Source organism: Pseudophryne corroboree, chromosome 7 (genome assembly GCF_028390025.1).
Source record: "Pseudophryne corroboree isolate aPseCor3 chromosome 7, aPseCor3.hap2, whole genome shotgun sequence".
In the NCBI taxonomy this organism is placed as follows: Eukaryota; Metazoa; Chordata; class Amphibia; order Anura; family Myobatrachidae; genus Pseudophryne; species Pseudophryne corroboree.
In genome coordinates, this window is record NC_086450.1 from 491,757,703 (window position 1) to 492,046,060 (window position 288,358).

Here is a 288,358-nt window from a genome sequence, read left to right on the forward strand (position 1 = left end):
AGGGCCATCCTGCGTGACACTGCAGTGCCACTCCTAGATGGGCCAGGTGTTTGTGTCGGCCACTAGGGTCGCTTAGCTTACTCACACAGCTACCTCATTGCGCCTCTTTTTTTCTTCTTTGCGTCATGTGCTGTTTGGGGAGTGTTTTATGGAAGGGCCATCCTGCGTGACACTGCAGTGCCACTCCTAGATGGGCCAGGTGTTTGTGTCGGCCACTAGGGTCGCTTAGCTTACTCACACAGCTACCTCATTGCGCCTCTTTTTTCCTTCTTTGCGTCATGTGCTGTTTGGGGAGTGTTTTTTGGAAGGGCCATCCTGCGTGACACTGCAGTGCCACTCCTAGATGGGCCAGGTGTTTGTGTCGGCCACTAGGGTCGCTTATCTTACTCACACAGCTACCTCATTGCGCCTCTTTTTTTCTTCTTTGCGTCATGTGCTGTTTGGGGAGTGTTTTTTGGAAGGGCCATCCTGCGTGACACTGCAGTGCCACTCCTAGATGGGCCAGGTGTTTGTGTCGGCCACTAGGGTCGCTTATCTTACTCACACAGCTACCTCATTGCGCCTCTTTTTTTCTTCTTTGCGTCATGTGCTGTTTGGGGAGTGTTTTTTGGAAGGGCCATCCTGCGTGACACTGCAGTGCCACTCCTAGATGGGCCAGGTGTTTGTGTCGGCCACTAGGGTCGCTTAGCTTAGTCATCCAGCGACCTCGGTGCAAATTTTAGGACTAAAAATAATATTGTGAGGTGTGAGGTATTCAGAATAGACTGAAAATTAGTGGAAATTATGGTTTTTGAGGTTAATAATACTTTGGGATCAAAATGACCCCCAAATTCTATGATTTAAGCTGTTTTTTAGGGTTTTTTGAAAAAAACACCCGAATCCAAAACACACCCGAATCCGACAAAAAAAATTCGGTGAGGTTTTGCCAAAACGCGGTCGAACCCAAAACACGGCCGCGGAACCGAACCCAAAACCAAAACACAAAACCCGAAAAATTTCAAGTGCACATCCCTATTTTTTCCCCCGACCTAGAGACCAGGCTGAAAAATGTATTCCTAAACATGCGGCAGGATCCGGGAGTAGATGTAGATGGAAGATAGAGTTAATAAATTGTACAACTTTACACCAGAACTCTCTAAGCTTATAGCAGTCCCACATACAATGCATAGAGTCCGCTTTGACTGCTGTACATTTACAGCAATGACCTTGTTCATCCTTGACCATATATCTCCGTTGGTGTGGGGTGATATATGCCCTATGTAAGGTGCGAATGTGAACCTCCTGTAAATAAGCAGAGTTTAATATTTTTAGCGAAGCTGGATAAGACTTGATAAAGTCAAATTTTACCTATGAACATAAGCTATATACTAATACCGTGGAGCCGTAATGGCCGCTAAACCACATGCACATGCTGCGCACTTTATAAACTGTTTGCATATAAAGAACCGTACGTGGTACGCATGTTGCGTACACACGCTGCGCTGAGTGTATGGAATACACGCAGCGAGCGTACACACAGTTGATAACCTTTAAACCTTTTTCAATGAACACAGTAAGGGTATGCTTATACTGTAAACCTTGGCAATGTAATACCACAATGATGTAATGCTTAAACCTTTAACGAAGTGAATACGGTATGAGCGGTTTATACGCTAAGAGAGACCCTTTATAATAACTGGTGAAACACACAAGACCTGGTAAGGTTCCAACACCTTCGTAGAAGATTCTTTAGTATAAAAAGGGGAAAAACAGTTGCAGCTTATACACTACAGACCTAACATCAATATCTAAACAGAATACCAAGAAATAAATGTGAACAATAGCGAACGATCGCAAACAGAACAAACACAAAGAGAATAAAATGGCAAACACTTAAAGGATAACAAAATGAGAACGAATGGCGTACACAAAGAATAACAAAATGGCTACAGAGAACATACCATACGTGGGAATACTCGCATGCGCAACCCGGATCCAGTCCTCCAATTATCAGGTAGATAAATGTTGATGAGAGAGAGTACTGGCCGGTCGGGGAACAGTGGCCTTTATATACACAGCATACAGTACAATACAATAGTCCCTACAATCTCATTGTCCATTGGACACAGGAATGTGTCTGCATTATAACAAAAGGTCATAGGTGGATTCGAACAGGTGGGCTGTGTCTACTTCCAACTGCTCAGGTGGGAGGTATCCTCAGGATTCCCGCCGCATGGATAATGAACCGCAAATACAGTGAATGTCTATAAACTACTTTTAAACATAACTATACGCAGGAGCGAACAATCTCTTCCTAACAACACTGAAATGTTACTATTAAAATACTCTTCAGTTTGATACTAAACACCACTGTTCAACCTTTGTCTGACCCTTCATATCATGCAAAGAGGAATCCCCATGTCCACGAACCATTTACACTAAACATACTTGCTGACATTGTTAAGGGGAATACTATCTATAAAACACCATTTAGGTTAAATATGATATAAACGAGTCGCCCGCTACAAGCTCACAAACTCTACCGTAAATACGCATATCACGCGTGTAATCGCCGGAGCGAGTTTACGCAATTTGCGGACATGTGCACGCACAGCAGACTGGGTGCACGAGCAGCGGGCATGTGCATTGGGGTTAGTACAAGGCATTGTGAATCACGATATTTTTCGACTTTGACAGACTCAATCAAGTCCGAGGTAGTGGACAATGAAGGAATATCAATCCTCCATTTATTTAATAATATTTCCCATTGAATACGTTTATCAGAAGTAAGGAAATGTTTAACCTTATAATCTTTATGCATAAGAAAATAAAAAAAATTCTCTAAGGAATCAATCTGTGACAGTGTGGTAATTTGTTTAGGTATTAAAAAGAGGGGCGTTTTTTTTTACAATAAGAAGTGACGTACCTGAAAAAACATAAATAAATGTGTGTTAGGTATCGAAAAACCTTGTGAAATCATATCAAAGGAAGCTATATGGCCGCCTGGGTCAAAAAATTTGTAAGAGAGATCCAAACCTTTAGATCTCCATATCTTTAACCATGGATTTGTCAGGGAGGGTGGGAATAATGGATTTCCCCATAAAGGGATAAAGGGGGAATTATCTAGGCTACTATTACAATGTTTATTAATAGCACTCCAAGTTTTGTAGGTATCTGTAAACAAAATGTGATTGCGAAATTCCATTAGAATGAGACAGTATGGTGATTGTAGAAGAGCGCTTGGCGAATATGGGGAAAAAATTTCTATATCCACAGAGAGGTCTGTATAATGGGATTTGTTCAATATCCAAGCCTGGATATATCTAAAGAAAACTGCATGGGAGTATATTTTTAAATCAGGATATCCTAATCCCCCTTCCTTCCTGGATGTTGTAAGGTTAGCTTTAGAAATCCTAGGGCGTTTATTTTGCCAGAGAAATTTGGAGAAAATGGCGTCCACTTTTTTGATATCTGAGTCTAACCAAGCAATTGGAAGCATCTGCATACTGTGGAACAATTTAGGAAAAAGAATAGAATGAATAACAGCTAAACGTCCTAAAAGAGAGAGAGGCAGGTCTCTCCACACCTCAAGTTTTGTTGTGAGTTTGTTAATTATGGGATGAAAATTTGCTGAATATAATTGTTTTAAATCAGAGCAAATTTGTATACCTAAATACTGAATTTGAGATGATGCAAGTGAAAAGGGGACAGTGGGATCTCTCAAGAAGTCAGAAGATGAGGTACCCAGTGGTAGTATCTCAGATTTAGACATATTAACTCGATACCCTGAGACTCTACCAAAAGACCGAAGTAAATGTAGTAAAGCTGCCAAAGAGGCCGAGGGTTAGATAGAAAGATGAGAGTATCGTCCGCAAACAGACTCACTTTCAATTCCTCAGCCCCCACTCCTATTCCAGTTATCAAACGGGGCAACCGTATAGCAACCACCAAAGGCTCTATCGCAATAGCGAATAAGAGAGGTGACAGTGGGCATCCTTGTCTTGTACCTCTACAAAGAGTAAAGGGAGAAGAGAAGACCCCATTACACACCACTTGGGACTTGGGGGAAAAATAAAATAAACAAAAGGGTATCAATAAATTGAGCAGGAAAACCAAATTTTTCTAAGGTACGAAATAAATGAGGCCATAACACAAGGTCAAAGGCCTTTTCCGCATCTAATGTGATTAGAACCAAAGATGTAGTAGCCTGCTGGATTCCAGCAAGGACTCTGCTTACATTCACTACCGAATGCCTTCCTGTGATGAATCCCGTTTGATCCTTATATATTATAAGCGGTGGAATAGGTTTCATTCTTTCAGCTAAGATTTTTGAAAAAAGTTTGTAATCAGAGTTTAGTAAGGAAATTGGCCTATAGGATCCTGGCAGGGCAAGATTTCTGCCGGGTTTCGGTAAAATTTTTATAAAGGCATCCGAGAAGTGAGGAGGGAGACTCCCTGTGCTAATTATATGATTGAAGCAGGCTGCTAAAGGTTGAGCAATGTGAGAACAGAGAGACCTGTAGAACTCATTTGTATAGCCGTCAGAGTCCGGAAATTTAGCTGATTTCAGTTGTTTAATTGCACTGAGAACTTCAGCAGGTGTTATTGGTGCTATAAGAGCGGCGATAAGGAGTCTGGAAGCTGAGGAAGTGGCAACGAGTCCCAGAAATCAGAGGAAGAGTGAGAAGAGGAGGGAGTCAAAGGGTCAGCAGCAAGAGAGGTAATGACTGCAGAACGGGAAACTTGTTCAACAGTCTCTGACTGAGTTGAATAGAGGGATTCATAAAAAGATTTCATAGCTTCCGTAATCTGTACGTCTGAGGTAGTGAGAGATCCATCTGCCTTCAAAAGAGGATGAACTATAGACTGAAATTTCGATCCCTATAACAAATTAGTCAAAAGTCTCCCAGTTTTATTACCAAATTTGTAAAATTTGGAGTTAACATGAAAAAGATAATTATCCCCTTTCAGTTGTAGTAACTCATTAAAGTGCATTTTAGCTGTAAGATATTTAGTTTTATGTTCCGGGAAAGGAACTAATTTATAAGCTTGGAATGCGTTAGATAGATCAGATTGCAATTCAAGATAAGATACGCTACGTCTTTTCTTAAGTAGAGAGGTGTAGGCTATTAATTTGCCACGTATGACAGTCTTGGCAGCAAGCCAGAAAACTGTGGGGTTGAAGCTTTCATATGCTTCATTGTGCATCTGAAATTCCTTCCACCAAGCCTCCAATTGTGATTTAAAGTCTTTCGATTTAAGTAAATGGGAAGGAAATTTCCAGTGAAAGGAAGAGTCTTCTGACCTCTTAAGAGTTATTGCCATCCAAACGAATCCATGATCCGCTATCACTGGGGTTTCCATATCAACAGAGGCAATTTTGGGAAATAGCGGTTCCGCCACCAATATGTAGTCTATTCTAAACCATGTATTATGGGTCAGGGATAGGCAAGAATATTCCCTTTCTGTAGGGTGAGTAGCCCTCCAAGTGTTAACTAGATTAAGAGATTTAGCTAAAAAGGGGATGCCAATCCTCGGTATCGTAAACTCACGTTTTGGGGGAGGAGATCTGTCCAGGAAGGAAGATGAAAGTAAGTTAAAATCTCCACATACTATTAATGAGGTGGGATCTAAGTTGTGTAACTTCGCTATAAGTGAAGTGAATTTTTTTTTACTATACACGTTTGGTGCATACACGTTACATAAATGAAAAACTACCCCCTTAAATTCCAGTTTAAGTATCAAAAATTGTCCCTCTGCATCTGAAATTATATTAGATACTAAAATATTCAAAGATTTCTTAGCCATTATTGCCACTCCCCGAGACTTAGTATTATAGGAAGCAGAGCCTAGTACCGTCCAACCTAACATATTCAATTTTTTGACCTCCTCGGCCATCAAATGAGTTTCCTGAAGACAAATTAAATCTATAGAATGTTTATTTAAATATGTAAGCAGATGCCGACGTTTGGCAGGGGTATGTATACCCCGAACATTAATTGATCCAACCTTAAGAGACATATTCATAAGAAAAGGTAGAAAGTACGCTAAGCATCAGATGACGTAAATGTAATCTAGGAGGGAATGGGGAAGGAACACACAAGAGGAAAAATAATAAAAAAAAACATAAAACAACAATACACATAAAACAATATAACCACCATGAGCATTAGTAATCCATCCATATCGGAACTTCCAGAGAGGATTTAGTCATGGTATCACCAGTGTCACCAAGGCCAAATCCCGCAAAAATACTATAAACAAGAAAATACCCCGACCCAGCTCCCGCCCACCACCCCAACCATTATAATAGCTTGATAATGAATGTTGAACTGACAGGGTGTTGAAGTAAGCCAACAAACAAACAAAGTAAAACATCTTTTACATCATAACAGAACACAGGGAGCAAAACTGTAAATACAGTAGGGAGTGAACTGATACACCAGTATCCTACGTCCCAGGAAATATTGATCTGTAAACTTTAACCATTCCAAATAACTCAGTCATCCGGAGGCCGAGACATATCCATAGTGTGCTTTTCCAGAACTTCCTCCTTGAGGAAAGCGTCCGCATCAGCAGGAGAAGTAAACTCAGACTACTCCGAACCAGTATAAATACGAAGATGAGCCGGGTATAACATCATGAATTTTCGATTGGATTTTATAAGCACAGAGCAAATTGGAGAGAAGGCACATCTCAATTTTGAAAGTTCTGCAGAAAAGTCCTGGAACACGCGTAAGGAGTGTCCCTCCCATTGAATAGGATTATGCTTGCGGGACGCCCTCCAAATGGCGAGTGCATGGAGATAATTTAAAGTCTTAAATATAACCACTCTCGGACGTTGGGATACGTTTCTGGCCACATCCCCCAAGCGATGCACCCGTTCTATAACAATATCAGCGCAATCCCTTTCAATCTGCAACAGCGCTGGGAGTGTGTTACAAATAAAATGTTCCAGTGAAGCACCTTTTATCGACTCAGGCACTCCTATGATTCTTAAATTATTTCTCCTGGTTCTGTTCTCTATATTGTCTAGCTTTTTGGATAGCCTCCTATTTTCAATCACCAAAGCAGAGACGGATTTTTGCAACCCTGCTATATTATCCATGTTGTCACTAATGTGACCCTCAGCCTCAGACACCCTGTTAGCCAAATGGTGTATCTGCGCAGTAATATCCGCCACCGCTTTCTGCAGTATAGGCGCCATGGTGGCCTGGATAGCTAGCACCATCTCTTCATAAGCAGAAGAACCAGTGGGCATAGTAGCTAAAGACTCTCCCGCCACATTATTAGTACCAGCAATCGGTTTTTTACTAACCGGCGTTCCCGGAGCTGTATCGGCGTCCGGCGCCATATTGTGTTCCCCTCTGCGCTTCTCCTGTCTCTGCGGCCGGGACGAAGGGAGCGACTTCGGAGCTGCGGGTGCCGCTAGGTATTTCTCCATGGGCTCCTCTGTACTCCGTGGAGACCGGGAGCGGTGTTTTCTTGTGGCGGGCAGCATGTCTGCTAACAGGGGCTGGCGTGGTGAGCGGAGCTGATGGGAGACGCTGCTCACTCTCCCATGCCGGAACTGGAAGTCTGGATCCCAAAACTTAATACTAAATCAATCCCAAAGCCCGCAGCAAGCTATAATCTAAACGGAGCCAATAATATAATGGCCCTGAGAAAGGAGATAAACTCCCAGCAACCAGGCCATATATATGAACTCCCCCCGGAGCATTAAAAAAAAAACACAATAAAGTCGGATAGAGCATAGCAAATAACCTCCCCCCCCCCACCCACCCACCGTAAATCAGCATAAACAGCAAAGATATGAGTGGCCTAAACAAAAAGAGGAAACAACCACAACAGTTATCTTTCCCCGCAACCATAAAACAGATATGTATACAATCACAGCCCTCATAGCAGGGTTCTTGTATCCAGAACTCCAGGAAACAATCAAGGATTAGCTAGAGCCCGCCTCACCGGGAATTGTCTATCCAGCCATATCGAGGCCTCCTGTGGAGTAGCAAAACATTTAATCTCACCATCAGCCACCACCTGCAGTCTGGCTGGAAAAAGCATAGCATATGGCAAATCCAGCTCACAAAGCCTCCGTTTAATGGGTAGGAATTGAGCCCTGTCCTTTTGAACATCCGCTGCAAAATCTGGGAACACTGATATTGGGGACCCATTCCATGTAAGAGGGCCTTTCGTGCGAGCAAGCTTCAAAACAACGTCTCGATCCTGGAAATTGAGAAACTTGGCAATGAGGGTGTGGGGCCCCGTCGGTAGCGGGCGCATTGGCACCCTGTGGGCTCGTTCCACAGGGAAGTGGGGAGAAAACTCTGCAGATCCAAATACATAACTGAGCCATTTTTCTAGAAATTCTTCAAGTGATGAGCCCTCCTCCTTTTCTGGCAGGCCGATGAAGCGAATATTATTACGCCGTAAGCGCCCCTCCATTTCCGTCAGTTTTTTATGCACGTCAGTCATCTGAGATTCCAGGGTATCAGTACGCCTCCCCAGCGGAGTGACAGAATCTTCAACAGTGGAGATGCGGGTCTCGACCTCCCCCACCCGCTCCCTCACTCGCTGAAGGTCATGGTGAATAATAGAAAGGTCAGCCTGCACCTGCCCTATCTTATCTGCCAAACGAGCCTCACTGGCAGTCACGGCATCCAATACTCTCTGTAAAGCAGCATCTGGTGGTTCAGAGGAGGCAGAGCTATTTGCGGGGGATGGAGGAGAAGCCTCAGACCGTCCATCCTCCCTCCTCGAACAAACTTTTCTATCGTACCGGCCTTGGCACTTTGTTGGCGGCCCCGCACCATTTTGGATAACACGATGGCGGTGAGCCGGACCAGGAGCAGGTATCAAAGCAAATGCAGGCAGTAGGAAGAGTGTAGACACCAACGCAGTAAGGAAGTCCCAGAAGGCACAACAAACGCAGAAATATATATGAGGAGGCTACTGATCCGCAAACTGTATCCCCCACCAGCACTGCAGAGCACTGTTAGTGGACGGAGTAGGAGAGCCGGCCTTATTCCCTACAAGTGCAAGAGGGGAGCACGTACAGCCAATCTTCCTCACGTGCAATTCAGGGCACGGGCAGGGACCCCAATCCTCAGTATTGAGTGGGCACTCCTATATCCCAGTAGGGGAAAAGAGGGGATGACAGAGGCACATTAACCAGCAGGAGCAACTGGCACCAATCACCACCAACCTCCTCCTTCAGATCGCCAACACAGCACTCCAGTCACCATAGATATACACTGCAAGTCATATCATGCAGTGGGCTGTGCAGGCAGGGACAGCAGGGAAGCCAGGGAGCGGGCAGCGTGCGGAGGCTAGCTGAGGCAGCCAGAGAGGAGGGACCAGTCACCCGCAAGCCGCGTAGCAGAAGACAGCAGCGGATGCAGGAGGATCCCACCTGTAGCTTTGCTGGCGGCAGCGGGCGGCGGTGAGCGGGGAACCCCGAACTTCCGGGTATAGGAGAGCGTGCGGCTGCGGCATCCCACGTGGGCCCAGCCCGCTCCGGATCCTCCTCACAAAATCGCCCAGTACGCTGCAGATCCCAGCCACACAGCAGCGTAAACGGGTCCAGGGGGGCCACCAACAGTTAAGATATAGCCGGTGTCCTACAGGGAGCCCCAGGGGAGAAACAGGATAGTTAAAAAGGATATACTGGCCGGAGAGCTGCACAAGGGATGTGCTACTCCATGCCCGTCCTGGACACGCCCTCGGAAAAAGGCTATTTAATTGTACAGCCAATCCCCACGTTGCGGGGATTCCTGACTGCAATTGGTCACTGCTAATTGAATACCCCCCCATAGCTTGCAGATCTGATTTTGCTTGCTCTCTACGGATGAGCAATATTAAATATTAAGAAGTCTCTATTGAGTATGATATTTCTTTCATAACACCCTGCACAGACTTTACAGTGTTAAGTGGCAGCAACTCAAGTATAAATTGGAAGGCTTTATAATATGTCTGCAACCCTCTGTCGCTGTCTCCGATTACACATCCACACCCCTCCACGGGCTATCAAGTGTACAATGGCAACTATTCCAGCAACTATTCCAGTACAAATAAAGTGTCTTCACCCTGTCCGATCCCTCTTCCACCCTGTAAGTCACTCTGGGAAATTACACCTAGCGGCAACACCCCACAATCTTTTTTCTATCATACAATGGCAGCTGGTAGTTGTAAGGAGTTATTATATGCATGAACATGTGAAAATTACAGTTTGCATTTTTTAGTTGCAGCCCCTCTCCCCTAACGTCCCTCAGATTTCAGTTCTGGTGCCTTGTTCCAAACCCAAACCACTCATCTCTAATAATGTGTCGCAGTACACCCTTTTGTTTCAAAAACTGTGCAGGAAATGGGAAAGCTAAATACTCCAGTAAGGTATGGGTGAGGTGGACTATCTTATAGGGTATGTACCAAACATGGACGCCATCCTGAAATCGGCTACCTTGAATCTAAGTCAGTTTTTTCAAATGGAAAGGGGGTCGTGTAACCGGTCAAACAACATCAGAATTTACTGAAACGTGTATTGCTGCAAACAGATTGGAAATAGCATTTATGGTTCAAAAGTTACAACACTTTATTTGTAGAAGGTAACTGAAGATGGCTTTGACAAAAGAAGAGAGAATTGAGGTCATTTTGATGTCTAGATAACGAAGTTTCCGTGTCATAGCTGCAGATTTTAACAACCAGCACCCAGAAAGACCTACAATTTCACATAACACTGTCAGGTGCCTAATTTCCAAATTCCGAGAAACTAGGACTGTGGCTGACAAGTCACGAAGTGGTCGTCCAAAAAGTGCTACTGGCGAGACAACCTGAACAATGGTTTTGGCATCCTTCGTGAAGAGCCCACAACACAGCATACAACGTTCGTTCTCCAGACATCAAAATGACCTCAATTCTCTCCTCTTTTGTCAAAGCAATCTTCAGGTACCTGCAACAAAAAAGTATTGTAACTCTTGACCCATAGCTGCTATCTCAAATCTGTTTGCAGCAATACACTTTTCAGCAAATTCTGATGTTGTTTGACATGTTACACGACCCCCTTTCCGTTTGAAAAAACTGACTTAGATTCAAGATGGCTGATTTCAAGATGGCACCCATGTTCGGCACATACCCTAAAAGATAGCCCACCTCATCCATACCTTACTGGAGTATTCAGTTTTCCCATTTCCTGCACAGTTTTTGAAACAAAAGGGTGTACTGCGACTAGCTGTGATCAGTGGTGTCACAAGGGGGGTGCAGGGAGCCGCACCCAGGCGTCATCCACCAAGGGGTGACACCAAAATGCCGGCTCCTGCTCAGTGGCAGGAGCTGTGTGCTGCACTGTAACATTACGTGCTGCACCCAGCTCCTGTCACAGTGTAGAAGCCAGCAGTGCAGCACAGCAGTGTCCGGGGGCAGCCTGGCCCCTCCCAGACCACCGAAGCGATGAAACAATTACAATTATCTGTTGTCAAACAGTTCAAGCAGCACATTAATGAACCATGAAACATTTGGTGTAGACATAGCAGCGGACATGCCCCCGACGCACGCGTTTCACTGTAAACAGCTTTTTCAAGGCATTTTAAAACATGCTTGATAATGAAACGATGGATTTCTAAAAGAACCTTTATTTACATCGCACACACAGAGATATTGTGTCATTTGCCCAACATTACACGTGTCATAGCGCGTGGTCGGACACTGGTTACCTATGCACAAAGCACAGGGTCTTGGCCTTGCTTCATGAGATGTATGGTGGATCAGCCACTACAGATGGGTTTTCTCCGCTTCGGTCCACAAAAGAGCCTTCATAACCAATGAGACAGATTTGATTGCTCAATCCTTTAATCACATGCTGTGACAGCGTTACAAGCTGATAAATAGAACTATTATCCACGTGACGGGGAATATGTGGGAAACACGAATGGCGCTGCTGGGGACTTTAGTGGACAGATAGGCCTCAGGGTTTATCACTCCCGTGAACGTTACATTCATAATATTCTCTGCAGCTTCTGGAGCATTCTTCACAATCCAGTCCTGATAGTAAGTCAGCCGGGTATAAACTCCAGGGCGGTTTAACATCCCGCAGCCATCTCCCCAACTCACTAATCCAGCCAAGAACCACTGTCCATTCTGAGAACATACCAAGGGACCTCCAGAGTCTCCCTGTAATGGTAAAGAACATAAAGTACATAAATTAGATGACCGCAGAAGGAGTGAGACATGTTACTTTACCCAGAGCCGGCCCTAACCAATATGATGCCCTAAGCAAGATTTTGGCTGGTGCCCCCTAGCACCACCGCTGGTTCCACCTCTAACCTTGCACCTGTTTCCCAGCACCATCACCCCTCACCCACAGCAGTCCTTATTTTGGTGTTTGTACCCCCTATATTTTAAATAGGAACAGTTCGCACATTTGGCGCACAGCCCAAAAAGGGGTGTGTTTGCTGGCAAGGGGCATGGCCACACAATAGTAACCCCAATTCCAATTACACCACACAGTAGTGCAACTTTATTCACATTTGATCATGCGATAGTGTCCATAATTCATATTACATCCCACAGTAGTATCACTTTACCTTATAAACGTTACTCCTCACAGTAGAGCTCCTTATTCACATTACATCACACTGAATTGCTCCTTATTCACATTACACCACACCCTATTGGTCTTTATTCACATTGGACGACACAATAGTGCCCTTTCTATATGCAACGCCACATAGTAGAGCACCTTATACACATAATGCCACACATTAGTAATGCATTTATACACATAATTCCACACCGTAATGCCCCTTACACATATGAGACACATTATTAATGTCCTTATAAACATAATGCGTCTTACACATTATGACAACCTTTATTAATGCCCTTTTACACATAATGGCCCTCATTCCGAGTTGTTCGCTCGGTATTTTTTATCGCATCGCAGTGAAAATCCGCTTAGTACGCATGCGCAATGTTCGCACTGCGACTGCGCCAAGTAACTTTACTATGAAGAAAGTATTTTTACTCACGGCTTTTTCATCGCTCCGGCGATCGTAATGTGATTGACAGGAAATGGGTGTTACTGGGCGGAAACACGGCGTTTCAGGGGCGTGTGGCTGAAAACGCTACCGTTTCCGGAAAAAACGCAGGAGTGGCCGGGGAAACGGTGGGAGTGCCTGGCCGAACGCTGGGTGTGTTTGTGACGTCAACCAGGAACGACAAGCACTGAACTGATCGCACAGGCAGAGTAAGTCTGGAGCTACTCTGAAACTGCTAAGTAGTTAGTAATCGCAATATTGCGAATACATCGGTCGCAATTTTAAGAAGCTAAGATTCACTCCCAGTAGGCGGCGGCTTAGCGTGTGTAACTCTGCTAAATTCGCCTTGCGACCGATCAACTCGGAATGAGGGCCAATGTCTCTTACACATATGCCGCACATTATTAATGCCCTTATACTAGAGATGAGCGCCTGAAATTTTTCGGGTTTTGTGTTTTGGTTTTGGGTTCGGTTCCGCGGCCGTGTTTTGGGTTCGAACGCGTTTTGGCAAAACCTCACCGAATTATTTTTGTCGGATTCGGGTGTGTTTTGGATTCGGGTGTTTTTTTCCAAAAACACTAAAAAACAGCTTAAATCATAGAATTTGGGGGTCATTTTGATCCCAAAGTATTATTAACCTCAAAAACCATAATTTACACTCATTTTCAGTCTATTCTGAATACCTCACACCTCACAATATTATTTTTAGTCCTAAAATTTGCACCGAGGTCGCTGTGTGAGTAAGATAAGCGACCCTAGTGGCCGACACAAACACCGGGCCCATCTAGGAGTGGCACTGCAGTGTCACGCAGGATGTCCCTTCCAAAAAACCCTCCCCAAACAGCACATGATGCAAAGAAAAAAAGAGGCGCAATGAGGTAGCTGTGTGAGTAAGATTAGCGACCCTAGTGGCCGACACAAACACCGGGCCCATCTAGGAGTGGCACTGCAGTGTCACGCAGGATGGCCCTTCCAAAAAACCCTCCCCAAACAGCACATGACGCAAAGAAAAAAAGAGGCGCAATGAGGTAGCTGACTGTGTGAGTAAGATTAGCGACCCTAGTGGCCGACACAAACACCGGGCACATCTAGGAGTGGCACTGCAGTGTCACGCAGGATGTCCCTTCCAAAAAACCCTCCCCAAACAGCACATGACGCAAAGAAAAAAAGAGGCGCAATGAGGTAGCTGTGTGAGTAAGATTAGCGACCCTAGTGGCCGACACAAACACCGGGCACATCTAGGAGTGGCACTGCAGTGTCACGCAGGATGTCCCTTCCAAAAAACCCTCCCCAATCAGCACATGGACGGACTGCCACGGTTAGGTGGTATAAAAAAACCACGGTTAGGTGGTATATAATACAATTATGGATGGACGGACTGCCTGCCGAGTGCCGACACAGAGGTAGCCACAGCCGTGAACTACCGCACTGTACACTGGTTGATAAAGAGATAGTAGTATACTCGTAACAACTAGTATGACGACGGTATAAAGAATGAAAAAAAAACCACGGTTAGGTGGTATATAATACAATTATGGTTGGACGGACTGCCTGCCGAGTGCCGACACAGAGGTAGCCACAGCCGTGAACTACCGCACTGTACACTGGTTGATAAAGAGATAGTAGTATACTCGTAACAACTAGTATGACGACGGTATAAAGAATGAAAAAAAAACCACGGTTAGGTGGTATATATTATAATACAATTATGGTTGGACGGACTGCCTGCCGAGTGCCGACACAGAGGTAGCCACAGCCGTGAACTACCGCACTGTACACTGGTTGATAAAGAGATAGTAGTATACTCGTAACAACTAGTATGACGACGGTATAAAGAATGAAAAAAAAACCACGGTTAGGTGGTATATATTATAATACAATTATGGATAAACGGACTGCCTGCCGAGTGCCGACACAGAGGTAGCCACAGCCGTGAACTACCGCACTGTACACTGGTTGATAAAGAGATAGTAGTATACTCGTAACAACTAGTATGACGACGGTATAAAGAATGAAAAAAAAAACACGGTTAGGTGGTATATATTATAATACAATTATGGATGGACGGACTGCCTGCCGAGTGCCGACACAGAGGTAGCCACAGCCGTGAACTACCGCACTGTACACTGGTTGATAAAGAGATAGTAGTATACTCGTAACAACTAGTATGACGACGGTATAAAGAATGAAAAAAAAACCACGGTTAGGTGGTATATAATACAATTATGGTTGGACGGACTGCCTGCCGAGTGCCGACACAGAGGTAGCCACAGCCGTGAACTACCGCACTGTACACTGGTTGATAAAGAGATAGTAGTATACTCGTAACAACTAGTATGACGACGGTATAAAGAATGAAAAAAAAAACACGGTTAGGTGGTATATATTATAATACAATTATGGATGGACGGACTGCCTGCCGAGTGCCGACACAGAGGTAGCCACAGCCGTGAACTACCGCACTGTACTGTGTCTGCTGCTAATATAGACTGGTTGATAAAGAGATAGTATACAATACTACTAATATACTGGTGGTCAGGCACTGGTCACCACTAGTCACACTGGCAGTGGCACTCCTGCAGCAAAAGTGTGCACTGTTTAATTTTAATATAATATTATTTATCATGTACTCCTGGCTCCTGCTATAACAACCTGCAGTGCTCCCCAGTCTCCCCCACAATTATAAGCTTTATATACAATACATTGATGTGCAGCACACTGGGCTGAGCAGTGCACACAGACTGAGTCACTGTGACTGTGTATCGTTTTTTTCAGGCAGAGAACGGATATATTAAATAAAACAAACAACTGCACTGTCTCTGGTGGTCACTGGTCACTGTGGTCGTCAGTCACTAAACTCTGTCTGCACTCTCTTCTAATCTACAGTATCACAGCAATCTCTCTCTCTCTTCTAAATCTAATCTAAATGGAGAGGACGCCAGCCACGTCCTCTCCCTATCAATCTCAATGCACGTGTGAAAATGGCGGCGACGCGCGGCTCCTTATATAGAATCCGAGTCTCGCGAGAATCCGACAGCGTCATGATGACGTTCGGGCGCGCTCGGGTTAACCGAGCAAGGCGGGAAGATCCGAGTCGCTCGGACCCGTGAAAAAAAAAGTGAAGTTCGTGCGGGTTCGGATTCAAAGAAACCGAACCCGCTCATCTCTACCTTATACACATAATGACACACATACAGTAGTACCCTGTTACACATATGCTGCACATTATTAATGCCCATAAACACATAATGACACACATAGTGGCCCTTACACATATGTTGCACATTATTAATGCATTTTTACATGAAACACATAATGCTCCTTACACATATTCCGCACACTACTGCACAACCAACCCACTCACATGCACACAGCACTCACACTGCCACTAACACTGTGACCTCTGCCTATGCTTGGATACAGATGTGTCCTCATAATTCTTGCCTCAATGCTAATGTCGGGCACCTTTTTTTTATGAAAATGCATCTTATTTGCATGGGTATGTGGCTAGGATGTACAAGCAGCTTCTGCTGATTAAACTGATATGCAGCATGCCTATATACTGTGTGAGACTGTGGCTGTATCTGCATATGAAATGCTACACACAGAATATAGGCATGCCGCATATCATTTTAATCAGCCGAAGCTGCTGATGCCCCATGGCATATCAAATGCCATAGGCAATTGCCTAGTTTGCATATGCCTATGGCCAGATCAGACTTTTCCCAATGACAGTGAAGTACACCAGCCAGACAACCATAGACCACTGTTATAGGGTGGGCACAGGCATTGCGGATTTATTTTGTCATCGATTTAACAGAAAAGTAAAGTTGTTTATTACGTATTTCTGGTCTTTTCATTCCAATGGCTCTTACTAATTGAAATGTCCGACCAACCAGCACAGCCGGGTGACGTACCTTTACGCAGCAGATAAGATCTGGGATGTCAAATGTGTCACTGTTTTGAATGCATTTGCAGTAACCATGACAACGGGAAAATCTACGGTTGACCGGATCCCATTTAATCAAACACCTATATTTTCATTGCTTTGTATGGAAATGAATGGAAGCCGCACGAAATATTGTTTCCATTCAGTGAACACTGATAGCGTAAAGAGCCCTAAAATTAAGCAATACTGTATGTCACACACGTCACACTTATTTACCTGTACTAGCAGAATAGAGCCCATCACCTGATTACCAACGCCGACACCTTGTACCTGTGCCGACATTAACAATGTAGGCTCTATGTCCATATTTCCATGGAATTGCCGGATGTATGTTTGTATCACATGTTACAGTAACACTCACCTGACAGGAGTCCGTGCCACCCAGCTTATATCCTGCGCAGATAGTGTCATTCAGGACGATCGGCTGACTGCTGGGTTTGTCGGCGTTAATGTGATATAGTGCGTCGCAGGTCGGTGTATCTATCAGCGGGATCTTCGCTTCCTGCAGAGTCTGAGGATTCGGGAGATTTACTGAAAGAAGAAGGAAAGTTACCAAACGTGTCAGCTGGGGCCTCATAAGTGTCCCTATCAGCGGAAGCAGATTAAATGTCGCTACCGCACAACACAGATATTCAGCGGTGTGTATAGATAAATGTATACATAGGGTTAGTATAGGAGAAGGAAAGATGCCAAAAGCAGTTGGTAAAACATGCAAAAGGTCAATTCATTGGCTTGGGTGTTGCGCCATACCCGCAATAAACGCCATAAAAGTATACATTGCCCATGCAGAAATGTGCACAATAAAAAAGAGGAGACAGCAGAAACACAAAACACTAAAATGAATCAAAAAAGAAGATGAAAAAATTGCAAAAAAATAAATAAATATGGAAAGTCAGATTTCAGTGGATAATTGCCGCAGGCGCCATGTGTTTGTACGTACGAGCTTGCAGCAGATACACGCCCATGAGACGTCTGCGTTTTTCCAACCACTGCCCATTAACACCTCCAAACAGTCACCTCCTGTCACTCACGTCTCCGTTAAATCCTCAGTGCGAGCGGGATCGCAGCGGCACCATGACACATGCACATTGCAACCGCAGCACATGCGCAATCTGCTGATAATCGCTCCTTTGCGTGAACAATCGGCCCTTGCGTACAACATGCATTAGGTTCTGTGACCCCACATATGCAGCAGTGGGGTCATACAGTGGCTCGGCATCACAATTATTGGTGACTTTGCTCAGACTCACAACGCCCATCAGTTGGCGGAATGCAAACCTTTTATATAGAAGCATTAATGGAGCACGTCAACTTATTTTGAGACAGATATTTTTATGATCACAGAATTCCACTAAAAGGGTCTAAATTAAAAAATATATCACCTATGAGAGCGGTTTACTGTAATGTACAAAATCTGTGACTATTCCATCCCCTGCCTGGTTCACTATAAATATATTGCGTGATAGATAGATAGATAGATAGATAGATAGATAGATAGATAGATAGATAGATAGATAGATAGATAGATAGATATGAGAGAGATAGATAGATAGATAGATATGAGAGAGATAGATAGATAGATAGATAGATAGATAGATAGATAGATAGATAGATATGAGATAGGTAGATAGATAGATAGATAGATAGATAGATAGATAGATAGATAGATATGAGATAGGTAGATAGATGGATAGATAGACAGACAGACAGTAGATAAATAGAAGATAGATAGATAGATAGATAGATAGATAGATAGATAGATATGAGATAGATGATTTTCAGTAGTGACTTTGACTAGTTTCTAGATGTTGCTTGTAGGCCTGTGTGCTGATCTCACATTCAGTACAGTTTCGTTACTTGCCTTCCTTTCCCCATAATAAATAACGTCTCAAAATACAATAGTTCTGGGATGTGACTTATGACATGTGACACATAAAGGGTGAGGGGTGTGATGCAATTTGGGGGGTGATCAAATTGACAAAAGGTCCTAAAATACAGCTGTGTGCTGGCAGAGAGGAGGGGTATATCTTCCCTTTAAGTGGGCACATATTTGGGGTTAGCATCCCAGCGCCTAACAGGTTATTTATTATTACAAAGCGCCAACATGAACTGAAATAGAAGCCTGAAGCGATTTCGTCCGATGAATGGATTCATACAAATAAATTAATAAATATACGGCTGAAGAATACTCAATATTAGAGGTGGACTAAGGGCTCCATATATCATAGAGAGCAGCGATTACCCTTGTAAAAAAAAAACTTTTTATCATTGACCATCCTTCATGTGCTGGGACAGCTCTTCCAAAAACTGGTGCCTTCCCGGCATCTGCTGAGTATAGGGCAATAGGGTTGCGATTGGCATTGACAAGGTCCAGCCCACTAGGGTCAATATATCTCTCTCCAACCGGAGCTCCGACCACTGCCATATTCATATGCTAGACTCCATTCCCAGGAACAATGGCGGCCAAAGAACCTCCAGCTACGGGAGGGCGCTACATTTATAAACAGGGCACATACAGAACATAAATATCATATTTGGGGAATACATACGGCCGTATTGCGTGTTCCCCCAGCCGGTAACCCAGCAGTACAGGCCCATAGGAAAGTCCACATTGACGGTCGGTAGACAGACCGGGAGGATGTAAGTCGTGTAGTTCACGGGCGTGGCCAGCTCGATGAGACTGATGTCACCCAGGGACCCTGTTGTAGCGTAGTTAGAATTCTTAATGATGCTTTTCACGGGAAGAATAATCTCATGAGAGTTTATATTGGATAGCTGATAGGCCCCAAGGGCGACGGTAAGCGTGGAGGTGCTCGCCCCGGTGCTGGAAAGAGAACAAGGACAATAATAAATCAATATCTACTTACGTTATACTGCTGCTGTGGCATTAGGCTGAGGCAGGAAGCCAATGAGTGGGGGTCACCGGGGCCGGATAAAGCCTTGAGGGTTTTTGGGGCAGTTACGTCAGGGGGCCCACGGGGAGAATGGGGTTGTATATTAATTGTGCATACCTCCCAACATGACCCATTCCAGGAGAGACAAATTGTTCTGCTCCTGGACTTCCCTCTTCATATAGGATTGGCATCACCTGTGGTGAACCATTTAATTGGTAAGAAAGGTGTATCAGCACAGGTGATTGCAATCATAAAGTAAGAGGGAAGTCCAGGTAGAGAGCATTTAGTCCTACATGAAATGGGTCATACTGGGGCACGCACATCCCCAAGACAAGCCCCCTCCCCCTAAATACTCAGATACTGCTTTACCATTACTTACTCTTGTGTGACACAATGAGCGGCTGACACAACCCATGAATTACTGATGAGGGATCCACCACAGAAGTGCTTCTTATTAAGGCGTAAGCTCACTTGCCAGGGCCACTGGCCAGCCTGCGCGTTCTGTCCCCCCATAATGCGATCGGTCACCAGAGGTTTTCCACATCCTGTGGGGAGGAGAAATCCAATATCAACGTATTTAACAGTTTTCTACTAAAATGGTGATGAAGTCACATAATAATGATAGTAGGCAACACCAAGACTTATATATCTTGTGCTGCAGGGAACATCTCCTACTCTTCCATGAGTGCAGTTTCTTATCGGAGCTTGCATCTTGGCAAGAGACAGATGATACAGATGGTGCCACACACATCCATCTCTCTCCAAGGCTTAGTATATAGTCCCCAATATTTGTTACAAAACCCTCCAGCGGGATTAACAATGTTATTGCAGCTGACAACTCGGTTATATAGGTCGTTGAGGTACGTAGCCTGGAGAAACCAGTAACCAGAGGGACTGTAGGTGCCTACTACACTGCAAGCTGGTTTTCCTCCACCGACACCATCACTTGTGCCGCTCTCTCTTTTGGCGGGCTGTACTTCTCCCGCACCCAGATCTGAGTGGCAGCAAGTCAGTAGGGTGAGAATCGTTCATTGTCCCCACTGCACTCTCAGGGTTATTCCATCTGCACCCTCCCCTCGTATTCTTTATCTTCGAAGTCCACTCTGCCATTTCCACCAGGCCCACCACTGTTTGGCAGTCACTTACCACTCCCCAGGCCGGACTCCCAAGGCCTTGATAATCTTGCAGCCTGGATTCCTTAGTTTCACACTTCCATCCTTCCCACTCTCATTTTGGGGGACTTTACTATAACGATTGACAATTCTTCTAACCGTTCTGCCTCCAGACTTGTCTCCTTCTCCTCCTCCCTTGGTCTCGCTTAGTGAATTTCCTTTCCCACCCAGAGTGGTCACTCCCTTGATCTGTTCTTTTCCCACCTCTGTGCTGCTTCTGACTTCAACAGCTCCCCTTTCCCTCTGTCCGACAACCATCTTTCCACCGCTCTCGCCTCTCTCCTTCCCTAAAGCCCCTCTCGCCATGTGTAGCCTTGATGCCACCCACCATACCGCGTTCTCCTCTTCTCTAGAATCTCTTCTTTTGCCCATCAGAACCCTTTTTTGCCCCAAAGAGACTGCGTCCTTCTGCTCTTGAATCTGTTGCCCCAGCTATCGCTATTGGCCTTCATTGCTTATCACATGACAGACATAACTAACCTGCTACATAATGAAAAATTTTCCATATATACGCTAAACAAAAGTGTTCTTTTGTATTCAGCACTTATAGATGGGTCCACATTTATTTTGACCTTTAATAGGATTAACTGAGACTGGCCAGTCGGACTTAATACCCTGCTGTAATGACTTAATCCCCTGCTGTATTGTTCTCTGTATTGTATTGCAGTTGAGAACAATAGATGAAGGGTTTATGCTAATAAGTCATGTTGTGCCTAGGCGCAGAAAACAAGTCAAGATAACCGTGGACCCATCTGTATATAACAAGACAGCTGGAGAAATTGATCCAGAGGAATAGTCCGATTGCCCCGGGCAGAGTCAGTCGGCCTTTTCCCAACCAATCAGACAGGCCGTCTCACCTGGGGGGCTAATTTGTCTTCTTCTGATCCTCGCATCTGGCGTTAGAAAACTGCGGGACACAACTGTGTAAGTCTTAGGGATTATTACAGACTTTGTGTCGCTCAGTGAAAACACAAACATCTCTGAGAAGGCAATGGATGTTCCAATGTTTACTTTAGTGTTTAAGTCACAAATTATTTAATTGCAGATAATTATGGCACATTTCTTAGGATGGCACAGGTTGTGCTTGGCACGTAACACGGAGAGAACAATTATCTCTTCTTCATCTGCGGCATTTCAGGGCCAAGTGAGAGGATTTATGGGGCTGCTCCACACAGGATACGTCATTTACAGGGAAAAGGACTTTCTCCCGGCCAGAAGTGTCGACAACAACCAACCTGCACACGTAGAAAGCACATAGGACAGCGCTGAGAGTCACATGGAACGCCGCAGGCTCCGCACAACATTCTGGGAGAGGATGTATTATCGTTGGAGGCCGCCTGATACAGAACAATCAGAAGCTTATACAGCAGAGTTTTTACCTCAGGGACAAGGGCGTACAAATTACTCTGACAAACGGTTGTCATAATACGTACACACAATGGGATGCTTGATGGAAGTGGGGTTTCCTCCACCTAGAATGTGGGGTTTTTCCATTGCTGCTGAATAAAAATACATCAGTTACCAGCGCAGATAAAACTGCACTCAAAGGTCGGATACTTCGTGTCCATGTGTCCGCGTCCTTTGCTGGTTCAGCATGTGCAGCTTTATGCAAATACTGCTAGAAGGCCTTCGCTGGTGGACAGGCCTGTGTCCAAATCTGCAAAGACGTTCACTTTGAACGCCTTTAGAGGCAAACATTGGTCACACCCCAGAAACCTGTACCGGCCCCACACTGGGTGCAGATCGTCTGTCAGGGTGTGCCCTCCTATGTGACAGTAGATACTGTATGTATGCGGGGGACGCTGCACATGGGCCGCCCACTTGTTAAAATGTCCCTGGCAGTAGACGGTGTTACAGCCTAAGCTTTTTATTGCCTCCATGTATATAGGCAGATTGTGTTTAGTGTTTATTATTACACACTACCCGTAGCCTGCTCTCAGAATTCAGGTACTGTATAATTACCCCTTTTATTATGCATCAGTTATAGCCCAACAAACAAATATACACTTACGCTTGGTACACACCAGACGATATTGTGGACGATGTGCCCGCTTGCAGCACATCGTTCACAATATTGTCTAGTGTGTATGCACTGTGTCGATGCATGCTCCCGTAAACTGTCAGCGACATCATCCGTCGGAACTGCGTGCATGGCGGAAATTACCAGCAAGGGCCATGCTGCATTCAAGGGGACGCGGAACACTTACATGGTGTCCATGTCAATGTATGTCGACATTTACGGCGTGATTTTTGTCAAACTTATGTCGACATTTGGACATGTTGGCATTTCAAATGCCGGCGTTCTGACTATGTCGGCATTTTTAACATGTTGGCACAATGAAGGTCGGTATTTTGACTGTCGGTCAATGGCTGTCGGTATTGTGTCCATCTGTAAATTAACTGCTACCCTTTCAAACAGTTAGAATATTAAATGCACCAGACCTAGTTTTGCTTTAGCTCGTTACATCTCTCCAATTATGTCATTATACAGGGGTGCTCCATCTAGTAAGGGCCAGGGGGGAGGCCTATGTGCAGACTCCACCTGGGCCCTCAACCTCTCTAGCCGGTAACATTTAGCTCTGGGCACTAAGGTCCCTACTGCTTTCCCAGAGTCTACAGCACATGCGCAAATCTCTTTGAGAAAAAGGTGCGTTGGACATTTTCCCAGTGATTTTTCTACTGCGCATGCGTGAACGAAAACCCGGAAAATGGCATAGCACCATTTTCCCAGTGATTCATGCAGCCTGCTGCTGCTCCATGGGACTCTGGTGGGGTAAATATTAAAAATAATGGGTGCGGGGTGTGTGATGTGGGCCCCGTGTGCACTGCACACACTACACCCAGGACTTCTACGGGGTCGTCACATCTCTTTCTCTTTTGGGGGGAATTTCTTTACTGCTTTGTGGCATTGCCCCCCCCCCCCCCAATGTTATTTCAGCAGCAGCACCAACACCAAAAGCACTAGGGCCCAGGGGAGTGGAGCAGCAGTGTCCACAGAGCAGGAGGACAGTTGGTTGACTACTGAACTGGGGGGCGTGGCCTAGAGAACAGAAACTGTAAAAAGGTGGAGTTATCTCTCCGCAGGAGAGTTTTGGAGAGGGAAGCAGAGCTGATGAGAGAACGGGTGGGGTGAGTGGGGCATAGCCCTGAGAGAGAGCGGCTGAGTGGGAGGCATTGGAGCTGGTTGGGAGGAGAGAATTGGTTGGGGCTGCGGCTGCACGGCATTGACAGGAGGGAGGCTGATCGGAGCCGCGGCGCGGTGTCTCACCGGGTAGCAGTACAGACATCTGATGGTTAGCAACGGCGGAAGGCCCGGAGTGCTTTGATCAGCTTGTGTGATCGGACACACATAGCCGGGTCACGCACAGCTTTCTATGCCAGGGGGACAGAGAAAGCTGGGCAAAGGCTGCAGATTGCAGTGCTGCCCTGCGCATCCACCAGCCCGAGCTGGCATTAATATCACAGGCCACACTGCAGTGCTTTTTTATGTTTTGTTTTTGTAAATCCGCCCAGATCGCATAAGTATGGGGAATGCAATGTGGGTTACAAAAAAACAAACCAAAAAAAAAATACAATTAAAGAGTTTGGAACAGTTTTTCATGAAAACTCTTCCACATGCCCTTTAATACATTGGAGTGATACTAAAATAATGTGAAAAGTGTGTCAAAACAGAAAACCCCCTTTTCACATTATTTTAGTAATAATAAGGTTAATTGAACTCTTATTACTTCTGTCACTTACTGCTCGCTAAACTAACAAAGGAACCGAACTGTGTAACTGCATGCCTGCTTAACTGCTAAGGCTCTAAACTGTGCCCCTTATTGCATTGTATGCAGGGGTGGGACTTCCGGAGACAACGGAGACCGTTGCCGCCGGGCTCTAAGCCCTGAAGGGAGCATCTCCCCCATTGTCCCTGTTCTGTGCCCATAGTTCCTGCTGTTATAGAAGAGCCGGTCAGTATGTGGCACCCCACTCCTGCAGTGGCACACCATTAAATGCCCACACGGACCCCATGCTGTGTTTAAAGGGGACACTTGTGGAGGCATGTTGGTGCAACATTGGTATTAAAAACAAAACTGCATTGGTGACAGTGGACAGCAGTATTACAGAGCCAGCGCGTGGCGAGCCAGGACTTTCACCCGCGCACTGGCTGCTGAGTGGCGGCATCGGTGGCAGAAACGGGGATTGCAGACAGGGGAGTTAAATAGAACGGGTGCGGATCATTAGATCTATACTAAAAAGGTCTACAGTCAATAGGTCTACCGCTGATGGTAGACATGTGTGCACACACGCCGATGCCGCTCCCCCGCCAGCAGTGAGAGGGTTAAGAAACAATGATATTCGCTCATGTGCTCAGAGGGGCTCATTTACAGGTTACCATTCGGCGTTTGACTTGGAGGGAGAAGTTACTATAGCTACAGGACACTGCTGCTGAGATTGCATTACATTTCGGGTAGCTGGAGCCATGGGGTATAGTCCTCTTATGCGGAGCAGGAAAGGGGGGCAGAGCGAGAACCAATAGCTGTCAGGATCAGTGGGGCAATGAGAGTGGCAGTTGGTCTGAGGGGACGGAGAGGGGAGAAGATTGCATCATTAGCTATGATACCGTTTCACAAAGTGTATCAGGTAACCGTACGCCGCAACTGGTGGCTATGAGACGAAGCCCGTAATATCCAATGACAGAGCTGCTAGAAAGTAAGGAGGTATCCCTCAGATATATAGGGTGAGAGGTCTCAAACCTTTTCGAGAGATACAATGGAGAAAGTTCCCATAGCAACCCATAAGCTTCTGACTGCCATTTCATTGACACCACTTAGAGCACACTACAGAGGATCCCAATACACGGTCCTCAAGGAACCCCAACGGTCCAGGTTATTAAGCTTATCCATGCCTGGCCACAGGTGACCTATTTAGCACCTCAGTCTGTGCTGAGCCATGGATATACCTAAAACCTGGACTGTTGGGGTGCCTTGAGGACTGCCTTTGAGAAAATCTGTCCTTGTGCATGTCCACGTGGTAGAAAATATACTGTAGATTGTAAGCTCTGCTGAAGCAAGAGCTAAGTGTAATGATTCAATACTATCTGTAAGGGATGTGGTCAATTTACTTACAATCAAAATACCGACAACCCATTGACCGATGGTTAAAATACCAACATGGTCAAAATACCGACATGGTCAAAATACTGACATTTAACATCCCAACAAGCCCAAAATACCGATATTTAAAATGTCGACAGGTCAAAAAGTCGACATGAGTTTTTCATGATTTTTCTTCATTAAAACCAACTTGTTTATACTTTACCATCCCAGTGGACCTGGAGTGGGAATATAATAGTGTGCCAAGCGTAGTGAGGCACCGTGCCCGAAGAAGCATGGCGAGCGCAGTGAGGCACCGTTCCCGAGGGGATGTGGTACACTTATACGGTGTCCATGTCAACCTATGTCAACATACACCCCCCCCCAAAAAAAAAAAAACATGAAAAATAAGATTTTACTTACCGATAAATCTATTTCTCGTAGTCCGTAGTGGATGCTGGGGACTCCGTCAGGACCATGGGGAATAGCGGCTCCGCAGGAGACAGGGCACAAAAGTAAAAACTTTAGGATCAGGTGGTGTGCACTGGCTCCTCCCCCTATGACCCTCCTCCAAGCCTCAGTTAGGATACTGTGCCCGGACGAGCGTACACAATAAGGAAGGATCTTGAATCCCGGGTAAGACTCATACCAGCCACACCAATTACACTGTACAACCTGTGATCTGAACCCAGTTAACAGCATGATAACAGCGGAGCCTCTGAAAAGATGGCTCACAACAATAATAACCCGATTTTTGTACCAATAACTATGTACAAGTATTGCAGACAATCCGCACTTGGGATGGGCGCCCAGCATCCACTACGGACTACGAGAAATAGATTTATCGGTAAGTAAAATCTTATTTTCTCTAACGTCCTAGTGGATGCTGGGGACTCCGTCAGGACCATGGGGATTATACCAAAGCTCCCAAACGGGCGGGAGAGTGCGGATGACTCTGCAGCACCGAATGAGAGAACACCAGGTCCTCTTTAGCCAGGGTATCAAATTTGTAGAATTTTACAAACGTGTTCTCCCCCCGACCACGTAGCTGCTCGGCAGAGTTGTAATGCCGAGACCCCTCGGGCAGCCGCCCAGGATGAGCCCACCTTCCTTGTGGAATGGGCATTTACATATTTTGGCTGTGGCAGGCCTGCCACAGAATGTGCAAGCTGAATTGTACTACTCATCCAACTAGCAATCGTCTGCTTAGAAGCAAGAGCACCCAGTTTGTCGGGTGCATACAGGATAACAGCAAGTCAGTTTTCCTGACTCCAGCCGTCCTGGAAACCGATATTTTCAGGGCCCTGACAACAAATAGCAACTAGGAGTCCTCCAAGTCCCTAGTAGCCACAGGTACCACAATAAGCTGGTTCAGGTGAAACGCTGACACCACCTTAGGGAGAAACTGGGGACGAGTCCGCAGCTCTGCCCTGTCCGAATGGACAATCAGATATGGGCTTTTGTGAGACAAAGCCGCCAATTCTGACACTCGCCTGGCCGAGGCCAGGGCCAACATCATGGTCACTTTCCATGTGAGATATTTCAAATCCACAGATTTGAGCGGTTTAAACCAATGTGATTTGAGGAATCCCAGCACTACGTTGAGATCCCACAGTGCCACTGGAGGCACAAAAGGGGGTTGTATATGCAGTACTCCCTTGACAAACTTCTGGACTTCAGGAACTGAAGTTCTTTCTGGAAGAAAATAGACAGGGCCGAAATTTGAACCTTAATGGACCCCAATCTGAGGCCCATAGACACTCCTGTTTGCAGGAAATGCAGGAATCGACCGAGTTGAAATTTCTTCGTGGAGCCTTCCTGGCCTCACACCACGCAACATATTTTCGCCACATGTGGTGATAATGTTGTGCGGTCACGTCCTTCCTGGCTTTGACCAGGGTAGGAATGACCTCTTCCGGAATGCCTTTTTCCCTTAGGATCCGGCGTTCAACCGCCATGCCGTCAAACGCAGCCGCGGTAAGTCTTGGAACAGACATGGTACGTGCTGAAGCAAGTCCCTTCTTAGCGGCAGAGGTCATGAGTCCTCTGTGAGTATCTTTTGAAGTTCCGGGTACCAAGTCCTTCTTGGCCAATCCGGAGCCACGAGTATAGTTCTTACTCCTCTACGTCTTATAATTCTCAATATCTTGGGTATGAGAAGCAGAGGAGGAAACACATACACCGACTGGTACGCCCACGGTGTTACCAGAACGTCCACAGCTATTGCCTGAAAGTCTCTTGACCTGGCGCAATACCTGTCCAGTTTTTTGTTCAGGCGGGACGCCATCATGTACACCTTTGGTCTTTCCCAACGGTTCACAATCATGTGGAAAACTTCCCGATGAAGTCCCCACTCTCCCGGGTGGAGGTCGTGCCTGCTGAGGAAGTCTGCTTCCCAGTTGTCCACTCCCGGAATGAACACTGCTGACAGTGCTATCACATGATTTTCCGTCCAGCGAAAAATTCTTGCAGTTTTTGCCATTGCCCTCCTGCTTCTTGTGCCGCCCTGTCTGTTTACGTGGGCGACTGCCGTGATGTTGTCCCACTGGATCAATACCGGCTGACCTTGAAGCAGAGGTCTTGCTAAGCTTAGAGCATTATAAATTTCCCTTAGCTCCAGTATATTTATGTGGAGAAAAGTCTCCAGACTTGATCACACTCCCTGGAAATTTTTTCCCTGTGTGACTGCTCCCCAGCCTCTCAGGCTGGCCTCCGTGGTCACCAGCATCCAATCCTGAATGCCGAATCTGCGGCCCTCTAGAAGATGAGCACTCTGTAACCACCACAGGAGAGACACCCTTGTCCTTGGAGATAGGGTTATCCGCTGATGCATCTGAAGATGCGATCCGGACCATTTGTCCAGCAGATCCCACTGAAAAGTTCTTGCGTGGAATCTGCCGAATGGAATCGCTTCGTAAGAAGCCACCATTTTTCCCAGGACCCTTGTGCAATGATGCACTGACATTTTTCCTGGTTTTAGGAGGTTCCTGACTAGCTCGGATAACTCCCTGGCTTTCTACTCCGGGAGAAACACCTTTTTCTGGACTGTGTCCAGAATCATCCCTAGGAACAGCTGACGTGTCGTCGGAAACAACTGCGGTTTTGGAATATTTAGAATCCACCCGTGCTGTCGTAGAACTACTTGAGATAGTGCTACTCCGACCTCCAACTGTTCTCTGGACCTTGCTCTTATCAGGAGGTCGTCCATTTTCTTCGAAGAAGAATCATCATTTCGGGCATTACCTTGGTAAAGACCCGGAGTGCCGTGGACAATCCAAACGGCAGCGTCTGAAACTGATAGTGACAGTTCTGTACCACGAACCTGAGATACCCTTGGTGAGAAGGGCAAATTGGGACATGGAGGTAAGCATCCCTGATGTCCCGGGACACCATATAGTCCCCTTCTTCCTGGTTCGCTATCACTGCTCTGAGTGACTCCATCTTGATTTGAACCTTTGTAAGTGTTCAAATATTTCAGATTTAGAATAGGTCTCACCGAGCCTTCTGGTTTCAGTACCACAATATAGTGTGGAATAAGACCCCTTTCCTTGTTGTAGGAGGGGTACTTTGATTATCACCTGCTGGGAATACAGCTTGTGAATTGTTTCCAATACTGCCTCCCTGTCGGAGGGAGACGTTGGTAAAGCAGACTTCAGGAACCTGCGAGGGGAAACGTCTCGACTTTCCAATTTTTTTTTTATTTTTTTTTACCCCTTGGATACTACTTGTAGGATCCAGGGGTCCTGTACGGCTCCAGCGTCATGCTGAGAACTTGGCAGAAGCGGTGGAAGGCTTCTGTTCCTGGGAATGGGCTGCCTGCTGCAGTCTTCTTCCCTTTCCTCTATCCCTGGGCAGATATGCTTATGGGGACGAAAGGACTGAGGCTGAAAAGACGGTGTCTTTTTCTGCATAGATGTGACTTAGGGTAAAAACGGTGGATTTCCCAGCAGTTGCCGTGGCCACCAGGTCCGATGGACCGGCCCCAAATAACTCCTCCCCTTTATACGGCAATACATCTTTGTGCCGTTTGGAATCTGCATTACCTGACCACTGTCGTGTCCATAAACATCTTTTGGCAGATATGGACATCGCACTTACTCTTGATGCCAGAGTGCAAATATCCCTCTGTGCATCTCGCATATATAGAAATGCATCCTTTAAATGCTCTATAGTAAATAAAATACTGTCCCTGTCAAGGGTATCAATATTTTCAGTCAGGGAATCCGACCAAGCCACCCCCGCGCTGCACATCCAGGCTGAGGCGATCGCTGGTCGCAGTATAACACCAGTATGTGTGTATATACTTTTTAGGATATTTTCCAGCCTCCTATCAGCTGGCTCCTTGAGGGCGGCCGTATCTGGAGACGGTACCGCCACTTGTTTTGATAAGCGTGTGAGCGCCTTATCCACCCTAAGGGGTGTTTCCCAACGCGCCCTAACTTCTGGGGGGAAAGGGTATACCGCCAATAATTTTCTATCGGGGGAACCCCGCGCCTCATCACACACTTCATTTAATTTATCTGATTCAGGAAAAACTATAGGTAGTTTTTCCACACCCCACATAATACCCTTTTTTGTGGTACTTGTAGTATCAGAAATATGTAACACCTCCTTCATTGCCCTTAACAAGTAACGTGTGGCCCTAAAGGAAAATACGTTTGTTTCTTCACCGTCGACACTGGAGTCAGTGTCCGTGTCTGTGTCTGTGTCGACCGACTGAGGTAAAATGGGCATTATAACGTCCCTGACGGTGTTTTAGACGCCTGGACAGATACTAATATGTTTGCCGGCCGTCTCATGTCGTCAACCGACTTGCAGCGTGTTGACATTATCACGTAATTCCTTAAATAAGCCATCTATTCCGGTGTCGACTCCCTAGAGAGTGACATCACCATTACAGGCAATTTGCTCCGCCTCCCAACATCGTCCTCATACATGTCGACACACACGTACCGACACACAGCACACACACAGGGAATGCTCTGATAGAGGACAGGACCCCACTAGCCCTTTGGGGAGACAGAGGGAGAGTTTGCCAGCACACACCAAAAACGCTATAATTATACAGGGACAACCTTTATATAAGTGTTTTTCCCTTATAGCATTTTAATATATATATACATATCGCCAAATAAGTGTCCCCCCTCTCTGTTTTAACCCTGTTTCTGTAGTGCAGTGCAGGGGAGAGCCTGGGAGCCTTCCCACCAGCATTTCTGTGAGGGAAAATGGCGCTGTGTGCTGAGGAGAATAGGCCCCGCCCCCTTTTCGGCGGGCTTCTTCTCCCGTTTTTCTGAGACCTGGCAGGGGTTAAATACATCCATATAGCCCCCAGGGGCTATATGTGATGTATTTTTAGCCAGAATAAGGTACTATCATTGCTGCCCAGGGCGCCCCCCCCCCCAGCGCCCTGCACCCTCAGTGACCGCTGCTATGAAGTGTGCTGACAACAATGGCGCACAGCTGCAGTGCTGTGCGCTACCTTATGAAGACTGAAGAGTCTTCTGCCGCCGTTTCTGGACCTTCACTTTTCGGCATCTGCAAGGGGGGTCGGCGGCGCGGCTCCGGGACGAACCCCAGGGTGAGACCTGTGTTCCGACTCCCTCTGGAGCTAATGGTGTCCAGTAGCCTAAGAAGCCAATCCATCCTGCACGCAGGTGAGTTCACTTCTCTCCCCTAAGTCCCTCGTAGCAGTGAGCCTGTTGCCAGCAGGACTCACTGAAAATAAAAAACCTAACAAACTTTTACTCTAAGCAGCTCTTTAGGAGAGCCACCTAGATTGCACCCTTCTCGGCCGGGCACAAAAATCTAACTGAGGCTTGGAGGAGGGTCATAGGGGGAGGAGCCAGTGCACACCACCTGATCCTAAAGTTTTTACTTTTGTGCCCTGTCTCCTGCGGAGCCGCTATTCCCCATGGTCCTGACGGAGTCCCCAGCATCCACTAGGACGTTAGAGAAAACTTGTGTCAACTTTTTGACCTATCGACATTTTCAATGACAGTATTTTGACCGTATCGACATTTTGACCATAGGGATTTGATTGTAGGTATTTCATACTGATCCCATCAGTAAAGTGCTGCATTATACATACACTATGTAGGCAGTGGTTGTACTGGTTGGATTGTTGTCTGGTGAAAATAACGGGTGGCATGCACTAGAAATGTTTATTAGAACAATACTGCCCTCTTCTGGCCATGTACGGTCAGTAATTTGGTATTACAGTACGTGTATTGGGAACACCATGCAACTAAATGTACATTTCTGCAGGCATTCTGGCTCATTTTTGTTAAATTATTTTCTATCCATCTGAATGGGCTGTATTTACAGACAGACGCTGCAAAATGCAACCCTTTAACCAAAGCTGTAGGCTTATTACTATTAATGATCCCTAATTTTCATAAATGGAAAGCTATAGTCAGTGCCAGAGCAACCCGCTCAGCAAAGGGATGCAGAACAGGGAGGTGCCAGGCTTCCCTGCTGTCTGTTGTTGCCGCTGGCTGCTGCTGCGCCCTCACAATGAAGACAATTCACAGCCTGAAAAGATGGTGGAGCCACGCTATATCAGGGGGCAGAGCTACACTGATCTCTGGGGGCTACACGGATGGGAGCAGGCAAGGGCTGCATGTAACAGGATGTATGTGTGTAAGCTTACGCTGATGTATGCATGTGTTGCACCAGTACTGTGTACATGTTGTGTATAAGTGGCGCTACTGCTGCGGGCATTATGTGTATAAGTGTCGCTACTGCTGTGGGCATTATGTGTATAAGTGTCGCTACTGCTGTGGGCATTATGTGTATAAGTGTCGCTACTGCTGTGGGCATTATGTGTATAAGTGGCGCTACTGCTGTGGGCATTATGTGTATGTGTCGCTACTGCTGTGGGCATTATGTGTATAAGTGTCGCTACTGCTGTGGGCACTATGTGTATAAGTGTCGCTACTGCTGTGGGCATTATGTGTATAAGTGGCGCTACTGCTGTGGGCATTATGTGTATGTGTCGCTACTGCTGTGGGCATTATGTGTATAAGTGTCGCTACTGCTGTGGGCATTATGTGTATAAGTGGCGCTACTGCTGTGGGCATTATGTGTGTAAGAAGTGCTGCTGTGGACATTGGCCCTCATTCCGAGTCGTTCGCTCGGTAATTTTCATCGCATCGCAGTGAAATTCCGCTTAGTACGCATGCGCAATATTCGCACTGCGACTGCGCCAAGTAATTTTACAATGAAGATAGTATTTTTACTCACGGCTTTTTCTTCGCTCCGGCGAACGTAGTGTGATTGACAGGAAATGGGTGTTACTGGGCGGAAACACGGCGTTTTAGGGGCGTGTGGATAAAAACGCTACCGTTTCCGGAAAAAACGCAGGAGTGGCCGGAGAAACGGGGGAGTGTCTGGGCGAACGCTGGGTGTGTTTGTGACGTCAAACCAGGAACGACAAGCACTGAACTGATCGCAGATGCCGAGTAAGTCTGAAGCTACTCTGAAACTGCTAAGTAGTTTGAAATCGCAATATTGCGAATACATCGGTCGCAATTTTAAGAAGCTAAGATACACTCCCAGTAGGCGTAGGCTTAGCGTGAGCAACTCTGCTAAATTCGCCTTGCGAGCGATCAACTCGGAATGAGGGCCATTGTGTATAAGGAGTGCTACTACTGTGTGCATGTAACAGCATGTGTGTTTGTTGGCTTGCGCTGATGTATGTATGTGTGGCACCAGTACTGTGTACATGTTGTGTTTAAGTGGCACTACTGCTGTGGGCATTATGTGTATAAGTGTCGCTACTGCTGTGGGCATTATGTGTATGTGTCGCTACTGCTGTGGGCATTATGTGTATAAGTGTCGCTACTGCTGTGGGCATTATGTGTATAAGTGTCGCTACTGCTGTGGGCATTATGTGTATAAGTGTCGCTACTGCTGTGGGCATTATGTGTATAAGTGGCGCTACTGCTGTGGGCATTATGTGTGTAAGAAGTGCTGCTGTGGACATTGGCCCTCATTCCGAGTCGTTCGCTCGGTAATTTTCATCGCATCGCAGTGAAATTCCGCTTAGTACGCATGCGCAATATTCGCACTGCGACTGCGCCAAGTAATTTTACAATGAAGATAGTATTTTTACTCACAGCTTTTTCTTCGCTCCGGCGAACGTAGTGTGATTGACAGGAAATGGGTGTTACTGGGCGGAAACACGGCGTTTTAGGGGCGTGTGGATAAAAACGCTACCGTTTCCGGAAAAAACGCAGGAGTGGCCGGAGAAACGGGGGAGTGTCTGGGCGAACGCTGGGTGTGTTTGTGACGTCAAACCAGGAACGACAAGCACTGAACTGATCGCAGATGCCGAGTAAGTCTGAAGCTACTCTGAAACTGCTAAGTAGTTTGAAATCGCAATATTGCGAATACATCGGTCGCAATTTTAAGAAGCTAAGATACACTCCCAGTAGGCGTAGGCTTAGCGTGAGCAACTCTGCTAAATTCGCCTTGCGAGCGATCAACTCGGAATGAGGGCCATTGTGTATAAGGAGTGCTACTACTGTGTGCATGTAACAGCATGTGTGTTTGTTGGCTTGCGCTGATGTATGTATGTGTGGCACCAGTACTGTGTACATGTTGTGTTTAAGTGGCACTACTGCTGTGGGCATTATGTGTATAAGTGTCGCTACTGCTGTGGGCATTATGTGTATGTGTCGCTACTGCTGTGGGCATTATGTGTATAAGTGTCGCTACTGCTGTGGGCATTATGTGTATAAGTGGCGCTACTGATGTGGGCATTATGTGTATAAGTGGCGCTACTGCTGTGGGCATTATGTGTGTAAGAGGTGCTACTGTGGACATTGTGTATAAGGAGTGCTACTACTGTGGGCATTATTTGCGTAAGAGGCACTACTGTGGGCATTACGTATAAGGGATGCTACTACTATGGGCATTGTGTATAAGCAGCAACTGCTACTGTGGGCATTATGTGTATAAGTGGCTCTACTACTGTGGGCATTATGTGTAAGGGGCAATAGTGTGAGGTGTAATTTGTATAAGGGGTAATACTGTGTAGAGCAATGTGAATAAGGAGCACTACTATGTGGTGTAATATGAATCAAGGGTACGATGTGCGGTGTAATGTGAATAAGATTGTGCTACTGTGTAGCATACTTTGAAATGTGGGTACTATTGTGTGGCCACGCCCCTTCCTTGTGAGACCACACCCATTTTTGTCGGCACGTACCTTAGCCGCGAGCTTAACCTTAGTAAAATGTGGGTGGGCGTAATTTATAGTTTGCAGGAGGGCGCCAAACACCCTAGCACCGGCCCTGGCTATGGTCAATTCCAATGACATGTCACGCCTCAGACATTGGTCAGAATGTAAGAAGAATATTAGTGCTAGCTGTCACTTAGACTTTCTATTATAAATTTATATGAATAAATATATAATATCATATCATAGAGAGGAATCAAAGTTAACACAATTGCTCTATAGCAAAACTGGAGCCGATCCATAGTTTTACACTAATAGTGCAGCCAATGGGGGTAAATCAGACCTGATCGCTGCTGTGCGTTTTCCCACAGCGGGCAATCAGGTCCTAACTGCGTACGCTCCGCAATGCGCACATACGTCGGGCAACTACAGGCATCGCCGGCTAGCAAAGAAATGGTGCGAAAAATCCGATCGCACAGGTGATTCACAAGCTGGTTGACAGGAAGAGGACGTTTGTGGGTGGCAACTGACCGTTTACGGGGAGTGTCCGGAAAAACGCAGGCGTTCCCAAGCGTTTTCAGGGCGGGTGTGTGACGTTAGTTCCGGCCCCCATCAGCCTGTACTCAGAGGAGTAAATCGTGGGCTGCGCAGAGTCGGCACACAGTGAATATTTGCAGCTCGGCGTACACATGCCATCGCACACTTGCACGACGAATTTACACTCCCCCTGGAGGCGGCGACTATCTGATCGCAGGACAGCAAAAAACGCAGCCCAGCGATCAGATCTGAATCACCCCCTATGTCTTCATACGCAGTGACTGTGCTGAAATATGCAATAGCCTCGGGTTACTCAGGATATCCGGTCAAATCACGCTGCCGGGGGCCAGTGACGCTATCCAAGGACACAGCCACTGGCTTGGGCATGCCCAGAAAACGGGGCCAAATTTTTTTTATAGATCTGACACATAAACCAGTTTGAACACATACAATAGATGTGTCTATCAATCATGTGTCACAATCTTACTGTAGCATTATTGTAACAAAAATCTATTTCTTCCTTTCCACTGCGTCCATACATAGATACTTTGTTAAAAATAAAAATGTTCAATCATGTCCTGGTAGAAAGTGACCCCCCACATGCACAGTCTTCTCCAGACCGAATAACGCTGTGTAAATAGGGTCCGGCACCATATTGGTTGCATTTTATGATGAGCTCTGAACTTTAAATGCAACTTGCGGTGTAAATTCAGTTTAGGATTCCAGCTATTGCCTGACACATTTATGCTGAACTAAGGGGTAAATTATAAGAGGCTATTATATACCGCAAACCGTTGTAGTTCTAATTACCTCTAACGTTGGTTAGAGAAGCCTCATTCAGCCCGATAGAGAGACTGGTTATTTCAGGGCTGGATTGCTCCCTTTCGCTATTGATCCTATTATAGTCCAACACTCATTGGTCAATTGATACATTTCTTCAAATAGCCTTTTAAATTCCCTTTCTTTATGTTCTACGAAATAATAGCAGATTTGTGGCTCTAATGGGCGCTTGGATCTATTCAGGTCCCAGTCGGTATAATATGGTCAGTATCGCGGAGATCAATTCAGAGAAGGAATAAGGAAGGCGTTATAGACCAAGGCACATATAGCCCAATATTACTGTGTGCCTAATTCAGACCTGGTCGCACGCAGGCTATTTTTTGCACTGCTGTGACCAGGTAATCGCTGCCTACAGGGAGAGCGGGTAAACGCTGCACAGGGGTGCGATCGGCTGTGCAGTGAGCTTCACAAACAAATGCCCAGGACTTACTCAGCTGCTGCGATGATCCTGGAAGAAGCTGACCGGCTGGGTACGCCTACGTTTTCATGGACACTCCCAGAAAACGGTGAGTTGATACCCCCAGATGGCCTCTTCCTGTCAATCTTCTTGCGCTCGCCGCTGCAAACACTTTCTTTGATGGTTCCGTCGCTCCATGGCGGCGGCCGTCGCCAGACGCACCTGCGCATTGCGGCCCACATGCATGCGCTGTTCAGACTCGATCTCACGACTGCGAAAAAAGGCAGTGTGCGATCGGGTCTGAATGACCTCCTGTGTACAAATGTGTGTCAGCACATGTCCACACCTGTGTCAGCACACACTTACTATGCAAACCTTGTTACATATAAATAAAATTAAAAAAAATAAAAATGTTATCATGAATTCTTTCTACACCTCATTCAATATACCACTGTCTAATTGCAGTATTCAAATGATATCTCACGCCCAATCTCCTTTCTAAAGTGATCCCAGTTATTGAGCATATCGCGCACATAGTAATCAGGTTTAGCTGTGGAACGGGTTGAGTGCACTCGCTACCGTAGGGGTAACGCGCTGAAATGATTACACCACGCCCATCTGCAGAAACAGAACGGAAGTGGAAGGGGGTGAAAAGAACTGAATACCGCCCATAGGGGGTCATTCCGAGTTGTTCGCTCGCAAGACGGTTTTAGCAGCATTGCACACGCTAAGTCGCCGCCTACTGGGAGTGAATCTTAGCTTATTAAAATTGCGAACGAAAGATTCGCAATATTGCGATAAGACATCTCTGTGCAGTTTCTGAGTAGCTCGAGACTTACTCTGCCAGTGCGACAAGTTCAGTGCTTGTCGTTCCTGGTTTGACGTCACAAACACACCCAGCGTTCGCCCAGACACTCCTCCGTTTCTCCAGCCACTCCCGCGTTTTTCCCAGAAACGGTAGCATTTTTTCCCGCATGCCCATAAAACACCCTGTTTCCGCCCAGAAACACCCACTTCCTGTCAATCTCACTCCGATCGCCTGAGCGATGAAAAAGCCGTGAGTAAAAATCCAAACTTCTTAGCAAATTTACTTGGCGCAGTAGTCGCAGTGCGGACATTGCGCATGCGCACTAAGTGGGAAATCGCTGCGATGCGAAGAAATTTTCCGAGCGAACAACTCGGAATGACCCCCATAGTGTCAAGAAACCCTTCTGTGTATTTGTGCATTTTTCTCCTTTTACAGTTCTTATTGTATGGCCCACATATTAGCCCTCATTCCGAGTTGTTCGCTCGCTAGCCGCTTTACGCAGCATTACACACGCTAAGCCGCCCCCTGGGAGTGTATCTTAGCATAGCAGAATTGCGTGCAAAGTATTCGCAATATTGCGAAAAGATTTTTCTGTGCAGTTTCTGAGTAGCTCGAGACATACTCTGCCACTGCGATCAGTTCAGTGCTTGTCGTTCCTGGTTTGACGTCACAAACACACCCAGCGTTCGCCCAGACACTCCCCCGTTTCTCCAGCCACTCCCGCGTTTTTCCCAGAAACGGTAGCGTTTTTTCACACACACCCATAAAACGGCCTGTTTCCGCCCAGAAACACCCACTTCCTGTCAATCACACTCCGATCACCAGAATGCAGAAAAAACCTTGTAATGCCATGAGTAAAATACCAATCTTCATAGCAAATTTACTTGGCGCAGTCGCAGTGCGAACATTGCGCATGCGCAATTAGCGGAAAATCGCTGCGATGCGAAGAAAATTACAGAGCGAACAACTCGGAATGAGAGCCATTGTGTAGGGCAATTGCACCTTACTACATATACGACAAGACTATATTAACTATTAATAAACTGCTTAATATCAAAGTACCTAAAGTAATGGATGACACGGATTTTATTCTATTTGCAATGTGATTACAAGTCAGGCATTTGGTCTTTATTGCAATCGCCAGTTTCACAATGATCTTCCTATGCAGTTTGGGGCTAGGAAGCTCTTTAAATTCTTTTTTTCTTAAACACAATCTGGGGTTTGGATCCAGTGATCTGAGATTGGATCGTGGTGTAGTATCTTATAGTTCCTATTAATTATATATTTAATTTGCCACAGAGTGCTGCAATTATATCCTTTCATGCGGCTGCAGTTGTGCACTTCATTCGCCTCTTGTAATAAGGCGCTGGGTGAACCATTATTACAAGCAAAAGCAGCCAGTATTTATCCCACATACAAAAAAACATCTATGTATTTGCACCCCTTGCAGTGCCACATGGCTTGTCCAGGAACACAGTTACTATAATTGCATTTCTTACTTTATTCCCAAATCAGAGTCAGGCCCGGTGCCCGACCTCGCTAGACGTGAGCTGCACAGGTGCAGATCAGAAAAACAAATGGCAAACTGCGTAAATATCGATTCAGCACAGAACGACATACCTCCCAACATTGCCGAAGTGGAATATGTGATCTTCTGAGCGCCGGAGGAGGAGTCATGCAAGGAATGGATGGAGCCACATGGGAAGGGGCAGGGCCTAGTGACAAACCCCTGTTTGCTTCACAGTAAGGGTGTGTCCTGCATTCTCCAAGACGCTGGGCTGCCCCCAGGGCTCTTCCTGTACTGTGAACAGATGCGATGTGCATCACACGGCTTCTATTCTATTCACACCCTGCTCTGCTATGCAGAGAAATGCAGGCTGCGCTCCCCACACAACCTTTCCCCACCATGTAGGACACCGAGGTGGAACGGCGGGATAGTCCCAGAAAAAGGGGATTATCCCACCAAAAGCAGTACACCTGTGAAACAGACCATTATTTAGTCAGCAAAAGTAATATAAACAGGATTATTTATTTATTATATATATAAATAACATTTGAATCCGGCCTTATGGCTCGAGACACTAATTTTCTCCGCAGTTTTTATCTCAAATTTAAAGCGGATTATTATTATTATTATTATTATTATTATTATCAAAACACTCCAGGATTTTAACTTCATATTGGTGACAGTTTAAATTTCAAGGTCAAACCGACCAAGAAGCATCAGCTTGAAAAGTCACCCCTTATACTGACGCATTTCTCCACCACTGTAGTTTTCTAAGAAGCCTCAGCCATCTGCCATTTCAGGACACAATTGGGAAGAGGTGAACGCAGCATGTAGCCATAAATCCGCCACAGCATGTAGCCATAAATCCGCCACAGCATGTAGCCATAAATCTAACGCAGCATGTAGCCATAAATCCGCCACAGCATGTAGCCATAAATCTAACGCAGCATGTAGCCATAAATCTAACACAGCATGTAGCCAGAAATCCACCACAGCATGTAGCCAGAAATCCACCACAGCATGTAGCCATAAATCTAACGCAGCATGTAGCCATAAATCCACCACAGCATGTAGCCATAAATCCGCCACAGCATGTAGCCATAAATCCGCCACAGCATGTAGCCATAAATCTAACGCAGCATGTAGCCATAAATCCACCACAGCATGTAGCCATAAATCTAACGCAGCATGTAGCCATAAATCTAACGCAGCATGTAGCCATAAATCTAACGCAGCATGTAGCCATAAATCTAACGCAGCATGTAGCCATAAATCTAACGCAGCATGTAGCCATAAATCTAACGCAGCATGTAGCCATAAATCTAACGCAGCATGTAGCCATAAATCCACCACAGCATGTAGCCATAAATCCACCGCAGCATGTAGCCATAAATCTAACGCAGCATGTAGCCATAAATCTAACGCAGCATGTAGCCATAAATCTAACGCAGCATGTAGCCATAAATCCACCACAGCATGTAGCCATAAATCCGCCACAGCATGTAGCCATAAATCTAACGCAGCATGTAGCCATAAATCTAACGCAGCATGTAGCCATAAATCTAACGCAGCATGTAGCCATAAATCTAACGCAGCATGTAGCCATAAATCCACCACAGCATGTAGCCATAAATCCACCACAGCATGTAGCCATAAATCCACCGCAGCATGTAGCCATAAATCTAATGCAGCATGTAGCCATAAATCTAACGCAGCATGTAGCCATAAATCTAACGCAGCATGTAGCCATAAATCCACCACAGCATGTAGCCATAAATCCGCCACAGCATGTAGCCATAAATCTAACGCAGCATGTAGCCATAAATCTAACGCAGCATGTAGCCATAAATCTAACGCAGCATGTAGCCAGAAATCTAACGCAGCATGTAGCCATAAATCCACCACAGCATGTAGCCATAAATCCACCACAGCATGTAGCCATAAATCCACCACAGCATGTAGCCATAAATCCGCCACAGCATGTAGCCATAAATCTAACGCAGCATGTAGCCATAAATCCACCACAGCATGTAGCCATAAATCCGCCACAGCATGTAGCCATAAATCTAAAAAAATGGCTGTGCTGCCAAATCTAACTCTCTCTGCACATGTTACATCCGCCGAACCTGCAATGCAGCATGGTTTTGTCCATTAATGAAATATTTTGCTTTTGCAATCAAGCCTGAATTAGGCCCTAAATCTGCCGCCTTATCACAGCAGCATTTATTGGACCATAGAAGACTACGGCGCTTTCCACATTTTCCGACTTAGCGCATAATAAGGAACCACCGAGGGAACAGAAGCGATGAGGGGAATTCTGCAAGGGAAAGAAAATGATGGACAAATTCCACAAGGAAAATGTGCAAATTTTGACAACGCCTGCATTACGACCTGCTTTATAACAGACCTGTACAGCATGACATCTAGACGCATCAGCTCCACAACATGTCCCAGCAATCTCCAATATCACAGGTATCCTAAGTACAGCTGTCTCCAACACAAAGCAGAATTTCCGATGCTGTATACAGGAATTTATAAAGAAACGTTTGCTCCACTTTTTGACCTTTTTATCATTCTCACCTCACCCATTCCTGTCAATGTGTCTTTACATCAGAGGCCACAGGGACAGGTGCTTTCTCCTGAGTCACAAGATCTCTACAGCGTGAACGGCCCGCATTAGTCATATGTTATTTATAGCAATCAGAAGCCCTGTATCCTATGGTATATAGCGAATACAGTGCTTAGCTATGCCCGGATATTGCTGGATTTATTTCTTACTGTGGATGTTTATGTTGGGCTGTCCCTCCCTGTATACGGGGCTCCATGTTCCGGGTCACATAGATGTCTCCCCTCCCTGTATACAGGGCTCCATGTTCCAGGTCACATAGATGTCACCCCTGCTCCATGTTCCGGGTCACATAGATGTCACCCCTCCCTGTATACAGGGCTCCATGTTCCGGGTCACATAGATGTCACCCCTCCCTGTATACAGGGCTCCATGTTCCGGGTCACATAGATGTCACCCCTCCCTGTATACGGGGCTCCATGTTCCAGGTCACATAGATGTCGCCCCTCCCTGTATACGGGGCTCCATGTTCCAGGTCACGTAAATGTCACCCCTCCCTGTATACGTCCAAGGCCGGATTAATAATGGGGAGGATGGAGCTGCAGTTCCAGGCCCCCCACTGAAAACAGGTCCACAGGAGGCTGACAGCATTGACAGGAAAAAAAAACTTGTCCCTGTCACACACTGGCAGCGGAAGCGGCTGCCCTCTCTCCCATGCCCCGCCTCCTTCAGCTCCCGTACTCTCTGAGATCAGTCACAGAGATCCGTGCAGGCAGTGTGGTGGCCGCGCCTCCCCTCCAGTCTCTCCTTCTGCGGGGTCCTGAGCCGGTCACTGACAGTCACAAGCCCCCCTACCCCCCACATTACACGAGGAGCTGCAGCATGAAGCCTGGTGCTGTGTGTGTGTGTACTGTGTGTGTGTGTGTGTGTGTGTGTGTATGCAGCAGTGGTGTGTGTAGTGTGTATTGTATGTGTATGTAGTGTGTACTATGTGTATATGTGGTGGTGTGTGTGTACTGTATGTGTGTGTACTGTGTGTGTAAATGGTAGTGATGAGAGGGTTCGGTTCCTCGGAATCCGAACCCGACCGAACTTCACCTTTTTTTTTACACGGGTCCGAGCGGCTCGGATCCTCCCGCCTTGCTCGGTTAACCCGAGTGCGCCCGAACGTCATCATCCCACTGTCGGATTCTCGCGAGACTCAGATTCTATATAAGGAGCCGCGCGTCGCCGCCATTTTCACACGTGCATTGAGATTGATAGGGAGAGGACGTGGCTGGCGTCCTCTCCGTAATAGAAAAGACTAAGAGTGACATTGTGATAATTGTGGGGAGGATTGGGGACGGGGAGCAGCTGTTAGGGAGTACAGTGCAGGGTTTTGATTATACCACCAGTGAGTTTACTCCTTTGTTTCTCTGCCTGAAAAAAACGCTCCACCATATCTGTGCTCACTCAGTGTGCTGCACTGCTGCATGATATATCTGTGCTGAGTGCACTGCTCTGCTCACACTGCCTAATTGTGGGGACTGGGGAGCAGTTATAGCAGGAGTACAGTGCACAGTTTTGCTGACAGTGACCACCAGTCCAGTATACGTTTGTCTGCCTGAAAAACACTCCTGTGTATTTTTTTTCTTCATACTAGTTTGTTTAGCAGTCTGCTGACAGTGTCCACCAGGTCCGTTATACAGTATATTATATATATATTGTGACAAGAACACTGGGATAGTGTTTGAGGGCAGGTATATTTGTCCCAGGTTCTTGTCTTACATGTTTTAGAAAATGTTAACTTCTAGGAAAAATGCTTTTTGTTTTGTCTGAACCTTTTCAGTTTGCTGTAAAAGCTGGGTAAAGGCTCTGAGAGAGAGATAAGGCGAGTTCTAGACACATTGGGCCCAGTTCGGGTCTTTGGCCTCACAGAGGGCTAATCAGGGTTTCAGCTGTGTAAGTGTGTTATAGTGCTGCTAACCTGATTAGTATGGGCAGACTGCCTGGGAAGGCTGAGGGATCTGTGTGTGAGAGACACGCTTTCTGATGCAAGTGAGCTATACAGTATGTACTGAAGAACTCTGTGTTTTGTTTAGTGACAGTTAGGAATATCTTATGTTTAGTTAGTGCCGGACAGGCAAGGTATTTTTATTTTGGGGTTTGTTTTATTTTCTGTTTCAATAAAACTGGCCGGGGTCAGTTGTACCAGAAACTGGACTTGTGTTGTTCCTCAGCTGCTGAGTGCTACCATATTCCCCAGGAAAAGGCGCCTTGCACCCCTACAGTGTTACAACTTGGTGGAGAATGCGAGCAACCCCGTTCTGCGCATAAGTGAAAGCAGCAGCTTTGTGAGGCCTGCAGAAAACGGTGGTTTATGCAGATACAGCCCAGTGTGAAGTTACTGAGACTCACCCCTGAGGGTTTGATATATGTCTTGGGTGAAAGCAGCTACAAAGCCGCCTGAAAAATCTGTCGACATGGAGGATCTGCTTAAAGCTTTGCTGCAAGCTACAGCGGCTCAGCAGGAGGCCAACCGACAGCAGCAGGTGGCAATGGAGGAAAATAGGAGACAGCAGCAGGTGGCTATTGACGAACTTTACCGGCAACAGCGTCAGGATAGAGAGGCCTTAACAGAAGTGGTGCAGAGCCTTGCAGCCCGGATTGGAGATGTGGCCGTCAGTGCTCCGACCAGCTCTAGTTCTATACGGGCCAGTCACTTCTTGCAGAAAATGACAGAGGCCGACGATGTGGAGGCCTACTTGACCACGTTTGAAAGGACTGCAGAGCGTGAGAACTGGCCAAAAGCACAGTGGGCCAGTCTGCTGGCACCTTTTCTGTCAGGTGAGCCCCAAAAAGCGTACTTTGATTTAAGCCCTGCTGAGGCTCGGGACTATGATAAACTAAAGACTGAGATCCTGACCCGCCTGGGAGTCACGCTGTCAGTACGAGCACAACGGGTGCACCGTTGGGTGTACGCCATGGAGAAGCCTCCGCGCTCTCAGATGCACGACCTTATTCAGCTAACAAAAAAATGGCTACAGCCAGAGACATTAACTGGTCCCCAGATGGTGGAAAGAGTCGTCATGGACCGCTACTTGAGATCTTTGCCCATGGTCCTGCGCAAGTGGGTGAGCCATGGAAACCCGGGTACTGCTGACCAATTAGTAGACATGGTAGAGCGGTATTTGGCAGCAGAGGAACTACTGATGACCACCCAGCAACCCATAGATCCTCGACAGCGCCCTTCAGTAAAGACTGGTAAGACTGTTCCGTGGGAAAACGTTGCTGGGCGGTTAAGAGAACGCAAGGCTGGAGAGACTGTAAACACTGGCCCTGGAGACAGGCCAATGGGGCTAGAACGGTCTATGTTGCCCAAACGGGTTGATAATCGTGTGGTTAAATGTTTTAGATGTGGTATGCCAGGTCATGTTGTTGCCAATTGCCCAGTCATGCAAGAACCCATGCAATGTGATGCTGCCTTTGAATGTCGCAGAATGTCTTTCTTTGCTAGGTTAGCCTGTACTGTGGTACCTTCACCTGAGCTGGAAAAACAAATGTGTGATGTGTTCTTAGAAGGTAACCGGGTAGAGGCCTTGCTAGATTCAGGAAGTTTAGTTACCCTCGTGAAAGCTGGGTTAGTGAACCCCTTAAAGGTCCAGCAAATACCTATTGGGGTAACTTGCATACATGGGGATACCCAACATTATGCCACTGCTGAGGTGAATATAGAAACTTGTTGTGGGTCAGCAATGGTTAAAGTGGGACTGGTCCCTACCTTGGTGCATGAGGCCATAATAGGGAGGGATTTTCCTCATTTTTGGAAACTGTGGGAATCACGGTTATCAACAGATGTGAGAAGTAAAAAGCCAGTTGATAATACCGGTGATTTTATGGATGTACGTGGGTCTTCGGAACTTTCTGGCCCTTTGCCTTTTGCTAGTTTGGCTGGGGAAGTGACAGATGGGGAGTCCAGTGAGGACCCTCTTGCCGGGAACAGAGACATAGTAGTTAGAACTGACAGCGTGCCTGACCTGGAGGTAAAGAAGGATCTGTTTGCGTCTGAACAGTTAAAGGATCCTACCTTAATAAAGGCTAGAGAGAATGTTAAGATTGTTAATGGGGAACCTGTGGTACCAGGTGACAGGGTTACGTATCCCCACATGGCCATCTGTAATGAGCTCTTGTACCACTTTGTCAAAAGGGGTGAGGATGTGGTAGAACAGCTGGTAGTTCCCCAGCCTTATCGGAGAACGGTACTAGATTTAGCTCATAGTCACGTTACCGCAGGACATTTAGGGGCAGAAAAAACCACTGAAAGAGTTTTACAAAAGTTCTTTTGGCCAGGGGTTTATAAAGAAGTGTCTGAATATTGTTCTTCCTGTCCTGAATGCCAGTATCATGCCCCTAGACCCCATTTCAGGAGCCCACTAGTTCCCATGCCTATTATAGAGGTCCCGTTTGACAGAATAGCCATGGATCTCGTGGGGCCCTTGTTAAAGTCTGCTCGGGGCCATCAGTATATCCTGGTAATTATGGACTATGCCACTCGATATCCTGAGGCTGTCCCTTTACGCACTATCACAACCAAGGCGATAGCTAAGGAGCTGGTGCAGGTATTTAGTAGAGTGGGAATACCAAAAGAAATTTTGACTGACCAAGGTACTCCATTTATGTCAAGGATCATGAAAGAATTGTGCAAGTTATTTAAGGTCACTCACCTCAGGACGTCCATCTACCATCCCCAAACTGACGGGTTGGTGGAAAGGTTTAATAAAACATTAAAAAGTATGTTAAAAAAGGTTGTTGAGAGAGATGGGAAAAACTGGGATTGTTTGTTGCCCTACTTGTTAATGGCCATCAGAGAAGTTCCTCAGTCCTCTACGGGGTTTTCTCCATTTGATTTTTTGTATGGTAGACACCCCAGAGGGCTGTTGGATATTGCCAAAGAGACGTGGGAAGGACAGCCCACTCCTTATAGAAGCGTTATTGAGCATGTAACACAAATGCAGGATAGGATTGCAGCCGTGGTACCTGTTGTCAGAGAGCACATGGAACAGGCCCAAAGTGCTCAACAGAGGGTCTATAACCGGAGTGCCAAGATACGGGAATTTGCTCCTGGAGATAGAGTTCTTGTTTTGGTACCCACTGTGGAAAGCAAATTCCTAGCTAAATGGCAGGGTCCATTTGAGATTAGGGAAAAAGTGAATGAGTTTAATTACAAAGTATACCAGCCGGGAAAGAGAAAACCCGAACAGATTTACCATGTTAACTTAATCAAACCCTGGAAAGATAGGTTGTCTCTGTCAGCGGAGCTTTGCCCTTCGGTGTCTTCACCCCGGTTGCTTCCCGCAGTGAAGGTGTCAGAGACATTATCAGCTGATCAGAACAATCAGGTTAAAGAATTTCTCATCCAAAATAGGGAGGTATTTTCAGAGCTGCCTGGCCGAACGACCATAATAAAACATGACATTGTCACAGAACCAGGGGTCAGGGTTCATTTAAAGCCATATAGGATTCCTGAAGCTCAGCGAGAAGCTATTTCTAAGGAAGTTAAAACCATGTTAGAACTTGGAGTCATAGAGGAGTCTAACAGTGAGTGGTCCAGTCCCATAGTGCTCATCCCGAAGCCCAACGGTAGCATACGCTTCTGTAATGACTTTCGTAAGTTAAATGAGGTGTTCAAGTTTGACGCATACCCCATGCCCCGTGTGGATGAGCTTGTAGAAAGGCTGGGAACAGCCAGGTTTCTCACCACATTGGACCTGACCAAAGGTTACTGGCAAATACCTTTATCTGATAGCGCCAAAGAAAAAAACAGCCTTTTCGGTTCCGGAGGGTCTGTACCAGTATAAGATGTTACCCTTTGGGTTGCATGGGGCTCCAGCAACCTTTCAACGGGCGATGGATAAAATTTTGAGGCCCCATAGAAAATATGCAGCTGCCTATTTGGATGATGTGGTAATTCACAGTACAGACTGGGGGTCCCATTTGGTTAAAGTACAAGCAGTACTGGACTCAATCAGAGAGGCAGGGTTAACTGCTAACCCAAAGAAGTGCTGCCTCGCAATGGAGGAGGTCAAATACTTGGGCTTCACCATAGGCAGAGGTCTGATTAGGCCCCAATTGAATAAAGTTGATGCTATTCAAAACTGGCCTCGTCCAGTGAATAAAAAACAGGTAAGGGCTTTTTTGGGAATTACTGGGTACTATAGACGGTTTATTCCTAATTTTGCGACCACAGCGGTGCCGTTGTCAGACCTTACCAAAGGGAAGCAGTCAAATGTGGTGAAATGGAACCCTGATGCAGAAAAGGCGTTCCAAGCGTTAAAAGTGGCTTTGTGTTCACAACCGGTGTTGATAACACCAGATTTTTCAAAAGAATTTGTGGTACAGACAGATGCCTCAGAGGTAGGGATAGGTGCTGTGCTGTCCCAAACCAGAGATGGGGACGAACACCCTATCATTTATTTGAGTAGGAAACTCAATGAGCATGAAAAAAGGTATGCCATTGTGGAAAAGGAGGCTTTGGCCATTAAGTGGGCACTAGATACCTTGAGATATTACCTCTTGGGTAGACAATTCAGACTAGTGACAGACCATGCCCCTTTAAAATGGATGTATGTAAATAGAGGCAAGAATGCTCGTGTAACTAGATGGTTTCTAGCGTTGCAGGACTTTAAGTTTACTGTCGAACATAGACCGGGAACACAATTGGCCAACGCAGATGCATTGTCTCGCATCTTCTGTTTGGGGGCTACAAGTGTTCCGGCCCCTAGGTCGAAACAGGGGAGGGGGATATGTGACAAGAACACTGGGATAGTGTTTGAGGGCAGGTATATTTGTCCCAGGTTCTTGTCTTACATGTTTTAGAAAATGTTAACTTCTAGGAAAAATGCTTTTTGTTTTGTCTGAACCTTTTCAGTTTGCTGTAAAAGCTGGGTAAAGGCTCTGAGAGAGAGATAAGGCGAGTTCTAGACATTGGGCCCAGTTCGGGTCTTTGGCCTCACAGAGGGCTAATCAGGGTTTCAGCTGTGTAAGTGTGTTATAGTGCTGCTAACCTGATTAGTATGGGCAGACTGCCTGGGAAGGCTGAGGGATCTGTGTGTGAGAGACACGCTTTCTGATGCAAGTGAGCTATACAGTATGTACTTAAGAACTCTGTGTTTTGTTTAGTGACAGTTAGGAATATCTTATGTTTAGTTAGTGCCGGACAGGCAAGGTATTTTTATTTTGGGGTTTGTTTTATTTTCTGTTTCAATAAAACTGGCCGGGGTCAGTTGTACCAGAAACTGGACTTGTGTTGTTCCTCAGCTGCTGAGTGCTACCATATTTCCCAGGAAAAGGCGCCTTGCACCCCTACAGTGTTACTATATATATATATATATATATATAAGCAGCAGTACGGTAGGCCACGGCTGTACCTACCTCTGTGTCGTCAGTGCACTCGTCGTCCATAAGTAATATAATACTATACTATCCATCCATCTACATTGTATACCTGTGGTGTTTTTTTTTTTCTCCATACTAGTTTAGCAGTCTGATGACAGTATCCACCAGGTCCGTTATACAGTATATTATATATATATATATATATATATATATATATATATATATATATATATATATATATATAAGCAGCAGTACGGTAGGCCACGGCTGTATTTACCTCTGTGTCATCAGTGCACTCGTCATCCATAAGTAATATAATACTATACTATCCATCCATCTACATTGTATACCTGTGGTGTTTTTTTTTTCTTTCTTCATACTAGTTTAGCAGTCTGCTGACAGTGTCCACCAGGTCCGTTATATACAGTATATTTTATATATATATATATATAAGCAGTACGGTAGGCCACGGCTGTACCTACCTCTGTGTTGTCAGTTCACTCGTCGTCCATAAGTAATATCATACTATACTTACTATAGTATATCCATCCATCTACATTGTATACCTGTGGTGGGTTTTTTTTTCTTTATACTAGTTTAGCAGTCTGCTGACAGTGTCCACCAGGTCCGTTATACAGTATATTATATATATATAAGCAGCAGTACGGTAGGCCACGGCTGTACCTACCTCTGTGTCGTCAGTGCACTCGTCGTCCATAAGTAATATAATACTATACTATCCATCCATCTACATTGTATACCTGTGGTGTTTTTTTTTTCTTTCTTCAAACTAGTTTAGCAGTCTGCTGACAGTGTCCACCAGGTCCGTTATATACAGTATAATATATATATATATATATATATATATATATATATATATGCAGCAGTACGGTAGGCCACGGCTGTACCTACCTCTGTGTCGTCAGTGCACTCGTCGTCCATAAGTAATATAATACTATACTATCCATCCATCTACATTGTATACCTGTGTTTTTTTTTTTCTTTCTTCATACTAGTTTAGCAGTCTGCTGACAGTGTCCACCAGGTCCGTTATACAGTATATTTATATATATATATAAGCAGCAGTACGGTAGGCCACGGCTGTACCTACCTCTGTGTCGTCACTCGTCGTCCATAAGTATAAGTAATAATAGTATACTATCCACCCATCTACATTGTATACCTGTGGTGGCTTTTAGTTGTGCGCAAAATATGGAGAACAAAAATGTGGAGGTTAAAAAAATAGGGAAAGATCAAGATCCACTTCCACCTCGTGCTGAACCTGCTGCCACTAGTCATGGCCGAGACGATGAAATGCCATCAACGTCGTCTGCCAAGGCCGATGCCCAATGTCATAGTACAGAGCATGTAAAATCCAAAACACAAAAGATCAGTAAAAAAATTACCCAAAAATCAAAATTAAAAGTGTCTGAGGAGAAGCGTAAACTTGCCAATATGCCATTTACGACACGGAGTGGCAAGGAACGGCTGAGGCCCTGGCCTATGTTCATGGCTAGTGGTTCAGCTTCACATGAGGATGGAAGCACTCATCCTCTCGCTAGAAAAAAGAAAAGACTTGCGGCAAAAGCACAGCAAAGAACTGTACGTTCTTCGAAATCACAAATTCCAAAGGAGAGTCCAATTGTGTCGGTTGCGATGCCTGACCTTCCCAACACTGGACGGGAAGAGCTTGCGCCTTCCACCATTTGCACGCCCCCTGCAAGTGTTGAAAGGAGCACCCGCAGTCCAGTTCCTGATAGTGAAATTGAAGATGTCAGTGTTGAAGTACACCAGGATGAGGATATGGGTGTTGCTTGCGCCAGGGAAGGAAATTGACAAGGAGGATTCTGATGGTGAGGTGGTTTGTTTAAGTCAGGCACCCGGGGAGACACCTGTTGTCCGTGGGAGGAATATGGCCATTGACATGCCTGGTGAAAATACCAAAAAAAATCAGCTCTTCAGTGTGGAAGTATTTCAACAGAAATGCGGACAACAGGTGTCAAGTTGTGTGTTGCCTTTGTCAAGCTGTAATAAGTAGGAGTAAGGACGTTAACCACCTCGGAACATCCTCCCTTATACGTCACCTGCAGCGCATTCATAATAAGTCAGTGACAAGTTCAAAAACTTTGGGCGACAGCGGAAGCAATCCACTGACCAGTAAATCCCTTCCTCTTGTTACCAAGCTCGCGCAAACCACACCACCAACTCCCTCAGTGTCAATTTCCTCCTTACCCAGGAAAGCCAATAGTCCTGCAGGCCATGTCACTGGCAAGTCTGACGAGTCCTCTCCTGCCTGGGATTCCTCCGATGCATCCTTGAGTGTAACGCCTACTGCTGCTGGCGCTGCTGTTGTTGCTGCTGGGAGTCGATCGTCATCCCAGAGGGGAAGTCGGAAGACCACTTGTACTACTTCCAGTAAGCAATTGACTGTCCAACAGTCCTTTGCGAGGAAGATGAAATATCACAGCAGTCATCCTGTTGCAAAGCGGATAACTCAGGCCTTGACAACTATGTTGGTGTTAGATGTGCGTCCGGTATCCGCCATTAGTTCACAGGGGACTAGACAATTTCTTGAGGTAGTGGGCCCCCGTTACCAAATACCATCTAGGTTCCACTTCTCTAGGCAGGCGATACCGAGAATGTACACGGACGTCAGAAAAAGACTCACCAGTGTCCTAAAAAATGCAGTTGTACCCAATGTCCACTTAACCACGGACATGTGGACAAGTGGAGCAGGGCAGACTCAGGACTACATGACTGTGACAGCCCACTGGGTAGATGTATTGCCTCCCGCTGCAAGAACAGCAGCGGTGGCACCAGTAGCAGCATCTCGCAAACGCCAACTCGTTCCTAGGCAGGCTACGCTTTGTATCACCGCTTTCCAGAATACGCACACAGCTGAAAACCTCTTACGGCAACTGAGGAAGATCATCGCAGAAAGGCTTACCCCAATTGGACTCTCCTGGGGATTTGTGACATCGGACAACGCCAGCAATATTGTGCGTGCATTACATCTGGGCAAATTCCAGCACGTCCCATGTTTTGCACATACCTTGAATTTGGTGGTGCAGAATTATTGAAAAAAACGACAGGGGCGTGCAAGAGATGCTGTCGGTGGGCAGAAGAATTGCAGGCCACTTTCGGCGTACAGGCACCGCATACAGAAGACTGGAGCACCACCAAAAATACCTGAACCTGCCCTGCCATCATCTGAAGCAAGAGGTGGTAACGAGGTGGAATTCAACCCTCTATATGCTTCAGAGGATGGAGGAGCAGCAAAAGGCCATTCAAGCCTATGCATCTGCCCACGATATAGGCAAAGGAGGTGGAATGCACCTGTCTCAAGCACAGTGGAGAATGATTTCAACGTTGTGCAAGGTTCTGCTGCCCTTTGAACTTGCCACACTTGAAGTCAGATCAGACACTGCCAGCCTGAGTCAGGTCATTCCCCTCATCAGGCTTTTGCAGAAGAAGCTGGAGGCATTGAAGGAGGCGCTAAAACAGAACGATTCCACTAGGCATGTGGGACTTGTGGATGGAGCCCTTCATTCGCTTAACCAGGATTCACGTGTGGTCAATCTGTTGAAATCAGAGCACTACATTTTGGCCACCGTGCTCGATCCTAGATTTAAAACCTACGTTGGATCTCTCTTTCCGGCAGACACAAGTCTGTAGGGGTTCAAAGAACTGCTGGTGAGAAAATTGTCAAGTCAAGCGGAACGCGACCTGTCAACATCTCCTCCTTCACATTCTCCCGCAACTGGGGGTGCGAGGAAAAGGCTACGAATTCCGAGCCCACCCGCTGGCGGTGATGCAGGGCAGTCTGGAGTGACTGCTGATGCTGACATCTGGTCCGGACTGAAGGACCTGCCAACGATTACTGACATGTCGTCTACTGTCACTGCATATGATTCTCTCACCATTGAAAAAATGATGGAGGATTATATGAGTGACCGCATCCAAGTAGGCACGTCAGACAGTCCGTACGTATACTGGCAGGAAAAAGAGGCAATTTGGAGGCCCTTGCACAAACTGGCTTTATTCTACCTAAGTTGCCCTCCCTCCAGTGTGTACTCCGAAAGAGTGTTTAGTGCCGCCGCTCACCTTGTCAGCAATCGGCGTACGAGGTAACATCCAGAAAATGTGGAGAAGATGATGTTCATTAAAATGAATTATAATCAATTCCTCCGTGGAGACATTCACCAGCAGCAATTGCCTCCAGAAAGTACACGGGGATCTGAGATGGTGGATTCCAGTGGGGACGAATTAATAATCTGTGAGGAGGGGGATGTACACAGTGAAAGGGGTGATGAATCGGAGGATGATGATGAGGTGGACATCTTGCCTCTGTAGAGCCAGTTTGTGCAAGGAGAGATTGATTGCTTCTTTTTTGGTGGGGGCCCAAACCAACCAGTCATTTCAGTCACAGTCGTGTAGCAGACCCTGTCGCTGAAATGATGGGTTGGTTAAAGTGTGCATGTCCTGTTTATATACAACATAAGGGTGGGTGGGAGGGCCCAAGGACAATTCCATCTTGCACCTCTTTTTTCTTTGCGTCATGTGCTGTTTGGGGAGTAGTTTTTTGAAGTGCCATCCTGCCTGACACTGCAGTGCCACTCCTAGATGGGCCAGGTGTTTGTGTCGGCCACTTGGGTCGCTTATCTTAGTCACACAGCTACCTCATTGCGCCTCTTTTTTTATTTGCGTCATGTGCTGTTTGGGGAGTATTTTTTGGAAGGGCCATCCTGCGTGACACTGCAGTGCCACTCCTAGATGGGCCAGGTGTTTGTGTCGGCCACTAGGGTCGCTTAGGTTAGCCATCCAGCGACCTCGGTGCAAATTTTAGGACTAAAAATAATATTGTGAGGTGTGAGGTGTTCAGAATAGACTGGAAATGAGTGGAAATTATGGTTATTGAGGTTAATAATACTATGGGATCAAAATGACCCCCAAATTCAATGATTTAAGCTGTTTTTTAGGGTTTTTTGAAAAAAACACCCGAATCCGACAAAAAAAATTCGGTGAGGTTTTGCCAAAACGCGTTCGAACCCAAAACACGGCCGCGGAACCGAACCCAAAACCAAAACCCAAAACCCGAAAAATTTCCGGTGCACATCACTAGTAAATGGTGGTGTGTACTGTGTGTATATGCAGCAGTGGTGTGTGTGTGTGTGTGTGTGTGTGTGTGTGTGTGTGTGTACTGTGTGTATATGCAGCAGTGGTGTGTGTACTGTGTGTATATGCAGCAGTGGTGTGTGTAGTGTGTATTGTATGTGTATGTAGTGTGTACTATGTGTATATCTGGTGTGTGTGTGTGTGTGTGTGTGTGTGTGTGTGTGTGTGTGTGTGTGTGTGTGTGTGTGTGTAAATGGTGGTGTGTACTGTGTGTATATGCAGCAGTGGTGTGTGTACTGTGTGTATATGCAGCAGTGGTGTGTGTACTGTGTGTATATGCAGCAGTGGTGTGTGTACTGTATGTATATGCAGCAGTGGTGTGTGTAGTGTGTATTGTATGTGTATGTAGTGTGTACTATGTGTATATGTGGTGGTGTGTGTGTGTATTCAGCAGTGGTGTGTGTAGTGTGTTGTGTATTGCATGTGTATGTAGTGTGTACTATGTGTATATGTGGTGGTGTGTGTGTGTGTGTGTGTGTGTGTGTGTGTGTGTGTGTGTGTGCGCGCGCGCAGCGGTGGTGTGTGTATTGTATGTGTATGTAGTGTGTACTATGTGTGTAAATGCATACCTCCCAACTTTGTTGTCAACCAAGGAGGGACAGTTCTGCGCGCCGAAGGCGCGCGTCCGATTTTAGGGGATGTGGCCTAACGGAAAGGGGCGTGGCCTCGCGGCAAGTGCCGCGATCGCAAGCCACGCCCCCGTTTTCGTCATTATGGGGGCATGAACAGCGCTGTGAGAGCTGCTGGTCATGCCCCCTCTCCCTCTCTGCCGTGAATAGACGCTGTGCGCATGCGCACAGCGTCTATTCACCGCTGCTCTGCTCAGAGCAGCGAGTGACAGGGGGGGATCTCCCAACTGCACCCCCACCCGCGGGACACTGCGACCCGCGGGTGGGACAGCGGGACAGACCGTGAAAAACGGGACTGTCCCGCCGAAATCGGGACAGTTGGGAGGTATGGTAAATGGTGGTATGTTCTGTGTGTATATGCAGCAGTGGTGTGTGTACCGTGTGTATATGCAGCAGTGGTGTGTGTACCGTGTGTATATGCAGCAGTGGTGTGTGTACCGTGTGTATATGCAGCAGTGGTGTGTGTACAGTGTGTATATGCAGCAGTGGTGTGTGTACAGTGTGTATATGCAGCAGTGGTGTGTGTACAGTGTGTATATGCAGCAGTGGTGTGTGTACAGTGTGTATATGCAGCAGTGGTGTGTGTACAGTGTGTATATGCAGCAGTGGTGTGTGTACCGTGTGTATATGCAGCAGTGGTGTGTGTACCGTGTGTATATGCAGCAGTGGTGTGTGTACCGTGTGTATATGCAGCAGTGGTGTGTGTACAGTGTGTATATGCAGCAGTGGTGTGTGTACAGTGTGTATATGCAGCAGTGGTGTGTGTACAGTGTGTATATGCAGCAGTGGTGTGTGTACAGTGTGTATATGCAGCAGTGGTGTGTGTACAGTGTGTATATGCAGCAGTGGTGTGTGTACTGTGTGTATATGCAGCAGTGGTGTGTGTACAGTGTGTATATGCAGCAGTGGTGTGTGTACAGTGTGTATATGCAGCAGTGGTGTGTGTACTGTGTGTATATGCAGCAGTGGTGTGTGTACAGTGTGTATATGCAGCAGTGGTGTGTGTACCGTGTGTATATGCAGCAGTGGTGTGTGTACCGTGTGTATATGCAGCAGTGGTGTGTGTACCGTGTGTATATGCAGCAGTGGTGTGTGTACCGTGTGTATATGCAGCAGTGGTGTGTGTACAGTGTGTATATGCAGCAGTGGTGTGTGTACTGTGTGTATATGCAGCAGTGGTGTGTGTACAGTGTGTATATGCAGCAGTGGTGTGTGTACCGTGTGTATATGCAGCAGTGGTGTGTGTACCGTGTGTATATGCAGCAGTGGTGTGTGTACCGTGTGTATATGCAGCAGTGGTGTGTGTACCGTGTGTATATGCAGCAGTGGTGTGTGTACCGTGTGTATATGCAGCAGTGGTGTGTGTACAGTGTGTATATGCAGCAGTGGTGTGTGTACAGTGTGTATATGCAGCAGTGGTGTGTGTACAGTGTGTATATGCAGCAGTGGTGTGTGTACAGTGTGTATATGCAGCAGTGGTGTGTGTACCGTGTGTATATGCAGCAGTGGTGTGTGTACCGTGTGTATATGCAGCAGTGGTGTGTGTACCGTGTGTATATGCAGCAGTGGTGTGTGTACCGTGTGTATATGCAGCAGTGGTGTGTGTACCGTGTGTATATGCAGCAGTGGTGTGTGTACCGTGTGTATATGCAGCAGTGGTGTGTGTGTACTGTGTGTATATGCAGCAGTGGTGTGTGTGTACTGTGTGTATATGCAGCAGTGGTGTGTGTACTGTGTATGTATATGCAGCAGTGGTGTGTACTGTGTGTATATGCAGCAGTGGTGTGTGTATTGTGTGTATATGCAGCAGTGGTGTGTGTGTACTGTGTATGTATATGCAGCAGTTGTGTGTACTGTGTGTATATGCAGCAGTGGTGTGTGTATTGTGTGTATATGCAGCAGTGGTGTGTGTACTGTGTGTGTATATGCAGCAGTTGTGTGTACTGTGTGTGTATGTATACTGTGTGTATATGCAGCAGTGGTGTGTGTACTGTGTGTATATGCAGCAGTGGTGTGTGTACTGTGTGTATATGCAGCAGTGGTGTGTGTATTGTGTGTATATGCAGCAGTGGTGTGTGTACTGTGTATGTATATGCAGCAGTGGTGTGTGTGTACTGTGTGTATATGCAGCAGTGGTGTGTGTATTGTGTGTATATGCAGCAGTGGTGTGTGTACTGTGTATGTGTATGCAGCAGTGGTGTGTACTGTGTGTATATGCAGCAGTGGTGTGTGTATTTTGTGTATATGCAGCAGTGGTGTGTGTACTGTGTGTATATGCAGCAGTGGTGTGTACTGTGTGTGTGTATGTATATGCAGCAGTGGTGTGTGTATTTTGTGTATATGCAGCAGTGGTGTGTGTACTGTGTGTATATGCAGCAGTGGTGTGTACTGTGTGTGTATGTATATGCAGCAGTGGTGTGTGTATTTTGTGTATATGCAGCAGTGGTGTGTGTACTGTGTGTATATGCAGCAGTGGTGTGTACTGTGTGTGTATGTATATGCAGCAGTGGTGTGTGTACTGTGTGTGTATGTGGAGGCGGTACGCGTTCCTCCTCCGTCAGCCCACCTTGCATGGTTTAGGGACTGCCTGTACAGGTAGCGCTGTCTCCCCTGTGAGTCATGGCTCCTGCATTAATAGATGGGTCGGTACCCTTCCAATGGTGCTGGGCTGTGGTGTGAATAGGACTACAAGGAGTGGGGCTGGTGGCGCACTGAGAGGTGACAGGACCAGCGCGAACGCCTATAGAAAACACCAGTGACACGAGGCAAGTGGGAGGAGGGGGGGGGGGGGTTGGGGCATTTATTATGGGTATAAGAGGCACTGCTACCATGGGCATTATTATGTGTATAAGTGGCACTGCTACCGTGGGCGTTATTATGGGTATAAGTGGCACTGCTATCATGGGCGTTATTGTGGGTATAAGGGGCACTGCTACCATGGGCATTATTATGGGTATAAGTGGCACTGCTACCGTGGGCATTATTATGGGTATAAGGGGCATTGCTACCATGGGCATTATTATGGGTATAAGGGGCACTGCTACCATGGGCATTATTATGGGTATAAGGCATTGCTACCGTGGGCATTATTATGGGTATAAGGGGCACTGCTACCATGGGTATTATTATGGGTATAAGGGGCTCTGCTACCGTGGGCATTATTATGGGTATAAGAGGCACTGCTACCATGGGTGTTATTATGTGTATGGGACACTGCTACCGTGGGCGTTATTATGGGTATAAGAGGCACTGCTACCATGGGTGTTATGTGTATGGGGCACTGCTACCATGGGTATTATTATGTGTATAAGAGGCACTGCTACCATGGGCATTATTATGGGTATAAGAGGCACTGCTACCATGGGCATTATTATGGGTATAAGTGGCACTGTTAACATGGGCATTACTATGGGTATAAGTGGCACTGCTACCATGGGCATTACTATGGGTATAAGTGGCACTGTTACCATGGCCATTACTACGAGTATAAGTGGCACTGTTACCATGGGCATTACTATGGGTATAAGTGGCACTGTTACCATAGGCATTACTATGGGTATAAGTGGCACTGTTACCATGGGCATTACTATGGGTATAAGTGGCACTGTTACCATGGGCATTACTATGGGTATAAGTGACACTGTTACCATGGGCATCATTATCGGTATAAGAGGCACTGCCACCATGGGCATTATTATGGGTATAAGAGGCACTGCTATACACAGAGGTTTCTTTTTGTTTGCTGACTGTCACATTACACCATTGATATAGGTAAAGAGGAGAGGGCAGTTGAGGCGATGGAAGGAAGGACACATGCCCACCATATTACTGGCCACATCCACTGTTGCCGCACACAATTAGGCCCTTTGTAAATTTCAGCTCATGGCCCATGTGGACCTTAATCTGGCACTGTATACTATACGGGGCTCCATGTTCCATGTCAGCCTGGTCACATAGGAGTCTCCACTCAGTGTATGCAGCAATAAGAAATTAAATACCACTCAAATGTATCAATAATATACAGCTGTAGACAGGGCAGCCATCAGGGGGGGACTGTGGGGACTGAGGTTCCGGACCCATACAGAGAGGGGGGCCACCCCTGGCCAATACCTGTAGAGTTGCAAAAGTCTGTGAATCAACAACAGGCTTGTGTGCAGAGTGGACTCCATAAAACAAGCCTTATCTGCGCATCAGCTCTCTGGAAACAGTTCCTGTAGATCCTCAACACTTCACCTATGTGTAATGTCACAATGTATGACATCACATAGGGGTGGAGCAGTGCGGCAGAATCTTTTTTTTGGGAGGGAGGGGCCCTGTCTATTTTCTCAGTCCCGGGCCCCACCACACTTTCTGATGGCAGCCCTGGCTGTAGAGATAGGGTCTCAGAAAGGAGCCCGTCCTTGCAGTGTGAAAGGAGTGAGATTACCACATAAGCTTTCTCTTCCCTCCTCGATCAGGACCCCTGTGCATGTGTGGTCTACTTCCCTCTCCCGCTGTGCTGCTGTGCTCCCTCCATGGAACATTCAGGGGATACTAAATATTTGCCCCACTACAAGCTATTATTATTTAAACTGCAAAAAAGTGCATTATAATTAGTGATGAGCGGGTTCGGTTCCTCGGGATCCAACCCCCCCCCCCCCCCCCGAACTTAACCCATTTTACACGGATCCGGGGCAGACTCGGATCTTCCCGCCTTGCTCGATTAACCCGAGCGCCCTCGAACGTCATCATCCCGCTGTCGGATTCTCGCGAGATTCGTATTCTATATAAGGAGCCGCGCGTCGCCACCATTTTCACTCGTGCTTTGGAGATGATAGCGATAGGACGTGGCTGCGTTCTCTGTTTCTGTGTTCAGTGTGCTGCAAATATCTGTGCTCAGTGTGCTTGCAAATATCTACGTTCTCTGCCTGAAAAACGCTCCATATCTGTGCTGCATTGTAGTTGTGCGCAGTATATAGTAGGAGGACAGTGCAGAATTTTGCTGACCACCAGTATATATATAGCAGTACGGTACAGTAGTCCACTGCTCTACCTCTGTGTCGTCAAGTATACTATCCATCCATACCTGTGCTGCATTTTAGTTGTGCGCAGTATATAGTAGGAGGACAGTGCAGAATTTTGCTGACCACCAGTATATATATAGCAGTACGCTACAGTAGGCCATTGCTATTGATATATATTACTGGCATATAATTCCACACATTAAAAAATGGAGAACAAAAATGTTGAGGGTAGAATAGGGAAAGATCAAGATCCACTTCCACCTCGTGCTGAAGCTGCTGCCACTAGTCATGGCCGAGACGATGAAATGCCATCAACGTCGTCTGCCAAGGCCAATGCCCAAAGTCATAGTTTAGAGCATGTAAAATTCAAAAAAACAAAATTCAGTAAAATGACCCAAAAATCAAAATTAAAAGCATCTGATGAGAAGCGTAAACTTGCCAATATGCCATTTACCACACGGAGTGGAAAGGAACGGCTGAGGCCCTGGCCTATGTTAATGGCTAGTGGTTCAGCTTCACATGAGGATGGGAGCACTCATCCTCCTGCTAGAAAAATGAAAAGACTTAAGCTGGCAAAAGCACAGCAAAGAACTGTGCGTTTTTCTAAATCACAAATCCCCAAGGAGAGTCCAGTTGTGTCGGTTGTGATGCCTGACCTTCCCAACACTGTTACCGGCTGCACTAAACACTCTTTCGGAGTACACACTGGAGGGGGGGCAACTTAGGTAAAATAAAGCAAGTTTGTGCAAGGGCCTCCAAATTGCCTCTTTTTCCTGCCAGTATAAGTACGGACAGTCTGACATGCCTACTTGGATGCTGTCACTCATATAATCCTCCACCATTCTTTCAATGGTGACAGAATCATATACAGTGACAGCAGACATGTCAGTAATCGTTGGCAGGTCCGTCAGTCCGGACCAGATGTCAGCTTTCGCTCCTGACTGACCTGCATCACCGCCAGCGGGTGGGCTAGGAAATCTTATCCTTTTCCTGGCAGCTCCAGTGGCGGTTGAAATTGAAGGACGAGCTGTTGACGGGTCACATTCCGCTTTAGTTAACAATTTACTCACCAGCAGGTCTTGTCACCTCGGCACACTTGTGTCTGCCGGAAAGAGAGATACAACGTAGGCTTTAAACCTAGGATCGAGCACAGTAGCCAAAATGTAGTGCTCTAATTTCAACAGATTGACCACCTTTGAATCCTGGCAAAGCGAATGAAGAGCTCCTTCCACAAATCCCACATACTTTGCGGAATCGCTCTGTCTTAGCTCCTCCTTCAATTTCTCTAGCTGCTTCTGCAAAAGCCTGATGAGGGGAATGACGTGACTCAAGCTGGCAGTGTCTGAACTGACTTCACGTGTGGCAAGTTCGAAGGGTTGGAGAACCTTGCACAAGACAGAAATCATTCTCCACTGCGCTTGAGTCAGGTGCATTCCCCTCCTTTGCCTATATCGTAGGTGGATGTATAGGCTTTAAAGGTTTTTTGCTGCTCCTCCATCCTCTGAAGCATATAGAGTGTTGAATTCCACCTCGTTACCACCTCTTGCTTTAGTTGATGGCATGGCAGGTTCAGGAGTGTTTGCTGGCACTCCAGTCTTCGGCAGGCGGTGGCTGAATGTCGAAAGTGGGCCGCAATTTTTCGGGCCACCGACAGCATCTCCTGTATGCCCCTGTCATTTTTCAAAAAAATCTGCACCACCAAATTTATTGTATGTGCAAAACATGGGATGTGCTGGAATTTGCCCAGATGTAATGCACGCACAATATTGGTGGTATTGTCCAATATCACAAATCTCCCGGAGAGTCCAATTGGGGTAAGCCATTCTGCAATGATGTTCCTCAGTTTCTGTAAGAGGTTGTCAGCTGTGTGCCTCTTATGGAAAGCGGTAATACATAGCGTAGCCTGCCTAGGAACGAGTTGGCATTTGCGAGATGCTGCAACTGGTGAAGCTGCTGTTGTTGCTGCGGGAGGCAATACATCTACCCAGTGGGCTGTTACAGTCATATAGTCCATAGTCTGCACTGTTCCACATGTCCGTGGTTAAGTGGACACTGGATACAATGCATTTTGTAGGACACTGGTGACTCTTTTTCTGACGTCTGTGTACATTCTCGTTATCGCCTACCTAGAGAAGTGGAACCTAGATGGGATTTGATACCGGGGACACAGTATACCTCAAACAATTCTCTAAGTCCCACTGAACTAATGGCGGATACCGGATGCACGTCTAACACCAACATAGCTGTCAAGTCCTCAGTTATCCACTTTGCAAAATGATGACTGCTGGACAGTCAGTTGCTTACAGGGAAGTAGCACAAGTGGTCTTCCGACTTCCCCTTTGGGATGACGATCGACTCCCGGCAGCAACAGCACGCATACCACTTAAGGATCCTCCAGAGGAATCCCGGTTAGGAGAGGACTCCTCAGTCTTGACAGTGACATGGCCTGCAGTACTACTGATGTTCCTGGCTGAGGAGGAAGTTGACGTTGAGAGAGTTGGTGTGGCTTGCAGGAGCTTGGGTACAAGAGGAAAAAGGGATTAAGGTGTCAGTGGACTGCTTACACTCTTACCCAAAGTTTCACAACTTGACACTGACTTCTGATGAATGCGCAGGTGTTCCTAGGTGGTTAACATCCTTACCCCTACATATTACGGATTGACAGAGGCAACAGATGGCTTGACACCTGTTGTACGCATTTGTGGAGAAATAATTCCACACCAAAGAGGTGGCTTTTTTGGTAGTTTGCCCAGGCATCACAATGGGCTTCTGCATCCCACGGACAACAGGTGTCTCCCCCGATGCCTGACTTAAACAAACCACATCACTATCAGAATCCTCGTCAACTTCCTCCTCAGCTCCAGCAACACCCATATCCTCATCCTGGTGTAATTCAACACTGACATCTTAAATTTCAATATCAGGAACTGGACTGTGGGTGCTCCTTCCAGCACTTGCAGGGGGCGTGCAAATGGTAGAAGGCGCAAGCTCTTCCCGTCCAGTGTTGGGAAGGTCAGGCATCGCAACTGCCGACACACTTGGACTCTCTTTTGGGGATTTGTGATACCATCTCAGAACTCACAGTTCTTTCCTGTGCTCTTTCCAGCTTAACTCTTAATTTTTCTAGTGGTAGGATTAGGGCTTCCATCCTCATGTGAAGCTGAACCACTAGCCATGAACATAGGCCAGGGCCTCAGCCATTCCTTGCCACTCCGTGTCGTAAATGGCATATTGGCAAGTTTACGCTTCTCCTCAGATCATTTAAATTTCTTTTTTTGACTCTTTTTTTACTGAAGTTTGGCTTTTTGGATTTTACATGCCCTCTACTATCACAATGGGAATTGGCCTTGGCAGACGACTATGGCATTTAATTGTCTATATCATGACTAGTGGCAGCAGCTTCAGCACTAGGAGGGAGTGGTTCTTGATATTTCCTTATTTTATCCTCCAAATGTATGTTCTCCATTATTGTTTGGGAGTTATATAAGACAATATGCGGCACATGAATGACTGATGGACAGGACACTACCACTGGTCTGATGCAGCACAACACCACTGTAAGAGACTTGTGGTTGTTGTTACTGTCGCAGTGGCAACGCAGGATTTGCATGGGGGGGGGTTTCCAGAACTGGGCGGAGCCAATCACGGGGGTGGGGACTGAGGTGACCCAGCATATGCTGGGACCGTAAAACTAGTGTGTGTGTATGTGTATATATATATATATATATATATATATATATATATATATATATATATACACATATATACATACACACATATCTACACACACATATATATATATATATATATATATATATATACACACACACAGGGCCGGTTCAAGGGCGCAGAGCGCCCCGGGCAGGAAAGGGGCGTGGCCTAATACAGGGGGCGTGGTGAGTCACGCCCCCTGTACATTGAAAGCGCCGCTTGAATGCTGAGCGGTGCGCGATGACGTCATCGCGCACCGCACAGCAAAAGGTCCTCTCCACGAAGAGAAACTAGACGCTATGCGTCTAGTTCCCTTCGTGGAGAGGACCTTTGCTGTGCGGTGCGCGATGACGTCATCGCGCACCGCTCAGCAGTTACTCTCCACGAAGGGAAACTAGACGCATAGCGTCTAGTTCCCTTCACAGGAGGCGCCGAGGACGGGGACGGCAGCGGGCAGCGGAGGCGGACGGGGGACACAGCGGGCAGCAGTGGCGGATCTTGCCACGGTGCGGCGCCCTCCGGATGGCGCCAGCGCCCTTCGGAAGGCGGCGCCCCGGGCAAAAGTCCTGCTTGCCCGTGGCAAGAACCGCCACTGTATACACACACACACACACACACATACAGACACATACATATACACAGCATATTAAACATGCATACATATATTATATATATATATATATGTGTGTACACACATACAGTATATATATATATATATATATACATACACACACACACACACATATATATATATATATATATATATATACACACACACACACACACACACACACACACACACACACACACGTGTGTGTATATATATATATATATCTCGTGTGTGTGTGTGTGTGTGTTTATATGTATGTATGTATATACATGTGTATATATGTATGCACATGGATATATTATTATTATTATTATCCTTTATTTATATGGCGCCACAAGGGTTCCGCAGCGCCCAATTACAGAGTACATGAATAATCAAACAGGAAAACAGCAACTTACAGTTGATGACAGTATAGGACAAGTACAGGGTAAATAAACATAGTTACATCAGCAGATGACACTGGAATAAGTATCAGGTGGCAGAAGACTGATGGATGTGGTACAGCTGAAGATTATTAAAGTAAGAAAGGATAAGCACATGAGGGAAATATATATAAATGTACTATAATTAAAATAAACTTTTATTGCTCTTACAAGTGCCACCAGGAAGACAGCAGGCTGCAGAGGACGCTAGACAGCCATTAATAATACTCATGCAGCTAAAAAAAAAAAAGGGGGGGGGGTTCTGGGTGCTCGGAACCCCCCCCCCCCCCCCCCCTGGGTGCGCCACTGTGTCACTGCATACGATTCTGTCATCATTGAAAGAATGGTGGAGGATTATATGAGTGACAGTATCCAAGGACAGTTCCACCTTGCACCTCTTTTTATTCTTATCATCATGTGCTGTTTGGGGACTATTTTTTTTTAAGTTCCATCCTGTCCTACACTACCGTATTTGTCCAGTGGTATTGCTATTAAATTCCAGTGATTTGGACGTATAATTCCAGTGATTTTGCCTTTTAATTCCAGTGATTAGGACGTATAATTCTAGTGATTTTGCCATTTAATTCCAGTGATTTGGACGTATAATTCCAGTGATTTGGACGTATAATTCCAGTGATTTGGACGTATAATTCCAGTGATTTGGACGTATAATTCCAGTGATTTGGACGTATAATTCCAGTGATTTGGACGTATAGTTCCAGTGATTTGGACGTATAGTTCCAGTGATTTGGACGTATAGTTCCAGTGATTTGGACGTATAATTCCAGTGATTTGGACGTATAGTTCCAGTGATTTGGACGTATAGTTCCAGTGATTTGGACGTATAATGCCAGTGATTTTGCCATTTAATTCCAGTGATTTGGACGTATAATTCCAGTGATTTGGACGTATAATTGCAGTTGGAATTGTTTGTGTCGCTTGGCTTAGTCATACAGCTACCTCATTGCACCTCTTCAACATCTTTGCATGAGGTCCTGTGTGACACTGCTGTATTAGTCCGGGGGTACTGCCTATTGCAAACATTTTTTTAATGTGACTGGAGCACACTGGAGATGCTGTCAGTGGACCGAACAATTGCGGCCCACTCTCGACATTCAGCCACTGCGTGACACTACTAGATGGGCCAGGTGGTTGTGTCGCTTAGCTTAAGGGCCCTACTCACTTGGCGATGTCCCGTCGAGGTGCCCGACGGCCGATACGGCCGACGAGCGACCCGGCGGCGGGGGGGGCAGTGATGGGGGGAGTGAAGTTTCTTCACTCCACCCGTCACGTGGCTGCATTGAAGTGCAGGCAAATATGGACGAGATCGTCCATATTGGCCTGCATGCACAGCCGACGGGAGACCAGCGATGAACGAGCGCGGGGACGCGCATCGTTCATCGCTTAAGTCTCCACACTGAAAGATATGAACGAGTTCTCGTTCATTTATGAACGAGATCGTTCATATCTTTCAGAAAATCGCCAAGTGTGTAGGGCCTATAAGTCATACAGCCACCTCGGTGCAACCTTTTGGCCTAAAAACAATATTGTGACATGTGAGGTGTTCAGAATAGACTGGATATTAGTGGAAATGAATGTTATACCTCTTCCACTAGCTTTTTTAAACACGGTTAAATGCGCTGAGGCGCGCATTTATCCGTGTTTTGTCCTAGTGGAAAAGGGTTCCCCAAGTGATCCGGGTATCCTACCCGGGTAGCTAGCCGGGTTGAACACATGTTCAACTCTGCTAGCTGTCTATGGTGAACGGAAGCCGTGTCGCAGTGTATAGGGAGGGCGGCGCTGGGAGACCATGTGATCTCCCAGCGCCGCCCCTGCAGCGTCACTAGCGCGTCACCAACCCGGCAATTGCCAGGTTGGTGAGCGCTGTCTGCAGGGGGCTGTAGCACGGGTCGCAGCCGTGTCAGGTGACACGGCTGCGACCCGTGCTACATAATGGAAAAGGGGTATTATTGAGGTTAATAATACCGTAGGAGCTAAATTACCCCAAAATTCTGTGATTTTAGCTGTTTTTATGTTTTTTTCCCAAAAATCATCCAGATCCAAAACCAAAACACGAAAGGGGAATTAGAACCAAAACCAAAACACAAAACACGAAAAGTGCCAGCCGCACATCTCTAGAACTTGTGAGAGTAGGGAAAAAGCAATGGCAATTCAGACAGGAGTTACAAACATATGTTAATGCAAATTATTTTGGTACAGGTGAGAATTGAGATGTTCGTGGTCAGGTCAAAACATAAATATGAGCAGTTGCAGATGAAGTTGTTCCTAACACAGAGGTTAGTAGTGTCCAGGTCACTCAGACTGGAGCTGTTTGATGGGTACAATTAGTGGAGTCACATATGCTTTATGAAAGCAGTTATAACCAATATATAAGCAGTTATCTCACCTTGTGCAGACTGACTGGCCCCAAACGCTTCTGTACATCATAAAAAACAAAGTCATTGTTAATCATTTATCTAAAATGAAAGTAGTGAGTTATTAAAATACTTGACCTCTGAACTCCTAGGGTGCAGATAACCCCGACCCCCCCCCCCCCCCCCCCATCCCACCAGAGGTGGACATGGATTATTATACTGACCATATTATCCCTTTACACTGGGACACTCACGGGCCAATATTTACAAAAAAATCGAGTTTGTCCGATTTGTGGGTTTTTTTTCTAAGTCCCAATCCGGGAATTCACGAAGCACAAATCTCGGCAGTGTTTGGACTATTCGTAATGGTTTTCAAGGCTAAGTTCAGAAATACGAATGAATAGACCATCGGTCAAACGCGGCTGTTATTTCATACAACACAGGCATTCACTATTCATTCGTATTTGGGTGTTAGTTTCTGAGTGCTCAAGTGCGGGTGTATATTTTTGCGAATCATTAAAAAAAGCAGCAAAAAAATAGACCTGCTTTTTCCAGTCGAGTTTGGATAACCATGCACGGATCAGTGAGATCTGTGCATGGTTATCTATGGGAAAGGGTCTGTTTAATATAAAAACTGAAGGGGGGGGGGGGGGGGATTGCGTGGGGTCCCCCCTCCTAAGCATAACCAGCCTCGGGCTCTTTGAGCCGGTCCTGGTAGAAAATATATGGGCAAAAAAAATGACAGGGGTTCCCCCATATTTGATCAACCAGCACCGGGCTCTGCGCCTGGTCCTGGTGCCAAAAATACGGGGGACAAAAAGCGTAGGGGTCCCCGTATTTTTTGAACCAGCACCGGGCTCCACTAGTCAGAGAGATAATGCCACAGCTGGGGGACACTTTTATATAGGTCCCTGCGGCCCTGGCATTAAATCACCAACTAGTCACCACTGGTCGGGGTACCCTGGAGGAGTGGGGACCCCTTAAATCAAGGGCTCCCCCCCCCCCTCCAGCCACCCATTTTTTTGGCCCCAGAACCAGGCGCAGAGCTCGGTGCTGGTTGTTAAAATATGGGTGAACCCCTGTCATTTTTTTCACCATAGTTTTTCAACCAGGACCGAGGCTGGTTATGCTTAGGAGGGGGGACCCCACGCAATTTTTTTCTTGATTTTTAACACTTTAATTTTTTTTTTTTTTAAAGGTACACAATGAAGCCCTGCACGGATCTCACAGATCCGGCTGGGATTCCTTGTGTTTTGTCAGGCAGTGTTTTACTCATCACTCCCATAAAACACTGCCTGATATTACGAATCACATCGACATCGGAAAAAACGATTGTGCAAAACTCGGCAGCTTAGTAACTGACCGTATCAGGATTCAAAAAGTTGCAGGAAAATCCACCCGATACCATTCGAGTTCAAACACCCTTAAAAACGGCTAAAACACGAATATTAGTAAATATACCCCATGAATTACACAGGCTCTGTGGCTGATTAAAACCAGGTGAAATGCAGGCTTGAAGTCAGCCAGCCACAGAACCTGTGTAATTCATAAAGGGATAGTATTTCTTTATAATAACTACCCCCCCCCCCCCTTCCCTCGCACTGACCAAGTGACGCTCTATAATTCAGCAGCCAGCGGCTCAGGGTCACTTACCTAGGAGAAGCAGGGTCCAGGCTACACCTGAGGAGTACATTGGTGCCTCACTCTCAGCACTGCCAGCACTACTACCCCGCTGTCAGCCGCAGATGGAGTTCTGAACCGAGAGAATGTCGGCTGACCAGTTCCCAACGCGGAGACACGTTTCATGCTATATTTAGAAGACATCATCGTTCTTAGAAAAAATGTTTATTGTTTTCTCTGACAAACGCATAGAGCAGTGTTTCACAATTCTAGTCCTCAGGCACGGCTGTCAGCGCGTGTTTTCCAGCTCTCCTCACAGATAAATTAGTACCGTCTCTTTTCATATACGTCAGTCAGTAATGAATAAACCTGTGCTCCAGATGGGTAAGCAGGAAGACACACCCTAGTCAAAGGTTCCCAGACACGGTCCTCAAGGCACCACAACGGTCCAGGTTTTAAATGTATCCGTGCTTGGCCACAGGTGACTTAATTAGCACCTAAGTCAATTTGATTTAACCATCTCTGCTGAGCCATGGGTATACTTAAATCCTGGACTGTTGGGGTGCCTTGAGGACGGCGTTTGGGAACCTCTGCCCTAGTCTATTAGCAGGTAATGGCCCACATACATCAGCAATCGACTGGGGCAATATTCAGTTTTGCAGATGATTGTGCAAATAAATGTGCAATGTATGAGGTGCACAGATCGCAGATTCAGAGTACAATCTATTGGGATTGTTAAATCAGGCTGTCCATCATGTTTGATTTCACAGATTAATTGGGGCTGTGGGTTGGTAGTGCATGGTAACAAACAGCAGATCTGCAGATCGTTTCTAGTAAACTGATGAGTCTTTCAAGATTGGAAGATCTGTATTTACTGCAAATCACTGAAAAATATCTAATGGATGCAGAGGCGGATTGGCCATAGTGCCTACAGGGAAGATTCCCGGTGGGCTGACGCACCCGTGGGGCCTGTTTTCTTTGAGGACATGTGGTCCTATTTATAGACATACTGAATAAGATGCAAAATAATTTGCATATATGAAAATCAGGGCCGGCTCCAGGCCTACTAGCACCCTGAGCGAGAAAATGTAAAAGCGCCCCCCCCCCCCCCCCCCCATGCGCGCGCCGAAGGCGCGCGCGCTCCCGGAAAAGTGGGTGTGGCCTCTGGAAAAGTGGGCGTGGACTCGTAACTTCATATCATCAAACTGTAAAAATATTTTCACACAATTAGCAGCCTTACACATAGCCACAGTAGTGTTCCTTACACACAATGTCTCCAGTATAGTGCCAGATACACATAATGTGCAGTGCCAGATAGACATGACATGCCTCCCAGCAGTGCCAGATAGACATGACATGCCTCCCAGCAGTGCCAGCTACACATGACATGCCCCGCAGCAGTGCCAGCTACACATGACATGCCCCGCAGCAGTGCCAGCTACACATGACATGCCCCCCAGCAGTGCCAGCTACACAGGATAGTGTTCACTTTTTAGGGCATGGTGCTGATCACAGGGAGGGCACATTTTTAAGTTAGGAGGGCAAAATGATGTACATACTGCTTGTTGTTCCCACACCTATATGTCAAAGCATGGACAGTGCGCGCCGAAGGCGCGCAGCAAAAATTAATGGGAGTTACTTCGTGGGGAAGGTACGTGGCCACATAATAGTGGCAATTTGCATTACACCACACAGTAGTGCAGCTAATACACACTGCACCAGGTAGAACCTCCTATACACTTTGCGCCAGGCACAGCACTGAGACACATTGCCTAGCCACAGACGCCTAGCGGGAACACTACATGACATGCCCCCCAGCAGTGCCAGCTACACGTGACATGCCCCCCAGCAGTGCCAGCTACATAAATGGCCACACAGTGCCAGATATGCACCCACAGTTCAGATACATAAATGCCCCCAAAGTGCCAGATACATAAGTGCCTCCACAGTGCAGATATGCCCCCCACAATGCCAGATACATGATGCCCCCGCAGTGCCAGATACATAAGTGCCCACACAGTGCCAGATATAAAAATGCCCACACAGTGCCAGATATGTCCCCACTGTGCCATATATAAAAATGCCCGCACAGTGCCAGATATGCCACCACAGGGCCAGATACATAAATCCCCCCAGTGCCAGATACATAAATGCCCACATATTGCCAGATGCATAAGTGCCCACACAGTGCCAGATGCATTATTGCCCCCCACAGTGTCAGATACATTAATGCCCCCAGTGCCAGATATGCCCCCACAGTGCCATATACATAATGCCCCCACAGTGCAGATATGCCCCCACAGTGCCAGAAACATAATGCCCCCACAGTGCAGCTATGCCCCCACAGTGCCAGATATATAATGCCCCCACAGTGCAGATATGCCCCCACAGTGCCAGATATATAATGCCCCCTCAGTGCAGATATGCCCCCACAGTGCCAGATACATAATGCCCCCACAGTGCAGATATGCCCCCACAGTGCCAGAAACATAATGCCCCCACAGTGCAGCGATGCCCCCACAGTGCCAGATATATAATGCCCCCACAGTGCAGATATGCCCCCACAGTGCCAGATACATAATGCCCCCACAGTGCAGATATGCCCCCACAGTGCAAGAAACATAATGCCCCCACAGTGCCAGATATATAATGCCCCCACAGTGCAGATATGCCCCCACAGTGCCAGATATATAATGCCCCCACAGTGCAGATATGCCCCCACAGTGCCAGATATATAATGCCCCCACAGTGCAAGAAACAATGCCCCCACAGTGCAGCTATGCCCCCACAGTGCCAGATATATAATGCCCCCACAGTGCAGATATGCCCCCACAGTGCCAGATATATAATGCCCCCACAGTGCAGATATGCCCCCACAGTGCAAGAATCAATGCCCCCACAGTGCAGCTATGCCCCCACAGTGCCAGATATATAATGCCCCCACAGTGCAGATATGCCCCCACAGTGCCAGATATATAATGCCCCCACAGTGCAGATATGCCCCCACAGTGCCAGATATATAATGCCCCCACAGTGCAGATATGCCCCCACAGTGCCAGATACATAAATGCCCCCACAGTGCAGATATGCCCCCACAGTGCCAGAAACATAATGCCCCCACAGTGCAGCTATGCCCCCACAGTGCCAGATATATAATGCCCCCACAGTGCCAGATACATAATGCCCCCACAGTGCAGATATGCCCCCACAGTGCAAGAAACATAATGCCCCCACAGTGCCAGATATATAATGCCCCCACAGTGCAGATATGCCCCCACAGTGCCAGATATATAATGCCCCCACAGTGCAGATATGCCCCCACAGTGCCAGATATATAATGCCCCCACAGTGCAGATATGCCCCCACAGTGCAAGAAACAATGCCCCCACAGTGCAGCTATGCCCCCACAGTGCCAGATATATAATGCCCCCACAGTGCAGATATGCCCCCACAGTGCCAGATATATAATGCCCCCACAGTGCAGATATGCCCCCACAGTGCCAGATATATAATGCCCCCACAGTGCAGATATGCCCCCACATGAATAAACATAATGCCCCCACAGTGCCAGATATATAATGCCCCCACAGTGCAGATTTTAACTTACATGGCATTGTCACTGCGGACTGCGGTGCTGGGAGCCGGGAGGGGGAGTACTGCTGTGGGCCCAGGCAGGCAGGCAGGCGGGCGGGCGGCTGGACGGATGAACGATTCCGTCTGCGCTGCGCGGCGCCGGCGTCTAACGTCAGACGCCGGCGCCGCACAGCGCGCTGCGCGCACACACACACACAGTTTGAAGGCTGGCTCCAGGCAGGAATATGGCGGCCGCAGCGTGCGGCGCCCTAAAAGAGTGGCGCCCCGCGCGGCCGCTCCAGTCGAACATGCCTGGAGCCGGCCCTGATGAAAATGACTTTGCCACTTAGCCTGTGATTGCAGATGATCTAGTGTATGCTCTGCCTGCCTGCTTGGCTGACATATAAGATTGAGTGAATAGTGATTGGGATAAGGTTGGTGTAATAAGGAAGAAAATATGTCTTTCTAAAGAATTATATAGTTTCCTAAATTCAGAAGGTGTGATATAATGTGCTCATAATATTTCCTTTTAACTTTAACTTCCCCCTTGATGCTAGACATGCCCACTATCTGGAAAGTCTTGGGGGGAGAGTGCTGCTGCCATGGCCCATGGCTAAACCTTACACCTCTGGTGCTGCCCATTTGGGGCCACTAGTGCAAATTTTTCCAGGGCCGCTCTTTGTTCCCAATCCGCCCCTGAATGGCTGGGTGCAGATTGGAGGACTGGGGAATCTTTATAGACACGGAGAGGTCACACAGTCGCTTGTGTAGTCTGGGTCAGGATCCACTTTAGGGTGTTAAGGGCCCTACACACTAAAAGATTATCTGTCCAATCTGGCTGATTGGAAAAAAAATCTGGCAATGTCTGGGAGCAAATGGCAATTGACTATTTGTTCTCAAACATTGGAAAACAGACAAAAATGGACTTTAAGACAAATTGGTTAGGTTTGTTTCATTAAACCAATTTATCTGAACTGTTTTTGTCCATTTTCTTGATTTTGGGAGCAAATTGTTGATTGTTATTTGCTCCCAGCCATTGCCAGATTTTCTTTCCAATCAGCCAGATTGGACAGATAATCTTTAAGTGTGTAGGGCCCTTAAGTTTTATGATCTTTTGTTGCACACTGTATGTTGTGTGTGGAACAGTGCTGAAAGTAGGGTGGTACGGAGTACCATTAAGTAATATGGTGGTGGTACACCGTTCCACCAGCCCACTGCTGGGGTCTAATTTATAAGGGGCATTTGTGTGTGTGGAACATAAAATGGTGTCAGTGGCATAACTGTGTGTGTCATAATGTGATGGGCATTACGCTCTGTGGCATAATGTGGCCATGCCCCTATTGTCATGTAGCCACTCCCCTAGTTTTGTGTGACCACGCCCCGTCATCACACGTAACCATGACCATTTTTACAATCAGTACCACTAAGAAAAAAAATTCTACTTGCACCACTGGTGTGGAATCTCCCTTTACACTATAATAATCAGTGTGGTGCTGTTCCGGGAGCGCAATAGGATGCAATATATGGTGTGTAACAATAAAAGAGAGTAATATTACAATTGTGAGCCTATTAATTACTGTACAGTATGTAAGCTTTGTGCATCATAATAGATTTGGTACGGTGAGGTCAATTCAATTACTTGGATCTGCAGCCGCATCTGCTCCTATCTAGTGCGGGGTGGGGGGCACTAAGCACATATAAACACAGAGCCGGCCTTAGGCATAGGCAAACTAGGCAAATGCCTAGGGCATTTGTTATGCTTAGGGGCACCAGCAGCTTCTGCTGATTAAAATGATATGCGGCATGCCTATATTCTGTGTGTGACTGCGGCTGTATCTGCATACGAAATGCTACGTTGCAGTGTATTTCTGGATATCACTGTAATGTGGCATTTCGTATGCAGATACAGCCGCAGTCGCACACAGTATATAGCCATGCTGCATATCATTTTAATCAGCAGAAGCTGCTTGTGCGTCCTAGCCACATAGTAATGCAAATAGGACGCATTTTCCTAAATAAAAGGCGCCCAACGTTAGCAGAGCTGCCAGCTGATTCATACAATCATCTCCTGCAGAACTAGCGGTGGTGCTAGGGGGCACCAGCCAAAATCTTGCCTAGGGCATCATATTGGTTAGGGCCGGCTCTGTATAAACAACATACATGTGTAGAGGTATGTAATATACACTATATGGACAAAAGTATTTGGCCACACCTGTTAAATATTGAATTCAGGTGTCTCAATCATAACCCATTGCCACAGGTGTATAACATCAAGCACCTAACCATGCAGTCTCCATTTGCAAAACATTTGTGATACAAAATGGTTGTTCTGAAGAGCTCAGTGACCACAGGCGTGGTACTGTGATAGGATGCCGCCATTGCAAAAGGATGCAGCATTTCATCCCTGCTGGATATTCCACGGTCAGCTGTAAGTGATATTATTAGAAAGTGGCAGCATTTAGGAACAGCAGGAACTCAGCCACGAAGCGGAAGACCACGTAAAATCACAGAGCAGGGTCAACCACTGCTAAGGTGCAGAGTGCGTAAAAGTCACCAACGTTCTGCTGATTCCATAGCTGAAGAGTTCCGAACTTCCATTGGCATTAATGTAAGCACAAAAACTGCTGCGGGAGCTTAATGTAATGGGTTTCCAGCTGTATGCAAGCCTCACATCACCAAGTCCATGCCAAGCGTTGGATGGAATGGTGTAAAGTACACCAACACTGGACTGTGGAGCAGCGGAAACGTGTTCATGTGGAGTAAAGAATCACATTTCTCTGTTTGTCAGTCAGATGGGCGAGTCTGGGTTTGGCAGATGCTGGGTGAACGTTACCTGCCTGATTGCATTGTGCCGACTGAGAAGTTTGGTGGAGGAAGGATAATGTTATGGTGCTGTTTTTTCAGGGTTTGGGCTAGGCCCCGTATCTCCAGTGATGGGCAATCTTACTGCTTCAGTATACCAAGACATTTTGGACAACACTATGCTTCCAACTTTTTGGCAACAGTTTGGGGAAGGCCCTTTTCTGTTCCAACATGACTGTGCCCCAGGGCACAAAGCAAGGATTATAAAGACATGGTTGGATGAGTTCAGGGTGGAAGAACTTGACTGGCCCGCACAGAGACCTGACTTCAACCCTATTGAACACCTTTGGGATAAACTGGAATGGAGATTACGAGCCAGGCCTTCTCGTCCAACACCAGTGCCTGACCTCATAAATGCTCTACAGAATGAATGGGCCCAAATTCCCACAGAAACACTCCAAAATCTTGTGGAAAGCCTTCCAAGGAGAGTGGAAGCTGTTGTAGCTGCAAAAGGGGGGACACACTCCATATCAAAGTGTGTGTATTTGAATACACTGTCTTTACAGTCCCTTGGTGTAATGTTCTGGTGTCCGAATACTTTTGTCCATATAGTGTATGCGCTGGCAGTGTATCTGGAATCAGCAGGTGCACTATATACCACAGCCGCCGTGCAGAACCAGGAGAGGGAAGGCTAACACTTGCTGATTGAGTCCCGAGTCCTGCATGGCGACTGATATACATCGCTGCTGCCGATCCCGGATACACTGCCAGTGCATATACTACATACATCTTCACTGGTATGTTTATATGTGCTCAGCACCCCCCCACTCCCTCCCCTCCTGCACTAGGTAAGTCAGCGCTGCAGCCACTTGTGAATAGGAGTGATGCACAGACAACGCGTCAGCAATTGAACACTGGCAGCTGCAGCCTATATCCTACATCACCTTCTCACATTTTAGTTTGCAGCCCCATAGAATTAAATACAAAAGTTGTGCCTGACAACACGCCAGAATTAGCAATTTTACATCACTCCTAACTAGAGATGAGCGGGTTCGGTTCCTCTGAATCCGAACCCGCCCGAACTTCAGGTTTTTTACACGGGTCCGAGCGACTCGGATCTTCCCGCCTTGCTCGGTTAACCCGAGCGCACCAGAACGTCATCATCACGCTGTCGGATTCTCGCGAGGCTCGGATTCTATCGCGAGGCTCGGATTCTATATAAGGAGCCGCGCGTCGCCGCCATTTTCACACGTGCATTGAGAGTCATAGGGAGAGGACGTGGCTGGCGGCCTCTCCGTTTAGAGAAGAGAGAGACACAGTATTTTGGGGAGCATTATTAGGAGGAGTACTACTATACTGTATACTACTATACTTACTACTTGCTGAAGTGATATTTATAGATTAGATAGTGTGACTGTAAGTGTATTATCTGACTTGTGGGGGAGACACTGACAGTGGGGAGCAGTTAGAGTCTGAGAGCAGGACTCAGGAGTACATATAACGTACAGTGCACACTTTTGCTGCCAGAGTCAGTGCCACACTGCCATTGTTGTGACCACACTGACCACCAGTATAATAATATATTTTGTGATTGTCTGCTTAGGCCTCGGAGTACTAGTTGCAAGTTGCAACGTGACCTGACCACCAGTTTAATAATCAATCACCACCAGTTTAATATAATTGTATATAATATATATATATATATATATATATATATATATATATATATATATATAATATTGTATACCACCTACCCGTGGTTTTTTTTTTTTCATTCTTCTTTATACTATTACATACTACTATAGTAGCTTACTGTAGCAGACTAGCAGTCTGCGGTGCTGTGCTAACCTGACAGTGTCCAGCAGGTCCGTCATCAGTCATTACATAATAAATATATATAGTACCTGTCCGGCTGCAGTACTAGTGATATTATATTGATTTCATCTCATTATCAATAATTTATCATCCAGTCTAGACTCTATATTAGCAGCAGACACAGTACGTTAGTCCACGGCTGTAGCTACCTCTGTGTCGGCACTCGGCAGTCCATCCATAATTGTATACCACCTACCCGTGGTTTTTTTTTTCTTTCTTCTTTATACATACTACATCTCATTATCATCCAGTCTATATTAGCAGCAGACACAGTACGTTAGTCCACGGCTGTAGCTACCTCTGTGTCGGCACTCGGCAGTCCATCCATAATTGTATACCACCTACCCGTGGTTTTTTTTTTTCTTTCTTCTTTATACATACTACATCTCATTATCATCCAGTCTATATTAGCAGCAGACACAGTACGGTAGTCCACGGCTGTAGCTACCTCTGTGTCGGCACTCGGCAGTCCATCCATAATTGTATACCACCTACCCGTGGTTTTTTTTTTCTTTCTTCTTTGTACATACTACTATAGTATAGTAGCTTACTGTAGCAGTCTGCGGTGCTGCTGAGCTGACAGTGTCCAGCAGGTCCGTCATCAGTCATCATTAACTAATAAATATATTATCTACCTGTCCGGCTGCAGTACTAGTGATATTATATATACATACATATATATTGATTTCATCTCATTATCAATCATCCAGTCTATATTAGCAGCAGACACAGTACGTTAGTCCACGGCTGTAGCTACCTCTGTGTCGGCACTCGGCAGTCCCTCCATAATTGTATACCACCTACCCGTGGTTTTTTTTTCTTTCTTCTTTATACATACTACATCTCATTATCATCCAGTCTATATTAGCAGCAGACACAGTACGGTAGTCCACGGCTGTAGCTACCTCTGTGTCGGCACTCGGCAGTCCATCCATAATTGTATACCACCTACCCGTGTTTTTTTTTTTCTTTCTTCTTTATACATACTACATCTCATTATCATCCAGTCTATATTAGCAGCAGACACAGTACGGTAGTCCACGGCTGTAGCTACCTCTGTGTCGGCACTCGGTAGTCCATCCATAATTGTATACCACCTACCCGTGGTTTTTTTTTTTCTTTCTTCTTTATACATACTACATCTCATTATCATCCAGTCTATATTAGCAGCAGACACAGTACGGTAGTCCACGGCTGTAGCTACCTCTGTGTCGGCACTCGGCAGTCCATCCATAATTGTATACCACCTACCCGTGGTTTTTTTTTTTCTTTCTTCTTTATACATACTACATCTCATTATCATCCAGTCTATATTAGCAGCAGACACAGTACGGTAGTCCATGGCTGTAGCTACCTCTGTGTCGGCACTCGGCAGTCCATCCATAATTGTATACTAGTATCCATCCATCTCCATTGTTTACCTGAGGTGCCTTTTAGTTGTGCCTATTAAAATATGGAGAACAAAAATGTTGAGGTTCCAAAATTAGGGAAAGATCAAGATCCACTTCCACCTCGTGCTGAAGCTGCTGCCACTAGTCATGGCCGAGACGTTGAAATGCCAGCAACGTCGTCTGCCAAGGCCGATGCCCAATGTCATAGTACAGAGCATGTCAAATCCAAAACACCAAATATCAGTAAAAAAAGGACTCCAAAACCTAAAATAAAATTGTCGGAGGAGAAGCGTAAACTTGCCAATATGCCATTTACCACACGGAGTGGCAAGGAACGGCTGAGGCCCTGGCCTATGTTCATGGCTAGTGGTTCAGCTTCACATGAGGATGGAAGCACTCAGCCTCTCGCTAGAAAAATGAAAAGACTCAAGCTGGCAAAAGCAGTAGCACCGCAAAGAACTGTGCGTTCTTCGAAATCCCAAATCCACAAGGAGAGTCCGACTCCAATTGTGTCGGTTGCGATGCCTGACCTTCCCAACACTGGACGTGAAGAGCATGCGCCTTCCACCATTTGCACGCCCCCTGCAAGTGCTGGAAGGAGCACCCGCAGTCCAGTTCCTGATAGTCAGATTGAAGATGTCAGTGTTGAAGTACACCAGGATGAGGAGGATATGGGTGTTGCTGGCGCTGGGGAGGAAATTGACCAGGAGGATTCTGATGGTGAGGTGGTTTGTTTAAGTCAGGCACCCGGGGAGACACCTGTTGTCCGTGGGAGGAATATGGCCACTGACATGCCTGGTGAAAATACCAAAAAAATCAGCTCTTCGGTGTGGAAGTATTTCAACAGAAATGCGGACAACAGGTGTCAAGCCGTGTATTGCCTTTGTCAAGCTGTAATTAGTAGGGGTAAGGACGTTAACCACCTCGGAACATCCTCCCTTATACGTCACCTGCAGCGCATTCATAATAAGTCAGTGACAAGTTCAAAAACTTTGGGTGACAGCGGAAGCAGTCCACTGACCAGTAAATACCTTCCTCTTGTAACCAAGCTCACGCAAACCACCCCACCAACTCCCTCAGTGTCAATTTCCTCCTTCCCCAGGAATGCCAATAGTCCTGCAGGCCATGTCACTGGCAATTCTGACGAGTCCTCTCCTGCCTGGGATTCCTCCGATGCATCCTTGCGTGTAACGCCTACTGCTGCTGGCGCTGCTGTTGTTGCTGCTGGGAGTCGATGGTCATCCCAGAGGGGAAGTCGTAAGCCCACTTGTACTACTTCCAGTAAGCAATTGACTGTCCAACAGTCCTTTGCGAGGAAGATGAAATATCACAGCAGTCATCCTGCTGCAAAGCGGATAACTGAGGCCTTGACAACTATGTTGGTGTTAGACGTGCGTCCGGTATCCGCCGTTAGTTCACAGGGAACTAGACAATTTATTGAGGCAGTGTGCCCCCGTTACCAAATACCATCTAGGTTCCACTTCTCTAGGCAGGCGATACCGAGAATGTACACGGACGTCAGAAAAAGACTCACCAGTGTCCTAAAAAATGCAGTTGTACCCAATGTCCACTTAACCACGGACATGTGGACAAGTGGAGCAGGGCAGGGTCAGGACTATATGACTGTGACAGCCCACTGGGTAGATGTATGGACTCCCGCCGCAAGAACAGCAGCGGCGGCACCAGTAGCAGCATCTCGCAAACGCCAACTCTTTCCTAGGCAGGCTACGCTTTGTATCACCGCTTTCCAGAATACGCACACAGCTGAAAACCTCTTACGGCAACTGAGGAAGATCATCGCGGAATGGCTTATCCCAATTGGACTCTCCTGTGGATTTGTGGCATCGGACAACGCCAGCAATATTGTGTGTGCATTAAATATGGGCAAATTCCAGCACGTCCCATGTTTTGCACATACCTTGAATTTGGTGGTGCAGAATTTTTTAAAAAACGACAGGGGCGTGCAAGAGATGCTGTCGGTGGCCAGAAGAATTGCGGGACACTTTCGGCGTACAGGCACCACGTACAGAAGACTGGAGCACCACCAAAAACTACTGAACCTGCCCTGCCATCATCTGAAGCAAGAAGTGGTAACGAGGTGGAATTCAACCCTCTATATGCTTCAGAGGTTGGAGGAGCAGCAAAAGGCCATTCAAGCCTATACAATTGAGCACGATATAGGAGGTGGAATGCACCTGTCTCAAGCGCAGTGGAGAATGATTTCAACGTTGTGCAAGGTTCTGATGCCCTTTGAACTTGCCACACGTGAAGTCAGTTCAGACACTGCCAGCCTGAGTCAGGTCATTCCCCTCATCAGGCTTTTGCAGAAGAAGCTGGAGACATTGAAGGAGGAGCTAACACGGAGCGATTCCGCTAGGCATGTGGGACTTGGGGATGGAGCCCTTAATTCGCTTAACAAGGATTCACGGGTGGTCAATCTGTTGAAATCAGAGCACTACATTTTGGCCACCGTGCTCGATCCTAGATTTAAAGCCTACCTTGGATCTCTCTTTCCGGCAGACACAAGTCTGCTGGGGTTGAAAGACCTGCTGGTGAGAAAATTGTCAAGTCAAGCGGAACGCGACCTGTCAACAACATCTCCTCCTTCACATTCTCCCGCAACTGGGGGTGCGAGGAAAAGGCTCAGAATTCCGGGCCCACCCGCTGGCGGTGATGCAGGGCAGTCTGGAGCGACTGCTGATGCTGACATCTGGTCCGGACTGAAGGACCTGACAACGATTACGGACATGTCGTCTACTGTCACTGCATATGATTCTCTCACCATTGAAAGAATGGTGGAGGATTATATGAGTGACCGCATCCAAGTAGGCACGTCACACAGTCCGTACTTATACTGGCAGGAAAAAGAGGCAATTTGGAGGCCCTTGCACAAACTGGCTTTATTCTACCTAAATTGCCCTCCCACAAGTGTGTACTCCGAAAGAGTGTTTAGTGCCGCCGCTCACCTTGTCAGCAATCGGCGTACGAGGTTACATCCAGAAAATGTGGAGAAGATGATGTTCATTAAAATGAATTATAATCAATTCCTCCGCGGAGACATTGACCAGCAGCAATTGCCTCCACAAAGTACACAGGGAGCTGAGATGGTAGATTCCAGTGGGGACGAATTGATAATCTGTGAGGAGGGGGATGTACACGGTGATATATCGGAGGATGATGATGAGGTGGACATCTTGCCTCTGTAGAGCCAGTTTGTGCAAGGAGAGATTAATTGCTTCTTTTTTGGTGGGGGTCCAAACCAACCCGTCATATCAGTCACAGTCGTGTGGCAGACCCTGTCACTGAAATGATGGGTTGGTTAAAGTGTGCATGTCCTGTTTATACAACATAAGGGTGGGTGGGAGGGCCCAAGGACAATTCCATCTTGCACCTCTTTTTTCTTTAATTTTTCTTTGCGTCATGTGCTGTTTGGGGAGTGTTTTTTGGAAGGGCCATCCTGCGTGACACTGCAGTGCCACTCCTAGATGGGCCAGGTGTTTGTGTCGGCCACTAGGGTCGCTTATCTTACTCACACAGCTACCTCATTGCGCCTCTTTTTTTCTTTGCGTCATGTGCTGTTTGGGGAGTGTTTTTTGGAAGGGCCATCCTGCGTGACACTGCAGTGCCACTCCAAGATGGGCCAGGTGTTTGTGTCGGCCACTAGGGTCGCTTATCTTACTCACACAGCTACCTCATTGCGCCTCTTTTTTTTTGCGTCATGTGCTGTTTGGGGTGGGTTTTTTGGAAGGGCCGTCCTGCGTGACACTGCAGTGCCACTCCTAGATGGGCCCGGTGTTTGTGTCGGCCACTAGGGTCGCTTATCTTACTCACACAGCTACCTCATTGCGCCTCTTTTTTTCTTTGCGTCATGTGCTGTTTGGGGAGGGTTTTTTGGAAGGGCCATCCTGCGTGACACTGCAGTGCCACTCCTAGATGGGCCCGGTGTTTGTGTCGGCCACTAGGGTCGCTTATCTTACTCACACAGCTACCTCATTGCGCCTCTTTTTTTCTTTGCGTCATGTGCTGTTTGGGGAGGGTTTTTTGGAAGGGCCATCCTGCGTGACACTGCAGTGCCACTCCTAGATGGGCCAGGTGTTTGTGTCGGCCACTAGGGTCGCTTATCTTACTCACACAGCTACCTCATTGCGCCTCTTTTTTTCTTTGCGTCATGTGCTGTTTGGGGAGGGTTTTTTGGAAGGGCCATCCTGCGTGACACTGCAGTGCCACTCCTAGATGGGCCCGGTGTTTGTGTCGGCCACTAGGGTCGCCCAGCTTAGTCATCCAGCGACCTAGGTGCAAATTTTAGGACTAAAAATAATATTGTGAGGTGTGAGGTATTCAGAATAGACTGAAAATGAGTGTAAATTATGGTTTTTGAGGTTAATAATACTTTGGGATCAAAATGACCCCCAAATTCTATGACTTAAGCTGTTTTTTAGTGTTTTTAAAAAAAAACACCCGAATCCAAAACACACCCGAATCCGACAAAAAAAATTCGGTTAGGTTTTGCCAAAACGCGGTCGAACCCAAAACACGGCCGCGGAACCGAACCCAAAACCCGAAAAATTTCCGGCGCTCATCTCTACTCCTAACTGAATTGACCCCAATGTGCAGTAACTTTTAATACAGTAATACAGGGGTAAATTTACTAAGGTGGGAGATTTTTAGAACTGGTGATGTTGCCTATGGCATCCAATCAGATTCTACTTACCATTTATCTAGCTGCTTCTAGCAGATAATAGATATAATCTGATTGGTTGCTATGGGCAACATCACCAGTTCTAAAAATCTCCCACCTTAGTAAATTTACCCAACAGTATTCAAAGTAATGTATGGACCAGTGCCATAACTAGACATTTTAGCATTGTGTGCAAGAAACCGCATCGGCGCCCCACCCCCATATAGAAAACAGGGCCAGTGCGCGCCGTAGGTGCACATAAAAAAATATAGGGGCATGGCTTCATGGGGAAGGAGCGTGGCCATTATTCAAATTACGCGCACAGTAGCACTACTTACATTACTCCAGGTAGAGCCCATTTTACACATTACGACAGGTAGAGTCCCCCTTTTCACACATTACGACAGGCAGAGTCCCCCTTTTCACACATTATGGCAGGCAGAGTCCCCCTTTTTATACATTAGGCAGGGGGAGAGAGAGAGAGAGACTTGCCTGCCTTTGAGGGAGCCGCTACTCCTCCGGTGAGCCCACAGCATGGGGGTAGGCACCGCTCCTAGAGCCCGGCACCATGGGACAACAGTACAGGGGAGCAGCTACTTCGAGTCAAGACACAGCGGGGGAGACCAGCATGGAGACCACAAGCTGCAGCGGCCGGCAATCTATACCACACTCTGACAAAGTTGCCGGGTGCTGCAGCTTGTCGGTTGCATACTGGTCTCACTTGTGCGGTGCGGCCCCTATGTGGCATGTGTGTGCCAGCGGATGCGCCCACAGTGCGGATGTGCTGTGGGCCACGCACCACTGGTACACACCTAGTTATGGCTATAGTAATGATTATCCAGCCTATGGGCCTAAGTCAACCTGATTGCAGCAGCAAACATTTTCTCTAATGCGCAAAACCATGTGCACTGCAGGGGAGGCAGCTGTAACATGTGCAGAGAGAGTTAGATTTGGGTGGGGTGTGTTCAAACTGAAATCTAAATTGCAGTGTACAAGTTAAGCAGCCAGTATTTACCCTGCACAGAAACAATATAACCCACCCACATCTAACTCTCTCAGCACATGTTACATCTGCCCCAGCTGCAGTGCACATGATATGGTCCATTAGAGTCAGATTTTGCTGCTGTGATCAGGTCTGAATTAGGCCCTATATGATTAGAAATAATTATTGAGCCTGTATCCGTAGGAATTGTCACCTATGTTTTCCAGGCCAGTCTTTGTAGGAAATTCCAGTAATACCCCTACCTACAATGGGTAATAGTGAGTCAGCAGCAGGTTATTGGGAGGAGGTGGAAAAGGCAATGGGCTGACTCGGGTACATTTCCCTCCCTGCACACAGTAACATCTGACAACTCTAACATGTCCCAGAGCGATCACTTCCCGGCCAGTCACATGCTCTCACAGGCCACGCATGTGCAACAGCCGTCACCTGGAACTGCAACTCCCAGCATGCTTTGGGTGTGCCTCACCTCGCTGATCTATGTGTTGAGCGTTTGGATGGCATGTGGGAAATGTAGTTCTTCTGTAACCCCTGCTGGCCGCAGGTTGTCCTGGCCATGGCTTCAGCGGGGAACCTGGAGGCTTCAGAATACGGTCAACTGCAGCCCTTCCTGATCGGTGTGAGTGGGGGCACTGCCTTATCGGCGGCACGCTGATCTCCCTTCTGTGGCTCAGCCCAATGTGGCATGTGTATGCCAGCGGATGCACCCACAGTTCAGATGTGCTTTGGGCAATGCACCGCTGGCACACAGCAAGTTACGGCTATGGTATGGACATGAACATGCATGCAGATGCGTCCTTCTACAGCTACCCAGTTACAGCACATGGCACGATTCCTGAGCTGTGTCATTTTACCTCCATTGTGCTACTTTTTCCACAATTTTGCACTGGATCACAGCATCCACCATCGGACGGCTTGTGGCACCCATGGTGCCGTGTAAGTTGCCCGTTACAGAGGCCAGGAAATCTCTGTCCTATGTCTGAGATCCCTCACCACTTCCCACCCCCTAAACCGCTTAGACATGCCTCCATTTTTCCACATGGAGCCCATTGCCCCCCCCCCCCCAAAATGGCATCAGACTGTTAATCATTGGCCTGAGTCCTATGCCGCAGGACTTTGCGATGATGGACGCAGGTGCAACTGCATCTGAATGACCCCCATAGTGAAATGAGTACTTAGGATTAGTGCTTTGGTACGGCTCAAAAAAGTCCATGGCTATTTGGCACGACATGAAGATGTATGGATATGGATTGTGTACAAGGAGCTATAACCCAGGAGGCAGGGCCGTCAGAACCCGCCCAGCAAAGGGATGCAAAGCAGGGAGGCGCCAGGCTGGAGAGGCGCTCTCCCTGCTCTGCATTCCTGTCACACTGTGGCAGACACCGGAGCCGGCAGCATGAGGCACAGTTCTTCCAGTCCACCCATACCGCTGATGTGCAGTGGTGGCAGCAGGGGGGGGGGGGATAGGGGGAGTTGGAACTGTCAGACGTAATGAGCAAGTGATGGCTCTGGGAGCAGAGAGCTTCTGTTACTGCTGACTGCAGTACTGCCAGGAGCCACTAGATCATACTTGCCTACTCTCCCGGAAGGCTCCAGAAAATCGTGTGACCCTCCTGGACCCCCGGAAAAGCATGCAAGTTTACCGCTTTCTTCCTCCCCCCCCCACTCGGCCGCCCGCTTAGTGAGTAAAGTGGGTGGCCCGGGCAGTTGATGACGCAATTCTTGTTGAATAGCGGCATTATACAGCAGGGGGCATGGCTTAAATGGCACGATACATCAGCCCCACCTCCGCCCCGCCCCCGTTCCACATCTGCTCTGCCCCCTCTTCTCATCACTAAACCTTCCCCGCCCCCTGCTGATCCGACCTGGCTGCTCTCTCCCGGAGAGGGCAGCCAAAAAGTCGGTAAGCATGCACTAGCTGCACCCTCTCCATATCTCACCTGCCTGAAGGATCAATAGATAGAGAGACAGCTTGAGACCCTGTGTAGAGGAACGTCAGCTGAGTTTGTTTTTCTGTGGGATCATCCCTATCTATCTATATACTGTATGTACATCAAGGCAGCACTCCAATCTTTCTTATAAGTAGCATTACCTGGTGCCCTCCGTGGTGTCCTACAGCCAGGACTTTTCATGTTATCATTGACAACCTTTAATAGTTTGATGTATAGGTTATGTATGTGATTCACGATTTTTGTTGCTTGACATCTGTGCTTCGGGCCTCACTTGATGTCATTGGGAGGCGCCTCTGGCGGGTCCCGGAGCTCAGCGTCACACGTGGTGTGGGGAAGCAGGTATAAGTGCAGTGTCTTTTATATGTGTTTGGTGTATCCTGATGGAGAGATAGTAGCAAAATATGCTTACCGATAATTTCATTTCTTCGAGATACTCCGTGGCAGCCATTACTCTGGGATTTATCCCTACTGCTAGATTTTAGACAGGAAGTTTTTTATATTTTAGGCTCCGTCCCTCTGGGAATATAGGTCCGACCGCCCCTGGCTTCCCCAGTCCTTTGAGTGTCTCCTTGACGGAGCCTAAGAAAAAACAAAGATATATCGAGGTGGGAAAACTAGGCTGCCATGGAGTATCTCGAAGAAATGAAATTATCGTTAAGCATAATTTGCTACTTTCTCTGACGTCCTAAGTGGATGCTGGGACTCCGTAAGGACCATGGGGATTAGCGGCTCCGCAGGAGACTGGGCACAACTAAAGAAAGCTTTAGGACTACCTGGTGTGCACTGGCTCCTCCCACTAAGACCCTCCCCCAGACCTCAGTTAGATTCTTGTGCCCGGCTGAGCTGGATGCACACTAGGGGCTCTCCTGAGCTCCTAGAAAGAAAGTATATTTAGGTTTTTTATTTTACAGTGAGATCTGCTGGCAACAAACTCACTGCAGCGAGGGACTAAGGGGAGAAGAAGCGAACCTACCTAACAGGTGGTAGTTTGGGCTTCTTAGGCTACTGGACACCATTAGCTCCAGAGGGATCGACCGCAGGACCCGACCTTGGTGTTCGTTCCCAGAGCCGCGCCGCCGTCCCCATTACAGAGCCAGAAGCATGAAGAGTCCGGAAAATCGTCGGCAGAAGACTTCGGTCTTCACCAAGGTAGCGCACAGCACTGCAGCTGTGCGCCATTGCTCCTCATGTACACCTCACACTCCGGTCACTGATGGGTGCAGGGCGCTGGGGGGCGCGCCCTGAGGGCAATATAATTATGACACCTTGGCTGGCAAATCTACATCATATATAGTCCTAGAGGCTATATAGATGTAAAATTACCCCTGCCAGTATTCCAGAAAAAGCGGGAGAAAGTCAGTTTAAAAAGGGGCGGGGCTTCTCCCTCAGCACACTGGCGCCATTTTCTCTTCACAGTGCAGCTGGAAGACAGCTCCCCAGGCTCTCCCCTGTAGTTTTCAGGCTCAAAGGGTTAAAAAGAGAGGGGGAGCACTAAATTTAGGCGCAATATATGTATACAAGCAGCTATTTGTTATAGTGTTAATCCCTGCATTATATAGCGCTCTGGTGTGTGTTGGCATACTCTCTCTCTGTCTCCCCAAAGGACTTTGTGGGGTCATGTCCTCAGTCAGAGCATTCCCTGTGTGTGTGTGTGTGTGTGTGGTGTGTCGGTACGGCTGTGTCGACATGTTGGATGAGGAAGGTTACGTGGAGGCGGAGCAGAGGCCGATAAATGGGATGTCGCCCCCTGTGGGGCCGACACCAGAGTGGATGGATAGGTGGAAGGTATTAACCGACAGTGTCAACTCCTTACATAAAAGGCTGGATGACGTAACAGCTGTGGGACAGCCGGCTTCTCAGCCCGCGCCTGCCCAGGCGTCTCAAAGGCCATCAGGGGCTCAAAAAACGCCCGTTACCTCAGATGGCAGACACAGATGTCGACACGGAGTCTGACTCCAGTGGCGACGAGGTTGAGACATATACACAATCCACTAAGAACATCCGTTACATGATCTCGGCATTGAAAAATGTGTTACGCATTTTCTGACATGAACCCAAGTACCACATAAAAGGGGTTTTATTTTTGGGGAGAAAAAGCAGCCAGTGTTTTGTTCCCCCATCAGATGAATGAATGAAGTGTGTAAAGAAGCGTGGTTTCCCCCGATAAGAAACTGGTAATTTCTAAAAAGTTACTGATGGCGTACCCTTTCCCGCCAGAGGATAGGTCACGTTGGGAGATATCCCTTAGGGTGGATAAGGCGCTCACACGTTTGTCAAAAGGTGGCACTGCTGTCTTAGGATACGGCCACCTTGAAGGAACCTGCTGATAAAAAGCAGGAGGCGATCCTGAAGTCTGTATTTACACACTCAGGTTATATACTGAGACCTGCAATTGCCTCAGCATAAATAGGGCTGCTGCAGCGTGGTCTGATACCCTGTCAGATAATATTAATACGCTAAGACAGGGATAATATTTTGCTAACATTGAGCATATTTAAGACGTTGTCTTATATATAAAGGATGCACAGAGGGATATTTGCCGGCTGGCATCCAGAATTAATACAATGTCCATTCTGCCAGGAGGGTATTAGAAACCCGGCAGTGGACAGGTGATGCTGCCTGTAAAAGGCACATGGAGATTCTGCCTTATAAGGGTGAGGAATTGTTTGGGGATGGTCTCTGGGACCTCGTATCCACAGCAACAGCTGGGAAGAAAAATTTTTACCTCAGGTTTCCTCACAGCCTAAGAAAGCACCGTATTTTCAGGTACAGTCCTTTCGGCTTCAGAAAAGCAAGCGGGTCAAAGGCGCTTCCTTTCTGCACAGAGACAAGGGAAGAAGGAAAAAAAGCTGCACCAGCAGCCAGTTCCCAGGATCAAAAATCTTCCCCCGCTTCCTCTGAGTCCACCGCATGACGCTGGGGCTCCACAGGTGGAGACAGGTGCGGTAGGGGCGCGTCTCGGGAACTTCAGGGACCAGTGGGCTTGCCCACAGGTGGATCTCTAGGTTCTGCAAATAGTATCACAGGGATACAGGCTGGAGTTCGAAGCGACTCCCCCTCGCCGTTACCTCACATCAGCCTTGCCGGCTGCCCTTGGAGAAAGGTAGTACTGGCGGCAATTCACAAGCTGTACTTCCAGCAGGTGAAAGCAAGGTACCCCTCCTTCAACAAGGCCGGGGTTACTATTCCAAAATGTTGTGGTACCGAAACCAGACGGTTCGATGAGACCCATTCTAAAATTGAAAGCCTTGAACACTTATATACAAAGGTTCAAGTTCAAAATGGAATCGCTCAGGGCGATTATTGCAAGCCTGGAGAATTTCATGGTATCACTGGACATCAAGGATGATTACCTGCATGTCCCTATTTACCCTCTTCACCAGGAGTACCTCAATATTGTGGTACAGGATTGTCATTACCAATTCCAGACGTTGCCGTTGGTCTGTCCCCGGCACCGAGGTATTTACCAAGGTAATGGCCGAAATAATTATCCCGTACTTGGACGATCTTATAAAGGCGAGGTCCAGGGAGCAGTTGTTCGTCGGAGTAGCAGTATCTCGGGAAGTGCTACAACAGCACGGCTGGATTCTGAATATTCCAAAGTCGCAGCTGGTTCCTACGACGCGTCTACTGTTCCTGGGTATGGTTCTGGACACAGAACAGGATAAAAAGGGTTTCTCCCGGAGGAGAAGTCCAAGGAGTTGTTGTCTCTAGACAGAGACCTCCTAATACATATACAGGTGTCGGTGCATCAATGCACGCGAGCCCTGGGAAAGATGGTAGCTTCTTACGAAGAAATTCCATTCGCCAGGTCCCATGCAAGGATTTTCCAGTGGGATCTGTTGGACAAGTGGTCCGGGTCGCATCTTCAGATGCATCGGCGGATAACCCTGTCTCCAAGGGTCAGGGTGTCGCTGTTGTGGTGGCTGCAGAGTGCTCATCTTCTAGGGGGCCGCAGATTCGGCATACAGGACTGGGTCCTGGTGACCACGGATGCCAGCCTTCGAGGCTGGGGGGCAGTCACACAGGGAAGGAACTTCCAAGGCTATGGAAAAGTCAGGAGACTTCCCTACACATAAATATTCTGGAACTGAGGGCCATTTACAATGCCCTAAGTCAGGCTAGACCCCTGCTTCAACACCGGCCGGTGCTGATCCAGTCAGACAACATCACGGCGGTCGCTCATGTAAACCGACAGGGCGGCACAAGAAGCAGGATGGCGATGGCAGAAGCCACAAGGATTCTCCGATGGGCGGAAAATCATGTGTTAGCACTGTCAGCAGTGTTCATTCCCGGAGTGGACAACTAAGAAACCTCCACCCGGGAGAGTGGGGACTTCATCCAGAAGTCTTCCAAATGATTGTACACCGTTGGGAAAGGCCACAGGTGGACATGATGGCGTCCCGCCTCAACTAAAAGTTACAAAGATATTGCGCCAGGTCAAGGACCCTCAGGCGATAGCTGTGGACGCTCTGGTAACACTGTGGGTGTACCAGTCGGTGTATGTGTTCCCTTCTCTGCCTCTCTTACCCAGGGTAATGAGAATAATAAGAAGGAGAGGAGTAAGAACTATACTCATTGTTCCGGGTTGGCCAAGAAGAGCTTGGTAACCAGAACTCCAAGAAATTATCTCAGAGGACCCATGGCCTCTCTCTCGCTCAGACAGGACCTGCTGCAGCAGGGGGCCTGTCTGTTCCAAGACGTACCGCGGCTGCGTTGACGGCATGGCGGTTGAACGCCGGATCCTGAAGGAAAAGGGAATTCCGGAGGAAGTTATCCCTACGCTATTTGAAGCTAGGAAAGAAGTGAACGCAAACCATTATCACCGCATATGGCGGAAATATGTTGCGTACTGTGAGGCCAGGAAGGCCCCAAAAGGAGAAATTTCAGCTAGGTCGATTTCTGCACTTACTACAGTCAGAGGTGACTATGGGCCTAAAATTGGGTTCCATTAAGGTCCAGATTTCGGCTCTATCGATTTTCTTCCAAAATTTAACTGGCTTCACTGCCTGAAGTTCAGACTTTTGTTAAGGGAGTGCTGCATAGTCAGCCCCCGTTTGTGCCTCCAGTGGCACCGTGGGATCTCAACGTAGTGTTGGATTTCCTGAAGTCGCATTGGGTTGAGCCACTTAAATCCGTATAGCTATAATACCTCACGTGGAAAGTGGTCATTCTGTGGGCCTTGGCGTCGGCCAGGCGTGTATCAGAATTGGCGGCTTTGTCATACAAAAGCCCTTATCTGTATTTTATATGGATAAGGCGGAATTGAGGACTCGTTCCCAATTCCTTCCTAAGGTGGTATAATTTTTTAATGTGAACCAACCTATTGTGGTGCCTGCGGCTACTTGGGACTTGGAGGATTCCAAGTTACTGGATGTAGTCAGGGCCCTGAAAAGTATATGTTTCCAGGACAGCTGGAGTCAGGAAAACTGACTCGCTATTTCTCCTGTATGCACCCAACAAGCTGGGTGCTCCTGCTTCTAAGCAGACGATTGCTCGCTGGATCTGTAGCACGATTCAACTTGCACATTCTGCGGCTGGACTGCCGCACCCTAATTCTGTAAAAGCCCATTCCACGAGAAAAGGGGCTCTTCTTGGGCGGCTGCCCGAGGGGTCTCGGCTTTACAACTTTGCCGAGCTGTTACTTGGTCGGGTTAAAACATTTTTGTAAGAGTCTACAAGTTTGATACCCTGGCTGAGGAGGACCTAGAGTTTGCTCATTCGGTGCTGCAGAGTCATCCGCACTCTCCCGCCCGTTTGGGAGCTTTGGTATAATCCCCATGGTCCTTACGGAGTCCCAGCATCCACTTAGGACGTCAGAGAAAATAAGATTTTACTCACCGGTAAATCTATTTCTCGTAGTCCGTAGTGGATGCTGGGCGCCCATCCCAAGTGCGGATTGTCTGCAATACTTGTTTATAGTTATTGCCTAACTAAAGGGTTATTGTTGAGCCATCTGTTGAGAGGCTCAGTTATATTTCATACTGTTAACTGGGTATAGTATCACGAGTTATACGGTGTGATTGGTGTGGCTGGTATGAGTCTTACCCGGGATTCAAAATCCTTCCTTATTGTGTCAGCTCTTCCGGGCACAGTATCCTAACTGAGGTCTGGAGGAGGGTCTTAGTGGGAGGAGCCAGTGCACACCAGGTAGTCCTAAAGCTTTCTTTAGTTGTGCCCAGTCTCCTGCGGAGCCGCTAATCCCCATGGTCCTTACGGAGTCCCAGCATCCACTACGGACTACGAGAAATAGATTTACCGGTGAGTAAAATCTTATTTTCTTCTACGCTACTCCATGGTAGCCATTACTCTGGGATATACCAAAGCATCCGAGTAGGGAGGGAAATAAACCACACAGAGCCCAAATGATGCTTAAAGTAATAATTTTTTATGCAGTTGCTTCCTTGAGTACCGCTTCTCCAAAGTGACCACCAGAGACATCTAAGCCATAGTGTCTGGTGAATGTATGGATGGACGACCATGTTGCCGCCGTACATATCTCTTTTATCGACACCTGCGCTGTTCTTGCCCAGGATGTAGCCACAGCCCTCATAGAGTGTGCCTTAATGTGGTCTGGAACTGGTCGGCCATTTTCTTGATAGGCGAACGCAATCAGTTCCGTAATCCATCTAGCAATCGTGGTTTTAGAAGGTGATTCACCTTTTTTGACTCCAGAGTGTAAAACAAACAGATGTTTAACTTTCCGGAAGTCTTTCACCCTCTCTAAGTATATGGAGACTACCCGCAAGACATCCAACATATGCAACCTCTCCTCGTAATCATCCGTCGGGCATGGGAAGAAAGATGGTAGAATGATCTCCTGGCTCATATGGAAGTTTGAAACTACCTTCGGTAGAAATTCTGGATTATTCCTTATTATTTTATCTGGAAGAATATTCAAGTAGGGCTCCTCAGCCCAGAGAGCCTGTAGTTCTCCAACCCTTCTTGCTGAAGTTAGTAAGTAAGGTAACGACCTGCTCTGAAAGACCTTTACTTCTCAGGATTGACCGTTCAACTTCCACGCCGGCAAATGAAGACTCTGTGGGTTCAGATGACAGATTGGTCCCTGTCGCAGTAACTTGGTTCTATTGGTAAGGTCCATGGACCCTGTATCGCCATTCTGAGAACTGTGGGAAACCACACTCTGTTTGGCCAGTGAGGTAGAACGATTATAACTACCGCTTTCTCCTCTCTGATTTTCAGTAAAACTCGAGGTATCATTGGCAATGGTAGGAACACATAACGGAGGCTGAAGTTCCATCTCTGGGAGAGAGCATCTGTCCTGCTGGAATTTGGGAATTGGTATCTTGAAAATAATCGCTTCACTTTCTGAGATGTGGCCATCAGGTCCACCTGAGGGTAACCAAACCTCCGAGTTATTAACTGACATACACGAGGATTTAGCTCCCATTCTCCCGGTAATACATTGTGTCTGCTCAGGTAATCCGCCACTAAGTTGGATTCCCCTGGGACATGAAGGGCTGTTATGGACTTTAGGTTTTGTTCTGCCCAATCCAGAATCTTTGCTACTTCCACCCATATATCTCGACATCTAGTGCCTCCTTGCCGATTTAAATATGCCACGACTGTCACATTATCAGAGAATACTCTGAGATGAGACTGCACCAGCAGAGTCTGAAAACAACGTATCGAGTTCCACACTGCCCTCATTTCTCGCTTGTTGGAAGACATGAGTTTTTCTTGGGTGGACCATAACCCCTGACAGGTGTGATTTAACAGATGACCTCCCCAACCTGTGGCACTTGCATCTGTTGTCAAGACAGCGTACTTGGGCTGCACTAAGGACACTGACCTTTGCCTTAGGCTCTGGTCTATCCACCAATCCAGGGACTTTTTTGCTCCTTGAGTGAGGATTATCTTGTGGTCTAGGCCTCTGCATATATGGACCGCTCTGATTATGTCCCACTGGAACGTTCTAATTTTCCACCTGGCCCAGGGTACTACTTCTATTGTAGAAGACAACATCCCCACAAGACGAAGGCCTAAGCGGAGTGAAATGCTGTCCTCCACCTGAACCAGGGATGAGAGATCTTGAATTTTTTTGCATCGGTCTTCCGACAATGCCACATTGTATTTCTTTGAATCTGTCCGAACTCCTAGGAACTGTAGATTTTGAGTTGGATCTAATTTGCTCTTCTTCTTCCAGTTCACTAGCCAACCATGAGCTTGAAGAATCTGAAGAGTCCTCTGTACTGTTATTATTAGAGTCGCTTCCGTACTCGCACAGATCAGCAAATCGTCCAGGTACGGCCATAATGCTATGCCCATCATTCTCATATGTGCCACTAGAACTAGGAGAACTTTCGTGAAAACTCTTGGTGAGGAAGACAGGCCGAACGGCAGGCAGGTGAATTGAAGATGTTTTCCAAGGACGTAAAACCTCAGGAATCTCCGGTTGTCTTTGTGAATTGGCACGTGAAAGTAGGCGTCTTTCAGATCTATAGAGGCCATAAAGTCTCCCTGCTAATAGTATGGTTTTCAGCGTCTCCATGTGAAACCGTTTCCTTATAAGGAATTTGTTTAATCTTCTTAGATCCAGAGTTGCCCTGAATTCTCCCGATGGTTTCTGAATCAAGAACATCCTGGAATAGAAATCTCTTCTCTCCTTTACCACCGGTACCTTCTTGACTGCCTGTGCTTTGAGAAGATGTTTTTATAATATCTTGGAAAGCTGTTATCTGTTCGTCCGAAGTTGGGATCCTTGATCTTATAAAATTCCGCCCAGTCGGCTTTTTTTATAAATTCTATATGATAACCCTAACTACATAACAGAATCAGTGCCCTAAATGAGATTGCTTACCATTCCTGGGCACATGTAGGCGTAGAGGGAGACATTTCTTTATCCATGGCAGCTGTATAATCCTTCTGCAGTAATTCTCCCTTATAGCTGGGAACACAGTCTACACTCTCAGCGGTGGACCGCACCATTTTAACAGCCTCTGATCCTGGCTGCCGGCCGGCGCATGCGCAGACCGATCCGCAATGACTTCCGGGACTCGGCTGCGCACTTCCGCCAGCCGCGTACAGCGCTACTTCCGCCATCCAGGCTCCGGCCAGCGCGATCAGGTAACAGTAGCTGCGGCGGGTATTTCCACTGCCACAGGCAGCAATTACACTTGTTCCTCCACATCAGACCTCACAGCGGTGGTGGGCGGGTATTTCTACTGCCACAGGTCCATGCTCCGGGTACCAAACCCCTTCCAGCCGCGGCTCCCAGAGGCGATTTAGGTCGGGAAATATCCTGGTAAGCCTCATATTTGTAAAAACAATAAACAACTACACTCACTACCTAAGTAGACAGGAAAAAAGACTGGGGAAGCCAGGGGAGTACGGACCTATATTCCCAGAGAGGGCGGAGCCTAAAATAGAAAAAACTTCCTGTCTAATACCTAGGAGTAGGGATAAATCCCAGAGTAATGGCTGCCATGGAGTAGCGTGGAAGAAATTACATCTTGAAACGTTGATTACTACTGCTGGTGTCTGTGTCAATTTATCCTGAGTGCCGCCTTCGTTGCGACATATTAATTATTATATATATATATACACACACACACACACACACACACACACACACACACAGGTTGGACCAGGAGTATTTTGGATATCGGATTTTTCCGTATTTTGGAATAATTGCATACCATAATGAGATATCATGGTGATGGGACCCAAGTATAAGCACAGAATGCATTTATGTTTCATATACACCTTATACACACAGCAGGAAGGTCATTTTATACAATATTTTTAATAACCTTATGTATAAAACAAAAGTGTGTGTACATTGAGCCATCAGAAAACAAAGGTTTCACCATATCACTCTCATTCAAAAAATTCCGTATTTTGGAACATTTGGATATGGGATACTCAACCTGTATGTGTATGTATATATGTGTATATGTATGTGTATGTATATATGTGTATGTGTATGTATATATGTGTATGTGTATATATGTGTATGTGTATGTGTATATATGTGTATGTGTATGTGTATATATGTGTATGTGTATGTGTATATATGTGTATGTATATATGTGTATGTATATATGTGTATGTGTATGTGTATGTGTATGTGTATGTGTATGTATATATGTGTATGTGTATGTGTATGTGTATGTGTATGTGTATGTGTATGTGTATGTGTATGTGTATGTGTATGTGTATGTGTATGTGTATGTGTATGTGTATGTGTATGTGTATGTGTATGTGTATGTGTATGTGTATGTGTATGTGTATGTGTATGTGTATGTGTATGTGTATGTGTATGTGTATGTGTATGTGTATGTGTATGTGTATGTGTATGTGTATGTGTATGTGTATGTGTATGTGTATGTGTATGTGTATGTGTATGTGTATGTGTATGTGTATGTGTATGTGTATGTGTATGTGTATGTGTATGTGTATGTGTATGTGTATGTGTATGTGTATGTGTATGTGTATGTGTATGTGTATGTGTATGTGTATGTGTATGTGTATGTGTATGTGTATGTGTATGTGTATGTGTATGTGTATGTGTATGTGTATGTGTATGTGTATGTGTATGTGTATGTGTATATATATATATATATATATATATATATATATATATATATATATATATATATATATATATATATATATATATATATATATATATATATATATATATATATATATATATATATATATATAATGAGCGGGTTCGGTTCCTCGGAAACCGAACCCCCCCGAACTTCACCCATTTTACACGGGTCCGAGACATACTCGGATTCTCCCGTATGGCTCGGTTAACCCGAGCGCGCCCGAATGTCATCATCCCGCTGTCGGATTCTCGCGAGATTCGGATTCTATATAAGGAGCCGCGTGTCGCCGCCATTTTCACTCGTGCATTGGAAATGTTAGGGAGAGGACGTGGCTGGCGTCCTCTCCGTTTATTAATGTTGCTGCATATATTTGTGCTTATTGCATTATTGTGGGGACTGGGGACCAGCAGTATTATATAGGAGGAGTACAGTGCAGAGTTTTGCTGACCAGTGACCACCAGTATTATACGTTGTCTGCCTGAAAAACGCTCCATATTTGTGCTCAGTGTGCTGCATATATCTGTGCTCACACTGCTTTATTGTGGGGACTGGGGACCAGCAGTATTATATTGGAGGAGTACAGTGCAGAGTTTTGCTGACAGTGACCACCAGTATATATAGCAGTACAGTATGGAAGGCCACTGCTCTACCTACCTCTGTGTCGTCAAGTATACTATCCATCCATACCTGTGGTGCATTTCAGTTGTGCGCAGTATATATAGTAGTAGGCAATTGCTATTGATACTGGCATATAATTCCACACATTAAAAAATGGAGAACAAAAATGTGGAGGTTAAAAATAAGAATTTACTTACCGATAATTCTATTTCTCGGAGTCCGTAGTGGATGCTGGGGTTCCTGAAAGGACCATGGGGAATAGCGGCTCCGCAGGAGACAGGGCACAAAAAGTAAAGCTTTAGGATCAGGTGGTGTGCACTGGCTCCTCCCCCTATGACCCTCCTCCAAGCCTCAGTTAGGATACTGTGCCCGGACGAGCGTACACAATAAGGAAGGATTTATGAATCCCGGGTAAGACTCATACCAGCCACACCAATCACACTGTACAACCTGTGATCTGAACCCAGTTAACAGTATGATAACAGCGGAGCCTCTGAAAGATGGCTCACAACAATAATAACCCGATTTTTGTAACTATGTACAAGTATTGCAGATAATCCGCACTTGGGATGGGCGCCCAGCATCCACTACGGACTCCGAGAAATAGAATTATCGGTAAGTAAATTCTTATTTTCTCTATCGTCCTAGTGGATGCTGGGGTTCCTGAAAGGACCATGGGGATTATACCAAAGCTCCCAAACGGGCGGGAGAGTGCGGATGACTCTGCAGCACCGAATGAGAGAACTCCAGGTCCTCCTTAGCCAGGTTATCAAATTTGTAGGATTTTACAAACGTGTTTGCCCCTGACTAAATAGCCGCTCGGCAAAGTTGTAAAGCCGAGACCCCTCGGGCAGCCGCCCAAGATGAGCCCACCTTCCTTGTGGAATGGGCATTTACATATTTTGGCTGTGGCAGGCCTGCCACAGAATGTGCAAGCTGAATTGTATTACACATCCAACTAGCAAAAGTCTGCTTAGAAGCAAGAGCACCCAGGTTGTTGGGTGCATACAGGATAACAGCAAGTCAGTTTTCCTGACTCCAGCCGTCCTGGAACCTATATTTTCAGGGCCTTGACCACATCTAGCAACTTGGAGTCCTCCAAGTCCCTAGTAGGCGCAAGACACCACAATAAGCTGGTTCAGGTGAAACACTGACACCACCTTAGGGAGAGAACTGGGGACGAGTCCGCAGCTCTGCCCTGTCCGAATGGACAAACAGATATGGGCTTTTTTGAGAAAAAAACCACCAATTTGACACTCGCCTGGTCCAGGCCAGGTCCAAGAGCATGTTCACTTTTCATGTGAGATGCTTCAAATCCACAGATTTGACTGGTTTTAAACCAATGTGTTTTGAGGAATCCCAGAACTACGTTGAGATCCCACAGTGCCACTGGAGGCACAAAAGGGGGTTGTATATGCAATACTCCCTTGACAAACTTCTGGACTTCAGGAACTGAAGCCAATTCTTTCTGGAAGAAAAATCGACAGGGCCGAAATTTGAACCTTAATGGACCCCAATTTGAGGCCCATAGACACTCCTGTTTGCAGGAAATGCAGGAATCGACCGAGTTGAAATTTCTTCGTGGGGATTTCCTGGCCTCACACCACGCAACATATTTTCGCCACATGTGGTGATAATGTTGTGCGGTCACCTCCTTTCTGGCTTTGACCAGGGTAGGAATGACCTCTTCCTGAATGCCTTTTCCCTTAGGATCCGGCGTTCTACCGCCATGCCGTCAAACGCAGCTGCGGTAAGTCTTGGAACAGACATGGTACTTGCTGAAACAAGTCCCTTCTTAGCGGCAGAGGCCATAAGTCCTCTGTGAGCATCTCTTGAAGTTCCGGGTACCAAATCCTTCTTGGCCAATCCGGAGCCATGAGTATAGTTCTTACTCCTCTACGTCTTATAATTCTCAGTACCTTAGGTATGAAAAGCAGAGGATGGAACACATACACCGACTGGTACACCCACGGTGTTACCAGAACGTCACAGCTATTGCCTGAGGGTCTCTTAACCTGGCGCAATACCTGTCCCGTTTTTTGTTCAGACGGGACGCCATCATGTCCACCTTTGGTAATTCCCAACGGTTTACAATCATGTGGAAAACTTCCTCATGAAGTTCCCACTCTGCCGGGTGGAGGTCGTGCCTACTGAGGAAGTCTGCTTCCCAGTTTCCATTCCCGGAATGAAACACTGCTGACAGTGCTATCACATGATTTTCCGCCCAGCGAAAAGTCCTTGCAGTTTTTGCCACTGCCCTCCTGCTTCTTGTGCCGCCCTGTCTATTTACGTGGGCGACTGCCGTGATGTTTTATCCCACTGGATCAATACCGGCTGACCTTGAAGCAGAGGTCTTGCTAAGCTTAGAGCATTATAAATTTACCCTTAGCTATATTTATGTGGAGAAAAGTCTCCAGACTTGATCACACTCCCTGGAAATTTTTTCCTTGTGCGACTGCTCCCCAGGCTCTCGGGCTGGCCTCCGTGGTCACCAACATCCAAAACTGAATGCCGAATCTGCGGCCCTCTAGAAGATGAGCACTCTGTAACCACCACAGGAGAGACACCCTTGTCCTTGGATATAGGGTTATCCGCTGATGCATCTGAAGATGCGATCCGGACCATTTGTCCAGCAGATCCCACTGAAAAGTTCTTGCATGAAATCTGCCGACTGGAATTGCTTCGAAGGAAGTCACCATTTTTTTACCATGGCCCTTGTGCAATGATGCACTGATTTTAGGAGGTTCCTGACTAGCTCGGATAACTCCCTGGCTTTCTCTTCCGGGAGAAACACCTTTTTCTGGACTGTGTCCAGAATCATCCCTAAGCACAGGAGACTTGTTGTCGGGATCATGCTACTCCGACCTCCAACTGTTCCCTGGACTTTGCCCTTATCAGGGGATCGTCCAAGTAAGGGATAATTAAGACGCCTTTTCTTCGAAGAAGAACCATCATTTCGGCCATTACCTTGGTAAAGACCCGGGGTGCCGTGGACAATCCAAACGGCAGCGTCTGAAACTGATAGTGACAGTTCTGTACCACGAACCTGAGGTACCCTTAGTGATAAGGGCAAATTTGGGACATGGAGGTAAGCATCCCCGATGTCTCGGGACACCATATAGTCCCCTTCTTCCCGGTTCGTTATCACTGCTCTGAGTGACTCCATCTTGATTTGAACCTTTGTAAGTGTTCAAATTTTTTTAGATTTAGAATAGGTCTCACCTAGCCTTCTGGCTTCAGTACCACAATATAGTGTGGAATAATACCCCTTTTCTTGTTGTAGGAGGGGTAATTTAATTATCACCTGCTGGGAATACAGCTCGTGAATTTTTTCCCATACTGCCTCCTTGTCGGAGGGAGACCTTGGTAAAGCAGACTTCAGGAGCCTGCGCAGGGGAAACGTCTCGACATTCCAATCTGTACCCCTGGGATACTACTTGTAGGATCCAGGGGTCCTGTACGGTCTCAGCGTCATGCTGAGAGCTTGTCAGAAGCGGTGGAACGCTTCTGTTCCTGGGAATGGGCTGCCTGCTGCAGTCTTCTTCCCTTTCCTCTATCCCTGGGCAGATATGACTCTTATAGGGACGAAAGGACTGAAGCTGAAAAGACGGTGTCTTTTTCTGCAGAGATGTGACTTAGGGTAAAAAACGGTGGATTTTCCAGCAGTTGCCGTGGCCACCAGGTCCGATGGACCGACCCCAAATAACTCCTCTTCCTTTATACGGCAATACACCTTTGTGCCGTTTGGAATCTGCATCACCTGACCACTGTCGTGTCCATAAACATCTTCTGGCAGATATGGACATCGCACTTACTCTTGATGCCAGAGTGCAAATATCCCTCTGTGCATCTCGCATATATAGAAATGCATCCTTTAAATGCTCTATAGTCAATAAAATACTGTCCCTGTCAAGGGTATCAATATTTTTAGTCAGGGAATCCGACCAAGCCACCCCAGCTCTGCACATCCAGGCTGAGGCGATCGCTGGTCGCAGTAGAACACCAGTATGTGTGTATATACTTTTTATGATATTTTCCAGCCTCCTGTCAGCTGGCTCCTTGAGGACGGCCCTATCTATAGACGGTACCGCCACTTGTTCTGATAAGCGTGTGAGCGCCTTATCCACCCTAAGGGGTGTTTCCCAACGCGCCCTAACTTCTGGCGGGAAAGGGTATACCGCCCATATTTTCTATCGGGGGGAACCCACGCATCATCACACACTTCATTTAATTTATCTGATTCAGGAAAAACTACGGTAGTTTTTTCACATCCCACATAATACCCTCTTTTGTGGTACTTGTAGTATCAGAAATATGTAACACCTCCTTCATTGCCCTTAACGTGTGGCCCTAATAAGGAATACGTTTGTTTATTCACCGTCGACACTGGATTCAGTGTCCCTGTCTGTGTCTGTGTCGACCGACTAAAGTAAACGGGCGTTTTAAAACCCCTGACGGTGTTTTTGAGACGTCTGGACCGGTACTAATTGTTTGTCGGCCGTCTCATGTCGTCAACCGACCTTGCCGCGTGTTGACATTATCACGTAATTCCCTAAATAAGCCATCCATTCCGGTGTCGACTCCCTAGAGAGTGACATCACCATTACAGGCAATTGCTCCGCCTCCTCACCAACATCGTCCTCATACATGTCGACACACACGTACCGACACACAGCACACACACAGGGAATGCTCTGATAGAGGACAGGACCTACTAGCCCTTTGGAGAGACAGAGGGAGAGTTTGCCAGCACACACCAAAAAAGCTATAATTATATAGGGACAACCTTATATAAGTGTTTTCCCTTATAGCATCTTTTTTATATATTTCTAACGCCAAATTAGTGCCCCCCCTCTCTGTTTTAACCCTGTTTCTGTAGTGCAGTGCAGGGGAGAGCCTGGGAGCCTTCCCTCCAGCCTTTGTGAGGGAAAATGGCGCTGTGTGCTGAGGAGATAGGCCCCGCCCCTTTTTCGGCGGCCTCGTCTCCCGCTCTTAACGGATTCTGGCAGGGGTTAAATATCTCCATATAGCCCCCGGAGGCTATATGTGAGGTATTTTTAGCCAAAAATAGGTTTTCATTGCCTCCGAGGGCGCCCCCCTTCCAGCGCCCTGCACCCTCAGTGACTGCCGTGTGAAGTGTACTGAGAGGAAATGGCGCACAGCTGCAGTGCTGTGCGCTACCTTAAGAAGACTGAGGAGTCTTCATGCCGCCGATTCTGGACCTTCTTCTTGTTTCAGCATCTGCAAGGGGGCCGGCGGCGAGGCTCCGGTGACCATCCAGGCTGTACCTGTGATCGTCCCTCTGGAGCTAATGTCCAGTAGCCAAAGAAGCCAATCCATCCTGCACGCAGGCGAGTTCACTTCTTCTCCCCTAAGTCCCTCGTTGCAGTGATCCTGTTGCCAGCAGGACTCACTGTAAAATAAAAAACCTAAGCTAAACTTTTCTAAGCCGCTCTTTAGGAGAGCCACCTAGATTGCACCCTTCTCGGCCGGGCACAAAAATCTAACTGAGGCTTGGAGGAGGGTCATAGGGGGAGGAGCCAGTGCACACCACCTGATCCTAAAGCTTTACTTTTTGTGCCCTGTCTCCTGCGGAGCCGCTATTCCCCATGGTCCTTTCAGGAACCCCAGCATCCACTAGGACGATAGAGAAATAGGGAAAGATCAAGATCCACTTCCACCTTGTGCTGAAGCTGCTGCCACTAGTCATGGCCGAGACTATGAAATGCCATCAACGTCGTCTGCCAAGGCTGATGCCCAATGTCATAGTAGAGAGCATGTAAAATCCAAAAAACAAAAGTTCAGTAAAATGACCCAAAAATCAAAATTGAAAGCGTCTGATGAGAAGCGTAAACTTGCCAATATGCCATTTACGACACGGAGTGGCAAGGAACGGCTGAGGCCCTGGCCTATGTTCATGGCTAGTGGTTCAGATTCACATGAGGATGGAAGCACTCATCCTCTCGCTAGAAAAATGAAAAGACTTAAGCTGGCAAAAGTACAGCAAAGAACTGTGCGTTCTTCTAAATCACAAATCCCCAAGGAGAGTCCAATTGTGTTGGTTGCGATGCCTGACTTTCCCAACACTGGACGGGAAGAGCTTGCGCCTTCCACCATTTGCACGCCCCCTGCAAGTGCTGGAAGGAGCACCCGCAGTCCAGTTCCTGATAGTCAAATTGAAGATGTCACTGTTGAAGTACACCAGGATGAGGATATGGGTGTTGCTGGCACTGGGGAGGAAATTGACAAGGAGGATTCTGATGGTGAGGTGGTTTGTTTAAGTCAGGCACCCGGGGAGACACCTGTTGTCCGTTGGACGAATATGGAAATTGACACGCCTGGTCAAAATAAAAAAAAAAAAAAAAAAAATCACCTCTTCAGTGTGGAATTATTTCAACACAAATGCGGACAACAGGTGTCAAGCCGTGTGTTGCCTTTGTCAAGCTGTAATAAGTAGGGGTAAGGACGTTAACCACCTAGGAACATCCTCCCTTATACGTCACCTGGACCGCATTCATCAGAAGTCAGTGACAAGTTCAAAAACTTTGGATGACAGCGGAAGCAGTCCACTGACCACTAAATCCCTTCCTCTTGTAACCAAGCTCCTGCAAACCACACCACCAACTCCCTCAGTGTCAATTTCCACCTTACACAGGAAAGCCAATAGTCCTGTTGGCCATGTCACTGGCAAGTATGACGAGTCCTCTCCTGCCTGGGATTCCTCCGATGCATCCTTGAGTGTAACGCCTACTGCTGCTGGCGCTGCTGTTGTTGCTGCTGGGAGTCGATCGTCATCCCAGAGGGGAAGTCGGAAGACCACTTGTACTACTTCCAGTAAGCAATTGACTGTCCAACAGTCCTTTGCGAGGAAGATGAAATATCACAGCAGTCATCCTGCTGCAAAGCGGATAACTCAGGTCTTGTTAGCCTGGGTTATGAGAAACGTGTGTCCGGTATCCACCGTTAATTCACAGGCAACTAGAGACTTGATTGAGGTACTGTGTCCCCAGTACCAAATACCATCTAGGTTCCATTTCTCTAGGCAGGCGATACCGAAAATGTACACAGACCTCAGAAAAAGAGTCACCAGTGTCCTAAAAAATGCAGTTGTACCCAATGTCCACTTAACCACGGACATGTGGACAAGTGGAGCAGGGCAGACTCAGGACTATATGACTGTGACAGCCCACTGGGTAGATGTATTGCCTCCCGCAGCAAGAACAGCAGCGGCGGCACCAGTAGCAGCATCTCGCAAACGCCAACTCGTTCCTAGGCAGGCTACGCGTTGTATCACCGCTTTCCATAAGAGGCACACAGCTGACAACCTCTTACGGAAACTGAGGATCATCATCGCAGAATGGCTTACCCCAATTGGACTCTCCTGGGGATTTGTGACATCGGACAACGCCAGCAATATTGTGCGTGCATTACATCTGGGCAAATTCCAGCACGTCCCATGTTTTGCACATACATTGAATTTGTTGGTGCAGAATTGTTTAAAAAACGACAGGGGCGTGCAAGAGATGCTGTCGGTGGCCCGAAGAATTGCGGGCCACTTTCGGCATTCAGCCACCGCGTGCCGAAGACTGGAGCACCAGCAAACAGTCCTGAACCTGCATGCCATCATCTGAAGCAAGAGGTGGTAACGAGGTGGAATTCAACCCTCTATATGCTTCAGAGGATGGAGGTGCAGCAAAAGGCCATTCAAGCCTATACATCTGCCCATGATATAGGCAAAGGAGGGGGAATGCACCTGACTCAAGCGCAGTGGAGAATGATTTCAACGTTGTGCAAGGTTCTGCAACCCTTTGAACTTGCCACACGTGAAGTCAGTTCAGACACTGCCAGCCTGAGTCAAGTCATTCCCCTCATCAGGCTTTTGCAGAAGAAGCTGGAGACATTGAAGGAGGAGCTAAAACAGAGCGATTCCGCTAGGCATGTGGGACTTGTGGATGGAGCCCTTAATTCGCTTAACCAGGATTCACGTGTGGTCAATCTGTTGAAATCAGAGTGTCACGATCCGGGTATCTGGACGCCATTACTTACCCTTCAGATGCCTCCTGAGGCTGGCTCAGCGTTCCAGGACCGGATCCCATCCGTTACACTGATGTCCACATTCCTGCCTCCTCTCCTGTCACTCTGAGACGCGGTCACCGCGGCGCCATGCAACATCTGGAATGGCGTTCCTCGCGGCCTCCAACGCTGTCCCTGAGTTCCTGCATGCGGAGTGTCAGAGTGGCGATTACGTCAGCCGCGGCCTCCGCTGTGCCCGCGTGGTTTAGATGTGCAATCATCAGTCTGGCGTCTCCCGTCTCCTGTGGCCGGCGCCGCAATTGCTGTTTCAATTCTCACATGGATTACAAACCAAACTTCCCTCCAAGTGTCTGCATGGGCGCAGCCATCTTGGATTTTGTCATCTGATCATTTCCACCAATCTGCTGTCTGTATTGTTAATCTGCATAATTGCCTAGCCAACCCCTTCCTTGCTGCAGGTATAAATATGCTGTGCCTGAGCAAGGAAGGCGTCAGTGCTTTGGTTGTCTAACCTAGTTCCAGTTTGTCTCTCTCCTGTGGTTGTCTTCCAGGTTCCAGCTCCTGTCTCCAGACTTCTGCTATAGAGACCCGCACCAGCATTCCATCTGCGGTGTAGCCTGACTCTCCGATCCATTCTGGACTCACCTGTTTCCAGTTACAACAATCACCTGCTTCCAGCCCAGCTTCCAGCAGTGTACAGCTTCTCTTAAAGGGCCGGTGTCCTTTCTGCAGTTTACCACTCTCCACCGGTATTATTATTTCACTGCTCTCAAACTCCAAACTTCATTATTATTTCATCGCTCTCAAGTTCGTTTATTATTTAACTGGTTCCAGCCAGTATCCACTCCGTACCAACAACAGTCTGGTTCCAGCCAGTATCCACAGCAGCCGTTTTACCTTCAGCAGCCCAGCCTTTCTCTGACGTCCTAAGTGGATGCTGGGGACTCCGTCAGGACCATGGGGATTAGCGGCTCCGCAGGAGACAGGGCACAAAACTAAAGCTTTAGGATCAGGTGGTGTGTACTGGCTCCTCCCCCTATGACCCTCCTCCAAGCCTCAGTTAGGTTTTTGTGCCCGTCCGAGCAGGGTGCAATCTAGGTGGCTCTCTTAAGGAGCTGCTTAGAAAAAGTTTTTAGGTTTCTTATTTTCAGTGAGTCCTGCTGGCAACAGGCTCACTGCATCGAGGGACTTAGGGGAGAGAAGTTCAACTCACCTGCGTGCAGGATGGATTGGCTTCTTAGGCTACTGGACACCATTAGCTCCAGAGGGAGTCGGAACACAGGTCTCACCCTGGGGTTCGTCCCGGAGCCGCGCCGCCGACCCCCCTTGCAGATGCTGAAGATTGAAGGTCCAGAAACCGGCGGCAGAAGGCTTTTCAGTCTTCATGAAGGTAGCGCACAGCACTGCAGCTGTGCGCCATTGTTGTCACACACTAACGGTCACGGAGGGTGCAGGGCGTTGCTGGGGGCGCCCTGGGCAGCAATGTATAATACCTTATTCTGGCTAAAAATACATCACATATAGCCCCTGGAGGCTATATGGATGTATTTAACCCCTGCCAGGTCTCAGAAAAACGGGAGAAGAAGCCCGCCGAAAAGGGGGCGGGGCCTATTCTCCTCAGCACACAGCGCCATTTTCCCTCACAGAAAGGCTGGTGGGAAGGCTCCCAGGCTCTCCCCTGCACTGCACTACAGAAACAGGGTTAAAACAGAGAGGGGGGGCACTTATTTGGCGATATGTATATATATATTTAAATGCTATAAGGGAAAAACACTTATATAAAGGTTGTCCCTGTATAATATAGCGTTTTTGGTGTGTGCTGGCAAACTCTCCCTCTGTCTCCCCAAAGGGCTAGTGGGGTCCTGTCCTCTATCAGAGCATTCCCTGTGTGTGTGCTGTGTGTCGGTACTTGTGTGTCGACATGTATGAGGACGATGTTGGTGAGGAGGCGGAGCAATTGCCGGTAATGGTGATGTCACTCTCTAGGGAGTCGACACCGGAATGGATGGCTTATTTAAGGAATTACGTGATAATGTCAACACGCTGCAAGGTCGGTTGACGACATGAGACGGCCGGCAAACCAATTAGTACCTGTCCAGGCGTCTAAAACACCGTCAGGGGCGTTAAAACGTCCTTTTACCTCAGTCGGTCGACACAGACACAGACACGGACACTGACTCCAGTGTCGACGGTGAAGAAACAAACGTATTTTCCTTTAGGGCCACACGTTACTTGTTAAGGGCAATGAAGGAGATGTTACATATTTCTGATACTACAAGTACCACAAAAAAGGGTATTATGTGGAGTGTGAAAAAACTACATGTGGTTTTTCCTGAATCAGATAAATTAAATGAAGTGTGTGATGATGCGTGGGTTTCCCCCGATAGAAAATTATTGGCGGTATACCCTTTCCCGCCAGAAGTTATGGCGCGTTGGGAAACACACCTTAGGGTGGATAAGGCGCTCACACGCTTATAAAAACAAGTGGCGTTACCGTCTCCAGATACGGACGCCCTCAAGGAGCCAACTGATAGGAGGTTGGAAAATATCCTAAAAAGTATATACACACACATACTGGTGTTATACTGCGACCAGCGATCGCCTCAGCCTGGATGGGCAGCGCTGGGGTGGCTTGGTCGGATTCCCTGACTGAAAATATTGATACCCTTGACAGGGACAGTATTTTATTGACTATAGAGCATTTAAAAGATGCATTTCTATATATGCGAAACTCTGGCATCAAGAGTAAGTGCGATGTCCATATCTGCCAGACGATGTTTCTGGACACGACAGTGGTCAGGTGATGCAGATTCCAAACGGCACATGGAAGTATTGCCGTATAAAGGGGAGGAGTTATTTGGGGTCGGTCCATCGGACCTGGTGGCCACGGCAACAGCTAGAAAATCCACCTTTTTTACCCCAAGTCACATCTCAGCAGAAAAAGACAGTCTTTTCAGCCTCAGTCCTTTCGTCCCCATAATATCTGCCCAGGGATAGAGGTAAGGGAAGAAGACTGCAGCAGGCAGCCCATTCCCAGGAACAGAAGCCTTCCACCGCTTCTGCCAAGTCCTCAGCATGACGCTGGGGCCGTACAAACAGGTGCGGTGGGGGGGGGTCGTCTCAAGAGTTTCAGCACGCAGTGGGCTCACTCGCAAGTGGACCCCTGGATCCTACAAGTAGTATCCCAGGGGTACAGATTGGAAATTCGAGACGTCTCCCCCTCGCAGGTTCCTGAAGTTTGCTTTACCAACGTCTACCTCCGACAGGGAGGCAGTATTGGAAACAATTCACAAGCTGTATTCCCAGCAGGTGATAATCAAAGTACCCCTCCTACAACAAGTAAAGGGGTATTATTCCACACTATATTGTGGTACTGAAGCCAGACGGCTCGGTGAGACCTATTCTAAATGGAGTCACTCAGAGCAGTGATAGCGAACCAGGAAGAAGGGGACTATATGGTGTCCCTGGACATCAAGGATGCTTACCTCCATGTCCAAATTTGCCCTTTTCACAAAGGGTACCTCAGGTTCGTGGTACAAAACTGTCACTATCAGTTTCAGACGCTGCCGTTTGGATTGGCCACGGCACCCCGGGTCTTTACCAAGGTAATGGCCGAAATGATGATTCTTCTTCAAAGAAAAGGCGTCTTAATTATCCCTTACTTGGACGATCTCCTGATAAGGGCAAGGTCCAGAGAACAGTTGGAGGTCTGAGTAGCACTATCTCAAGTAGTTCTACGACAGCACGGGTGGATTCTAAATATTCCAAAATCGCAGCTGTCTCCGACGACACGTCTGCTGTCCCTAGGGATGATTCTGGACACAGTCCAGAAAAAGGTGTTTCTCCCGGAGGAGAAAGCCAGGGAGTTATCCGAGCTAGTCAGGAACCTCCAAAAACCAGGAAAAGTGTCAGTGCATAATTGCACAAGGGTCCTGGGAAAAATGGTGGCTTCTTACGAAGCGATTCCAGTCGGCAGATTTCACGCAAGAAATTTTCAGTGGGATCTGCTGGACAAATGGTCCGGATCGCATCTTCAGATGCATCAGCGGATAACCCTGTCTCCAAGGACAAGGGTGTCTCTTCTGTGGTGGCTGCAGAGTGCTCATCTACTAAAGTGCCACAGTTATGCATTCAGGACTGGGTCCTGGTGACCACGGATTCCAGCTTGAAAGGCTGGGGAGCAGTCACACAGGGAAAAAATTTCCAGGGAGTGTGATCAAGTCTGGGGACTTCTCTCCGCATAAATATACTGGAGCTAAGAGCAATTTACAATGCTCTAAGCTTAGCAAGACCTCTGCTTCAAGGTCAGCCAGTATTGATCCAGTGGGACAACATCACGGCAGTCGCCCACGTAAACAGACAGGGCGGCACAAGAAGCAGGAGGACAATGGCAGAAACTGCAAGGATTCTTCGCTGGGCGGAAAATCATGTGATAGCACTGTCAGCAGTTTTCATTCCGGGAGTGGACAACTGGGAAGCAGACTTCCTCAGCACGACCTCCACCCGGAATAGTGGGGACTTCATCGAGAAGTTGTTTCCACATGATTGTGCACCGTTGGGAAAGACCAAAGGTGGACATGATGGCGTCCCGCCTGAACAAAAAACTGGACAGGTATTGCGCCAGGTCAAGAGACCCTCAGGAAATAGCTGTGGACGTTCTGGTAACACCATGGGTGTACCAGTCGGTGTATGTGTTCCCTCCTCTGCTTCTCATACCAAAGGTACTGAGAATTATAAGACGTAGAGGAGTAAGAACTATACTCGTGGCTCCGGATGGGCCAAGAAGGACTTGGTACCCGGAACTTCATGAGATGCTCACAGAGGACTCAGGGCCTCTGCCGATAAGAAGGGACTTGCTTCAGCAAGTACCATGTCTGTTCCAATACTTACCGCGGGTGCGTTTGACGGCATGGCGGTTGAACGCCGGATCCTAAGGGAAAAAAGGCATTCCGGAAGAGGTCATTCCTACCCTGGTCAAAGCCAGGAAGGAGGTGACCGCACAACATTATCACCACATGTGGCGAAAATATGTTGCGTGGTGTGAGGCCAGGAAGGCCCCACGAAGAAATTTCAACTCGGTCGATTCCTGCATTTCCTGCAAACAGGAGTGTCTATGGGCCTCAAATTGGGGTCCATTAAGGTTCAAATTTCGGCCCTGTCTATTTTCTTCCAGAAAGAATTGGCTTCAGTTCCTGAAGTCCAGAAATTTGACAAGGGAGTACTGCATATACAACCCCCTTTTGTGCCTCCAGTGGCACTGTGGGATCTCAACGTAGTCCTGGGATTCCTCAAATCACGTTGGTTTAAACCGCTCAAATCTGTGGATTTGAAATATCTCACATGGAAAGTGACCATGATGTTGGCCCTGGCCTCGGCCAGGCGAGTGTCAGAATTGGCGGCTTTGTCTCACAAAAGCCCATATCTGATTGTCCATTCGGACAGGGCAGAGCTGCGGACTCGTCCCCAGTTTCTCCCTAAGGTGGTGTCAGCGTTTCATCTGAACCAGCTTATTGTGGTACCTGCGGCTACTAGAGACTTGGAGGACTCCAAGTTGCTAGATGTTGTCAGGGCCCTGAAAATATAGATTTCCAGGACGGCTGGAGTCAGGAAAACTGACTTGCTGTTATCCTGTATGCACCCAAAAAACTGGGTGCTCTTGCTTCTAAGCAGACGATTGCTAGTTGAATGTGTAGTACAATTCAGCTTGCACATTCTGTGGCAGGACTGCCACAGCCAAAATATATAAATGCCCATTCTACAAGGAAGGTGGGCTCATCTTGGGCGACTGCCCGAGGGGTCTCGGCTTTACAACTTTGCCGAGCTGCTACTTGGTCAGGGGCACACCCTGGCTGAGGAGGACCTGGAGTTCTCTCACTCGGTGCTGCAGAGTCATCCGCACTCTCCCGCCCGTTTGGGAGCTTTGGTATAATCCCCATGGTCCTGACGGAGTCCCCAGCATCCACTTAGGACGTCAGAGAAAATAAGATTTTACTTACCGATAAATCTATTTCTCGTAGTCCGTAGTGGATGCTGGGCGCCCATCCCAAGTGCGGATTGTCTGCAATACTTGTACATAGTTATTGTTACAAAAAAATCGGGTTGTTATTGTTGTGAGCCGTCTGTTCAGAGGCTCCTACGTTTGTCATACTGTTAACTGGGTTTAGATCACAAGTTATACGGTGTGATTGGTGTGGCTGGTATGAGTCTTACCCGGGATTCAATATCCTTCCTTATTGTGTACGCTCGTCCGGGCACAGTATCCTAACTGAGGCTTGGAGGAGGGTCACAGGGGGAGGAGCCAGTACACACCACCTGATCCTAAAGCTTTAGTTTTGTGCCCTGTCTCCTGCGGAGCCGCTAATCCCCATGGTCCTGACGGAGTCCCCAGCATCCACTACGGACTACGAGAAATAGATTTATCGGTAAGTAAAATCTTATTTTCCTGGAACATCAGCTGGTACGATCCTGGGTTCTCTCCATTGCTACAGTCAGGCCTGGTAAGGACTTTCCAACTAGAAGATTATAAGAACTGTCTCACACTACCAGTGCCTGTGGCCCTTGCCACCCTGTAGTACCCAGGAATTGTATTTATCCTCTGTTGACTTTTATGTTTCCTTTTACTGCTGCTGTGTTACGGAGTTTGTCATAATAAACATCATTGACTTTTATCCTGGTTGTCGTGGTCACGCCTTCGGGCAGTTATTCTACATGTTACTTACATGTCTAGGGGTCTGATACAACCTCCCAGGTTCCGTTACATCTCAGCCCCTACAACTGAGGCTGCCTCCCGTCAGCTCAGGCCCTCAGTTGTGACACAGAGCACTACATTTTTGCCACCGTGCTCGATCCTAGATTTAAAACCTACGTTGTATCTCTCTTTCCAGCAGACACAAGTCTGCAGAGGTTCAAAGACCTGCTGGTGAGAAAATTGTCAAGTCAAGCGGAACGTGACCCGTCAACAGCTCCTCCTTCACATTCTCCCGCAACTGGGGGTGCGAGGAAAAGGCTAAGAATTCCGAGCCCACCCGCTGGCGGTGATGCAGAGCAGTCTGGAGCGAGTGCTGACATCTGGTCCGGACTGAAGGACCTGCCAACGATTACTGACATGTCGTCTACTGTCACTGCATATGATTCTCTCACCATTGAAAGAATGGTGGAGGATTATGGTTCGTTAAAGTGTGCATGTCCTGTTTATACAACATAAGGGTGCGTGGGAGGGCCCAAGGACAATTCCATCTTGCACCTCTTTTTTCTTTCATTTTTCTTTGCATCATGTGCTGTTTGGGGACTATTTTTTTAAGTGCCATCCTGTCTGACACTGCAGTGCCACTCCTAGATGGGCCAGGTGTTTGTGTCAGCCACTTGTGTCGCTTAGCTTAGCCATCCAGCGACCTTGGTGCAAATTTTAGGACTAAAAATAATATTGTGAGGTGTGAGGTGTTCAGAATAGACTGAAAATGAGTGGAAATTATGGTTATTGAGGTTAATAATACTATGGGATCAAAATGACCCCCAAATTCTATGATTTAAGCTGTTTTTGAGGGTTTTTTGTAAAAAAAAACACCCGAATCCGACAAAAAATTTTCAGGGCGGTTTTGGCAAAACGCGTCCGAATCCAAAACCCAAAAAATTTCCGGTGCACATCTGTAATTTTTTTTTTTTTATATAATAGAGATAGATAGATAGATAGATACATACATACATACATACATACATATACACACACACACACACACACACACACCAAATACCCAATTGCGCTAGGGGAAACAAGGAGCAGCACCTCTAGATGAATCTCCCGCTAGCCAAGACTCACAAGACGTATACACAAACACAGATCTGAGGGAGTTTATGAAAGTGTTCTAGATAATTATACCATCTCAATAACAGTTTAAAATATAACAAAAAATATTGTGAAACATAAAAGCAATGTAATAGACACAGATAAAATCTATTCACGATGTGGTACAAAATGACACATATGCAAATATAGATATGGAGGTTATTCCAGTCAGATATGACAGATTTCTTTGTCGTAAATTGCTCAGGTTGTGATACAGATATCAAATGGACAATATATTTGTATGTCCGGCACTCCAAACTGTGTATAAAAGTAGTTGCCTGGTTCCCTCCAATGTAAATATGGAGTAGGTTGCAATGGCGGCGGCACTCACGGTGATACAAGAATGGTGCTATAAATTGCTTCTACATTTCGGTTTTATTAAAAAGCCGTCGCAATTCCCAACAATGATTTTTTTAATAGAACCGAAACATAGAAGAATTTATAGCACGTTTCTTGTATGAGCGTGCGTGCCGCCGCCATTGCAACCTACTACATTGGTGCTATTGTGTGGTCACCAGCCACTTGTTTTTTGTGGCTTTGCCGCGCACTGTCCCTTTGTTATGTATAGGAGGGTGCAAATTTCTACTTTACAGGAGGGCGCCGAACACCCTTGCACCGGCCCTGCCAGGAGGATTTCCCCTCCCCCACCCAATTCTTTACTCATCATTCTCCCTCCTGATTCACACCACCCCTCTCTCCCCCATTCAGTGATGTATTTACTGTTCCCTTAGCAGGGTCCTCTCGGATTACACCATGGAACTTTGCATGTTCTCCTCATGTCTCTATAAAGCATGATGGACGTAGCATATTGGCACAGAAATACTTGCAGTGAAAGGGTTAATATTTTCCTAGTCTCTCTTCTGTCTCTTATCCCCTTCTGATGTGATTCCTGGTCAGTGCTGCTGTATATACCATGGTAGCAGTATGCTCTCCTTAGACTGTAAGCTCTTCCCTCAGCTACTGTACAGCAATGGCACCCGTCCCCACTGCCAGCAGTGACCCCCGTCCCCACTGCACAGCAAAGACTCCCGTCCCCACTGCACAGCAAAGACTTCCGTCCCCACTGCACAGCAAAGACCCCCGTCCCCACTGCCAGCAGTGACCCCCGTCCCCACTGCACAGCAAAGACCCCCGTCCCCACTGCACAGCAAAGACCCCCGTCCCCACTGCACAGCAAAGACCCCCGTCCCCACTGCCAGCAGTGACCCCCGTCCCCACTGCCAGCAGTGACCCCCGTCCCCACTGCACAGCAAAGACCCCCGTCCCCACTGCCAGCAGTAATCCCCGTCCCCACTGCACAGCAAAGACCCCCGTCCCCACTGCCAGCAGTGATCCCCGTCCCCACTGCACAGCAAAGACCCCCGTCCCCACTGCACAGCAAAGACCCGTCCCCACTGCACAGCAAAGACCCCCGCCCCCACTGCACAGCAAAGACCCCCGCCCCCACTGCCAGCCGTGACCCCCGCCCCCACTGCCAGCCGTGACCCCCGCCCCCACTGCCAGCCGTGACCCCCGCCCCCACTGCCAGCCGTGACCCCCGCCCCCACTGCCAGCCGTGACCCCCGCCCCCACTGCACAGCAAAGACCCCTCTCCCTTGGTTGCTGCTACCCTGCACCTTATCTGAGTATTATAACTGCTGATGCATCAATGTCTAGAAACCTTGTCCACGTCCTGCATTGTCCTGTGCAGTAAGTCACTGATTTCTCACTTTAACACCATGTAAAAATAAAGATTATTATTATTATTATTATTATTATTATTAGTAGCCCCATTCTGAATTACTGCTGTTTTTACTAATGTATTTTAGAGACAGGGCACCCAGAATTGTACATGGTACTGAAGGTGAAGTTGTTACAAGTGATCTATGACGTTGATCTATAACATGTCAGCTCCAGGCTGTTACTAATTCCTCTCCCTGTACAGCCAGTTGCTATGTATCTCCACTGCCTGACTACACCACTCTAATGTCATCCGACACTGTCACTACTAGCACCCTGTCCCCTATTACCCATTATCACCTCCCCCAATAGCGTCACCAGGAGGTGTCACCAACTCACTTTCACTTTCTGTTCTGTCTTCCTGTGTACGCCGGAGATATGCGACCGAGCAGATACACAGTACAGAGATACAGTGAGTATACAGAGAGATACAGGGAGTATACAGAGCGTGTGGTTATATTACAGTGTGTGAGAGGACGCAGATCAGGTATACAGAGAGATACAGGGAGTATACAGAGCGTGTGGTTATATTACAGCGTGAGAGGACACAGATCAGGTATACAGAGAGATACAGGGAGTATACAGAGCATGTGGTTATATTACAGTGTGAGAGGACACAGATCAGGTATACAGAGAGATACAGAGAGTATACAGAGCGTGTGGTTATATTACAGTGTGAGAGAGAGGACACAGATCAGGTATACAGAGAGATACAGGGAGTATACAGAGCGTGTGGTTATATTACAGTGTGAGAGAGAGGACACAGATCAGGTATACAGAGAGATACAGGGAGTATACAGAGCATGTGGTTATATTACAGTGTGAGAGAGAAGACACAGATCAGGTATACAGAGAGATACAGGGAGTATACAGAGCGTGTGGTTATATTACAGTGTGAAAGAGAAGACACAGATCAGGTATACAGAGAGATACAGGGAGTATACAGAGCGTGTGGTTATATTACAGTGTGAAAGAGAAGACACAGATCAGGTATACAGAGAGATACAGGGAGTATACAGAGCGTGTGGTTATATTACAGTGTGAGAGGACACAGATCAGGTATGCAGAGAGATACAGGGAGTATACAGAGCGTGTGGTTATATTACAGTGTAAGAGAGAGGACACAGATCAGGTATACAGAGAGATACAGGGAGTATACAGAGCGTGTGGTTATATTACAGTGTGAGAGAGAGGACACAGATCAGGTATACAGAGAGATACAGGGAGTATACAGAGCGTGTGGTTATATTACAGTGTGAGAGAGAGGACACGGATCAGGTATACAGAGAGATACAGGGAGTATACAGAGCGTGTGGTTATATTACAGTGTGAGAGGACACAGATCAGGTATACAGAGAGATACAGGGAGTATACAGAGCGTGTGGATATATTACAGTGTGAGAGAGAGGACACAGATCAGGTATACAGAGAGATACAGGGAGTATACGGAGCGTGTGGTTATTTTACAATGTGAGAGAGAGGACACAGATCAGGTATACAGAGAGATACAGGGAGTATACAGAGCGTGTGGTTATATTACAGTGAGAGAGAGGACACAGATCGGGTATACAGTGAGATACAGGGAGTATACAGAGCGTGTGGTTATATTACAGTGTGAGAGGACACAGATCAGGTATACAGAGAGATACAGGGAGTATACAGAGCGTGTGGTTATATTACAGTGTGAGAGAGGACACGGATCAGGTATACAGAGAGATACAGGGAGTATACAGAGCGTGTGGTGATATTACAGTGTGAGAGAGGACACAGATCAGGTATACAGAGAGATACAGGGAGTATACAGAGCGTGTGGTGATATTACAGTGTGAGAGAGGACACAGATCAGGTATACAGAGAGATACAGGGAGTATACAGAGCGTGTGGTTATATTACAGTGTGAGAAAGGACACGGATCAGGTATACAGAGAGATACAGGGAGTATACAGAGCGTGTGGTAATATTACAGTGTGAGAGGACACAGATCAGGTATACAGAGAGATAAAGGGAGTATACAGAGCGTGTGGTGATATTACAGTGTGAGAGAGGACACAGATCAGGTATACAGAGAGATACAGGGAGTATACAGAGCGTGTGGTAATATTACAGTGTGAGAGAGAGGACACAGATCGGGTATACAGTGAGATACAGGGAGTATACAGAGCGTGTGGTTATATTACAGTGTGAGAGAGGACACAGATCAGGTATACAGAGAGATACAGGGAGTATACAGAGCGTGTGGTTATATTACAGTGTGAGAGAGAGGACACAGATCAGGTATACAGAGAGATACAGGGAGTATACAGAGCGTGTGGTTATATTACAGTGTGAAAGAGGACACAGATCAGGTATACAGAGAGATACAGGGAGTATACAGAGCGTGTGGTTATATTACAGTGTGAGAGAGAGGACACAGATCAGGTATACAGAGAGATACAGGGAGTATACAGAGCGTGTGATTATATTACAGTGTGAGAGAGAGGACACAGATCAGGTATATAGAGAGCTACAGGGAGTATACAGAGCGTGTGGTTATATTACAGTGTGAGAGAGAGGACACAGATCAGGTATACAGAGAGATACAGGGAGTATACAGAGCGTGTGGTTATATTACAGTTTGAGAGGACACAGATCAGGTATACAGAGAGATACAGGGAGTATACAGAGCGTGTGGATATATTACAGTGTGAGAGAGAGGACACAGATCAGGTATACAGAGAGATACAGGGAGTATACAGAGCGTGTGGTTATATTACAGTGAGAGAGGACGCAGATCAGGTATACAGAGAGATACAGGGAGTATACAGAGCGTGTGGTTATATTACAGTGAGAGAGAGGACACAGATCGGGTATACAGTGAGATACAGGGAGTATACAGAGCGTGTGGTTATATTACAGTGTGAGAAAGGACACAGATCAGGTATACAGAGAGATACAGGGAGTATACAGAGCGTGTGGTTATATTACAGTGTGAGAAAGGACACGGATCAGGTATACAGAGAGATACAGGGAGTATACAGAGCGTGTGGTAATATTACAGTGTGAGAGGACACAGATCAGGTATACAGAGAGATAAAGGGAGTATACAGAGCGTGTGGTGATATTACAGTGTGAGAGAGGACACAGATCAGGTATACAGAGAGATACAGGGAGTATACAGAGCGTGTGGTAATATTACAGTGTGAGAGAGAGGACACAGATCGGGTATACAGTGAGATACAGGGAGTATACAGAGCGTGTGGTTATATTACAGTGTGAGAGGACACAGATCAGGTATACAGAGAGATACAGGGAGTATACAGAGCGTGTGGTTATATTACAGTGTGAGAGAGGACACGGATCAGGTATACAGAGAGATACAGGGAGTATACAGAGCGTGTGGTTATATTACAGTGTGAGAGAGGACACGGATCAGGTATACAGAGAGATACAGGGAGTATACAGAGCGTGTGGTTATATTACAGTGTGAGAGAGGACACGGATCAGGTATACAGAGAGATACAGGGAGTATACAGAGCGTGTGGTTATATTACAGTGTGAGAGAGGACACAGATCAGGTATACAGAGAGATACAGGGAGTATACAGAGCGTGTGGTTATATTACAGTGTGAGAGAGAGGACACAGATCAGGTATACAGAGAGATACAGGGAGTATACAGAGCGTGTGGTTATATTACAGTGTGAGAGAGGACACAGATCAGGTATACAGAGAGATACAGGGAGTATACAGAGTGTGTGGTTATATTACAGTGTGAGAGAGAGGACACAGATCAGGTATACAGAGAGATACAGGGAGTATACAGAGCGTGTGGTTATATTACAGTGTGAAAGAGGACACAGATCAGGTATACAGAGAGATACAGGGAGTATACAGAGCGTGTGGTTATATTACAGTGTGAGAGAGAGGACACAGATCAGGTATACAGAGAGATACAGGGAGTATACAGAGCGTGTGATTATATTACAGTGTGAGAGAGAGGACACAGATCAGGTATATAGAGAGCTACAGGGAGTATACAGAGCGTGTGGTTATATTACAGTGTGAGAGAGAGGACACAGATCAGGTATACAGAGAGATACAGGGAGTATACAGAGCGTGTGGTTATATTACAGTGTGAGAGGACACAGATCAGGTATACAGAGAGATACAGGGAGTATACAGAGCGTGTGGTTATATTACAGTGTGAGAGAGGACACAGATCAGGTATACAGAGAGATACAGGGAGTATACAGAGCGTGTGGTTATATTACAGTGTGAGAGGACACAGATCAGGTATACAGAGAGATACAGGGAGTATACAGAGCGTGTGGTTATATTACAGTGTGAGAGAGAGGACACAGATCAGGTATACAGAGAGATACAGGGAGTATACGAAGCGTGTGGTTATATTACAGTGAGAGAGAGAGGACACAGATCAGGTATACAGAGAGATACAGGGAGTATACAGAGCGTGTGGTTATATTACAGTGTGAGAGGACACAGATCAGGTATACAGAGAGATACAGGGAGTATACAGAGCGTGTGGTTATATTACAGTGTGAGAGAGGACACAGATCAGGTATACAGAGAGATACAGGGAGTATACAGAGCGTGTGGTTATATTACAGTGTGAGAGGACACAGATCAGGTATACAGAGAGATACAGGGAGTATACAGAGCGTGTGGTTATATTACAGTGTGAGAGAGAGGACACAGATCAGGTATACAGAGAGATACAGGGAGTATACAGAGCGTGTGGTTATATTACAGTGTGAGAGAGAGGACACGGATCAGGTATACAGAGAGATACAGTGAGTATACAGAGCATGTGGTTATATTACAGTGTGAGAGAGGACACAGATCAGGTATACAGAGAGATACAAGGTGTATACAGAGCGTGTGGTTATATTACAGTGTGAGAGAGAGGACGCAGATCAGGTATACAGAGAGATACAGGGTGTATACAGAGCGTGTGGTGATATTACAGTGTGAGAGAGAGGACACAGATCAGGTATACAGAGAGTATACAGATCGTGTGGTGATATTACAGTGTGAGAGAGAGGACGCAGATCAGGTATACAGAGAGATACAGGGTGTATACAGAGCGTGTGGTGATATTACAGTGTGAGAGAGAGGACGCAGATCAGGTATACAGAGAGTATACAGAGCGTGTGGTGATATTACAGTGTGAGAGAGAGGACACAGATCAGGTATACAGAGAGATACAGGGTGTATACAGAGCGTGTGGTTATATTACAGTGTGAGAGAGAGGACGCAGATCAGGTATACCGAGAGATACAGGGTGTATACAGAGCGTGTGGTTATATTACAGTGTGAGAGAGGACACAGATCAGGTATACAGAGAGATACAGGGAGTATACAGAGCGTGTGGTGATATTACAGTGTGAGAGAGGACACAGATCAGGTATACAGAGAGATACAGGGAGTATACAGAGCGTGTGGTTATATTACAGTGTGAGAGAGAGGACACAGATCAGGTATACAGAGAGATACAGGGAGTATACAGAGCGTGTGGTTATATTACAGTGTGAGAGAGAGGACACGGATCAGGTATACAGAGAGATACAGGGAGTATACAGAGCGTGTGGTGATATTACAGTGTGAGAGAGAGGACGCAGATCAGGTATACAGAGAGATACAGGGAGTATACAGAGCGTGTGGTGATATTACAGTGTGAGAGAGGACGCAGATCAGGTATACAGAGAGATACAGGGAGTATACAGAGCGTGTGGTTATATTACAGTGTGAGAGAGGACACAGATAAGGTATACAGAGAGATACAGGGAGTATACAGAGCGTGTGGTTATATTACAGTGTGAGAGAGGACACAGATAAGGTATACAGAGAGATACAGGGAGTATACAGAGCGTGTGGTTATATTACAGTGTGAAAGAGGACACAGATCAGGTATACAGAGAGATACAGGGAGTATACAGAGCGTGTGGTTATATTACAGTGTGAGAGAGGACACAGATCAGGTATACAGAGAGATACAGGGAGTATACAGAGCGTGTGGTTATATTACAGTGTGAAAGAGGACACAGATCAGGTATACAGAGAGATACAGGGAGTATACAGAGCGTGTGGTTATATTACAGTGTGAGAGAGGACACAGATCAGGTATACAGAGAGATACAGGGAGTATACAGAGCATGTGGTTATATTACAGTGTGAGAGAGAGGACACAGATCAGGTATACAGAGAGATACAGGGAGTATACAGAGCGTGTGATTATATTACAGTGTGAGAGAGAGGACACAGATCAGGTATATAGAGAGATACAGGGAGTATACAGAGCGTGTGGTTATATTACAGTGTGAGAGAGGACACAGATCAGGTATACAGAGAGATACAGGGAGTAAACATAGCGTGTGGTTATATTACAGTGTGAGAGAGAGGATGCAGATCAGGTATACAGAGAGATACAGGGAGTATACAGAGCGTGTGGTTATATTACAGTGTGAGAGAGGACACAGATCAGGTATACAGAGAGATACAGGGAGTATACAGAGCGTGTGGTTATATTACAGTGTGAGAGAGGACACGGATCAGGTATACAGAGAGATACAGGGAGTATACAGAGCGTGTGGTTATATTACAGTGTGAGAGAGGACACGGATCAGGTATACAGAGAGATACAGGGAGTATACAGAGCGTGTGGTTATATTACAGTGTGAGAGAGAGGACACAGATCAGGTATACAGAGAGATACAGGGAGTATACAGAGCGTGTGGTTATATTACAGTGTGAGAGAGGACACAGATCAGGTATACAGAGAGATACAGGGAGTATACAGAGCGTGTGGTTATATTACAGTGTGAGAGAGAGGACACAGATCAGGTATACAGAGAGATACAGGGAGTATACAGAGCGTGTGGTTATATTACAGTGTGAAAGAGGACACAGATCAGGTATACAGAGAGATACAGGGAGTATACAGAGCGTGTGGTTATATTACAGTGTGAAAGAGGACACAGATCAGGTATACAGAGAGATACAGGGAGTATACAGAGCGTGTGGTTATATTACAGTGTGAGAGAGAGGACACAGATCAGGTATACAGAGAGATACAGGGAGTATACAGAGCGTGTGATTATATTACAGTGTGAGAGAGAGGACACAGATCAGGTATATAGAGAGCTACAGGGAGTATACAGAGCGTGTGGTTATATTACAGTGTGAGAGAGAGGACACAGATCAGGTATACAGAGAGATACAGGGAGTATACAGAGCGTGTGGTTATATTACAGTGTGAGAGGACACAGATCAGGTATACAGAGAGATACAGGGAGTATACAGAGCGTGTGGTTATATTACAGTGTGAGAGAGGACACAGATCAGGTATACAGAGAGATACAGGGAGTATACAGAGCGTGTGGTTATATTACAGTGTGAGAGGACACAGATCAGGTATACAGAGAGATACAGGGAGTATACAGAGCGTGTGGTTATATTACAGTGTGAGAGAGAGGACACAGATCAGGTATACAGAGAGATACAGGGAGTATACGAAGCGTGTGGTTATATTACAGTGAGAGAGAGAGGACACAGATCAGGTATACAGAGAGATACAGGGAGTATACAGAGCGTGTGGTTATATTACAGTGTGAGAGGACACAGATCAGGTATACAGAGAGATACAGGGAGTATACAGAGCGTGTGGTTATATTACAGTGTGAGAGAGGACACAGATCAGGTATACAGAGAGATACAGGGAGTATACAGAGCGTGTGGTTATATTACAGTGTGAGAGGTCACAGATCAGGTATACAGAGAGATACAGGGAGTATACAGAGCGTGTGGTTATATTACAGTGTGAGAGAGAGGACACGGATCAGGTATACAGAGAGATACAGTGAGTATACAGAGCATGTGGTTATATTACAGTGTGAGAGAGGACACAGATCAGGTATACAGAGAGATACAAGGTGTATACAGAGCGTGTGGTTATATTACAGTGTGAGAGAGAGGACGCAGATCAGGTATACAGAGAGATACAGGGAGTATACAGAGCGTGTGGTGATATTACAGTGTGAGAGAGGACGCAGATCAGGTATACAGAGAGTATACAGAGCGTGTGGTGATATTACAGTGTGAGAGAGAGGACACAGATCAGGTATACAGAGAGATACAGGGTGTATACAGAGCGTGTGGTTATATTACAGTGTGAGAGAGAGGACGCAGATCAGGTATACCGAGAGATACAGGGAGTATACAGAGCGTGTGGTGATATTACAGTGCGAGAGAGGACGCAGATCAGGTATACAGAGAGATACAGGGAGTATACAGAGCGTGTGGTTATATTACAGTGTGAGAGAGGACACAGATAAGGTATACAGAGAGATACAGGGAGTATACAGAGCGTGTGGTTATATTACAGTGTGAGAGAGGACACAGATAAGGTATACAGAGAGATACAGGGAGTATACAGAGCGTGTGGTTATATTACAGTGTGAAAGAGGACAGATCAGGTATACAGAGAGATACAGGGAGTATACAGAGCGTGTGGTTATATTACAGTGTGAGAGAGGACACAGATCAGGTATACAGAGAGATACAGGGAGTATACATAGCGTGTGGTTATATTACAGTGTGAGAGAGAGGATGCATATCAGGTATACAGAGAGATACAGGGAGTATACAGAGCGTGTGGTTATATTACAGTGTGAGAGAGGACACAGATCAGGTATACAGAGAGATACAGGGAGTATACATAGCGTGTGGTTATATTACAGTGTGAGAGAGAGGATGCAGATCAGGTATACAGAGAGATACAGGGAGTATACAGAGCGTGTGGTTATATTACAGTGTGAGAGAGGACACAGATCAGGTATACAGAGAGATACAGGGAGTATACAGAGCGTGTGGTTATATTGCAGTGTGAGAGAGGACACAGATCAGGTATACAGAGAGATACAGGGAGTATACAGAGCGTGTGGTTATATTACAGTGTGAGAGAGGACACAGATCAGGTATACAGAGAGATACAGGGAGTATACAGAGCGTGTGGTTATATTACAGTGTGAAAGAGGACACAGATCAGGTATACAGAGAGATACAGGGAGTATACAGAGCGTGTGGTTATATTACAGTGTGAGAGAGGACACAGATCAGGTATACAGAGAGATACAGGGAGTATACAGAGCGTGTGGTTATATTACAGTGTGAAAGAGGACACAGATCAGGTATACAGAGAGATACAGGGAGTATACAGAGCGTGTGGTTATATTACAGTGTGAAAGAGGACACAGATCAGGTATACAGAGAGATACAGGGAGTATACAGAGCGTGTGGTTATATTACAGTGTGAGAGAGGACACAGATCAGGTATACAGAGAGATACAGGGAGTATACAGAGCGTGTGGTTATATTACAGTGTGAGAGAGAGGACACAGATCAGGTATACAGAGAGATACAGGGAGTATACAGAGCGTGTGGTTATATTACAGTGTGAGAGAGAGGACCCAGATCAGGTATACAGAGAGATACAGGGAGTATACAGAGCGTGTGGTTATATTACAGTGTGAGAGAGAGGACCCAGATCAGGTATACAGAGAGATACAGGGAGTATACAGAGCGTGTGGTTATATTACAGTGTGAGAGAGAGGACACAGATCAGGTATACAGAGAGATACAGGGAGTATACAGAGCGTGTGGTTATATTACAGTGTGAGAGAGAGGACACAGATCAGGTATACAGAGAGATACAGGGAGTATACAGAGCGTGTGATTATATTACAGTGTGAGAGAGAGGACACAGATCAGGTATACAGAGAGATACAGGGAGTATACAGAGCGTGTGGTTATATTACAGTGTGAGAGAGGACACGGATCAGGTATACAGAGAGATACAGGGAGTATACAGAGCGTGTGGTTATATTACAGTGTGAGAGAGGACACGGATCAGGTATACAGAGAGATACAGGGAGTATACAGAGCGTGTGGTTATATTACAGTGTGAGAGAGGACACAGATCAGGTATACAGAGAGATACAGGGAGTACATAGAGCGTGTGGTTATATTACAGTGTGAGAGAGAGGACACAGATCAGGTATACAGAGAGATACAGGGAGTATACAGAGCGTGTGGTTATATTACAGTGTGAGAGAGGACACAGATCAGGTATACAGAGAGATACAGGGAGTATACAGAGCGTGTGGTTATATTACAGTGTGAGAGAGAGGACACAGATCAGGTATACAGAGAGATACAGGGAGTATACAGAGCGTGTGGTTATATTACAGTGTGAAAGAGGAAACAGATCAGGTATACAGAGAGATACAGGGAGTATACAGAGCATGTGGTTATATTACAGTGTGAGAGAGAGGACACAGATCAGGTATACAGAGAGATACAGGGAGTATACAGAGCGTGTGGTTATTTTACAGTGTGAGAGAGAGGACACAGATCAGGTATACAGAGAGATACAGGGAGTATACAGAGCGTGTGATTATATTACAGTGTGAGAGAGAGGACACAGATCAGGTATATAGAGAGCTACAGGGAGTATACAGAGCGTGTGGTTATATTACAGTGTGAGAGAGAGGATGCAGATCAGGTATACAGAGATACAGGGAGTATACAGAGCGTGTGGTTATATTACAGTGTGAGAGAGGACACAGATCAGGTATACAGAGAGATACAGGGAGTATACGGAGCGTGTGGTTATATTACAGTGAGAGAGAGAGGACACAGATCAGGTATACAGAGAGATACAGGGAGTATACAGAGCGTGTGGTTATATTACAGTGTGAGAGAGGACACAGATCAGGTATACAGAGAGATACAGGGAGTATACAGAGCGTGTGGTTATATTACAGTGTGAGAGAGAGGACACAGATCAGGTATATAGAGAGCTACAGGGAGTATACAGAGCGTGTGGTTATATTACAGTGTGAGAGAGAGGATGCAGATCAGGTATACAGAGATACAGGGAGTATACAGAGCGTGTGGTTATATTACAGTGTGAGAGAGGACACAGATCAGGTATACAGAGAGATACAGGGAGTATACGGAGCGTGTGGTTATATTACAGTGAGAGAGAGAGGACACAGATCAGGTATACAGAGAGATACAGGGAGTATACAGAGCGTGTGGTTATATTACAGTGTGAGAGAGGACACAGATCAGGTATACAGAGAGATACAGGGAGTATACAGAGCGTGTGGTTATATTACAGTGTGAGAGAGAGGACACAGATCAGGTATACAGAGAGATACAGGGAGTATACAGAGCGTGTGGTTATATTACAGTGTGAGAGAGAGGACACGGATCAGGTATACAGAGAGATACAGTGAGTATACAGAGCATGTGGTTATATTACAGTGTGAGAGAGGACACAGATCAGGTATACAGAGATACAGGGAGTATACAGAGCGTGTGGTTATATTACAGTGTGAGAGAGGACACAGATCAGGTATACAGAGAGATACAGGGAGTATACATAGCGTGTGGTTATATTACAGTGTGAGAGAGAGGATGCAGATCAGGTATACAGAGATACAGGGAGTATACAGAGCGTGTGGTTATATTACAGTGTGAGAGAGGACACAGATCAGGTATACAGAGAGATACAGGGAGTATACAGAGTGTGTGGTTATATTACAGTGTGAGAGAGGACACAGATCAGGTATACAGAGAGATACAGGGAGTATACGGAGCGTGTGGTTATATTACAGTGAGAGAGAGAGGACACAGATCAGGTATACAGAGAGATACAGGGAGTATACAGAGCGTGTGGTTATATTACAGTGTGAGAGGACACAGATCAGGTATACAGAGAGATACAGGGAGTATACAGAGCGTGTGGTTATATTACAGTGTGAGAGAGAGGACACAGATCAGGTATACAGAGAGATACAGGGAGTATACAGAGCGTGTGGTTATATTACAGTGTGAGAGAGAGAGGACACGGATCAGGTATACAGAGAGATACAGTGAGTATACAGAGCATGTGGTTATATTACAGTGTGAGAGAGGACACAGATCAGGTATACAGAGATACAGGGAGTATACAGAGCGTGTGGTTATATTACAGTGTGAGAGGACACAGATCAGGTATACAGAGAGATACAGGGAGTATACAGAGCGTGTGGTTATATTACAGTGTGAGAGAGGGCACGGATCAGGTAAACAGAGAGATACAGGGAGTATACAGAGCGTGTGGTGATATTACAGTGTGAGAGAGAGGACGCAGATCAGGTATACAGAGAGTATACAGAGCGTGCGGTGATATTACAGTGTGAGAGAGAGGACGCAGATCAGGTATACAGAGAGATACAGTGAGTATACAGAGCATGTGGTTATATTACAGTGTGAGAGAGGACACAGATCAGGTATACAGAGAGATACAGGGTGTATACAGAGCGTGTGGTTATATTACAGTGTGAGATAGAGGACGCAGATCAGGTATACAGAGAGATACAGGGTGTATACAGAGCGTGTGGTTATATTACAGTGTGAGAGAGGACACAGATCAGGTATACAGAGAGATACAGGGTGTATACAGAGCGTGTGGTTATATTACAGTGTGAGAGAGAGGACGCAGATCAGGTATACAGAGAGATACAGGGTGTATACAGAGCGTGTGGTTATATTACAGTGTGAGAGAGAGGACACAGATCAGGTATATAGAGAGATACAGGGAGTATACAGAGCGTGTGGTTATATTACAGTGTGAGAGAGAGGACACAGATCAGGTATACAGAGAGATACAGGGAGTATACATAGCGTGTGGTTATATTACAGTGTGAGAGAGGATGCAGATCAGGTATACAGAGAGATACAGGGAGTATACAGAGCGTGTGGTTATATTACAGTGTGAGAGAGAGGACGCAGATCAGGTATACAGAGAGATACAGGGAGTATACAGAGCGTGTGGTTATATTACAGTGTGAGAGAGAGGACACGGATCAGGTATATAGAGAGATACAGGGAGTATACAGAGCGTGTGGTTATATTACAGTGTGAGAGAGGACACGGATCAGGTATACAGAGAGATACAGGGAGTATACAGAGCGTGTGGTGAGATTACAGTGTGAGAGAGGACACAGATCAGGTATACAGAGAGATACAGGGAGTATACAGAGCGTGTGGTTATATTACAGTGTGAGAGAGAGGACGCAGATCAGGTATACAGAGAGATACAGGGAGTATACAGAGCGTGTGGTTATATTACAGTGTGAGAGAGAGGACACGGATCAGGTATACAGAGAGATACAGGGAGTATACAGAGCGTGTGGTTATATTACAGTGTGAGAGAGGACACAGATCAGGTATACAGAGAGATACAGGGAGTATACAGAGCGTGTGGTTATATTACAGTGAGAGAGAGAGGACACAGATCAGGTATACAGAGAGATACAGGGAGTATACAGAGCGTGTGGTTATATTACAGTGTGAGAGAGAGGACACAGATAAGGTATACAGAGAGATACAGGGAGTATACAGAGCGTGTGGTTATATTACAGTGAGAGAGAGGACACAGATCAGGTATACAGAGAGATACAGGGAGTATACAGAGCGTGTGGTTATATTACAGTGTGAGAGAGGACACAGATCAGGTATACAGAGAGATACAGGGAGTATACAGAGCGTGTGGTTATATTACAGTGTGAGAGAGAGGACACAGATAAGGTATACAGAGAGATACAGGGAGTATACAGAGCGTGTGGTTATATTACAGTGTGAGAGAGAGGACACAGATCAGGTATACAGAGAGATACAGGGAGTATACAGAGTGTGTGGTTATATTACAGTGTGAGAGAGAGGACACAGATCAGGTATACAGAGAGATACAAGGAGTATACAGAGCGTGTGGTTATATTACAGTGTGAGAGAGGACACAGATCAGGTATACAGAGAGATACAGGGAGTATACAGAGCGTGTGGTTATATTACAGTGTGAGAGAGAGGACACAGATCAGGTATACAGCGAGATACAGGGAGTATACAGAGCGTGTGGTTATATTACAGTGTGAGAGAGAGGACACAGATCAGGTATACAGAGAGATACAGGGAGTATACAGAGCGTGTGGTTATATTACAGTGTGAGAGAGGACACAGATCAGGTATACAGAGCGTGTGGTTATATTACAGTGTGAGTGAGATAGGACACAGATCAGGTATACAGAGAGATACATGGAGTATACAGAGCGTGTGGTTATATTACAGTGTGAGTGAGATAGGACACAGATCAGGTATACAGAGAGATACAGGGAGTATACAGAGCGTGTGGTTATATTACAGTGTGAAAGAGAAGACACAGATCAGGTATACAGAGAGATACAGGGAGTATACAGAGCGTGTGGTGATATTACAGTGTGAGAGAGAGGACGCAGATCGGGTATACAGAGAGATACAGGGAGTATACAGAGCGTGTGGTTATATTACAGTGTGAGAGAGGACACGGATCAGGTATACAGAGAGATACAGGGAGTATACAGAGCGTGTGGTTATATTACAGTGTGAGAGAGAGGACACAGATCAGGTATACAGAGAGATACAGGGAGTATACAGAGCGTGTAGTTATATTACAGTGTGAGAGAGAGGACACAGATCAGGTATACAGAGAGATACAGAGAGTATACAGAGCGTGTGGTGATATTACAGTGTGAGAGAGAGGACACAGATCAGGTATACAGAGAGATACAGGGAGTATACAGAGCGTGTGGTTATATTACAGTGTGAGAGAGAGGACACAGATCAGGTATACAGAGAGATACAAGGAGTATACAGAGCGTGTGGTTATATTACAGTGTGAGAGGACACAGATCAGGTATACAGAGAGATACAGGGAGTATACAGAGCGTGTGGTTATATTACAGTGTGAGAGAGGACACAGATCAGGTATACAGAGCGTGTGGTTATATTACAGTGTGAGTGAGATAGGACACAGATCAGGTATACAGAGAGATACAGGGAGTATACAGAGCGTGTGGTTATATTACAGTGTGAGAGAGGACACAGATCAGGTATACAGAGCGTGTGGTTATATTACAGTGTGAGTGAGATAGGACACAGATCAGGTATACAGAGAGATACATGGAGTATACAGAGCGTGTGGTTATATTACAGTGTGAGTGAGATAGGACACAGATCAGGTATACAGAGAGATACAGGGAGTATACAGAGCGTGTGGTTATATTACAGTGTGAGAGAGAGGACACAGATCAGGTATACAGAGCGTGTGGTTATATTACAGTGTGAGTGAGATAGGACACAGATCAGGTATACAGAGAGATACATGGAGTATACAGAGCGTGTGGTTATATTACAGTGTGAGTGAGATAGGACACAGATCAGGTATACAGAGAGATACAGGGAGTATACAGAGCGTGTGGTTATATTACAGTGTGAAAGAGAAGACACAGATCAGGTATACAGAGAGATACAGGGAGTATACAGAGCGTGTGGTTATATTACAGTGAGAGAGAGGACACAGATCAGGTATACAAAGAGATACAGGGAGTATACAGAGCGTGTGGTTATATTACAGTGAGAGAGAGGACACAGATCAGGTATACAGAGAGATACAGGGAGTATATGGAGCGTGTGAGAGAGGACACTGATCAGGTATACAGAGAGATACAGGGAGTATATGGAGCGTGTGGTTATATTACAGTGTGAGAGAGGACACAGATCAGGTATACAGAGAGATACAGGGAGTATACAGAGCGTGTGGTTATATTACAGTGTGAGAGAGAGGACACAGATCAGGTATACAGAGAGATACAGGGAGTATACAGAGCGTGTGGTTATATTACAGTGTGAGAGAGAGGACACAGATCAGGTATACAGAGAGATACAGGGAGTATACAGAGCGTGTGGTGATATTACAGTGTGAGAGAGAGGACACAGATCAGGTATACAGAGAGATACAGGGAGTATACAGAGCGTGTGGTTATATTACAGTGTGAGAGAGAGGACACAGATCAGGTATACAGAGAGATACAGGGAGTATACAGAGCGTGTGGTGATATTACAGTGTGAGAGAGAGGACACAGATCAGGTATACAGAGAGATACAGGGAGTATACAGAGCGTGTGGTTATATTACAGTGTGAGAGAGGACACAGATCAGGTATACAGAGAGATACAGGGAGTATACAGAGCGTGTGGTTATATTACAGTGTGAGAGAGGACACAGATCAGGTATACAGAGAGATACAGGGAGTATACAGAGCGTGTGGTTATATTACAGTGTGAGAGAGGACACAGATCAGGTATACAGAGAGATACAAGGAGTATACAGAGCGTGTGGTTATATTACAGTGTGAGAGAGGACACAGATCAGGTATACAGAGAGATACAGGGAGTATACAGAGCGTGTGGTTATATTACAGTGTGAGAGAGGACACAGATCAGGTATACAGAGCGTGTGGTTATATTACAGTGTGAGTGAGATAGGACACAGATCAGGTATACAGAGAGATACATGGAGTATACAGAGCGTGTGGTTATATTACAGTGTGAGTGAGATAGGACACAGATCAGGTATACAGAGAGATACAGGGAGTATACAGAGCGTGTGGTTATATTACAGTGTGAAAGAGAAGACACAGATCAGGTATACAGAGAGATACAGGGAGTATACAGAGCGTGTGGTTATATTACAGTGAGAGAGAGGACACAGATCAGGTATACAAAGAGATACAGGGAGTATACAGAGCGTGTGGTTATATTACAGTGAGAGAGAGGACACAGATCAGGTATACAGAGAGATACAGGGAGTATATGGAGCGTGTGAGAGAGGACACTGATCAGGTATACAGAGAGATACAGGGAGTATATGGAGCGTGTGGTTATATTACAGTGTGAGAGAGGACACAGATCAGGTATACAGAGAGATACAGGGAGTATACAGAGCGTGTGGTTATATTACAGTGTGAGAGAGAGGACACAGATCAGGTATACAGAGAGATACAGGGAGTATACAGAGCGTGTGGTTATATTACAGTGTGAGAGAGAGGACACAGATCAGGTATACAGAGAGATACAGGGAGTATACAGAGCGTGTGGTTATATTACAGTGTGAGAGAGAGGACACAGATCAGGTATACAGAGAGATACAGGGAGTATACAGAGCGTGTGGTTATATTACAGTGTGAGAGAGAGGACACAGATCAGGTATACAGAGAGATACAGGGAGTATACAGAGCGTGTGGTTATATTACAGTGTGAGAGAGAGGACACAGATCAGGTATACAGAGAGATACAGGGAGTATACAGAGCGTGTGGTTATATTACAGTGTGAGAGAGAGGACACAGATCAGGTATACAGAGAGATACAAGGAGTATACAGAGCGTGTGGTTATATTACAGTGTGAGAGAGGACACAGATCAGGTATACAGAGAGATACAGGGAGTATACAGAGCGTGTGGTTATATTACAGTGTGAGAGAGGACACAGATCAGGTATACAGAGAGATACAGGGAGTATACAGAGCGTGTGGTTATATTACAGTGTGAGAGAGAGGACACAGATCAGGGAACTAGAGCTCTCCTAGTAAATGAGATGGCTCCTGTGCTGCAGACTATTACCACAGATCGGGATAGGAGATCATATTGGTAACACAGTGACTGTCCTGCTAGAGCTCCCCCGGCCCCTGTGCTGCAGACTATTACCACAGACCGGGATAGGAGATCATATTGGTAACACAGTGACTGTCCTGCTAGAGCTCCCCCGGCCCCTGTGCTGCAGACTATTACCACAGACCGGGATAGGAGATCATATTGGTAACACAGTGACTGTCCTGCTAGAGCTCCCCCGGCCCCTGTGCTGCAGACTATTACCACAGACCGGGATAGGAAAACATATTGGTAACACAGTGACTGTCCTGCTAGAGCTCCCCCGACCCCTGTGCTGCAGTAACAGTGTGTCCTTACTGATAAGTGCCGGCTCCTGATTGGGAATCACATGGACTTAGCCACCTTTATCTGCAGACACCAGAAGAATCACCTGCTTAACCAGTGGTGAGTTCAAGCTGCAGATTCACCTGTGAGCAGGCAGGAGCACTGAGGTGTCTCAGCTATATTATAGCCACTGGCTTTGCCTGTATTATACCATCAGTTCTATACACAGCAGGGCTAATTGGGACAATCCATCTCTGCGTTATCACACAGGCTGTGGGCTTCAGACCTGATCGCAGCAGCAACTTTGTTAGCAGTTGGGCAAAACCATGTGCACTGCCGGGTGGAACAGATGTAACATGTGCAGAGACAGTTAGATTTGGGTGTGGTGTGTTCAAACTGAAATATAAATTGCAGTGTAAAAATAAAGCAGCCGGTATTTACCCTGTACAGAAACAATATAACCCACCCAAATCTAACTCTCTCTGCACATGTTACATCTGCCTCCCCTGCAGTGCACATGGTTTTGCCCATTTGCTAACAAATTTGCTGCTGTGATCAGATCTGAATTAGGCCCTGGATTTGGAGGCTATTTGCAGCATATACCACAGAGAGACTCTGATATATAGGTGAGATCCCATTTCTCTGTCCACGTTCTTGCTAGTCATTCACCATTCCCTATCAAGGTTATTATTCAGCTTGTGTCATATACTGATATGTTTATAGGAGTCCTAGTCTGACACGATGGTGATGATACATTGATTTTGATACGTTCCTAGGAGTGTTATTGTTGCATGCCTCCCAACATGACCCTCTCCAGGAGGGACAGAATGCTCTGCTCTTGGACTTCCCTCTTACCGTATGATTGCCATCACCTGTGCTGAAACACCTTTCTTATCCATTCACCTGTTCAACACAGGTGCTGGCAATCATACATTAAGAGAAAAGTCCAGAAGCAGAGCATTGTGTCCCTCCTGGAGAGGGTCATGTTGGGAGGTATGTTGTTGCATTGTGTTTAATACACACCTATATGTATGGATCACCTGCGACACCATCGGTCAGAGGTTATGTAGGCCGGCTGTCACAGCTATGTCGCTGAGCCCAGGAAATTTCTGTCAGTAAAACAGAGACCCTGCTCTCAGCCCTCCCCCAATACGGAGGCGTTTTTGTGAAACCAAGACCACCACCGGCCCCAAGCGGCTGCAGCCGCTTTGTTAGTGATAACACAGGGCCCATACCTATCGGAACACGGCGTGATGTTCTTCATAGCAACCGGACCTGAATCAGACCCTATGAGGGGTATCCAAATGGGCACAAGGTTTTGCTTGCAAAAAAACCTGGCGGCCCTCGCCCAATTTTGGATTGCCGCAGGTATGAACACTCCCAATACCCGCCGTATCCAATAAAAAAATCCACGTGAGGTTTTCAGCTTTGAAAACCCTGCGGTGTGAGGAAAAAAAAGTCAGATACTTACCTCATCTCTCTCTTTTACTACAAAGAGCCCCAGGTTCGGAACTCAAAGTTTCAAAAGCTATGCAAAAACGGTGTAATACATAAGACGCAGAGGGGCACAGTCAGCATGAGAAAAATGTGCAATGAGAATTTGTCATTTTACGTTCTCATTGCATCCTCTCACAATTTTTTCATTATTCATTATATTAAAATTGTCACTCCTGAAAAACTGGACTTTTTGCAAATGACATTTTTCGGGAAGAGGTCATTTTCCCCTCTTGCTGCCTGACTACAGAGGTCGCTCAGACGCCCCTCTCCCCTGCTGGCACCTTATTGCTGGGTCTGTCCGACTGCATAGGTGCGGACGGCCCCATTGATCCCCCATCCCCCGCTGCATAAAGGGATTCGGGGGCGGTTTGCCGTCTCAGTTTCACGTTCAAACTCTGAAAATAATGCATTTCCAGAGTCTGAATGTCCCAATTTCCACATTCCCACTAGTATGGGGAGTGTAGAAATTGTGACAAATAAAGGATAATGATTGTGCCCCTGAATCACTTGTCAGGGGGCCACCCAAATAAATGTATCTAAATCAGGGGGCCGCTAACCCATGAGAACTGTTTTTATTTTATTCATATGTGTCAGCTGAAATGATTTGTTTGCCCTTCTTATACAGATTTGCAGCGTCCTATTTTACTTTACACCAACATTTCTGCAGTATATAATAATATTACAGGCAGGGGCGGGTTTAGGGGTTAGGGTGCCCCTAGGCACAACAGTAAAAGCCGCCCCGCCTAATTTTATTATTTTTATTGATTGCTCATAAACCCTCATTGGATGATAGCCAATGTGATAGAATAATAAAGAAAAAGCCGCTAACTAAGGATTTTTTAATATATTTAATTATGTGTACTTATTTACTAAGTAGGACAGGTTACAGGGGCAGTGTGTGCGTGTCCTACCCATTTACATTCCATTCAGGATGGTGTATGGTACAGTACAGTGGAAATATCTTGCAGTTACTGGTACTTTTTAGGCTGACAGTGCCAACACCAGCATCCGGGTGCTGCCCCCAAACAAGTGCAGCCCTTAGGCACCTGCTTCACCTGCCTAATGGGAAATTCACCACGGAATACAAGAACAATTCGGGATGCCAGCGGTCCTGCGCTCTCACTGCTAATTGTCTACATTCCCATTAAGTCTAATACACGTGTCGAGAGACAACTATGTGGATAAGTTTTTAAATATAACTTTTATGCTAGAAGAGAGGTGTGTGTGTGTGTGTGTGTGTGTGTGTGTGTGTGTGTGTGTGTGTGTGTGTGTGTGTGTAGATCGGCGAAGTCATGGGTCATGTCAGATGTGAGCTCACTGGTAATACATGTAACCTGGATTCTAGCCAAGGGAGTGTCCGTCTGTCTTATCAGTTTTGTTTCTGCTTCTACTTCTCTAATCTCATTCCTGTGTAATAATAATGTAAGTGCCCCACAGGTTCCTCAGCCGCTTGAGTGACGTCCGGGACCCCACGACACATGGGAACCAGAAGCACTAAGCCGTAAGTCCCTAAGGTTGCACATTTTCGGGTTGTGTCCTTTCCTGCTTTATATTGATTCTTTTTACTGAGACAATTCCCTGGTATGTGTCATGCGCTAATGGTATCAAAGTCCTTTTACAGCCTGTAGTCCGCGTTGGTAACACGGTTCCTATCCCTGCCCGTCCTTAGTGCTCTGTGAGAGAATGGCCCTTGTTCTGGGATGTGCTGTGTATTGCTGTGACTTGTTGTACACTTCCTCTTTTGTGCGTCTACCATAGTGTTGGCAGTTTAGTGTTGTGCCGTGTGTATAATTCTGGTTTCTCCTGCATTAGAGCTGTCATGCCTCGGGACGTTGCTGCATCTTTCTCCAAGCTAGAGGAGGAGATTACGTGTTCTGTGTGTCTCCATGAGCTCACGGACCCGGTCTCTATCGCCTGCGGACACACCTTCTGCAGAGCCTGCATTACCGCCTACTGGGCCACCGCGCAGCCACAGGGATACCTCTGCCCGGAGTGCCGGAGCACCTGTCCCAAAGACCAGCTCATACCGGCCTACAGGCTCAAACATCTGGTTACAAAGGTCCAGCTTGTAGTAAAAGAAGAAAAAGCCAAACTTTTAGACAAAGGCGTAAGTATTTCAGGGGCAAATGCATGAGGAGGTGATGACGACTTTTCTGAGTTCATCCTTCTCCGAAATGTCTGGAAATGTGCGACAATGCATCCTGCACCCCTGCAAGAATCTGCATGTCTCTAATGCTATGTACACATTGGGGGTCATTCCGAGTTGTTCGCTCGCAAGCGGATTTTAGCAGATTTGCTCATGCTAAGCCGCCGCCTACTGGGAGTGAATCTTAGCATCTTAAAATTGCGAACGATGTATTCACAATATTGCGATTACACACCTCGTAGCAGTTTCTGAGTAGCTTCAGACTTACTCGGCATCTGCGATCAGTTCAGTGCTTGTCGTTCCTGGTTTGACGTCACAAACACACCCAGCGTTCGCCCAGACACTCCTCCGTTTCTCCGGCCACTCCTGCGTTTTTTCCGGAAACGGTAGCGTTTTTTCCCACACGCCCATAAAACGGCCTGTTTCCGCCCAGTAACACCCATTTCCTGTCAATCACATTACGATCGCCAGAACGATGAAAAAGCCGTGAGTAAAATTCCTAACTGCATAGCAAATTTACTTGGCGCAGTCGCAGTGCGGACATTGCGCATGCGCATTAAGCGGAAAATCGCTGCGATGCGAAGATTTTTACCGAGCGAACAACTCGGAATGACCCCCATTATGCGATCTCATACGATACAATATCGTATGATATTGTATAAGATATCAGATCGGATCGTGTGTACACACTACAAACGATGTCTAGAAACAAGGGGGGTCATTCCGAGTTGATCGCTCGCTAGCAGTTTTTAGCAGCCGTGCAAACGCTATGCCGCCGCCCACTGGGAGTGTATTTTAGCTTAGCAGAAGTGCGAACGTTTTTATCGCAGACCGCCTGCAAACATTTTTTGTGTAGTTTCAGAGTAGCTCAAAACCTACTCAGCGCTTGCGATCACTTCAGACTATTCAGTTCCGGATTAGACGTCACACACCCGCCCAGCGTTCGCCCAGCCATGCCTGCGTTTTTCCTGGCACGCCTGCGTTTTTCCGAACACTCCCTGAAAACAGTCAGTTGCCACACAGAAACGCCCTCTTCATGTCAATCACTCTGCGGCCACCAGTGCGACTGAAATGCATCGCTAGACTCTGTGCAAAACTGCATCGTTCGTTGTGCCCGTATGTCGCGCGTGCGCATTGCGCCGCACTGCCGTTTTTTAGCTAGCGATCAACTCTGAATGACCACCATTGTGCATTCTCATATGATACAATATCGTATGATGGGGGTCATTCTGACCCGATCGCACGCTGCAGTTTTTCGCAGCATAGCGATCGGGTCAGACCTGCGCATGGCCGCCCGTCGCTACAGTACGATCGCCTCTACCTGATTGACAGGCAGAGGCGGTCGATGGTCGGGAGGGGGTGAAACGGTGGCGTTTGACCGCCGTTTCGTGGGCGCGGTCCGGCCAACGCAGGCGTGGCCGGACCGTGCGTGGAGTGGCTCGCAGCGGCAGCATGATGTCACACGCAGCCACTGCGGGCCGGGGAGCGATGAGTAGCTCCTGGCCAGCACACTAAAGCTGCGCTGGTCGGGAGCTACTCTTGAAGTGCAAAGGCATCGCCACTGTGCAATGCCTTTGCACTTCTGCGGGGAGGGGGGGCACTGACATGCGGGGCGGACTAGCCCTGTGCTGGGCATCCCCCCCCATCCCACCCCCCGCATGTCTGAGTTCAGGATCGTAGCTGTGCTAAATTTAGCACAGCTACGATCAACTCGGAATGACCCCCGAGATCGGATCGTGTGTACACACTACAAACGATGTCTAGAAACAAGTTCATCACTGGAGTTCAAAACCACAAGAACATCACCTCATCAAGACTGCATGCAGTCCGACGTACAACGTTGCACGTGACCCGCGAGAGCGCGCATCGTACGTCGGATTATGCAATATCATTTAGGACTGAATAATGGCCCTCATTCCGAATTGATCGCAGCCATCAACTTTTTGCTGCTGGTGCGATCAACTAGACGCTGCCTATGGGGGAGTGTATTATAGCATGGCAGGGGTGCGATCGCTTGTGCAGTCCTGCTATGCTAACAAAGTTTCGCTCAAAACAAGACCAGCCCTGGACACACCTACCCTGTGCGACGTGTCCAGTGATGAGGGTCACGGCTTTGACGTCAGACATCCGCCCTCCGTTAGCCTGGACACGCCTGCGTTTTCCTTACCACTTCCCGAAAACGGCTCCAAACGATGAGTTGCCGCCCCGGAACGCCTTCCTGCTGTCAATCTTCTTGCGATCACTGTTGCGACCGCTTTCTTTGTAGTCCGCATCGCCGGGAAATGCGCACGCCGCGCATACGCATTCCAGACCCGATCGTTCCGATGCGAGGAAGTGCAGCGCGTGATCGGGTCGGAATCAGCCCCAATAGCGTTCAGATTGTGAACGATATTGCATAGTGTGTATAGGCCATTAGCGCTGGGAGAAGGGGTATATATTAATACATCTCTCCATAACTGAGCTGATGGTTGTGTCGCTGTGGGGAAGGGGTTGTGAGGAAGTGACGGAATTCTGCAGAGTATAAAATACTAACCTGAGGAAATGTTTCATTGTTTTTCTGTTACCAGGCTCCTGCGTCCGCTGTTCCGCTGGTTTACACTGATCCGCACGGCCGGCTGCAGTTAGATGAATCGGTCATACAGAGCTGCTTCCTGGATGGAGAGGTTGCGGGTTACCCCCTGTGTCTCATCTGTGTGATCGGGGAGACGCGGCGGGGGAAATCCACTCTGATGAATTATATCCTGAGAGCCCTTCACAGCCTGGTGAGAATTAGGATATTGGATGGGAGAGATGGGTCCTCGTTATAGTGTAATAGGGTCTGTGTACAGCTGATATTATTATTATAACTCTGGTCCTTCATCCCTTAACCACTTACCTGGTCATGGTCGCATCAGACGCGACCACACCAGGCTGGGTTTTTCCAAACACGGTTGCATCTGATGCGACCAATCAGAAACACCCACTGGACGGCTGTCGGAAGATAATCTTCCAGCAGCTGCTGATCTCTGGGACACCTCCCAGTCCCCCTGCACCCGTGGCTCTGCCCCTAATTTGTCCTGATCACTGCTCCCCCCACCCCCCAAGCGTTATAGTGCAACCGAGGCTATGCCACGGGCACTTCATAGGCACTCCGTCCCCACTTGGTGCTGGCACAGCGTGCGTGACCTCAGGCTGCCCAGCATCACTCGGCAGCTGCAGTGCAAGCTGCGGCTCATGGTAGCACAGCTCCGTCCCCAGTGTCCCAACCACTGCTGGCCACGGAGATCGGGCAGCGCAATGTCTCCATCACTCAGTGGCACTTCTCCCAGGCGTCACCGTGACTGCAGCAGTGATGGGTGATCCTCAGGAACGCCCACCCTCTGTTGCTGATATAGATATATATATACATACATACTGTAAATATAACATATGTTCTAGTCTATTGAATACATCTGCCTAAATAACATAACCGTACATATAACAGTTCAGTGTAGGTGATAAAACATATATCTTGTAACTCTTAAGCACATGTCACTCAGAGCTCCCTGTCTCTTGTAGCCGGGTCCTTGCGATGGGACTGGGACATCAGTGATAATCTCTTGGCTTGTAATCTGTAATGCATTAATGAGAATATTTATCATTTTGAAACCTGCCACAAGCAGAACGGGGTGTTGGTGTGTGATTGTCTTCATCCTGTCATTTTACCAAGTCCTGCTTGTGCAGCACTGACTGAGCTGCCCTTTGTTCTAGGTTACGTACGTTCTATGTCCTGTATACCTGTGTACTGTGCAGCATTGTCCTTTGTTCTAGATTACGTATGTTCTATGTCCTGTATAACTGTGTTCTGTGCAGCATTGCCCTTTGTTCTAGGTTACGTACATTCTATGTCCTGTATACCTGTGGCGTGTTCTGTGCAGCATTGCCCTTTGTTCTAGGTTACGTCCTGTATAACTGTGTTCTGTGCAGCATTGTCCTTTGTTCTACATTACGTACGTTCTATGTCCTGTATAACTGTGTTCTGTGCAGCATTGTCCTTTGTTCTACATTACGTACGTTCTATGTCCTGTATAACTGTGGCGTGTTCTGTGCAGCATTGTCCTTTGTTCTACATTACGTATGTTCTATGTCCTGTATAACTGTGTTCTGTGCAGCATTGTCCTTTGTTCTACATTACGTACGTTCTATGTCCTGTATAACTGTGTTCTGTGCAGCATTGTCCTTTGTTCTACATTACGTACGTTCTATGTCCTGTATACCTGTGGCGTGTTCTGTGCAGCATTGCCCTTTGTTCTAGGTTACGTATGTTCTATGTCCTGTATAACTGTGTTCTGTGCAGCATTGCCCTTTGTTCTAGGTTACGTACGTTCTATGTCCTGTATTACTGTGTTCTGTGTAGCATTGTCCGTTGTTCTAGATTACGTACGTTCTATGTCCTGTATACCTGTGGCGTGTTCTGTGCAGCATTGCCCTTTGTTCTAGGTTACGTATGTTCTATGTCCTGTATTACTCTGTTCTGTGCAGCATTGTCCTTTGTTCTAGATTACGTACGTTCTATGTCCTGTATACCTGTGGCATGTTCTGTGCAGCATTGCCCTTTGTTCTAGGTTACGTACGTTCTATGTCCTGTATTACTGTGTTCTGTGCAGCATTGTCCTTTGTTCTAGATTACGTACGTTCTATGTCCTGTATACCTGTGGCGTGTTCTGTGCAGCATTGTCCTTTGTTCTAGGTTACGTATGTTCTATGTCCTGTATAACTGTGGTGTGTTCTGTGCAGCATTGTCCTTTGTTCTAGGTTACGTATGTTCTATGTCCTGTATTACTGTGTTCTGTGCAGCATTGTCCTTTGTTCTAGGTTACGTACGTTCTATGTCCTGTATACCTGTGTACTGTGCAGCATTGTCCTTTGTTCTAGATTACGTATGTTCTATGTCCTGTATTACTGTGTTCTGTGCAGCATTGCCCTTTGTTCTAGGTTACGTACATTCTATGTCCTGTATACCTGTGGCGTGTTCTGTGCAGCATTGCCCTTTGTTCTAGGTTACGTCCTGTATAACTGTGTTCTGTGCAGCATTGCGCTTTGTTCTAGATTACGTATGTTCTATGTCCTGTATAACTGTGTTCTGTGCAGCATTGTCCTTTGTTCTACATTACGTACGTTCTATGTCCTGTATTACTGTGTTCTGTGCAGCATTGTCCTTTGTTCTACATTACGTACGTTCTATGTCCTGTATACCTGTGGCGTGTTCTGTGCAGCATTGCCCTTTGTTCTAGGTTACGTATGTTCTATGTCCTGTATAACTGTGTTCTGTGCAGCATTGCCCTTTGTTCTAGGTTACGTACGTTCTATGTCCTGTATTACTGTGTTCTGTGTAGCATTGTCCGTTGTTCTAGATTACGTACGTTCTATGTCCTGTATACCTGTGGCGTGTTCTGTGCAGCATTGCCCTTTGTTCTAGGTTACGTATGTTCTATGTCCTGTATTACTCTGTTCTGTGCAGCATTGTCCTTTGTTCTAGATTACGTACGTTCTATGTCCTGTATACCTGTGGCATGTTCTGTGCAGCATTGCCCTTTGTTCTAGGTTACGTACGTTCTATGTCCTGTATTACTGTGTTCTGTGCAGCATTGTCCTTTGTTCTAGATTACGTACGTTCTATGTCCTGTATACCTGTGGCGTGTTCTGTGCAGCATTGTCCTTTGTTCTAGGTTACGTATGTTCTATGTCCTGTATAACTGTGGTGTGTTCTGTGCAGCATTGTCCTTTGTTCTAGGTTACGTATGTTCTATGTCCTGTATTACTGTGTTCTGTGCAGCATTGTCCTTTGTTCTAGGTTACGTACGTTCTATGTCCTGTATACCTGTGTACTGTGCAGCATTGTCCTTTGTTCTAGATTACGTATGTTCTATGTCCTGTATTACTGTGTTCTGTGCAGCATTGCCCTTTGTTCTAGGTTACGTACATTCTATGTCCTGTATACCTGTGGCGTGTTCTGTGCAGCATTGCCCTTTGTTCTAGGTTACGTCCTGTATAACTGTGTTCTGTGCAGCATTGCGCTTTGTTCTAGATTACGTATGTTCTATGTCCTGTATAACTGTGTTCTGTGCAGCATTGTCCTTTGTTCTACATTACGTACGTTCTATGTCCTGTATTACTGTGTTCTGTGCAGCATTGTCCTTTGTTCTACATTACGTACGTTCTATGTCCTGTATACCTGTGGCGTGTTCTGTGCAGCATTGCTCTTTGTTCTAGGTTACGTATGTTCTATGTCCTGTATTACTGTGTTCTGTGCAGCATTGTCCTTTGTTCTAGATTACGTACGTTCTATGTCCTGTATACCTGTGGCGTGTTCTGTGCAGCATTGCCCTTTGTTCTAGGTTACGTACGTTCTATGTCCTGTATTACTGTGTTCTGTGCAGCATTTTCCTTTGTTCTAGGTTACGTATGTTCTATGTCCTGTATACCTGTGGCGTGTTCTGTGCAGCATTGTCCTTTGTTCTAGGTTACGTATGTTCTATGTCCTGTATTACTGTGTTCTGTGCAGCATTTTCCTTTGTTCTAGGTTACGTATGTTCTATGTCCTGTATACCTGTGGCGTGTTCTGTGCAGCATTGTCCTTTGTTCTAGGTTACGTATGTTCTATGTCCTGTATTACTGTGTTCTGTGCAGCATTGTCCTTTGTTCTAGATTACGTACGTTCTATGTCCTGTATACCTGTGGCGTGTTCTGTGCAGCATTGCCCTTTGTTCTAGGTTACGTACGTTCTATGTCCTGTATTACTGTGTTCTGTGCAGCATTGTCCGTTGTTCTAGATTACATACGTTCTTTGTCCTGTATACCTGTGGCGTGTTCTGTGCAGCATTGCTCTTTGTTCTAGGTTACGTATGTTCTATGTCCTGTATTACTCTGTTCTGTGCAGCATTGTCCTTTGTTCTAGATTACGTACGTTCTATGTCCTGTATACCTGTGGTGTGTTCTGTGCAGCATTGCCCTTTGTTCTAGGTTACGTACGTTCTATGTCCTGTATTACTGTGTTCTGTGCAGCATTGTCCTTTGTTCTAGATTACGTACGTTCTATGTCCTGTATACCTGTGGCGTTTTCTGTGCAGCATTGCCCTTTGTTCTAGGTTACGTACGTTCTATGTCCTGTATTACTGTGTTCTGTGTAGCATTGTACTTTGTTCTAGATTACGTACGTTCTATGTCCTGTATACCTGTGGCGTGTTCTGTGCAGCATTGCCCTTTGTTCTAGGTTACGTACGTTCTATGTCCTGTATAACTGTGTTCTGTGCAGCATTGTCCTTTGTTCTAGGTTACGTATGTTCTATGTCCTGTATACCTGTGGCGTGTTCTGTGCAGCATTGTCCTTTGTTCTAGGTTACGTATGTTCTATGTCCTGTATAACTGTGGTGTGTTCTGTGCAGCATTGTCCTTTGTTCTAGGTTACGTATGTTCTACGTCCTGTATAACTGTGTTCTGTGCAGCATTACCCTTTGTTCTAGGTTACATATGTTCTATGTCCTGTATAACTGTGTTCTGTGCAGCATTGCCCTTTGTTCTAGATTACGTATATTCTATGCTCTGTATAACTGTGGTGTGTTCTGTGCAGCATTGTCCTTTGTTCTAGATTACGTATATTCTATGTCCTGTATAACTGTGTTCTGTGCAGCATTGTCCTTTGTTCTAGGTTACGTATGTTCTATGTCCTGTATAACTGTGTTCTGTGCAGCATTGCCCTTTGTTCTAAGTTACATATGTTCTATGTCCTGTATAATAAGAATTTACTTACCGATAATTCTATTTCTCGTAGTCCGTAGTGGATGCTGGGAACTCCGTAAGGACCATGGGGAATAGTGGCTCCGCAGGAGACTGGGCACAAAAGTAAAGCTTTAGGACTACCTGGTGTGCACTGGCTCCTCCCCCAAGCCTCAGTTAGGATACTGTGCCCGGACGAGCGTACACAATAAGGAAGGATTTATGAATCCCGGGTAAGACTCATACCAGCCACACCAATCACACCGTACAACCTGTGATCTGAACCCAGTTAACAGCATGATAACAGAGGAGCCTCTGGATAGATGGCTCACAGCAACAATAACCCGATTTAGTTAACAATAACTATGTACAAGTATTGCAGACAATCCGCACTTGGGATGGGCGCCCAGCATCCACTACGGACTACGAGAAATAGAATTATCGGTAAGTAAATTCTTATTTTCTCTGACGTCCTAGTGGATGCTGGGAACTCCGTAAGGACCATGGGGATTATACCAAAGCTCCCAAAACGGGCGGGAGAGTGCGGATGACTCTGCAGCACCGAATGAGAGAACTCCAGGTCCTCCTCAGCCAGGGTATCAAATTTGTAGAATTTTTCAAACGTGTTTGCCCCTGACCAAGTAGCTGCTCGGCAAAGATTGTAAAGCCGAGACCCCTCGGGCAGCCGCCCAAGATGAGCCCACCTTCCTTGTGGAATGGGCTTTTACAGATTTTGGCTGTGGCAGGCCTGCCACAGAATGTTCAAGCTGAATTGTATTACAAATCCAACGAGCAATAGTCTGCTTAAAAGCAGGAGCACCCAACTTGTTGGGTGCACACAGGATAAACAGCGAGTCAGATTTTCTGACTCCAGCCGTCCTGGAAACATATATTTTCAGGGCCCTGACTATGTCCAACAACTTGGAGTCCTCCAAGTCACTAGTAGCCGCAGGTACCACAATAGGTTGGTTCAGATGAAACGCTGAAACCACCTTAGGGAGAAAATGAGGACGAGTCCTCAATTCCGCCCTGCCTGAATGGAAGATTAGATAAGGGCTTTTACAAGATAAAGCCGCCAATTCTGACACGCGCCTGGCCGAGGCCAGGGCCAACAGCATGACCACTTTCCATGTGAGATATTTTAACTCCACAGATTCAAGTGGTTCAAACCATTGTGACTTTAGGAACCCCAAAACTACATTGAGATCCCAAGGTGCCACTGGAGGCACAAAAAGGAGGCTGTATATGCAGTACCCCTTTTACAAACGTCTGAACTTCAGGAACTGAAGCTAGTTCTTTCTGGAAAAAAATTGACAGGGCCGAAATTTGAACCTTAATGGACCCCAATTTTAGGCCCATAGACACTCCTGTTTGCAGGAAATGCAGGAATCGACCAGTTGAAATTCCTCCATCGGGGCCTTACTGGCCTCGCACCACGCAACATATTTTCGCCAAATGCGGTGATAATGCTTTGCGGTTACATCCTTCCTGGCTTTGATCAGGGTAGGGATGACTTCACCCGGAATGCCTTTTTCCTTCAGGATCCGGCGTTCAACCGCCCTGCCGTCAAACGCAGCCGCGGTAAGTCTTGGAATAGACAGGGTCCTTGATAGAGCAGGTCCCTTCTTAGAGGTAGAGGCCACGGGTCCTCCGTGAGCATCTCTTGAAGTTCCGGGTACCAAGTCCTTCTTGGCCAATCCGGAGCCACGAGTATAGTTCTTACTCCCCTCCGTCTTATAATTCTCAGTACTTTTGGTAAGAGAGGAAGAGGAGGGAACACATACACTGACTGGTACACCCACGGTGTTACCAGAGCTTCCACAGCTATTGCCTGAGGGTCCCTTGACCTGGCGCAATACCTGTCCAATTTTTTGTTTAGGCGGGACGCCATCATGTCCACCTTTTGGTTTTTCCCAACGGTTTACAATCATGTGGAAGACTTCTGCTGAGGAAGTCTGTTTTCCAGTTGTCCACTCCCGGAATGAACACTGCTGACAATGCTATCACATGATTTTTCGCTGGGCGAAAAATCCTTGCAGCTTCTGCCATTGCCCTCCTGCTTCTTGTGCCGCCCTGTCTGTCTACGTGGGCGACTGCCGTGATGTTGTCCGACTGGATCAGCACCGGCTGACCTTGAAGCAGAGGTCTTGCTTGGAGCTAAGGGCCATTTACAATGCCCTAAGCCAAGATATTTATGTGAAGTGATGTCTCCAGGCTTGACCACAAGCCCTGGAAATTTCTTCCCTGTGTGACTGCTCCCCCGCCTCGCAGGCTGGCATCCGTGTTCACCAGGACCCAGTCCTGAATGCCGAATCTGCGCCCTCTAGAAGATGAGCACTCTGCAACCACCACAGGAGAGACACCCTTGTCTTTGGTGACAGGGTTATCCGCTGATGCATCTGAAGATGCGATCCGGACCATTTTTCCAGCAGGTCCCACTGGAAAGTTCTTGCGTGGAATCTGCCGAATGGAATTGCTTCGTAGGAAGCCACCATTTTTCCCAGGACCCTTTTGCACTGATGCACTGACACTTGGCCTGGTTTTAGGAGGTTCCTGACTAGTTCGGATAACTCCCTGGCTTTCTCCTCCTGGAGAAACACCTTTTCTCTATCGTCCTAGTGGATGCTGGGGTTCCTGAAAGGACCATGGGGAATAGCGGCTCCGCAGGAGACAGGGCACAAAAAGTAAAGCTTTTCCAGATCAGGTGGTGTGCACTGGCTCCTCCCCCTATGACCCTCCTCCAGACTCCAGTTAGATTTTTGTGCCCGGCCGAGAAGGGTGCAATTCTAGGTGGCTCTCATAAAGAGCTGCTTAGAGAAAGTTTAGCTTAGGTTTTTTATTTTACAGTGATTCCTGCTGGCAACAGGATCACTGCAACGAGGGACAGAGGGGAGAAGAAGTGAACTCACCTGCGTGCAGGATGGATTGGCTTCTTGGCTACTGGACATCAGCTCCAGAGGGACGATCACAGGTACAGCCTGGATGGTCACCGGAGCCGCGCCGCCGGCCCCCTTGCAGATGCTGAAGTAAGAAGAGGTCCAGAATCGGCGGCTGAAGACTCCTGCAGTCTTCTAAAGGTATCGCACAGCACTGCAGCTGTGCGCCATTTTCCTCTCAGCACACTTCACACGCAGTCACTGAGGGTGCAGGGCGCTGGGGGGGGGCGCCCTGGGAGGCAAATGAAAACCTATTAAAAGGCTAAAAATACCTCACATATAGCCCCCAGAGGCTATATGGAGATATTTAACCCCTGCCTGGATTCACAAAATAGCGGGAGACGAGCCCGCCGAAAAAGGGGCGGGGCCTATCTCCTCAGCACACGGCGCCATTTCCTCTCACAGCTCCGCTGGTCAGGACGGCTCCCAGGTCTCTCCCCTGCACTGCACTACAGAAACAGGGTAAAACAGAGAGGGGGGGCAAATTTAATGGCAATATTTTGATATATATAAAGCAGCTATAAGGGAGCACTTATTATAAGGCTATCCCTGTCATATATAGCGCTTTTTTGGTGTGTGCTGGCAGACTCTCCCTCTGTCTCCCCAAAGGGCTAGTGGGTCCTGTCTTCGTGTAGAGCATTCCCTGTGTGTCTGCTGTGTGTCGGTACGTGTGTGTCGACATGTATGAGGACGATATTGGTGTGGAGGCGGAGCAATTGCCAAATATGGGGATGTCACCTCCTAGGGGGTCGACACCAGAATGGATGCCTTTATTTGTGGAATTACGGGATAGCGTCAACTCGCTTAAGCAGTCGTTTGACGACATGAGGCGGCCGGACAATCAATTAGTGCCTGTCCAGGCGCCTCAAACACCGTCAGGGGCTGTGAAACGCCCTTTGCCTCAGTCGGTCGACACAGACCCAGACACAGGCACTGATTCCAGTGGTGACGGTGACGAATCAACCGTATTTTCCAGTAGGGCCACACGTTATATGATTTTGGCAATGTAGGAGGCGTTACATTTAGCTGATACTACAGGTACCACTAAACAGGGTATTATGTGGGGTGTGAAAAAACTACCTATAGTTTTTCCTGAATCAGAAGAATTAAATGACGTGTGTGATGAAGCGTGGGTTGCCCCTGATAAAAAGCTGATAATTTCAAAGAAATTATTGGCATTATACCCTTTCCCGCCAGAGGTTAGGGAGCGCTGGGAAACACCTCCTAGGGTGGACAAGGCGCTAACACGCTTATCTAAACAAGTGGCGTTACCCTCTCCTGAGACGGCCGCACTTAAAGATCCATCAGATAGGAGGATGGAAAATATCCAAAAAAGTATATACACACATGCAGGTGTTATACTACGACCAGCTATAGCGACTGCCTGGATGTGCAGTGCTGGGGTAGTTTGGTCAGAGTCCCTGATTGAAAATATTGATACCCTGGACAGGGACAATATTTTACTGTCGTTAGAACAAATAAAGGATGCATTTCTTTATATGCGTGATGCACAGAGGGATATCTGCACACTGGCATCACGGGTAAGTGCTATGTCCATTTCGGCCAGAAGAGCTTTATGGACGCGACAGTGGACAGGCGATGCGGATTCAAAACGGCATATGGAAGTTTTGCCGTATAAAGGGGAGGAGTTATTTGGAGTCGGTCTATCAGATTTGGTGGCCACGGCTACAGCCGGGAAATCCACCTTTCTACCTCAAGTCACTCCCCAACAGAAAAAGGCACCGACTTTTCAACCGCAGCCCTTTCGTTCCTTTAAAAATAAGAGAGCAAAGGGCTATTCATATCTGCCACGAGGCAGAGGTCGAGGGAAGAGACAGCAACAGGCAGCTCCTTCCCAGGAACAGAAGCCCTCCCCGGCTTCTACAAAAGCCTCAGCATGACGCTGGGGCTTCTCAAGCGGACTCGGGGGCGGTGGGCGGTCGTCTCAAAAATTACAGCGCGCAGTGGGCTCACTCGCAGGTAGATCCCTGGATCCTGCAGATAATATCTCAGGGGTACAGGTTGGAATTAGAGACAGATCCACCTCGCCGTTTCCTGAAGTCTGCTTTACCAACGTCCCCCTCCGAAAGGGAGACGGTTTTGGAAGCCATTCACAAGCTGTACTCTCAGCAGGTGATAGTCAAGGTACCTCTTCTACAACAAGGGAAGGGGTATTATCCCACTCTATTTGTGGTACCGAAGCCGGATGGCTCGGTAAGGCCTATTCTAAATCTGAAGTCCTTGAACCTGTACATAAAGAAGTTCAAGTTCAAGATGGAGTCACTCAGAGCAGTGATAGCGAACCTGGAAGAAGGGGACTTTATGGTATCCTTGGACATCAAGGATGCGTATCTCCACGTTCCAATTTACCCCTCACACCAGGGGTACCTCAGGTTCGTTGTACAAAACTGTCACTATCAGTTTCAGACGCTGCCGTTTGGTTTGTCCACGGCACCTCGGGTCTTTACAAAGGTAATGGCCGAGATGATGATTCTTCTTCGAAGAAAAGGCGTATTAATTATCCCATACTTGGACGATCTCCTAATAAGGGCAAGGTCCAGAGAACAGCTAGAGATGGGATTAGCACTATCTCAAGAGGTGCTAAAGCAGCACGGATGGATTCTGAATATTCCAAAATCCCAATTAAGGCCGACAACTCGTCTGCTGTTCCTAGGGATGATTCTGGACACGGTTCAGAAAAAGGTTTTTCTTCCCGAGGAAAAAGCCAAGGAGTTATCCGACCTGGTCAGGAACCTCCTAAAACCAGGAAAGGTGTCTGTACATCAATGCACAAGAGTCCTGGGAAAAATGGTGGCTTCTTACGAAGCAATTCCATTCGGCAGATTCCATGCAAGAATTTTCCAAAGGGATCTGTTGGACAAATGGTCAGGGTCGCATCTTCAGATGCACCTGCGGATAACCCTGTCTCCAAGGACAAGGGTATCCCTTCTGTGGTGGTTGCAGAGGGCTCATCTATTGGAGGGCCGCAGATTCGGCATACAGGATTGGATCCTGGTGACCACGGACGCCAGCCTGAGAGGCTGGGGAGCAGTCACACAAGGAAGAAACTTCCAGGGAGTGTGGTCGAGCCTGGAAAAGTCTCTTCACATAAACATTCTGGAACTAAGAGCAATCTACAATGCTCTAAGCCAGGCGGAACCTCTGCTTCAAGGAAGACCGGTGTTGATCCAGTCGGACAACATCACGGCAGTCGCCCATGTAAACAGACAGGGCGGCACAAGAAGCAGGAGTGCAATGGCAGAAGCTGCCAGGATCCTTCGCTGGGCGGAGAATCACGTGATAGCACTGTCAGCAGTGTTCATCCCGGGCGTGGACAACTGGGAAGCAGACTTCCTCAGCAGACACGATCTTCACCCGGGAGAGTGGGGACTTCATCCAGAAGTTTTCCACATGCTAATAAACCGTTGGGAAAGACCAATGGTGGACATGATGGCGTCTCGCCTCAACAAAAAACTGGACAGGTATTGCGCCAGGTCAAGAGATCCGCAGGCAATAGCTGTGGACGCGCTGGTAACACCTTGGGTGTACCAGTCGGTGTATGTGTTTCCTCCTCTGCCTCTCATACCAAAGGTATTGAGAATCATACGGCAAAGCGGAGTAAGAACGATACTAGTGGCTCCGGATTGGCCAAGAAGGTCTTGGTACCCGGAACTTCAAGAGATGGTCACGGACGATCCGTGGCCTCTACCTCTGAGAAGGGACCTGCTTCAACAGGGTCCCTGCCTCTTTCAAGACTTACCGCGGCTGCGTTTGACGGCATGGCGGTTGAACGCCAGATCCTAAAAGGAAAAGGCATTCCAGAAGAAGTCATTCCTACCTTGATTAAGGCAAGAAAGGAAGTCACCGCGAAGCATTATCACCGCATTTGGCGGAAATATGTTGCGTGGTGCGAGGATCGGAGTGCTCCGACGGAGGAATTTCAACTGGGTCGTTTCCTACATTTCCTGCAATCAGGATTGTCTATGGGTCTCAAATTGGGATCTATTAAGGTTCAAATTTCGGCCCTGTCAATATTCTTCCAAAAAGAATTGGCCTCAGTCCCTGAGGTCCAGACTTTTGTCAAAGGAGTACTGCATATACAGCCTCCTGTGGTGCCTCCGGTGGCACCGTGGGATCTAAATGTAGTTTTAGATTTCCTCAAATCCCATTGGTTTGAACCACTAAAAAATGTGGATTTGAAATATCTCACATGGAAAGTGACTATGTTACTGGCCCTGGCTTCCGCCAGGAGAGTATCTGAACTGGCGGCTTTATCTTATAAAAGCCCTTATTTAATTTTCCATTCGGATAGGGCAGAGCTGCGGACGCGTCCGCATTTTCTCCCTAAGGTGGTATCAGCGTTTCACCTGAACCAGCCTATTGTAGTGCCTGCGGCTACAAGCGACTTGGAGGACTCCAAGTTGTTGGACGTTGTCAGAGCTTTAAAAATATACATTTCAAGGACGGCTGGAGTCAGAAAATCTGACTCGCTGTTTATACTGTATGCACCCAACAAGTTGGGTGCGCCTGCTTCTAAGCAGTCGATTGCTCGTTGGATTTGTAACACAATTCAACTTGCACATTCTGTGGCAGGCCTGCCACAGCCTAAATCTGTTAAGGCCCATTCCACAAGGAAGGTGGGCTCATCTTGGGCGGCTGCCCGAGGGGTCTCGGCATTACAACTCTGCCGAGCAGCTACGTGGTCAGGGGAGAACACGTTTGTAAAATTCTACAAATTTGATACCCTGGCAAAAGAGGACCTGGAGTTCTCTCATTCGGTGCTGCAAAGTCATCCGCACTCTCCCGCCCGTTTGGGAGCTTTGGTATAATCCCCATGGTCCTTTCAGGAACCCCAGCATCCACTAGGACGATAGAGAAAATAAGAATTTACTTACCGATAATTCTATTTCTCGGAGTCCGTAGTGGATGCTGGGCGCCCATCCCAAGTGCGGATTATCTGCAATACTTGTACATAGTTATTGTTAACTAATTCGGGTTATTGTTTAGGGAGCCATCTTTCAGAGGCTCCTCTGTTATCATACTGTTAACTGGGTTTAGATCACAAGTTGTACGGTGTGATTGGTGTGGCTGGTATGAGTCTTACCCGGGATTCAAAATCCTCCCTTATTGTGTACGCTCGTCCGGGCACAGTACCTAACTGGAGTCTGGAGGAGGGTCATAGGGGGAGGAGCCAGTGCACACCACCTGATCTGGAAAAGCTTTACTTTTTGTGCCCTGTCTCCTGCGGAGCCGCTATTCCCCATGGTCCTTTCAGGAACCCCAGCATCCACTACGGACTCCGAGAAATAGAATTATCGGTAAGTAAATTCTTATTTTTCTGGACTGTGTCCAGGATCATCCTTAGGAATAGAAGACGTGTCGTCGGGATCAGCTGCGATTTTGGAATATTAAGAATCCAACCGTGCTGCCGCAACACTTCTTGAGATAGTGCTACCCCGACTACCAACTGTTCCCTGGATCTTGCCCTTATCCGGAGATCGTCCAAGTAAGGGATAATTAAAACTCCCTTCCTTCGAAGGAGTATCATCATTTCGGCCATTACTTTGGTAAAGACCCGGGGTGCCGTGGACAAACCAAACGGCAGCGTCTGAAACTGATAGTGACAGTTCTGTACCACAAACCTGAGGTACCCTTGGTGAGAAGGGTAAATTGGGACATGTAGATAAGCATCCTTGATGTCCAGAGACACCATATAATCCCCTTCTTCCAGGTTTGCAATCACCGCTCTGAGTGACTCCATCTTGAATTTGAACCTTTTAATGTAAGTGTTCAAGGATTTCAGATTTAAATTAGGTCTCACCGAGCCGTCTGGCTTCGGTACCACAAACAGCGTGGAATAATACCCCTTTCCCTGTTGTAGGAGGGGTACCTTGATTATCACCTGCTGGGAATACAGCTTGTGAATGGCTTCCCATACCGCCTCCCTGTCGGAGGGAGACGTCGGTAAAGCAGACTTTAGGAAACGGCGAAGGGGAGACGTCTCGAATTCCAATTTGTACCCCTGAGATACCACCTGAAGGATCCAGGGGTCCACCTGTGAGTGAGCCCACTGCACGCTGAAATTTTTTGAGACGAGCCCCCACCGTGCCTGAGTCCGCTTGCAAAGCCCCAGCGTCATGCTGAGGACTTTGCAGAAAACGGGAGAGGGCTTCTGTTCCTGGGAACTGGCTGTTTGCTGCAGCCTTTTTCCTCTCCCTCTGCCACGGGGCAGAAATGAGGAGCCCTTTTGCCCGCTTGCCCTTATGGGGCCCAAAGGACTTCTTATGTTGAGAGGCTACCTGGGGTAAAAATGTGGATTTCCCAGCCGTTGCCGTGGCCACCAGGTCTGTTAGACCTACCCCAAATAACTCCTCCCTTTTATAAGGCGATACCTCCATATGCCTTTTTGAATCAGCATCACCTGACCACTGTCTTGTCCATAACCCTCTTCTGGCAGAAATGGACAGCGCACTTACTCTTGATGCCAGTCGGCAAATATCCCTCTGTGCATCACGCATATATAGAAATGCATCTTTTAAATGCTCTATAGTCAGTAATATATTGTCCCTATCTAGGGTATCAATATTGTTAGTCAGGGAATCCGACCAAGCCACCCCAGCACTGCACATCCAGGCTGAGGCGATTGCTGGTCGCAGTATCACACCCGTGTGAGTGTATATACATTTTACTGCTTTCTATCAGCAGGTTCCTTAAGGGCGGCCGTATCCGGGGACGGTAGTGCCACCTATTTAGACAAGCGTGTGAGCGCTTTATTCACCCTAGGGGGTGTTTCCCAACGTGCCCTATCCTCTGGCGGGAAGGGGTATGATGCTAATAACTTTTTAGGAATTAACAGTTTTTATCGGGGGAAACCCACGCATCATCACACACTTCATTTAATTTCTCAGATGCAGGAAAAACTACAGGCAGTTTTTTCTCACCCAACATAATACCCTTTTTAGTGGTACTGGTATTATCAGAAATGTGTAAAAACATTTTCCATAGCCTCAATCATGTAACGTGTGGCCCTACTGGAAGTCACATTCGTCTCTTAATCGTCGACACTGGAGTTAGTATCCGTGTCGGCGTCTGTATCTGCCATCTGCGGTAACGGGCGTTTTAGAGCCCCTGATGGCTTTTGAGACACCTGGACAGGCACAGGCTGAGTCGCCGGCTGTCTCATGTCATCAATCTTTTGTAAAGAGCTGACACTGTCACATATTCCTTCCATAAGCTCATCCACTCAGGTGTCGACTCCCTAGGGGGTGACATCTCTGTTACAGGCAATTTCTCCGCCTCCACATCATTTTCCTCCTCATACATGTCGACACAACGTACCGACACACAGCACACACACAGGGAATGCTCTGATAGAGGACAGGACCCCACTAGCCCTTTGGGGAGACAGAGGGAGAGTATGCCAGCACACACCAGAGCGCTATATATATACAGGGATAACCTTATATAAGTGTTTTTCCCCTTATAGCTGCTGTATTGTTATACTGCGCCTAATTAGTGGCCCCCTCTCTTTTTTAACCCCTTTCTGTAGTGTAGTAACTGCAGGGGAGAGCCAGGGAGCTTCCCTCCAACTGAGCTGTGAGAGAAAATGGCGCCAGTGTGCTGAGGAGATAGGCTCCGCCCCCTTCTCGGCGGCCTTTTCTCCCGTTTTTCTGTGGAATCTGGCAGGGGTTAAAATTCATCCATATAGCCCTGGGGGCTATATGTGATGTATTTTCGCCAGCCAAGGTGTTTTTATTGCTGCTCAGGGCGCCCCCCCCTAGCGCCCTGCACCCTCAGTGACGGGAGTGTGAAGTGTGCTGAGGAGCAATGGCGCACAGCTGCAGTGCTGTGCGCTACCTTGGTGAAGACAGGATGTCTTCTGCCGCCGATTTTCCGGACATCTTCTTGCTTCTGGCTCTGTAAGGGGGCCGGCGGCGCGGCTCTGGGACCGGACTCCGAGGCTGGGCCTGTGTTCGGTCCCTCTGGAGCTAATGGTGTCCAGTAGCCTAAGAAGCCCAATCCACTCTGCACGCAGGTGAGTTCGCTTCTTCTCCCCTTAGTCCCTCGATGCAGTGAGCCTGTTGCCAGCAGGTCTCGCTGAAAATAAAAAACCTAAAACTAAACTTTCACTAAGAGCTCAGGAGAGCCCCTAGTGTGCACCCTTCTCGGTCGGGCACAAAAATCTAACTGAGGCTTGGAGGAGGGTCATGGGGGGAGGAGCCAGTGCACACCAGGTAGTCCTAAAGCTTTACTTTTGTGCCCAGTCTCCTGCGGAGCCGCTATTCCCCATGGTCCTTACGGAGTTCCCAGCATCCACTAGGACGTCAGAGAAAACTGTGTTCTGTGCAGCATTGCCCTTTGTTCTAGGTTTCGTATGTTCTATGTCCTGTATAACTGTGGCGGGTTCTGTACAGCATTGCACTTTGTTCTAGGTTACGTATGTTCTATGTCCTGTATAACTGTGGTGTGTTCTGTGCAGCATTGTCCTTTGTTCTAGGTTACGTACGTTCTATGTCCTGTATAACTGTGGCGTGTTCTGTACAGCTTTGCCCTTTGTTCTAGATTACGTATATTCTATGTCCTGTATAACTGTGGCGGGTTCTGTACAGCATTGCCCTTTGTTCTAGATTACGTATGTTCTATGTCCTGTATAACTGTGGCGGGTTCTGTACAGCATTGCCCTTTGTTCTAGATTACGTATGTTCTATGTCCTGTATAACTGTGGTGTGTTCTGTGCAGCATTGCCCTTTGTTCTAGATTACGTATATTCTATGTCCTGTATAACTGTGGCGGGTTCTGTACAGCATTGCACTTTGTTCTAGGTTTCGTATGTTCTATGTCCTGTATAACTGTGTTCTGTGCAGCATTGTCCTTTGTTCTAGATTACGTATGTTCTATGTCCTGTATAACTGTGTTCTGTGCAGCATTGTCCTTTGTTCTAGATTACGTATATTCTATGTCCTGTATAACTGTGGCGGGTTCTGTGCAGCATTGCCCTTTGTTCTAGATTACGTATATTCTATGTCCTGTATAACTGTGGCGTGTTCTGTGCAGCATTGTCCTTTGTTCTAGGTTACGTATGTTCTATATCCTGTATAACTGTGGCGGGTTCTGTGCAGCATTGCTCTTTGTTCTAGATTACGTACGTTCTATGTCCTGTATAACTGTGGCGTGTTCTGTGCAGCATTGCTCTTTGTTCTAGGTTACGTATGTTCTATGTCCTGTATAACTGTGGCGGGTTCTGTGCAGCATTGCTCTTTGTTCTAGATTACGTATGTTCTATGTCCTGTATAACTGTGGCGGGTTCTGTGCAGCATTGTCCTTTGTTCTAGATTACGTATGTTCTATATCCTGTATAACTGTGGCGGGTTCTGTGCAGCATTGCTCTTTGTTCTAGATTACGTACGTTCTATGTCCTGTATAACTGTGGCGTGTTCGGTGCAGCATTGTCCTTTGTTCTAGGTTACGTACGTTCTATGTCCTGTATTACTGTGTTCTGTGCAGCATTGCCCTTTGTTCTAGGTTACGTACATTCTATGTCCTGTATAACTGTGTACTGTGCAGCATTGTCCTTTGTTCTAGATTACGTATGTTCTATGTCCTGTATTACTGTGTTCTGTGCAGCATTGCCCTTTGTTCTAGGTTACGTACATTCTATGTCCTGTATACCTGTGGCGTGTTCTGTGCAGCATTGCCCTTTGTTCTAGGTTACGTCCTGTATAACTGTGTTCTGTGCAGCATTGCGCTTTGTTCTAGATTACGTATGTTCTATGTCCTGTATTACTGTGTTCTGTGTAGCATTGTCCGTTGTTCTAGATTACGTACGTTCTATGTCCTGTATACCTGTGGCGTGTTCTGTGCAGCATTGCCCTTTGTTCTAGGTTACGTATGTTCTATGTCCTGTATTACTCTGTTCTGTGCAGCATTGTCCTTTGTTCTAGATTACGTACGTTCTATGTCCTGTATACCTGTGGCGTGTTCTGTGCAGCATTGCCCTTTGTTCTAGGTTACGTATGTTCTATGTCCTGTATTACTCTGTTCTGTGCAGCATTGTCCTTTGTTCTAGATTACGTACGTTCTATGTCCTGTATACCTGTGGCGTGTTCTGTGCAGCATTGCCCTTTGTTCTAGGTTACGTACGTTCTATGTCCTGTATTACTGTGTTCTGTGCAGCATTGTCCTTTGTTCTAGATTACGTACGTTCTATGTCCTGTATACCTGTGGCGTGTTCTGTGCAGCATTGCCCTTTGTTCTAGGTTACGTACGTTCTATGTCCTGTATTACTGTGTTCTGTGTAGCATTGTCCTTTGTTCTAGATTACGTACATTCTATGTCCTGTATACCTGTGGCGTGTTCTGTGCAGCATTGCCCTTTGTTCTAGGTTACGTATGTTCTATGTCCTGTATTACTGTGTTCTGTGCAGCATTGTCCTTTGTTCTAGATTACGTACGTTCTATGTCCTGTATACCTGTGGCGTGTTCTGTGCAGCATTGCCCTTTGTTCTAGGTTACGTACGTTCTATGTCCTGTATAACTGTGTTCTGTGCAGCATTTTCCTTTGTTCTAGGTTACGTATGTTCTATGTCCTGTATACCTGTGGCGTGTTCTGTGCAGCATTGTCCTTTGTTCTAGGTTACGTATGTTCTATGTCCTGTATAACTGTGGTGTGTTCTGTGCAGCATTGTCCTTTGTTCTAGGTTACGTATGTTCTATGTCCTGTATTACTGTGTTCTGTGCAGCATTGTCCTTTGTTCTAGATTACGTACGTTCTATGTCCTGTATACCTGTGGCGTGTTCTGTGCAGCATTGCCCTTTGTTCTAGGTTACGTATGTTCTATGTCCTGTATTACTCTGTTCTGTGCAGCATTGTCCTTTGTTCTAGATTACGTACGTTCTATGTCCTGTATACCTGTGGTGTGTTCTGTGCAGCATTGCCCTTTGTTCTAGGTTACGTACGTTCTATGTCCTGTATTACTGTGTTCTGTGCAGCATTGTCCTTTGTTCTAGATTACGTACGTTCTATGTCCTGTATACCTGTGGCGTGTTCTGTGCAGCATTGCCCTTTGTTCTAGGTTACGTACGTTCTATGTCCTGTATTACTGTGTTCTGTGTAGCATTGTACTTTGTTCTAGATTACGTACGTTCTATGTCCTGTATACCTGTGGCGTGTTCTGTGCAGCATTGCCCTTTGTTCTAGGTTACGTATGTTCTATGTCCTGTATTACTGTGTTCTGTGCAGCATTGTCCTTTGTTCTAGATTACGTACGTTCTATGTCCTGTATACCTGTGGCGTGTTCTGTGCAGCATTGCCCTTTGTTCTAGGTTACGTACGTTCTATGTCCTGTATAACTGTGTTCTGTGCAGCATTGTCCTTTGTTCTAGGTTACGTATGTTCTATGTCCTGTATACCTGTGGCGTGTTCTGTGCAGCATTGTCCTTTGTTCTAGGTTACGTATGTTCTATGTCCTGTATAACTGTGGTGTGTTCTGTGCAGCATTGTCCTTTGTTCTAGATTACGTATGTTCTATGTCCTGTATAACTGTGTTCTGTGCAGCATTGCCCTTTGTTCTAGATTACGTATGTTCTATGTCCTGTATAACTGTGGCGTGTTCTGTGCAGCATTGTCCTTTGTTCTAGGTTACATATGTTCTATGTCCTGTATAACTGTGTTCTGTGCAGCATTGTCCTTTGTTCTAGATTACGTACGTTCTATGTCCTGTATACCTGTGGCGTGTTCTGTACAGCATTGTCCTTTGTTCTAGATTATGTACGTTCTATGTCCTGTATAACTGTGTTCTGTGCAGCATTGTCCTTTGTTCTAGGTTACGTATGTTCTATGTCCTGTATAACTGTGGCGTGTTCTGTGCAGCATTGTCCTTTGTTCTAGATTACGTATGTTCTATGTCCTGTATAACTGTGTTCTGTGCAGCATTGTCCTTTGTTCTAGGTTACGTATGTTCTATGTCCTGTATAACTGTGTTCTGTGCAGCATTACCCTTTGTTCTAGGTTACATATGTTCTATGTCCTGTATAACTGTGTTCTGTGCAGCATTGTCCTTTGTTCTAGGTTACGTACGTTCTATGTCCTGTATAACTGTGGTGTGTTCTGTGCAGCATTGTCCTTTGTTCTAGGTTACGTATATTCTATGTCCTGTATAACTGTGGCGTGTTCTGTGCAGCATTGTCCTTTGTTCTAGATTACGTACGTTCTATGTCCTGTATAACTGTGGTGTGTTCTGTGCAGCATTGCCCTTTGTTCTAGGTTACGTACGTTCTATGTCCTGTATAACTGTGTTCTGTGCAGCATTGTCCTTTGTTCTAGGTTACGTATGTTCTATGTCCTGTATAACTGTGGCGTGTTCTGTGCAGCATTGTCCTTTGTTCTAGATTACGTATGTTCTATGTCCTGTATAACTGTGTTCTGTGCAGCATTGTCCTTTGTTCTAGGTTACGTATGTTCTATGTCCTGTATAACTGTGTTCTGTGCAGCATTGCCCTTTGTTCTAGGTTACATATGTTCTATGTCCTGTATAATAAGAATTTACTTACCGATAATTCTTTTTCTCATAGTCCGTAGTGGATGCTGGGAACTCCGTAAGGACCATGGGGAATAGCGGCTCCGCAGGAGACTGGGCACAAAAGTAAAGCTTTAGGACTACCTGGTGTGCACTGGCTCCTCCCCCCATGACCCTCCTCCAAGCCTCAGTTAGGATACTGTGCCCGGACGAGCGTACACAATAAGGAAGGATTTATGAATCCCGGGTAAGACTCATACCAGCCACACCAATCACACCGTACAACCTGTGATCTGAACCCAGTTAACAGCATGATAACAGAGGAGCCTCTGGATAGATGGCTCACAGCAACAATAACCCGATTTAGTTAACAATAACTATGTACAAGTATTGCAGACAATCCGCACTTGGGATGGGCGCCCAGCATCCACTACGGACTACGAGAAATAGAATTATCGGTAAGTAAATTCTTCTTTTCTCTGACGTCCTAGTGGATGCTGGGAACTCCGTAAGGACCATGGGGATTATACCAAAGCTCCCAAAACGGGCGGGAGAGTGCGGATGACTCTGCAGCACCGAATGAGAGAACTCCAGGTCCTCCTCAGCCAGGGTATCAAATTTGTAGAATTTTTCAAACGTGTTTGCCCCTGACCAAGTAGCTGCTCGGCAAAGATTGTAAAGCCGAGACCCCTCGGGCAGCCGCCCAAGATGAGCCCACCTTCCTTGTGGAATGGGCTTTTACAGATTTTGGCTGTGGCAGGCCTGCCACAGAATGTGCAAGCTGAATTGTATTACAAATCCAACGAGCAATAGTCTGCTTAAAAGCAGGAGCACCCAACTTGTTGGGTGCACACAGGATAAACAGCGAGTCAGATTTTCTGACTCCAGCCATCCTGGAAACATATATTTCCAGGGCCCTGACTATGTCCAACAACTTGGAGTCCTCCAAGTCACTAGTAGCCGCAGGTACCACAATAGGTTGGTTCAGATGAAACGCTGAAACCACCTTAGGGAGAAAATGAGGACGAGTCCTCAATTCCGCCCTGCCTGAATGGAAGATTAGATAAGGGCTTTTACAAGATAAAGCCGCCAATTCTGACACGCGCCTGGCCGAGGCCAGGGCCAACAGCATGACCACTTTCCATGTGAGATATTTTAACTCCATAGATTCAAGTGGTTCAAACCATTGTGACTTTAGGAACCCCAAAACTACATTGAGATCCCAAGGTGCCACTGGAGGCACAAAAAGGAGGCTGTATATGCAGTACCCCTTTTACAAACGTCTGAACTTCAGGAACTGAAGCTAGTTCTTTCTGGAAAAAAATTGACAGGGCCGAAATTTGAACCTTAATGGACCCCAATTTTAGGCCCATAGACACTCCTGTTTGCAGGAAATGCAGGAATCGACCAGTTGAAATTCCTCCATCGGGGCCTTACTGGCCTCGCACCACGCAACATATTTTCGCCAAATGCGGTGATAATGCTTTGCGGTTACATCCTTCCTGGCTTTGATCAGGGTAGGGATGACTTCATCCGGAATGCCTTTTTCCTTCAGGATCCGGCGTTCAACCGCCCTGCCGTCAAACGCAGCCGCGGTAAGTCTTGGAATAGACAGGGTCCTTGATAGAGCAGGTCCCTTCTTAGAGGTAGAGGCCACGGGTCCTCCGTGAGCATCTCTTGAAGTTCCGGGTACCAAGTCCTTCTTGGCCAATCCGGAGCCACGAGTATAGTTCTTACTCCCCTCCGTCTTATAATTCTCAGTACTTTTGGTAAGAGAGGAAGAGGAGGGAACACATACACTGACTGGTACACCCACGGTGTTACCAGAGCTTCCACAGCTATTGCCTGAGGGTCCCTTGACCTGGCGCAATACCTGTCCAATTTTTTGTTTAGGCGGGACGCCATCATGTCCACCTTTGGTTTTTCCAAACGGTTTACAATCATGTGGAAGACTTCTGCTGAGGAAGTCTGTTTTCCAGTTGTCCACTCCCGGAATGAACACTGCTGACAATGCTATCACATGATTTTTCGCTGGGCGAAAAATCCTTGCAGCTTCTGCCATTGCCCTCCTGCTTCTTGTGCCGCCCTGTCTGTCTACGTGGGCGACTGCCGTGATGTTGTCCGACTGGATCAGCACCGGCTGACCTTGAAGCAGAGGTCTTGCTTGGCTTAGGGCATTGTAAATGGCCCTTAGCTCCAAGATATTTATGTGAAGTGATGTCTCCAGGCTTGACCACAAGCCCTGGAAATTTCTTCCCTGTGTGACTGCTCCCCCGCCTCGCAGGCTGGCATCCGTGGTCACCAGGACCCAGTCCTGAATGCCGAATCTGCGCCCTCTAGAAGATGAGCACTCTGCAACCACCACAGGAGAGACACCCTTGTCTTTGGTGACAGGGTTATCCGCTGATGCATCTGAAGATGCGATCCGGACCATTTTTCCAGCAGGTCCCACTGGAAAGTTCTTGCGTGGAATCTGCCGAATGGAATTGCTTCGTAGGAAGCCACCATTTTTCCCAGGACCCTTTTGCACTGATGCACTGACACTTGGCCTGGTTTTAGGAGGTTCCTGACTAGTTCGGATAACTCCCTGGCTTTCTCCTCCTGGAGAAACAACTTTTTCTGGACTGTGTCCAGGATCATCCTTAGGAATAGAAGACGTGTCGTCGGGATCAGCTGCGATTTTGGAATATTAAGAATCCAACCGTGCTGCCGCAACACTACTTGAGATAGTGCTACCCCGACTACCAACTGTTCCCTGGATCTTGCCCTTATCCGGAGATCGTCCAAGTAAGGGATAATTAAAACTCCCTTCCTTCGAAGGAGTATCATCATTTCGGCCATTACTTTGGTAAAGACCCGGGGTGCCGTGGACAAACCAAACGGCAGCGTCTGAAACTGATAGTGACAGTTCTGTACCACAAACCTGAGGTACCCTTGGTGAGAAGGGTAAATTGGGACATGTAGATAAGCATCCTTGATGTCCAGAGACACCATATAATCCCCTTCTTCCAGGTTTGCAATCACCGCTCTGAGTGACTCCATCTTGAATTTGAACCTTTTAATGTAAGTGTTCAAGGATTTCAGATTTAAATTTGGTCTCACCGAGCCGTCGGGCTTCGGTACCACAAACAGCGTGGAATAATACCCCTTTCCCTGTTGTAGGAGGGGTACCTTGATTATCACCTGCCGGGAATACAGCTTGTGAATGGCTTCCCATACCGCCTCCCTGTCGGAGGGAGACGTCGGTAAAGCAGACTTTAGGAAACGGCGAAGGGGAGACGTCTCGAATTCCAATTTGTACCCCTGAGATACCACCTGAAGGATCCAGGGGTCCACCTGTGAGTGAGCCCACTGCACACTGAAATTTTTTGAGACGAGGCCCCCACCGTGCCTGAGTCCGCTTGCAAAGCCCCAGCGTCATGCTGAGGACTTTGCAGAAAACGGGAGAGGGCTTCTGTTCCTGGGAACTGGCTGTTTGCTGCAGCCTTTTTCCTCTCCCTCTGCCACGGGGCAGAAATGAGGAGCCCTTTTGCCCGCTTGCCCTTATGGGGCCCAAAGGACTTCTTATGTTGAGAGGCTACCTGGGGTAAAAATGTGGATTTCCCAGCCGTTGCCGTGGCCACCAGGTCTGTTAGACCTACCCCAAATAACTCCTCCCTTTTATAAGGCGATACCTCCATATGCCTTTTTGAATCAGCATCACCTGACCACTGTCTTGTCCATAACCCTCTTCTGGCAGAAATGGACAGCGCACTTACTCTTGATGCCAGTCGGCAAATATCCCTCTGTGCATCACGCATATATAGAAATGCATCTTTTAAATGCTCTATAGTCAGTAATATATTGTCCCTATCTAGGGTATCAATATTGTTAGTCAGGGAATCCGACCAAGCCACCCCAGCACTGCACATCCAGGCTGAGGCGATTGCTGGTCGCAGTATCACACCCGTGTGAGTGTATATACATTTTACTGCTTTCTATCAGCAGGTTCCTTAAGGGCGGCCGTATCCGGGGACGGTAGTGCCACCTGTTTAGACAAGCGTGTGAGCGCTTTATTCACCCTAGGGGGTGTTTCCCAACGTGCCCTATCCTCTGGCGGGAAGGAGTATGATGCTAATAACTTTTTAGGAATTAACAGTTTTTATCGGGGGAAACCCACGCATCATCACACACTTCATTTAATTTCTCAGATGCAGGAAAAACTACAGGCAGTTTTTTCTCACCCAACATAATACCCTTTTTAGTGGTACTGGTATTATCAGAAATGTGTAAAAACATTTTCCATAGCCTCAATCATGTAACGTGTGGCCCTACTGGAAGTCACATTCGTCTCTTAATCGTCGACACTGGAGTTAGTATCCGTGTCGGCGTCTGTATCTGCCATCTGCGGTAACGGGCGTTTTAGAGCCCCTGATGGCTTTTGAGACACCTGGACAGGCACAGGCTGAGTCGCCGGCTGTCTCATGTCATCAATCTTTTGTAAAGAGCTGACACTGTCACATATTCCTTCCATAAGCTCATCCACTCAGGTGTCGACTCCCTAGGGGGTGACATCTCTGTTACAGGCAATTTCTCCGCCTCCACATCATTTTCCTCCTCATACATGTCGACACAACGTACCGACACACAGCACACACACAGGGAATGCTCTGATAGAGGACAGGACCCCACTAGCCCTTTGGGGAGACAGAGGGAGAGTATGCCAGCACACACCAGAGCGCTATATATATACAGGGATAACCTTATATAAGTGTTTTTCCCCTTATAGCTGCTGTATTGTTATACTGCGCCTAATTAGTGGCCCCCTCTCTTTTTTAACCCCTTTCTGTAGTGTAGTAACTGCAGGGGAGAGCCAGGGAGCTTCCCTCCAACTGAGCTGTGAGAGAAAATGGCGCCAGTGTGCTGAGGAGATAGGCTCCGCCCCCTTCTCGGCAGCCTTTTCTCCCGTTTTTCTGTGGAATCTGGCAGGGGTTAAAATTCATCCATATAGCCCTGGGGGCTATATGTGATGTATTTTCGCCAGCCAAGGTGTTTTTATTGCTGCTCAGGGCGCCCCCCCCTAGCGCCCTGCACCCTCAGTGACCGGAGTGTGAAGTGTGCTGAGGAGCAATGGCGCACAGCTGCAGTGCTGTGCGCTACCTTGGTGAAAACAGGATGTCTTCTGCCGCCGATTTTCCGGACCTCTTCTTGCTTCTGGCTCTGTAAGGGGGCCGGCGGCGCGGCTCTGGGACCGGACTCCGAGGCTGGGCCTGTGTTCGGTCCCTCTGGAGCTAATGGTGTCCAGTAGCCTAAGAAGCCCAATCCACTCTGCACGCAGGTGAGTTCGCTTCTTCTCCCCTTAGTCCCTCGATGCAGTGAGCCTGTTGCCAGCAGGTCTCACTGAAAATAAAAAACCTAAAACTAAACTTTCACTAAGAGCTCAGGAGAGCCCCTAGTGTGCACCCTTCTCGGTCGGGCACAAAAATCTAACTGAGGCTTGGAGGAGGGTCATGGGGGGAGGAGCCAGTGCACACCAGGTAGTCCTAAAGCTTTACTTTTGTGCCCAGTCTCCTGCGGAGCCGCTATTCCCCATGGTCCTTACGGAGTTCCCAGCATCCACTAGGACGTCAGAGAAAACTGTGTTCTGTGCAGCATTGCCCTTTGTTCTAGGTTTCGTATGTTCTATGTCCTGTATAACTGTGGCGGGTTCTGTACAGCATTGCACTTTGTTCTAGGTTACGTACGTTCTATGTCCTGTATAACTGTGGCGTGTTCTGTGCAGCATTGCCCTTTGTTCTAGATTACGTATATTCTATGTCCTGTATAACTGTGGCGGGTTCTGTACAGCATTGCCCTTTGTTCTAGATTACGTATGTTCTATGTCCTGTATAACTGTGGCGTGTTCTGTGCAGCATTGCCCTTTGTTCTAGGTTACGTATGTTCTATATCCTGTATAACTGTGGCGTGTTCTGTGCAGCATTGCTCTTTGTTCTAGGTTACGTATGTTCTATGTCCTGTATAACTGTGGCGTGTTCTGTGCAGCATTGCTCTTTGTTCTAGATTACGTACGTTCTATGTCCTGTATAACTGTGGCGTGTTCTGTGCAGCATTGCTCTTTGTTCTAGGTTACGTACGTTCTATGTCCTGTATAACTGTGGCGGGTTCTGTGCAGCATTGCCCTTTGTTCTAGATTACGTACGTTCTATGTCCTGTATAACTGTGGCGGGTTCTGTGCAGCATTGCTCTTTGTTCTAGATTACGTACGTTCTATGTCCTGTATAACTGTGTTCTGTGCAGCATTGCCCTTTGTTCTAGGTTACGTATGTTCTATGTCCTGTATAACTGTGGCGTGTTCTGTGCAGCATTGCTCTTTGTTCTAGATTACGTACGTTCTATGTCCTGTATAACTGTGGCGTGTTCTGTGCAGCATTGCTCTTTGTTCTAGGTTACGTACGTTCTATGTCCTGTATAACTGTGGCGGGTTCTGTGCAGCATTGCCCTTTGTTCTAGATTACGTACGTTCTATGTCCTGTATAACTGTGGCGGGTTCTGTGCAGCATTGCTCTTTGTTCTAGATTACGTACGTTCTATGTCCTGTATAACTGTGGCGTGTTCTGTGCAGCATTGTCCTTTGTTCTAGGTTACATACGTTCTATGTCCTGTATAACTGTGGCGGGTTCTGTGCAGCATTGCCCTTTGTTCTAGATTACGTACGTTCTATGTCCTGTATAACTGTGGCGTGTTCTGTGCAGCATTGCCCTTTGTTCTAGATTACGTACGTTCTATGTCCTGTATAACTGTGGCGGGTTCTGTGCAGCATTGCCCTTTGTTCTAGATTACGTACGTTCTATGTCCTGTATAACTGTGGTGTGTTCTGTGCAGCATTGCCCTTTGTTCTAGATTACGTACGTTCTATGTCCTGTATTACTGTGTTCTGTGCAGCATTGCCCTTTGTTCTAGATTACTTACGTTCTATGTCCTGTATTACTGTGTTCTGTGCAGCATTGCCCTTTGTTCTAGGTTATGTACGTTCTATGTCCTGTATAACTGTGGTGTGTTCTGTGCAGCATTGCCCTTTGTTCTAGGTTATGTACGTTCTATGTCCTGTATAACTGTGGTGTGTTCTGTGCAGCATTGCCCTTTGTTCTAGGTTATGTACGTTCTATGTCCTGTATAACTGTGGTGTGTTCTGTGCAGCATTGCCCTTTGTTCTAGGTTTCGTATGTTCTATGTCCTGTATAACTGTGGCGGGTTCTGTACAGCATTGTCCTTTGTTCTAGGTTACATACGTTCTATGTCCTGTATAACTGTGGCGTGTTCTGTGCAGCATTGCTCTTTGTTCTAGGTTACGTATGTTCTATGTCCTGTATAACTGTGGCGGGTTCTGTGCAGCATTGCTCTTTGTTCTAGATTACGTATGTTCTATGTCCTGTATAACTGTGGCGTATTCTGTGCAGCATTGCCCTTTGTTCTAGATTACGTACGTTCTATGTCCTGTATAACTGTGGCGGGTTCTGTGCAGCATTGCCCTTTGTTCTAGATTACGTACGTTCTATGTCCTGTATAACTGTGGTGTGTTCTGTGCAGCATTGCCCTTTGTTCTAGATTACGTACGTTCTATGTCCTGTATAACTGTGTTCTGTGCAGCATTGCCCTTTGTTCTAGATTACTTACGTTCTATGTCCTGTATTACTGTGTTCTGTGCAGCATTGCCCTTTGTTCTAGGTTATGTACGTTCTATGTCCTGTATAACTGTGGTGTGTTCTGTGCAGCATTGCCCTTTGTTCTAGGTTATGTACGTTCTATGTCCTGTATAACTGTGGCGGGTTCTGTACAGCATTGTCCTTTGTTCTAGGTTACATACGTTCTATGTCCTGTATAACTGTGGCGTGTTCTGTGCAGCATTGCCCTTTGTTCTAGGTTTCGTATGTTCTATGTCCTGTATAACTGTGGCGGGTTCTGTACAGCATTGTCCTTTGTTCTAGGTTACATACGTTCTATGTCCTGTATAACTGTGGCGTGTTCTGTGCAGCATTGTCCTTTGTTCTAGATTATGTATATTCTATGTCCTGTATAACTGTGGCGGGTTCTGTGCAGCATTGCCCTTTGTTCTAGATTACGTATGTTCTATGTCCTGTATAACTGTGGCGGGTTCTGTGCAGCATTGTCCTTTGTTCTAGGTTTCGTATGTTCTATGTCCTGTATAACTGTGGCGGGTTCTGTGCAGCATTGCACTTTGTTCTAGGTTTCGTATGTTCTTTGCGGGTCATTCCGAGTTGATCGTAGCTGTGCTAAATTTAGCACAGCTACGATCATGTCCCCAGACATGCGGAGGGGACGCCTAGTCCGCCCCGCATGTCTGTTCCCCCCCCCCCCCCCCCAAGTACAAAAGCATTGCACAGCGGCGGTGGAGTTGATTGTCGCTGCCACTGGCCGCAGCAAGAAGATTGACAGGAAAGGAGCGTTTCTGGGTGTCAACTGACCGTTTTCAGGGAGTGTTTGTAAAAACGCAGGTGTTTCTGAAAAAACACAGGCGTGGCTGGGTGGGTGTATGACATCAAATCCGGACAGGAATAGGCTGAAGTGATCGTAAGCGCTGAGTAAGTTCAGAGCTACTCAGAAACTGCACAAACTGTTTTTGCAGAGCTCGGCTGTACAGGCCTAAGCTAAAATACACTCCCCCGTGGGCGGCAGCATAGCGTTTGCACGGCTGGTAAAAACCTCTAGCGAGCGATCAACTCGGAATGACCCCCTATATCCTGTGTTCTATGCAGCAATGCCATTTCATACAGAGCCATTATATTGTACATTTATTTTTAACAACGGCAGATAAAGTAAACTCATTGCTGTATTCTCCCTGTAGAAGAAAGGGCAGCCGGTCAGTCTGGGGGAACTTAATGACCCCCTCACAGGGTTTGCATGGTCACGTGGGACGGACAGCCTGACCAAGGGCATATGGATGTGGAACAGACCTTTTATCTTGGAGCGGAATGGAGACAAGGTGAGATTATGCCACTTTTCTATTTTCTCGCATATCAATTGTGCCTCTCTGAAAGTTTTATGTTCACTTAGTAAATGAGAAACAGACAATCTTTTTCTCTAACAATGTACTGTACAGTGTGGAATGTACTGTACAGTGTGGGATGTAGCCTGCATCGCATATTGCATGTGATACATCCAGCCACACTTATTGCATGCATAGACGCATTTACTAACGCCATAGGCATAAAGAATTCAGAATGTTCACACAAAGGAAAGATCTTCCCATAAGAGCTGCCCTGTTGTGGTGTGAGGGCACACATGTGCGAGCCACGGGGGGACAGTGGGAGGGATACTATCAGATCCCTCTCTGGGATCTATGCATAAAGAAGCCTGTAGGCTTTTATAGGCAATGCCATCTGTAGATGGAGATGCCTATAGGGTACTAGCTCGGGAAAAGGTCACTTTCCGGAGCTTGATACATATAGGGTATGTAGTCAAACGTCAGAAAACTGCAGATTTTCGGCATTTGGCCGCATTGTAGCGTTAGTACATCTCACCCATATTTAGAAATGAAATAGAGACAGACGGCTAATACTAAGGTGCGACAAGCCGATGCTCAGAGCAGGCGACTAAGGAGAAACACTGCACACTACTGTATTTATAGGTAGATCCTGGGGGTAGGTGGCAGCGGTGTGTGATGGAGGCCAGGCCACATGGCAGATTAATTTATGGTTTAGTAACTGGGAGAGGCAGGCAGCAGGATAGCACAGGGTTAAGTATGCGGCAGGTACAGGATGGAAGGATATCCAGTGGCAGTAAGAAGCATATACTGTATGGTATTGCTGGGTTTTGTGGTGCGCCTATGGTTGGACTCTCTGGTGGCAGTGGGTTAGTTCATTGCAGTGTTAGGTCTGTACATGGTGTATATACCGTATACTCTTGTGAAGGAATACTCCGGGTCATGTCCGTTATACTGGACACTGGGGAGATGGAAGGACTCCCGGGGAGCTGTGCATGAGCAGTAGCCGGGTTGGAGGTCACACGTCTGGCTAGCTTCAGGTTTTAGAGCCCGGTGGGTACAACAGATGGAGAGCACCAAGCAGTCTTTAACAGTATTAAGGTTCCGGGCTGGTGGCAAGATGGAGTTCAGCTGGTACAGGAGCAGTAACAGCCAGGGTTGGGTACAGGATCCTGACAGCATGCCGACGGTTAGAATACCGACACTTTAAAAGAACAGCTAACCCTTCCCCTAGTGCCTAACCCTAACTTCCCTGGCATACTGTCACGGCTGTTGGTACTTGTGGAACCAGACGAGGTCGAGTAGCTAGTTGGCTGGAGTCCCGAGGACGAATAGTGCGTGCTTAATATAAGACCTGCTCATACAGACGTGGCAGGTCCGGCTAAAGTCTGTGGCTGGCCACAGGTGTGTGTACAACTACGAAGAACTAGAACACTGGGGATACCAGTGCAATGATAGCTGAGTGACGCTTGTGGTAGAAAACTGATAGCTGGAAGCTGGGATTGAGGCAGCAGTGCCGGATAGCTGGAAGCTGGGTTTGAGCCAGCAGCACTGGATAGCTGGAAGCTGGGATTGAACCAGCAGCACTGGATAGCTGGATAGGATACTCAGTGATGCAGGCTTGCAGATATACCGGAGATTGTATTGACCAGCGGTACAGGATTACAGGTATACTGGAGATTGTATGGACCAGCAGAACACGTTTGCAGATATCCTGGAGAGGAGATAACCAGCGGAGCAGGCTTGCAGATATCCTGGAGATTGTATGGACCAGCTGAGCAGGTGTGCAGATATCCTGGAGAGGAGATAACCAGCGGAGCAGGTTTGCAGATATCCTGGAGAGGAGATAACCAGCGGAGCAGGTTTGCAGATATCCTGGAGAGGAGATAACCAGCGGAGCAGGCTTGCAGATATCCTGGAGAGGAGATAACCAGCGGAGCAGGCTTGCAGATATCCTGGAGAGGAGATAACCAGCGGAGCAGGCTTGCAGATATCCTGGAGAGGAGATAACCAGCGGAGCAGGCTTGCAGATATCCTGGAGAGGAGATAACCAGCGGAGCAGGCTTGCACATATCCTGCAGATTGTATGGACCAGCGGAGCAGGCTTGCAGATATCCTGGAGAGGAGATAACCAGCGGAGCAGGCTTGCACATATCCTGCAGATTGTATGGACCAGCGGAGCAGGTTTGCAGATATCCTGGAGAGGAGATAACCAGCGGAGCAGGTTTGCAGATTTCCTGGAGAGGAGATAACCAGCGGAGCAAGTTTGCAGATATACTGGAGAGGAAATAGCCAGCGGAGCAGGTTTGCAGATATCCTGGAGAGAAGATAACCAGCGGTGCAGGTTTGCAGATATCCTGGAGAGGAGATAACCAGCGGAGCAGGCTTGCAGATATCCTGGAGAGGAGATAACCAGCGGAGCAGGCTTGCAGATATCCTGGAGATTGTATGGACTAGCGGAGCAGGTTTGCAGATATCCTGGAGAGGAGATAACCAGCGGAGCAGGTTTGCAGATATCCTGGAGAGGAGATAACCAGCGGAGCAGGTTTGCAGATATCCTGGAGAGGAGATAACCAGCGGAGCAAGTTTGCAGATATACTGGAGAGGAAATAGCCAGCGGAGCAGGTTTGCAGATATCCTGGAGAGGAGATAACCAGCGGAGCAGGCTTGCACATATCCTGCAGATTGTATGGACCAGCGGAGCAGGTTTGCAGATATCCTGGAGAGGAGATAACCAGCGGAGCAGGTTTGCAGATTTCCTGGAGAGGAGATAACCAGCGGAGCAGGTTTGCAGATTTCCTGGAGAGGAGATAACCAGCGGAGCAAGTTTGCAGATATACTGGAGAGGAAATAGCCAGCGGAGCAGGTTTGCAGATATCCTGGAGAGAAGATAACCAGCGGTGCAGGTTTGCAGATATCCTGGAGAGGAGATAACCAGCGGAGCAGGCTTGCAGATATCCTGGAGAGGAGATAACCAGCGGAGCAGGCTTGCAGATATCCTGGAGATTGTATGGACTAGCGGAGCAGGTTTGCAGATATCCTGGAGAGGAGATAACCAGCGGAGCAGGTTTGCAGATATCCTGGAGAGGAGATAACCAGCAGAGCAGGTTTGCAGATATCCTGGAGAGGAGATAACCAGCGGAGCAAGTTTGCAGATATACTGGAGAGGAAATAGCCAGCGGAGCAGGTTTGCAGATATCCTGGAGAGGAGATAACCAGCGGTGCAGGTTTGCAGATATCCTGGAGATAGGAGTCAGGAAGTGCTGAAGTTGGTTATGCACTGCCTCTTTAACAGGAGATTGCAGGCGCTCTCTACAGGCTTGAAGACAACAAAGCACTGACAGCTTCCCAGTGCTTGCAGCTGGAATATATACCCCTTGCTCTCTGGTGATAGGCTATACATCCCACTCCCATCTCGGGATACATCCCACACCCATCTCAGGATACAGTACCATCCCACTTCCATCTCAGGATACATCCCACTCCCATCTCAGGATACATCCCACACCCATCTCAGGATACATCCCACTCCCATCTCAGGATACATCCCACTCCCATCTCAGAATACATCCCACTCCCATCTCAGGATACATCCCACTCCCATCTCAGGATACAGTACCATCCCACTTCCATCTCAGGATACATCCCACTCCCATCTCAGGATACATCCCACACCCATCTCAGGATACAGTACCATCCCACTTCCATCTCAGGATACATCCCACTCCCATCTCAGGATACATCCCACTTCCATCTCAGGATACATCCCACTCCCATCTCAGGATACATCCCACACCCATCTCAGGATACATCCCACTCCCATCTCAGGATACATCCCACTCCCATCTCAGGATACATCTCACTCCCATCTCAGGATACATCCCACTCCCATCTCAGAATACATCCCACTCCCATCTCAGGATACCTCCCCTTTCCCATCTCGGGATACATCCCACACCCATCTCAGGATACAGTACCATCCCACTCCCATCTCAGGATACATCTCACTCCTATCTCAGGGTACATCCCACTTCCATCTCAGGATACATCCCACTCCCATCTCAGGATACATCCCACACCCATCTCAGGATACATCCCACACCCATCTCAGGATACATCCCACTCCCATCTCAGGTTACATCCCACTCCCATCTCAGGATACATCCCACTCCCATCTCAGGATACATCCCACTCCCATCTCAGGATACATCCCACTCCCATCTCGGGATACATCCCACTGCCATCTCGGGATACATCCCACTCCCATCTCAGGATACAGTACCATCCCACTCCCATCTCAGGATACAGTACCATCCCACTCCCATCTCAGGATACATCCCACTCCCATCTCAGGATACATCTCACTCCCATCTCAGGGTACATCCCACTCCCATCTCAGGATACATTCCACTCCCATCTCGGGATACATTCCACTCCCATCTCAGGATACATCCCACTCCCATCTCAGGATACATCCCACTCCCATCTCGGGATACATCCCACACCCATCTCAGGATACAGTACCATCCCACTTCCATCTCAAGATACATCCCACTCCCATCTCAGGATACATCCCACTTCCATCTCAGGATACATCCCACTCCCATCTCAGGATACATCCCACACCCATCTCAGGATACATCCCACACCCATCTCAGGATACATCCCACTCCCATCTCGGGATACATCCCACTCCCATCTCGGGATACATCCCACTCCCATCTCGGGATACATCCCACTCCCATCTCGGGATACATCCCACACCCATCTCAGGATACAGTACCATCCCACTCCCATCTCAGGATACATCCCACTTCCATCTCAGGATACATCCCACTCCCATCTCAGGGTACATCCCACTCCCACTCCCATCTCAGGATACATTCCACTCCCATCTCAGGATACATCCCACTCCCATCTCAGGATACATCCCACTCCCATCTTGGGATACATTCCACTCCCATCTCAGGATACATCCCACTCCCATCTCAGGATACATCCCACTCCCATCTCGGGATACATCCCACTCCCATCTCGGGATACATCCCACACCCATCTCAGGATACAGTACCATCCCACTCCCATCTCAGGATACATCCCACTTCCATCTCAGGGTACATCCCACTCCCACTCCCATCTCAGGATACATCCCACACCCATCTCAGGATACATCCCACACCCATCTCAGGATACATCCCACACCCATCTCATTCATACAAGTGTTTTAAGTTTTGCAAAAGTATGTATCAAGTATCCAAATAAGATAACTGATATCTATATTCTCCTTAATGCTTTAACTTGGGGAACATGTCCCTTTTATATGACTCAGTCCGTGTCCTGTCTCCGCAGATGGCCGTGTTTGTCCTGGACACAGAGGGGTCGCTGGACATAGAGAGTGACCGAGAAACCAGCATCAAGCTGTCCGCACTCTCCATGCTCCTCAGCTCATACCTGGTACTAGCTCAGCATTCTCTGTCACTTATAGGACACGCTCAGTGGTCTCTATGAGGCGTCTTTATACTATTTACCACAATGTCTACAATCTCTAATTCCCAGATATTCAATGTTAATGCAAGCCTGAAAACTACAGAGCTGGACTACCTAGAGGTAAGGTGGCCTTGGTGATTTATTTTTTATAAAACGTGTATATATAGCAGCACACACACATACTGTAGAGCCTTATGTGGTCATTTACAATACTTCCCAGGGAATTGAACCCAAGACCCAGGGCCGGACAAAGATCCATATGGGCCTGGTGCTGAAAATTATCACGGGCCTATTATAAGCAGCTTTGTGGGTGTGGCCAATGTTGGGGGAGGGGGGTTAGGGTTAGGCTGTGGGGGGTGTACATGCCCGCATGGCACTGGCCACACCCACACAGCACTGACCAGGAGGGACCACATTATGCCTCTCTAAATATGTAAAAGTTGGTAAATTGTATCATTGTGTGAGGAAAATAGACATACAATTGTAATACTTATAATTTATAGCAGCTGGTTGTCATCATGATGTATCACCCACCTTCAGTACCTGATGGATGAGGTAGGTTTATAGGATCAGGTACACTACAACAGGGGTGCTGGTTCTTTCTTCCTTGGCAGAGAGGTGAGGGTAACCTCGGCCCCAGGCACAATTAAAACACTGGGGGTCATTCCGTCCCGATCGCAGCGTGCTTTCGTTCACACAGCTGCGACCGGGTCACTACTGCACACGCGCTGGGGCCGTAATGTGCACACGCGTCATTGCCCGGCGACGGCTGTCGCCGGGCAACGACGCTGACAGCGGAAAAAGCGGTCGCAGCGGCGATCGCAAGAAGATTGACTGCAGGAAGGCGTTCCGGGGCGTCAACTGACCGTTGGAGACCATTTTCGGGGAGTGGTAAGAAAAACGCAGGCGTGTCCAGGCGAACGGAGGGCGGATGGCTGACGTCAAAGCCGAGCCCATCATCGCTGGATCCGTTGCACAGGGTAAGTATGTCCAGGGCTGGTCTTGTTTTGCAGGAAACTTTTTAGCATAGCAGGGCTGCACAAGTGATCGCATCCCTGCTGTGCTAAAATACACTCCCCCATAGGCGGAGATTAGTTGATCGCACCAGCAGCAAAAAGTTGCTTGGTGCGATCAACTCGGAATGAGGGCCATAGTTTTAAATAAAATTTTGTATTAGTCTAGATAATTTCCTCAGTAGTAAACCCTGTTTGGCCTTAAACGCTGTTAGGAAAGCAACAATGTAATAGGTTTGTTAAAATTTAAAACACAAATTCTAAATGATACCAAAATATGCATAACACATAACACATTACAGGGAATATAACTCAAGCCGCAAAGCTAAGCAATGGATACTTCTATGCATATTTTCCCCTAATGGCTAGCACGTCACAGCCCGAAGTGGGGGTTTAGGTACCTACGATTCACATAAAACAACCATTTACTTTAAAGCTTTATAGTACATCACTGACACCCTTTCATATAACTCAGAGCTAGTCTTTGCGCATGTCCTGTGCTGCGGTGGTGCACATACTGTAGATGTAAAGCTGCTCTGTTGGTGATGAGAGGGCTGTAATAATATATCTCAGGTGAAGGGTATCCTGAGCAGATCTGCAGTATATTCTGTACCTATTGCATACAGCTGGGTATATACAGTACATCTTGTTAGAGTAGTATCATAGGAAACTGTCCGCTGTAGTGTAGACCAGTAAAGCCCCTAAATGCAGTATACAGTATCACATCAGGCCATAATGTGTGCTACCAATGTAAGGGATCCCCTTATGCGGGGTAAATGGAAACGCCTCCACGCTACTGGACAGTCTCTTGTTTGTATTGGTCTCTGAAGACAAAGTACAGCAACTAATATATATAATTATTGGGGGCTCCTGTGCCTGCTACTGCCCTTAGCAAAGATATATCCAACTGGGAAATAGAGGATATGCCTGCATTTGACTGCAGCAGCTATTACAATATCTGGGGGGGGTGATTATTGGTAAGGATTAGACTGTGGGAGTGGACGGTTATGGTTAGGCTCTGGGGGTTAGGGTTAGGCTGTAGGAGGGGTGGGTTAGGGTTAGACTGTGGTGGAGATGGTTAAGCTGTGGAGGGGGGGTTAGGGTTAGTTTGGGGGTTAGGGCTAAATTGGTTAGGGTTAGGCTGCAGGGGTGTTTAGGGTTAGGCTGCGGGGGGGGGGGGGGGGTTAGGGTTAGGCTGTGGTTGGGAGGGTTAGGGCTAGTATGGGGGTGGGAGTGGTTAGGGTTAAGATGGTTTGGGTTAGGTTACAGAGGGGTCAGTTAGGGTTAGGATGCATGAGGGGACCGTTAGGTCTATGCGGAGGGACGTTTACGGTTAAGTTGTGGGAGGGGTGGGATAGGCTGCGGGAGGGATGAGTTAGGGTTAGACTGCGGGGGAGGACCGTTAGGGCTATGCTGGTGGAGGGGACGGTTAGGGTTAGGCTGTGAGAGGGGTGGGTTGGGCTGTGGAGGGGGGGACTAAGGGTTAAGGCTAGGTTTAGGGAGGGGATGTTGGGCTAGGCTGGGGGAGGGACGGTTAGGGTTAGGTTGTGGGAGGGGTGGGATAGGCTGCGGGTGAGAACAGTTAGTGTTAGGCTGTAGGAGGGTAGGTTAGGGCTAGGCTGCAGGAGGGGTGGGTTAGGCTGTGGAGGTGGGGAGTAAGGGTTAAGGCTAGGCTTGGGGAGGGGATGTTAGGGTTAGGCTGTGGGGGGAATGGTTAGGGTTAGGCTGCGGGAGGGGAGGGTTAGGCTGCGGGTGGGAACAGTTAGTATTAGGCTGTAGGAGGGTAGGTTAGGGCTAGGCTGCGGGAGGGTGGGTTAGGCTGTGGAGGGGGGGTAGTTAGGACTATGTTGGCAGAGGGGACGGTTAGGGTTAGGCTATGAGAGGGGTGGGTTAGGCTGTGGAGGGGGTAGTTAGGGTTAGGCTGGGGGGAGGGGATGTTAGGGATGGGCTGTGAGGGGAATGGTTAGGGTTAGGCTGCGGGTGGGAACAGTTAGTATTAGGCTGTAGGAGGGTAGGTTAGGGCTAGGCTGCGGGAGGGGTGGGTTAGGCTGCGGGTGGGAACAGTTAGTATTAGGCTGTAGGAGGGTAGGTTAGGGTTAGGCTGCGGGAGGGGAGGGTTAGGCTGCGGGTGGGAACAGTTAGTATTAGGCTGTAGGAGGGTAGGTTAGGGCTAGGCTGCGGGAGGGGTGGGTTAGGCTGCGGGTGGGAACAGTTAGTATTAGGCTGTAGGAGGGTAGGTTAAGGCTAGGCTGCGGGAGGGGAGGGTTAGGCTGCGGGTGGGAACAGTTAGTATTAGGCTGTAGGAGGGTAGGTTAGGGCTAGGCTGCGGGAGGGGAGGGTTAGGCTGCGGGTGGGAACAGTTAGTATTAGGCTGTAGGAGGGTAGATTAGGGCTAGGCTGCGTGAGGGGAGGGTTAGGCTGCGGGTGGGAACAGTTAGTATTAGGCTGTAGGAGGGTAGGTTAGGGTTAGGCTGCAGGAGGGGTGGGTTAGGCTGCGGGTGGGAACAGTTAGTATTAGGCTGTAGGAGGGTAGGTTAGGGCTAGGCTGCGGGAGGGGAGGGTTAGGCTGCGGGTGGGAACAGTTAGTATTAGGCTGTAGGAGGGTAGGTTAGGGTTAGGCTGCGGGAGGGGTGGGTTAGGCTGCGGGTGGGAACAGTTAGTTTTTAGGCTGTAGGAGGGTAGGTTAGGGTTAGGCTGCGGGAGGGGTGGGTTAGGCTGCGGGTGGGAACAGTTAGTATTAGGCTGTAGGAGGGTAGGTTAGGGCTAGTCTGTGGGAGGGGTGGGTTAGGCTGTGGAGGGGGGTAGTTAGGACTATGTTGGCAGAGGGGACGGTTAGGGTTAGGCTATGAGAGGGGTGGGTTAGGCTGTGGAGGGGGTAGTTAGGGTTAGGCTGGGTGGAGGTGATGTTAGGGATGGGCTGTGAGGGGAATGGTTAGGGTTAGGCTGTAGGAGGGTAGGTTAGGGTTAGGCTGCGGGAGGGGAGGGTTAGGATGCGGTTGGGAACAGTTAGTATTAGGCTGTGGAGGGGGGTAGTTAGGACTATGTTGGCAGAGGGGACGGTTAGGGTTAGGCTATGAGAGGGGTGGGTTAGGCTGTGGAGGGGGTAGTTAGGGTTAGGCTGGGTGGAGGTGATGTTAGGGATGGGCTGTGAGGGGAATGGTTAGGGTTAGGCTGTAGGAGGGTAGGTTAGGGTTAGGCTGCGGGAGGGGAGGGTTAGGATGCGGTTGGGAACAGTTAGTATTAGGCTGTGGAGGGGGGTAGTTAGGACTATGTTGGCAGAGGGGACGGTTAGGGTTAGGCTATGAGAGGGGTGGGTTAGGCTGTGGAGGGGGTAGTTAGGGTTAGGCTGGGTGGAGGTGATGTTAGGGATGGGCTGTGAGGGGAATGGTTAGGGTTAGGCTGTAGGAGGGTAGGTTAGGGTTAGGCTGCGGGAGGGGTGGGTTAGGCTGCGGTTGGGAACAGTTAGTATTAGGCTGTAGGAGGGTAGGTTAGGACTAGGCTGCGGGACGGGTGGGTTAGGATTAGGGGTAGAGTGAGAATACTACAATCACTCAGGACTCCAGCCTTCAAGATTGCGCCATCTTGTGACTGGCGGGATTTCATACCCCACCCCATGCAGTCTCTGTAGTAGCTCCAGTCTATCTCTGCTATAGTATAATAAGTAATGTTGGGACTTCTGGTTAGTAATCCTTAATATATATATACTTGGCATTGCAGCCCTTATAATCCATCCTCAGTTTACTAGGCAGGAATATTATTATTACTACTACTACTTATTAGGTGTACAGATGTATAGATAGTGTGTGAGGCTGCCATTAATAAGGAGAGTACACACAGTCTGTCCCCTCAGCCTACCCTCAGTAACAGCCTGCATATTCTGCTCTGATCACTCACAGGGAAGGAGCGCAGCAGTTCCCCCGCACAGCTGACAGGAGACACAAGGGGCCGCATCCACATCTGTATCACTGTATCTCTCCGCCCCTCTTTTTCTGACAGGGCAAATCACACAGAGCTGTATCACTACACCTCTTCTTTCCCTGACAGGGCAAATCACACAGAGCTGTATCACTCCGCCTCTTTCTCTGACAGGGCAAATCACACAGAGTTGTATATCACTCCGCCTCTTTCTCTGACAGGGCAAATCACACAGAGCTGTATCACTCCACCTCTTCTTTCCCTGACGGGGCAAATCACACAGAGCTGTATCACTCCACCTCTTCTTTCCCTGACAGGGCAAATCACACAGAGCTGTATCACTCTGCCCCTTCTTTCTCTGACAGGGCAAATCACACAGAGCTGTATCACTCCGCCTCTTCTTTCTCTGACACGGCAAATTACACAGAGCTGTATCATTCCGCCTCTTCTTTCTCTGACAGGGCAAATCACACAGAGCTGTATCACTCTGTCCATCCTTTCTCTGACAGGGCAAATCACACAGAGCTGTATCACTCCGCCTCTTCTTTCTCTGACAGGGCAAATCACACAGCGCTGTATCACTCCGCCTCTTCTTTTTCTGACAGGGCAAATCACACAGAGCTGTATCACTTCACCTCTTCTTTCTCTGACAGGGCAAATCACACAGAGCTGTATCACTCCTCCCCTTCTTTTTCTGACAGGGCAAGTCACACAGAGCTGTATCACTCCACCCCTTCTTTCTCTGACAGGGCAAATCACACAGAGCTCTCTCCGTCTCCTTGTGCTGGCCCCATTAAGTGATGCTCCATCTTGGGGGTATCACAATCCTATTATTATTATTATTATTATTATTATTATTATTAGCAATTATTTATATAGCACACACATATTCCTTAGTGAGAACATTTGCCCATTCACACCAGTCCCTGCCCCAGTGGAGCTTACAATCTATATTCCCTATCACATGTACACACACACATTCACATTAGGGTTAATTTTGTTTGGAGACAGTTAACCTACCAGTATATTTTTGGATTGTGGGAATAAACCCGGAGGGAACCCACCCAGGCACGGTGAGAATATTCCATAGTGGGAATGGAACCCATGACCTCAGTGCTGTGAGGCAGTAATGCTAACCACTGCACCAACTGTGCTGCCCATTGGCCCACATTCCGAGTTGTTCGCTCGTAAGTTTTTTTCGCTACTGAGCGATTAGTTGAAAACTGCGCATGCGCAACGTTTGCAGTGCGCCTGCGCCAAGTAAATTAGCTAAAAAGTTTGGTATTTTACTCACGGCTTAACGAAGAAATTTCATCGTTCTGGTGATCGGGGTGTGATTGACAGGAAGTGGGTGTTTCTGGGTGGAAACTGGACGTTTTATGGGTGTGTGCGAAAAAACGCAGCCGTTTCTGGGAAAAACGCGGGAGTGTCTGAAGAAATGGGGGAGTGTCTGGGCGAACGCTGGGTGTGTTTGTGACGTCAAACCAGGAACGAAAAGGACTGAACTGATCGCAGTGGCAGAGTAAGTCTCGAGCTACTCAGGAACTGCTAAGAAATTTCTATTCGCAATTCTGCAAAGCTAAGATTCACTCCCAGTAGGCGGCGGCTTAGCGTGTGCAATGCTGCTAAAAGCAGCTAGCGAGCGAACAACTCGGAATGAGGGCCACTGTCTCCACTTTTCAGGATCCACTTTTTTTTTTTTTTAACAAGAATAGGAACAGATTTGTTCACTAAATTGTGGCTAGAATCTTCCATTATTACCACAGGGACAGAACATTTATGTTTGCATCATGAATGGAGGATAAGGGTGAGCTCACACTCCCGCCCAAGGCTGAGAGGTTCTGTGGGCGTCGTAAGAGTACAGACAATGAGTGCGCTGTGTATTACACTGCGGCTTCCCTGACGCAAATTGTTACTGAAGTTCAAACTTACATATTATTTTGTGTATATTATAATTATGTCACATTCCGGAATTTATATGTTTTACCATTGTAACTATTTTATCAGATGTACCTGGACATCGCTGAGCTGACCGGAGAGTCCTGTTCCCTGCAGTATCTACAGGTACTGTCACTATTGTAGGTTCTAGTAGTTATTATGAGGTAAGAGTTGTGCTCCTATATACAGTACTGTGGTGTTCTGTAGTGTACAGCTATAGGGGATTCTGCTGAGCTATTTCATGTACTGCGTTCTATCAGCACAAGTCAGACCTCCGCCTGCATTTACCCTATAGCCACAGACCTAGGTCAGCACAGAAACACGATTGTGTCTGCTACCAGTTACAGAGTTCTCCATGTACAGACAGTGGGGGTAATTCCAAGTTGATCGCAGCAGGAAATTTGTTAGCAGTTGGGCAAAACCATGTGCACTGCAGGGGGGGGCAGATATAACATGTGCAGAGAGAGTTAGATTTGGGGGGTTATTTTATTTCTGTGCAGGGTAAATACTGGCTGCTTTATTTTTACACTGCAATTTAGATTGCAGATTGAACTCACCACACCCAAATCTATCTCTCTCTGCACATGTTATATCTGCCTCCCCTGCACTGCACATGGTTTTGCCCAATTGCTAACAGAATTCCTGCTGCGATCAACTTGGAATTACCCCCAATGGGTAAGTACTGAGTAGTGCGACCTGAGTACAGGGGGAGCGGGCAGGGTCACTGGAAGCGGGCAGGGTCTCTGTGTCGCTGGGAGCGGGCAGGGTCTCTGTGTCGCTGGGAGCGGGCAGGGTCTCTGTGTCGCTGGGAGCGGGCAGGGTCTCTGTGTCGCTGGGAACGGGCAGGGTCTCTGTGTCACTGGGGGCAGGCAGGGTCTCTGTGTCACTGGGGGCAGGCAGGGTCTCCGGGAGCAGGCAGAGTCTTTGTGTCGCTTGGAACGGGCAGGGTCTCTGTGTTGCTGGGGGCAGGCAGGGTCTCTGTGTCGCTGGGAGCAGGCAGGGTCTCTGTGTCGCTGGGAGCGTCAGGGTCTCTGGGTCGCTGGGAGCGGGCAGGGTCTCTGCGTCGCTGGGAGCGGGCAGAGTCTCTGCGTCGCTGGGAGCGGGCAGAGTCTCTGCGTCGCTGGGAGCGGGCAGGGTCTCTGCGTCGCTGGGAGCGGGCAGAGTCTCTGCGTCGCTGGGAGCGGGCAGAGTCTCTGCGTCGCTGGGAGCGGGCAGGGTCTCTGCGTCGCTGGGAATGGGCAGGGTCTCTGTGTCGCTGGGAGCGGGCAGGGTCTCTGGGTCGCTGGGAGCGGGCAGGGTCTCTGTGTCGCTGGGAGCGGGCAGGGTCTCTGGGTCGCTGGGAGCGTCAGGGTCTCTGGGTCGCTGGGAGCAGGCAGGGTCTCTGCGTCGCTGGGAGCGGGCAGGGTCTCTGTGTCGCTGGGAGCGGGCAGGGTCTCTGTGTTGCTGGGAGCGGGCAGAGTCTCTGTGTTGCTGGGAGCGGGCAGGGTCTCTGTGTCGCTGGGAGCGGGCAGGGTCTCTGTGTTGCTGGGAGCGGGCAGGGTCTCTATGTTGCTGGGAGCGGGCAGGGTCTCTGTGTCGCTGGGAGCGGGCAGGGTCTCTGTGTCGCTGGGAGCGGGCAGGGTCTCTGTGTCGCTGGGAGCGGGCAGGGTCTTTGTGTCGCTGGGAGCGGGCAGGGTCGCTGGGAGCGGGCAGGGTCTATGTGTCGCTGGGAGCAGGCGGGGTCTCTGTGTCGCTGGGAGCGGGCGGGGTCTCTGTGTCGCTGGGAGTCATTGGTCAGCCATATTCAGGTCACTGTAGCTTATTATTTTATTTGTCATGGTTCTGAGGATAATCTTAGAACAAGCGCTCTCTGTAAGTCACCAGCTAGCTAAATACTAACGATTCCTCTGTTACAGCACCTGGATCTGCTGCTGCGAGACTGGCAAAATCCAGACAACTGCGGCCGAGAAGCAGCTCAGACCTATATGGAGCATGAGACGCAGGTAATCTATATATACACACACTTCGTATCCTCTATATAATGGTGCGTTCTGACATAGGAATGTCCTGATTCATACTTACCTCCCCAGGTGATCTCATTAGCCTCTTGCCACTGTCACCGATCATGTGATTCCCCGCTGTATGCGTCCAGTATTGGCCATTTGTGATCTAGTAATCGGCCTCTGCAACCTGCGTTTCACATGTCCCGCAGCGGTCAGGTTACTCCTGTAACGTATCTGGGGTATGTAAGGAGTGTGCGTGGTACTGGAGACAGTGAGACTCTCCCATTCAATGACAGAGCCTCCTCGGAGTAGACTTATCATCATGTAGAGGCTGTAGTCGGGCAGACTATTTCTGCATTGTGTTATTAATGTGCTTATTATAAGGCATTCAATACTGCTACATCAAATACACACAGATATTAGCAGTTCAACATGCTGCCTAATACATACACAAACTTATCTCTGTGCGTCGGACGGCTCTTGGCCGGATCTCTCTTTTGGGGGAGGTGTATCAAGCCATGGAGGGAGATAAAGTGGAGAAGTTGCCGAAAGCAACAAATCATCTGCTATCTGTCATTTCAGAAACTACTAGCAAAAGCAGACAAATAGCAAAAGCAGATTGCCAGTTTCTCCACTTTATCTCTCTCCAAGACTTGATACATCTCCCCTTTGCGTGAACCGGCATTTCTAGGCTGCAGTACTGCAGTCACACACGAGATTGGTCTGATCAGCGTGTAGCTATACCTCTGTGAAATTGTAGGCCTGGCCCAACTGTGGCTCTCCAGCTGTGAAACTACAAGTCCCAGCATGCCCTGTCACAGTCTCGCCATTAGGTAATGTTATAACTGTGGAAGGGCATGCCGGGCTGTATAGTTTCACAACAGCTGGAGAGCCACATGTGGCCAAGTCTGTCCTATTGTAACATTATTCGTGAAGCCTGTCTGGGTGACTCTTAGGGGGGTATCCAATGACCCTTGGTAAATTACCACAGGTAATTGTCTCTCTGGGGGCTATCCAATTAGCCCCAGTAAGACTGCAGGGGGCTGCAGCTTATCGGGGATCTTGTATCACCTGCCTCAGGCAGGCAAAACCAAATTCCGAAAAACCAGCCCCGTTTTCACTCGAAAGTAGGACGAGAAATGTCTCTTCCCTGCGTTTCTCCAGTGACAGAAGTCCTAGCGCCATCCAGAGATGTTTGTATGTCTATGAGAGAAGCATTGCTTCTATCCGTTATATAAATGGCATTTGTTTGCAGACCCCAGGCATAAACAGTCCTACTGTGGTTCCATATTGAATAAAGGGGAAAGATCCCAGCCCCTAACCTAGTGCTGAGGGCCCCTTCCATATCCCCGGTTCCAAGTCTTGTCACCAATTTGTTATGTAGTGTCACAGTCATGTGTACCCTGAGTGCATATAACACGCACTATAATGGGGTTGGGTATGAAATCTCGACTGTCAGAGTAATTATTTTACCTTATCCCTAACCATCCCTTCCCCCAGCCTAATCCTAACCTTCCCTTACCCCCAGCCTAATCCTAACCTTCCCTTACCCCCAGCCTAATCCTAACCTTCCTTTCCCCCAGCCTAATCCTAACCTTCCCTTCCCCCAGCCTAATCCTAACCTTCCTTTCCCCCAGCCTAATCCTAACCTTCCCTTCCCCCAGCCTAATCTTAACCTTCCCTTCCCCCAACCTAATCCTAACCTTCCCTTCCCCCAGCCTAATCCTAACCTTCCCTTCCCCCAGCCTAATCCTAACCTTCCCTTCCCCCAACCTAATCCTAACCTTCCCTTCCCCCAGCCTAATCCTAACCTTCCTTTCCCCCAGCCTAATCCTAACCTTCCCTTCCCCCAGCCTAATCCTAACCTTCCCTTCCCCCAACCTAATCCTAACCTTCCCTTACCCCCAGCCTAATCCTAACCTTCCCTTAACCCCAGCCTAATCCTAACCTTCCCTTAACCCCAGCCTAATCCTAACCTTCCCTTAACCCCAGCCTAATCCTAACCTTCCTTTCCCCCAGCCTAATCCTAACCTTCCCTTCCCCCAGCCTAATCCTAACCTTCCCTTCCCCCAGCCTAATCCTAGCCTTCCCTTCCCCCAGCCTAATCCTAGCCTTCCCTTCCCTTCCCCCCGCCTAATCCTAACCTTCCCTTACCCCCAACCTAATCCTAACCTTCCCTTCCCCCTGCCTAATCCTAACCTTCCCTTCCCGCCGCCTAATCCTAACCTTGCTAAAAAACCAACCTTCTTCACTCATATAATTAATACTCATTAGCGGTGTAAATGATAAAATGACCTTTAATTAATACCATAAAAAAATCAAAAAGAGAAAAAGAAAGAAAGAAATAAAAAAGAAAAACAATAATAATGACACCAATAATAAAATGTATTACTGAGATGGAATACCAGATCAGAGATATTATATCTGATTCTCCTGAAACATATAAAAGTCCTGTGCAGGCTATAATAGTATTGCACAATGCCCTTGCTTGGTTTTTTAGCAATACTAACAGCGCTCCCACTTTGTTTGTTTTCTTGTTTCTATCCTAATCACGAGGGGCGCAAAACATCCCTCACTTTGGGTAGCAGCAGCAGTATTACTATTAGGATACCCCTAAGAAGGGAAATATTAGTAAATTATTTCTCCACCAGTAAATCAGCGCAATACCTTATTTAAAAAAAAATAACCCTAACCTTCCCTTCCCCCAGCCTAATCCTAACCTTCCCTTACCCCAACCTAATCCTAACCTTCCCGCCGCCTAATCCTAACCTTCCCTTCCCCCAGCCTAATCCTAACCTTCCCTTACCCCCGCCTAATCCTAACCTTCCCGCCGCCTAATCCTAACCTTCCCTTCCCCCAGCCTAATCCTAACCTTCCCTTCCCCCAACCTAATCCTAACCTTCCCTTCCCCCAGCCTAATCCTAACCTTCCCTTCCCCCAGCCTAATCCTAACCTTCCCTTACCCCAACCTAATCCTAACCTTCCCTTCCCGCCGCCTAATCCTAACCTTCCCTTCCCCCAGCCTAATCCTAACCTTCCCTTACCCCCGCCTAATCCTAACCTTCCCGCCGCCTAATCCTAACCTTCCCTTCCCGCCGCCTAATCATAACCTTCCCTTCCCCCAGCCTAATCCTAACCTTCCCTTCCCCCAACCTAATCCTAACCTTCCCTTCCCCCAGCCTAATCCTAACCTTCCCTTCCCCCAGCCTAATCCTAGCCTTCCCTTCCCCAGCCTAATCCTAACCTTCCTTCCCCCCTGCCTAATCCTAACCTTCCCTTCCCCCAGCCTAATCCTAACCTTCCCTCACCCCAGCCTAATCCTAACCTTCCCTTCCCCCTGCCTAATACTAGCCTTCCCTTCCCCCAGCCTAATCCTAACCTTCCCTTCCCCCAACCTAATCCTAACCTTCCCTTCCCCCAGCCTAATCCTAACCTTCCCTTCCCCCAGCCTAATCCTAGCCTTCCCTTCCCCAGCCTAATCCTAACCTTCCCACCCGCCTAATCCTAACCTTCCCTTCCCCCAGCCTAATCCTAACCTTCCCTCACCCCAGCCTAATCCTAACCTTCCCACCCGCCTAATCCTAACCTTCCCTTACCCCAACCTAATCCTAACCTTCCCTTCCCCCTGCCTAATCCTAACCTTCCCTTCCCCCAGCCTAATCCTAACCTTCCTTTACCCCAACCTAATCCTAACATTCCCTTCCCCCAGCCTAATCCTAACCTTCCCTTCCCCCAGCCTAATCCTAACCTTCCCTTCCCCCCGCCTAATCCTAACCTTCCCTTCCCTCAGCCTAACATTCCCTTCCCCCAGCCTAATCCTAACCTTCCCTTCCCTCAGCCTAATCCTAACCTTCCTTTACCCCAACCTAATCCAAACCTTCCCTTCCCCCCGCCTAATCCTAACCTTCCCTTCCCCCAGCCTAACGCAAACCCTCCCCCTAGTGCCTAACCCAAACCTCATACTCGCCTCGGGGATCCGTCTGCATTCTCAGCGCAGCGTTGGGATTCCGGCGGCAAGATCCTGACTGCATCACCTATAATGCACTTTATGACCTGTATTTTAGGCATAATTGGCCAAATCCAATATCACAATATACACGCCCTTTTACACGCTTCACCAACACCCGAAATGAGTCACGTCATTGGCAGTATGTCAGAGTTCTGCACCAACACAATGCGGCTGGCACCTCACAAACTAAATGAGCTTCATCTCTGCGCTGTATATCTGTGTGTGTGTTAGAGGTGAGCGGTCCAGTTCTCAGTAAACCGAACCCACCCCAACTTTAGGATATGAGCCCGGATCTGAGTCCGGCTCTGGCTTTCCCAGCAGATTAGAATCCCAAAACGTCATCATCCCGCCATCGGATTTTCACGGGCTTTGGATTCTATAAAGGTCCCCGGTAATCACGCCATCTTCACCTTGGCTGTGGAGAATGTACTGGACGGACATGTCCATCTCAGTGTTCACAAAGCAGAATGGAGTTTTAACCCTGCGCTCTGCACAGCTGCTGGTTGTTTCCTATGGTTTACACCTCCAACCAATGTTACATTTAAAGAAAAAGAAAGGAATAAACCAGCGCTGTGTTTCTCTGATGCATTAATCTCTTCTCAAATCTGGACAATCTCTGGCTCTCTCAAGAACAGAACTTGCACTGATATTCTGCCCTGGGTTTAGTAGTACATAAATTCAAGAGGACATCCATTTTTTTTTTTCTGAATGTTTACGGATGGGTCCCCTTTTCATTTTTTGTATGTTTCCTTATTGCCTAGTTGGCGCAAAACCTCTCCATAATAATATTTCCTATTTAATATCACTACCCCATCGCCTTAGCCGGCGGGCTTTATTATAATTTGGTCATTACTTTGTAGCGATTTCAATGCTTGCCTTTCCTTTGATGTTAAATTCCTATTTTTTGTGGTTTGAGACACATCTTCTCTAGGTCCTCTCTCACTAGACGTTCAAACGTCTCCACAAAGCAGCTTCTTATGGATAAAATTAAGTTGTTTTTTTTGCTTAGAGACTTTCACACTGTCATCTAAGGTGGCTATTTCATTTTCTTCTTTCTTTTCTATTTGTTTTTTTCTGCAAAGAAAATTAATAATTTGCGCACAAATTGCTGAAGGTCTATAAACACCTCAAACTCGTCTACTTTGTTGGACGGAGCAAACTTAAGACCTTTCTGTAGAAGATCTTGTTCCTCTTTAGTTAGGATATAGCTGCTAAGGTTGTATATTTTGGTTTTACCACTCTCAACTTTTGTTTGCGCCTGTTTTTCTACCTCCATTTCTGGATTAATTTCCTTTGTTGATCTTATTTTTTTGTCTTTTTTTCTTCGATATATTTTTAGACACACCTGCTCTATAACCCCTTTTGTTTTTCTTGGAGTTTATACGTTCTCCCATTGTCGGTGTCTTATCCCTAAAAAATGATGCTCTCTGGAGCTTTCTTGGTATTCGCTGTTTCTTCTTTGTGGTGTGATATAGATTTCTCTCTTATGGATATTTTCATTTTCTCTCCTATTTGTTTCCCTATTTTCACATTTATCGTGCGGGATTCTTTCTATATAACATTCATTCCTATTCTCAGGGAACCTTGATCTTTCCTCATTGTATCTGTTGCCATTCTGTCTCCTATCTTGCCTTTTGTATCTTAACCTGTCAGGTGTCCTGTTTTTCCAAGTGAATGCGTTATTATGTAGCTGCTGCCTGTTGTAATCAAAATCCTTATCCGGCTGGAGTGTTTTTCTATACATCTGATTATATTGACTCCTCTTATAAATGTTTGTTTTATATGGGGGCGGTTGTTCATTCACCTCATTTGATTTATTCAATGTACTGATATCCTTTTTATTGTTTGTATCTGTTTCCCTTTTAAATTCTGTTAAACCCCTTCCCTATAATCTTTTTTATCCCTTTGATATTTCTTCTGTGTTTTTTTCCCCCCCATTAGTTCTCTTTTGTTCTTCTGTTTTTTGCCCCATTAGTTCTTTTATTCTTCTGTTTTTCCCCCCATTCGTTTTTTTTTCTCCATTAGTTCTCCTTTATTCTTCTGTTTTTCCCCATTAGTTCTCTTTCATTCTTCTGTTTTTTTCTCCATTAGTTCTCTTTTATTCTTCTGTCCCCCCCCCCCCCCCAGTAGTTCTCTTTTATTCTTCTGTTTTTCCCCATTAGTTCTCTTTCATTCTTCTGTTTTTTTTCTCCATTAGTTCTCTTTTATTCTTCTGTTTTTTTCTCCATTAGTTCTCTTTTATTCTTCTGTTTTTTTCTCCCTTAGTTCTCTTTTATTCTTCTGTTTTCCCCCGCTAGTTCTCTTTTATTCTTCTGTTTTCCCCCGCTAGTTCTCTTTTATTCTTCTGTTTTCCCCCGCTAGTTCTCTTTTATTCTTCTGTTTTCCCCCGCTAGTTCTCTTTTATTCTTCTGTTTTCCCCCGCTAGTTCTCTTTTATTCTTCTGTTTTCCCCCGCTAGTTCTCTTTTATTCTTCTGTTTTCCCCCGCTAGTTCTCTTTTATTCTTCTGTTTTCCCCCGCTAGTTCTCTTTTATTCTTCTGTTTTCCCCCGCTAGTTCTCTTTTATTCTTCTGTTTCCCCCCGCTAGTTCTCTTTAATTCTCCCCCCCCCATTAGTTCTCTTTCATTCTTCAGATTTTTTCCCCATTAGTTCTCTTTCATTATTCTGCACATTTCTAATGATTCTTTCCTCCTATTTCTTATAATCTTCTAAACCTGAAAATGGTCTAATTAATAACTCCATTATTTCTATGTCTTCTTCTACTTTTCTTAGGGTGTTAGTTTTTTCTTTAACAATATGTGTCATTAATGCATAAGAACAGTTTTCCAAACTAATCAGCCATTCTTTTACAAATGTTTCTGATTCACTGCTGAATGCTGGAACCTTACCTATACATAACCCCTGGTATACAAGCTTATCTTATAGCTAGCGTTCCAGAGTGGCGATTTCCTACAATAATTTTCATTCCTTCAGCAGTGATTTTTTTTTCCATCTTACACATAGCACTTTATAAATTATCATCATCCATAGAAATTTTTTTTCACAATCAAATACAGAGGAAACCAGATCTCTCCTAGCTTTCCTATAGTCCAACATGTTTCAGCTTGTGTTGCTCCCTCAGCGGCAAGATTAAAATACAGGTGTATTGAGATAATTCGTTTTCACAAAGCAGAAAGGAGTTTTAACCCTGCGCTCTGCACAGCTGCTGGTTGTTTCCTATGGTTTACACCTCCAACCAATTTTACATTTAAATAAACAGAAAGGAATAAACCAGCGCTGTGTATCTCTGATGCATTAATCTCTTCTCAGTTCTGGACAATCTCTGGCTCTCTCAAGAACAGAACTAACACTGAAATTCTGCCTCGAGATCACGTAGCAGTTTCTTTACGTACGTCAAACAAGGCTTTTCTGCACAAAAAATTACAATGAAACTTGCATCAAATTTCTTTCTCATGTTCATATAAAGGTATCTTTCATCCTTGTGAAACGACCTTCACTTCAAACAAGACTTGCGTCACAATAGAGGTTATTAAAAGGTTTATTTAAAATTCACAGTCAATTTTAAAAATACCAGTTTGGTATATCACTTGCTTATGGGGAAACACACAGTCCTCGGGTAGTGCAGGTGGTTCAGATGTCCTGTATTGCAGTCACTGGATGCGATGTTACACCTGCTTCTTCCAATGTTTGTGGATATCACCGGTTTCCTCCTGCATCAAGCAGTCTCTCCAGAGGCTTCAACGCGTTTCAAGGAGTACCGTCCTCTTATCAAGAAGTGCTGCTGTGTTCTCTGCCCTGACTATTTATTCATTGCCTCAAACATCACATGGTCATTCCTGACCAATGAAAGCATGGCAATGTTAGCAGTTATTCGTTTAAGTAAACCATCAATATATACATATAATTACAATGGGATTACATATGGCAATACATTTATACAATTATTCAAAATAGGGAACTTGTAAAAAAAAAATACATTTATACAGTTAGCAAAAGTCCATCTCAGTACTGTGTTGTCTGGCGTGGGGCGGGTGCTCTGTCTGCTGTATCAGTCCAGGCGGGTGCTCTGTCTGCTGTATGAGTCCAGGCGGGGTGCTCTGTCTGCTGTATCAGTCCAGGCGGGATGCTCTGTCTGCTGTATGAGTCCAGGCAGGGTGCTCTGTCTGCTGTATCAGTCCAGGCAGGGTGCTCTGTCTGCTGTATCAGTCCAGGCGGGGTGCTCTGTCTGCTGTATCAGTCCAGGCGGGGTGCTCTGTCTGCTGTATCAGTCCAGGCGGGATGCTCTGTCTGCTCTATCAGTGCAGGCGGGGTGCTCTGTCTGCTGTATCAGTCCAGGCGGGTGCTCTGTCTGCTCTATCAGTCCAGGCAGGATGCTCTGTCTGCTCTATCAGTCCAGGCGGGATGCTCTGTCTGCTGTATCAGTCCAGGCGGGGTGCTCTGTCTGCTGTATCAGTCCAGGCGGGGTGCTCTGTCTGCTGTATCAGTCCAGGCGGGGTGCTCTGTCTGCTGTATCAGTCCAGGCGGGGTGCTCTGTCTGCTATATCAGTCCAGGCGGGGTGCTCTGTCTGCTGTATCAGTCCAGGCGGGTGCTCTGTCTGCTGTATCAGTCCAGGCGGGATGCTCTGTCTGCTCTATCAGTCCAGGCGGGATGCTCTGTCTGCTGTATCAGTCCAGGCGGGGTGCTCTGTCTGCTGTATCAGTCCAGGCGGGATCCTCTGTCTGCTCTATCAGTCCAGGCGGGATGCTCTGTCTGCTGTATCAGTCCAGGCGGGGTGCTCTGTCTGCTGTATCAGTCCAGGCGGGGTGCTCTGTCTGCTGTATCAGTCCAGGCGGGTTGCTCTGTCTGCTGTATCAGTCCAGGCGGGGTGCTCTGTCTGCTGTATCAGTCCAGGCGGGGTGCTCTGTCTGCTGTATCAGTCCAGGCGGGTTGCTCTGTCTGCTGTATCAGTCCAGGCGGGGTGCTCTGTCTGCTGTATCAGTCCAGGCAGGGTGCTCTGTCTGCTGTATCAGTCCAGGCGGATGCTCTGGGTGCTGTATCAGTCCAGGCGGGATGCTCTGGGTGCTGTATCAGTCCAGGCGGGGTGCTCTGTGTGCTGTATCAGTCCAGGCGGGGTGCTCTTGTGTGCTGTATCAGCCCAGGCGGGTTGCTCTGTCTGCTGTATCAGTCCAGGCGGGTTGCTCTGTCTGCTGTATCAGTCCAGGCGGGGTGCTCTGTCTGCTGTATCAGTCCAGGCGGGGTGCTCTGTCTGCTGTATCAGTCCAGGCGGGGTGCTCTGTCTGCTGTATCAGTCCAGGCGGGATGTTCTGTCTGCTGTATCAGTCCAGGCGGGATGCTCTGTCTGCTCTATCAGTCCAGGCGGGGTGCTCTGTCTGCTGTATCAGTCCAGGCGGGGTGCTCTGTCTGCTGTATCAGTCCAGGCAGATGCTCTGTCTGCTGTATCAGTCCAGGCGGGGTGCTCTGTCTGCTTAATCAGTCCAGGCGGGATGCTCTGGGTGCTGTATCAGTCCAGGCGGGGTGCTCTGTGTGCTGTATCAGTCCAGGCGGGGTGCTCTTGTGTGCTGTATCAGCCCAGGCGGGGTGCTCTGTCTGCTGTATCAGTCCAGGCGGGTTGCTCTGTCTGCTGTATCAGTCCAGGCGGGGTGCTCTGTCTGCTGTATCAGTCCAGGCGGGGTGCTCTGTCTGCTGTATCAGTCCAGGCGGGGTGCCCTGTCTGCTGTATCAGTCCAGGCGGGTGCCCTGTCTGCTGTATCTAAAAGGGGTTATCTGTGCATCCATCCAGGGGCTCCACCCCAGTGTAAAATGAAAATAATGAAAGCTAAAAACAAAAAGCCTAAAAATATAATTTATAATTTTTATTTGTTTGTGCTGTACCCCAGTGTACTATACAATTTTTATTTTGTTTCATAAGTACTGTGACACTGCCGGTCAGACCGCAGTATATTATTTCCTACCCATACACATATTATGCAAGACGTTGGTGAAGGTCAACCGCACTGTACGATTATTATTTCTGCCGTACACACATGTTGTGTGACACTGTGGGTGACGGTGGTACCACAGTAATATATTTTGTTTCCAACTCGTACACATATTGTGCAACACTGTTGGTGAAATTAAACCGCAGTGTTTAATTACTATTCCTAGTGGGTGGGAGGGCCCAAGGACAATTCCATCTTGCACCTCTTTTCTTTGCATAATGCGCTGTTTGGAGAATTGCTGTCTGTGATGACAAACATTTGTATAGTTTATTAAACTGCCGCCCTGTCTGCCACTGCAGTGCCACTCCTAGATGTGCCATGCTGGAAGTATAAGTGCCACATGTTTGTGCCACCCACTGCTGTTTTCTAGCTCAGTCATCCAGCTACCTTGGGGCCACCTTTTGGCCTAAACTGGATAAAAACAATATAGTGAGCTGTGAGGTGGTCAAAATTGACTGGAAATTAGTGGAAATAAATGTTATTGAGGTTTTTATGATATATATATATATATATATCAATTTGTCGAACAATGGAGAATAGCGCCTATGTACACCTAGTAAGACACTAGAGTGGGTGTTCAAAACAAATGAATTTCTAGATACCCTCTTTATAAGGCACGACACACCTCATACGTGAGTGAGTGGCAGCTCTTAAACAGTATAAAGATTTAAGGGGATCCCCTTGATGAAGTCCTCACATTAGGACGAAACGCGTTTGCGACAGGGACTTGATGCTCACCCCTTGGACTTCCCAGTTGCGGACAGATGAGCTGTTTTTATTATTCAATCCTGTACGTTTGCTACCTGCATTTACGGACAGATAATCTGCCTATATACTCGTTTATTCCTGGACTTTCCATATGTGGACAGATAAACTGTTTTTTTATATTTTTTAATCTTGTACGTTTGCTACCTACACTTACGATCAGACAAACTGCCTATATATATTTTTTAATTGTGTATGTTTGTCACCTGCATTTGTGGCAGGATTGTGTCCAATAAATTGTTACTGTTTTTATTTTTTATCTTGCTCTCTTATCAAATTATTGGAACCAGCAGAGTTCCTAATGTTTGAGCTTTTGAAAAACGTTTAAAAACAGTACACGCTATGTTGCTTTTATCTCTTTTTCACATGTTCTGCTTCTAAGAATCATCAGCCTGAAAGTTTTATAAGCTAAGTCGTTACTTATTGCTTTATTTTTCACTATACCTGAACCCACAGGTCCTCTTTTCTTAAAGATATATATATATATATATATATATATATATATATATATATACATATACATTTTTTTTATTTTTTTTAAATACAGATCCAAGACAAACTGAATTGTTAGCTCTTCTGAGAAGAGCCCTGACCTTTAATTATTTTTTTTATTTGTATCATTTTCTACAGCTATATAGAATGTGATGAATCTACAGAGGGTTTTAATTAAGTACATACAGTAGGTGGTCTAATTAGACAAGTTAGTAAATTTACATCATTACAATTGTTACAGGATTCGGTAACTAGAGAGAGGGTCCTGCTGGCCAGAGTTTACATTTTAGAGAGATTTGGATGGATACAAAGAGGGACAAGGGACAGCGCTGTGAGACTAGGGGCAGGGCGCAGTGGTTGTAAACTCTTATTCTTATTATTAATTTATATAGCTGTAGCGCCACGCGTGTGTGCAGAGAATAAATATCATTCATATCAGTCCCTCTCCCATTGGAGATTGCAGTCTAAGGGGTATATTCCATTGAAGTTGAAAGCTGCCGTCTGTCGAAAAGACGACAGTTTTCGACTTTTTAAGGTCAAATCATGATTCGACCTATTAAATATAGCCCCAAATTTTTCGACAAATCGATGAATTCGGCTTGTCGAAAAGCACGTGGATCAGCGGAATAGCTGCCGATCCGCGTGCTCCATGTGCTTGTGTCGAAAATGGGGCCAAAACCGACAGGTTTTGGCCCCCTTTTCAACCATCACAGTTCGACTTTAAAAAAAGTCGAAGTGAGATGGGGAGAACCGAGGCGGGGACAGGCAGAGCCGAGGCGGGGGCGGGGAGAGCAGCGCTGGACAATGTCACAGCCGCCGCTCACAGCAGAGTCCACTCGGCTCCAGCAAGCGAGACGTCGCTTGCTGGAGCCGGGTGGACGCTGCCGTGAGCGGTGGCTGTGAGAGAGGGGGAGACGGGGAGCGGAGGCTGTGAGTGGGGGGATGGGGAGCGACGGCTGTGAGAGAGGAGGGACGGGGAGAGGGGGAGACGGGGAGCGGCGGCTGACGGGGAGCAGCGGCTGTGAGTGGGGGGATGGGGAGCGACGGCTGTGAGAGAGGAGGGACGGGGAGACGGGGAGCGGCGGCTGACGGCGAGCTATATAGCCGCTGCTGTAGCGCTGCTCTCCCCCGTCTGCCCGCGGATCTCCCCCTTCTCCCCTCCCGCATCTCAATTCGACTTTTTTAAAAGTCGAATTCAGATGTCCATTGAATAGCCCAGGTCGGATCCATTCCGGTAAATTAATGTCGGAATGGATGCGACTTCAATTAAATATACCCCTAAGTCTAGAAGAACTCTCTCCAAGGCATAGTACATAGGTCCCTAAATTCCATGACCTATAAATAAATACAAAAATGCACACACACAAAAAACCCAGGTAAGTATGGAGAGAACATACAAACTCCACACATGACGCCAGGAATGCTAACCTGTACAACACAATGCTGCACAGAATGAAACTAGAATGTATATATAGATTTTAAGGGCTGAGAGCCTGGTTAGAAGTCTGATGGAGCAGGGGAGAGGGGGGGTATTCCAGAGGATGGTAACACTCCAGCCCAAATCCTGGATTCCGGAGTGTTATGCGGTGATCAGGGAGGAGGCGAGGCTTTAGTCATTGGCAGAGCGGAGAGGACGGGAAGGATTGTGTGAGGAAATGAGGCTGGGGATGTAGGGAGGAGAAGAGGAGTTTGAGCTTGATTCTGTAATGGTCAGGGAGCCTGTGGAGGGACTGGCATTGGGAGGCAGCAGAGGAAAGGACGGGCAGCAGTGTTACGGATAGATGGAAGAGGGGAAGGTGCGGGAGTAGGCTGGTGAGGAGAAGGTCACGGTAATCTAGGCGAGAGATAATATGCTCATGTGCGAGAATTTAGCAGCTTGCAGGGAGTGATCCTGGAAATATTCTACAAAGACTGGCTGGTGGTACAGTGGTTAGCATTGCTGTGTCGGTATGCCGGTGACCTGTATTTTTATTTATTTTTTATTTATTCCGATTGTGGAGTTTGAACATTTCCTCCTAACCCTTGTCCTATTGTGACGGGTCTACTGTTACTCACCATTATAATATGTTTGTTTTGTATCTCGTAAGTCCCCTCTTACCTGCAGCGTGATTGACATGTTGCTGCATTTGGGGTGTGGAGAGGAGAAGGGGCCCTTTCTATAAAACGGGGGCGTTGGCTGTTCATCATGTAAATGTAAAGCTGTGTCTATACGGTAAATTTGAGTATTTGGTGATCCAAACAGCTTTAGTCTTGGAAGCCCTGTGTCTATGGTAATGTTGATCTGGGATAATATAACAAATCCATACTTCTCTACCCTGATATAACGCTCTCTCTTTTTTGTTCTTTCAGAGGCTGCGTAAGAACTCAACGCACCGCCGGGTGCTGCTGACCCTGAGAAGCCCATCAGTAGGCGGGTTCCTCTTACCGCACCCTGGGAAGCAGTTCCTCAGATCGGCTCAGGGGAGCCTGGCAGGTAACGCTGTGATGACGCAACGCTGGCTGTCATTACGTCCACTGATTTGCCTGTTGCAAGACGTTCTGATTGCCGGAGCTGCATTTCTAACGCACTGTAGTGCCCCCAGCTTCCCCGGGAAACTTCAGACTGCAGTCTGGTCACCAGTCGTGTCTATAAATGTGTATTTAATAAGACCTCTCCAAAAACACTTTCTAGTGTTGCTCAACCCAGTGACAGACAAAACTTTTATCAGGGTATTTAGCAAGAAAGAGTCTCCAGGCAGTTAAGGAATACTCAGCCGGTATGCATGACCACTTACCGGCCGGAACAGCTCCGCCAATATAGAACTGTCCCAGCAAAGAAGAGACTTTATGACCAGGAGTTCTAATATGGATGTACGACCACCGGCCCATGCATGCACAAGACGCAGACCGGTGAGCTCTCTCGGGAGGGGGGGGCCTGATGTGGGAGGGAGCCCAAAGGCTTCTATAGGCAGCACCTTCTATAGATGCCGTCGCCTATCCGGAAAGCTGCAGTATGCTTGTTGTATATCATCGCAGCCCTATACAACTCTTCTGTCATTTTATAGACTGTGCTAGATAAATGATCGCTATAAGCTGATCAAGGCAGCACAGATGGAGTAGTGGTTAGCATTACTGCCTCACAGCACTGAGGTCATGGGTACAATTCCCACCACGGCACTAACTGTGTGGAGTTTGTATATTCTCCCCATACTTGCGTGGGTTTCCTCCGGGTACTCCGGTTTCCTCCCACAATCCAAATATATACTGGTAGATTAATTGACTCCCAACAAAATTAACCCTATGTGTACATGTGATAGGGACTATAGATTGTATTACGTGTACTATTGTAAGCTCCACTGGGGCAGTGACTGATGTGAATGGCCAAATATTCTCTGTACAGCGCTGCAGAATATGTGCGCTATAAATGACTGGTAAATCGGTTGCTGCAGACACATTTTCCACTTTTTCTTTCTAGATAAGTATGACACATATCCCCTTGAGTCGGTGAGCTGACAATCTACAGGATGTGTGTGATAGACTGTGGTGTTATACTCCTATACCTTACCAAGCCTGGATAGTTTATTCCACTTGCTGCAGGTTCTAGTGATCATCCTGGTATGACAGAGAAGTACTGTAAGGAGAATTCCCCCGGGAGCCCAGCACTATAGCTAATGCTTTCAATCAAAATTCACTTTATTCAGTAGTACTTCTTTCTATATAAATGTTATCACATAAAGATATGTGTACAGCTACTCAGTATTTCACAGTAGCATAAAACATGGACATCCACAGGTAATTCACACTACATGTACAGCTACTCAGTATTTCACAGTAGCATAAAACATGGGCATCCACAGGTAATTCACACTACATGTACAGCTACTCAGTATTTCACAGTAGCATAAAACATGGGCATCCACAGGTAATTCACACTACATGTACAGCTACTCAGTATTTCACAGTAGCATAAAACATGGACATCCACAAGTAATTCACGCTATATGTACAGCTACTCCGTATTTCACATTAGCATAAAACATGGACATCCACACGTAATTCACACTACATGTACAGCTACTCAATATTTCACAGTAACATAAAACATGGACATCCACAGGTAATTCACACTACATGTACAGCTACTCAATATTTCACAGTAACATAAAACATGGACATCCACAGGTAATTCACACTACATGTACAGCTACTCAGTATTTCACAGTAACATAAAACATGGACATCCACGAGTAATTCACACTACATGTACAGCTACTCAGTATTTCATAGTAACATAAAACATGGACATCCACAAGTAATTCCCGCTACATGTACAGCTACTCAGTATTTCACAGTAACATAAAACATGGACATCCACGAGTAATTCACACTACATGTACAGCTACTCAGTATTTCATAGTAACATAAAACATGGACACACACAAGTAATTCACACTATATGTACAGCTACTCCGTATTTCACATTAGCATAAAACATGGACATCCACAAGTAATTCATACTAAATGTACAGCTACTCAGTATTTCATAGTAGCATAAAACATGGACATCCACAAGTAATTCATACTAAATGTACAGCTACTCAGTATTTCATAGTAGCATAAAACATGGACATCCACACGTAATTCATACTAAATGTACAGCTACTCAGTATTTCATAGTAGCATAAAACATGGACATCCACAAGTAATTCACACTACATGTACAGCTACTCAGTATTTCATAGTAGCATAAAACATGGACATCCACAAGTAATTCACACTCATCGCAAGGGGTGTAGTACGGCTGACCGGCGGTCAGCTTACCGACGCCGGGATCCCGGCAGCATACCGACGCCGGGATCCCGGCGGGGAGGGGCGAGTGCAGCAAGCCCCTTGCGGGCTCGCTGTGCTCGCCACGCTGCGGGCTCGGTGGCGACCTGCGGTCGCCACGGGTTCTATTCCCACTCTATGGGTGTCGTGGACACCCACGAGTGGAAATAGTCCCTGTTGGTCGGCATGCCGACCATCGGGACAGTGACCCGTCGGGCTGGTGGAGGAGGTCATGTGACTGTCGGTCAGCTGACCGGCGGTCACATGAATACCACCCATCGCAAGTTTAACCATTTATTTGCTGGCATGCAGAGATATCTGTGGATTCCTTCAGTCACCTACAGTAGATATTACCTGACCCTTTTATCACAACCATTGTGCAAACATAAATATTTATTGGAAGCATTAATATGACTCTGGGCCTATTTCATCTTTATATGCAATGCTGATGCCCATGCAACTTAACGATTATTTGCAGATTGTGCAGTCGTAAGTAATGATGCAATTACAATGACCGATACACTTCAAATTTATGTTTTAAATACAATTGGCGAACAAGCAATGATATTGATACAATCGGTGCAATGTTCCTTATCATGCAGCAGCTGATTAAACTTTAAGACTCCTATACAGCCTTCTAACTTTATTACATATAAGCTGATAAGATAACAGATCTGCGCTGTCATGTCTGCAGTAGGTTATTTGAAGAGAATCCCTTTTACATATAAATAGTTCACCTTCGGTTCTCCTTTCCTGAGATTAGCAGTGAAAAGGGCGACAAATGGGCATTAAGAACAGATAGCATTTAACATGGTGAAGTAAACCAGTTCCCTCCACAGTGGGCGAAGACGGGTGTCATTCTAGTTAATGCTATTTGCAACTAAAGGGTTAATTACTCTACAGAATACTTTCCTACTTTTGAAAACTTGAATCAAATAGATTACAGTAGAATGTGCTGCACATTGAGGGGGCGTGTCATACTACACCCAAGAGGTGTGTCTATCTCTACATATGGGCGTGTCTATGCATAAGTGATTGTTGAGAGAGATTTCTATGTAACATTAGTAACAATATATATTTTGCAAATATTTATACCAACGTTGCTGCCTGCAAAACTGGATTTCTTGTTTGCAACTATTTGCTGTGATATTTCTTTTCTTCTCACTCAGCACAATATACATGATAAATGTGATGCCTATGCAATAAATTCTAATGCAGTTTCACCTTGTGTAATTTCATCCCTAATCATGTTTTTTTGTTTTGTGTTTTTTTAGTGCATTAGATATTTTTTTTTATTATGAACACTAGACTATCTGCAACTTGTAGGCCCTACCTATATTTATTGGATGTGCTGTTCTCCATACCATTAAGGCATCCTCCAAATCATTACAGATACCATATACTCTAATCAAACAAGGATTACTAATATAACTTCTCACCATCAGTCATAGTACAATAGTACTGCTAAGCTGTGGAAGTGGAAACTATCAATCACTGCACACCTGACCAGAACAGATAAGAAGACCCTGTGTGATCATGTGTGCTGCTGTCTCTTCTGCCAGGGATCCCACAAGGGGGATGCTAATGAGTCAGGAACAGGGACTCCAAAGCAGCTACAGCAATTCACTGTCCTTGCATAGAAACTCCTTAGTGGCACCTCGGCAGGCAGAGCTGTAGTGTAGAATCCAGGGTTTTTGACTTACAATGCGGGGCAGCAGCAGATTAAACACTGAACTGGGAGTCTTTCTCGCATGATGCAGGAGGGCAAGCAACTATACCATTCAGTTTGAGGTTGTCTTTTGTTTAAGCTAAAAACACAGTTTACTGTGGCATACAGTTCTCTTTGCATTGGGATTAAATACTGTCTACTATATGTTTTATGCAGCGAAGCTTTGGTCAGAGATAGGTGGCATGTACAGACCTCTCAGGATGTCTTCCCTGGGTATCTTGTAGCAGCTGTGAGCTTCCCAGAGGGGAAACCACCTCCCTCCTTACACCCACTCACCTCAGTGGGTCTGTCCTTTCTTTTTCATCCATTAGGGGTCACTGGAGTACTCTTGGGGATATGGACGGGCTTCCGTAGGAACAGCACTGAATATTTAAATTTAGAACACTCCACCCCTCCATATCCCCGAGTACCTCTCAGTGTTTTTTCTGTGCTCGAAGTAGTAACAGCTATGTGGCTCAGGTCACAATTACTTAGAATTTTTTTTTTTTTTTCTATTTTACACATCCCTTTCCCCCTTCCAAAAGGCAGGGTCAGGGATAGTGCAGCTGCTGATAGCAGCAGGGGCGTGTCGGGCCTCTCTGAAAGAGCTCCCTCACAGCCACACACACACAGATCTTGTGTACACAGGCTGGCCGGCGCTTACTAAGAAGCCCCGTCGGAGCCTCTTCACAGACGTTTCCACAACTATTGCAGGTATGTGAAGGGGAAGGCGCTGGTTTTTGGCTGACTGCGCTCGCCGCAGCGGCTCCGGCCGCCGGGTAACGTAGCCGCTACAACTGCTCTGGCCGCCGGGTCTCAGCTCCGGCGCTTCTTACAGCTGCTCCCCGCGTCTGGTCCGGCCGCCGCTTCTCCCAATGCTCCGGCCGCCGCTTGTATCGGCTGCGGTCAGGCAGTCATAGCGCTAACACGCGCTCCCAGTCTTCCACGATGCCCGGCCGCACTGCACGCTATAGAGCAGATGCGAGGGGGGGGGAGAAGGGACAGCAGCAACAGGCTGTTGATAGTTTGCCACAGATTTATATATAATATAATGATGTTTATGCTGGCAGGGAGACTGTTTATAAGATCAGTATGAAATGCACTGTGATTATATGTATGAGCATGGCAGCCATTTTAACATGCTTCCTGTGTCTTCCTGCTGTGATTCCAGAACGTTCCAGTACTACATCTCTACTCCACCGGAGGCGCAGGGGTGTTAGTGGGAATTTGGGATCACATTTCATAGTACTGGCCACGTGTACTGCACTTGGCCAGATATATATACAGAGACACCTTACTGCTATTTTACTGAGTCGTGCAAGTGTCTGTTTTTTGTGTATTGTATTGTCTGTCGCCATAATGAGTAAGGCACCAGCAAAAACTAAAAAGCATAATTGCAAAGTCTGTAACAGTGTGTTACCGGATGGATCTACCACATGTACAGTATGTTTTGTGAATTCGGTTCAGAATACCATTTCTGCTCCAGTTTTACAACCAATGTCCTCACCGGACCCTCCGTGGGGTATGTTAGTAAATGTACTAGATAGGTTACAATCAGAATTGACCGCCGCTCGTCAGGAGCGGGAAACGGCAAGATCTTAGTCTAGGGTGAGACCGCCAGAACTACAGGAGGCGTCTCAGCCTTGCGTAAGGTCCAAATCCATTTTGGGTAAACGGGATAAATTTCATATGTCTTATGATTTTCCAGTGTCTGCTATGTTGCATTCTGACGATTCCATGCCAGACCTCACGGAACAAGATGAGGGCGAGGAGGGCGAAGTGGAGTCAGATGGCGAGGATTTTAACAGTTCCGGCATTGATGATCTCATCGGAGCGGTACGTCAGTCTCTGAAGTTTACTGAAACTGAGGAGCCTCTCACAAATGATCAGGTCGTATTTACTAAACGACAAAAAACTCCAATAAGTTTTCCTGTGTCGGAATCCCTTAATCAGATGTTAGTAGAAACACGACAGAATCCAGATAAACGGTTTTCTATACCTCGCAGATTTAAGTCTAGTTACCCATTTCCAGACTCGGTAACATGTACATGGGAGAATCCACCAATAGTTGATTCTTCAGTGTCAAAGCTTACCAAGAAATTAACCATATCAGTGCCAGCAGCTACTACGCTTAAAGACCCGTCAGATCGCAAGATAGAAACTATGCTAAAATCCATGTATGTAGCAGCAGGTGTGATGCTGAGACCTGGATTGGTTGGCATTTGGGTCACTAAGGCACTCATAATATGGCTTACAGAACTCAAATCTGCTTTACATGACGAAAACCTGATACTTCTTGTAAATCAAATGATTGAGGCTGTAGAGTATCTCTGTACAGCGTCTACTGACGTCTGTCAGCTCACTTCTCGTATTTCATCTTCGCTAGTTACGGCACGAAGAGCACTCTGGCTGCGTGCTTATCATGCGGAGGCAGAGGTCAAACGAGGTATAGAGGCGTTGCCTTACGATGGCAAGAAGTTGTTTGGTCCTGAATTGGACGCATGGATTGCTGAGGCTACGGGAGGTAAGTCTGTTTTCTTACCATTGCCTCCACCGGTATCAAGAAGAAGGTACGCTGGACCTTCGTTCAAATCCTTTAGACCTCAGCCCTTTCGAGGACGTGGCAGAGGAACAGCCACGCCTGCTAGACGTGGTCGCGGACGTGGTTTCCAACAAACCAACACAACTCGCCAGGACGCTAAGGTTACCGACAAGCCAGTGGCATGACGGGCTACCAGCCCATCTCGGTTCTCCGATTGTGGGAGCACGCCTTCAGAAGTTCCATTTGGCGTGGTTCCACACATCCGCGGATGGGTGGATCCGCAATTTAGTGTTAAAAGGTTACAAAATAGAGTTCGACTGTCTTCCGCCTCTGCGGTTTTTCAAGACAGGATTGCCTCTGTCGGACGACAAGAGGACGGTTCTGCAAATTGCCATTCAGTCCCTACTGGATTCGGCAGTTTTGATTCCGGTCCCTGTACACCAACAGGGTCAGGGTTATTATTCAAGTCTGTTTGTGGTACCGAAGCCGGATGGCTCAGTCAGACCAATATTGAACTTAAAGGGTCTCAATCAGTACGTAACTTACTACAGATTCAAAATGGAGCCTCTGCGTTCAGTGATTGCGGGTTTAGAGCCAAAGGAATTTATGATTGCGCTAGATCTCAAGGATGCGTACTTACACATTCCAATTTGGCAGCCTCATCAGAAATTCTTACGGTTTGCAATACGCCAGAACCATTACCAGTTTCAGGCTCTAACGTTTGGCCTGTCGTCAGCGCCTCGGGTATTCACCAAAGCGATGTCTGTGATGATAGCTCATCTCAGATCCCTGGGAGTGACAATAGTTCCGTATTTAGACGATCTGCTCATCAAAGCTCCGTCTCAACAGATACTTCTCCAACATGCGCTGCTAACATACGATGTACTGGTTCACCACGGTTGGATTGTCAACTTCAAGAAATCACATCTAATTCCGTCTCAACGCCTTCAATTCCTAGGTATGATTCTCGATACGGTCAATCAAAGAATTTACCTACCACAGCAGAAAGTACAAATTCTACGCCATCTAGTACAATTAGTGCTCAAGCCACGCACAGTGTCGGTACACTTGTGCATTCGCCTCTTAGGCACAATGGTAGCAGCTTTCAAAGCGCTTCAGTTCGGAAGATTTCACTCGCGTCCATTTCAACTGAATGTGCTCGCCCAGTGGTCGGGCTCGCATCTGCAGATTCACCACAGGGTGAGGTTGTCGCCAAGGGCAAGAGTATCTCTGCTCTGGTGGCTCAAGGAACACAATTTAACCGCAGGAAAACGGTTCGGAGGCTGGAATTGGATAATTCTAACTACGGACGCCAGTCTCAGAGGTTGGGGAGCGGTAATTCAAAATTGTCAGCTCCAGGGTCTCTGGGCGGATCACGAGAAATTGCTGTCTATAAATGTCCTAGAACTCCGCGCAATTTACAATGCGCTACGACAAGCAGTGCACATGCTTCGCTCTCAGCCTGTACAAGTGCAGTCAGACAATGCGACGGCGGTCGCATACATCAACAAACAAGGAGGAACGAGAAGCCGCATGGCAATGCGGGAAGTAGCTCGTATCCTCAATTGGGCGGAATGCCACCAGGTGATATTGTCGGCAGTGTTCATTCCGGGAGTGGACAACTGGGAAGCGGATTATCTCAGTCGTCGGGATTTTCATCCAGGCGAATGGGCATTAAATCCAGAAGTGTTTCACATGTTGGTTCAGAGATGGGGTTATCCTCAGGTGGACCTGATGGCGTCTCGACACAATCACCAAACGTTCCAGTATGTGTCCAGAACAAGAGATCCAAAGGCAGTGGCGGTGGATGCTCTCACTGTCGCGTGGCCGTACAGTCTTGTGTATCTGTTTCCACCGTTTCCGTTGCTCCCTCTGGTGCTAAAACGGATCAAAAGAGAGTCTGTCACAGTCATACTAGTGGCGCCTCATTGGCCTCGGAGAGCTTGGTTCTCGGATCTCCGAGGACTACTCGCAGACGATCCTTGGCCGCTCCCACTGCGTCCAGACCTGTTACAACAGGGTCCGTTCCTTTACCCCGATTTAGCGCGGCTGCGTTTGACGGGGTGGCTGTTGAGACCGCCCTCTTAAGAAGAGAGGGCATTCCAGATTCGGTTATACCAACCATGTTACGAGCTAGGAAGCCGGTTACGGCAGCTCATTATTACAGAATTTGGCGTGCCTATATAGGTTGGTGTGAAGCTCGGAAGTTTCCGACATCATCTTTCAAGTTATCCCGCCTTTTGTTATTTCTACAAACAGGGTTAGATGGAGGCCTGCGTTTATCTACACTAAAGGTGCAGGTATCTGCTTTGTCAATTTACTTTCAAAGACGATTGGCTCTATTGCAGTCTATACGCACTTTTCTCCAAGGTGTCCTCAGAGTACAGCCTCCATTCATTCCACCTACAGCGCCATGGGACTTGAATCTGGTTTTAGAGTTCTTACAGTCTTCATATTTTGAACCCTTACAGCAAGTGGATATAAAGTTTCTCACTTGGAAAACAATTTTTCTTCTAGCCTTAGCTTCGGCAAGGCGTGTTTCTGATTTGGGTGCCTTGTCATGCAAGTCACCGTATTTGGTGTTTCATGATGACAGAGCGGAACTTCGGACGAATCCCGCTTTCTTACCAAAGGTAGTGTCATCTTTTCACATCAATCAACCAATAGTAGTTCCTGTGTTGACAGCACATTCTGGAACTCTGGATGTGGTACGCGCATTACGCGTTTATGTATCCCGAACGTCTTCAGTTCGTAAAACGGATACGTTGTTTGTTCTCTATGATGCTGCCAAGATGGGTTGGCCAGCGTCTAAACAAACCTTATCCAGATGGATAAAACTGACCATACGTCAGGCTTACCTTCATGCTAGGTTACAACCGCCTACGTCAGTAACCGCTCATTCCACACGTTCTGTGGGAACTTCATGGGCAGCTGGTCGGGGAGCTTCTACGACGCAGCTTTGCCGTGCGGCTACATGGTCTTCAGTGCACACATTTGTGCGCTTTTACAAGTTTGATACGTTTGCGGCATCAGCATCTAGCTTTGGCCGCCTAGTGTTACAAGTGCCAAAAAGCTCTCCCGCCCACGGGGGAAGCTTTGGTACGTCCCAAGAGTACTCCAGTGACCCCTATTGGATGAAAAAGAAAATAGGATTTTGGTACTTACCAGGTAAATCCTTTTCTTTGAATCCATAGGGGGCACTGGACGCCCACCCAGAGCAGTTTTACCTAGTTGTGGTGAGTTCTGAGGATCTTATGGTAACACACTTTCACCGACTGGTTCAAATTACAAGTGCTGGTTAGGGTGTCAACTGTTTAGTTGTCAGTAACGTTATGTGTCAACTTCGTTATTGTCCGTTATGTTATATGTAATACTCCATTGTCAACCTCTCTATAGTTCCTGTTCGGCTCAGTAAAAAACACTGAGAGGTACTCGGGGATATGGAGGGGTGGAGTGTTCTAAATTTAAATATTCAGTGCTGTTCCTACGGAAGCCCGTCCATATCCCCAAGAGTACTCCAGTGCCCCCTATGGATTCAAAGAAAAGGATTTACCTGGTAAGTACCAAAATCCCATTTTTAGCTACTGCCCACTGCCTTGTAGGGAGAATGACCGCTTCACAGCCTGCCTCTGGTGGAGGAAGGGTCTATCTCCGTTTGCCCATAGTACCTGCTGCTATTACTGGAAACCGTGGGAGGTTTAGGGGAGGGGGGACGCTACTCTGGAACTGTCATGCATCACTCCGATTCCCTTACTAGCAGCCAGTAACAACAGGGGCTCTGGTAAGATGTACTGGGCAGGTCTGCTCTCTGTCTGCCGCCTCAGTTACCCCAGGAGTCTCCCAACTATCCGTGCGGGGCTCCTATTTATATACTGTGCAGTCACGTGACCCGCTGACCGCATGTGCTGCTGTAACTGTCTGCTGCCTCTCTCCACACACAGCGCGGGCAGGGCTCCTCCATTCAATCAGAGATGGGGGGGAGTCCCTGCCGCAAGTCCATAGTCCACTATTAGAGTCTCTGCTGGCTGGGTCACCTCACATCTACCATGCGGAAAGGCGTTTAAATTTTATCAGTGTTAGGATCTCCTGCTCTGTGCTGCCACGTCGCCATGGCAACCGGGAGGCAAGTGTTAGCGAAGTAACCTGAGCGCAGCTGATACTCCGGTCCGGGTTTTTACTGTGTAGTGGTTACAGGCTCTGTGCACGGCAGGGAATCCGGCGCTGGTTTTGTGCTCACAGTCTGTGAGGTCTGAGTGGGGCGTGGACAGCACCTGCTATATAAACCATCCTCTCAGGCTAGGCAAATGCTGCTGAATCTTTGTTTGTTAGTCAGTTCCAGAGAGTTAGCTAGTACTGTGTGACTTTGTATTTACTTGTTGTTTACTGCGAATAGGCCTTGGGATTCGGTACTTCATTCTGCCAATCCGGACCTAGCAGTAAGACTGGAGTCAGTTGTTTAACCTGCTCGGGTTCTTTTGCTATTCTATGAACCCAGCAGGTTTGCGGCTGTACTCTCAGACCTGCTTGCTTAATCCTCCCTCACTGTGCAGGGCGTCCAGGTGTCAGTTTAGTGGCAGTAAGCTGAACCTGTGCCCTGCAAGTGGGGGTTAGGATTGTGGATACTCTCCTTGTGTCTATATTTCTATCTCTGACCAAGGAGTTTATTCCCACACCCGTTGGTAACCCTTTGGGGTTTTTTCTGTTGCTCTTAGCAACATCATTTCAGGTGCTCCACATGTTAAATCACTACACCTCGCTTCATTGTCCGCTCTATTCCATCTGAGATTCCTGACACTAGGGAGACACCCAGTTCCTGAGCCTTTGGGCTTCTCCGTTCACTTTGTGTTTATTAGTTATTCCATCACCTCCTGTGTATGTTATGTTATACTGTCTGTGAGTTCGTTTGCTTCGCTTCCCTCTCTGTTCATACACCGGTATACTCCTGTTAGCACTGGTGTGCGTAACAATCAGCATATATTATTATTATTATTATTATTAGTACCAGTTGTTTATATAGTGCACACATATTCCACAGCGCTTTACAGAGAATATTTGCCCATTCACATCAGTCCCTGCCCCAGTGGAGCTTACAATCTATATTCCCTCATGGAAACACACACACATTGACGATAGGGTTAATTTTGTTGGTATCCAATAAACCTACCGGTATATTTTTGGATTGTGGGAGGAAACCGGAGTACCCGGAGGAAACCCACGCAAGTACGGGGAGAATATACAAACTCCACACAGTTAGGGCCATGGTGAGGATCGAATACATGACCTCAGTGCTGTGAGGCAGTAATGCTAACCATTACACCATCCGTGCTGCCCAATATATATTTGAATATGTTATGTATATACATTGTAACAGGAGTCTTGCTAGAATGTGCTCTGCTACAAAAATTCCACCAGCGACCGACTCCAGGCTTGTGCAAAAACAACAAATACCTTTTATTCGGGTTGCTCAAATACAGAGAAATACATAAAACAAAGATCACTGTCTTTGGTATAAACTACCAGGGAGGTTAGGCCCTGCCTCACTCCCTCTTACTTAATAAGGAACCCTTCAGGTCCCGGCATCCTGACACTAGTGCCCCAGTCTTCCGGATCCCACTGTCCCTAGCAGGCCTATCACCTGGACACTAACTGCCTTCAGGAGCCCTGACTCATGGGAGAGATTCTGCTTTAAACCCAGCACCCAGGTGCTGGCTGATGAAGCAGCTTCTTGGGCTAAGAAGCCTATAAGACCTGGTCTGGGCCCAATGGATGGGAACCCGGTCCATCCACACTTCCCGTCCACCCCCAGGACCCTGCGAGTAGCTTACAGGTGGCAAAGTACCTCTCCTGCCACAACATGTATAACATATTCTAGCTTTAGTGGGGTACCACATGTGTAGCACACAACGGTAAGTACTTAGGTAATGTGGTGGCCGTGCCCTGCGTCAGTCTCCTGTCTTCTGTCCCTCCAACCAATCATGCTTTGTTCGCAGATATGGATGATGATTTCAGGAGTCACCTGGGAAGATACATATCCGACCTTGTGGGAGGAGTTTGGCAGCACCATAAGACGGACATTAATGGAATGCAGGTGACCTGCGCCCACGTGGGGAGGACACTGAAGGTCAGTCACTAATTAATGAGCGGAATTATAGTGATTTAGAATAGGAGTAATCTTGGGTCTGAGAGTATCTCCGAGGTTGTCGGCCCAGATGCAGCTTTAAACTTGGTGTCAGTGTTCTAGAGTGTACTTTTTCCAGAAAGGAAATATAATGCATCTGGGAGACTCTGCAGGAACTTTGTATGATTATTACACTGGACAGATGCATTCTGGTACATCATTGCTGCAGTCACCAAACAGCCCCTCTCGGAGCACCAGGTCCTGTAATACTCTGTCAGCATTGGCCAGCTTTTTTGCTAAAAATACGTCTTAAGGTGGGTACACACTGGCCGATATATCGGCTGTTCTATTGAACGGACAATATATCGCGGCTCCGTCGGCCAGTGTGTACGGGCGATATGTCTGTGAACTCCGTCGTTCACAGACATATCGCGTCGGCCACGCATCACAGCTGTTGGCCAATATATCTACCGATATATTGGCGCATCGCTGTGTGTGTGCGGACGACCAGCCGGCCGCCCGTACACATGCTGCGGTGGGCGGCGGAGGAGATTGACAGCAATTGATCTGCAGATATATCTATCAGTGTGTACCCACCTTGAGTCACACCAGGAGACTGCGCTGAGTAATGTGATATGTTTCATATCTGTGTGCTACAATGTTGCAGCTGCAACCTTTTTCTATACGAAGTTCCATATACAGACTCTGTCACACACAATATACAAGTGTTGCATATCAAATTAATCAGCACAATCGTGCGATACACACTTGCACAGGGAAAGCTGAACGACGTATCGCACAGATCGTACTGTGTGTACAGTCAATACGTTATCTTCTGGTTGGACGCGCATGTCCAGTCAGAAGATATTGTGTATGATGTCATGCAGTTAAATGAAGGACAGAACTAGATATTGTTCCGTCATTCACAAAAAAAATACGGTGTGTACGGCCAATCTCACTTGGTCCGGGAATGAAGGGAATTTGTCCCGACCATTGCACCGACAGACCGTCGTTCTGGTGTGTACCCGGCCGAAGATGCATTTTTGGCCCAAAAATACTCGGTAGCAGGGGACGGGACGGCTCCCTCACAGCAGGCATCTCGCGCTACGTGGCGTATTGAGGCTGGATGTATGATGACGCCTCTGTACCAGAGGATCTAGTGATAATGTACAGTTTTTTCGAGTTCTGTAATCTTACTTTCTCTGACGTCCTAAGTGGATACTAGGACTCTGTAAGGACCATGGGGAATAGCGGCTCCGCAGGAGACTGGGCACAACTAAAGAAAGCTTTAGGACTACCTGGTGTGCACTGGCTCCTCCCATTATGACCCTCCTCCAGACCTCAGTTAGAATCTTGTGCCCGGCTGAGCTGGATGCACACTAGGGGCTCTCCTGAGCTCCTAGAAAAGAAAGTATATTTTAGGTTTTTTATTTTCAGTGAGATCTGCTGGCAACAGACTCACTGCTACGAGGGACTAAGGGGAGAAGAAGAGAACCTACCTGATTGGAGCTAGTTTGGGCTTCTTAGGCTACTGGACACCATTAGCTCCAGAGGGATCGAACACAGGACCCGACCTCGATCGTTCGGTCCCGGAGCCGCGCCGCCGCCCCCCTTACAGAGCCAGAAGCATGAAGATGGTCCTGAAAATCGGCGGCAGAAGACTTCGGTCTTCAACAAGGTAGCACACAGCACTGCAGCTGTGCGCCATTGCTCCTCATGCACACCTCACACTCCGGTCACTGATGGGTGCAGGGCGCTGGGGGGGGGGGGGGGGCGCCCTGAGCAGCAATATTCATACCTTGGCTGGCAAAAAATCACAATATATAGTCCCAGAGGCTATATATGTGATAAATACCCCTGCCAGAATCCATAAAAAAGCGGGAGAAAAGTCAGCCGAAAAAGGGGCGGGGCTATCTCCCTCAGCACACTGGCGCCATTTTCTCTTCACAGTGCAGCTGGAAGACAGCTCCCCAGGCTCTCCCCTGTAGTTTTCAGGCTCAAAGGGTTAAAAAGAGAGGGGGGGCACTAAATTTAGGCGAAAAAAATTGTGTATTATAGCAGCTATAAGGGAAAAATCACTGTGGGAAGTGTGAATCCCTGTATTATATAGCGCTTTGGTGTGTGCTGGCATACTCTCTCTCTGTCTCCCCAAAGGACTTTGTGGGGTCCTGTCCTCAGTCAGAGCATTCCCTGTGCGTGTGCGGTGTGTCGGTACGGCTGTGTCGACATGTTTGATGAGGAAGGTTACGTGGAAGGCGGAGCAGATGCCGATAAATGTGATGTCGCCCCCTGTGGGGCCGACACCAGAGTGGATGGATAGGTGGAAGTTATTAACCGACAGTGTCAACTCCTTACATAAAAGGCTGGATGACGTAACAGCTGTGGGACAGCCGGCTTCTCAGCCCGCGCCTGCCCAGGCGTCTCAAAGGCCATCAGGGGCTCAAAAACGCCCGCTACCTCAGATGGCAGACACAGATGTCGACACGGAGTCTGACTCCAGTGTCAACGAGGTTGAGACATATACACAATCCACTAGGAACATCCGTTGCATGATCTCGGCAATGAAAAATGTGTTATACATTTCTGACATTAACCCAAGTACCACAAAAAAAAAAAAAAAAAAAAAAAAAAGGGGGTTTTATGTTTGGGGAGAAAAAGCAGGCGGTGTTTTGTTCCCCCATCAAATGAGTGAATGAAGTGTGTGAAGAGGCGTGGGTTCCCCCGATAAGAAACTGGTAATTTCTAAAAAATTACTGCTGGCGTACCCTTTCCCACCAGAGGATAGGTCACGTTGGGAGATCTCCCCTAGGGTGGATAAGGCGCTCACACGTTTGTCAAAAAAGGTGGCACTGTCGTCTTAGGATACGGCCACTTTGAAGGAGCCTGCTGTTAAAAAGCAGAAGGCTATCCTGAAGTCTGTATATACACACTCAGGTACTATAGGGAGACCTGCAATTGCCTCAGCATGGATAGTGCTGCTGCAGCGTGGTCTGATACCCTGTCAGATAATATTGATACCTTATACAGGGATACTATTTTGCTAACCATAGAGCATATTAAAGATGTAGTCTTATATATGAGGGATGCACAGAGGGATATTGCCGGCTGACATCCAGAATTAATGCAATGTCCATTCTGCCAGGAGGGTATTAGGGACCCGGCAGTGGACAGGTGATGCTGGCTTTAAAAGGCACATCTGCCTTATAAGGGTGAGGAATTGTTGGGGATGGTCTCTGGGACCTCGTATCCACAGCAACAGCTGGGAAGAAAATTTTTTTACCTCAGGTTTCCTCACAGCCTAAGAAAGCACTGTATTATCAGGTACAGCCCTTTCGGCTTCAGAAAAGCAAGCGGGTCAAAGGCGCTTCCTTTCTGCACAGAGTCAAGGGAAGAGGGGAAAAAGCTGCACCAGACAGCCAGTTCCCAGGATCAAAAATCTTCCCCCGCTTCCTCTGAGTCCACCGCATGATGCTGGGGCTCCACAGGTGGAGCCAGGTGCGGTGGGGGGCGCGTTTCGGGAACTTCAGTGACCAGTGGGCTCGCTCACAGGTGGATCCCTGGGTTCTGCAAGTAGTATCACAGGGATACAAGCTGGAGTTCGAGGCGACTCCACCTCGCCGTTTCCTCAAATCAGCCTTGCCTGCTGCCCTCGGAGAAAGGGGAGGTAGTACTGGCGGCAATTCACAAGCTGTACTTCCAGCTGGTGATAATCAAGGTACCCCTCCTTCAACAAGGCCGGGGTTACTATTCCACAATGTTTGTGGTACCGAAACCAGACGGTTCGGTGAGACCCATTCTAAAATTGAAATCCTTGAACACTTATATACGAAGGTTCAAGTTCAAAATGGAATCGCTCAGGGCGGTTATTGCAAGCCTGGACGAAGGGGATTACATGGTGTCACTGGACATCCAGGATGCTTACCTGCATGTCCCCATTTACCCTCCTCACCAGGAGTACCTCAGGATTGTGGTACAGGACTGTCATTACCAATTCCAGACGTTGCTGTTGGTCTGTCCCCGTGACAGAGGTAATGGCCGAAATGATGATACTCCTTCAAAAATAAAAAAAGGGAGTTATAATTATCCCTACTTGGATGATCTCCTTATAAAGGCGAGGTCCAGGGAGCAGTTGTTGGTCGGAGTAGCACTATCTCGGGAAGTGCTACAACAGCACGGCTGGATTCTGAATATTCCAAAGTCGCAGCTGGTTCCTACGACGCGTCTACTGTTCCTGGGTATGGTTCTGGACACAGAACAGGAAAAAAGTGTTTCTCCTGGAGGAGAAGGCCAAGGAGTTGTCATCTCTAGTCAGAGACCTCCTAAAACAAATACAGGTGTCGGTGCATCAATGCACGCGAGTCCTGGGAAAGATGGTAGCTTCTTACGAAGAAATTCCATTTGGCAGGTTCCATGCAAGGATCTTCCAGTGGGATCTGTTGGACAAGTGGTCCGGGTCGCATCTTCAGATGCATCGGCTGATAACCCTGTCTCCAAGGGCCAGGGTGTCGCTGTTGTGGTGGCTGCAGAGTGCTCATCTTCTAGAGGGCCGCAGATTCGGCATACAGGACTGGGTCCTGGTGACCACGGATGCCAGCCTTCGAGGCTGGGGGGCAGTCACACAGGGAAGAAACTTCCAAGGACTATGGTCGAGTCAGGAGACTTCCCTACACATAAATATTCTGGAACTAAGGGCCATTTACAATGCCCTAAGTTAGGCTAGACCCCTGCTTCAACACCAGCCGGTGCTGATCCAGTCAGACAACATCACGGCGGTCGCCCATGTATACCAAAAGGGCGGCACAAGAAGCAGGATGGCGATGGCAGAAGCCACAAGGATTTTCCGATGGGCGGAAAATCATGTGTTAGCACTGTCAGCAGTGTTCATTTCCGGAGTGGACAACTGGGAAGCAGACTTTCTCAGATGGCACGACTTTCACCCGGGAGAGTGGGGATATCATCCAGAAGTCTTCCAAATGATTGTACACCATTGGGAAAGGCCACAGGTGGACATGATGGCGTCCCGCCTCAGCAAAAAGCTAAAAAGATATTGCGCCAGGTCAAGGGACCCTCAGGCGATAGCTGTGGACGCTCTGGTGACACCGTGGGTGTACCAGTCGGTTATGTGTTCCCTCCTCTTCCTCTCATACCCAAGGTACTGAGGATAATAAGAAAAAGAGGAGTAAGAACTATACTCATTGTTCCGGATTGGCCAAGAAGAGCTTGGTACCCGGAACTTCAAGAACTGATCTCAGAGGACCCATGGCCTCTGCCGCTCAGACAGGACCTGCTGCAGCAGGGGCCCTGTCTGTTCCAAGACTTACCGCGGCTGCGTTTGACGGCATGGCGGTTGAACGCCGGATCCTGAAGGAAAAGGGCATTCCGGAGGAAGTCATCCCTACACTGATTAAAGCTAGGAAAGAAGTGACCGCAAACCATTATCACCGCATATGGCGAAAATATGTTGCGTGGTGTGAGGCCAGGAAGGCCCCAACGGAGGAATTTCAGCTGGGCCGTTTTCTGCACTTCCTACAGTCAGGGGTGACTATGGGCCTAAAATTGGGTTCCATTAAGATCCAGATTTCGGCTCTGTCGATTTTCTTCCAGAAAGAACTGGCTTCACTGCCTGAAGTTCAGACATTTGTTAAGGGAGTGCTGCATATGCAGCCCCCTTTTGTGCCTCCAGTGGCACCTTGGGATCTCAACGTGGTGTTGGATTTCCTAAAGTCGCACTGGTTTGAGCCACTTAAAACCGTGGATTGGAAATATCTCACGTGGAAAGTGGTCATGCTGTTGGCCTTGGCTTCGGCCAGGCGTGTGTCAGAATTGGCGGCTTTGTCATGTAAAAGCCCTTATCTGATTTTCCATATGTATAGGGCAGAATTGAGGACTCGTCCCCAGTTTTCTCCCTACGGTGGTATCAGCTTTTCATTTGAACCAACCTATGTAGTGCCTGCGGCTACTAAAGACTTGGAGGATTCCAAGTTGTTGGACGTAGTCGGGGCCCTGAAAATTTATGTTTCCAGGACAGCTAGTGTCAGGAAAACTGACTCGCTATTTATCCTGTAGGCACCCAACAAGCTGGGTGCTCCTGCTTCAAAGCAGACTATTGCTCGCTGGATCTGTAGTACGATTCAGCTTGCACATTCTGCGGCTGGACTGCCGCATCCTAGATCAGTGAAAGTCCATTCCACGAGGAAGGTGGGCTTTTCTTGGGCGGCTGCCCGAGGGGTCTCGGCTCTACAACTTTGCCGAGCAGCTACTTGGTCGGGGTCAAACACATTTGCTAAATTCTACAAGTTTGACACCCTGGCTGAGGAGGACCTAGAGTTTGCCCATTCGGAGCTGCAGAGTCATCAGCACTCTCCCGCCCGTTTGGGAGCTTTGGTATAATCCCCATGGTCCTTGCGGAGTCCCAGCATCCACTAAGGACGTCAGAGAAAATGATTATACTCACCGGTAAATCTATTTCTCGTAGTCCGTAGTGGATGCTGGGCGCCCATCCCAAGTGCGGATTGTCTGCAATACTTGTATATAGTTATTGTTTAACTAAAGGGTTATTGTTGAGCCATCTGTTGAGAGGCTCAGTTGTTATCATACTGTTAACTGGGTATTGTATCACGAGTTATACGGTGTGATTGGTGTGGCTGGTATGAATCTTACCCGGGATTCAAAATCCTTCCTTATTGTGTCAGCTCTTCCGGGCACAGTATCCTAACTGAGGTCTGGAGGAGGGTCATAGTGGGAGGAGCCAGTGCACACCAGGTAGTCCTAAAGCTTTCTTTAGTTGTGCCCAGTCTCCTGCGGAGCCGCTATTCCCCATGGTCCTTACGGAGTCCCTGCATCCACTACGGACTACGAGAAATAGATTCACCGGTGAGTAAAATCTTATTTTTTCTTGTTTTCCAGGAGTTTGTCAGCACTTTACAGCAACAACATTACAGCTTTGCTTCCCCTATAGAGGTATTTTTATCATATATTTACTGTAACACATGTCTGTTTATTGGCCCCGCTCTTTCATTGCAGTCTGGGTAGAGAATAATTGTTGCACTATAGAGGAACCGGCCTGTTTGGGGCTTATTCATATCTATATACAGATGCAGATAAGAATGACATATGACTGTATACATTCCTTGATAGTAACATAAAGAGAAATCACTGTGGACTGTGCATGGATGATGTCACTGATGAGGAAACTCACTGTAGTTTTTTTAATTCGTACATGTTGTATGATGCGTCTTATCCACAATTCTACTGCTGATGTCATGTCTGCTCACCTGTACAATATGGTTGTCTCTCCAGATGTTCCATTCACTGGAAAACCGCAAGAACATTAAAAACATTATCAAGAGATTTCAGGATTTCATGAACAATCAGGTAAAGTTGCTGCAATACACAAAGTAAAATAAATATATATATTGTAACACTGTAGGGGTGCAAGGTGCCTTTTCCTGGGGAATATGGCAGCACGCAGCAGCTGAGGAACAACACAAGTCCAGTTTCTGGTACAACTGACCCCGGCCAGTTTTATTGAAACAGAAAATAAAACAAACCCCAAAATAAAAATACCTTGCCTGTCCGGCACTAACTAAACATAAGATGTTCCTAACTGTCACTAAACAAAACACAGAGTTCTTCAGTACATACTGTATAGCTTACTTGCATCAGAAAGCGTGTCTCTCACACACAGATCCCTCCAGTCTTCCCAGGCAGTCTGCTCATACTAATCAGGTTAGAAGCACTATATCACTCTTACACAGCTGAAACCCTGATTAGCCCTCTGTGAGGCCAAAGACCCGAACTGGGCCCAATGTCTAGAACTCGCCTTATCTCTCTCTCAGAGCCTTTACCCAGCTTTTACAGCAAACTGAAAAGGTTCAGACAAAACAAAAAGCATTTTTCCTAGAAGTTAACATTTTCTAAAACATGTAAGACAAGAACCTGGGACAAATATACCTGCCCTCAAACACTATCCCAGTGTTCTTGTCACATATCCCCCTCCCCTGTTTCGACCTAGGGGCCGGAACACTTGTAGCCCCCAAACAGAAGATGCGAGACAATGCATCTGCGTTGGCCAATTGTGTTCCCGGTCTATGTTCGACAGTAAACTTAAAGTCCTGCAACGCTAGAAACCATCTAGTTACACGAGCATTCTTGCCTCTATTTACATACATCCATTTTAAAGGGGCATGGTCTGTCACTAGTCTGAATTGTCTACCCAAGAGGTAATATCTCAAGGTATCTAGTGCCCACTTAATGGCCAAAGCCTCCTTTTCCACAATGGCATACCTTTTTTCATGCTCATTGAGTTTCCTACTCAAATAAATGATAGGGTGTTCGTCCCCATCTCTGGTTTGGGACAGCACAGCACCTATCCCTACCTCTGAGGCATCTGTCTGTACCACAAATTCTTTTGAAAAATCTGGTGTTATCAACACCGGTTGTGAACACAAAGCCACTTTTAACGCTTGGAACGCCTTTTCTGCATCAGGGTTCCATTTCACCACATTTGACTGCTTCCCTTTGGTAAGGTCTGACAACGGCACCGCTGTGGTCGCAAAATTAGGAATAAACAGTCTATAGTACCCAGTAATTCCCAAAAAAGCCCTTACCTGTTTTTTATTCACTGGACGAGGCCAGTTTTGAATAGCATCAACTTTATTCAATTGGGGCCTAATCAGACCTCTGCCTATGGTGAAGCCCAAGTATTTGACCTCCTCCATTGCGAGGCAGCACTTCTTTGGGTTAGCAGTTAACCCTGCCTCTCTGATTGAGTCCAGTACTGCTTGTACTTTAACCAAATGTGACCCCCAGTCTGTACTGTGAATTACCACATCATCCAAATAGGCAGCTGCATATTTTCTATGGGGCCTCAAAATTTTATCCATCGCCCGTTGAAAGGTTGCTGGAGCCCCATGCAACCCAAAGGGTAACATCTTATACTGGTACAGCCCCTCCGGAACCGAAAAGGCTGTTTTTTCTTTGGCACTATCAGATAAAGGTATTTGCCAGTAACCTTTGGTCAGGTCCAATGTGGTGAGAAACCTGGCTGTTCCCAGCCTTTCTACAAGCTCATCCACACGGGGCATGGGGTATGCGTCAAACTTGGACACCTCATTTAACTTACGAAAGTCATTACAGAAGCGTATGCTACCGTCGGGCTTCGGGATGAGCACTATGGGACTGGACCACTCACTGTTAGACTCCTCTATGACTCCAAGTTCTAACATGGTTTTAACTTCCTTAGAAATAGCTTCTCGCTGAGCTTCAGGAATCCTATATGGCTTTAAATGAACCCTGACCCCTGGTTCTGTGACAATGTCATGTTTTATTATGGTCGTTCGGCCAGGCAGCTCTGAAAATACCTCCCTATTTTGGATGAGAAATTCTTTAACCTGATTGTTCTGATCAGCTGATAATGTCTCTGACACCTTCACTGCGGGAAGCAACCGGGGTGAAGACACCGAAGGGCAAGGCTCTGCTGACAGAGACAACCTATCTTTCCAGGGTTTGATTAAGTTAACATGGTAGATCTGTTCGGGTTTTCTCTTTCCCGGCTGGTATACTTTGTAATTAACCTCATTCACTTTTTCCCTAATCTCAAATGGACCCTGCCATTTAGCTAGGAATTTGCTTTCCACAGTGGGTACCAAAACAAGAACTCTATCTCCAGGAGCAAATTCCTGTATCTTGGCACTCCGGTTATAGACCCTCTGTTGAGCACTTTGGGCCTGTTCCATGTGCTCTCTGACAACAGGTACCACGGCTGCAATCCTATCCTGCATTTGTGTTACATGCTCAATAACGCTTCTATAAGGAGTGGGCTGTCCTTCCCACGTCTCTTTGGCAACATCCAACAGCCCTCTGGGGTGTCTACCATACAACAAATCAAATGGAGAAAACCCCGTAGAGGACTGAGGAACTTCTCTGATGGCCATTAACAAGTAGGGCAACAAACAATCCCAGTTTTTCCCATCTCTCTCAACAACCTTTTTTAACATACTTTTTAATGTTTTATTAAACCTTTCCACCAACCCGTCAGTTTGGGGATGGTAGATGGACGTCCTGAGGTGAGTGACCTTAAATAACTTGCACAATTCTTTCATGATCCTTGACATAAATGGAGTACCTTGGTCAGTCAAAATTTCTTTTGGTATTCCCACTCTACTAAATACCTGCACCAGCTCCCTAGCTATCGCCTTGGTTGTGATAGTGCGTAAAGGGAGAGCCTCAGGATATCGAGTGGCTTAGTCCATAATTACCAGGATATACTGATGGCCCCGAGCAGACTTTAACAAGGGCCCCACGAGATCCATGGCTATTCTGTCAAACGGGACCTCTATAATAGGCATGGGAACTAGTGGGCTCCTGAAATGGGGTCTAGGGGCATGATACTGGCATTCAGGACAGGAAGAACAATATTCAGACACTTCTTTATAAACCCCTGGCCAAAAGAACCTTTGTAAAACTCTTTCAGTGGTTTTTTCTGCCCCTAAATGTCCTGCGGTAACGTGACAATGAGTTAAATCTAGTACCGTTCTCCGATAAGGCTGGGGAACTACCAGCTGTTCCACCACATCCTCACCCCTTTTGACAATGTGGTACAAGAGCTCATTACAGATGGCCATGTGGGGATACGTAACCCTGTCACCTGGTACCACAGGTTCCCCATTAACAATCTTAACATTCTCTCTAGCCTTTATTAAGGTAGGATCCTTTAACTGTTCAGACGCAAACAGATCCTTCTTTACCTCCAGGTCAGGCACGCTTTCAGTTCTAACTACTATGTCTCTGTTCCCGGCAAGAGGGTCCTCACTGGACTCCCCATCTGTCACTTCCCCAGCCAAACTAGCAAAAGGCAAAGGGCCAGAAAGTTCCGAAGACCCACGTACATCCAAAAAATCACCGGTATTATCAACTGGCTTTTTACTTCTCACATCTGTTGATAACTGTGATTCCCACAGTTTCCAAAAATGAGGAAAATCCCTCCCTATTATGGCCTCATGCACCAAGGTAGGGACCAGTCCCACTTTAACCATTGCTGACCCACAACAAGTTTCTATATTCACCTCAGCAGTGGCATAATATTGGGTATCCCCATGTATGCAAGTTACCCCAATAGGTATTTGCTGGACCTTTAAGGGGTTCACTAACCCAGCTTTCACGAGGGTAACTAAACTTCCTGAATCTAGCAAGGCCTCTACCCGGTTACCTTCTAAGAACACATCACACATTTGTTTTTCCAGCTCAGGTGAAGGTACCACAGTACAGGCTAACCTAGCAAAGAAAGACATTCTGCGACATTCAAAGGCAGCATCACATTGCATGGGTTCTTGCGTGACTGGGCAATTGGCAATAACATGACCTGGCATACCACACCTAAAACATTTAACCACACGATTATCAACCCATTTGGGCAGCATAGACCGTTCTAGCCCCATTGGCCTGTTTCCAGGGCCAGTGTTTACAGTCTCTCCAGCCTTGCGTTCTCTTAACCGCCCAGCAACGTTTTCCCACGGAACAGTCTTACCAGTCTTTACTGAAGGGCGCTGTCGAGGATCTATGGGTTGCTGGGTGGTCATCAGTAGTTCCTCTGCTGCCAAATACCTCTCTACCATGTCCACTAATTGGTCAGCAGTACCCGGGTTTCCAAGGCTCACCCACTTGCGCAGGACCAGGGGCAAAGATCTCAAGTAGCGGTCCATGACGACTCTTTCCACCATCTGGGGACCAGTTAATGTCTCTGGCTGCAGCCATTTTTTTGTTAGCTGAATAAGGTCGTGCATCTGGGAGCGCGGAGGCTTCTCCATGGCGTACAGCCAACGGTGCACCCGTTGTGCTCGTACTGACAGCGTGACTCCCAGGCGGGTCAGGATCTCAGTCTTTAGTTTATCATAGTCCCGAGCCTCAGCAGGGCTTAAATCAAAGTAAGCTTTTTGGGGCTCACCTGACAGGAAAGGTGCCAGCAGACTGGCCCACTGTGCTTTCGGCCAGTTCTCACGCTCGGCAGTCCTTTCAAACGTGGTCAGATAGGCCTCCACATCATCAGCCTCTGTCATTTTCTGCAGGAAGTGACTGGCTCGTATAGAACTAGAGCTGGTCGGAGCACTGACGGCCACATCTCCAACCCGAGCTGCAAGTCTCTGCACCACTTCTGCTAAGGCCTCTCTATCCTGACGCTGTAGTCTCCAATTTTCCTCCATTGCCACCTGCTGCTGTCGGTTGGCCTCCTGCTGAGCCGCTGTAGCTTGCAGCAAGGCTTTAAGCAGATCCTCCATGTCAACAGATTTTTCAGGCGGCTTTGCAGCTGCTTTCACCCAGGACATATATCAAACCCTCAGGGGTGAGTCTCAGTAACTTCACACTGGGCTGTATCTGCATAAACCACCGTTTTCTGCAGGCCTCACAAAGCTGCTGCTTTCACTTATGCGCAGAACGGCCTGCTCGCATTCTCCACCAAGTTGTAACACTGTAGGGGTGCAAGGTGCCTTTTCCTGGGGAATATGGCAGCACGCAGCAGCTGAGGAACAACACAAGTCCAGTTTCTGGTACAACTGACCCCGGCCAGTTTTATTGAAACAGAAAATAAAACAAACCCCAAAATAAAAATACCTTGCCTGTCCGGCACTAACTAAACATAAGATGTTCCTAACTGTCACTAAACAAAACACAGAGTTCTTCAGTACATACTGTATAGCTTACTTGCATCAGAAAGCGTGTCTCTCACACACAGATCCCTCCAGTCTTCCCAGGCAGTCTGCCCATACTAATCAGGTTAGAAGCACTATATCACTCTTACACAGCTGAAACCCTGATTAGCCCTCTGTGAGGCCAAAGACCCGAACTGGGCCCAATGTCTAGAACTCGCCTTATCTCTCTCTCAGAGCCTTTACCCAGCTTTTACAGCAAACTGAAAAGGTTCAGACAAAACAAAAAGCATTTTTCCTAGAAGTTAACATTTTCTAAAACATGTAAGACAAGAACCTGGGACAAATATACCTGCCCTCAAACACTATCCCAGTGTTCTTGTCACAATATATATATATATATATATATATATATACACATACATATATATACATACATACAGTGCGTGGCAAGGGCGCAATAGGGGAGTTCTGGTGACTCCAAAGTGCTGGCTCCTCCGCCCTGACTGAAGCCGGGTGTTGTGTTTCATATATTGTAAATAATAATGCACCGTTATATAATAATGTAATAAAGATTAGAGCAATTACTATTAGGCTGCAGCGTGATGTTCTGCAGAATGGTCATGCAGACACGCCGCGATGATGTTCTGCAGAATGGTCATGCAGACACTCCACGTCAATGTGCTGCAGAATGGTCATGCAGACACTCTACGGTGATGTTCTGCAGAATGGACATGCAGATACTCCGCGGCAATGTGCTGCAGAATGGTCATGCTGACATTCCGCAGCAATGTGCTGCAGAATGGTCATGCAGATACTCCACGTCAGTGTGCTTCAGAATGGTCATGCAGACACTCCACGGTGATGTTCTGCAGAATGGACATGCAGATACTCCGCGGCAATGTGCTGCAGAATGGTCATGCTGACATTCCGCAGCAATGTGCTGCAGAGTGGTCATGCAGATACTCCACGGCGTTGTGCTGCAGAATGGTCATGCAGGCACTCGGTAGTGATGTGCTGCAGAATGGGGCATGGAAATGCGACCATCATTGTAGGTGTTGCACTTACGTACCCAGACCAGTAATAGTGCAACCAGATCAGTGCCATGTGGATATCAATATACAGTATATATACAAGAACTACTGTTTGTTACTTGTGCTTAACCCACTTCCTTTTCTCTATTAGGCCCCAATGACGTCCTCTCCGTTTAAGATCCTGGGGGTTACACCATCTAAAATGAGGTCTATAGCCAATGCTGAAGCCACTCGCCTTGTCGGAGAGTACGAGAACCTGCTCAAAGGCGATAATCGCGTTGAAATGACGGAGCTTACGGATGAGGTGACATCACTATTAACACAAGAGGAGGAGAAATTCTGCTCCCAATATTCCAAGCGCTTCACAAAGTGTGCAGTAGGGATCGGTTGCGCAGTGGGGGGTGGAGTCCTGAGCTTGGCTGGAGGGATCGTAGGAGCTGCCGTGGCTGGAACCGTGCTCGCCGCTGAGGCAGCAGTGTTGCTGGGCAGCACAACTGCGGCGGTGGTCGCCGGGGCAGTCAGTGGTTCCGTCACGCTGGGGGCCATTGGTACCGGGGTCGGAGCCGGTGTAGGCGGTGTCATTGGACATAAAGTAAATAAAAGAGAGCATGTGACTGATCAAGAAGCTAACAGAGACTCCTCTGAAGACACCAAACAACTGGTTAATGAACAATAGTGACACTATCCTATAAATCGAGAAACCACTGATTGGCTGACGGCTGAACTGTTTACAGATCTCAAGCACTTCTTTCTCAGGACATGGTTTTATATGGTTTTGACATAATTAGATTTATATTTTGCAATTGATGAATTTTGGAATGTAAAACGCCTCTGTTTTTAATGAGGACTCATGGGCATGAAACCTTGTGACACATCGCATAGCTGTGGCAGAATATTAAAGAGCTCGTCATCTTTGGCGGTTCTAATAAATAAACCTAGAACACCTACGGCAAAAGAAATGGACCAAACCGAAACTTTGAAAATGTTTGATATATATGGGGGAATTTATATTTGTACTTCTACCTTTATCTTACTGAGCTAAACTGAATTTTAACCTTTGAGTGGCATTAACCTTTCAGTGGCGATAGCTGTGTCTCTGATCTGCTGATCCTTTGAGTCACTGGGGTTTGTAGACATAGCAGATCTCGGATAACTGATGTAGATAGAGCTGGTTTATCTGGTTAATCTGCTCGGCATAACATGAACTGATGTATGGAAAGCATGAGAGTGGGCTGAGCTCACAATAACTGCACATATCACAGTAACACACCCGCTGCGGTCTATACATCTATTGTGATTCACTCTACTTAGTGCAGGACAGGATTTCCAGGGGTTTTCTTACCTGTGAGAGTCGCTCTGAGCACTTGGAGTACTGTATAATGGAAAACCATTTACTATAATACTGTAATAATGGAAAATGAAATGCAGTTACTGACTGTGTAATTAATTTATATAAATATTTATGTATTCACGTCTTGTCCTGTCATTATTATATCTCCTGTAACATAAAAATGATTATATATTAGAAAAATTAGAGCGCAATGCTTGGTATTTCTGATAGCATCCTCTGACCCCACGGGATTCTGTCAGATTTAAGGGTCTATTTATCAATAATTGCATACCCTGTGCAATCTGGGTGGGATATTAGTGCCCAAAATCACATTGCAGTATGCAATTATTCCGTGGGGTTGTTACACTAAACACCCATAGGGACAGGGGCTGTACAACTCTCAGTCTGTGGCTTCCTACTGCCTCCATTCCTCTCCTCACATCATGTCACTGCCCCTGTCACATGCAGCCCTGTCCTTACTGACACATCACTCGTCTCCTGATATACTCTGTGCTGCTGGGGTCCCTGCTCCTCCCACTATATAACTCTCAGTCTGTGGCTTCCTACTGCCTCCATTCCTCTCCTCACATCATGTCACTGCCCCTGTCACATGCAGCCCTGTCCTCACTGACACATCACTCATCTCCTGATATACTCTGTGCTGCTGGGGTCCCTGCTCCTCCCACTATATAACTCTCAGTCTGTGGCTTCCTACTGCCTCCATTCCTCTCCTCACATCATGTCACTGCCCCTGTCACATGCAGCCCTGTCCTCACTGACACATCACTCATCTCCTGATATACTCTGTGCTGCTGGGGGAGCATGCTCCTTCCACTATATAATTCTCAATCTGTGGCTTCCTGCTGCCTCCATTCCCCTCCTCACATCATGTCACTGCCCCTGTCACATGCAGCTCTGTCCTCACTGACACATCACTCATCTCCTGATATACTCTGTGCTGCTGGGGACCCTGCTCCTTCCACTATATTACTCTGTGGTTTCATGCTGCCCCCATTGCCCTCCTCACATCATGTCACTGCCCCTGTCACATGCAGCCCTTTCCTCACTGACACATCACTCATCTCCTGATATACTCTGTGCTGCTGGGGACCCTGCTCCTCCCACTATATAACTCTCAGTCTGTGGCTTCCTGCTGCCTCCATTCCCCTCCTCACATCATGTCGCTGCTTCTGTCACATGCAGTCCTGTCCTCACTGACACACCACTCACCCCCTGATATACTCTGTGCTGCTGGGGACCCTGCTCCTCCCACTATATAACTCTCAGTCTGTGGCTTCCTGCTGCCTCCATTCCCATCCTCACATCATGTCGCTGCTCCTGTCACATGCAGCCCTGTCCTCACTGACACACCACTCACCCCCTGATATACTCTGTGCATCATGGTGCATTAGTGTCATGACCAGGAATTATTGTGTGTCTGTGTCACGTTGTGGAATTATTGTGTGTCTGTGTCATGGCATGGAATCACTGCGTGCCTGTGTCGCAGCATGGAATCATTACGTGCCTGTGTCACAGCGTGGAATCATTACGTGCCTGTGTCACCGCGTGGAATCATTGCGTGCCTGTGTCACAGCGTGGAATCATTGAGTGTCTGTGTCACGGCGTGGAATCATAGCGTGTCTGTGTCACAGCGTGGAATCATTGCGTGTCTGTGTCATGGCGTGGAATCATTGTGTGTCTGTGTCACGGCGTGGAATTAATTTGGGGCTTGGTCACGTCATGGAATCAATGCGTGTCTGTGTCACGGCGTGGAATCATTGTGTGTCTGTGTCACGGCGTGGAATCATTGCGTGTCTGTATCACGGCGTGGAATCATTGCGTGACTGTGTCATGCCGTGGAATCATTGTGTGTCTGTGACGCTTTGTGCTCAGGCTAGACTTGGCACCAATGTTTAGTCTGTAGATTCTGGGACGGGTTCCCAGGCACTTGGATACTAAACTCTCATTACATCATATTGTGTTCTCCAAGGTCTGTTCTGTATTACACACTTAACTGTGTATGTGCCAGACCGCGTCACTAATTACCATACAAGTCTGTGGTCTGCTCAGCATACTCCATGTACCTGTGTGTGTGCCAGACAGCGTCACTAATTACTGCTCAGGCAACTGTATGTGTGCCAGACAGCGTCACTAATTACTGCTCAGGTAACTGCGTGTGTGCCAGACAGCGTCACTAATTACTGCTCAGGTAACTGTGTGTGTGCCAGACAGCGTCACTAATTACTGCTCAGGTAACTGTGTGTGTGCCAGACAGCGTCACTAATTACTGCTCAGGTAACTGCGTGTGTGCCAGACAGCGTCACTAATTACTGCTCAGGTAACTGTGTGTGTGCCAGACAGCGTCACTAATTACTGCTTAGGTAACTGCGTGTGTGCCAGACAGCGTCACTAATTACTGCTCAGGTAACTGTGTGTGTGCCAGACAGCGTCACTAATTACTGCTCAGGTAACTGTGTGTGTGCCAGACAGCGTCACTAATTACTGCTCAGGTAACTGCATGTGTGCCAGACAGCGTCACTAATTACTGCTCAGGTAACTGCATGTGTGCCAGACAGCGTCACTAATTACTGCTCAGGTAACTGCATGTGTGCCAGACAGCGTCATTAATTACTGCTCAGGTAACTGCGTGTGTGCCAGACAGCGTCACTAATTACTGCTCAGGTAACTGCGTGTGTGCCAGACAGCGTCATTAATTACAGCTCAGGTAACTGCGTGTGTGCCAGACAGCGTCACTAATTACTGCTCAGGTAACTGCGTGTGTGCCAGACAGCGTCACTAATTACTTCTCAGGTAACTGCGTGTGTGCCAGACAGCGCCACTAATTACTGCTCAGGTAACTGCGTGTGTGCCAGACAGCGTCACTAATTACTGCTCAGGTAACTGTGTGTGTGCCAGACAGCGTCACTAATTACTTCTCAGGTAACTGTGTGTGTGCCAGACAGCGTCACTAATTACTGCTCAGGTAACTGCGTGTGTGCCAGACAGCGTCATTAATTACAGCTCAGGTAACTGTGTGTGTGCCAGACAGCGTCACTAATTACTGCTCAGGTAACTGTGTGTGTGCCAGACAGCGTCACTAATTACTTCTCAGGTAACTGTGTGCGCCAGACAGCGTCACTAATTACTGCTCAGGTAACTGTGTGTGTGCCAGACAGCGTCACTAATTACTGCTCAGGTAACTGCGTGTGTGCCAGACAGCGTCACTAATTACTGCTCAGGTAACTGCGTGTGTGCCAGACAGCGTCACTAATTACTGCTCAGGTTACTGTTTGTGTGCCAGACAGCGTCACTAATTACCATACAAGTCTGTGGTCTGCTCAGCATACTCCATGTACCTGTGTGTGTGCAAGACAGCGTCACTAATTACTGCTCAGGTAACTGCGTGTGTGCCAGACCGCGTCACTAATTACTGCTCAGGTAACTGCGTGTGTGCCAGACAGCGTCACTAATTACTGCTCAGGTAACTGCGTGTGTGCCAGACAGCGTCACTAATTACTGCTCAGGTAACTGTGTGTGTGCCAGACAGCGTCACTAATTACTGCTCAGGTAACTGCGTGTGTGCCAGACCGCGTCACTAATTACTGCTCAGGTAACTGCGTGTGTGCCAGACAGCGTCACTAATTACTGCTCAGGTAACTGCGTGTGTGCCAGACAGCGTCATTAATTACTGCTCAGGTAACTGCGTGTGTGCCAGACAGCGTCACTAATTACTGCTCAGGTAACTGCGTGTGTGCCAGACAGCGTCACTTATTTCTGCACAGGTAACTGCGTGTGTGCCAGACAGCATCACTAAGTACTGCTCAGGTAACTGCGTGTGTGCCAGACAGCGTCACTTATTTCTACACAGGTAACTGCGTGTGTGCCAGACAGCGTCACTAATTACTGCTCAGGTTACTGCGTGTGTGCCAGACAGCGTCACTAATTACTGCTCAGGTAACTGCGTGTGTGCCAGACAGCATCACTAATTACTGCTCAGGTTACTGCGTGTGTGCCAGACAGCATCACTAATTACTGCTCAGGTAACTGCGTGTGTGCCAGACAGCGTCATTAATTACTGCTCAGGTAACTGCGTGTGTGCCAGACAGCGTCACTAATTACTGCTCAGGTAACTGTGTGTGTGCCAGACAGTGTCACTAATTACTGCTCAGGTAACTGTGTTTGTGCCAGACAGCGTCACTAATTACTGCTCAGGTAACTGCGTGTGTGCCAGACAGCGTCACTAATTACTGCTCAGGTTACTGCGTGTGTGCCAGACAGCGTCACTAATTACTGCTCAGGTAACTGCGTGTGTGCCAGACAGCATCACTAATTACTGCTCAGGTAACTGCGTGTGTGCCAGACAGTGCCACTAGTTACTGCTCAGGTAACTGCGTGTGTGCCAGACAGCGTCACTAATTACTGCTCAGGTAACTGCGTGTGTGCTAGACAGCGTCACTGATTACTGCTCAGGTAACTGCGTGTGTGCCAGACAGCGTCACTGATTACTGCTCAGGTAACTGCGTGTTTGCCAGACAGCGTCACTAATTACTACTCAGGTAACTGTGTGTGTTCCAGACAGCGTCACTGATTACTGCTCAGGTAACTGCGTGTGTGCCAGACAGCGTCACTAATTACTGCTCAGGTAACTGCGTGTGCCAGACAGCGTCACAAATTACTGCTCAGGTAACTGCGTGTGTGCCAGACAGCGTCACTAATTACTGCTCAGGTAACTGTGTGTGTGCCAGACCGCGTCACTAATTACTGCTCAGGTAACTGCGTGTGTGCCAGACAGCGTCACTAATTACTGCTCAGGTAACTGCGTGTGTGCCAGACAGCGTCACTAATTACTGCTCAGGTAACTGCGCGTGTGCCAGACAGCATCACTAATTACTGCTCAGGTAACTGCGTGTGTGCCAGACAGTGTCACTAATTACTGCTCAGGTAACTGCGTGTGTGCCAGACAGCGTCACTAATTACTTCTCAGGTAACTGTATGTGTACCAGACAGTGTCACTAATTACTGCTCAGGTAACTGCGTGTGTGCCAGACAGCATCACTAATTACTGCTCAGGTAACTGTGTGTGTGCCAGACAGCGTCACTGATTACTGCTCAGGGAACAGCGTGTGTGCCAGACAGCGTCACTGATTACTGCTCAGGTAACTGCGTGTGTGCCAGACAGCGTCACTAATTACTTCTCAGGTAACTGCGTGTGTGCCAGACAGCGTCACTAATTACTGCTCAGGTAACTGTGTGTGTGCCAGACAGCGTCACTAATTACTGCTCAGGTAACTGCGTGTGTACCAGACAGCGTCACTAATTACTGCTCAGGTAACTGTGTGTGTGCCAGACAGCGTCACTAATTACTGCTCAGGTAACTGCGTGTGTGCCAGACAGCGTCACTAATTACTGCTCAGGTAACTGTGTGTGTGCCAGACAGCGTCACTAATTACTGCTCAGGTAACTGTGTGTGTGCCAGACAGCGTCACTAATTACTTCTCAGGTAACTGTGTGTGTGCCAGACAGCGTCACTGATTACTGCTCAGGTAACTGCATGTGTGCCAGACAGCGTCACTAATTACTGCTCAGGTAACTGCGTGTGTGCCAGACAGCGTCACTAATTACTGCTCAGGTAACTGTGTGTGTGCCAGACAGCGTCACTAATTACTGCTCAGGTAACTGTGTGTGTGCCAGACAGCGTCACTAATTACTGCTCAGGTAACTGCGTGTGTGCCAGACAGCGTCACTGATTACTGCTCAGGTAACTGCGTGTGTGCCAGACCGCGTCACTAATTAGACAAAAATATGGGTGGTGGGAAAAGGTGTTCCTTAGGCGCCCAATGCAATGAATATCACGTGAGTTGACACAGATAAAGCAAAGTATAAAGGATAATACAACCCTTGATTAGCAGGGATATTCCAAACATCAAAAGGAAAATGGGTCCGTCCTCATTTAATGATTTTTCATAGAAGCAGGATGATATGCAAGAGAAAAATCATATCATGTGTAGTAAGGTTTAAATTTAATAATGCACATAAAAACACATCAAATACATAAAAAATTCTCCAAACAAGATCAGCTGGAAGTGGGTAACCAGAATAATTACCAGCATGTGAGAGAACTGTTTTTAGGCAGCTCTCAAAACAGCAGTTGGAATATACAGTCACCAAGCGTCTCTCCGGAAAAGGCCACTGGAACTGATTTGGTAATCAAGTCGGCTATCCAGATGTTCACACGCCAACAGCTTCGGAGTCCATAAACTGTCCCTTAAATACCAACGCGTTTCTACCCGCAATGCTTCGGTTGTTTCTCAAGGTAGAATGAGGGACAGCATTCCAATCCAGATATTTATTCCAGTGTCCATCCAATCGGAATCCTAACATATAACTCTATTCAGCTGTTACAATATTCAAAAAGAACCTCCAGTAACCATGGAGATGCAGGCCTCCAATCCTCACACCCTAAGCATCGTCATGTCACTTCCGGGGGGCGCGGCTATATTACATACATTACTAGCAACTTTCGTTTGGCAACCACGGATCCTAATTTAACAATTGTGGTACAAAAACACTATTGTTTCACAAAGGTGGACCATGTACCTCCATAGTACTGCAGCTGCACAATCGTTAAATGAACATCTGGCTGTATATAGCGGAGGCTTCCGCCAACCGCTAGATACCCATTTCTCAGTCAAGACGAGGACTTCCGCCAACCACGTCAGCCTCGTCTGACCGTGTACAGCCGTAACTTCCGCCAACCGCTTGCCAACCAAGCCCTCTAATCGAAAACGGGCTTCCGCCAGCCGTATGGAACCCGTTTAGACAGCCAGTGACATCATAACTTATGATGCCACACTCCTCATTTCCGTGAAGGCTCATAGTGTATATTCACCGGCGGGGACTTCCGCCAACCATATGTTTGCGTCACTAATTACTTCTCAGGTAACTGTGTGTGTGCCAGACAGCGTCACTAATTACTGCTCAGGTAACTGTGTGTGTGCCAGATAGCATCACTAATTACTGCTCAGGTAACTGTGTGTGTGCCAGACAGCGTCACTAATTACTGCTCAGGTAACTGCGTCTGTGCCAGACAGTGTCACTAATTACTGCTCAGGTAACTGCGTGTGTGCCAGACAGCGTCACTAATTACTGCTCAGGTAACTGCGTGTGTGCCAGACAGCGTCACTAATTACTGCTCAGGTAACTGTGTGTGTGCCAGACAGCGTCACTAATTACTGCTCAGGTAACTGCGTGTGTGCCAGACAGCGTCACTAATTACTTCTCAGGTAACTGTGTGTGTGCCAGACAGCGTCACTAATTACTGCTCAGGTAACTGCATGTGTGCCAGACAGCGTCACTAATCACTGCTCAGGTAACTGTGTGTGTGCCAGACAGCGTCACTAATTACTGCTCAGGTTACTGCGTGTGTGCCAGACAGCGTCACTAATTACTGCTCAGGTAACTGTGTGTGTGCCAGACAGCGTCACTAATTACTTCTCAGGTAACTGTGTGTGTGCCAGACAGCGTCACTAATTACTGCTCAGGTTACTGCGTGTGTGCCAGACAGCGTCACTAATTACTGCTCAGGTAACTGCGTGTGTGCCAGACAGCGTCACTAATTACTACTCAGGTAACTGTGTGTGTGCCAGACAGCGTCACTAATTACTGCTCAGGTAACTGCGTGTGTGCCAGACAGCGTCACTAATTACTTCTCAGGTAACTGTGTGTGTGCCAGACAGCGTCACTAATTACTGCTCAGGTAACTGCATGTGTGCCAGACAGCGTCACTAATTACTGCTCAGGTAACTGTGTGTGTGCCAGACAGCGTCACTAATTACTGCTCAGGTTACTGCGTGTGTGCCAGACAGCGTCACTAATTACTGCTCAGGTAACTGCGTGTGTGCCTGACAGCGTCACTAATTACTGCTCAGGTAACTGTGTGTGTGTGCCAGACAGCGTCACTAATTACTGCTCAGGTAACTGTGTGTGTGCCAGACAGCGTCACTAATTACTGCTCAGGTTACTGTGTGTGTGTGCCAGACAGCGTCACTAATTACTGCTCAGGTAACTGTGTGTGTGCCAGACAGCGTCACTAATTACTGCTCAGGTAACTGTGTGTGTGTGCCTGACAGCGTCACTAATTACTGCTCAGGTAACTGTGTGTGTGCCAGACAGCGTCACTAATTACTGCTCAGGTTACTGCGTGTGTGCCAGACAGCGTCACTAATTACTGCTCAGGTAACTGTGTGTGTGCCAGACAGCGTCACTAATTATTGCTCAGGTAACTGCGTGTGTGCCAGACAGCGTCACTAATTACTGCTCAGGTAACTGTGTGTGTGCCAGACAGCGTCACTAATTACTGCTCAGGTAACTGCATGTGTGCCAGACAGCGTCACTAATTACTGCTCAGGTAACTGCGTGTGTGCCAGACAGCGTCACTAATTACTGCTCAGGTAACTGCGTGTGTGCCAGACAGCGTCACTAATTACTGCTCAGTAACTGTGTGTGCCAGACAGCGTCACTAATTACAGCTCATGGACGTCTGAGGCATTGGTCCAAGAGCGTTCTTCAGGACCATAGCCCTTCCAGTCAATGAGGTATTGTAACTGACCGTAACGGATACGTGAGTCCAAAATCTTGGCCACCTCGTACTCGACTCCCCGTTGAGTCTGAACTTTGGGAGCTGGAGGAAGTACGGAATGAAACCGATTCAGGATCAGCGGTTTCAACAAAGAAACATGAAATGTCCTGGGTATTTTCAAGAAGGATGGTAACTGTAACCTGTAGGCAACAGGATTGATGACTTGTTCAATCTTGAAGGGTCCGATGTAGCGAGGTGCAAATTTCATGCTGGGAACTCTCAACCTCAAATTCTTCGTGGACAGCCACACACGATCACCCACCTTGAGAGCAGGAACCGCTCTACGCTTCCTATCGGCAAACTTCTTATACCTGAATGAGGCTTTAAGCAGGGCTGCGCGGACGTTCCTCCAGTTATTTGAAAACTGACGCAAGGTGACATCCACTGCTGGAACAGAAGTTGCAGGAAGCGGTTGGAATTCTGGGACTTTAGGGTGGAATCCATAATTAATGAAGAATGGTGTAGAAGAAGATGAGGAATGGTATTGATTGTTGTGGCTGAACTCGGCCCAAGGAAGGAGTTGAACCCAGTCATCTTGAGAGGAAGACACATATATACGGAGGAAGGCCTCCAAGTCCTGATTCACCCTCTCGGTTTGACCATTGGTCTGAGGATGGTAAGCCGTGGAAAACTTTAACTTGACTTGGAGGGCTTGACACAAACTTCGCCAAAATTTGGCTACAAATTGTACTCCACGATCCGAGATGATCTCTTCAGGAAGACCGTGAAGTCGGAAGATCTCTTGTATAAACACTTGAGCCAACTTGGAAGCTGACGGAAGACCGGTGAGAGGGATGAAATGTGCCATCTTGGTGAACCGGTCAACTACCACCCAGATGGTATTAAACTTGTTGCAGATAGGTAGATCGGAAACAAAGTCCATCGACAAATGGGTCCAAGGTCGACGGGGAACAGATAATGGAACCAGTTGCCCCGCAGGCGACTGGCGGGAGACTTTGTGTTGGGCACACTTTGGGCAGGAGGCAATAAATTCCATAACGTCCTTCTTCAGAGTTGGCCACCAGTAGGACCTAGAAATAAATTCAAGGGTTTTCTGAATGCCTGTATGTCCAGCAAAACGGGAAGAATGGGCCCAATGCATGAGCTTCTTCCTTAGAACTGGCTTAACAAAACTTTTCCCTGGTGGAGGCGTAGAGTCCATCCCTACCGTGGAGAATGCCAACGGATTAATAATAGGATGCTTGTCTGCAGACTCGGACTCATTTTCTTGCTCCCATGAGCGGGAAAGGGCATCGGACTTACGATTCTGAGAACCCGGACAGAACTGGAGTTTAAAGTCAAACCTAGAGAAGAAAAGTGCCCATCTGGCCTGACGAGGATTCAGACATTGTGCGCCTTTGAGATATAAAAGATTTTTGTGGTCGGTAAGTATGGTGATTGAGTGGGAAGCTCCCTCCAACAGGTATCTCCACTCCTCCAGAGCGAGCTTGATGGCTAGCAACTCCTGATCGCCAATGGCATAGTTGCGCTCAGCTGGGGAGAACTTCCGGGAGAAGAAACTGCAAGGATGTAGATGTCCATCTTTGGCCCTCTGGGATAACACTGCTCCTACTCCAACGGAGGAGGCATCTACCTCTAAGATAAAAGGAGAGTCGGTGTCGGGCTGTTTCAGAACTGGTGCAGAGATGAACCATTGCTTCAGAAGGTGAAAGGCCTGTGTAGCTTCCTCGGACCACTTGGACGGATTAGCACCTTTCTTGGTTAATGCAGTGATAGGCGCCACGATGGTGGAAAAGTCTCGTATAAATTTTCTATAATAATTGGCGAACCCTAAGAACCTCTGGACCCCTTTGAGGCTTAAGGGTATAGGCCAATTCTGGATTGCTTGGAGTTTCTCAGGATCCATCTCTAGTCCGGAACCGGACACAATGTAACCTAGAAACGGAATGGTTTTAACTTCAAACACACACTTCTCCAATTTACAATAGAGGTGATTGACACGGAGACGGGAAAGAACCTCTTTTACCCAGAAACGATGATCTTCGAGATTATTAGCAAAGATGAAGATGTCGTCTAGATAAACCACGACATGGCGGTACAAGATGTCCCTGAAAATCTCATTCACGAAGTGCTGGAAGACTGCTGGAGCGTTGCTCAATCCGAAGGGCATGACGAGGTACTCATAATGTCCGTCACGGGTGTTAAAGGCGGTCTTCCACTCGTCACCCTCACGGATTCGGATGAGATTGTAGGCACCCCTCAAGTCCAGCTTTGTGAAAATAGTTGCACCACTAACTCTATCAAAGAGCTCGGTAATCAGGGGTAAAGGGTATCGGTTCTTGACGGTAATGTCGTTCAGACCTCTGTAGTCGATGCACGGACGCAGACCACCGTCTTTCTTCTTAACGAAGAAGAAGCCTGCGCCGGCTGGAGAAGAAGATGGTCGGATGAAACCCTTCGCCAGGTTCTCTTTGATGTACTCTTCCATGGAGTGTGTCTCAGGCAGAGACAACGGATAAGTTCGGCCTCGCGGTGGAACCTTCCCTGGAATGAGGTCGATTGGGCAGTCCCATTCTCTATGAGGAGGAAGGATATCAGCAGAGGCTTTACTGAACACGTCCGTGAAGTCTTGATATGGAGGAGGCGGAACATCAGTTGACCTGGGGAAGGAAGAACAAACAGGAAGAACTTTGGCTAAACAAGTCTCAGCACAGGAGGGACCCCATGCCAGTATTTGCGTAGTCGTCCAGTCAATTGATGGGTTGTGGAGACGGAGCCATGGAAGGCCTAAAACCACTGGATGTGTGGCTCTTGGAATCACTAAAAAAGAAATATACTCAGAATGAAGAACTCCCACTCTCAGACGAACTGGAAGAGTCCTTAAGGAAATGACTGCGTCAAAAATCTTGCTGCCATCCACGGCAGTCAAAGAGATGGACGAGGACAGTCTCTCGGTGGGTTGGGACCACCGTTTAACATAAGCTTCGGTTATGAAATTCCCAGCTGCTCCGGAATCAAGGAGGGCAATGACGTTCCTGTAACGTTGAGCAATTTGGAGCGACACTGGGAAGTTACAGTCATGAGGAGATGGAGAGGAGATCATTACTCCTAGCCGGCCCTCTCCTTGGCGAGCTAGGATCTGGAGTTTCCCGGACGTTTGGGACAGGCATTGATAGTGTGCGACGGAGCTGCACAGTAGAGACAGAGAGACTCAGAGAGACGTCTTCGGCGCTCAGCGGGAGATAGACGGGAACGACTAATTTGCATAGGCTCATCCTTGGATGGAGATGGTTGACGAGGAGGAGGAGCAGAAGATTTAGGAGTAGATGATCTTCCTCGCTCGGTTGCTCTCTCTCTGAAACGTAGATCAACCTTCGTGCAAAGAGAAATTAGCTCATCCAACTTAGAGGGCAAGTCTCTGGTAGCTAACTCATCCTTGATGCGTTCTGATAAGCCATGCCAGAATGCAGCATACAGGGCCTCGTCGTTCCATGCCAGTTCGGATGCCAGGATTTTAAACTGTATAAGATACTGTCCCACAGTACGTGTTCCCTGGCGTAAACGGAGAATCTCAGATGAAGCAGATGTTATCCGGCCTGGCTCGTCGAAGATGCGCCTGAATGTAGCTACAAAGTCAGTATAGGAGGATAGCAGGGGATCAGACTTCTCCCATAAAGGTGATGCCCAGTCAAGGGCTGAGCCACTGAGAAGGGAGATGATATAGGCAATTTTGGTACGGTCACTGAAGAAATTGCCAGGTAGAAGCTCAAAGTGGATTTCACATTGATTGAGAAATCCCCTGCAGAACCTTGGAGATCCATCAAATTTTGCTGGCGTTGGAAGATGAAGATGTGGACTGGAAATGGGTAAGGTGGGTGGGGTTACAGCTGGTGTTACTGTAGTGGACGCACCGGACGTGCCAGGTCCACGGAGGGTCGTTTGAATCCCATCCAGCCGTGTAGAGAGATCCTGGAGACAGCGGATGATGTTGCCCTGTGCAGCCTCCTGATGTTCAAGTCGGGCTGCCAGTTCTTGCATCGGCCTGGCCGCTTGATCCTGGTCTCCGGCTGGATTCATTAGGTCAGTGCTTACTGTCACAACTGAGGGCCTGAGCTGACGGGAGGCAGCCTCAGTTGTAGGGGCTGAGATGTAACGGAACCTGGGAGGTTGTATCAGACCCCTAGACATGTAAGTAACATGTAGAATAACTGCCCGAAGGCGTGACCACGACAACCAGGATAAAAGTCAATGATGTTTATTATGACAAACTCCGTAACACAGCAGCAGTAAAAGGAAACATAAAAGTCAACAGAGGATAAATACAATTCCTGGGTACTACAGGGTGGCAAGGGCCACAGGCACTGGTAGTGTGAGACAGTTCTTATAATCTTCTAGTTGGAAAGTCCTTACCAGGCCTGACTGTAGCAATGGAGAGAACCCAGGATCGTACCAGCTGATGTTCCAGGAACGGCTGGGCTGCTGAAGGTAAAACGGCTGCTGTGGATACTGGCTGGAACCAGACTGTTGTTGGTACGGAGTGGATACTGGCTGGAACCAGTTAAATAATAAACAAACTTGTGAGCGATGAAATAATAATGAAGTTTGGAGTTTGAGAGCGGTGAAATAATAATACCGGTGGAGAGTGTTAAACTGCAGAAAAGGACACCGGCCCTTTAAGAGAAGCTATACACTGCTGGAAGCTGGGCTGGAAGCAGGTGATTGTTTGAGAGCGGTGAAATAATAATGAAGTTTGGAGTTTGAGAGCGGTGAAATAATAATACCGGTGGAGAGTGGTAAACTGCAGAAAGGACACCGGCCCTTTAAGAGAAGCTGTACACTGCTGGAAGCTGGGCTGGAAGCAGGTGATTGTTGTAGCTGGAAACAGGTGAGTCCAGAATGGATCGGAGAGTCAGGCTACACCGCAGATGGAATGCTGGTGCGGGTCTCTATAGCAGAAGTCTGGAGACAGGAGCTGGAACCTGGAAGACAACCACAGGAGAGAGACAAACTGGAACTAGGTTAGACAACCAAAGCACTGACGCCTTCCTTGCTCAGGCACAGCATACTTATACCTGCAGCAAGGAAGGGGTTGGCTAGGCAATTATGCAAATCAACAATACAGACAGCAGATTGGTGGAAATAATCAGATGACAAAATCCAAGATGGCTGCGCCCATGCAGACACTTGGAGGGAAGTTTGGTTTGTAATCCATGTGAGAATTGAAAGAGTAATGGCGACGCCGGCCACAGGAGACAGGAGACGCCAGACTGACAAGCGCACATTTAACCACGCGGGCACAGCGGAGGCCGCGGCTGATGAAATCACCACTCTGACATTCTGCATGTGGAAACTCAGGAACAGCGGGATCCGGTCCTGGAACGCTGAGCCAGCCTTAGGAGGCATCTGAAGGGTAAGTAATGGCGTCCAGATACCCGGATCGTGACAGCCAGACAGCAGCACTGATTACTGCTCAAGTAACTGCGTGTGTGCCAGACAGCGTCACTAATTACTGCTCAGGTAACTGCGTGTGTGCCAGACAGCATCACTAATTACTGCTCAGGTAACTGCGTGTGTGCCAGACAGCGTCACTAATTACTGCTCAGGTAACTGTGTGTGTTCCAGACAGCGTCACTAATTACTGCTCAGGTAACTGCGTGTGTGCCAGACAGCATCACTAATTACTGGTCAGTTAACTGCGTGTGTGCCAGACAGCGTCACTAATTACTGCTCAGGTAACTGCGTGTGTGCCAGACAGCGTCACTAATTACTGCTCAGGTAACTGCGTGTGTGCCAGACAGCGTCACTAATTACTGCTCAGGTAACTGCGTGTGTGCCAGACAGCGTCACTAATTACAGCTCAGGTAACTGCGTGTGTGCCAGACAGCGTCACTAATTACTTCTCAGGTAACTGTGTGTGTGCCAGACAGCGTCACTAATTACTTCTCAGGTAACTGTGTGTGTGCCAGACAGCGTCACTAATTACAGCTCAGGTAACTGCGTGTGTGCCAGACAGCGTCACTAATTACTGCTCAGGTAACTGCGTGTGTGCCAGACAGCGTCACTAATTACTTCTCAGGTAACTGTGTGTGTGCCAGACAGCGTCACTAATTACTGCTCTGGTAACTGCGTGTGTGCCAGACAGCGTCACTGATTACTGCTCAGGTAACTGCGTGTGTGCCAGACAGCGTCACTAATTACTGCTCAGGTAACTGCGTGTGTGCCAGACAGCATCACTAATTACTTCTCAGGTAACTGTGTGTGTGCCAGACAGCGTCACTGATTACTGCTCAGGTAACTGCGTGTGTGCCAGACAGCGTCACTGATTACTGCTCAGGTAACTGTGTGTGTGCCAGACAGCGTCACTGATTACTGCTCAGGTAACTGCGTGTGTGCCAGACAGCGTCACTGATTACTGCTCAGGTAACTGCGTGTGTGCCAGACAGCGTCACTGATTACTGCTCAGGTAACTGCGTGTGTGCCAGACAGCGTCACTAATTACTGCTCAGGTAACTGTGTGTGTGCCAGACAGCGTCACTAATTACTGCTCAGGTAACTGTGTGTGTGTCAGACAGCGTCACTAATTACTGCTCAGGTAACTGTGTGTGTGCCAGACAGCGTCACTAATTACTTCTCAGGTAACAGCGTCTGTGCCAGACAGCGTCACTAATTACTGCTCAGGTAACTGTGTGTGTGCCAGACCGCGTCATTAATTACTGCTCAGGTAACTGCGTGTGTGCCAGGCAGCGTCACTAATTACTGCTCAGGTAACTGCGTGTGTGCCAGTCAGCGTCACTAATTACTGCTCAGGTAACTGTGTGCGTGCCAGACAGCGTCACTAATTACTGCTCCGGTAACTGTGTGTGTGCCAGACCGCGTCACTAATTACTGCTCAGGTAACTGCGTGTGTGCCAGACAGCGTCACTAATTACTGCTCAGGTAACTGCGTGTGTGCCAGACAGCGTCACTAATTACTGCTCAGGTAACTGTGTGTGTGCCAGACAGCGTCACTAATTACTGCTCAGGTTACTGCGTGTGTGCCAGACAGCGTCACTAATTACTGCTCGGGTAACTGCGTGTGTGCCTGACAGCGTCACTAATTACTGCTCAGGTAACTGCGTGTGTGCCAGACAGCGTCACTAATTACTGCTCAGGTAACTGCGTGTGTGCCAGACAGCGTCACTAATTACTGCTCAGGTAACTGCGTGTGTGCCAGACAGCGTCACTAATTACTGCTCAGGTAACTGCGTGTGTGCCAGACAGCGTCACTAATTACTTCTCAGGTAACTGAGTGTGTGCCAGACAGCGTCACTAATTACTGCTCAGGTAACAGCGTGTGTGCCTGACAGCGTCACTAATTACTGCTCAGGTAACTGTGTGTGTGCCAGACAGCGTCACTGATTACTGCTCAGGTAACTGTGTGTGTGTGCCAGACAGCGTCACTGATTACTGCTCAGGTAACTGTGTGTGTGTGCCAGACAGCGTCACCGATTACTGCTCAGGTAACTGCGTGTGTGCCAGACAGCGTCACTGATTACTGCTCAGGTAACTGTGTGTGTGTGCCAGACAGCGTCACTAATTACTTCTCAGGTAACTGTGTGTGTGCCAGACAGCGTCACTAATTACTTCTCAGGTAACTGTGTGTGTGCCAGACAGCGTCACTAATTACTGCTCAGGTAACTGTGTGTGTGCCAGACAGCGTCACTAATTACTGCTCAGGTAACTGTGTGTGTGCCAGACAGCGTCACTAATTACTGCTCAGGTAACTGTGTGTGTGCCAGACAGCGTCACTAATTACTGCTCAGGTAACTGTGTGTGTGCCAGACAGCGTCACTAATTACTGCTCAGGTAACTGCGTGTGTGCCAGACAGCGTCACTAATTACTGCTCAGGTAACTGCGTGTGTGCCAGACAGCGTCACTAATTACTGCTCAGGTAACTGCGTGTGTGCCAGACAGCGTCACTAATTACTGCTCAGGTAACTGCGTGTGTGCCAGACAGCGTCACTAATTACTGCTCAGGTAACTGCGTGTGTGCCAGACAGTGTCACTAATTACTGCTCAGGTAACTGCGTGTGTGCCAGACAGCGTCACTAATTACTGCTCAGGTAACTGCGTGTGTGCCAGACAGCGTCACTAATTACTGCTCAGGTAACTGCGTGTGTGCCAGACAGCGTCACTAATTACTGCTCAGGTAACTGCGTGTGTGCCAGACAGTGTCACTAATTACTGCTCAGGTAACTGCGTGTGTGCCAGACAGCGTCACTGATTACTGCTCAGGTAACTGTGTGTGTGCCAGACCGCGTCACTAATTACTGCTCAGGTAACTGTGTGTGTGCCAGACAGCGTCACTAATTACTGCTCAGGTAACTGCGTGTGTGCCAGACAGTGTCACTAATTACTGCTCAGGTAACTGCGTGTGTGCCAGACAGCGTCACTAATTACTGCTCAGGTAACTGCGTGTGTGCCAGACAGCGTCACTAATTACTTCTCAGGTAACTGTGTGTGTGCCAGACAGCGTCACTAATTACTGCTCAGGTAACTGCGTGTGTGCCAGACAGCGTCACTAATTACTGCTCAGGTAACTGTGTGTGTGCCAGACAGCGTCACTAATTACTGCTTAGGTAACTGTGTGTGTGCCAGACAGTGTCACTAATTACTGCTCAGGTAACTGCGTGTGTGCCAGACAGCGTCACTAATTACTGCTCAGGTAACTGCGTGTGTGCCAGACAGCGTCACTAATTACTGCTCAGGTAACTGCGTGTGTGCCAGACAGCGTCACTAATTACTGCTCAGGTAACTGTGTGTGTCAGACAGCGTCACTAATTACTGCTCAGGTAACTGCGTGTGTGCCAGACAGCGTCACTAATTACTGCTCAGGTAACTGCGTGTGTGCCAGACAGCGTCACTAATTACTGCTCAGGTAACTGCGTGTGTGCCAGACAGCGTCACTAATTACTGCTTAGGTAACTGTGTGTGTGCCAGACAGCGTCACTAATTACTGCTTAGGTAACTGTGTGTGTGCCAGACAGCGTCACTAATTACTGCTCAGGTAACTGCGTGTGTGCCAGACAGCGTCACTAATTACTGCTTAGGTAACTGCGTGTGTGCCAGACAGCGTCACTAATTACTGCTCAGGTAACTGCGTGTGTGCCAGACAGCGTCACTGATTACTGCTCAGGTAACTGCGTGTGTGCCAGACAGCGTCACTAATTACTGCTCAGGTAACTGCGTGTGTGCCAGACAGCGTCACTAATTACTGCTCAGGTAACTGCGTGTGTGCCAGACAGCGTCACTAATTACTGCTCAGGTAACTGCGTGTGTGCAAGACAGCGTCACTAATTACTGCTCAGTTAACTGCGTGTGTGCCAGACAGCGTCACTAATTACTGCTCAGGTAACTGCGTGTGTGCCAGACAGCATTACTAATTACTGCTCAGGTAACTGCGTGTGTGCCAGACAGCGTCACTAATTACTGCTCAGGTAACTGCGTGTGTGCCAGACAGCGTCACTAATTACTGCTCAGGTAACTGCGTGTGTGCCAGACAGCGTCACTAATTACTGCTCAGGTAACTGCGTGTGTGCCAGACAGCGTAACTAATTACTGCTCAGGTAACTGCGTGTGTGCCTGACAGCGTCACTAATTACTTCTCAGGTAACTGCGTGTGTGCCAGACAGCGTCACTAATTACTGCTCAGGTAACTGCGTGTGTGCCAGACAGCGTCACTAATTACTGCTCAGGTAACTGCGTGTGTGCCAGACAGCGTCACTAATTACTGCTCAGTTAACTGCGTGTGTGCCAGACAGCGTCACTAATTACTGCTCAGGTAACTGCGTGTGTGCCAGACAGCGTCACTAATTACTGCACAGGTAACTGCGTGTGTGCCAGACAGCGTTACTAATTACTGCTCAGGTAACTGTGTGTGTCAGACAGCGTCACTAATTACTGCTCAGGTAACTGCGTGTGTGCCAGACAGCGTCACTAATTACTTCTCTGGTAACTGCGTGTGTGCCAAACAGCTTCACTAATTACTGCTCAGGTAACTGCGTGTGTGCCAGACAGTGTCACTAATTACTGCTCAGGTAACAGCGTGTGTGCCAGACAGTGTCACTAATTACTGCTCAGGTAACTGTGTGTGTGCCAGACAGTGTCACTAATTACTGCTCAGGTAACTGTGTGTGTGCCAGACAGCGTCACTAATTACTGCTCAGGTAACAGCGTGTGTGCCAGACAGCGTCACTAATTACTGCTCAGGTAACAGCGTGTGTGCCAGACAGTGTCACTAATTACTGCTCAGGTAACAGCGTGTGTGCCAGACAGTGTCACTAATTACTGCTCAGGTAACAGCGTGTGTGCCAGACAGTGTCACTAATTACTGCTCAGGTAACTGTGTGTGTGCCAGAGAGCGTCACTAATTACTGCTCAGGTAACTGCGTGTGTGCCAGACAGCGTCACTAATTACTGCACAGGTAACTGCGTGTGTGCCAGACAGCGTTACTAATTACTGCTCAGGTAACTGCGTGTGTGCCAGACAGCGTCACTAATTACTGCTCAGGTAACTGCGTGTGTGCCAGACAGCGTCACTAATTACTGCTCAGGTAACTGCGTGTGTGCCAGACAGCGTCACTAATTACTGCTCAGGTAACTGCGTGTGTGCCAGACAGCGTCACTAATTACTGCTCAGGTAACTGCGTGTGTGCCTGACAGCGTCACTAATTACTTCTCAGGTAACTGTGTGTGTGCCAGACAGCGTCACTAATTACTGCTCAGGTAACTGCGTGTGTGCCAGACAGCGTCACTAATTACTGCTCAGGTAACTGTGTGTGTGCCAGACAGCGTCACTAATTACTGCTCAGGTAACTGCGTGTGTGCCAGACAGCGTCACTAATTACTGCTCAGGTAACTGCGTGTGTGCCAGACAGCGTCACTAATTACTGCTCAGGTAACTGCGTGTGTGCCAGACAGCGTCACTAATTACTGCTCAGGTAACTGTGTGTGTGCCAGACAGCGTCACTAATTACTGCTCAGGTAACTGTGTGTGTGCCAGACAGCGTCACTAATTACTGCTCAGGTAACTGTGTGTGTGCCAGACAGCGTCACTAATTACTGCTCAGGTAACTGCGTGTGTGCCAGACAGCGTCACTAATTACTGCTCAGGTAACTGTGTGTGTGCCAGACAGCGTCACTAATTACTTCTCAGGTAACTGTGTGTGTGCCAGACAGCGTCACTAATTACTTCTCAGGTAACTGCGTGTGTGCCAGACAGCGTCACTAATTACTGCTCAGGTAACTGCGTGTGTGCCAGACAGCGTCACTAATTACTGCTCAGTTAACTGCGTGTGTGCCAGACAGCTTTACTAATTACTGCTCAGGTAACTGCGTGTGTGCCAGACAGCGTCACTAATTACTGCTCAGGTAACTGCGTGTGTGCCAGACAGCGTCACTAATTACTGCTCAGGTAACTGCGTGTGTGCCAGACAGTGTCACTAATTACTTCTCAGGTAACTGTGTGTGTGCCAGACAGCGTCACTAATTACTGCTCAGGTTACTGCGTGTGTGCCAGACAGCGTCACTAATTACTGCTCAGGTAACTGTGTGTGTGCCAGACAGCGTCACTAATTACTGATCAGGTAACAGCGTGTGTGCCAGATAGCGTCACTAATTACTGCTCAGGTAACTGCGTGTGTGCCAGACAGCGTCACTAATTACTGCTCAGGTAACTGTGTGTGTGCCAGACAGCGTCACTAATTACTGATCAGGTAACAGCGTGTGTGCCAGATAGCGTCACTAATTACTGCTCAGGTTACTGCGTGTGTGCCAGACAGCGTCACTAATTACTGCTCAGGTAACTGTGTGTGTGCCAGACAGCGTCACTAATTACTGCTCAGGTTACTGTGTGTGTGCCAGATAGCGTCACTAATTACTGCTCAGGTAACTGTGTGTGTGCCAGACAGCGTCACTAATTACTGCTCAGGTAACAGCGTGTGTGCCAGACAGCGTCACTAATTACTGCTCAGGTAACTGTGTGTGTGCCAGACAGTGTCACTAATTACTGCTCAGGTAACTGTATGTGTACCAGACAGCGTCACTAATTACTGCTCAGGTAACTGCGTGTGTGCCAGTCAGCATCACTAATTACTGCTCAGGTATCTGTGTGTGTGCCAGACAGCGTCACTAATTACTGCTCAGGTAACTGCGTGTGTGCCAGACAGCGTCACTAATTACTGCTCAGGTAACTGTGTGTGTGCCAGACAGCGTCACTAATTACTGCTCAGGTAACAGCGTGTGTGCCAGACAGTGTCACTAATTACTGCTCAGGTAACTGCGTGTGTGCCAGACAGCGTCACTAATTACTGCTCAGGTAACAGCGTGTGTGCCAGACAGTGTCACTAATTACTGCTCAGGTAACAGCGTGTGTGCCAGACAGTGTCACTAATTACTGCTCAGGTAACTGCGTGGGTGCCAGACAGTGTCACTAATTACTGCTCAGGTAACTGCGTGTGTGCCAGACAGCGTCACTAATTACCGCTCGGGTATCTGTGTGTGTGCCAGACAGCGTCACTCATTACTGCTCAGGTAACTGTGTGTGCCAGACAGCGTCACTCATTACTGCTCAGGTAACAGCGTGTGTGCCAGACAGTGTCACTAATTACTGCTCAGGTAACTGTGTGTGCCAGACAGCGTCACTAATTACTGCTCAGGTTACTGTGTGTGTGCCAGATAGCGTCACTAATTACTGCTCAGGTAACTGTGTGTGTGCCAGACAGTGTCACTAATTACTGCTCAGGTAACTGTATGTGTACCAGACAGCGTCACTAATTACTGCTCAGGTAACTGCGTGTGTGCCAGTCAGCATCACTAATTACTGCTCAGGTATCTGTGTGTGTGCCAGACAGCGTCACTAATTACTGCTCAGGTAACTGCGTGTGTGCCAGACAGCGTCACTAATTACTGCTCAGGTAACTGTGTGTGTGCCAGACAGCGTCACTAATTACTGCTCAGGTAACAGCGTGTGTGCCAGACAGTGTCACTAATTACTGCTCAGGTAACTGCGTGTGTGCCAGACAGCGTCACTAATTACTGCTCAGGTAACAGCGTGTGTGCCAGACAGTGTCACTAATTACTGCTCAGGTAACAGCGTGTGTGCCAGACAGTGTCACTAATTACTGCTCAGGTAACTGCGTGGGTGCCAGACAGTGTCACTAATTACTGCTCAGGTAACTGCGTGTGTGCCAGACAGCGTCACTAATTACCGCTCGGGTATCTGTGTGTGTGCCAGACAGCGTCACTCATTACTGCTCAGGTAACTGTGTGTGCCAGACAGCGTCACTCATTACTGCTCAGGTAACAGCGTGTGTGCCAGACAGTGTCACTAATTACTGCTCAGGTAACTGCGTGTGTGCCAGACAGCGTCACTAATTACTGCTCAGGTAACAGCGTGTGTGCCAGACAGTGTCACTAATTACTGCTCAGGTAACAGCGTGTGTGCCAGACAGTGTCACTAATTACTGCTCAGGTAACTGTGTGTGCCAGACAGTGTCACTAATTACTGCTCAGGTAACTGCGTGGGTGCCAGACAGCGTCACTAATTACTGCTCAGGTAACTGCGTGGGTGCCAGACAGTGTCACTAATTACTGCTCAGGTAACTGTGTGTGTGCCAGACAGTGTCACTAATTACTGCTCAGGTAACTGTGTGTGTGCCAGACAGTGTCACTAATTACTGCTTAGGTAACTGTGTTTGTGCCAGACAGCGTCACTAATTACTGCTCAGGTAACTGCGTGTGTGCCAGACAGCGTCACTAATTACTGCTCAGGTAACTGCGTGTGTGCCAGACAGCGTCACTAATTACTGCTCAGGTTACTGCGTGTGTGCCAGACAGTGTCACTAATTACTGCTCAGGTTACTGCGTGTGTGCCAGACAGTGTCACTAATTACTGCTCAGGTAACTGCGTGTGTGCCAGACAGCGTCACTAATTACTGCTCAGGTAACTGCGTGTGTGCCAGACAGCGTCACTAATTACTGCTCAGGTAACTGCGTGTGTGCCAGACAGCGTCACTAATTACTGCTCAGGTTACTGCGTGTGTGCCAGACAGCATCACTAATTACTGCTCAGGTAACTGCGTGTGTGCCAGACAGCGTCACTAATTACTGCTCAGGTTACTGCGTGTGTGCCAGACAGCGTCACTAATTACTGCTCAGGTAACTGTGTGTGTGCCAGACAGCGTCACTAATTGCTGCTCAGGTAACTGTGTGTGTGCCAGACAGCGTCACTAATTACTGCTCAGGTTACTGCGTGTGTGCCAGACAGCGTCACTAATTACTGCTCAGGTAACTGCGTGTGTGCCAGACAGCATCACTAATTACTGCTCAGGTAACTGCGTGTGTGCCAGACAGTGTCACTAATTACTACTCAGGTAACTGTGTGTGTGCCAGACAGCGTCACTAATTACTGCTCAGGTAACTGCATGTGTGCCAGACAGCGTCACTTATTTCTGCTCAGGTAACTGTGTGTGTGCCAGACAGCGTCACTAATTACTTCTCAGGTAACTGCGTGTGTGCCAGACAGCGTCACTAATTATTGCTCAGGTAACTGCGTGTGTGCCAGACAGCGTCACTAATTACTGCTCAGGTAACTGCGTGTGTGCCAGACAGCGTCACTAATTACTGTTTAGGTAACTGCGTGTGTGCCAGACAGCATCACTAATTACTGCTCAGGTAACTGTTTGTGTGCGCCAGACAGCGTCACTAATTACTGCTCAGGTAACTGCGTGTGTGCCAGACAGTGTCACTAATTACTGCTCAGGTAACAACGTGTGTGCCAGACAGCGTCACTAATTACTGCTCAGGTAACTGCGTGTGTGCCAGACAGCGTCACTAATTACTGCTCAGGTAACTGCGTGTGTGCCAGACAGCGTCACTAATTACTGCTCAGGTAACTGCGTGTGTGCCAGACAGTGTCACTAATTACTGCTCAGGTAACTGCGTGTGTGCCAGACAGCGTCACTAATTACTGCTCAGGTAACAGCGTGTGTGCCAGACAGTGTCACTAATTACTGCTCAGGTAACTGCGTGTGTGCCAGACAGCGTCACTAATTACTGCTCAGGTAACTGCGTGTGTGCCAGACAGCGTCACTAATTACTGCTCAGGTAACTGTGTGTGTGCCAGACAGCGTCACTAATTACTGCTCAGGTAACTGCGTGTGTGCCAGACAGCGTCACTAATTACTGCTCAGGTAACTGCGTGTGTGCCAGACCGCGTCACTAATTAGACAAAAATATGGGTGGTGGGAAAAGGTGTTCCTTAGGTGCCCAATGCAATGAATATCACGTGAGTTGACACAGATAAAGCAAAGTATAAAGGATAATACAACCCTTGATTAGCAGGGATATTCCAAACATCAAAAGGAAAATGGGTCCGTCCTCATTTAATGATTTTTCATAGAAGCAGGATGATATGCAAGAGAAAAATCATATCATGTGTAGTAAGGTTTAAATTTAATAATGCACATAAAAACACATCAAATACATAAAAAATTCTCCAAACAAGATCAGCTGGAAGTGGGTAACCAGAATAATTACCAGCATGTGAGAGAACTGTTTTTAGGCAGCTCTCAAAACAGCAGTTGGAATATACAGTCACCAAGCGTCTCTCCGGAAAAGGCCACTGGAACTGATTTGGTAATCAAGTCGGCTATCCAGATGTTCACACGCCAACAGCTTCGGAGTCCATAAACTGTCCCTTAAATACCAACGCGTTTCTGTTGGTATAGTGCGATGGATCGATACCATAGGTGTGCAGTGGGGAGCCTTAGATAAAGTATTACCTCAGGAGTTACCTTGTATACAGACAGAACGAGACTTGAGATGTATATCTTGTTTATATAGTACTGAAATAGCAGGATCAATACAACAGGTTTCAGTATCATCAGCTTATCTCCTTCTCCCTCAGAGACTCTTCTAGAAAGACACATGTGAAGTAAAACAAACAAGTACATAACATATGCAACAGACAAACACTACATCTCTGTAACTATACAGCGCCATCTGCTGCCCCTGTACGGTAACTACATGCATATAAACAAAACCATAGTCTGTTGTCCATATTTCAACACCCCTTCTCAACAGACTGGGTTTCTTCAGTTAGACCCATCTTTGACGTAAGTCTCCAATGTCTCTCTCTGGTAAGAGGCTTAGTCATGATATCAGCTGTCATATCTTCTGTTGGGCAATAGTTCAACTCTATAAGACCTTGCTCCTGTAGATCCCTCAGGAAGTGATGCTTGACATCAATGTGCTTGGTTCTTGGGTTCACTCTTTCTGTTTGCGCTAATGCAATGCATCCTTGATTATCCTCATATATCTTGATAGGATCTTCTTGAGGCATTCCTAGGTCTGATAGTAGTTGTATTAACCATACCACTTCTTGACTTAGTGTGAATGTTCCATCACCTTCTCTTGAGATTTGCATTCCCAAGTAATGCGTTATGTGGCCGAGGTCTTTTGTTTCAAACTGACGGTTTAGTTCTTGTAACAATTCAACTTCGTCCCCTTCTTGTTCGAAACAAACTAGCAAATCGTCCACGTAAATTAATACATAGAACCATCTTTCCTCTATCAACTTTGTATAGAGACATGGGTCTGCTTTGCTTCTGATGAATCCCTTTTCTGTCAGAACTCCATTTATCTTTGTATTCCATGCTCTTGCTGCTTGTTTAAGACCATATATACTCTTGTTCAGTTTACATACGTGATCTGGGTTCTGAGAATTCACGAAGCCTGGTGGTTGTTCCATGTATATATCTTCCTTTAGTTCACCATGTAGGAAAGCCGTCTTTACATCGAAATGTTTCACTTGCATATGGCTGCTGTTAGGAGTAAGGTTCTAATGGTAGTGTGCTTCACAACTGGAGCAAACGTTTCATCATAATCTTCTCCAAATTTCTGTGAATATCCTTTAGCAACCAGTCTTGCCTTGTATCTTTCTATTTTTCCTTCAGAATCATACTTGACCTTAAAAGTCCATTTACATCCTATGGCCTTTTTGTCTAATGGTAGTCTGGTCAATGTCCATGTCTGATTGTCTTCCATTGATTCCATTTCTTCTTTTGCGGCTCCTAGCCATTTCTGTGCTTCTCTTTCAGAAAAATTTGCAATTTCTTCCCATGATGCAGGTTCTTGTATGTTAATGGCTTTTGCTTTGTAAGATAAACGTGTAGGTGCTTTTCCCTTGTTTTCTCTTGAAGAGCGTCTCACCCCCTCGGATGCACTCTCATGAGTGTCGCTGGTATTTGTCTTGTGTTGTACTTCAACTTCTTGAGTGATCTCTACATCATCTGTTTCTTTGGATTTGGTGCTTTCTTCTTCTTCAGTAGAGTCTACTGGAGTTATGACATCATCTCGTGTTTCTTCTATGAATGTCACACTGTTGCTTATAACTACTTTTCCAGTTCTTGGATTTAAGATTCTGTAGCCTTTTGAATGTTCACTATAACCGACTAGAACTCCCTCTTCTGCTCGGTTCTGCAACTTGCTTCGTTTTTCAGCAGGAATGTAAACGAAGGCTCTGCATCCAAAAACTCTAATGTGCTTTAAGCTGGGTTTCTTACCGTGCCACAGCTCATATGGTGTTTTCCTTACTGCTTTGGAAAGTAGTCTGTTTTGAAGATAGGTGGCTGTTGCTGCTGCTTCACCCCAATATTTATCAGGTAGTCCTGAATCTGTAAGCATGCACCTTATCATTTCTGTTAGTGATCTGTTTTTCCTCTCAGATACGCCATTTTGCTCTGGTGTATATGGTACTGTCTTCTGATGCTCAATACCGAGTCCTCTTAAGTACCGTTCTATTTTCTGTCCTGTGAACTCGCCTCCATTGTCGCTGCGTAGAGTTAGCATATTCCTCTTGAACCTGTTTCTGGTCATGTTCACATAGTCTTGCAGCTTTTCAAAGACTTCATCTTTACTTTTTATTAGATAAGCGACTGTGAACCTGGAGTAGTCGTCAATGAATGTCAGCATATACCTTTTGTCTCCTACGGTTCGCGTTTTCATAGGTCCGCATACATCACTATGTACCAGGTCTAGTGGTCTGGAAGCTCTGTTTTCACTTTTCTTAGGAATTGTTGTCCTTGTCGCTTTCGCTTTTATGCAGCATTGACACTTCATCATTTCTGAACAGTCTGACACTTTGAGATCCCTGGCTAGGTCTCTCTTCTGCATTTCCTTTATGCAATCTGGGTGTCTGTGTCCTAATCTTCTATGCCACTTGTGAATACAGTCAGCGTGTTTCTGTGTACTCAGCTTTGCCTGCTGTGCTGCGATATCCAGACAGTATAAATGTTCTTTTATTCTGGCTGTAGCTAGTGTTTCTCTTCCGTTTTGGATAAAACACTTATTATTCTGAAACTTTACAGTAAGTCCTTTTTCTACTAGATTCTTTACTGATAGCAGTGCTCCCTCAAGCTTGGGAACATATAGCACATCTGTTACGGGTATTTCTGTATAGCTGCCATTACCCTTGGAACATAGGAATTTACCATTCCCTTTCCCTTCTGCAATGATATTTGTTCCATCTGCTAGGTAGATTGTTTCTTTATGGTTCAAATCAAGTTCAGTAAAGAAGTCCTTGTTATTTGTCATGTGACTAGTCGCTCCTGAGTCTACATACCACTTTTCTGATAATTGGTTTACTGTCGCTTTAAATGTTCCATTCCACTTGTGTGCTCCTGTATCTGTAAGTGTGGCTTTGGCTCTTTGTTTGTGTAATCTTTCTGGTGGTTTATGCTGCTCTGTCTTCCATATGGTGCAATCTTTTTTCAGGTGACCCACTTTCTTGCATCTGAAACATGCTCTTGTTTCCCTGGTGTGTGGCTTAGTGTCCGCCATTTTAAGTGCTTTCTCTGTGTCACTTTCAGTATTGCACTCTGTAAGCTCCTTTCTGCGTTGATACTCCTCTATGAGCCTGTTCTTCACAAAGTCTAGTGTGATTTCTGCTTCAGGTCTCATTTCTAGTGCGTTTATTAGTGCACTGTATGTATCTGGTAAACTGCAAAGGAGGATGGCTGCTATGTGGTTGCTTTTGATTTCTTCTCCCATTGACCTGAGCTGTATGGTTATCTCTAGTAGTGCACTGATGTGTTCTTGCATTGTCTTGCCTTTATTAAATCTCATTTGATATAATTTTCTTAATAGGAATAGTTTGCTGTTCAAACTTGCTCCTTCATGCACTCTCTGCAAAGCACACCACATGCCTTTAGCTGTACTCTCTTGTCTTATGTGTATAAGCTGTTCATCTTCCACTAGTAAACTTATAGTGGCTCTTGCCTGTCTGTCCTTCTTAATCCACTGCTGATCCTCTGCTTCAGGTCTGTCTGCATTTATAACATCCCATAAATCATCTCTGGTTAATAGCATTTCTACTTTAAACTTCCATGTTTGATAGTTCTCATTAGAAAGCTTGCTTGCAGCTAGTCTGAGATCTGTGTAATTTGCCATAACCCTTCCTTGTATAGATCTCTCTATTCTTCTGTGGTATTAAACTTGTTTTACTCACAGTTTTCTTTCCAAGGTTCTCCTGGGTTGTTTCTTGTGTGTTACACAGTCTGCTGTCTGCGCCTGCTGGGACTTGCAGTGCGACTCGTGATCTGGATGCTGCTTGGGATGCACTCCTGAAAACTTTATCTTATACAGACTCCAGTCTGGGCCCATAACCTGTTGGTATAGTGCGATGGATCGATACCATAGGTGTGCAGTGGGGAGCCTTAGATAAAGTATTACCTCAGGAGTTACCTTGTATACAGACAGAACGAGACTTGAGATGTATATCTTGTTTATATAGTACTGAAATAGCAGGATCAATACAACAGGTTTCAGTATCATCAGCTTATCTCCTTCTCCCTCAGAGACTCTTCTAGAAAGACACATGTGAAGTAAAACAAACAAGTACATAACATATGCAACAGACAAACACTACATCTCTGTAACTATACAGCGCCATCTGCTGCCCCTGTACGGTAACTACATGCATATAAACAAAACCATAGTCTGTTGTCCATATTTCAACAGTTTCTACCCGCGATGCTTCGGTTGTTTCTCAAGGTAGAATGAGGGACAGCATTCCAATCCAGATATTTATTCCAGTGTCCATCCAATCGGAATCCTAACATATAACTCTATTCAGCTGTTACAATATTCAAAAAGAACCTCCAGTAACCATGGAGATACAGGCCTCCAATCCTCACACCCTAAGCATCGTCATGTCACTTCCGGGGGGCGCGGCTATATTACATACATTAATAGCAACTTTCGTTAGGCAACCACGGATCCTAATTTAACAATTGTGGTACAAAAACACTATTGTTTCAAAAGGTAACTGTGTGTGTGCCAGACAGCGTCACTAATTACTGCTCAGGTAACTGTGTGTGTGCCAGACAGCGTCACTAATTACTGCTCAGGTAACTGTGTGTGTGCCAGACAGCGTCACTAATTACTGCTCAGGTAACTGTGTGTGTGCCAGACAGCGTCACTAATTACTGCTCAGGTAACTGTGTGTGTGCCAGACAGCGTCACTAATTACTTCTCAGGTAACTGTGTGTGTGCCAGACAGCGTCACTAATTACTGCTCAGGTAACTGTGTGTGTGCCAGACAGCGTTACTAATTACTGCTCAGGTAACTGCGTGTGTGCCAGACAGTGTCACTAATTACTACTCAGGTAACTGTGTGTGTGGCAGACAGCGTCACTAATTACTGCTCAGGTAACTGCGTGTGTGCCAGACAGCGTCACTAATTACTGCTCAGGTAACTGCGTGTGTGCCAGACAGCGTCACTAATTACTGCTCAGGTAACTGCGTGTGTGCCAGACAGCGTCACTAATTACTGCTCAGGTAACTGCGTGTGTGCCAGACAGCGTCACTAATTACTGCTCAGGTAACTGCGTGTGTGCCAGACAGCGTCACTAATTACTGCTCAGGTAACTGCGTGTGTGCCAGACAGCGTCACTAATTACTGCACAGGTAACTGCGTGAGTGCCAGACAGCGTCACTAATTACTGCTCAGGTAACTGCGTGTGTGCCAGACAGCGTCACTAATTACTGCTCAGGTAACTGCGTGTGTGCCAGACAGCGTCACTAATTACTGCTCAGGTAACTGCGTGTGTGCCAGACAGCGTCACTAATTACTGCTCAGGTAACTGCGTGTGTGCCAGACAGCGTCACTAATTACTGCTCAGGTTACTGCGTGTGTGCCAGACAGCGTCACTAATTACTGCTCAGGTAACTGCGTGTGTGCCAGACAGCGTCACTAATTACTGCTCAGGTAACTGCGTGTGTGCCAGACAGCGTCACTAATTACTTCTCAGGTAACTGCGTGTGTGCCAGACAGCGTCACTAATTACTGCTCAGGTAACTGCGTGTGTGCCAGACAGCGTCACTAATTACTGCTCAGGTAACTGCGTCTGTGCCAGACAGCGTCACTAATTACTGCTCAGGTAACTGCGTGTGTGCCAGACAGCGTCACTAATTACTGCTCAGGTAACTGCGTGGGTGCCAGACGGTGTCACTAATTACTGCTCAGGTAACTGCGTGTGTGCCAGACAGTGCCACTAATTACTGCTCAGGTAACTGTGTGTGCGCCAGACAGCGTCACCAATTACTGCTCAGGTAACTGTGTGTGCCAGACAGCGTCACTAATTACTGCTCAGGTTACTGCGTGTGTGCCAGACAGCGTCACTAATTACTGCTCAGGTAACTGTGTGTGTGCCAGACAGCGTCACTAATTACTGCTCAGGTAACTGCGTGTGTGCCAGACAGCGTCACTAATTACTGCTCAGGTAACTGCGTGTGTGCCAGACAGCGTCACTAATTACTGCTTAGGTAACTGCGTGTGTGCCAGACAGCGTCACTAATTACTGCTCAGGTAACTGTGTATGTGCCAGACCGCGTCACTAATTACTTCTCAGGTAACTGCGTTTGTGCCAGACAGCGTCACTAATTACTGCTCAGGTAACTGCGTGTGTGCCAGACAGCGTCACTTTTTACTGCTCAGGTAACTGCGTGTGTGCCAGACAGCGTCACTAATTACTGCTCAGGTAACTGCGTGTGTGCCAGACAGCGTCACTAATTACTGCACAGGTAACTGCGTGTGTGCCAGACAGCGTCACTAATTACTGCTCAGGTAAATGCGTGTGTGCCAGACAGCGTCACTAATTACTGCTCAGGTAACTGCGTGTGTGCCAGACAGTGTCACTAATTACTGCTTAGGTAACTGCGTGTGTGCCAGACAGCGTCACTAATTACTGCTCAGGTAACTGCGTGTGTGCCAGACAGCGTCACTAATTACTGCTCAGGTAACTGCGTGTGTGCCAGACAGTGTCACTAATTACTTCTCAGGTAACTGCGTGTGTGCCAGACAGCGTCACTAATTACTGCTCAGGTAACTGCGTGTGTGCCAGACAGCGTCACTAATTACTGCTCAGGTAACTGCGTGTGTGCCAGACAGCGTCACTAATTACTGCTCAGGTAACTGCGTGTGTGCCAGACAGCGTCACTAATTACTGCTCAGGTAACTGCGTGTGTGCCAGACAGCGTCACTAATTACTGCTCAGGTAACTGCGTGTGTGCCAGACAGTGTCACTAATTACTTCTCAGGTAACTGCGTGTGTGCCAGACAGCGTCACTAATTACTGCTCAGGTAACTGCGTCTGTGCCAGACAGCGCCACTACTTACTGCTCAGGTAACTGTGTGTGTGCCAGACAGCGTCACTAATTACTGCTCAGGTAACTGCGTGTGTGCCAGACAGCGTCACTAATTACTGCTCAGGTAACTGCGTGTGTGCCAGACAGTACTGCTCAGGTAACTGCGTGTGTGCCAGACAGCGTCACTAATTACTGCTCAGGTAACTGTGTGTGTGCCAGACAGCGTCACTAATTACTGCTCAGGTAACTGCGTGTGTGCCAGACAGCGTCACTAATTACTGCTCAGGTAACTGTGTGTGTGCCAGACAGCGTCACTAATTACTGCTCAGGTAACTGCGTGTGTGCCAGACAGCGTCACTAATTACTGCTCAGGTAACTGCGTCTGTGCCAGACAGCGTCACTAATTACTGCTCAGGTAACTGCGTGTGTGCCAGACAGCGTCACTAATTACTGCTCAGGTAACTGCGTGGGTGCCAGACGGTGTCACTAATTACTGCTCAGGTAACTGCATGTGTGCCTGACAGCGTCACTAATTACTGCTCAGGTAACTGCGTGTGTGCTAGACAGCGTCACTAATTACTGCTCAGGTAACTGCGTGTGTGCCAGACAGCGTCACTAATTACTGCTCAGGTAACTGCGTGTGTGCCAGACAGCGTCACTAATTACTGCACAGGTAACTGCGTGTGTGCCAGACAGCGTCACTAATTACTGCTCAGGTAAATGCGTGTGTGCCAGACAGCGTCACTAATTACTGCTCAGGTAACTGCGTGTGTGCCAGACAGTGTCACTAATTACTGCTTAGGTAACTGCGTGTGTGCCAGACAGCGTCACTAATTACTGCTCAGGTAACTGTGTATGTGCCAGACCGCGTCACTAATTACTTCTCAGGTAACTGCGTTTGTGCCAGACAGCGTCACTAATTACTGCTCAGGTAACTGCGTGTGTGCCAGACAGCGTCACTTTTTACTGCTCAGGTAACTGCGTGTGTGCCAGACAGCATCACTAATTACTGCTCAGGTAACTGCGTGTGTGCCAGACAGCGTCACTAATTACTGCACAGGTAACTGCGTGTGTGCCAGACAGCGTCACTAATTACTGCTCAGGTAACTGCGTGTGTGCCAGACAGCGTCACTAATTACTGCTCAGGTAACTGCGTGTGTGCCAGAGAGCGTCACTAATTACTGCTCAGGTAACTGCGTGTGTGCCAGACAGCGTCACTAATTACTGCTCAGGTAACTGCGTGTGTGCCAGACAGCGTCACTAATTACTGCTCAGGTAACTGCGTGTATGCCAGACAGCGTCACTAATTACTTCTCAGGTAACAGCGTGTGTGCCAGACAGCGTCACTAATTACTGCTCAGGTTACTGCGTGTGTGCCAGACAGTGTCACTAATTACTGCTCAGGTAACTGCGTGGGTGCCAGACAGTGTCACTAATTACTGCTCAGGTAACTGCGTGGGTGCCAGACAGTGTCACTAATTACTGCTCAGGTAACAGCGTGGGTGCCAGACAGTGTCACTAATTACTGCTCAGGTAACTGCGTCTGTGCCAGACAGCGTCACTAATTACTGCTCAGGTAACTGCGTGGGTGCCAGACAGTGTCACTAATTACTGCTCAGGTAACAGCGTGGGTGCCAGACAGTGTCACTAATTACTGCTCAGGTAACAGCGTGGGTGCCAGACAGTGTCACTAATTACTGCTCAGGTAACTGCGTCTGTGCCAGACAGCGTCACTAATTACTGCTCAGGTAACTGCGTGTGTGCCAGACAGCGTCACTAATTACTGCTCAGGTAACAGCGTGTGCCAGACAGCGTCACTAATTACTGCTCAGGTTACTGCGTGTGTGCCAGACAGCGTCACTAATTACTGCTCAGGTAACTGCGTGTGTGCCAGACAGCGTCACTAATTACTGCTCAGGTAACTGCGTGTGTGCCAGACAGCGTCACTAATTACTGCTCAGGTAACTGCGTGTGTGCCAGACAGTGTCACTAATTACTGCTCAGGTAACTGCGTGTGTGCCAGACAGCGTCACTGATTACTGCTCAGGTAACTGTGTACGCCAGACAGCGTCACCGATTACTGCTCAGGTAACTGTGTGTGCGCCAGACAGCGTCACTAATTACTGCTCAGGTAACAGCGTGGGTGCAGACAGTGCCACACGCAGGTCCAGGTACATGTACAGGTGCGGCTCACAGGACTGTGTATGCACCGCAAAGTAAGAAAATACTGTACGCATCCTGCGTCTGCAGATCACTGCAGGAGACACAGTATGTCCCTATAGAGTATGTGTAACAGATAGTTACACACACTGAGCGTCAGACACAGCAGGGAGTCTCTCCTGAGCGTGCACCACACTCACTGAGCTTCAGACACAGCAGGGGGTCTCTCCTGAGCGTGCACCACACTCACTGAGCTTCAGACACAGCAGAGGGTCTCTCCTGAGCGTGCACCACACTCACTGAGCTTCAGACACAGCAGGGGGTCTCTCCTGAGCGTGCACCACACTCACTGAGCTTCAGACACAGCAGGGGGTCTCTCCTGAGCGTGCACCACACTCACTGAGCGTCAGACAGCAGAGTGTCTCTCCTGAGCGTGCACCAAACACTGAGCATCAGACAGAGCAGAGTGTCTCTCCTGAGCGTGCACCACACACTGAGCGTCAGACACAGCAGGGGGTCTCTCCTGAGCGTGCACCACACTCACTGAGCGTCAGACAGCAGAGTGTCTCTCCTGAGCGTGCACCACACTCACTGAGCTTCAGACACAGCAGGGGGTCTCTCCTGAGCGTGCACCACACTCACTGAGCTTCAGACACAGCAGGGGGTCTCTCCTGAGCGTGCACCACACTCACTGAGCGTCAGACAGCAAAGTGTCTCTCCTGAGCGTGCACCACACTCACTGAGCTTCAGACACAGCAGGGGGTCTCTCCTGAGCGTGCACCACACACTGAGCATCAGACAGAGCAGAGGATCTCTCCTGAGCGTGCACCACACACACTGAGTGTTAGACACAGCAGGGGGTCTCTCCTGAGCGTGCACCACACTCACTGAGCGTCAGACAGCAGAGTGTCTCTCCTGAGCGTGCACCACACTCACTGAGCTTCAGACACAGCAGGGGGTCTCTCCTGAGCGTGCACCACACTCACTGAGCTTCAGACACAGCAGGGGGTCTCTCCTGAGCGTGCACCACACTCACTGAGCGTCAGACAGCAGAGTGTCTCTCCTGAGCGTGCACCACACTCACTGAGCTTCAGACACAGCAGGGGGTCTCTCCTGAGCGTGCACCACACACTGAGCATCAGACAGAGCAGAGGATCTCTCCTGAGCGTGCACCACACACACTGAGTGTTAGACACAGCAGGGGGTCTCTCCTGAGCGTGCACCACACACTGAGCATCAGACACAGCAGGGGGTCTCTCCTGAGCGTGCACCACACTCACTGAGCTTCAGACACAGCAGGGGGTCTCTCCTGAGCGTGCACCACACTCACTGAGCTTCAGACACAGCAGGGGGTCTCTCCTGAGCGTGCACCACACACTGAGCATCAGACAGAGCAGAGGATCTCTCCTGAGCGTGCACCACACACACTGAGTGTTAGACACAGCAGGGGGTCTCTCTTGAGCGTGCACCACACACTGAGCATCAGACAGAGCAGAGGATCTCTCCTGAGCGTGCACCACACACACTGAGTGTTAGACAGAGCAGAGGATCTCTCCTGAGCGTGCACCACACACTGAGCATCAGACAGAGCAGAGGATCTCTCCTGAGCGTGCACCACACACACTGAGTGTTAGACACAGCAGGGGGTCTCTCCTGAGCATGCACCACACACACTGAGTGTTAGACAGAGCAGAGGATCTCTCCTGAGCGTGCACTACACACTGAGCATCAGACAGAGCAGAGGGTCTCTCCTGAGCGTGCACCACACACACTGAGTGTTAGACACAGCAGGGGGTCTCTCCTGAGCGTGCACCACACACACTGAGTGTTAGACAGAGCAGAGGATCTCTCCTGAGCGTGCACTACACACTGAGCATCAGACAGAGCAGAGGGTCTCTCCTGAGCGTGCACCACACACACTGAGTGTTAGACACAGCAGGGGGTCTCTCCTGAGCGTGCACTACACACACTGAGTGTTAGACACAGCAGGGGGTCTCTCCTGAGCGTGCACCACACACACTGAGTGTTAGACAGAGCAGAGGGTCTCTCCTGAGCGTGCACCACACACACTGAGTGTTAGACACAGCAGGGGGTCTCTCCTGAGCGTGCACCACACACACTGAGTGTTAGACACAGCAGGGGGTCTCTCCTGAGCGTGCACCACACACACTGAGCATCAGACACAGCAGAGGATCTCTCCTGAGCGTGCACTACACACTGAGCATCAGACACAGCAGCATGTTTCTCTGGAGGAATGCAGTTACTTTGCCGGCGGTCAGGATATCCTGGCGTTCAGGATACCGATGCCGAAATCCCGACAACCGACAATGCCGACATCTGGAATCCCAGCACACCAGGGCGATTCCCACTCGTGGGTGTCCAGCGAGCCTGCAATGGGACTCTTAGCGCTCGTCCCACTGCCGGCATTTTGACGGCCGGGATGCCACTGTGGGGATATTGACAGCCGGCATCCGGTCCGCCGGTAAAACATACGTAATCCTCTCTGGAGCGTGCGCCACACTCACTGAGCATCAGACAGAGCAGAGTGTCTCTCCTGAGCATGCACTACACTCACTGAGCATCAGACAAAGCAGAGTGTCTCTCCTGAGCGTGCACTACACACACTGAGCGTCAGACAGAGTAGAGGGTCTCTCCTGAGCGTGCACTACACACTGAGCGTCAGACAGAGCAGAGTGTCTCTCCTGAGCGTGCACTACACACACTGAGCGTCAGACAGAGCAGAGTGTCTCTCCTGAGCGTGCACTACACTCACTGAGCATCAGACAGAGCAGAGTGACTCTCCTGAGCGTGCACTACACTCACTGAGCATCAGACAGAGCAGAGTGTCTCTCCTGAGCATGCACTACCCACTCACTGAGCGTCAGGTAGAGCAGAGTGTCTCTCCTGAGCGTGCACTACACACACTGAGCGTCAGACAGAGTAGAGTGTCTCTCCTGAGCGTGCGCCACACACACTGAACGTCAGACAGAGCAGAGTGTCTCTCCTGAGCGTGCACTACACTCACTGAGCATCAGACAGAGCAGAGTGTCTCTCCTGAGCGTGCACTACACACACTGAGCGTCAGACAGAGTAGAGTGTCTCTCCTGAGCGTGCACTACACACACTGAACGTCAGACAGAGTAGAGTGTCTCTCCTGAGCGTGCGCCACACTCACTGAGCGTCAGACAGAGCAGAGTGTCTCTCCTGAGCATGCACTACACTCACTGAGCATCAGACAAAGCAGAGTGTCTCTCCTGAGCGTGCACTACACTCGCTGAGCGTCAGGTAGAGCAGAGTGTCTCTCCTGAGCGTGCACTACACACACTGAGCGTCAGACAGAGTAGAGTGTCTCTCCTGAGCGTGCACTACACACACTGAGCATCAGACAGAGTAGAGTGTCTCTCCTGAGCGTGCACTACACACACTGAGCGTCAGACAGAGCAGAGTGTCTCTCCTGAGCGTGCACTACACACACTGAGTGTCAGACAGAGTAGAGTGTCTCTCCTGAGCGTGCACTACACACACTGAGCGTCAGACAGAGCAGAGTGTCTCTCCTGAGCGTGCACTACACACTCACTGAGCGTCAGGTAGAGCAGAGTGTCTCTCCTGAGCGTGCACTACACTCACTGAGCATCAGACAGAGCAGAGTGTCTCTCCTGAGCGTGCACTACACACACTGAGCGTCAGACAGAGTAGAGTGTCTCTCCTGAGCGTGCACTACACACACTGAGCGTCAGACAGAGCAGAGTGTCTCTCCTGAGCGTGCGCCACACACACTGAGCGTCAGACAGAGCAGAGTGTCTCTCCTGAGCGTGCGCCACACTCACTGAGCGTCAGGTAGAGCAGAGTGTCTCTCCTGAGCGTGCGCCACACACACTGAACGTCAGACACAGCAGGGGGTCTCTCCTGAGCGTGCGCTACACTCACTGAGCATCAGACAGAGCAGAGTGTCTCTCCTGAGCGTGCACTACACACACTGAGCGTCAGACAGAGTAGAGTGTCTCTCCTGAGCGTGCACTACACACACTGAGCATCAGACAGAGTAGAGTGTCTCTCCTGAGCGTGCACTACACACACTGAGCATCAGACAGAGTAGAGTGTCTCTCCTGAGCGTGCACTACACACACTGAGCGTCAGACAGAGTAGAGTGTCTCTCCTGAGCGTGCACTACACACACTGAGCGTCAGACAGAGTAGAGTGTCTCTCCTGAGCGTGCGCCACACACACTGAGCGTCAGACAGAGCAGAGTGTCTCTCCTGAGCGTGCACTACACTCACTGAGCATCAGACAGAGCAGAGTGTCTCTCCTGAGCATGCACTACCCACTCACTGAGCGTCAGACAGAGCAGAGTGTCTCTCCTGAGCGTGCACTACACTCACTGAGCGTCAGACAGAGCAGAGTGTCTCTCCTGAGCATGCACTACACTCACTGAGCATCAGACAGAGCAGAGTGTCTCTCCTGAGCGTGCACTACACTCACTGAGCATCAGACAGAGCAGAGTGTCTCTCCTGAGCGTGCACTACACTCACTGAGCATCAGACAGAGCAGAGTGTCTCTCCTGAGCATGCACTACCCACTCACTGAGCGTCAGGTAGAGCAGAGTGTCTCTCCTGAGCGTGCACTACACTCACTGAGCGTCAGACAGAGCAGAGTGTCTCTCCTGAGCGTGCACTACACTCACTGAGCATCAGACAGAGCAGAGTGTCTCTCCTGAGCGTGCACTACACTCACTGAGCGTCAGGTAGAGCAGAGTGTCTCTCCTGAGTGTGCACTACACACTCCCTGAATATTAGTAACAGACAGGGTTGCACACGGGTGTAGCACTGCACCTAGGGGGTCATTCCGAGTTGTTCGCTCGTTAAAAATCTTCGCATCGCAGCGATTTTCCGCTTACTGCGCATGCGCAATGTCCGCACTGCGACTGCGCCAAGTAAATTTGCTATGCAGTTAGGAATTTTACTCACGGCTTTTTCATCGTTCTGGCGATCGTAATGTGATTGACAGGAAATGGGTGTTACTGGGCGGAAACAGGCCGTTTTATGGGCGTGTGGGAAAAAACGCTACCGTTTCCGGAAAAAACGCGGGAGTGGCCGGAGAAACGGAGGAGTGTCTGGGCGAACGCTGGGTGTGTTTGTGACGTCAAACCAGGAACGACAAGCACTGAAATGATCGCAGATGCCGAGTAAGTCTGGAGCTACTCAGAAACTGCTACGAGGTGTGTAATCGCAATATTGCAATTAAATCGTTCGCAATTTTAAGATGCTAAGATTCACTCCCAGTAGGCGGCGGCTTAGCATGAGCAAATCTGCTAAAATTCGCTTGCGAGCGAACAACTCGGAATGACCCCCCTAGACATTAGCTTGTGGCGTGACTTACCTGTGTTTGGTGTGTATGCATTTTTCTCTATCCCAGCAGCAGCTGACAGGGTGTGGCTGGCTAATAAGAGCACATGAGGAGACCTCTCTTAAGACAAGGTGGGACTGTCACCTGCCTGTCAGTCTGAGGGAGGGGTCCAATGTATTTAAACCTGTTGGGTGCATTTGTCTGGGAGACCGAAGCTCAACTAGTTGGCTGGTGGCTAGAGAGGTGCACACAGGGCCTAATTGAGATCTGATCGCTGGGCTGCGTTTGTTGCAGCCCTGTGATCAGATAGTCGCCGCCTACAGGGGGAGGGGAAAACGCTGTGCAGGGGTGCAATCGCTTCGTTAGCAGAGCTGCACAAAAATCAGTTTCTGCTGTCTCTGCGCAGCCCAGGACTTACTCGGCCGCTGCGATTGTTTCCTCCTGATCAGGCCCGGAGCTGACGTCAGACAACCTCCCTGAAAACGCCTCAGCCCGCCTGCGTTTTTCCAGTCACTCACGGAAAATTGGGCAGTTGCCACCCACAAACGGCCTCCTCCTGTCAATCTCCTTGTGAACGCCCGTGTGTTCGGATTGTTCGCCCCATCCCGTCGCTAGATGCCGATGCCTGGCGCTCTTGTGCAACGCGCCGGCACATTGCGGCTCAGATGCATGCGCAGTTCAGATCTGATCGCACGCTGCACGGAAACGCACAGCAGCGATCAGATCTGAATTACCACCAATGTTAGCTAGTGGCAGAGCCGTGGTAAAATTCTGTCATTTTTGAGCGTTTGTCTTCTGACAAATAAACTGTTCGTTCCTTGTATGGTGTCACTGTCATACGTTATGTCAAAAGCGGGATGCTAAGGAAAGCCCATTTCCGTTTCTGGACCCGCCAAGTAACTAACAAAGAGGATGTATCGAAAGTGGCGGCTGTACAGCAAGAGCAAGGCGCAATGGGTCGCAAGAGGCTCAGGAGGGATCCCAGCAGCCGGCAAATTAAACTCATCCCAGGAAAACACCAGACTCTAACGGGAAGAGTTAGCCCAGATGAGATGGAACTGAGACGCACCAGAAGGACTGTTTTTCCAGAAAATGGCACCAGTTAAAGACGTGGAAACTTTTGCAAGAGCGCCAAAAAGGGCTAAGTAGCCTCCAGAAGTCTGGGCTAAGAAACTGGCACCTTTCCTATCAGGCAACATACACAACCCTGAGAAAAGTACAGAAACTCTGAGGGAAGCTACTGTAAGTGTTTGGGGTCGGGGTCGGACTGGCCCACAGGGGTACCAGGGAAACCACCGGTAGGCCCCACTGCCTGAGGGCCCACTCCTTCCTCTGGGGATCAGGTTCCAGACTGTGCACTTGTATTATACATGGTAGATATGTTGCATTACACTGCACTAGACTATTGTGTATTTCAAGCCTCTGTGGAGGCTGGCCACACCCCCTTTGTAGGTTGGCCACACCCTTAAGTATGGGCCCCTATCACTGCATTCCCCCGGTGGGCCCTCCCTGCCCCAGTCCGACACTGTTTGGGGAACATAAATGGAGAAAGGGCAAGTGAAACCCCAGGTAGACAAGGTTGAAGCAGTTAAAAATTGGCAAAGACCTGGAATGAAGTCACTTCTGTGAACCTTCTTAGGCTTGGTACAGTAGGTCCTCAAAGGCGGTTCTTAAGCCATTTTGCCGCTAGAGCAGTTGCGCTGGCAGAACTTTTAAAAAACCATTGTCCAGACCAGTTAGACTGGTCCAATCTTACAGAAGCAGCCTGACTCTGTACTTCTCCGGTGCTGCAGGCACCTGACGTTGGGTGCAGGTTCTTCTTCCAGACAGTTGGCTTGGGTGCAGTCCAAACTCCAAGCAACAAAAGCGCTAAGCTTCAATGAGTGTCAGCTGTCCCAACTCAAAATGCTAAAATGCTTAATCAATGTATTAATACACCTCTCCTCATTAAGGACTGCCGCTCTCAAATTAATGGGTTATTGGTTCCCAATATATTTATTGTAACAAGAAAAAAATGAATTGAAAGCGCTGTCCACAATAAGGATAAATAAAATTGTATTTATTTTCTATTAGTAACCATTAATATAAACACTTAAAATCTAAATCTAAAACATATTGGGCCTAATTCTGAGTTGATCGCAGCAGCAAATATTTTAGCAGTTGGGCAAAACCATGTGCACTGCAGAGGAGGCAGATATAACATGTGCAAAAATAGTAAGATTTGGGAGGGTTATTTTGTTTCTGTGCAGGGTAAATACTGGCTGCATTATTTTTACACTGCAAATTAGATTGCAGATTGAACACACCCAGGGCCGGCAACAGAAATCTTGGGGCCCCATACACTGATATCTCTGGGGGCCCCCTAGCCCCTCAACTCTTCCCCTCAATATAAATGTGTGTGTATATATATATATATATATATATATATATATATACAGTATATACATACACACGCACACATATACATACACATATACCAACATACATATATAAGCACACATACATGTACATATACTACACAGACACAAACATACATATATAGACACAGACCCACAGATTGTCACAACGGTGAGGGAGATTGCAAGGACCCAGGAGGGACTGACCTTGTCTGTAGGGACATCACATTGGTAAAGCTGCAGTCGGCTGCTGTCTGATATTCCCAGTCAGTGTGCCTGACAGTGCTGTGCCGCTCAGCTCCTCGGAGTCAGCGGCAGCAGCAGGGACGGGCTGGCGCGGGTTCATGCGTAGTGACGCCGCGACGCTGGCAACACAGCACGGGACCAGCTCAGACCAAGTGATGGGGTATGCGGCGGGGGTGATGTTTGTATTGGGAAGTAATTGTCTGTTAATTGACGTATGGGCGTCCCGGAGTGCACGGGAGCCACAGCTTTCTTAGGCGCTGCCTACAGATTTCTTGTGCCCCTGATGCTCGGGGCCCCCCTGATCCTTGGGGCACCATACGGGTGTCCCCTTTGACCCCCCCTGTCGCCGGGCCTGACCACACCCCACCCAAATCTAACTGTCTCTGCACATGTTAAATCTGCCTCCCCTGCAGTGCACATGGTTTTACCGATTTGCTAACAAAATTCCTGCTGCGATCAACTTGGAATTACCCCCATTATGCATCTCTGCAAAGCCTATTACTTCAGTGATCCTTATCACAGGTACGTTGTGATTACACTGGCAATGAGTACTAAATTGGCAATTAGAACCATATGACATACATTAAATGATCTAATTAGCTCCACAGTGAACAATTCTTAGTATTAAATTTATATTATTCAGCCTCCTAAACATTTAAGTACACTTATATAGAACACTTATTTTCACAGCCCAAACATATCTAGAGGAAATGCATAGTTGATAAATGCTTTTTCACCTCCCGCTGGGACAGCGTTGTGATATATTGTGTCCAAAGTGTCTCTGCTGTATAACCAGGCTGAATATATGACAAAGAATCAAGTCTCCTAATAGACCTTTCCAGCTAATTAGCTTCTGACGGGCGTCCCCGTCTGGGCATAAGATGATTGTGGATAGGATTCTTATGAAATGAACTAATTTCACGGTGACTTGAATGTCCACTGCAGCTGTACTATGGGGATGGCTTATCTCACCGGTTTATGTGGCTGCCAGGTCTCCTGCCGGGCTCCGTCTCTGCCGCGCACAGCGCTCAGCGGCTACCGCTGACGTCGGCGCTGTGTTCCTCCCATTGGTGTGGGTTAGGTGCAAGCGTGCAGGCGGCTTGGAGTGCAGAAATCTTCCGGTCAGTGGTTCAGAACTGCATCGGCTGTTATGCGCTTAGCCCATGATGGCAGGGCGGCACAAGTTCGCACCGGCGCTGGGAGAAGTGATGTTGGCTTTGCAAAGGCTCAAATCCATATACAGGGGTAAAACTTAACGCGTTTCTCAGCCTGTTACCCATTGCTGTTTCCTCAGAAGTGAATTTCCCCTCGTCCTCATCCACTGCTTTTATCCCCACAAGGTGTAATAATCATTTCCACGTGTGCATTAACCCTTTCACCGTCGGGGGTTGTAATTAGCAGTATATATACTCAATTATAAAATTATATGTAAAATAGTGTTGATAAATAAAATATAACATCCATTTATCATTACTAGCATGGGTTCTTATCGTTAGGCTATTTCTTAAAAAAGCTGACACACATAAAACATCATTTTGCCTCTAAACCTTCCCTTTCAAATTCGTCATTAATTGATCTAGGTTTCATATTTATTTTTATTTTTATTTTTTCAATGGTTGCAATAAGTACAACCACTGAAGACATCGCTAGATTAAGTTTTACTTTATTTCATTCAATTTCTTTGCTTAAAAAGCTCATTTACTGATTATGATTAATCAGCAATAGCCTTGAAACATGATGATAACAAAAGCAAAGCCAAAACAACAGGTAGAAGTTGACATATAGATCCATGGGGGTCATTCCGAGTTGTTCGCTCGCAAGCTGCTTTTAGCAGCTTTGCACACGCTAAGCCGCCGCCTACTGGGAGTGAATCTTAGCTTCTCATAATTGCGAACGAAAGATTAGCAGAATTGCGAATAGACACTTCTTAGCAGTTTCTGAGTAGCTCCAGACTTACTCGGCATCTGCGATCAGTTCAGTCAGTTTCGTTCCTGGTTTGACGTCACAAACACACCCAGCATTCGCCCAGACACTCCTCCGTTTCTCCGGCCACTCCCGCGTTTTTCCCAGAAACGGTAGCGTTTTTTCGCACACTCCCATAAAACGGCCAGTTTCCGCCCAGAAACACCCACTTCCTGTCAATCACATTACGATCACCAGAACGAAGAAAAAACCTTGTAATGCCGTGAGTAAAATTCCTAACTGCATAGCAAATTTACTTGGCACAGTCGCACTGCGGACATTGCGCATGCGCATTAGCGACTATTCGCTCCGTTGCGACAAAAAAATAACGAGCGAACAACTCGGAATGACCCCCCATAAGTACTAATTTTCTCCCCCTACAATGAATTGTCAATGTTATTCAAGACCTCATATACTCTCTCCACTCTATTCTTTAATGAATCCTATGGATAGAACTAATATCAAAGATGACACTAATAACAGATGATGAATAATAAATAATATGAGAATACAACCAGGACATATGACAGGGCTAGAGACTACACGTCTCCTTAAATATTATTTAGCTCAATGGAGTCATTAAGGCTATGTGGCACCAATGTCCCCAGCTTAAAAATCCAGAATGCCTCTTTCCTACATAATTCACGGTAACTTCCTACATAATTCACGGTAACGGTCCCCCCCCCCCTCATGGTCACCTTGACCTGTTCAATCGCCTTTACTTTTAGATCTTTCAGTCCCCCCTTCTCGCAATTCAATATGTGTCTCGGTAAACTATGGCCTTTAAATTTATTAACTATCCCTCTCCTATGTTCTAAAAACCTAACATTTAAACTACGGATAGTACGGCCTACATACTGAGTTCCACCACCACATATGAGAACATAAATCACATAATTGGCTTGGGTGCAGTCCTGTTATAAGAAAAGGAGGATGTAGAGAACCCAGAAATTATTACCAAGGGAACAAAAGAATGCCACCGTGGAGAAAGAATGCCTTGCCATAAAACGGGCCTCTGAAGCACTGCTTTATTATCTGTTGGGCAGAGAGTTTTTCTTAGTATTATTACCTGTTATTTATATAGCGCACACATATTCCGTAGTGTTTTACAGAGAATATTTGGCCATTTACATCAGTCCCTGCCCCAGTGGAGCTTACACTCTATATTCCCTATCACATGTACACGCACACACATTCACACTAGGGTTCATTTTGTCAGGAGCCTATTAACCTACCAGTATATTTTTGGATTGTGGTAGGAAACCGGAGTACCTGGAGGAAACCCACGCAAGTACGGGGAGAATATACAAACTCCACACAGTTAGGGCCATGGTGGGAATGGAACCCATGACCTCAGTGCTGTGAGGCAGTAATACTAACCATTACACCATCCATGCGGTGCCCAGCAGACCGTGCACCACTGTGCGATGGATACAGAGCAACCGAGGAGGAAACGCCAAAGTTACCAGATAGTTCTTTCAGGTTCACTATAGAACATATACAGTATACACGCACACACACATATTACATCCTCCTATGCATATAGACTTAGATATTTATGAATTTAGCAGTGTGTTTCTGACGCAGACTCACTTGTTACTTGTTCAGCTCTGCACTACTCTGAATAATTGTATAAATTCCTTGTAGTTTACATAGCCAGCCTAGCATGCCCCGATCCATCAGTAGTAGTAATGATACTCTGGCTGGGTCCTTGTCCTGACGTGCACTGTAATGTTCTACTATAGCTGCTTCTACTTCTCCTCACTTTAGGGCATAGCTCAGCATGGAACGCTGCTCTGCGTCAGCACTCGTATCCTGCACTGAGCGTGCGCACACTGTTTGATGCGACGTCATCTCACATCTGCAGACACCTCTGCCTGATTGACATTTGTTCGAGGGGCGGTAGGGGAAGTTTAAGGGGCTTCATAGCGGGGTCGGGGAGAGGCGCGGTCTGGACAAAGCAGGCGTGTCCGGACTGTTTGCGGGGCGGTGCGCAGCGGCTACGTGACGTCACACACAGCCGCTGCGACCTGAAACATGCAGGAAGCCGTCTGCCTTAGCAGCCAGGCTGTGTAGGCAGAGTGCTCCCCTAAACATGCGACAGCATCGCTGCTGTGCGGGAAAGGGGGGGGCTGGATCCGGCATGTGGGACGGACGTGCCCTGTGCTGTGGGTCCCCCTGCATATTAGTGTAATGGATCGTAGATGTGCGATAGAATGTCTAATAGAGCCAGAGGTCTGCACTAGCTATCTGTGCTGCTGCAGCGGTGGTTTGCAGGGGTCTGCACTAGCTATGTGTGCTGCTGCAGCGGTGGCTTGCAGGTGTCTGCACTAGCTATGTGTGCTGCTGCAGCGGTGGCTTGCGGGGGTCTGCACTAGCTATGTGTGCTGCTGCGGCGGTGGCTTGCAGGAGTCTGCACTAGCTATGTGTGATGCTGCAGCGGTGGCTTGCAGGGGTCTGCACTAGCTATGTGTGCTGCTGCAGCGGTGGCTTGCAGGGGTCTGCACTAGCTATGTGTGCTGCTGCAGCGGTGGCTTGCAGGGGTCTGCACTAGCTATGTGTGCTGCTGCAGCGGTGGCTTGCAGGGGTCTGCACTAGCTATGTGTGCTGCTGCAGCGGTGGCTTGCAAGGGTCTGCACTAGCTATCTGTGCTGCTGCAGCGGTGGCTTTCAGGGGTTTGCACTAGCTATGTGTGCTACTGCAGCGGTGGCTTGCAGGGGTCTGCACTAGCTATGTGTGCTGCTGCAGCAGTAGCTTGCAGGGGTCTGCACTAGCTATCTGTGCTGCTGCAGCGGTGGCTTGCTGGAGTCTCAACTAGCTATGTGTGCTGCTGCATCAGCGGTGGCTTGCGCACTAGCTATGTGTGCTGCTGCAGCGGTGGTTTGCAGGGGTCTGCACTAGCTATGTGTGCTGCTGCAGGGGTCTGCACTAGCTATGTGTGTTGCTGCAGCGGTGGTTTGCAGGAGTCTGCACTAGCTATCTGTGCTGCTGCAGCGGTGGCTTTCAGGGGTCTGCACTAGCTATGTGTGCTACTGCAGCGGTGGCTTGCAGGGGTCTGCACTAGCTATGTGTGCTGCTGCAGCGGTGGCTTGCAGGGTTCTATACTAGCTATGTGTGCTGCTGCAGCCGTGGCTTGTGGGGGTCTGCACTAGCTATGTGTGCTGCTGCAGCGGTGGCTTGCGGGGGTCTGCACTAGCTATGTGTGCTGCTGCAGTGGTGGCTTGCAGGAGTCTGCACTAGTTATGTGTGCTGCTGCAGCGGTGACTTGCAGGGGTCTGCACTAGCTATGTGTGCTGCTGCAACGGTGGCATGCAGGGATCTGCACTAGCTATGTGTGCTGCTGCAACGGTGGCTTGCAGGGGTCTGCACTAGCTATGTGTGCTGCTGCAGCGGTGGCTTGCAGGGGTCTGCACTAGCTATGTGTGCTGCTGCAGCGGTGGCTTGCGGGGGTCTGCACTAGCTATGTGTGCTGCTGCAGCGGTGGCTTGCAGGAGTCTGCACTAGCTATGTATGCTGCTGCAGCGGTGGCTTGCAGGGGTCTGCACTAGCTATGTGTGCTGCTGCAGCGGTGGCTTGCAGGGGTCTGCACTAGCTATGTGTGCTGCTGCAACGGTGGCTTGCAGGGGTCTGCACTAGCTACGTGTGCTGCTGCAATGGTGGCTTGCAGGGGTCTGCACTAGCTATGTGTGCTGCTGCAGCGGTGGCTTGCAGGGGTCTGCACTAGCTATCTGTGCTGCTGCAGCGGTGGCTTTCAGGGGTCTGCACTAGCTATGTTTGCTACTGCAGCGGTGGCTTGCAGGGGTCTGCACTAGCTATGTGTGCTGCTGCAGCGGTAGCTTGCAGGGGTCTGCACTAGCTATCTGTGCTGCTGCAACGGTGGCTTGCAGGGGTCTGCACTAGCTATGTGTGCTGCTGCAGCGGTGGCTTGCAGGGGTCTGCACTAGCTATGTGTGCTGCTGCAGTGGTGGCTTGCAGGGGTCTGCACTAGCTATGTGTGCTGCTGCAACGGTGGCTTGTGATCCCCTCACTCTGGCACATTCATGGAGTACTTCTGCGTGAATGCCTTGCTGTTTGGTGAAGGGGCACTTACCTCAGTTTTCTTGGGTACATACAGTGTTTCCCTGGGATAAGACAGCACCTGCCTGCTGCTTGGGACTGCACGTCAGCTGCACTAACTGCCCCACCAGCTGCTTGGCAGGCTCCAGGATTTGTCCCTGTCATTCTGTAAGGATGTGCCCTGTGGGCACATCCATGTGGCTGTCCCTAGCTGGGGCAGCTTGTCTGTCCCCAGCGCTGGGTGCGTGGCGGCGGGTGTCCGGTGCAGGGATTACCCTTTTCCCTGCACCGGACCAGAGGCTTTTGAATCTTGGCGCCCTCCGGGAGCCAATCGCGGCTCCCGGAGCGGCAGCCAATCGGAGAGTGACGCGGCGAGCCAATCGGCGCTCGCCGCGTCATAGGCCCCGCCCCCGGCGTCTGACATCAGACGCCGGGCGGGAGCCGTTCGTAAAGGAGGCCGCGCCGAAGAGCGGCGAAGAGGAGGAGCCCGCGCGCAGGAGCGCGAAGAAGAGGATCGCGTGGCAGGAGTTAGAAGACGCCGGGAGAAGACGCCGGGCCGCGCCGAAGAGCGGTGAAGAGGTCCTGAGGCCGCGGAAGAGGCCAGAAGACGTCGGCCTGCAGGAAGGAGATGTCCAGCGGCGGCTGGACGCAGAAGAGCGGAGGCGGCGCCGCTGGCCAGGACGGGTCAGCGGCAGAAGAGGCCGTTGGAGACCCCTCGGGTTAGGTAAGGCCTCAGTGAGGCTATCCTCCCCCTCCCCTCTTCCTCCCTTGACCACCAGGGACGGGCATTAGGCCCGAGGGCACAATCCAGGCACTAGGCCTGTGGCGCAGCTAGGAGATTGGGGGCCATTTTCCTGATTAGGTGGTTTGGGCATTAGGCCCAAGCCACCCAACCCCCTGCGGCACCAGATAGGCAGACACTAGGCCTGGGGGGGGCACATGTTGGGCACTAGGCCCATGAGGATAGTCGGCCACCGGCCTGTGGGCGCAGTCAGGCGGGCACTAGGCCCGGGGGCATATCAGGCACTAGGCCTGTGGAGCATTAGAGGGCATTAGGCCCTAGTGTATTTTGGCCATTAGGGGATATTAAGGTGACCCTGGGTACAAGGCCCAGGTCACCCAACGGGCAGCAAGGTAGGCGGGCGCTAGGCCCGTGGGCAAAGTCAGGCCTCCGGCCTGTGGGCAGTTAGGGGGCGCTAGGCCCAGCGAAGTAGTGTTTTCCCCCGAGGTGAGTACAGGTGGCCCTGGGCGCTAGGCCCAGGCCACCCCGAGAGTACGGTAGGTGGGTGAGCTGTGCGGCCCCCACTACTGGGTGTTCTGGGTCGGGTAGATAAAGGGACAACACCGTGTGATATTGCATTCCGATATTGTGATGTATGTTGTTACCGTGCAGGGCAAAGTGACTGTGTTTGTATAGTTTTGTTGCACCACACCCACAGAGCTAGTTTGAGGGCTCGGCTGTTGTATTTAGTGTAGGTGCGACACTAGGGTAGAGTTAGGCCCTGCACGGCTGTTTCTCTTTGCCTCCTTACAGGGACCTGTAAGTGGAGAAGATCGGAGTGCAAGACTTGTGACGGTGAGTAGCATCCGTGTACGTCTGTCCCTTGTTTGTCCCCGAGCGCCGGAGTTAGGATTGCTCACGGACGTGAGAATCCCTTTCATCACACTACGTGCGAAAGCGCGAGTGTGTGAAATCTGGGTAGCTGAGGCTTTGTGCCGGTGATGACCATTCACCCAGCCGGTGAAGGTCGCGGCCACCCCTGGGGTATCCCCTGTTCCAGTGGAAGAAGGGTCGATACCCCCTTTAATGTAAACCCTTCTCTCCTCAGCTAGGTCGTCGGTCAGCTCTGAGAGGGAATCGCCGTGTCCGGATCCGACTGAAGAATTCCAGGTCCGTTGAAGGTTCCGGTACCTGAAGGTGAGAGAGAGCGGCGCCTGGTGAGTACCGAGTCTACACCTGCACGGCAGCAGGCACCACCACACGCACCGCACCTCTCACAATTCACCGTTGCTCCCTTCAGGTTGTGCCAGGTTGAGCTCCTCCGCAAGGCTGGTCCACTCAGCAAGTGTGGTTGTGTGGCATCACATGCTCTGCAGATCTCCATTCCAGCACCCTACATAAGCCCATACCTGATGATTGGCAATTTGACAGGATAATAAAGAAAAAGCCACTAACTATGACATTTTTTTATTTGTAATTATGTGTACTTACAGTACTTACTAAGCAGGACAGGTTACAGGGGCAGTATGTGCTTGTCCTACCTGTTACACTCCATTCAGGGTGATACATGGGCCCTCATTCCGAGTTGATCGCACCAAGCAACTTTTTGCTGCTGGTGCGATCAACTAATCTCCGCCTATGGGGGAGTGTATTTTAGCATAGCAGGGCTGCGATTGCTTGTGCAGCCCTGCTATGCTAAAAAAGTTTCCTGCAAAACAAGACTAGCCCTGGCCACACTTACCCTGTGCGACGAATCCAGCGATGATGGGGCCGGCTTTGATGTCAGACATCCGCCCTCCGTTCGCCTGGACACGACTGCGTTTTCCTCACCACTCCCCGCAAACGGCTTCAAGCGGTGAGTTGCCACCCTGGAACGCCTTCCTGCAGTCAATCTTCTTACGGTCGCCGCTGCGACTGCTTTCTTTGTAGTCATCCTCATTGCCTGGCGACGGCCGTCGCCGGGCAGTGACTCGCGTGCGCATTGCGGCCCCTGCGCGTGCACAATAGTTACCCGGTTGCAGCTGTGTGAACGAAAGCACGCTGCGATCGGGTTGGAATGACCCCCATGGTACAGTGCAGTGGAAATCTTTTGCAGTTACTGGTATATTTTAGGCTGACGTTACCAACACAAGTATGCAAGTGCCCCCCCAACAATTGCAGCCCCTAGGCACCTGCCTGATGGGAAATTCACCACTGCTAGCGGCTGCAGAGAGAGGCAGCGCCTGGTAAATGTACATACAGCAGTGGCTCTGCCGCCAGTATATCCCCAGCCTCCAGTGTGTCCCTATTAGGCACACATCGGAAATATCCTTATGCAGATCCGACACTATAAACATTTCTTTTGCTATATATTGTACGAGATTTGCTGCTGTGATATATATCATATCAGAGTGACAGCCCTGCACCCGGACCCCCAGTAGACTACACCAGCGTAGGAGCAACTATCGCTATTTATAAACATCGATACGGATATTTAGAACATTTTGATAATGGTTTTACGACGATCCTATATTGGTCAATAATATCAATACGTGACCGCCGATCAGGGCTGACCAGTCTCTAAAAGTGTATTAAATTATTTAAAGCTGTTTAAAGTTCAAGCTCATACCTTCGAATGGCATACTTGGGCAGATATACTAAGACTTGTAGAGAGATAAAGTGGAGAGAGAGATAAAGTATCAGCCAATAAGCTCCTACCGGGCATGACACAGGCTGTGATTATACAGTGGTAGTATGGAGCGGACTGGCTGGTATACGTTATCTCTCCGCTCTATCTCTCTACAGATACATATTCCACACTGTGTTTGAAATGGGGGTTTCATGTGATTGACAGGAAGTGGAGGTCTTAACGGGGAGTGGAGGGAAAAACACAGGCGCGTCATCGCCATTTTCGCGGCGTGTATCTGCCGTCGGCTGCAAGCTCGTATGTGCAAATATATGGCTCCTGCGTCGCTACTGCTGAGTCCAGTGTGCCTAGCCGTAGACCTACTCAGTGAATTTTCCTCTTTATTGCGCACAGGCTGCAAATGTGTACGCAATTGCGAATGAGTGTGCCATGGTTCCGGCAGGCGTCTCCTTTCATTTCTGGGCGGCAGCTTCGCTCGCTGATATCAGCGGTTCCGTAGCCTAGAAACATGACTTAGGCCCTATGTGTCCCCTCTGCCTTGGGTGGAACGTGCCTGTACCAGAGTTCCAGCACCTATCAGTGCCGCGTCAGTCTCCCGCGCCTCTGGAGGATTGCTATCTGGATGTGTCTGGGTTTCCGCCAGGTCTGTCACTGGTGATTTACGGTGTTGTGTTTTGGAGGGGGAAACGGTTTGATACGGAGCCAGAAGCCGAGACGTCGCCCTTTCCTCATATATCTGACTCTACAATCGCATCTGCGTGCTGTATGAATATTTATGTATTGGAGCCATTCATTAATGTAGTCGATACCACGTACAGTATACCTCCGGCGTGCAGTGTAAGCGCGATGTGCCACGCCATCCTCACACTCTTCCTCAAGTTCTGGATACTTTAGCCCACTGAGCCCCCCTCCTTCCTCTAGTAAGAGGCTCTAAACTGCGTAGTGTTATCCTCCACCTGTTGCAGCCATTGCGTGCGCATTAATAACGCTGACGTGTCGGAGCGTGAAAGTGTGCATGTTGGTCTTTGCAATGATGAATTGCTCAGGTAGCGTTGGGTCAGGGCCGCACTTCGCGGTGAGTTTGACTGTTAATTTGCGCCGGGCCATTACATTTATTGCTGAATACGTCCCTAAGCTCTTACGTTTTTGATCACTTATTTTGCTGTATGGAAACTTCATGGGCCCTGAGACATATACGTGATTCGTGGCTTGTTTTGGCCACGTTTTATTGTTTTTAGTATGCATGTGTGACTTTTCACAGTACGCTTCCTCGTCATGCGCACCGCCAGCCCGCGAATGCGTACAGTCGCTGTGCACAACTAAAGACTGCTCACACTCAGCTGGGGAGGAGAAGCCTGAACTAGGGGTACATTTACTAAGCAGTGATAAGAGCGGAGAAGTGAGCCAGTAGAGAATTTTCCCATGGCAACCAATCAGCACTGAAGTAACATCTATAATTTGCATACTATAAAATGATACAGAGAGGCTGATTGGTTGATGGGGAAATTTCTTCACTGGCTCACTTCTCCGTTCTTATCACTGCTTAGTAAATGTCCCCCTTAGTGTTGCCATAAGAAAGCATTGCAGATGCACCAATACACTTGTGTATACAGTATATGTATATACACTATCTGCACTTTAGCTGATGTGTTTCCCTTATGCATTAGCACTTTGAAACATTGCCTCTAGTCAGTGTCGAATTGGGGCTTGAAGGGCCCACCGGGGCAATGCAGTGCTAGGGGCCCATGTTTAGGGGTGTGGCCAGTTACCACAGAGGCTTGGCTAACCACTAGAGCAGGAGTGGGGACCCTTTGGCCCTCCAGCTGTTGTTGAACTACACATACCAGCATGCCTTGCTACAGTTTTGCTATTTGGCCATGCTAAAACTGTTGCAGGGCATGCTGGGATGTGTAGTTCAACAACAGCTGGAAGGCCGAAGGTTCCCCATCCCTGCACTAGAGAGTGCATGGTCTGGGCCCCTTGAAAAATATACATACCTCCCAACTTCTAAGCATTGCAAAGAGAGACCCTGCCGAAAAGCGGGAGTGGACTATGTGAAAGGGGGCGTGGTCTCGTATAATGTATAATTCAAGTGCAGTCTGGAACCTGATCCATAGAGGAGGTGGGGCCCCAGGCAGTGGGGCCCCCGTGGGCCAGTCTGACCCTGCCTCTAGTCGTGTTCCAGACGCATCCCACGAAGGTACAAGAAGGGGTGGGAGACGCAGGTAGGAAGCTGCATGTGACTATTATTGCTAATGCAGTTTGCATTTCTATACCACCTCCCGCCCCAAAGCCGCAACACCGCCCCCGACCTTCCTGGATGCGATCGCACAGTGAAAGTCCGCACATGCGCAGTGCCCCCGCAGGGCGTGCGCAGATGGCCGATACATAGGGGTCTATTCATGTAGCAGTGAAAAGTGTGGAGAAGTGAGCCAGTGGAGAAGAACCAATCAGCATTGAAGTAACATCTATAATTTGCATACTATAAAATTATACACAGCAGCTGATTGGTTGCCGTGGGCAACTTCTTCACTGGCTCACTTCTCCACTCTTATCACTGCTTCATGAATAGACCTCATGGTCATTTCCGGACAATAGCGATCACCTCTGAATACCCCCCATTATACTCGGCTTCCCCGACGATACTTACCACCTCCGTGGGCCGGTATCTGGGAATATGCGCATGCGTGACTCGGCAGGCTAGAACATGCGTGTGCAGTGCACAAAGGAGTAATAGTAATAATAAACAGTGTAAAATAGCTAAGAACGTAAAGCCTGTAACTATTGCGGACAGTGGGGTTCATTCCGACCCGATCGCACGCTGCTGTTTTTCGCAGCCGCGCGAACGGGTCCGAACTGCGCAGGCGCGAGGGCAGCAGTGCCCCAGCGCGTCGTTGCCTGTCAATGGGCATCACCAGGCAGCGACGAGAACAACAAAGGAAGCGGTCGCAGCGGCGACCGCAAGAAGATTGACAGCAGGGAGGCGGATCTGGGTGGCAACTAACCGTTTTCTGGGAGTGGTGAGTAAAACGCAGGCGTGTCCAGGCATTTGCAGGGCGGGTGTCTGACGTCAATTCCGGTCCCGGACAGGCAGAAGTGATCGCAGCGGCTGAGTAAGTCCAGAGCTACTCAGAAACTGCACAAAATGTTTTTGTACAGCTCCCCTGCACAAGCCTTTGCACACTTGCTATGCTAAAATACACTCCCCCATAGGCGGCGTCTATCTGATCGCACGGCCTGCAAAAAGTTTCAGCGTGCGACCAGGTCAGAATGAGGGCCAGTAACCGTTTATTATATTGAGCGAAGAAAATGAAATAAAAAAAAAAGTTGCCAACAAAAAAAATCTCTGATAGTTTCTGCCCTTCGATAAATACACCCCTCTCCTCCCGTCCCCCCATATCTCTCTCTCTCCTTTCTCCCATGTTCTCCAGCCTTGTTTTCCCATCTCCACCTTTCCTAACTGGCAGCTCCTGCTGTGTTCTCAGGACATGCGAGTGGTGTCCTGGAAGGTGACACCTAACCCTGTATCCTGCACACATATTCCACACATCCCCCCTGTCTCATTCCTCCCCTCACATCACATCCCTGGAGCAGGGGAGGCTGTGGAAGGAGGGGGGCCCAGGACCAGACGCTCCATATAAATACAAGACCTTAAATAGCAACCTCACACTACACAGACTACAGACATGGAGGTAAGACGCTCAGAGCCTCACATTTGCCAAATTTCTGGCTGCATTTCAATGTCCTTCCCTGATAGACCTCCGTAGGAGGGGTGCAGTCAGACTGATAATGGGGAGGGGGCTCTGTCAAGGCTTCCCAGGTGGGAAGGCGATCTCAGGAGTCTTTTGGGATATTGCATTGTGGTGTTTTTTTTTTTTTTTTTGTGTGGGTTCCACCAGTACTTTGTGTTATGTTCCAGGTTCCAGGATGCCCCGTCCACTTCATACTACTGCTGGTGGTCCTTGGCACAGTGGGGAGCCAACTCTCTAAGCAGGTCCATGAGAATGGTAAGTGTGCCCAACATTCCCACGGGAGACTGCAGCAGTGTATGGTGGCAGCTCCAGACTTGTGGGACCATCATGGATGTTGCTCTAGGTCCACGGGTGTCCTGCACAGCTCAGCTGTTGCTGGACCATATCTCCCTCCATCTGTATCCTACACAGTCAAATGATAACAGATTGGGGGGCTATAGTATGCTGAATGTTAACCCTTGCCTCCCCAGTCTCTGCCATCTGTTCTAGATGCACAGTTACTAATGGTTCCTCAGACCCTTGGCTTGGAGGCAGGGTGTAATCACGTCTGACTCTGGGCAGAATGTAGACATGAATGTGAAGGGGTTGTGTAGTAATGTGATATCACTATGACTTCATATTCCTCGCTCACATCTGCATGAGCCACGCTCCAGCCAAGTCCCTGCAGAGCAGCGGAGCAGATGTGCTGAGCCAGCAGATGTTCTGCGTGTTGCTGAACGGATGGTGACACAATGTGCCACAACATGGGGGCTCCTGAGTCACCACGTCCCACCTTGTCATACATATTGAATTTATGGCCAAGTTTCATGATATTTTTCTTGCCAGGTTCCACTTCTTCTTATTCCATTCCCACCTCATTTTTCTTACCATGTTCCACCAGGTTTGTCTAGACGCACTCCTTGTTTTTTTGTTTTTGTACCCGTGTTCTATCCAATTTACTATGTTCCTATAGCCGCGCTGGTGCGAATTCTGATCCGTAGGCAATTTCCGAATGCATTTCTTTGCAAACCGCGCACGCTTTCCCTTCCGACACACGGAACTTAGTGCAGTTACGTACGCGCCTCCATCGCTCCTCACCAATGGCTGTATGAGCGGCATTAGGCGGCAGCTGGGCGATTACGCATAATAATTGTTCCGTGGGTGTGTAAGGGCGTGTTATTACGCATTCTTAGTTGTATATATGTACAGCGCACGCCATTATCAGTCACATATTGTGCACCGAGCATAGGATAGGTGTAATGGTGCCCATACACTTGTGAGATGATCGGGCCTAACCTTTGATTTCGACCGGATCTGTTAGAGAAATTGAATGTTGTATGCACATTTTAGGTACCTTGCGACGCGATGCACGGGCACGCCGGTCAAATCTTGCGTCTCAAGATAGTATGTGCTGCACTTAATATTTATCGAATCGCAATGCGATCGCATGATCGTATGGTAACCACTTTGGCAGTTCAGGTGTGATTTCATCGCACCTGAACTGCCGGTGCAATGCCCCGCAATGTTGCATCGCGGGGCATCGCACAAGTCTATGGGCACCATAAGTGCAGTTACTAGTGATGCCTCTGCTCTCTATGGGCGGCAACTATCTGATTGCAGCACTCTGCAAGAAGGAGGAGCTATCAGGTCTGAATTAGGCCCTATGTTAGATGGTGCTATGTCCGATGGTGCTATGTCTGATGGTGCTACAGTATGTCCGATGGTGCTATGTCGGATGGTACTATGTCAGATGGTGCTATGTCCGTTGGTGCTATGTCCGTTGGTGCTATGTCCGTTGGTGCTATGTCCGTTGGTGCTATGTCCGTTGGTGCTATGTCCGTTGGTACTATGTCCGATGGTGCTATGTCGGATGGTACTATGTCAGATGGTGCTATGTCCGTTGGTGCTATGTCCGTTGGTGCTATGTCCGTTGGTGCTATGTCCGTTGGTGCTATGTCTGATGGTGCTATGTCTGATGGTGCTATGTCTGATGGTGCTATGTCCGATGGCGCTATGTCGGATGGTGCTAAGTAGGATGGTGCGATCTCCGATGGTGCTATGTCTGATGGTGCTAAATTGGATGGTGCGATGTCCGATGGTGCTATGTCTGATGGTGCTACAGTATGTCTGATGGTGAAATGTCCGATGGTGCTATGTCCGATGGTACTATGTCGGATGATGCTATGTCTGATGGTGCTATGTTGGATGGTGCTTTGTCCGTTGGTGCTATATCCGACGGTGCTATGTCCGATGGTGCTATGTCGCATCGCGGGGCATCGCACAAGTGTATGGGCACCATAAGTGCAGTTACTAGTGATGCCTCTGCTCTCTATGGGCGGCGACTATCTGATTGCAGCCCTCTGCAAGAAGGAGGAGCTATCAGGTCTGAATTAGGCACTATGTTGGATGGTGCTATGTGCCTATGTCTGCTGGTGCTATGTCGGATGGGGCAATGTCTTACGGTGTAATGTCGGATGGGGTAATGTCGGATGGTGCAATGTCGGATGGTGCAATGTCGGATGGTGCAATGTCGGATGGTGCAATGTCGGATGGTGCAATGTCGGATGGTGCAATGTCGGATGGTGCTATGTCGGATGGTGCTATGTCGGATGGTGCTATGTCGGATGGTGCTATGTCGGATGGTGCTATGTCGGATGGTGCTATGTCGGATGGTGCTATGTCGGATGGTGCTATGTCGGATGGTGCTATGTCGGATGGTGCTATGTCGGATGGTGCTATGTCGGATGGTGCTATGTCGGATGGTGCTATGTCCGATGGTGCTATGTTAGATGGTGCTATGTTGGATGGTGCTATGTCTGTTGGTGCTATGTTAGATGGTGCTATGTCCGATGGTGCTACAGTATGTCCGATGGTGCTACAGTATGTCCGATGGTGCTATGTCCGATGGTACTATGTCGGATGATGCATTTGTCTGATGGTGCTATGTTGGATGGTGCTATGTCCGTTGGTGCTATGTCGGATGGTGCTATGTCGGATGGTGCTATGTCGGATGGTGCTATGTCGGATGGTGCTATGTCGGATGGTGCTATGTCGGATGGTGCTATGTCGGATGGTGCTATGTCGGATGGTGCTATGTCGGATGGTGCTATGTCGGATGGTGCTATGTCGGATGGTGCTATGTCGGATGGTGCTATGTCGGATGGTGCTATGTCGGATGGTGCTATGTCGGATGGTGCTATGTCGGATGGTGCTATGTCGGATGGTGCTATGTCGGATGGTGCTATGTCGGATGGTGCTATGTCGGATGGTGCTATGTCGGATGGTGCTATGTCGGATGGTGCTATGTCGGATGGTGCTATGTCGGATGGTGCTATGTCGGATGGTGCTATGTCGGATGGTGCTATGTCGGATGGTGCTATGTCGGATGGTGCTATGTCGGATGGTGCTATGTCGGATGGTGCTATGTCGGATGGTGCTATGTCCGATGGTGCTATGTCCGATGGTGCTACAGTATGTCCGTTGGTGCTGTGTCCGATGGTGCTGTGTCCGATGGTGCTATGTGCTATGTCTGATGGTGCTATGTCTGATGGTGCTACAGTATGTCCGATGGTGCTATGTCCGATAGTGCTATGTCGGATGGTACTATGTCTGTTGGTGCTATGTCCGTTGGTGCTATGTCCGTTGGTGCTCTGTTGGATGGTGCTAAGTAGGCTGGTGCAATGTCCGATGGTGCTATGTCTGATGGTGCTAAATTGGATGGTGCGATGTCCGATGGTGCTATGTCTGATGGTGCTACAGTATGTCCGATGGTGCTATGTCCGTTGGTACTATGTTAGATGGTGCTATGTCCGATGGTGCTATGTCTGATGGTGCTACAGTATGTCCGATGGTGCTATGTCTGATGGTGCTAACTTGGATGATGCGATGTCCGATGGTGCTATGTCTGATGGTGCTATGTGTGATGGTGCTAAGTTGGATGGTGCTGTGTCCGATGGTGCTGTGTCCGATAGTGCTGTGTCCGATAGTGCTGTGTCTGATGATGCTATCTCAGATGGTGCTACAGTATGTCTGATGGGGCTATGTCGGATGATGCTATGTCTGATAGTGCTATGTCTGATGGTGCTATGTTGGATGGTACAATGTCTGATGGTGCTATATCTGATGATGCTATGTCTGATGGGGCTATGTTGGATGGTGCTATGTCTGATGGTGCTATGTCTGATGGTGCTATGTCTGATGGTGCTATGTCGGATGGTGCTATGTTGGATGGTGCTATGTCCGATGGTGCTATGTTAGATGGTGCTATGTGTGATGGTGCTACAGTATGTCTGATGGTGCTATGTCTGATGGTGCTATGTCTGATGGTGCTACAGTATGTCCGATGGTGCTATGTCCGATGGTGCTATGTCCGATAGTGCTATGTCGGATGGTACTATGTCTGTTGGTGCTATGTCCGTTGGTGCTATGTCCGTTGGTGCTATGTCGGATGGTGCTATGTCGGATGTTGCTAAGTAGGATGGTGCGATGTCCGATGGTGCTATGTCTGATGGTGCTAAATTGGATTGTGCGATGTCCGATGGTGCTACAGTGTGTCCGATGGTGCTATGTCCGTTCGTACTATGTTAGATGGTGCTATGGCCGATGGTGCTATGTCCGATGGTGCTATGTCTGATGGTGCTACAGTATGTCCGATGGTGCTATGTCTGATGGTGCTAACTTGGATGATGCGATGTCCGATGGTGCTATGTCTGATGGTGCTATGTCTGATGGTGCTAAGTTGGATGGTGCTATGGGGGTAATTCCAAGTTGATCGCAGCAGGATTTTTGATAGCAATTGGGCAAAACCATGTGCACTGCAGGGGAGGCAGATATAACATGTGCAAAGAGAGTTAGATTTGGGTGTGGTGTGTTCAATCTGCAATCTAATTTGCAGTGTAAAAATTAAGCAGCCAGTATTTACCCTGCACAGAAACAAAATAACCCACCCAAATCTAACTCTCTCTGCACATGTTATATCTGCCTCCCCTGCAGTGCACATGGTTTTGCCCAATTGCTATCAAAAATCCTGCTGCGATCAACTTGGAATTACCCCCTATGTCCGATGGTGCTGTGTCCGATAGTGCTGTGTCTGATGATGCTATCTCAGATGGTGCTACAGTATGTCTGATGGTGCGATGTTGGATGGTGCGATGTTGGATGGTACTATGTCTGATGGTGCTATGTCGGATGGTGCTATGTCGGATGGTGCTATGTCGGATGGTGCAATGTCGGATGGTGCAATGTCGGATGGTGCAATGTCGGATGGTGCAATGTCGGATGGTGCTATGTCGGATGGTGCTATGTCGGATGGTGCAATGTCGGATGGTGCAATGTCGGATGGTGCAATGTCGGATGGTGCAATGTCGGATGGTGCAATGTCGGATGGTGCTAAGTTGGATGGTGCGATGTCCGATGGTGCTATGTTGGATGGTGCTATGTCTGATGGTGCTATGTCGGATGGTGCTATGTCGGATGGTGCAATGTCCGATGGTGCTCTGTTGGATGGTGCGATGCCCGATGGTGCTATGTTGGATGGTGCCATGTCCGATGGTGCTATGTTGGATGATGCGATGTCCAGTGGTGCTCTGTCCGATGGTGCTCTGTTGGACGGTGCTATGTCTGATGGTGCTATGTCGGATGGTGCTATGTCGGATGGTGCAATGTCGGATGGTGCAATGTCGGATGGTGCAATGTCGGATGGTGCAATGTCGGATGGTGCTATGTCGGATGGTGCAATGTCGGATGGTGCAATGTCGGATGGTGCAATGTCGGATGGTGCAATGTCGGATGGTGCAATGTCGGATGGTGCAATGTCGGATGGTGCAATGTCGGATGGTGCAATGTCGGATGGTGCAATGTCCGATGGTGCTAAGTTGGATGGTGCGATGTCCGATGGTGCTCTGTTGGATGGTACTATGTCGGATGGTACTATGTCGGATGGTGCTCTGTTGGATGGTGCTATGTCGGATGGTGCAATGTCGGATGGTACTATGTCGGATGGTGCTGTGTTGGATGGTGCAATGTCGGATGGTGCTATGTCGGATGGTGCTCTGTTGGATGGTACTATGTCGGATGGTGCTCTGTCGGATGGTGCTATGTCGGATGGTGCTATGTCGGATGGTGCTATGTCGGATGGTGCTATGTCGGATGGTACTATGTTGGATGGTGCTATGTCGGATGGTACTATGTTGGATGGTGCTCTGTTGGATGGTGCAATGTCGGATGGTGCTATGTCGGATGGTGCTATGTCGGATGGTACTATGTCGGATGGTGCTCTGTTAGATGGTGCGATGTCCGATGGTGCTATGTTGGATGGTGCCATGTCCGATGGTGCTATGTCTGATGGTGCTAAATTGGATTGTGCGATGTCCGATGGTGCTATGTCTGATGGTGCTACAGTATGTCCGATGGTGCTATGTCCGTTGGTACTATGTTAGATGGTGCTATGTCCGATGGTGCTATATCTGATGGTGCTACAGTATGTCCGATGGTGCTATGTCTGATGGTGCTAACTTGGATGATGCGATGTCCGATGGTGCTATGTCCGATGGTGCTATGTCTGATGGTGCTATGTCTGATGGTGCTAACTTGGATGATGCGATGTCCGATGGTGCTATGTCTGATGGTGCTATGTCTGATGGTGCTAAGTTGGATGGTGCTATGGGGGTAATTCCAAGTTGATCGCAGCAGGATTTTTGATAGCAATTGGGCAAAACCATGTGCACTGCAGGGGAGGCAGATATAACATGTGCAAAGAGAGTTAGATTTGGGTGTGGTGTGTTCAATCTGCAATCTAATTTGCAGTGTAAAAATTAAGCAGCCAGTATTTACCCTGCACAGAAACAAAATAACCCACCCAAATCTAACTCTCTCTGCACATGTTATATCTGCCTCCCCTGCAGTGCACATGGTTTTGCCCAATTGCTATCAAAAATCCTGCTGCGATCAACTTGGAATTACCCCCTATGTCCGATGGTGCTGTGTCCGATAGTGCTGTGTCTGATGATGCTATCTCAGATGGTGCTACAGTATGTCTGATGGTGCGATGTTGGATGGTGCGATGTTGGATGGTGCTATGTCGGATGGTGCTATGTCGGATGGTGCTATGTCGGATGGTGCAATGTCGGATGGTGCTATGTCGGATGGTGCAATGTCGGATGGTGCAATGTCGGATGGTGCAATGTCGGATGGTGCAATGTCGGATGGTGCAATGTCGGATGGTGCTATGTCGGATGGTGCAATGTCGGATGGTGCAATGTCGGATGGTGCAATGTCCGATGGTGCTAAGTTGGATGGTGCGATGTCCGATGGTGCTAAGTTGGATGGTGCGATGTCCGATGGTGCTATGTTGGATGGTGCTATGTCTGATGGTGCAATGTCGGATGGTGCAATGTCGGATGGTGCAATGTCCGATGGTGCAATGTCGGATGGTGCAATGTCCGATGGTGCTAAGTTGGATGGTGCGATGTCCGATGGTGCTATGTTGGATGGTGCTATGTCTGATGGTGCTATGTCGGATGGTGCTATGTCGGATGGTGCAATGTCCGATGGTGCTCTGTTGGATGGTGCGATGCCCGATGGTGCTATGTTGGATGGTGCCATGTCCGATGGTGCTATGTTGGATGATGCGATGTCCAGTGGTGCTCTGTCCGATGGTGCTCTGTTGGACGGTGCTATGTCTGATGGTGCTATGTCTGATGGTGCTATGTCGGATGGTGCTCTGTTGGATGGTACTATGTCGGATGGTGCTCTGTTGGATGGTGCTATGTCGGATGGTGCAATGTCGGATGGTACTATGTCGGATGGTACTATGTCGGATGGTGCTGTGTTGGATGGTGCAATGTCGGATGGTGCTATGTCGGATGGTGCTCTGTTGGATGGTACTATGTCGGATGGTGCTATGTCGGATGGTGCTATGTCGGATGGTGCTATGTCGGATGGTGCTATGTCGGATGGTGCTATGTCGGATGGTACTATGTTGGATGGTACTATGTTGGATGGTGCTCTGTTGGATGGTGCAATGTCGGATGGTGCTATGTCGGATGGTGCTATGTCGGATGGTACTATGTCGGATGGTGCTCTGTTAGATGGTGCGATGTCCGATGGTGCTATGTTGGATGGTGCCATGTCCGATGGTGCTATGTCTGATGGTGCTAAATTGGATTGTGCGATGTCCGATGGTGCTATGTCTGATGGTGCTACAGTATGTCCGATGGTGCTATGTCCGTTGGTACTATGTTAGATGGTGCTATGTCCGATGGTGCTATGTCCGATGGTGCTATATCTGATGGTGCTACAGTATGTCCGATGGTGCTATGTCTGATGGTGCTAACTTGGATGATGCGATGTCCAATGGTGCTATGTCTGATGGTGCTATGTCTGATGGTGCTAACTTGGATGATGCGATGTCCGATGGTGCTATGTCTGATGGTGCTATGTCTGATGGTGCTAAGTTGGATGGTGCTATGGGGGTAATTCCAAGTTGATCGCAGCAGGATTTTTGATAGCAATTGGGCAAAACCATGTGCACTGCAGGGGAGGCAGATATAACATGTGCAGAGAGAGTTAGATTTGGGTGTGGTGTGTTCAATCTGCAATCTAATTTGCAGTGTAAAAATTAAGCAGCCAGTATTTACCCTGCACAGAAACAAAATAACCCACCCAACCTAACTCTCTCTGCACATGTTATATCTGCCTCCCCTGCAGTGCACATGGTTTTGCCCAATTGCTATCAAAAATCCTGCTGCGATCAACTTGGAATTACCCCCTATGTCCGATGGTGCTGTGTCCGATAGTGCTGTGTCTGATGATGCTATCTCAGATGGTGCTACAGTATGTCTGATGGTGCGATGTTGGATGGTACTATGTCTGATGGTGCTATGTCTGATGGTGCTATGTCTGATGGTGCTATGTCTGATGGTGCAATGTCCAATGGTGCTCTGTTGGATGGTGCGATGTCCGATGGTGCTATGTTGGATGGTGCCATGTCCGATGGTGCTATGTTGGATGATGCGATGTCCAGTGGTGCTCTGTCGGATGGTGCTATGTCTGATGGTGCTATGTCGGATGGTGCTCTGTTGGATGGTACTCTGTTGGATGGTGCTCTGTTGGATGGTGCTATGTCTGATGGTGCTATGTCGGATGGTGCTCTGTTGGATGGTACTATGTTGGATGGTGCTCTGTTGGATGGTGCGATGTCCGATGGTGCTATGTTGGATGGTGCCATGTCCGATGGTGCTATGTTGGATGATGCGATGTCCAGTGGTGCTCTGTCCGATGGTGCTCTGTTGGATGGTGCTATGTCTGATGGTGCTATGTCGGATGGTGCTCTGTTGGATGGTACTATGTCGGATGGTGCTCTGTTGGATGGTGCTATGTCTGATGGTGCTATGTCGGATGGTGCTCTGTTGGATGGTACTATGTTGGATGGTGCTCTGTTGGATGGTGCGATGTCCGATGGTGCTATGTTGGATGGTGCCATGTCCGATGGTGCT

General features: G+C 47.7%; 3 protein-coding genes across 6 annotated transcripts in view; 2 read left to right on the forward strand and 1 right to left on the reverse strand.

Annotated features, from left to right (window-relative positions):
• Positions 1 to 11,802: 11,802 nt before the first annotated feature.
• LOC134945710 (serine protease 33-like) lies at positions 11,803 to 179,071 on the reverse strand. Of its 3 annotated transcripts, none has more exons than XM_063935161.1 (6): positions 178,972 to 179,071; positions 67,268 to 67,297; positions 20,230 to 20,395; positions 19,506 to 19,780; positions 17,318 to 17,487; positions 11,803 to 12,141 (listed from the first exon to the last, which is right to left on the reverse strand). In XM_063935161.1, the coding sequence occupies exons 3-6, from the start codon at positions 20,361 to 20,363 to the stop codon at positions 11,842 to 11,844; spliced, it is 879 nt and encodes a 292-aa protein (XP_063791231.1). In that variant the 5' UTR covers positions 20,364 to 20,395; positions 67,268 to 67,297; positions 178,972 to 179,071; the 3' UTR covers positions 11,803 to 11,841. The 3 variants fall into 3 exon arrangements, with proteins under 3 accessions (XP_063791231.1, XP_063791230.1, XP_063791232.1); XM_063935160.1 differs by lacking the exon at positions 178,972 to 179,071 and adding an exon at positions 68,889 to 69,178; XM_063935162.1 differs by lacking the exons at positions 67,268 to 67,297; positions 178,972 to 179,071 and adding an exon at positions 41,951 to 42,034.
• Positions 115,272 to 224,478, forward strand: RNF112 (ring finger protein 112). 2 transcript variants are annotated; one of them, XM_063935159.1, is made up of 14 exons: positions 115,272 to 115,332; positions 135,705 to 135,768; positions 136,080 to 136,374; positions 138,981 to 139,175; positions 168,443 to 168,577; positions 173,927 to 174,031; positions 174,134 to 174,184; positions 181,000 to 181,056; positions 182,826 to 182,912; positions 196,505 to 196,628; positions 209,202 to 209,332; positions 216,236 to 216,289; positions 216,629 to 216,703; positions 223,159 to 224,478. In XM_063935159.1, exons 2-14 carry the CDS (start codon positions 135,746 to 135,748, stop codon positions 223,681 to 223,683), a joined length of 1,857 nt encoding a protein of 618 aa, XP_063791229.1. In that variant the 5' UTR covers positions 115,272 to 115,332; positions 135,705 to 135,745; the 3' UTR covers positions 223,684 to 224,478. The 2 variants fall into 2 exon arrangements, with proteins under 2 accessions (XP_063791229.1, XP_063791228.1); XM_063935158.1 differs by having other exon boundaries at positions 115,273 to 115,332; positions 168,440 to 168,577.
• A 53,880-nt stretch (positions 224,479 to 278,358) lies between these two features.
• Positions 278,359 to 288,358, forward strand: part of LOC134945713 (microfibril-associated glycoprotein 4-like) — a 22,946-nt gene continuing 12,946 nt past the window's right edge. Inside the window, exons 1-2 of the mRNA XM_063935164.1 lie at positions 278,359 to 278,825; positions 279,053 to 279,140. Coding sequence (XP_063791234.1) covers positions 278,820 to 278,825; positions 279,053 to 279,140 — 94 coding nt within the window. The 5' untranslated portion in view covers positions 278,359 to 278,819. The remainder of the gene's footprint in view (positions 278,826 to 279,052; positions 279,141 to 288,358) is intronic.

What these genes read in the sequence shown, in the direction of transcription:
- LOC134945710 (XM_063935160.1), bottom strand. Translation starts at nt 68,928, where the DNA reads ATGTACTCCTCAGGTGTAGCCTGGACCCTGCTTCTCCTAG. An exon ending in GGCCAGTCAGTCTGCACAAG is followed by an intron (nt 20,396 to 67,267) that starts GTGAGATAACTG and finishes TCCTCCCCACAG; the next exon opens with GATGTGGAAAACCTCTGGTG. An exon ending in GGGGAACACGCAATACGGCC is followed by an intron (nt 17,488 to 19,505) that starts GTATGTATTCCC and finishes TTCTTCTTTCAG; the next exon opens with TAAATCTCCCGAATCCTCAG.
- RNF112 (XM_063935158.1), top strand. Translation starts at nt 135,746, where the DNA reads ATGGGAACCAGAAGCACTAAGCC. An exon ending in GGCTCAGGGGAGCCTGGCAG is followed by an intron (nt 196,629 to 209,201) that starts GTAACGCTGTGA and finishes CTTTGTTCGCAG; the next exon opens with ATATGGATGATGATTTCAGG. An exon ending in AGGATTTCATGAACAATCAG is followed by an intron (nt 216,704 to 223,158) that starts GTAAAGTTGCTG and finishes TTTCTCTATTAG; the next exon opens with GCCCCAATGACGTCCTCTCC.